This window comes from Pelecanus crispus, chromosome 10, assembly GCF_030463565.1.
Source record: "Pelecanus crispus isolate bPelCri1 chromosome 10, bPelCri1.pri, whole genome shotgun sequence".
NCBI classification, from domain to species: Eukaryota; Metazoa; Chordata; class Aves; order Pelecaniformes; family Pelecanidae; genus Pelecanus; species Pelecanus crispus.
In genome coordinates this window covers 42,247,635-42,523,306 of record NC_134652.1, presented here as the reverse complement: position 1 = coordinate 42,523,306, position 275,672 = coordinate 42,247,635, and the positions used below count along the sequence as shown (strand labels likewise).

General features: G+C 45.3%; 11 protein-coding genes across 17 annotated transcripts; 5 read left to right on the top strand and 6 right to left on the bottom strand.

The window, feature by feature from the left end:
• The first annotated feature begins 2,272 nt into the window (after positions 1 to 2,272).
• On the top strand, positions 2,273 to 27,895 carry OIT3 (oncoprotein induced transcript 3). Its single transcript, XM_075717784.1, has 9 exons — positions 2,273 to 2,336; positions 6,065 to 6,439; positions 7,228 to 7,338; positions 11,238 to 11,360; positions 15,415 to 15,537; positions 20,484 to 20,644; positions 21,299 to 21,714; positions 26,132 to 26,231; positions 27,716 to 27,895. Exons 1-9 carry the CDS (start codon positions 2,273 to 2,275, stop codon positions 27,893 to 27,895), a joined length of 1,653 nt encoding a protein of 550 aa, XP_075573899.1.
• A 5,229-nt stretch (positions 27,896 to 33,124) lies between these two features.
• PLA2G12B (phospholipase A2 group XIIB) lies at positions 33,125 to 44,458 on the bottom strand. The gene is made up of 4 exons (XM_075717845.1): positions 44,224 to 44,458; positions 38,063 to 38,151; positions 35,846 to 36,011; positions 33,125 to 33,243 (listed from the first exon to the last, which is right to left on the bottom strand). The coding sequence occupies exons 1-4, from the start codon at positions 44,456 to 44,458 to the stop codon at positions 33,125 to 33,127; spliced, it is 609 nt and encodes a 202-aa protein (XP_075573960.1).
• Positions 44,459 to 52,844: 8,386 nt separating this feature from the next.
• On the bottom strand, positions 52,845 to 88,443 carry P4HA1 (prolyl 4-hydroxylase subunit alpha 1). 2 transcript variants are annotated; one of them, XM_075717283.1, is made up of 15 exons: positions 88,390 to 88,443; positions 80,437 to 80,553; positions 79,422 to 79,518; positions 76,694 to 76,845; positions 74,136 to 74,273; positions 71,722 to 71,961; positions 70,326 to 70,516; positions 69,611 to 69,787; positions 65,613 to 65,683; positions 59,386 to 59,485; positions 57,883 to 57,936; positions 55,693 to 55,758; positions 55,113 to 55,181; positions 54,300 to 54,396; positions 52,845 to 53,855 (listed from the first exon to the last, which is right to left on the bottom strand). In XM_075717283.1, the coding sequence occupies exons 2-15, from the start codon at positions 80,522 to 80,524 to the stop codon at positions 53,785 to 53,787; spliced, it is 1,611 nt and encodes a 536-aa protein (XP_075573398.1). In that variant the 5' UTR covers positions 80,525 to 80,553; positions 88,390 to 88,443; the 3' UTR covers positions 52,845 to 53,784. The 2 variants fall into 2 exon arrangements, with proteins under 2 accessions (XP_075573398.1, XP_075573399.1); XM_075717284.1 differs by lacking the exon at positions 57,883 to 57,936 and adding an exon at positions 57,761 to 57,818 and having other exon boundaries at positions 55,693 to 55,754.
• An 8,780-nt stretch (positions 88,444 to 97,223) lies between these two features.
• Positions 97,224 to 103,169, top strand: NUDT13 (nudix hydrolase 13). The gene is given in 9 exon segments (XM_009485071.2): positions 97,224 to 97,236; positions 97,350 to 97,461; positions 98,811 to 98,950; positions 99,603 to 99,710; positions 100,091 to 100,197; positions 101,107 to 101,232; positions 101,466 to 101,577; positions 102,231 to 102,385; positions 102,975 to 103,169. Coding segments are annotated over 9 exon segments (1,068 nt in total).
• Positions 103,170 to 113,186: 10,017 nt separating this feature from the next.
• Positions 113,187 to 125,417, bottom strand: ECD (ecdysoneless cell cycle regulator). The gene is made up of 13 exons (XM_075717600.1): positions 125,225 to 125,417; positions 123,570 to 123,687; positions 123,278 to 123,365; positions 121,457 to 121,635; positions 120,508 to 120,700; positions 119,499 to 119,627; positions 118,867 to 118,992; positions 117,816 to 117,901; positions 116,919 to 117,025; positions 116,377 to 116,554; positions 114,924 to 114,991; positions 114,575 to 114,795; positions 113,187 to 113,988 (listed from the first exon to the last, which is right to left on the bottom strand). The coding sequence occupies exons 1-13, from the start codon at positions 125,415 to 125,417 to the stop codon at positions 113,758 to 113,760; spliced, it is 1,917 nt and encodes a 638-aa protein (XP_075573715.1). The 3' UTR covers positions 113,187 to 113,757.
• Positions 125,418 to 125,516: 99 nt separating this feature from the next.
• Positions 125,517 to 140,536, top strand: FAM149B1 (family with sequence similarity 149 member B1). Its single transcript, XM_075717729.1, has 15 exons — positions 125,517 to 125,566; positions 126,494 to 126,598; positions 127,272 to 127,404; positions 128,438 to 128,580; positions 129,241 to 129,360; positions 129,970 to 130,140; positions 131,919 to 132,106; positions 132,378 to 132,508; positions 133,095 to 133,148; positions 133,618 to 133,730; positions 134,384 to 134,590; positions 136,982 to 137,108; positions 137,435 to 137,560; positions 138,542 to 138,623; positions 140,442 to 140,536. The coding sequence occupies exons 1-15, from the start codon at positions 125,517 to 125,519 to the stop codon at positions 140,513 to 140,515; spliced, it is 1,824 nt and encodes a 607-aa protein (XP_075573844.1). The 3' UTR covers positions 140,516 to 140,536.
• Positions 140,537 to 143,183: 2,647 nt separating this feature from the next.
• Positions 143,184 to 146,511, bottom strand: DNAJC9 (DnaJ heat shock protein family (Hsp40) member C9). The gene is made up of 5 exons (XM_075717753.1): positions 146,332 to 146,511; positions 145,989 to 146,129; positions 145,507 to 145,761; positions 144,637 to 144,720; positions 143,184 to 143,868 (listed from the first exon to the last, which is right to left on the bottom strand). Exons 1-5 carry the CDS (start codon positions 146,509 to 146,511, stop codon positions 143,749 to 143,751), a joined length of 780 nt encoding a protein of 259 aa, XP_075573868.1. The 3' UTR covers positions 143,184 to 143,748.
• A 910-nt stretch (positions 146,512 to 147,421) lies between these two features.
• TFAM (transcription factor A, mitochondrial) lies at positions 147,422 to 156,679 on the bottom strand. Its single transcript, XM_075717767.1, has 7 exons — positions 156,612 to 156,679; positions 156,279 to 156,415; positions 153,673 to 153,743; positions 151,898 to 152,047; positions 150,416 to 150,511; positions 149,316 to 149,372; positions 147,422 to 148,328 (listed from the first exon to the last, which is right to left on the bottom strand). The coding sequence occupies exons 1-7, from the start codon at positions 156,677 to 156,679 to the stop codon at positions 148,110 to 148,112; spliced, it is 798 nt and encodes a 265-aa protein (XP_075573882.1). The 3' UTR covers positions 147,422 to 148,109.
• A 1,955-nt stretch (positions 156,680 to 158,634) lies between these two features.
• On the bottom strand, positions 158,635 to 176,417 carry UBE2D1 (ubiquitin conjugating enzyme E2 D1). 6 transcript variants are annotated; one of them, XM_075717670.1, is made up of 7 exons: positions 176,384 to 176,417; positions 168,368 to 168,431; positions 168,241 to 168,272; positions 165,399 to 165,476; positions 165,026 to 165,131; positions 162,622 to 162,715; positions 158,635 to 159,515 (listed from the first exon to the last, which is right to left on the bottom strand). In XM_075717670.1, exons 1-7 carry the CDS (start codon positions 176,405 to 176,407, stop codon positions 159,470 to 159,472), a joined length of 444 nt encoding a protein of 147 aa, XP_075573785.1. In that variant the 5' UTR covers positions 176,408 to 176,417; the 3' UTR covers positions 158,635 to 159,469. The 6 variants fall into 6 exon arrangements, with proteins under 6 accessions (XP_075573785.1, XP_075573787.1, XP_009489529.1 ...); XM_075717672.1 differs by lacking the exon at positions 176,384 to 176,417 and adding an exon at positions 175,671 to 175,700; XM_075717674.1 differs by lacking the exon at positions 158,635 to 159,515 and adding an exon at positions 164,578 to 164,737 and having other exon boundaries at positions 162,686 to 162,715.
• Positions 176,418 to 178,738: 2,321 nt separating this feature from the next.
• CISD1 (CDGSH iron sulfur domain 1) lies at positions 178,739 to 193,228 on the top strand. The gene is made up of 3 exons (XM_075717602.1): positions 178,739 to 178,781; positions 184,823 to 185,028; positions 191,144 to 193,228. The coding sequence occupies exons 1-3, from the start codon at positions 178,751 to 178,753 to the stop codon at positions 191,231 to 191,233; spliced, it is 327 nt and encodes a 108-aa protein (XP_075573717.1). The 5' UTR covers positions 178,739 to 178,750; the 3' UTR covers positions 191,234 to 193,228.
• A 9,588-nt stretch (positions 193,229 to 202,816) lies between these two features.
• Positions 202,817 to 245,767, top strand: IPMK (inositol polyphosphate multikinase). The gene is given in 7 exon segments (XM_075717556.1): positions 202,817 to 202,978; positions 202,980 to 203,064; positions 208,405 to 208,490; positions 225,304 to 225,400; positions 232,253 to 232,425; positions 241,480 to 241,561; positions 242,564 to 245,767. Coding segments are annotated over 7 exon segments (1,320 nt in total). The 3' UTR covers positions 243,199 to 245,767.
• The last annotated feature ends 29,905 nt before the right edge of the window (positions 245,768 to 275,672 follow it).

Genomic DNA, 275,672 nt, shown 5'->3' with positions numbered 1-275,672 from the left:
TGCTGATAAGAGGAATTGCCTCTGCTGGTGTTTCTTCCAGAAGACTGAGATGGTCTTTGTCTTTCCTGTGGATTCCAAAAATGTTGAGAGGCAGCGCACTGAATCTTCTCCAGCTTTAGAGTGTTTCTTTGAACTAGATGCTATGGTGATTTGGGATAGTGTCATCTCTGGGAATGCTGGGGCATCTCCTGCTTTAATCCATTTTGGAGAACTTGATGGGGCCTGTTTGTGACACCTTTGAGGCTCAAAACTGCTATGATGCATTTAATTTCCTGATGTTAATTGTCAGTTACTTACATGTAACTGTCAAAACACTACTAGTGTCAGGCCTAATATACCACCTACAAAGATAAAAGCAGCTGGTAATGAAATGGTTCAGAAAAATACATGCACCTCTATCACAAATAGAAAATTCAATTCAAGCTTGTCAGTTTTATTTATCCAGGATCTTAAGTATGAATCAACCTCTCAATGAAAATGGCAAAATATAACGTCCTGTGGCTTGCTGTATTATTGTCCGTTCAATTTTAGTTTCTCTTCTGGGAATTCACATAATCACCTTTTAAGGGTTATCTACCCTGCTAGCTTTGCATAGTGAATTTGTTCTCCTTTCCTGTTGTTGAAAACACTTTTCTGGTACTGCACAGCTGTCAGCACAATATAGCCAGAAAGTTTTGGTGTGTTGTGGTTTTGGTTTTTTTTTTTTTTTTTTTTTTTTTTTACTTTGTGGTGGTGGGGGCAATGACAGTCATTTATAAGTCTTCTTTTGTTGTTCCCTAGAGTCATTCACTACTGAAAAAGACTCCTCTGCTGGGGTGGAGCAGAGTAGCATATTGCACTTCACTGTCAGGGGAATACCCAGACAGAGAGAGGCCATTGAGAACTTTCTACAATGTACAGTTTCTACAACATACAGTCCCTACAAAGTAGGCAAATACCTAATTCTTTGTCTCATGCATACTCAATGTGAAAATAACATAGCTAATTTTTCCCTACTGGGATTTGAAGCTAAGACATCAACCCTGGCATTATTCCTTACACCAGCCTGCTGCAGAAATGCAGGGTGCAAAGGAGGTGGGGAAATGCCTACGCTTGCTTGTTTGTGCGATTGTGTAGGCTTAGCTGTACTCTTTGCTGATGGAGAGCTTTCTGCCTGCAGCTGATTTCCTGGAGGAGAACTGTACAACCATAAGCAGGGAGGGACCTGTAGGTATGCGTATGTACGTTTATGTTAAAACCAGCATTTTAAGTCTGTTCTCTATAATAAGAGCTACAGCTAGCAGGATGAGAGGGAAGATCCCTTTCTGCTTATTCACGTTGTCCCTGGTATCTCTCACTGCCAGTCACGGTGCTTGGTTTGGTTTAATAGAGAACAGATTTCAGTGTGCTACATCTCATCTGTAGCTAGAGCACATGGTTATGACCTGCAACTCAACCTAGTTTGGTTTGAACTGGTAAGGCAGAGGTTCTTAATTTCACGGTTTTGCATGGAAGCTAATTCAGTACTGTTGGGTTTCTCGCTTGTTGGTTTGGTTTGGGTTTTTTTTTGTTTGTTTGTTAAAGGCATAAGACTATGGCAGAAAAATGTCTGTCTCATTTGATAATCTTGCTGCAATGGTCAGGTTATGTGACCAGGAGTGGGAAGGGTCTTTGTGTAGCATAGGAACGGCTTATTTTCCTGTGGGACAGCAGTCCTCCACTTTGACTGATGTTCCCATTGTAGCTCTGCTCCAAGCACTCATCTGCAATCTCTGCTCGGAAGGATCAGTTCTCCTCCTTTGGCTACTATTTCCTGCAGTTAAGGCTCTTTAGCTGGTGTTTTCTGCCTGTGGGGAGCCATGAAGTCGTATGACTTGTGGAAGGAGCAGAGATAACAACAAGCACCCGTCTGTTCTTCTTTTCCATCCCTTCGGGATGTCCGGGTGTCCCCTGGTTAGAATTCTTCTCCAGATAAGATAGCGGAGGTGTCACTGTGGGGCAATCAGGCCAGAAAACAATAGCGGGTCGAGTCCAAAAAACAAGATTGATCAGTAAGTACGTCCCTGTTGTCAATAAGGGGCAGAGCTGCTCTGCAGAGGTCAAGGCTGGAGCTGTACCCCACATCCCTTCAGCTTCTTCCTCTGATAAACCTCCAGGAGAGCTATCACACTTGCTCTTCAGAAAGCTTGGGGTCAGAAGCTCCACCGAGAAGACGGCTGCAAAGAGCCACAGTGTGTGCAAGGGCTTTCAGGCCTCTGTTACTTGGGTGGCAACTGTTCCTTAGCTGAGTGGGATGTTCCAGTACTTGTTTTTCTGTATCTACTTCATCATCCAGTTGCAGCCAGTGTCTTCGATGGGTGAGTAAAGAGGCAGTGCCTTCAAGCTTACTTCTGTTTTCTGTCTTTAAGGTTCGTGCTGAGCCTTGGTATTCTTAGGTGAAAGACTGGAAGACGTGAGAGAGATCCTTTTTCTCTGAAGGTGGTGTGAAATTCTTTCAAATTGGAAAGAGCTTTCTGTCACAGAGCGTGAAGGCTCCCATATTGGGGAGATCTCTACTGCCAAGACACCATGGGATTTTCCTCTCCCTTCGGAGGAGAGCCTCTATGAGTAGATATTACGCTGCTTTTTCACCTGCTGCTTTGACAAGTCTTAACTGAATTTAGTGTCATAATGCAGTGCTGCTCGTTTCATTGCTTAGTCGTGCCAGAGCAGGGACCTCCAGTTACACAGTACACACAGGATTAATCTCTCTGCAGAACGGTGGGCTTATGAATGCTTGCTAGAGCCTGATTTGTCATCCAATATATATGCTAGCATGTCAGCTAGAGAACTAATGATATCATCAAGATTACAAATTGAAAAGCTTTACTTTATAGTTAATGCTTGTCAGGCTGAATTGCTCAGGCCATGCAAGAAGCGTTGGGGAGGAAAAAAATTGAGCCAAGAAAAATGAAAAACAGAGGGAGTGGGAGACAGTTATAGGTCTTGTGCAAAACCCCCATGCTTTGGGTGTTTGGGGAGAAGAGATAAGAGGTTGATAGGTTGCTTCTGTATTTTTGTGGAGTTTTTAAGAAAAAACTCAAAATCCATTTTCAGTAAAGCTGCCAAAGACTGCTTGGTGTCCGCAGGGAGGTTGGCTTGGGGCAGCCCTGGCAGTCTGAGGGTGGAGTGGGGGTCTGCAGTGATCGAAAGAGCACCGTCTGCTTTTTCTGCTTGTCTGCCTCCCCTTCACTCCTGCCTGAAGCTCTCAGAGAAATGAAAGATGGGCGTGCTACCCCATTCCTGTGAAGTGCTGTCTTCCAGCTCCCTCTGAGCAGCTGCATGTTCATCTCAGTAAATTTTGTCTTTAAATTATCTCCTGTCTGCTTGGGAGACAATGTGATCTGCCTGGATGAATGTTTTCAGAGTCAGTCTACAAAGGATATTTCATAAAGTTCATTAGCTTTCATATGGCATAATTAAAGCATGTGTATTTTTGGCACTGTCCAGCTGGGAAGCTGACGGGGCATTCCTCGCTTCGCCTCATTTGGCTTTTAACAACACAAAAACCTTTTAATCTTAGTCAGTGACTCACCCTAAGGCCACACCAAATCATCTTGTGGAAGCCGAGTGACTTATACTGAGGGAAGCCCAGGGAAAGCTCTCTTCAGCTGTGTGCAAAGGCAGGACCCCGTGTTTTCGTGTTGCAAGAAGTCAAGCGAGCTTTTGGAGGATGGGATTTAACAGTGCTGCTGCTGCCTGTGGGTAAGGGGGAGGCAAGGAGAGGCAGGTGAAATGGAGAGCTCACGAGGGATTGCCCGGTGAGTCTCATCAGAGATGCCTGCTGTGTTTTCTCCTCTGCTGCTCAGAGCTAGGGGCTGCTTGTGGTGGGAGTGAATCTGCTCCTCTGTGCACCTCACGAATTACAGCACTAGAGGTTCCCTTTGTAACCCAGACTCGCAGTCCCTGTGCCAGCTTGCAGCTCTGCAGCACTCTCGTGACTACGGCAGCTGCTCCTGCCTTTTTTGCTGGATGTGAGGCCAAACAAGACGTGGCTGTGGCTGAGGATGGTGTCAGGATGTTTGTCAAGAGAGATGTTACATTTGTGAGAAGGTACAAGACAGCATGTAGGTGAGACGGATATTTACAGAGGATGCAGCTAAATAAGGGTGACTTGAAGTCCGTTCTCCGAAGCACTTGTAGTTCCCACTTTAAAGTCAGTGAAGCAAATCAAAATAATGAACGAAGGAGGTTTGTCTGTGTCCAGAGCATTCTAATGAAAACAATATGCCTTCCCCCCTCAACTGCATCACTCTATTGTTTAAACAAAACAGAGCGAGCAATTTTAGAACTTAAAAGGAAATGTGGTGTGGAAAGTGGAGGGTATTCCAGTCTGAGATGCATTTAATCAGGATGATTGGTTTTATTAGCCTAATTCTAGCAAATGGTCATCAATTTTCCTTACTCGAGACAGTATTAGCATTCATTTCGCTTAATAGGGAATAGCGAGTCACGAGTGAGTGGTGCTTAATCAGGTATTAAATGTAAGTGAAAATGAAACCTCTGGACTTTTAGCGAGGAAGCTGCCAAATCAGGGTTAATTAGGACAAGGCTGAAAATGTAATGAACACTTCAATTCTTCGATTTCCCCCCCCCCCCCCCCATGCTATTCTTGCATTTTAATTGTTTGTAGAAGGTTCAGAAAGGCCTCTGAAAAGGGGTGTGTTCCTTGAGTGCTGCATGAACAGACATACCCTTACCAGGAGGTCCACGTGTTTCTATCTTGCCCTCACAAACGCTCCCTTCATTCACAAACATATGATCTGTGGAGATCAGGAGGGTTTGTGGGCTTGCAAGGAACAGGACTGTGTCAAGAGTTGAACATTTTGCTCCCCAGAAGGTCCTCATTCAGACTTTCATGCTCTCTAGATTTTAAGATAATAAATAAAAAGATTTGGGGAAGCTGTTTCAGATGCAGGGAGGTGGCAACATCTCACAAGATCTCAATAGATACTGTGAATTGTAAGGTGGTTAGCACTTGGCAGAGAGGGAAGTGCGGGACAGAGTCTCTGAAGGAGACCAGGGCACATCTAAGCGGATCTTTAAATACAGGGGGCTGCCACCTCTCTCTTTTGCCCCGCTGCAGAATTTTACAGAGTGCACAGGTTTGAGTTACAGCTCTTTCAGCTCACCTTGGGACAAACGTACTATAGGAGAGAGAGTGGAGAATAAAACCCCAGGTAAATGGAACAGAGTCTCTTTCTCCCGCCTCACCTCTAAGCATGCACTCCTGGTTAGAGACAGCCTGCTGCGCTATAGCTCAACTTCATTGTGACCTGGGATAGCAGACCTTATATTTAGCTGTTTAAAATTGTACCCTGAAATGAGTAGGAGCTGATAAATTATGCTTAGGGGTCACTTACAGTTCTATAGGGGTCTAATAACTGAAATAGAATATTTTCTTTCTGTACACCTTAAATGTAGAATTCCTGTTGCGTATCTTGCAAGTCACATTTTAACTGATGCTTTGCAAGGTGATCTCTGGCTTGTGGTTATGGCAACTCAACGGTGAGGGCTGACGTGGGCTGTGGATGGATTTTTAGAGAGGCTGCGTAACCTGTTTGAAGTCTGGTCCTCTTCTCCGAGGCACGTGGGAGAGTTACCAGTGACTTCAGGAGGGGCTTGCAGGCGCTCAGTTAGCGCTTGACCAAACGGTGGATGTCCTAGGCTTGATCCAGTGCTCCCAGGACATATTTCCTATGGCAAAATCACTCCCTGGACCTCAGGTTTTTGTTTGTTTTTTTTTTTTTTTTCCCCATCGTACTCTACAGCAGCTAAACAGCAAGTCAGACCGTTGCATAATGTTGTAAGAGCTCTGTTAATTTATTTTTCCTTCCAAGACGTTTAAGCTGAGCTGTCAGAATTTTCCATAAGGCAATTAGTTAGCTGGTATTGCTGTTTCTCCCCGGGGATCTCTATCTATCACAATGATTCTGTTAAGTCAAGAATAGAAAAAGAAATTATTTTGCGTTCCTTGCAGTTATCAGTCAACAACTTGATTGATATCTACCGGATGTTCTCTCTTGTCTCTTGCCGCATGTCTCAGCTCTGGACCCCTGCTCTGCCTACATCAGCCTGAACGAGCCCTGGAGGAACACGGATCACCAGATAAATGGTTCCCACGGCCAGCCGACATGCGACAGTCAAATCGACGGGGAGTGGTATCGCTTCACTGGCATGGCTGGCGATGCTATGCCTACCTTCTGCATCCCGGAGAACCACTGCGGCACCCATGCTCCCATTTGGCTGAATGGCAGCCACCCGCGAGAGTCGGATGGCATCGTCCCACGCCAAGCCTGTGCCAGCTTCAATGGGAACTGCTGCCTTTGGAATACCACGATTGACGTCAAGGCGTGTCCGGGCGGGTACTACGTGTATCACTTAACCAAACCCAGCGTTTGTTTCCATGCGTACTGTGGGCGTAAGTAACTGCTGAGATCGTTTTTCTGAAACCCCTTCATCCCCGTGGTGCAGGAGAGGTAGTGAACACCCAGAGAGGTGGGGGAGTCGCCATCCCTGGAGGGGTTCAAAAAACGGGCAGAGGTGGCACTTTGGGACATGGTTTAGTGGGCATGGGGGTGTTGAGTTGACGGTTGGACTGATGGTCTTAGACGTCCTTTCCCACCTTAATGATTCTATTCTAATTTTACTTTTATTAAAAAATAGTCCAGCCACCAAGCCACGAAACATGAAATTAATTACTACTCTCCCCTTAACTGGTTTAGTGGTGGACTTGGCAGTGTTAGGTTAATGGTTGGACTGGATGATCTGAAAGGTCTTTTCCAACCTAAACAATTCGATGATTCTATGATACTGAGAGAGGTGGTGACTGGTTTCTGGCTTTCTCACCCAGGAGCGTGTCAGGTGATGCAGCGCAGGTGGTGGCCTGCCTATAAGAGATCAATCAGACTGTTTCACCTCCGTGAATTCTAGCCTTTGTTCAGCTAGCGGAAATCTTCTGTACCTGACCTGGCCGCAGTGATTTAATGCTCTCTGTGGGCCCTGTGGTTTGTCTTGGCATGCTACCAAAGCCAAAATTTGCATCTCTGACTTGAAGTAATTAAACTAGATTCTCTCTCTCAGCTTTCCTGACATGGGCTAGGTCTGTAACCGATGGACTAGACACAGGGCGTGAAGCTGATGTACAACTACAGTATTTTCGCTGCATGCTTAGTGGTTTGTGCTAACGATATTCTTCTTGTGCCCTAGATTTCTATGACATCTGTGATGTGGTGGATTGCCAGGGCTCCTGCCTGGACACCAGCGACTGCACGTGTTCCCTGGGGACAACGCTAGGACCTGATGGACAGACATGTCTTGGTAAGGGTGGAAATAACTTGTGTCAGTTACTGATGCTTTCTTTCCCTTTTGTTTCATTGCTCGCATCTCAATCCGTTGTCTTACAAAGCAGTATAAAAAAGGAAAAGTATTCTGAGAGGAGTTTTTTCCCCCTTGCTGCCTAGAACAGGTCTCTGATTCTGTAAATGGTTCCAGATCTCTCCCTGCAGGGCGAGATACGACACCCCATGACTGAATACATTCCGGTGTCGCTGGAGCTATGCGTGTGCAGATGCTAGATTTGCTTTCTGCATGGTCCAGCTGCTGAAGGCAGCAGCTTCACTGTCAGTAGCAGAGTCACTTTGCAAGATCACGGTACAGCCTCATTGGTTTTCAGGAACAGCTGTGCAGTCTGTCAGTAAGAGATTTCTTCTCACCTGCTCTGAATGCCTCTTTCCTCCAAGAACAGTTTTGCTGTCTGATGTAGGGCTATGCACTAAGCTTCGCCATACTTACTGCCCTCGTGGGGTGTTGTCCAGGGCCTGGGGTCTGAGGAGAGCCAAAGGATTTCAGGTCAGAGCAAAGCTGCAATAGTTCTAGGCAGCATGACAAGGTGGTATTCAGGGGGCTGGCACTTGGTGACTGCACTGGCAGAGTCTAACATGACCAGGAGAGAGGTGAGGGCTGTAAGTGAGAGCAGAGTGGGTAACGTGGGCTCCAGGGATTTGTGGGGGAATCCCTGTGAACCCCTGAGGTGAGGATGGCTGTGGTTGTGTGTGGTGCTGGGAGGAGAGCACCTGGGCTGCGAGGTCTTAGGAAGAAGGTGGTCTGTGGGGTGATGTGAGGGGCTGGGAAGGGGTGGCTGTTGTGGAGCTGCAGAGCCACGCCAATGGCGGTGTGAAGGGAGGAAAGGGTGCTAGTGTTTGGAGGAAGTGAGATCTCATCTTTGTCGTTGAGGCTTGATTTCGTGGAGAAGTTGAGAGCAGAGCTGGTCCGGCAGGCTGCGTGGCAGAGGAGTTTCTTCTATGTGGACTATAGCTGACAAAGCAGGTGTGGGTGGTTTCTTTCTTCACACTCCTCATGTCTGTGGGCATCAGGGTAGGGGCCACAGTCCCTACAATCTGTGGAGAGAGCAGCCTGGCCCTGCTGCAGATTCACACTCACACCAATTCTACGGAACGGTTTTGCTAAAGCTCCTCCACATCTCTGCAGCTGAGCGGCTGACTTTGCTCTCTCAGCTAATTAAAAGCATCTATTGGCTGTTTCTCTGCGAGACTTCCAGGCATAGAAGTGCCCTTGACGAGCAGCAGCTCTCAATAAATGTGTGGCAGGCTCACAGGAAAGGATTTCCTGCGGCAGGGAGGCATGCAGGAGTCCCGAGCCTGTCTGCGTGTGCTGGAGCTGCCTTCATCCCCCCCATAGCCAGGCTGGGCAGGATTTGTGCACTGCTGCTTCTCTTCACGATAACCAGATGGCACACCACCTCAGCTGTAATAATCACACTGCTTTACCTACCTGCAGCCTCTCTTGTTGCACCGCTCGCTCATCTCTCTAATGACTTTCTGTTGTGCTGAGTAATTGCGCGATCATGTATCTGAGAGCAACCGTGCCGGCCTTCCAGAGAAACCAAGCAAACCTGTATTAGCCTTTCCTATACGGAGAACAGTCTTCCTTTCCCAGCTCACCCTAAGAGGGGGGCTGAAGATGCTGCAGTAATGCTAAGCAGCTCTGTCTGTGAACCTCCCTGTGCTAGGCTGACTTCAGAACATTCTATGCTTTGAATCCCAGAGTAGAACTGCTGATCCCAAGTTACATTTTCATTTGCAAACTTACTTCGGGGTTAGATTAGGTCTTTGACTTTCTGTCATGGATCCACCAACTCAGTGCATTGCCTTTGACCTCTTGAATACCTGGATCCATGTTGGACTAAGCCATGGTTAAAATTAGTTCAGCGCTCTCCCAACCCAGTCACAAGAAAACCAGCCTGTGTCCCAGAAGTGCAGGTTGTCGCTGGTGCAGCAGGGCAGGGACAGATCTGCTGTGTATTGTAGAACGTGGAGGACCGGCCAGGTGAATTGCTGGGTACAGCCCTTGACCGAGCCAAGCTCTAGAACCTTCTAACAGCACCTTTATGCCTTTGCCAGTGGCCCTTTCCCTCTTCACCCTCTGTTTTTAAGCAGCTTTAGTTTTCTTGTTAGAAGAGAACGTGTGGAGCCTGTCCCATGTGTGAAAAGGGAAGTGTCTGTGTGTGTCTCCTGGACATGCTTCCTGCTTCCCAAAGCAGGGTAGCAGCCATTTCTTTGGCTAAAAATATTCAATTCACGTCGCTTGTAGAAGGAGACACCACCACCAGCTGCAAGCTGCGAGTATAAGCTCACTTATACCTAAGAGAGCTTATCTCTGACCTGTCTCTTAAAATGGTATTTTTCTTTTTAATTGGTTTTAAGCTTCTGACATCTGGTAGATGGTAACTTCTAAGCTGTATTGATGAAACCCCATGTGAACCTTGATTGATAACCGTAGCATTCTGGCCTGCCTAAGAGAAATCGTTAGTTTTGTGACTCAGCAATAGCAATGATTGTCTCTTCCTCTCTATTTGATTCACGTTTTGCACACAGAGATTAAATCAGGTTGAAGAATGAGAATCTCAGGACAAAGTACCTTTAAAAAAAAAAAAAAAAAAAAAAGGCAGACAGGCATAGAGGAACTTTAGCCTTTAAAACAGAGAAAATTAGGAGGACTTTTCAGAGCTTTAGCAAGAGATTCAAAAGCATATGCTGTGCTTTTTCCTCAATAAAGATCCTCAGCACCCTGGAGGGTTCTAATCTGGAGCTGAACGTAGCCAGCGCAGAAACCTGACACAGGTACTATTCATGACTAAATTGCTTTAGGCTATAAAAACGCAGTCCAGGCCTATTACAAGGTTATTCTGCAACCTCTATCCAGAGTCTGTTCCAGAAAGTGTGGGATGCCAGCTCAGGCACTCCCCTTTCTTCTGAGCTGGAAAGGTAGGAGCCACGGCTCTGTGGAGGGCTGCAGAAGAGGAGAGCATGGAGGGCCATGGCAGGGCAGTGAGGAGCTGAGTCCTCAGAGGGAGTAGCTCAGAACTGAGCTCTTCATCTCCTCTTTGGTACCGAGTGCCTGAGCAGCTAATGGTTGTGGTGGCCTGTGTGGCACCAGTGCCCAGGTTAGGTCTCACCATGGTGAGCTGACGTTTCTGTTCTGCAAGAACACCTGAGCTTTCTGGGACAGGGAGCAGCCAGAGCTGGGGCAAGAAGCCAAAATGATGAAATTTCTCATGACGTGACTTGTCTTGGCGAAGCTTCATGGGCTTCCTTAAAATGTTTTGGTTTGATTTCAGCTTTGTTTATATGTTTACAGCTGGTTTTCATTCTTGTGTCTTTATTTTGAAATAAGGATTGAATAATTTAAAATTGCTGTAGGGTAGTTGGCCACGTGTAGCAGTAGCAGGTGTGATACAAAAATAGATAGGGTTTATTTTTGACTGATTCTGGTATTCACCTAGTTCTACTATGCAGTGAAGTCATGTTAACTTCATTTTAATGTCTTTGTGAGTGGGGCAAGGAATAGTTTAGGATGAGAAGATAAATGAAAACAAACTTCCTCAGCATGTGGAACCAGTTTGGAAGTTTCCCAGTGGGACTGTGTTCATCTTCACTCTGAGATGGCTGCTCTGTGCATGCTGTCTTTCCCCCCAGGTCTGTTTTGCTCCTGAGTTACACAGCGTGGCAAACCACTCTGCTACTGTCAGTAGACAGCGGTCTTCAGCATTTAGTGGGATTGCTCATTTCTGTTGCCCTGACCCAGATCTGGCCAGGAAAGCCAGTCCATGGCCCGACCAGCGCTCCCATGTAGCAGCCCCTTTTTGCCAGCCACGTGTTTATCAGGGGGCACATTCTGACAGTGTGGTTCTTTTGTAGATGAAAATGAATGTGAGCAGAACAACGGAGGCTGCAGTGAATTTTGTGTTAACCTCAAGAACTCCTACCGCTGTGAGTGCGGGATTGGGCGCACGCTGGGAAGTGACGGGAAAACCTGTGAAGGTGAGGTTTCAGCTAACACAGTCTGCTGGAAATGATACAAATCATTCCTTTTCCCTTGCAGCACTAGTCCTCTCTTGGCTTCTTGCAGCTGGGATTAAATGTCACTCATATCACTTCTGTGCTTGCCAATGGGTTTGTTACTGAAATACCCTTCTGATCAAGCAGAGAGGAATCTCCTTCTTGTTCTTCCTGCCTCGTTCGTTTCTGTAGGATTTGCTTGTATTTATCTCGGGGCAGGGAGAGGCAGCAGTGGATCTGGAAGATTGGTCGTCCAGACAGAACTAGTTATTGCTGGAGATGCTGGGATTTGGCTCTGGAGATTTGTATGATAGTTGTGCGGGGACAGATTTAACACTGCTTGTTTTTTTGACAGCTAGCATTAGAAATGGGGTAATGTCATGACGTTAGACTAGAGATGAGGATTGATTAGCCTCCCAGGATAGAGATTAAGGAGAGGGGGGTGCCCATCTGTAAACAGAAGCTAGCTTTGAGATTAGGGCTGCATTTTGTCTGTTTGCCTTTTGTAAGTAGTTGTGGGCTCTGCTGTGTGCAGCTGCTACAGTTATTTCCCAGTGGTGGCACAGCCAGGTTGAAAACCCTTGATGAGTTTACATTGGTAGCTTAGCAGGTGCTTAAAGACCAAATTGTAGGTTTGATCTGTTGTCACTGACAGTGTACAAACATCTCAGAGCAGAAATACGAAAACCCGGCAAAAATTGACTTGTGCCTGATGTTTTCTGTGGTCAGCTGTGAAGAGCACCGTGGCTCCTCATGGGCAAAGCTGCTGAGTTGTATGTTCGCAGATACTGTGGGGCCTCAGACAAGAATGATAGCTACAGATGTGCCTCACTTTTGAGCTACCGGATTGCCAGAACAGAATACAACTGCAGCATGCATGCAAGCTTACATTAGCTGCTGTGTGGTAGACATCTCTGGTGCATGGAGAGAGAGGGATTGCTATTTTATTTTTGGGCTGGACTCCACCTTTCTTTATGGTTCACTGCTAGATGGCTCCAAGCCAGTTTTTGCAGTTTTTGTCCCTGTTTCTCCCCGCCCCGCCCCATGATACCAAAGCATGTTTCATAATGTTTTAATATCTTTATCAACGATCTGGATGAGGGGATTGAGTGCACCCTCAGTAAGTTTGCAGATGACACCAAGCTGGGTGGGAGTGTCGATCTGCTGGAGGGCGGGATGGCCCTGCAGAGGGACCTGGACAGGCTGGACTGATGGGCCGAGGCCAACTGTGTGAGGTTTAACAAGGCCAAGTGCCGGGTCCTGCACTTGGGGCACAACAACCCCATGCAGCGCTGCAGGCTTGGGGAAGAGTGGCTGGGAAGCTGCCCGGCCGAAAAGGACCTGGGGGTGTTGGTCGACAGCCGGCTGAACATGAGCCAGCAGTGTGCCCAGGTGGCCAAGAAGGCCAACAGCATCCTGGCTTGTGTCAGGAATGGTGTGGCCAGCAGGAGCAGGGAGGTGATTGTGCCCCTGTACTCGGCGCTGGTGAGGCCGCACCTGGAATACTGTGTCCAGTTTTGGGCCCCTTGGTACAAGAAAGACATTGGGGTGCTGGAGCATGTCCAGAGAAGGGCAGCAGAGCTGGGGAAGGGTCTGGAGAACAAGTTGTATGAGGAGCGGCTGAGGGAGCTGGGGGTGTTCAGCCTGGAGAAGAGGAGGCTGAGGGGAGACCTCATCGCTCTCTGCAGCTCCTGACAGGAGGGGGCAGGGAGGGGGGTGTTGGGCTCTTCTCCCAAGTAGTTCGCGATAGGACGAGAGGAAATGGGCTCAAGCTGCGCCAGGGGAGGTTTAGATTGGATATTAGGAGAAATTTCTTTATGGAAAGGGTGGTCAAGCATTGGAACAGGCTGCCCAGAGAGGTGGGGGAGTCCCCATCCCTGGAAGTGTTCGAAAAACGGGCAGATGTGGCACTTGGGGACATGGTTTAGTGGGCATGGGGGTGTTGGGTTGATGGTTGGACTGATGATCTTAGAGGTCCTTTCCAACCTTAATGATTCCTAGTTTTTACTTTCATTAAAAAATAATCCAGCCACCAAGCCAGGAAACATGAAATTGCTACTCTCCCCTTAATTGGTTGAGTGGTGGACTTGGTAATGTTAGGTTAATGGTTGGACTGGATGATCTGAAAGGGCTTTTCCGACCTAAACGATTCTATGATTCATCTCACTTCTGTGAAAACCTCCTGTCTGAGCTCCGTTAATAAACCATCACTCATCCAGGCAATGGCACTTCCCTGGGGAAAGCTGCTGTGCGGAGTGCTCCTTAAGTACTTGTTAAGTTGTGCGGGGCCAGAAGTGATCTGTAGGCTTTGTCCCTTCCACATCCAGCACTGAGCTGGTGGGTTGTCACGTAAACCAGCTGGGCTGCAGGGCAGTTTTTATTCCTGAGCACTGCACTCTTCTGACAGGGCTGGAATAGTCTGTGCTTGGAAACGCATTTGTTTCTGCTGTTCCCAGAGTTGGATTTTAGGGCCTTTGATATATCAATTAATTTCCCCTTCTGTAAGAAGGATGGTGCTTTTTGTGAGTTTAACACTGTTGCTGGGGATTTTACAAGCTTGTTAGTAGGTTTTATTTCTGAAGATGTGCCCTCAGCTTTGTGAGCCATTAGAGTATGTGATTTACTTGTGAGCCACCTCACAGCTGTTGCTAAAAAGAACAAATGTGAGAGATTTAGCTTGATTACATGAGCTGGTGAGGCTGAGTAGGGTTAAGAGTATCTCAAAAATTCCCTTATAACGCTTTACCTGTTACTTTGACTCATGTGGAGTGTTCAGGCTGTTGTTTTGCATGCAACGTGTAGGGTTGAGTATGGGATTTCTGTTCTTTTCTTTACATTTCAGTGAAAAAGACACAGTCATTTCTGATGTCTGGGTTAGGGAGAAGTATTTGTATTTATGATTTGTTTATATTTTACGTACTATTGTTTTACTGAGACCACCTAGCAGTATTCATCCCAAAGGGTTGAAAAAATTAAGCAGTGAAGGGTTTTGTTTTGGGTTGTTTTCTTTTTTTTATTAAATCATGATACTCTTATTTTCTTTATAATAGAAAGCCAACAACAACTGGAAATGGCCTTACTTGCCTTAGGTTTTCAAATCTTCAGAATGTATTTGGGTGACCTTTGAGGCTATTTTCTGCAGTTGTAGTGCCTAGGAATATGTTTTACATAAAAACTCAGATCCTCAGAGAATTGCCTCACCTGAACAGAAAAGATGTAAGAAAAGACATGACAAATCCCTGAATTAGCTGTGCTGCCCTCTCTCCTCTGCACTTCAGAACGGGGGAAAATTAGGAGAGGAATTGACCTTACACTGTGAACTTGTGTCGTTCTGTGTCTGTGATAATGCATCTCAGGGTAGTCAACCTCCAAGCCTAGAACTCACAAACTAACAAAATTCTTGCTAAACAAACTCCTGCGAGCAGAGTCTCATCCTCAGCTTACAAAGGGGATGCAGGAATCCAGTACGCCCACCTCCACCACAGCTGGGAAAGCCACAGGCAAAGAGCGCATCATCTTCTCTCTGATGTTCCCTGATGGGAATAGGAGCTGGCTACCTGTGAGTCTGTCCTCCCCTGCAAATCTCAGGGCTTTAATTCTGGTGATGACTAAGGGAATGAGTATGGTTCCACATGGTAGAAGTTTCAAGAGGATTTTCCTTCCCCCTTTTTGAAGCAAGAAACAACATAAAAATTTAGTTGCAAGAGGATGTCTCAGAAGTTAGAAAGGGCCAAGCTGAAGACTGCCTATTGAGCCTTCTTATGTATGCCAGTTATAGCATGTGATTTAATTTGGTAAGCTTTTTCACAGAATTCCTTGTTAACTTCATGGTGAAATGACAAATACAGGAAATTGTACAATTAAAAATAGGTTTCCACTGCATTTTCTTGGAAGCAAGCTCTCGCTGTGAGGTTGCCTTCGAGCTCTGTGTTGGTCATGCTGTTTGTCGGTCTGCCAGGAGCATACGCTGGGGCCTGTGTAGCTGCTGTACAGCTGCCTGAGGAGCAGCGGGTGCTGATTTCCCTTTCCTTTGCAGAAATTGAAGGCTGTCACAATAACAACGGAGGCTGCAGCCACACCTGTATTGAAGTGGAAGACACATACCAATGTGAATGTCCGAGAGGACTTGTTCTGTCAGAAGACAACCACACTTGCCAAGGTATGTCAACAAAATCTCCCTGACAGCCTCTGTCCCCTGGAATTCAAAAGTATGTCTGAAGGGACTTTTCTTCTTGTTTTTTGTTGTGTTCCCTCAATCTGTCCTTTCCAGTTTGGTTAATGGAGCTTTGTCATTAGTGCGACATCATCCAAAACTGAGAGCCTGGAGACATTGCTCTTTTTTACCGGGCAGGAGAACAGAGACGCAGGACCCAGCTGGGTGCATCTTGCATCGCAGGCGGTTTTGGCAGTGTTCACTTACAATTAAGATTGCTTAACATCTCCCATTATATTGCTCTGCTTCAGCTGTGTATGCCTTTGACAAGTTTATGCTATTAGAACTGAAATTTTCCAGCTTCAAACTGGGCTTTTAAAATTCTGGCTAAAGTGGTTCAGTCCCTTCCAAGAATGGGGTTAAAAAGGCCTTTTTTTGCCTAAGTATCTTGGTAGCCATTCCAGTAAGCATTCCGATGTCTTGAAGCAGGGCGCTAGTTCTGATACTAGGTGTTTCTGCTGTCCTTTGGAACGGTGCCCAAGACAGCATCTGAAAATTGACTGTTGCTTCTGCTGCATAGAGGCAAGGGCAACGCCATCTGAACGTTACTCCATTCCTGTATGCGGGGAGTCCTTCTTGCTGACTCACTTGCGCCTAGAGCATGCACATGGAATAAACACGTTCCCTCCTTTGGGTTGCAAGAGCCGAGCGAGATTTCCTTTGCAAATACATCCGGGCTCCCTGGGGGTCCGTTTAGCTCTGTAGCAGTGAGCGCAGGGAGCGGTTCCTGAGGGCACTGAGAGTTAAGCAGAGGGTCTGTAGCTCCTCATGCAATGACTTCTTACAATCCAGGTCTTGCACCCAAGATTCTTCTGGGTCTTATAATCCCACAGCTAGCTGAGCCCCTGAGGTGCTGAAAGCAGCATGCAGCCTGTGTCTTACAGAGATGATGTCTACTACGGTCCGCTGCTGAAGGGACGTTCAGTCAGAACTGCATGTTGAGGAGAGCTGTGTAGGTATGTGAAAAGCAGAGGCGATGCTTTCTGGTGGGCCTCGTCTGACAGGCCTGGCCACTTCTCAGACCTGTCAGGCTCAGCACAAAGCTGGAGAAGGCATTGTACTGCCCTGGTAGAGACAGACCTCACGGCAATCTGCTTGTGTTCTGCCTTGGTGGGCCCACGAAGAACCTGCGTGGTTGCTTTCAGGCATTTCCGTGCTAATGGGCTAGACTTGGGCCATAGCCAGGGCAGTATCTAAAATGCAGTAAAAGGGAGTCTGTCATGGGCAAATTCACCTGGGCTTTAGATAATACCAATGAGCTGGTGTTACCTGGTGTGCTTAGACTCTCCTGTAGCCTGATGTGTTTCAAAGTGCCCAGATATCAGTTAGAGGAACAGATCCGGACTTCACCGTGGCCGACGGGGCAGATATGCCTCAGAGAGGAAGTTGGAATGGTTCTACTTGATGAAATTTCTGCTTTTTAAGCTTTTTAGAAATGCAGGGCACTGTTTTCAGGGGTGAGCACTGCACACTTGGGGTTCAGTAGTGCTTACTGCTCCAGCAGAGCCACGTGGGCAGGAGAAGATGGGGATTTCTGAGAGCTGTGATTATACTTACTGATTGAAGGTCTGATTGATGGATACAGGCCAGAAAAGAGCAATGTTCTTCAATCCTGGCTCCCTGAGGCAACCCCAGCAGGGTTAGAAGGCCGTGCATTTCCCAGCCAGTGTTTCTCCTTCTGCTGCTGCTAATGAGAGCAGCAGCACTGCCGGGTGCCAAGCTGGGGCTCGGGATACGGCATCTCATAAAGTGAGATTGCTTGTTCTTTTGCATTTCATGAATTTATGTCCCCACACGGTGGTCTGCAATTTTGAGCAAATATGACAGGATATATCTGGAACTGTACCACGCAATTTTTTTATGGCATCTAATCAGGTTTATAGTGGTACAATTAACAGTGCAGGGCAGGCACAGTTGCCTGAAGCAATTGGATCTGCAGCCTATCAGCCATCCCCTCCACTGTCTCTACCTTCAGAACAAACATTAATAATCTTCCACAGAAGACACAGCCTTGGCTACAATTTTCCCACAAAGATACCAGCCAGCGAAATGCTTGGAATTTTGCAGACCAAACGAGTACCCCACCTCTTTCTGAAGCGTGATGGCGAAATGCTTTTCTCCCCTCTCCCACGCTCAAGCCTTGTGTGCAGCTAAGCAGGGTGCAATGCTGTAGTTTTATTTGTGTTTGTAGCAGTGGTTCAGGGCTCCCCAGCACCAGAGAGCCTGTTCTGCTGAGCAGTCTGTGCAAAAAGATAACCCCTGCTCCAAGCTTTGAAAGGTCAGGGAAGGAGCCACAGGCTGGACGGGGAACGTGGTGCCAACAATAGCAGACAGCAAGATGAGCGTTGGACTTGGAATCACAGAATCGTTTAGGTTGGAAAAGACCTTTCAGGTCATCCAGTCCAACCATTAACCTAACACTACCAAGTCCACCACTAAACCAATTAAGGGGAGAGTAGCAATTTCATGTTTCGTGGCTTGGTGGCTGGATTATTTGCTTGCCAAATAATATATGATACATGACTATATATGATAACATATAATATATGACTTGCCACAGAAGCTTCCTACCAGGATCAGGGTACTTGCAGGCATTGGTGCAAAGTAGAGTTTAAAGTGGTAATGAGGAGGCTTTCCCAGTGCTTACAGGTGCTCTGTGGTGTACGAGGGTGAAGAACCGAAGTGTTTGACTGGCAAAGGCTGGGTGAGGCTCTCGGGAGCCTCGCAGGCTGGGGTGAGCCCAGGGCAGGGATGCAAGAGACGGATGCTGCCAGCAAGTCGGGAGAGTGCAGCTCTCTGAACGGAGGCAGGAAGTTGTGAATAAAAGAGGATTCCTTGGCACCCAGGATAACTCATTTCTGCTGGACATCTCAGTCCTGGCAGTCGGGACCTCATCACTTGCCCTGGAATAACACGTCTGCGTATCGTCACGGCTACCTTGCCAGGTCCTTTCCGGCTCCCCCGACAGTGCTGTTGCCGGCAGCCTGTCTTCGGGGAATCGGGCCTGCTCAGAGCTGAATCACGCTGATGCGTGCAGTCTCTCTGCTTGCAGCACCTCTGTTAAATTGGTAGAACCGAAACGCTGTTCTCAGTATTGATTACTCTTCTGTGTACCAATGTCTAAGGTGGGTTGAATTACGTTACCGGTTACTCTGGGATGGTTAGTATAAGGAGTTTCCCAGAGTGTTTTCCCAAATAGTGATGAGTTGGCTTGAATCAAAAGTGGATCTGCTCACAGGTTTCGTTCACTTGTTTCTGTGCCCGGGTGGTGGGGTGCACAGAGGCAACTCCTGCGATGCCAGCGCAGAGGTTAACTAGGTGCCTCCTCTTTCTTCCCCTTTGCACCAACCAAAGACATTTAGAAGCAGAGATAGCCTGAACCAAATTGGCCCTGAACTTTGGGGAATTGCAGTTGGGATCCAAACTCTCTTGCCCTGAATTACACCTTTATAAAAGCATTACATTTTCGTATTCATCAAGGAGTCACTAGAACAGTGAAGCTTTAAATCCAAATTGAGCCAATCCGTTCCCCAAAGGATATTCATCTCTGCATTGCGCTGTGTTCTCAAAGTCCCTTTGTCTCCTTGTGAGCTTTGCCATTTGACATGCTCGGTTATTCCCGCTTGCCTTCTACTGCGGATGGAGGAAAAGTTAAGGTAATTCTTAGTTCTTCAATTTTCTGTTCTAACCCAGCAATGTCATTATGAAGGCACATTGCTTTGGGCACGCTGCATACATTTTAGCATATCACCTTGGAAAGAAACTTTTAATAAAAAATACTGCCTGCAGGTACACAGTAGCTGTTACAAATACCTTAGCTGGGACATGAGAATTTTTTTAAGGGGAGTAAAAGACATATTTTAGCAGTGTGCCTTGTATCCAAGATCCAGAATCCTGGATTATATAATTAACTTGATCAAAACTGAGGGAAGGCAGATCATATGAACGTCGAGGATTGGGACTGTGTACTTAATTTTAGGAAAAAGCTTGGGGAACGAGTATATTTGCAAAAAGGTTGTCATGTGATTTTAAAATATGATAAATGGAAATTCTGGAGGGGGTTTGTTTTTCTGCTTGGGAAGAGACCAAAATACATGCACCAGTACACTTGGCCTGTATCTAACTGAATAGATATGTATACACCCAAGGAATATATATAGCAATTACTTTTTTTTATTAAAGATTATTCCCTCTTCTTTCCTTTTTCATTTTGTCTAATCTCTGGTTTCTCTGCTTATGTAATGGAATTTCAATTAAAAAAAGTTCACATGGAGATCTGTATTAAAATTCAAAGGTTGGAAGGAGGTAGAATGAGTGAGCTAATTGGGTTTGTTTGTTAGTGCTGGGTTTATTGCTTATAAAAATACTATTATGGCATTTTGAGGTGCTTCTGTTTTAGCTGGCCATCTATATGGAATTACTCTGCCTTGTTTTGACATGTTCTGAGTTTGATGTAAAACCCGATAAAGGGTCTTAAAAATGGCTTTGCCCGGGGTGTTGTGAATTTGATATCCATATCTGGGAAAGGCTCTTCCCGTGACATACCAGTGCAAGAGATATCTATCAAACTTGTGCTGAGTATTAAGTATAGCTGGAAATACTGCATAGCGAAGTTTCTGCCGAAAGTGTAGCAGTCATCTTCATCATCTTTTGTGGTGTCGCTGTGCCAGGACAATTTGGGGCAGCGATAGCTCAGGAGGTTTGTGTTGTGTAGATGGGAATGTAAGATAGGTGGTTAGATTACTATGGTTAGATAGTATCATAAAGGTAGCATATGATTGCCCTTTCTTTCCCCCAGTAGTAACTGGTAGAGCCATTCCTGACCTCCCTGATACTGATTCTCCCTGACAGTTTGGTAGGGCAGACTGTTATTCTGCGGATCTTTCTTGTAGTTCCAGTGCTGTGCAAGTCCAGCTCTATTGAGGTGAACATCCCAAAGGACCTGGTTGGAGGCCTGGACCTTTCCCTCATCAACACTTCCTGCAAAGGAGTATCCAACGGCACTCACGTCAACATCCATTTCTCCCTGAAGTCCTGCGGCACTGTGGTAGATGTACGTATACCCATTGCTGTCCCATCTCTTGGGGTCTCTCAGATTTGGGAACTTGGTTATGGCTTACTTGGGGAATAAAGTTGATTTAGCTGTACCATGAGAGCAGTTTCCTGTGTTGCCATGCAGCTGGCCTCAGGCTAGACCTGGGGTGGCATCCCAAAGTTAGGAGGGCTTGTTCCATCTCCTCTCCAGCGGTATGCGTCTGTCAGCATGCGTACTGCTTTCTGCTCACCCAGTGCTTCGCAGAGGCAGCTTTGCCATCATTCCAGTGCAGAAAGTGCCAAGTGGTGTCACTCTTCACCCTCCTGTCGAGACAGGATCTGGTCCCCCAATAATGTTTCAAAGGTTATACTGGCAACTGGTCAGGGACCAGAGAGCTCATCTTAGCAGATGGGTAGCAATTGAAAGCAAATTCCTCTGCTTCATGCAGGAATACAGTGCATCGAAGTTGACAGCAAACTGATAGAGGCCCTTAGGTCATAGGTAAGGATGAACATCATTCTGGTTGCAGCATATAAATTCACAAGCTGTACCTTCAGTGGCTAGTTTATGTCTGAGTTTCCTGAACAAGGTAAACTCAGCTGCGAGTCTGAACTCAAGAGAGGTCTTTCTCAATGATCTCCTCTTTCCCTTAAACTGCTTTCTTTGCTGCAGGTAATAAATGATAAAATCATTGCCACCAATTTGGTGACTGGCTTGCCAAAGCAGACTCCAGGAAGCAACGGGGACATCATTGTCCGCACCAGCAAGCTGCTGATCCCAGTGACCTGTGAGTTCCCGCGCCGGTACACCATCTCCGAAGGTTACGTGCCCAACCTCAAGAACTCACCCTTGGAAATCATGAGCCGCAACCAGGGCATCTTCCCCTTCACTCTTGAGATCTTCAAAGACAAAGACTTTGATGAACCCTACAGGGGTGCTCTTCCCACCCTCAAGCTTCGGGACTCTCTGTACTTTGGGATCGAACCCTTGGTACACGTCAGTGGACTAGAGACACTGGTAGAGAGCTGCTTTGCCACTCCCACCTCAAAAATTGATGAGATCCTGAAGTACTACCTGATTCAAGATGGGTGAGTTCAGTGTTCCTTCCGTTGCTGGCTATTAGATGGGAATTGGCGGTGAGGCTAAGTTGCATTGCCTGCGTGACGCAGGAAATACTATCACTTCTCCACAGCAGCCAATCTGCTGTGTTCCTAGCAATCAGCAGCAGCCAGGCCATCAAGCTGAAACCACATGTCCCATCAAAAGTGATTGGGAGGCAGTGAAAGAAGTTACTCCAAGCGCAGCCTTTACAGGACATATTTCCCTGTAACTAGCTTTGTGGATAATTGAGTTGGCTCCAGCAGAAAAGATATCCTTCCCGATACCCTCTCTCTGCCAGCCTGCGGAGTGCCAAACCAATCGGCACAACCCCCCGATGGCTGTGTGCCACTGCCATGCAGCCGCCACAGCAACTGGAGCAAGTTTCTGAATTTTCCCATAATGGCCTTATGTTATAGCGGGGCCCGAAGACTCCAGGGCTGGTCCGGGTTGGAGCTCCAGGAACTCCCCTTGCTTTGCTCTCTCTCTGATGCCTGTCCGTGCAGTAAGACTAGGGTCCCTGGGTTTGGCTGTAATTTTCTGAGGCGTTTGGGTTCAGTGCTCTTTCCAGGCTATGCTAGTAAAAAAAACTCAGGGTGGATCTGTGGGTTCACTGTGACAGGTTTTGTGTCAGAGGTTTGGGGCGCGTTGCTGTGGGCTCTGCTGTGGCTCCTAAGGTGACCCCTGTTTTCAGACGCTTGTTTGGGCGCTAACGGTGCAACGTTGCTGTGGGGTGTTTGCATCCAGCAGTGCCTGGCAGCTTAACCAGACAGCGGTGTGGAAATGTCACAGTTGGGAACCAGTCTGCTATCCTCTAGGGAGGAAAGTCCAGCCAAAGTAATATCTAAGACGTATCCAAGTGTCATAGCCTGACAGTCAAGGCACTGTGCTCATATAAGTCCTGTGTTCTGTCTGCCAAACCATCTAATGAGGACAACAATTATTTCCTCAGCTGCCAGGCTAAAGCATCCACCGTTACAGCTGGCGATGACAAGTCCTATGTGATTGTCTTGTAGCAAAAGGGTCCTGCAGAGTACAGTACACAAAAATACTGTTTTCATTTCCTTCTGACAAAGGTTTCAGCGTTAGCTTGCTCTCCCTCCATCCTAGGCTGCAGTTCTTCTGTGCCTGACATTTCTGGGGTTTATAAGCAGATTTGTAATGGAAGGATTGATTTATTGACTCCCTGGCTTGGCTGTTCCTGTGAACCCTTCACAGAGTCAAGGCTCCAAACGTTCATTCATTTCCCACCATGAGGGAAAGTGATGGGATTCAAAACAGTGGCCAAAACCTGAGCCAAATAGAGAAGGGAGAAGGCAGAAAACATCATCTCTTGAATTCACCACAGCACTAGTTGGAGGATTTACGGCACCAGCAGCCCCTTTGGTACTGTTATCCTGCAGAGGGCATTCAAACTTCACCGAAGGGAAAAGTGGGCTGGATCCGGCTGGCTGGAGCCTCATCCCACCTGCTCCGCTCTCCAGCTGTCACTGCAGGCCCCAGTGTCCCCAGACATGCCAGCCCTCCTGCGCTGCACTGTATTTAAATTGGACCGCTTGCTTAGACCGAAGGCTAATGATGTGCTGTTGAGCTAACTGGAGTTCTTTGTCTCTCTGTGTGCTCGTAGCAATTAAAAAGTAAAATTGGCTGAATACACTGCTGATTTGTCCCTGCTCCAAACAGTTCTGTAATAACCTAGTTTCCTTCCATCAACCCAGCCCTGAAAGCCCAAGACAATAAAGATGGGATTTTTAAATCAGTTTGATTATGTAGGATCAGACCTGCAGGAGTTAACTGCAGCTTCCAGAGGGAAATACTCTTTAAATTTGAGGGGATGTACCTTAGACTGAGGGATGGGAAAATTCCCTCTCCTGCTTTCTTTCCTGCTCATTCCCTGACATCTCCAGTTAGCAAGAGGTGGGAGCCTTCTTCTGTGGGACATCTCAACCCACTCCCTGTGCTGATGTGACCACGCTGGAAAGAAACCAGGATTTTTCCAGATCCCTCCCCGCAGTCTCGGTAATACCCTACTCTGCTGCTAGGCCAGCCAGTGAGCCCCAAAGCAGCTCTCCCACTCCTGATCTTGTTCTTCCTCTTTCTCAGAACAAAAATAAGTCAAAGGCATTGACCAATTGCGTGAGCGATAGACATTGCAGCTCTCTGGGTCATGTCACTGAGGGCAATCCGTTGTCATCTGATGCGGTCAGGAGCTGCCATTTATCCGAGCGTGACGTGGTTAAGGTAGTTCTGTTGCAAGGCTCATCTTGTTACTCCTCCGGCCGCCCCTCGTTTGTAGGCCGAGGTGGTTATTTTATTCTCCAAGCCCTCCTTTCTACCTTGCGACCCCCCGATAAGAGGGTCAGAGCGCAGCTCTCATGGCACATCTGCTCTCGTAACCTCAGCACATTATGCACAGGAAAGGGTTATTTTCCCCATATCCTGACCAGGGTCACTCATTTTCCTTCCATACCTGTGCTCCCTGCCCCTTCTCACCTCTCCAAGGTGGGAAGCGGGGTCTGGGGGTTTCCTAGGAGGGCGGGTGGGACAAGGTGTGGCCCCATGCACAATGTAAAAGGGCTTGACCCTGTGACTTGGGAGGTTTCTGAGCTCCTTTTTGTCATGCTGCGATGCATTTATTGCAACCCTCTGTAAGACATACTTAGGGGCCTGGTAGGGGCTCCGTGTATCCCTCTTGTTCTTCCTTTTTCCCTCTCCCTAGCCTCAAACCAGTAGGTTTCTTGCCACCAGTGTGGTGAACCTTTGGAGAACCTGAGACTTAGGAGTCGGTTTGAGCCAGTGCCCAAGAAGCATCACAATTTATATGCTAACAAATGAAGACATGCCTACGAGTTGACTTTATGGCCCCAAAGCTTGGCCAGTCACTTATGAAAAGTCTTTAACTGTCGTTCTTTACAATCAGATGCCTTCAGGAATGCTACTTTTAAAAGCATTTTTTTCCGAAACAACTTAGTAACATCTAGTGTTTGGCCTTGGGGGGAGGAATCTATGTCAATTTTTCTAGATGCACAGCGTTAATTTATTAGCTCCCTTTGGATGACTTTTTATCTTTGCCTCCCAGGCAAGTTGACTAGACAAGCGCTGCAGACAGGGATATCCCTTCAGACCGTGACCTCCACTGGCTGAGAAAAGCTACAGAAATACATGATGGGGAAAATAATGCTAGGATCAGACCAACGCTTAGTGCTCCCGTGAACATACACTGCTCTGCTGCACATAGCAGAAGGGCGATTCGGGGAGGGATTGCGGTAGGCTGCCGCCCACGGAGCCGAGTCAGCCGAACAGCGTAGAGGTTTCCAAATATGCGTTCTAGTGAAAGCAGAGCTAGGCATAGATGTGGGTTGTGCTGCTGTTTGATAATTGAACGTGTCAAACGTCAGCATTTCTGACAATGCTTTACATATTTCTGGTGTAAAGATGGAAGCTAAAGGTTGCTGCAAGAGTAGGACTCTCAGCTGTCACACCATTACCTCTTGTCTCTTCCACCACCTTTTTTTTTTTTTTTTTTTTTTTTTTAATATCTTGCAAAGTCTGCATTTCTGGAATTAACTTGCTAGAAAGGACAAGCTGCATTGCAATGCAATATAAAAGCAGCATCTGGGCTTCTCAAAATGCCTGAGGCTTTGCAATAGGCAGCAGTAAATATCAAGTCACCATAACTTTTTTTCTTGCAGTTTCTCTGTCAAACTCTAAACAGGCTGTAATAGTTTATAGGCTGCACCTGAAATGTAACTTTTGTACAAGTAGTTTATTTTCTTGCAGTTCTGTGACCTCTCGCATGACTGTATATAGTGCTAGTAATGGAAAAATTGAAATTACGAATTTTAGCTGTAGCGAATTTGAGCTGTCCAATCAAGTCCAGCAGGAAGAAAAATGTAAATGATATAAAGCAAAGTAGATCTTGATTTTTATTTTTTTTTTTTTTTTTAGAATATCATCTGTGATATTTTAGTAACATGGGTAACAGCTTATTCATTTTAAGTGTGATTTATGCGCATATATATGTGTATACAGAAAGTACATAATCCATTCTATACTGTATAACAGTTCAGTTGATCGCTGCAGACTGTTGCACAGGAAGGTGAAGCGAGGACAAACTTGCCTGCAGCTCTCTGGCAGTACCTCTGCCGATGGGACGGGACCACGTCCTGCCAGCGCTCTGCTGCTGGCTGTTCCTTGTCTGGAGATGCTATTATCACTGCTGGTGTTTTTCCCCATCATTCCCGAATTTCCTCCTGTGGCCAAAGAGGAAGTAACATGGACGATAGCTTAGCTTGAGACAGCCAAGCCCTCCTTTGCTTTCTCTGGTTAAATAGGCTGGGGTGTTTTTTCTCTTTCTTTTTCCATTTCTGGGAAACCCATTAAAGCCTATCCCTCTGCTTTCCTCAGCTGCCTTTCTGATGATTCGGTGAAACAGTACACGTCGAAGGACCATCTCGCCAAGCATTTCCAGGTTCCTGTGTTCAAGTTTGTGGGCAAAGACAACAAGGTAAGCTCAAAACCCACCTCTTGGATATTGCCTCAGCCCTGATCTGACTGAAGAGCCTCAGCACAGAGTTGGCTGTATTCACGGTGCGAAGGGGAGGAATGGCAGGCCCAAGGCAGATGCTGCTGTGCCTGTCCCAGCAGTTGTGTCTTTCAGGAGCCTGACACAGGTACTTTAGGGGAGGGAGCCATGAAAACAACTAAAATTAAATAAAATATGACGGACAGTTGTGGAACATCAATGCAGGTTAAAATCATTGTTGCTTCCAGGGTAGTGGACCCTTGTACGCTGGGCAAGAAAAGTGTTCCCAGTCACCAAACAGAAACCCAGGGAGTTAGGCGCGTTATGCAGTGTCCTATCTTTAAAGCAAGACAGTCTGTAGTTTTGAATCTCTTCAACCTTATGTCTTCTCTAGCTCTTGGCGGTACAGATACCAGTTTTCTAGATACAAGGCCACCATACTGTTTAATTCGATACGAAATCAGGCCGTCCAGGCTGGTGGCACTCTGGGCAGAAGCTTTGTAGTGGGAGGATGGCTGAACGGTAATGCCATTTTCCTAATGCAGATAGCTTTCCTTTTCTGTGCTAGGGGAAATCAGGTCTTTCGGTCACTGTTGTTATGCTCAGCCAATGCTGCTTGCTCCAAAAGGCGTAAAGCTGCCTCTCCAGCTCCTGGAGAGCCTCGGTAGCGTTAAAACGGATGAGATCTTCCAAAATTCAGAAATTTTGCTTGGCCGTTTGATTGCCACTGCTGCTTCCAACCTGCATCCTCCTAGCCTGTGCAATGGATTTTGCTTCAAACCTCACCGTCGACCAAACATTCACAAATATTTGCTTGCAGGGATCTTGCTTACCCTCCTTGTCATTTAGAGGGCAGGGAGCAGCAATCCTGTCACTGTCTGCCTTTACTGTGCAGAAAGAAAAGGCAGCTGTCTCCCTGCCCTTTGTGTTCTCCTTCTCCCCTCAACTACCAGTCTTAGCCGCTCATCAACCTGCGTTTTCCTCCTTTGCTCCTCAGTCTCCTGGCTTTATGCTTTCTCAGCTCATGTCAAATTCTCTTGCACGTTTCTATCAGTCCATCTCCTTGTGAGGCTTCATGGGTTCTTGGCCTGCTTCCTACCATGCAGCTCTGCCCAGTCCGTCCGAGCTCTGCCAAGCTTATTCCTGGCATTTCCTTCCCTTCCTCTGGAGGATCATTTCACGCCTTCATATTCCTTGTCTAGCCCTTGGCTAACAGACATGCCATGCTCCGAGATCTCAGCCGGGCACTCTGGAGAACGTGCCCTTTCCTGGGCACATAAGAAAACAGATGGAGCAGCCGATTTGGCTGTGGATGGCAATGGCGGGTCAGGACCTTGTTGATGCGGGGACAGAAATGGCTGTACTGTAGGAATCGTGTCGCTCGCGCTCACCGAGAGCTGGCAGCGCTGCCGGTCTGATTCCCAGAGGTGCGCACTGACTTGGCCTGCTGTCTCGCCACCCCCCAGGAGGTGTTCTTGCATTGCCGCATCCTCGTGTGCGGGGCGCTGGATGAGAGCTCTCGCTGCGCCCAGGGCTGCCGGAGACGGGTGCGCAGGTCGGCTGCGACGGAGGAGGAGGAGGAATCTGGTCACGTGGCAAACCGCATCCTGACAGGTGGCCCCATCAGAATCGACTTTGACGACTAACAGCCGCCCGCTGGAACAGCATCTCTGCCTGAGCCCGACCTTCCTTATCAATGCCTTCTTTCATGGTTGGTTGAGCAACAAGAGGTATTTGGTAAAGCCCCACTTGAACCTCAGGACTTGTTTCCCTCACTGCATGATGATTCTTTGTGAAGTACATTGGGCACACGTAGGCGGCCCTCTGAGCGCAACCGGGACTGCAGAACAGTTTGGTGTTCACCTGCGTTCCTTCCCAACAACCCTTCGGTTGAAGGGACCCTATTGCTTTGCAGGCCTGAAGCGTTACCCAACTCTGTCTTTCCCTACATCCACCTGCAGGCTCCGCAGGACTGTTCGTCCCAATTAAATAAATGTTATTCAAGCCCTTCTTTCATCAGACAATAGAAATAGTATCGTAGCTCAACGTGTTTGCTATGCAGTTCTGTGAATGATGCTGAAGCTTTCGGATGTGCTGAGATTTTGGATGACTGTTAATAAAAACATGTATAAAAATATATATCTCGTAATGTATAAGTTCCTTGGAGCTATAAAACGGTTGTCATTACAGGCAACTAAAGCTCAGATCTATCACAGGCACATTTAAATGTTACTTTTAAATAGTAAAAGGTATTTAATAAAACTTGATATTTTTTTAGTGTCTTTTGATAATTGCATGCAGTTCTACAGTGTTTCCTCTTGTATTTAGCGTATCATTTTTCTCCTTCTTCTCCCCCCACCGAAAACATGGTGCCTTTCGTAAGTGCTGTAGCACCTTGATTGTAAGAAAAAGACCATTAAACATCTATAAACACCCCCCACCAAGCGCTCCGCTGCCAAGTCTTTGTTTGAAAGCTGAAGTGCGTTACCCTGGTCTAGAGAGGCTGTGGCTCTGACAGAGGGATCAGAGGAACGCGCATTAAGTGTTTATAGCAATCATTGATAATGTGGGTAGCTGTCGGGACAGGAGACGTGGCGGCCCTGTTGGAGTGACTGTCTGCTGGCGGGGGAGAGCTGGCTGGGGATGCAATTAGTGGCGATGATGGTGGCATCCTGCTTGTCAGGAATCCCTTTGGGCTGTCAAACTCCTTCCAAAGAAAATGTAACGGATGATCAGCTCCAGTTCCTCTGGGCTTCATTCAGGAGCAGGAGCTGTGTGGTGAAGGATTAGAAATGCGGGGTGAAAGGAAGGAGGAGGAGTGAGCAGTGAAGGACAACGTAGGAGCGGCAGGGCTGAGGGTGAGAAAGGAAGGATCCGTCTCTACTGCTGGCCGTGGCACCGCAGCGTGTTCGTGAGGCTTTCTGCAGGAAGTTTCACAGTGTGCAGCTCTGTCCTGTGTGTTTGGAGGTGTGCTGGAAGCCCACCCCCCCCCCCGCCCCAGTCTGCATTACCCGTTTTCTACTTTGGTTGGAAGCAGCCAAATTGCTGCCAAGGCCAAAATTTGTTGCTGCTCTCACATGGATGGGGAGTCCGCTTGAAGGCGCCATTTAGAAGGGAGTCACAAATCACCTCAGCGATATTCCATTTCACAGATTTATTTCTTCTGGTGACTGAGATTCCAGTGAGGAACGGGCATTTGATGGGCTGGGAGTTTTGTGATTTTTCTAAATGCCTTCACGGCTGCTTCTCCAATTTGGGAATGTGTGTGCGCACACGTGTGTGTTGGAATAAATGAAAATGTTTCTATGATGATAAGTAGGTATAAGTGGAGAGACACTTTTTATGTCTTACCTAACCATATGTGAAAGAAAAAGAAATTAAAAAGCCTCCTCCTTTCATTGCCGTGCGTCTCCTGCTTCTGCTGATTCACGTCTGCATTAGGACCGCACGGGCAATTTCCCTGCTGTCACTCCTTTGTTCAGGCAGCCCTGGCTAAATATACTTGTTTTGATAAAACAAGAGCTGGGAAATGAAATTAATTAGCTGGTGCCTTCTGGAGAGGCAACTGGTGGTTTTTGTTCGTGTGAAAGGGACGTGGGGGAGTGGTTGGGGGAGAGGTTCATTTCCTGGCTTGTTTCAGTTATTGTGCACATCATTTGGTTCCTCCTGACAAATTCACACGAAGCAGCCTTTCCGCTCTGAAGCTTTTTAGTTAAACAATCTGTAAGGGTAATGAGGAGGAAACGCTGGTGCGCGTGGCCGTGTGAATGGAGCAGTCTGGGAAGGTGTTTAGTTTGCTCTGCAAGCAGGATAGCAGGTCTGCTATCTGCCAGTGCCCTGTGGCCATTCCTCCTCTGATGTGGAGGGCGTGCCTCCTAGGCACACACAAACCCATTTTTCAAAGTCTTTTAGCTCTCCCCACTTTACCTCTTGCTTCCATCTGTCGTCTTTGTCAGCATCACAGCCTGGATATGAAATCAAAGGCCAAACTCATCTCAGAGCCAAGGGATTTGTTTGTCTGTTTAATTTAATCTGCCACGCCACAGAGCGGGAGCGATACACACTGCGCAAGCAGGCGGCGCGTGTGCAAGAAGGCACCGTGACCCCCGGTGCTCCCGAGGGTCCGACCAGGGCTGCCAGCCGTAGTTCGGAGCCTGAGCTGCATCTGTGCTGCCCAGCGCGTGCGGTTGGTGTTCTGGCTGGTGCCACCTCATTCTCTCGTAGGATGTGAAGTGAAAAGTCTGAATATTGGATGTCCAGGAGTAAACACCTATTACCTGCTGTGCTAGTCCCTGCTTTTATGTTCCCGGCGGAAAAGCAGAGATTGCTGTGTGAGGAACCATTACTAGGAGAGGGCATGCTGGCCGAGTGGGTTGAACATCGGGAAGAATTGCAAATAATCCTGCCAATACACAAAGTCAACAGGAAGCCATCGGGCAAGCACAGTGTCATCTTCCTCATCGGAGCAGGGTGGAGATGAAGACGGCCCAGGGTTTGTGCGTTGACCTGGAGAGTTGGTGATCAGCTGCTTCAGTGGCTGTACACCACTGAGTAGCAGGAGCGGCGCGGAGGGGAAGAGATTTTTAGTTTGGCTGTAGAAGTTCTATTGTAGTTCACGCGCTGGTTTTCTCTTACGCAGGATTATCTGGTGGTTTTTTTGAGTTATTGCCACCGCTTGAAGGTTCAAAAGTTTCCTTGTAGAGCTGCTTGTGGGGTTTTTCAGATTACCAAAGCTGAACTTTGTAGTGAAAAATGCACTTAGTCAGTAGCTGCCCTGCGTGCAGCTGTCTGTAGCATTTTGGGATGAATGGTGGTCTGAAAGCATGAAGAAATTATGAGTTATATTAGTGGTGTCTCCAAAGCATCAGTGTGTGGATACAGAGATTTCGTTCAAAACCCTTCAATTTCTCCAGTGTATATCATTATCTGTCATCAGTTACTTGGCCTGGCTTTAATCTGATATCACTTGACCTATAAAATGCTTTAAGATATTTGCCAGCCAGTCGGCTAGCGAGCATAGACAAGATAGACTTCTTTTTTTTTTTTTTTTTTTTTTTTTTTTTTTTTAAATTGTCTCATTTAATCATAACAGTGTGCTCACGTTTAAAATTGGCAACAGGCACCATTTCCCCAACCAAATACAAAGTTTGGGAAGTGTCTGGAATGAGGAATGTTTCCTTCCCATGTGTTTCTTCGACAGATAATCGACGATTGTCTGTCCAGCCTCATGCTCTGATAGACACAGACTGCAATAAACCTTGGCAGTGCGGTATTCATTCTCCAGAGGCACTAGCTCAGCTAGGGAAGGATGTCATTGCATCTGATCAGCGTAAATTAAGGTCCTCCTTAAAGGAAAGCATCCCGATATCCCTCGTGGTCACTTCTGTTTTCCCGGTCTTAATGCCGGTGGGCTCTTGTTGTTTCAGTCTGTCTGGGGCCGGATGAATGTCTCATTGCTGTTCGCTGCAAAGCAAAGATGACTGGCAAGAACTGGAATACGGGGCTTAAATAATTGATAGCTCCATACACGCATTTAAGCACAAACTAGAAGAAAAGTAACTAAGACATGTTCTTTCCATTCTTGTTAAATCACCCTTCTGTAGCCTTAACTTTTCTGTGGCAGATGGAGGAACATAACCATAAATATGTTTGCAGAAGACGCTGAAGTATTTATGTGGCATCGCACGCGCACCCAGTAGCAACTTCCTTTCAACAAGAAACAGAGATGAAAGCTGTCTGCAAATGTTATATGTAGATGAAATTCCACATACCACTTTAAATTCTAATTTTGCATGCAATAAAAGCTCCCGATAGCGGATGGAAGTATTAACCACGGCAAGAATGCTGTCTGAGGCTGCTGATCGCTCCTCAGCTGGCAGTGTCTCTGTCCCACAGAGGTAGCATGGAAGCCCTGCCGCCTAGCAGATAAGCCTCCAGGATTTTTGAGTATCTCATCCAAGGCAACGGTGAGCCTCCCGTTTCCCTCGTGCGAAAGATGGAGGTGGATACCCAGCCATTTTGTGTAAAAAGGGATCCTAAGGGAAAAGCTTTGTTAAATGACACAGGAGGTAAAGAATTAAATACATCTGGACAATACTGCAAAAGAAAAGCAGCTTCCTCTCCTGAGACTGGGGGAGAGTGCTGTGATTTCACATCTCGGACACGATGGGCTTTGGTCCCCTTCTGCCCAAATATGAATTGTGCCTGCATCGCAAACGCTTAAAGTCCTTCTCATGCTTACCAAATCCCCAGATGTTTTAAATTGGTTTAGGATCCACCAAGTATTTAAATAAGCAGGGTTGTCAGGGTGTGTAATGATAGGATGGAAAATGTCAGGCATGGGTGTGAGCAACATATTGAAAGCAAATTACCTCTCCTCTTCAGTCTGTCAGCAGTGGTGGAAAAATGTAAATAGGGTGTCCATGGACTGGGATTTTCAGGGGCTGCAGAAAGCTAATGCCTTGCGCTGCAAATTAGAGAGTTAAGGGGCGGGGGGAGCTAATATATATGTGTCTAAGGCAAACAAGCAAGTAAAGCCTCTTGTTTATAACCAGCGCTGTATCCTGCTGGCCTCTCCTGATCAGTCTGTAGAGAAAATGGGCATCGGATCATTCAGGCTGATGGACTTGGAAAGGGGTAGGGCTGTTGAACTGCATCGGTGGTGGACAGCAGCCATTACTGCCCTATATCCATCCACGGGCTGTCTCCCCTTTCTCTGCCCTCTGCCCAAAAGCTGTAGTTGATGAGTGTTGCTTGGCCAGGTCCCCCCATCCCATGCTAGACCAGAGGGCCGGTAGAAATCGCTGCGCTGAAGTGCTGTGTCGGAGAGGGGACGTTCGGCAGCAGGCTCGCGGAGGCCGGGCATCTGCTCTTCCTCACAATTCATCTCGTTCTTCCTCGTTGCAAATGCAGGCGCTCCTTTGGCTGTTCATGAAGGGCCGGCAGCCCAGGGTCCAGACGGCATTGAACACTGCATCTGCGACGGATTCGCAAGCTGCGGAGGGAGGAGGAGTTGATCAGGCAGGTAAGTAACAAGTGGAGGTATCCTGGCCTGAGCCCTGCACTGAGTTGTGTGGTATTTGCAGTTGGAAGCACGGGCTGTCTTTTTCTCTCTGGGTATTGCGTTTTTTATAAATCCGGAGGTTCCTTGCTGCTGAAATGGGGGCTCTTTTCTCCCTAGGGTGGCACCAATCTGGCACTAACTTCTCTACCCCCTAATTCCCCTCCTTACTTGCCTCTCTCAGGCTTTTCTGGCTGATGGATCATTTGGGGCGCTGCAAATAGCTCTGTTTACTGAGCAGATTTCCCAGAAGGTCTCTACAGCACTGTCTTTCCCGGCTCCCTCTCCCCACAGTTGCCTATAGCCACTACTAACCAACCTTTTCTGCTTTTTGGGAGCTACAATGCCAGCTGCCAGCCAGTATGAAAAATCCTGCTGTGGCTGCAGCAGTGGAGCTGTTGATACGGTCTGTTTGACTCCTAGCCCTTCCTCTTCCCAAAACCCAAGCGTGAAACTGCTTGTCAGTAAATAAATGGGTTAATATCACGTCTTTCAGGGTTTACTTACTGGTACTAACATTGATTGCTTGCATGCGTAATAGAATTGGGGAGGCCCTGCCTTTGGGACTGTCTCCTCCCGTCTCAGTCTCTCCGACCACCTCGTTCTGCTCCTGCTGCTTTAGGGGTTTGCTCGGCTGGCGGGCGTTGGAGAGGCTGTAGCGAGCCGGTGGGAGAATTGAGGCTCCGGTTAACTGGCCCTGCTGCAGCTGGGATGCTTGTGCCCACCTGAGGGGAGTGCAGCTGCTCTGCCCCTGCCTGCTTTCTCTGAACTCCTGGTGACTTAGCGGAAAGGATCCCAGATAAGAGCTGGGATGGCGGTGGAGGAGGAGGACTCTGTGACAGCAGCCGCTCAGAGCAGCCCTGATGACGGGGAGCGGCAGGTATAGAGCACAAGGCAAGGGGAGGAGAGGATGGCTCAGAGGGTCGTTAATGCTAGCAACACTTGTGCCTCCTGCGGCAACCCAGTCGGAGATGCTGAGGAGTCTAGCCCTGCTCGACTGTAGGCAGCGGCGGTTTGGCTCAACCAAGGAGCGTGGGCTCTGCTCCACCTTAACTCCCTGGGATCTGTCTGTTGGCTTCACTGCTGCAAGCAGAAAGGGGAGGGATCTGAAAAATTGGCAGGGGAAAATCTGAAGAGATAGGAAGAGGTTGGCTGTATGAGGACCTGTAGATAAAGGTGACCATGAAAGATGGACTGTACTTGGCCTGTAGTACTTATATCTCAGTCCGCATCTTTGTTTTCTATTGCCGGCCTGGACGCTCTTTCCAAAGATTTATCTGTGACAAGATAGAAAGCCATCTGCGCTAGGACCAGTGTCATGTAGACTTGCCCGTGTGTCCTAATCAGGCTGCACCTTTGGAAAACAAATGCATATTTAATCGTGCCTTACAACAGGCCAGCGGCAGCGGGGATGAACCCAGAGGGACTGGCTGTATTCAGCTAGGAGAAACTTGGCAGCACCACTGGAGTTTTATTTGGCTTTGGGAATGGGCTGTTCTCAAGGGCTCTGCCAGGTTTTCAGACCAGATCTCCTGTAAATATCTTTAACTGTTTCAGCATTACCTGCCATTGGCAGGTCCTGTCGCTGCGTGTCCTGCATTACTGCCACACAGCCGCTCTGCAAGAGGCGGATACCTGCCTTACGGAGGATGAGGATGCTCTGAAATGGCCTCGGGAGGAGCAGCCTGGGGGAGGCTTTCCTTGCCATGGCTGACCTCTGGTGTGGTGGGGTAGATGTTTCCCCCTCCTCGCACAGTGCAGAGGCGCTCGATGTTGGCCCAGAGGATCAAGAGGCAGGCTTGGGCTATCACATGCGTAACCTTCACAGAGGTTACCGACCGCAGCCTTTACCAAAAAGCTCTTCTCAAACTTGCAAACTGAGGCTTTTAAAATTGGGCAAAACCAGGGTGGCTCTTGAGCTGCTGACATGTCCCTAGAGCTTTGTTAGCACGAGGGCTTTTGAGCAATCAAGATCTTCCCTGCAACGGCTGAGCCACCACCCACGCTGTGGCGTGTCCCTGGCGCCATCGTCATCTCTTATCTGTAAACCAGATCCCAGAGGGCCTCTGTCCTTGGCTCTCCCAGTTTGTTGGCCCTTGGCCACGTACAGGTTTCAGTGTGTGGCTTACTGGCTCTGGAAGGCTTTTTGATCTCCCATGAAGGTGTTTGAACTCTCAGGGAGGGCATCCAAGGGTTGAAGGAATTGCTTCTAGGGGGTTTTTGTTGGGTGGTTTGTTTTTGGTTTTTTTTTTTTTTTTTTCTTCTTTCCTACTTTCCACATGTGTTTTGTAATGTTTTCCAAATGTAAATAATTTTAGGTGTTCAGTCTTGGGACAGAAGAGTGTGTGTGTGTGCAGATCCCAGAACCATGTGTTCTCACTTAGCTCTGACCCATCTGTGGCAAGCACAGGACAGATGTGCTGCTCCCTACTGCAGATTTTTGTTTCTCTTGGCAAGGAAAGAGCTCCCTGCCCACACTCTTCCCTCCCTGCCATCGCTTGTTCCCTCCGCAGAGGATGCGAGCCGGGAAGCCTACCTTCCACCTTGGAGACGAATCCGAGGCTGCGCTTGAGGTCGGAGCAGATGGAGTGGAGGCACCAGCGGAACTTGGCATCACAGCGGTATTTGTTGGCTCCACAGGTGTCGTAACAAATGTCCAGCTGATTACAGCATTTGGTCATGGCAGGGATGCCCAAATCTAGCTGGGGAAAGAGAAAAGAAGTGTCCCTTGGCTGCCTCCTGGCTTCAGACTCAGACAGCTGCAACTGGGGGAGGTTTTGCAGAGCCCAACTGGCTGCTTTTCCAGAAGCTACCTCTGATAGCTGGGGCAGCAGCTGGGAAAACATGCTTCTCCCTCACTATGTAAAGAAAGTGGTTAGAGTAATGCAGATCCAATGCAGGATAGACCACATTCCCCTCTCTCCTGTCCATCATGGGGGATTAATTTCTGGTAGAGAGGCGGGGAACAGCCCCTCCATGACCATTTGCTAGTTTCTCTTTCCTCATTTTGCCACAACCCAACAATTCCTGCTTCTTGGCCTAATAAATCTGCTATAAGTGTTATTAATGTCTTATTTCTCACAGATGCGCTTGCAAGGTGAAGGACAAATACAGCTTGGTCAGGGCCTTCTGCTCGCTTGGAGGTAAACGGCAAGCTTAGCCAGTAACCATGGGGGTGATGGAGCAGAAGGCCTGTCTCCTGGAGAGACGGGACCCAGTAGCTTGTTATAAATTCTTCCTCTTTTTGGCCTTTCTCATGTAAATATTTAGGAGATGAGTTTTTTCTTCATTGCGCTCAGTGCTCATGACTGCCTGCATGAGGAGGAGGTTCCGCAGAAATGCCTATGAGGTTTGCAATGAAATGTAGTTTAAGGAACCCCACCTGCAGCCCTGCGTCCAGCTCGGGGCCCTCAGCACAAGAGGGACAAGGAGCTGTTGGAGGGGGTCCAGGGGAGGCCACAGAAATGCCCCGAGGGCCGGAGCCCCTCTGCTGCGGGGCCAGGCTGGGGGAGCTGGGGGTGCTCAGCCTGGAGAGGAGGGGGCTGCGGGGAGGCCTTGGTGCAGCCTTGCAGCGCTGAAAGGGGGCTTATGAGAAAGGGGACAAACTTTTTAGCAGGGCCTGTTGCAGTAGGACAAGGGGTAATGGTTTTAAACTAAAAGAGGGGAGACTTAGACTAGATACAAGGAAGAAATTTGTTACACTGGGGGTGGTGAGGCACTGGCACAGGTTGCCCAGCGAGGCGGTGGAGGCCCCATCCCTGGGAACATCCCAGGCCAGGTTGGACGGGGCTGTGCGCACCCTGGGCTGGTTAAAGCTGTCCCTGCCACTGCAGGGGTTGGGCTGGGGGAGCTCTAAAGGTCCCTTCCCACCCAAAGCATTCCATGAGCTAATCTAACATGAAAAATGGGCCGTAAAGGGAGGGGTTTTCAGAGCAGGAATCTGCCTAATTGCTGCAGACTTCACCGGCAGCAGTAATGCGTGAGCTAAATAGTAATTCCTGCTCTCAGAGCATCCTGGGAGTGCTTTTCCTGGTGATTCCAATATGATTTTATTAATTGCCTTTAAAATAACAAGTGGGTGCAATATTAAAGCCCACAGGTTTATTTTAGTGCTTGGCAGAGGCAAAAAGCATGGGAGGGGACGAAGGGTCGGGTGTGGAGAATGCATTCAAGTATTGCTGTTTGCACATTTTGCAATGTTACTGAGCTGCCCAGCATTGAACATCTTCCCTGTCCTATCGCAGGGGCATGGGATTGATCAGGGCCTTGATAAAAATAAGTTTCTCCATGCTGGTGCTCTGCTTGGTCAGGTAACACCTTTTCTTCTTCTAGTGCTAACCTGCTCAGGGAACTTTCTCTTTTGGTACCTACCGAGACAAACAGAGCAGCAGGCCAGCCCTTCGTAAATGTGACTCCTGTCTGCGTGATTCCTGTTTCGCTGCCACCAGCAGTTGAGATCCGAATGCCTCCCTGACTGACAGTAAGTTAAGCAGCGCTCAGACTGACATGTTCGCCTTGCCGTTGACAGGCAGCCCTGTCTTTTGGCAGTCCCAGGTAGGTAGCTTGTCACCTCCTAACATCACATAAGTGATATTTCCTCCCTTTTCCAGAGCTCTGGCTTCAGCTGCGAAGAGAAGCCGTCACACAGGCAGTGCATAGCACAGCTAAGCCTTTTCCCTCCCCAATATTATTAGCTGGTTACCGTGATTAGAGAATTGCATCATTTGGGAATGGTGGGTGCGGCAGTACATACACTTTCGGGTACCTTGAGCCCCAGAAAATAGGAGCTACAGCCGTTGGGTTCTTGGGGTTTGTAGTGAGGTCGCGGCATTGGAGCCTTCCCTGAGAAAGAAAGGAAAAATGTTAGGAAAGGCGATCTTCCCAAGAGTAGCACCAAAAAGCAAGGAGTGTCAGGCAGCTCCCCTTTGGTCTGCATCCCCAAACACTTCATTCTCCTCCAGGAGATGCGGGGAGTGATGGATAGGTACTAGAGCTGGCTGAGACACTGGCCCTGCTCTCAGGTCAGTTCTGTCGAGGCTCTAGAGCCTGACTTAACTCGTCCCTCCTCTGGCATGGCCACGGGAGCACTGTGTTGTGTGTGAACTAGGTCCCCAGCGCTTCTCAAATGTTTAAACTGGTCTGAGTCCAGTCCCTAGGTCTGGGACTCTCCCCAGCTCTTACAAATGGGCAAGTCCCTCTTTGCAGAGTGGGGTTTTGCAGTTGAGCAGCCCTCCGTGCTAGAGCTAGTGCCTCAGACCTCCCAAATCTCTTAGGAGCTTTTTCACGTGCTTCTTGAGAGCTCTGCACAGCTGGGATCACCCAGATGTGCTTTTAACTCCTCCAAGAAACTACTAGCTAAACTACTAGCTTAGAAGGGGATTTCTTTCCATCCTCAGTTTGCTCGCAGAGTGTCAGTGAGCTGTGGATCTCTGCAAAATTGTGCTAGACCTTGCATGTCTGATCTTGCTCCGAGTAGGAGGTTGTCTTGGTCCGTTTTCTGCATGTGGTGATGCACTGCCGTGTTTTACAAATAGTTGCTATCCCTTTATTTCTGCCTTCCCTTAGTATGCTTCTTAATATGCATAGAGGAGCAAGAATTTCCTCTGTGAATAGTTATTTACCCAATGTAGAAAGAGTCCAGCAGACAGGCAGCTAACAGAAGCTTCAGCGGCAATTTAATCTGGTTTACTTTGCTTTGAAGGTGTGCAAGCCCTCCTGTCTGCCTGCCTGCCAGCCCATCCTGGGGCCTTGTGCATGGCTGACAAAGTGCTCTGGGTGTGAGGGGTGGAAATTGTCCACGTGGAAAGGAGATCTGTCTATTCCCTGCCCTGTCTCATCCTCTTTCTCTCGTCCCTACCTCAACACCCATCTCCATCTAACCTAACACCTCCTTTTTGGGGAGGACGAGACACCAGGCTGCTTCTGTGCCTTGACCCCTCTGTGCAAGGAGCTCATTTAAAGGTGGGAGAGGATTCTCCGCTGGAGAAGTCGTGGAGACCACCCCTCATGGAGCTGGGTTTCTCTGTGTTGTCCCTTGATCTGTGTTCAGTGCTTGTTCCGTTTCTGTCCCAGCTGGGTTTATAACAGGGAGTTCTCAAATGCAGAGTGAGGTGTTAAAACAAGACATCTGAACCCTGCTCTGGGAAAACTTTGCAAGCTGTGTGAATGCTCCGGAAAAAACACGTGTGAGTTGAGCCTTCTGTAAGTCCGTCACCTCTAGGGTTAAGTTTCTGCTTCCCTGAGCACCACTAGAGAATTTATATAGACATAAAATAGATGTAATTTGCCCCTTCAGGCAGGGTTGGGTTCTTTTAAACTCGATTTCCACTGTTTTCTTCTTGTCAGCACTGATAATCATTTAAGAAGTTTTTCCCCTTTTTTCTGTCAAGGTACCTCAAGTACCAGTGGTTAATATAGCCAGAGATCTACTGTGTTCTTGAGAAGACCTCACAGCCAAATGTCTCAAAAGGTCTTACATAGGAAATTTGAAATTAAAAATTGCCGGTTTTGTTTAAACAACAGATTTGCAACAAATAAACAACAAACTCAAATCCTGTCCAGCCGTGAGACGCCAATAGCCAATTTTCTCCGAGCCTACAGAAATACAGTGTGCATCAAGGATTTAGCTGTCTGCAAGCCAAGATAAAGCTCTCCGGCTGACATTACCACCGGGTGATGGTGTTTGTGTGGGAAGGTAATTCTCAGTACAGCAGTTACTACTGTGTTTCTACCTTTTGGGTCTCTTTTGAATAGGTCAGATCTGCTTCATGCTCCAGATGTAATTTTCTAGTGCAGAAAGCATTGTTATTTTGAGCAGGTAGGGCTGAGTTAACGGGAGACAAAGAGCACAAATCAGTTGGTTGCAGCACACCATCATTATAGGATTATCTTCGCACCAAAACATAACTTAAGTCCGTTGAGGTATGCTGATGCAAGGTAATTTCTGAGTTCATGACACGTTGCACTATTTTGGTGGCTATGCTATAGAGAGACGGAATTATGTCTGTATATATTTATGGCTGAATCTATAACTCAAGGCTCCCAAGCAGTATAATGAGAGGAGGGCTGCACCCAGGTCTCGGTGCAATTTGCAGCCTAGTTGCTCTTTTGGAAGGGGGTGAGAATTGGGACTCAGAATTCAAATGTTCCTGAACTGAGGTAGGAGGCAGAGGAACGTTCAAAATCCAAGGTGGATTTTGCAGGATGGGGTCAAATTTTAATGACTTGCTTGTAATACGGACGATAAGTTATGTTCCTGCAGCACATTGGCAATTAACGGGATAAGGTGGCAAGTCAGAGTAGGATTGAGACTGTCTGGGGATATGGAGATAACTGAGTTTCCAGAGAAAACCTTCCATTAAGCTGCAGTTACAGCTTTATAATGTCTTAGAAAGTTGTCTGAGGGGGTGGGGGTGGGGGGGAAATCTCACATGAGAACTGTGGTGATCAACAAAACATTTGAACTGCCTTCAAGATACACCCTTGTAGGAAACCTGCCCACCTCCTCCCTGTAAAACAAAGTTTAATCATCTGTAAAGTGCACCTTTGTGAACTCTTTCTTGGCTAGACAAAGTCCCAGACACCACAGTTAACCTCTCTCCCACATCTTGTTTTCTAGCTACCAGGAAAACAAAAGCAAAGCAGAAATAATAAGCGTTCCTGACTCTACATGAGCATCGACTCGCTGCTCTTGTTATCATTTATTGCTCGCCCGTCCTTGTAGGCACGTCTGCGATGGGGAAGGGACTTGGTGGGTCACGCCGGCTGTTTTGCTAGCTGCGTTTCACCAGGGGCCTGTTGTGGCCTGTCTGCTTGCTGCAGGGCATCACTGGGGGAGAGATACCAGCAGGCAGCTGCGAGCACAGCGGGACCTGCCCAGCAGCACGCTGAAGAGCGACGCTGACGTGTGGAAGCACAGCATTGCTGAGGAAGCCTGTTCTTTGGAAGAAGATATACTTCAGGGCGCTGCCTTGTTGGCACGGCCTTAGAGGAGAAGCTGAAGTTGAGTTTGCAATGGGAAGCGAGTTTCCCTGATGCATTTTAATACCTCCAGGCTGTTGTAGCTGTGCCAAGAGACTGGAAAACAGCCAACTGGCTAGAGCGGCTGCTGGCGATGCAGGAGGGCTCAGACACTGCAGTGCTGGTACACTGGCAGGGGAAAGTGAATGTTTTTCTGGGTGAATAGGTGGTCTCGGGGCTCCTCGCTGTATCGAGCATTGTTATTTCTCTGCCCTAGGCAAGCGGGCGTTGGGCAGACGTTGCCCATGCTTACCACAGCCTTTTTGCGCTGTGTTGGAGAGCCTGACTTTGAAGGCTCTATTCCCACAGCCTGGATGTGTGCCTCTTCATCTTAAGCCCCTGAGGACCAAATGCTGGGCAAAACATTGAAGTGCTGCCTGGCCAGACAGCTGAAGGAGGCTGTCAGAGGATTTACTCCCAGTTCAGGCTGTTTCCCCCCATGAGATGTCCAGAGAGATTTTGTAAGGAGGCGGAGATATTTGCCAGCAAATGCTGGTGTAACCTGAATGTCCTGATTTAAGGGAGGAATCCATCAAGTTGTGTGTTTTCAGACCTCGCTAGCTGCTGAAAAATCAGGAGAGTCTTACAGCCAGAACAGCTAAGCGCTTCGTGCTCAGCTGAAGATGGATGTGGCAATCACAGGTGAGTCCTGACCTTTATCGTGGCAAAATAAGCTATTAGCAGCGTCTCTTGGCTGAAATGAAAGTAGAAGGCGTAACTTTTGCTTCGTGCCTGGGGAAAAAAGCAATCGGGCTCTGATTCAGCAGCAAGATGGTGAAGATGGTTTGTGTTCATTCTTCTGGGCACAGACACCTGGTCTCACTGGTTGAGGATGGTCCCTGCATCCCCTCCACTTGGGATTTGCAATGTCTGCGCTAGAGACCAGCACGGACAAATGGTCCTGGAAGGGCCCAGCAAGAAGACCCTTGGAGGCGCGTGGGCAGCGTTTCAATAGTTTCCTCCTTCAGCCGGTGATTAATGAGTTGTTCAGCAGAGGACGAGAACAGGGCTAACGATGCGCTTGTTTGTTTCCCTTCGTAGGTAAAGCATTTCTCCAATAAGACACAGGATGCTCTCAGGGAGGAGGCAGGCATTTGCGCTGCTCTGTGGAGATGCTCTTCCCCCTGCCCAGAGTGCAGGGCCAGGGAGAGCCCCAGCCTCGGGATGTGCCCAAGAGCCACGATTTCTCCGGGACTTGGTGAGTCCTGAGACCCCCTGAAACGAGCTCTGAATATCAGCCTTCCCACACCTTGCCTCAGGCACGCTGCAGTACCGGCCATGTTATGCCCACTACCAGGGTTTTCAGTCCCTACGTTAAGAAGGGCAAGTCCCTTTCCACTCCGAATTTGGAGCACGGTGTGGACCTAAAGGGAGGTCGTCGCGCACGGCGTGGGGCTGCCACGGCGCGGGCCTGGGGACAGGCTGCCTGATGGGCAGATGGCCTCGTCCTGTGCGCTGGGGCGATGCCGTGGTGTGCGTGGGGGTCTCCTCCTCCATGACACTGCACCCTGGGGCCGGTGGAGCCCACAGAGCCGCCGCGGCCCTCCCGAGCTGCTGCAGAGAGGCAGCCCCAGCCGGCGAGTGCCGTGGGGCCCCGGGCTGTTAAGGCTGGTTTTAAACTCTCCATGTGGCCCTGCTTTGGCTAAGGGTGGCCCATCGGCCCCCTCGCCCTGACAGGCAGCTCGGGGCCCAGCCCTGCAGCATCTGCGTCTCCCGGCAGCCTCGCTGCAGGCCTGGGAGGGACAGGAGGTGCTTCCCTCCGGCCACCTCTGCCCAGCAGCATTACAGACAGCCCCGCGCAGGCTGGAGAGGCGCAGTGTGCAGCCCGCGTTCTGGAAGAAATGGGATGCGTACGGACTGAAACTGAGGCGGTGGGATCTCTCCAAAGCATGGAGTCTGTGTCTGTGAAAAGCCGACGCTCAGGGAAGGAGAGGGGTTGAAATGGCCTCTGTGCTCACAAGCATCTTGCCCGGGCGGTCGCTGGGGACGTGGGATGAAGCTGGGGGCCAGAGGGCTGATGGGCAGTTGTGGACGGGCAGGCTGAGGTGACGGGGGACAGCTGTTGCTGTGGGGACGGTTGTAGGAGGCTGGGGAGAGGACACAGTCTGTAGGAAACCCCCTTGCTGTTCCCAAACAGGTCGTTTCGGCAGGTGCCCTGCTGATGGCCGGTGCTGCCTGTGCATCCGCCTGCCCCGCTCTCCCTGAGATGTCACCCCCTTCGTCCTGCCCCCAGGACAAAGCAAACTCTTCCTTTTTGGAGAATCACTCTAAAGTCCAAGGCAAGCAGCAGCTGCCTCGTTCCGCCTCGAGTACTAAAGGTTCCTCCGTGGTGGCAGCAGGTCTCGTTTACTTTCCTGTTATCTCCCCTCCTCCAGCCCACGTTATTAGCCAACTCGCAAGGGCTGAAGAACGACGCTCCGAAGGTTGCTGAGATTAGGGCCGCTGGCAATACTAACTTCTGAGTCAGGTCTGCACGGGCTGCTCGTCCTCCCCTCCGGAGCCTCGCTGCCCACCCTGGTGCTTCTCTCCAGGGGTCCGGGCAGCTGGGCACTCTGGTTAACTACATATATATATATATATATATATATATGTGCCCTTCCTGTAAAACTCTGTGTCCTCTCCTCTCGTCCCCTTGCGCACAGCACAGTGGCTTCGAGATCAGGCTGTTCTTGGTGAGAGGGCAAGATGAGGGGTTCGGTGTCCCTGTGCTGGCACTAGCAGAGAAGTTGTGACTCTCTGCAGCGACTGTTCTGTGCCGAGCATAGCAGGGGCCAGGGCACGCATAGGAGCTGGCTGTGGTCTCGGGGAAGGGGGAGCGCTGCGCGTTTCCGCACGAGAGGGAAAGAGGGGAAAGGGGCAAGGAGAGAGGAGCCAGCAGGAGTGAGGTTCACTTACCGTATCGACATCTGTACTGACAAACGCCGTTTTTTCCCCCAAGCAGTTCCAAGAAGGAGTCGAAGTAGCTGTTAACCGTTTCGAAGCTGTCCCGGATGGCCCCAATGCCCCAGTCTGTATAGGATGACTCTGCCTGGGGAGCTTGGTGGACCGTGTTCTGCTGCGTTGTTTCCTCGCTGCATTGTCCTAAGCCCAGGGTCAGGCACAGAACCGCTGCCTCGAAAAGCAGCCGCATGCTGCAGTCCAGATCCAGGCCCCGGAGCCCTCGTCCAGGCAGATGTGCAGGCAGGGAGGAGTGGGAGCGAGCGGTTGTGCGGAGGAGGCAGGTAAGCACCCCTCTCCCCTGGACTTTAAACGCTGCCAAGGGAGCCGGCATGAGGTCACCACAGTCAGAGTGCAAAGTGCACTGTGGAGATTTGGACCAAGTTCGTCTCGCGGAGAAACACCGGGGTTTGAGTTTGCCCAATCCCGCTGGAACAGGCTCAGCCCCTGTGGCGCCAGGGCTTCGGTTTCCCCAAAAGGGGCCGCTCCCCGGGGTGCTGAGCGGGGTCTGTCTGCCCGGGTTGCGTGGCACAAGGGAGACGCTCTGCCTGCCCCACCGAGACCCTGCACGGGCTGCCCCACTCCCTCCCCAGCCTGTTGGGAGATGAAGAGTATCTCTTTGTCCAAAATTTCTGCTGCTCAGGCAAGGGGAGTAATAGATCAGCAGCAGACTGAGGAGCACCTCTCGCCTTTTTCCTAGGCTTCCTGGGCACATAATAGGGTGGGACGAGACATCCACCCCATGCTGTGGGGGATTGCTCCTAGCAAAGCCTGTGGGACCGCGGGGCTGACACGCTTGTCGTGTGAAGGGGCTTTCCACGCCCGCACGCCCAGGGCAGAAAGGGTGGCAGGGCGCGCCGTGCCCCGCTCCGCTATGGGTAGAGGGTGCTGTTGGGCCTCGTCAGGGTTGATCCAGCAGCTAGGAGTAGTTTGGATTTAGAAACAACTGCATTCAGGGCAATCCCTTGGCACCTCCCCTCTGGATCGATGCCGTAGATGAGTATTTGCCTTTGATGGGACTCCTGAAGGCTGATGCCAGATGGATGATTGTTGCAGCTTTTGCGGAATGCCAGCGTTGCTGAATTCAACGTGTAGCATAGGTGGCCCAGAGCGAGGAAGGGCTGGCACCGAAACCCAAGTCAGGTAACGGGCTTGTGGGGGAGCTGCAGGTCCCAGCTCTGGGCTGGCACTGGCCTGCCAGGACCCGCGGGCTGCAGAGCTGGCGGAGGGTTCAGAGAAGTTACTCATTAAAAGAAAACAACCAAATGAACACCCACAGCGAAAGACAACGTGAACCGCTGATAAAGAATAGGGAAGGGAAATGGCATGGGAAGGCTCTGGCTGCTCTCGGAAAGCTTTTCGGATGTGTCTCAGCACAGCACTGCCTCTCAGAAACAGCCGCTCCGCAGCTGATGGGCAGGTCGGCTGATCTCTGGGAACTCCAGCGGCCAGCTCCAGCAGTCGTTTCTGTTTGAGCAGCCACGCTGTCGAGTAGAGACTCTCCAGAGGGCAAGGGGGAGCTAAGCAGCGGGTCTTTCAAATATATGGCAAACATAAGTGCAGATTCTGACACTTTATTGTTTTGCAGGAGACTCGGCCCCGCTGCATTGTTACTTCTGAAGCGCCAGAGCCCTGCGGCACCCGCCTGCCTGCGTCTCTCTGCGTACGGCCGTGTGTTATGTGCTCCAGATGTGGGATGAGGAGGAGGGACCACAGCCAAGTCTTGGGTTTCTCAGGTAAGCCAGAGAAGGAGTGGGGAAGAGGAGCAGACAAGCTGGTCAGTCCCTTTCCTGTGAAATGGTGTGGAGCCGGAGCCAGCTGCTGCCTTCTTTGTTGCCTCTGTCCTGGTGCCCACCGCTGACTGCGCTCGGTGCCCCTCAGAAAGGGGGTGTGAGGGTTCCTCAGGTCAGCGGCCGGAGGCGATTCGGTTGTACTGATACCCGCGTGGTGCCTCCCTGGACGCTGTTACGCAGCCGGAGCTGCGCATCGCTGTCCCGGCCCGTGGGAGGAAGCTTGGCTGAGTAACTGGATGAGGGGACCTGTAAGGTGTGCAGGAGGTCCCAAGGGAACCTCAAACCGCCTTTGCCTTTTGGGGAGCTGAACCCAAGGAGAGAGGCAGGGAGCATCGGGAAGGGAGGTTGGCAGTGTCCAAGCTGCAGGCAAGGAGGGCGAGCACTGTAATGCCTGGTGAGAAATTCGGGTGATGTTTTGGGTTGAGCTCGAGGTTGCTACTAGATGGTCCGTTCCCCCGCGCGTGGGAACAAGCAAGTCCCTGCCTCTCACGAGCCTTTCTCCAACAGGGTGTCACCGCTGGCACAAAGCCGTGGGGACGCTCGGGCAGCGAGGACTCCCCTGCGGGAGCACCTGGCAGGGCAGGATGGGAGAGCTGGGGCCTGTCCCGCTGTTCAGACCGCGCTGGGGACTGGTCTGTCAGTCACGGGTGGGAACGGGCTGCTGTCCCTGGAATTTGTTGTTAAGGAGCCCCAGTGAAGGGAAAACAAGGTTCAAGAGTCCCACGCTGTGCCTTGCGCTGAGGGGAGCCGTGCGCGTCGCTGTTGGCTGAATCGCCGCCCTGCGTGACGCGCCGGTTTGCAGCCCTACTGCTCCCCGCCCTTAGAAACAGCCTGGCAGAAGTTAATGTGAAAAAGAGCAAAACAGCTTTTCAGAAATAGCTTGGGAACGTTGTGTAGAGCCCCTGGGTGGCTGTGCTCGGTGCCGTGCTTTTATGCAGAGCCTTTGAGGGGTGCTCTGGAGGCGATTCCAGAAGACGGCTTTCTTTTGTCATCCCTTAGTCCCCGGCGGCTGATCCATGCGCCGCTGAGTGCCAAGAGAGAGAGGAAAAAAAAACGCCGGCAGGACTGCAGAGGATGCAAAAGGCAGTGACTGTTGCATGAGCTGTCCGTGCCGCGCCACGCAGGACACGCAGCCTGGAGCGGGGTGGCTCTGCCCAGAGCGTGGATTTTGCAATCGATCGGAATTAGTTAGGAAAGCTGAACAGGGCGGGGGGGGAGCAGCTGGCAAAGTGCAGGGCCTGGGAAAAGAGGAGTCGGAAACTTTCCCCGCTAGTTCGTTGCTTGTTGTCCCGGAGCAGAAGTTTGTGAATAAAAAAGCAGTCTAACTGCTTTCCCCGAACGTGGCAGCCCCTTTCCCCTGCCCCAGGGGTGAGCCACTCTCCTTCCTTCCACCCCAGTCTCCCGAGACGTTTTCAGGCCAGCTGCAAATAACTTGGTTGCACTCAGACTTCAAGATCTGAAGACCAGGAAGAACGTAGGACCAAGTAAAACTAACAAACGCTGCCCAAGGCCTCCCCCCCACACCGAGTTATCTCGGGGAGTTGCTGCTCAGGCTCAACAGCTGCAGAAGCGAGGCATTCCTGAAGTGGACGTGCACAGCAGGTACCTGCGGGTTGTCGGACCTTGCTTTGTGGTTGCAAATCCCCCCTCCCCACACCAATTTTTCTCTCTCTAAAGATTTGAGAGATACAGATGTTGTTTGCCACGACGGTGAACTCGGACAACTGGTTTCTGAACCTTGTCTTGACCTCGGGATAAGCAGCTCCTGACTCCGTGCATTCATTTCTGACTCTGTAATGCTTAAATATAGAGCAGCCCTGGGGCCGGGCTGAGTCACTCGCTCCTAACGAGACCGTCAGCCGGTTGGCAGCCTGCTCCTGCCGAACAACGGGAGGTAGAGCTGACCGGCTACGCGGGGCAGGCGCCCGTCCCGCGGCAGCGCAGCCGGACACGTGCGCCTGCGTCCCCCCGTGCCCGTGGTAGCGAACCCCGTCCCGGATGGAGCCGGAAACCCTCTTGGCTTCACGTTATCAGCCGCGCCGAAGCAAATGCTGACCCTTGCGGCCGGGGCTCGGCTCCTGGGAGGGAAGCACAGGGGCTGGTCCGGCTCCTTTTGCGTGTTTCTTTTTCGGAGCACGCTGTCCCAGGCAGAGAGGTCATGCGCGTTGCCGGGATCCTTCCCTTTGCGTTCTGCTGGGGACGTGGGGAGGACAGAGGATTGAGGGAGTGAGCTCTTCCTCTCTCGCTTTTGGCCGGCTCAGTGAGTTTCTGGTCAATGTTTAAGCACAGCCGAAGCGGGGGGAACAGGCAGCTTGCGGTTAAGGTGAGCGGGTGATCTGTGGTTGGTTCAAAGCCCGCTTTGGGAGCCCGGTGAGTCACTGATTATCAGAACGAGCAATGCAGCTCGATGATGGAATGCCGGAGTCCCTCACAGGGTCAGGGCAGAGTCCGGCAGCCAGAGAGGAGGGGTGGGTGGCTGAAGACCCACTCCCTCGCGGGGTCTGCGCTCAAGTTCCTGGTCCGGCCCCGTCTCTCCGAGAGTCCCTGGACAGATCCCTTCAGCCTGGTGCTGCCTTCCCCTAGCCGTGGGTGCCGATACAGTCGGACCCTTTCCTTTCTCTTCGTCTCGTCCCACCCTGTGGCGAGTCGCGGGCCTGCTCCCCTATCCCTGACCCTACCCCGCCTTGTTTAGCTGCAGCTGCTGCAGTTCTTACCCCGGCGGGGGCTTCCTCCCGTGGTCTGGATCCCCCGTGGTCGTGCTCAAGGTGTAGCTGTGCTGGAAGAGCCCCGGATCCCCAGGTAGGGTGGTGGGAAGCCGCAGTGCATGAGCACTGCTTGGGGGGTAGCGCAGGGCTGAGCCACAACCCTTCCCTTCCTCCATGGGAGGGGGCAAAGAGGCCACCCGGGCCCCCCCAAAGCCCGGGCAGGTGCCTCGGGCTGCACGCAGAAGGCAGGGCAGCCCCTCTCTTGCCTCGGAGGGGAGGCTGTGCGCTGCACCGAGGCCCTGTTACTGGCCCAGGGCAAGGAAGCGGTGTCCCCGGGCCGAGTGGCTGGAAGGCAGCCTGCAAACACCCCAAAAAAGCTCGGCGGGTTGCAGTAGGCCCCGTCCTCCGAAAGGACAGAGCCGTCCGGCGGCTCACGCTCTCCTGGCGTTGGCCCGCCTTGCTGACAGGGGCACGGCAGCAGTTTAGCAGCACGCACGGAGTAGCTGGGGATGGAATCAATTCACGTTTCCAAAGTGAAAAAAAAAAAACCAAAAAACCTTGCTGGTATGCTTTAGACTTATTTCCTATCCCCTGGCTGCCAAATCTGTGAGCGCAGCAGCTGTGTCTGTGGGCTGCGTGGGGAAGGGCGGGCAGTTCCCGAACTGCAAGCCGAGTGCTCCATCAGCAGGGCAAGGCTCCGTTCCACAGGCAGAAGGCTCCCGGCTCCTGACCAGCCCTCGCTCTGCTTTTTTGCAGGTTCCAGAGGACCGCAAATTGAGCACGAGCTCCACCGTTTTGCAGGAGCGAAGCACGGGGACAGCTGCAGCGTATCAACTGCGAAGTCCTGATTACGAAGACATGGGCCTGACCTTCCTGCGTGTAAGCGTTCCGTCCCCCTTTCCTGTCGGTGTCCCTGCTGCAGGATAGCCTGCCCCTTCCTCCCCTCCCTAGGACTACTCAGAATTAACCGGTTGTGTGACCTCTTGGCTTCAGGAAAGGGAAGTATTTGTCATCCCTGGAAAAGGGGCTCCTAGCAGCTGACCCTTTGCCGTGCCTGTTTGGAGTTTCAAGCCAGGAGCTCGTGCGGTTCCGTCACTGTTGGATCCCGCACCGGCGACTGCCGTAAATCAGCGCCTCATGGAGGCGAAGGGGCTGAGCCACGCTCCTCCCCAAGAGCAGGTCGGCTCCTTTCCGTAAATTGCTGCGCACAAGGCGCTTTCAGCCCAGCGTTGTCTGCCCTCCCCTTTCGCGGTCCGTTAGCGCTCTGTTTACCAACCGCGACGCAAAGGTTGGGTCTGAGAACGTGTTTAACGGGAGTTGGTGGTAGGAGCATCTTCTGCACCTGCCCGCCTGGATTAGCAAGTGAACCCAGTGAGCTCAGGTTCCAGGGAAGATGGATAGTGATTAAAAAAGGAAAAAAAAAAAAACCAACAAAACTCTGTGATCAGATTTATAACAGCCATATACGAGGAGAGTGTGATGTAGAGGATTTTTTCACTGCTAATGGCAGTGGCTTTTATTTTAAGCCTTTTTTTTTTTTTTTTACATTAAAAATTTTATTACAAAAAATTTAACAGCAAGGCAGTTTCTCAGTTGTCAGTCACCGTGAGCCAAACAGTTTTGCATCAGCTTTAATACAGAGCTAGATTCACACAGCAGCCACGCTCGTGATCCAGAAGCCCTTTGAGAAATGAAGGGGCAAGGCAGAAAGCAGCAGCAGCACCCCTGCAATCCCTTACACGCTCGGTGTGCGAACGCCGCTGCCGTGGAGAACGAGGAGATAGGGGTTGTCTGCAGCTTAAAAAAATAAGCTTACCCTTTCTCTTCTGATAATCTGGAACGTTTTGGTCTGATGTGCCTTGGCAGACATGAGTTTGTGTTTTGAGGGATTCCCCCCCCCCCTTTTTTTTAAAAAAAAAAGGAAAATTTTCCACTGTCAAAAGACAAACTCTTTTTCTTCCCCAAAGAATGGCAAGTCACCGTTCACTGCTTTAAAAAGCCATGCACTAAAACATTTTTACTCCCCAAGCAATGCCTCTTAGAGACTGTTCTTAAAATGCTGGTTAGTACGGGCTGGCAGGTGAGGTGAGGGCGGTTCAGCAAACTGCCCCGGACGTTCCACGGCTGCTCTCAAGTTTGTCATTCGTCTGTTGGTGTTGGTTGAACAGAGCTTGGGGAAGAGGAAAAAAAAAAAAGAACCAAACCAAAACCCACATTGCTTAAGGTAACAAAACTGTGATTTCTCATTGCTTCAAGCCTTCCTTTCGTCATTCAACATGGAAGAGACCGTAGTCTTTTCTTCCACTAGGGCAGTACCTAAAGCGGTCACCAACACTTTTTTTTTTAATTCGGTTGTTCTCTCTTACCTTACGTAAATTCTACAATTTTTAGCTTTTAATTATTTTCATGCGTCAAGTAACTCCTCTGCTCACTTTAGGAAAAAAAACCCACAGTGTTTCTATAATAGCAAACCCAGATGCTGTTTATTCTAAACGCGTTCATGGGGGCAATAGGGGGATTTCTTTTTGTGCTTGTTAACTACGCAGGATTGGCTTTTCTAAAAGCATTTATCGATGCCTCGGAGCAACCGAGAGAAAAAGCAGCGCCCCAAAGTACGACTCCTAACAGCACGCTGTTGGTTGTATTCTTTTACTTGCAGGAAAGCGGCGGGACTCGCCTGCAGCCACGGTTACCTTTTTTGGGGGCTTACAAAACCGTGCATAGGAATGGAGATGAACGTCTGACATTGTGTAAAAGGGAGAAAACTCAGGTGAGTAGAGATGTTACAGGGTGGGTTTTTTTTATTTTTAATGATTACAGCTTAGTGATCAAAAAATATGCTCTGCTACCCCCTTTCTTTGATGAATCGGTTTTTATCAGATACTGCTCTAGCGTACCAGCTACTTTGAATAAATGAGCAGTACAGACATGAGGCGGAACTATTTCCCATTTTTCTTTTTATTTGTTTTCTTAAGTACTGGCTGGACTTTGTTTCACATCTGCCAAAAGCACAGGCAAAATGCAGGAAGGTGCAGGGCTAAGGATAAACAGTTACGTAGGTCCCGCTGCTAACAGGCTCAGCAGAAATTTAACAACGCATTTTCCAGCAAAGATTTTGAAGTGTCTTCTGAAAGTATGCAGTTTCTCAAACTATTGTACCTTAAACTGCATTCTCAGCATGCCAGAGGTATTTCTAACATGTTAACAGTTGGTTTCATCTACGTTTTGGCTCAATTTTCAAGATTTTATTGAGGCAGAAAATCCAATTAACTAAAATTGGAATTTTTTTTCCTTGGTAAAAGACTTCAGGCTTGACCCCTAAATCAGTAAAAGCATCATCATTCAGAAAATGTTTAGGTAGAGTCTGGCGCGGCTCCCTTTGATTCTTGTCCTCGTGCTAGCGGAACATTTAGACCTTTTACTAACGGTCCTGCTGTTGAAGAGAAAGGGCTTAGGCAAGCGCACCCCCCGCAGCCTCTCCCCGCCCTGCTCCGCTCTTCCTGTGCCGGCGGGCCGCGGGGACGGCAGTTATTGCTCCCGCAGGAATCCGACGAGCAGAATTCAAGTTCTACAGCGGCCGCAGTCTCATCTCCCTCGGAGGTTTCAACTCTGTCTCCATGTAAGGACGACGCGGCACAAACTAAGGTCCCTGAAAGTCACTGAGTTTGTTCTTCCAGCGCGGGCACCGCTGACTTTGAGGACGCTTTTCCTGTGCGGGTGGCATCAATCAGAACTGCTCCGGCCCTGGCTCCGTGGGAAGCGCAGCGCTGGAGCGAGCAGCACCGGAGCCTTCCCAGCGCTTCCTCGCTCACGAGTGCCAGCGACCGCCGTGGCCGGCGGCAGCCTCCGCAAGGTGAGCGACACCGAACCATCCCGAGCGGGCGCCGGCTCCGGCACCGTGTGCCCACGGTCGCCCTGTGACTAACGGCGTGTCACTGCTGCGGCCTGCATTCGGCGTCCGCAGCGGAAAAAAACACTCGCCAAAGGAAAAGCATCTAAAAGAGATTTAGGGTTATAAATAGGCCATCTGTTTCCTCACAAAACCTTGAGGACGAGGGGGGAGAGCATTCTGTGAGGACTGTGTGTTACCTTATCACCTGAAGTCTCATAACCAATTTGAAATTCCAGTGTCCTAAGGCACAATTACTTTGATTAATGAAGATGGTAACATTCCCATCCCCACTGCCCCAGGAACAGATGTAAGAGTTGACTACCAAGACGGAATAAAAGCAGCATCTGTTTATGTGGACAAATGTTAAAGGAAAAAAAAAAAAAATGGAGGGAAGAGGGGCTGTTGTCATTGTCAGGCTGCTCTGATGCAGGCACGTGTTTGACACAACGCTGCTGAAGCATCTCATCTACGCGTATGCGACTGCACGCTCACATTTTCAAGGTTAAGAGCCAAATCCCCCCCAGAGGCTGAGAAGGAAGACAGTTTAAAAATTGGGGCTTTCGTAGAAGTGGAAAACCAGGCTAAAACGTGATCGTAACCTGTTCCCCAGGGAAACACAAACCACGCCCGCACTTCTCGAGAGTAGTGGTCAGGCACTCTAGGAAAGCAAGGAGTCGAATGTCTGGAAATTGGGGAATACGCACTGGTTTAATTCGGCCTTCCTCAGAAGGGAGCCCTCCAGGACATCACCCCGCCCTTAGCAGACGGGCGGTTGCGAGGAGGACTCAGCGAACAATCACTGGCTTGCCAGGCCGGTCAGCGGGGCGATGGTGAAGGGAACACCACACACAACACCACTGTTCGTTGTGGCCCTCATCTGTATTTTGTCCTTTTTTTTTTTTTTTTTGGGGGGGGGGGGGGGTAACACTCATAGACCTAATATATTCTGTTCATAAAACCTTAAGGGGATATTTTAAGGGAACTAAAAGCATGTTTGTTTTGTCCACAGATGAAACACCGGTGTAGCTGAAGACTGAACCTGTAGTGGAGTGTTAGTCAACTGTAAACTGTAGGAGACGTGTGCATTTTACACAGACTGAATACAGAGGAGACAAAGGACGAGTCTGCATCATTCCAACTCTGATAAAGTGCACGGCCTTCGGAATTCCTGTCCCCGCTCGTGGAGCCATTTATTGGATACTGCAAAGACATAAAGGTATTTGATCACTGCACCTGGTTAGCTCCTGCTTCCATTTAAGCTCAAGATATGCTATCGGCCAGCTTTCAGTTAAGCGCAGGATTATCTTCATTTCCTAAAGTAGTTTAATACACACACACACGTGAAGTTGGTCTAATAAATCCAAGAGGGAAGAAACCTTCCCGGTAGCTATGAAACTACAAAGGAGCTATATAGTATTACAAGCATTTTATGTATATATAATAAAATGTGCCACTCTCTATATATAACATAATATATATGTAGAGAGAGAGAAGAGATGAAGTAGATACAGCTCTAAAGTAGATTTCTGACCCAATTTCTGGCTGCTTTTTATTCCACTGGAGGGAAAAGACAACCACGACAACCCACCACCAAAGCCCCAGAACTCCAGGCAGCGAGAATCAACGCGAGGGGTACGTACTTACCCCATTTGTTTCCAACTAGTACTGGGCAGGCTGCATGCCGCGTGCTGTAATCGCCTTCTCCGCTCGGGAAGAGATTGTACCAGAATACAGCTGTTCCCTGGAAATCGCAGTGGAAACCCTCAGCGTTTTGCTCTGCGCGACACGCGCTTTCACACCAGCTTACTTAAAGGTAAGGCAAAGGTACCTGTGTTTGTGTTTCGGACGTTCCTTTTAAACTGACGGCTCTTTTCCGTATTCTAACATTTGCTTTCCTGAGGAATGAGTCTCCCTGGACTCATTCTGTGTCTATATATACTTGAATGTTAATTTTTTTTTTTTAAACCCAAAGCCAGTTTCATTCAACTCCTCTGACCAGTTTTAGAAAACAAGATAATTTACTCAAAATGAGCAGCAGGCCAGCAAAGGAGGGACCTTTATTTGTGACCCTTCTGAGGGAAAAAAATGTAACAGGAACACACAATTTCAGGGAGAATTCCCTACAGATGCCTCAAGACTAAACCTACTTACAGATTTGAGTATTTTCAAAATGTTTTTTGAAATATTGGCATGTTTTGCAAAGTCTATGCATCGGAAGCAGTGAAGTCCAAGAGGTAACTATGCCTTAAGACGCAGAACATCGGGGGCCCTTGGAATCAGCAGTACTCCTCCGGTCGCTTATTTAATGGGAAGCACCTCTGCGCTCCCATGAACAGCGCTCTACTCTTCTTTTATATAAACTCATTTTAAAGCTGCTTTTTAAACGTTTCTACATGTGTTGTATTTTTGAGTGGGTGGAGAGAGGAGTGGTTGCACTGGATAAAAAACCCTGCTTACCTTTTTAGGCCAAACGCTGGCTCCTACTTCAGGAAAGACGGTAGCTCCCCCTGCTGACACGTCGCTCATCTGAAAAGGTGGGGAAAGGCCCAGGTAAGTTGCAAGCCGATACGTTCCCAAGCGTCACGTTTTAGTAAAACAGAATTAGGTTACCGAACAACTTAATTTCCGCCTGCCAATTAGTGAGCAAAGGCTGCGTGATTAACAGCCTTAAAAAAAAAGGCTGAAACCCACCCACTTTGTTCAAAGCGCAACAGGCCAGCCTGGCACTGAGTGGTACACGCGCAAACGTTTTGGCAATTGGCAAATAGCGACGCAGACACAAAAACGAATAGGCGGTCAAATAATTTAAGCTGATGCTCAGCTTTGGGTGGGGACCTCCTTAAGAACACACGGAAGGACCATTACTTATGGGTAAGAAGATACCCCGTATGTATTACCTACCGCTAAGTTAGTGGCTGCCTTCATTTGCAAGTCACTTCAGTAAAAAAAAAAACCCAAAATGAAATCATTCAACGGTACAGAATATGCAGTGATAGCTATTTTTGGCACTAGCGCATGGCAGAAATATATCACTTACATAAAACAACCACGTAGCAATTCTGTTGCCTGTTCCCAATTCCTTAAAAGCATCTGGCTCATCTTTCTGTGAATAAAAGCAAGCAGATTTAATAAGCATTTCATTTTGATTATTGAGGAGCCAATGACATACAGCTGCGGAGGCAGCGGCAGACAAACTCATGCAGAAAAATTAGTTCAACCCCTCTATTTGGAAGGAGGGGAGAGTGCAGTATGAGTGTATCTATTAATTTAAATAAACCAGGCATTTTGAAATTCTGGAGGACACAGAAGGCATAAGCCCAAATTGCTGGTGGGGAGGAACAGCTGTACTGTCTGAAAATGAGTACATCAGTCCTCGTCAGAGCCACAAACTTCATTGGTTAATTACATGAACTTATCCCCTCTTGTCCTTGGCCAAGATGAGCAACGGCGAGGGCAGCTCTTCAGCGCCAGGCTCCCCGAGCGTCGCGCTACAGCGGAGCTCTGCCGCAGGGGTGGCTCCGAGCGTGCCCCGAGGGCGGCTGCCGGCCCCGCTCCCTTGGGGGTGGTTCTGCCTTTGCGGCCCTCGCCCCGGAGCCACGGCTGCCGCGCTGGGCAGGCTGCTGCTCGAGCTAGCTGGCCTTCCGCGTTCTGCGCTCCTCCCTGGCACACAGGCGTTTTTAGAGCGCCATTAAAAAAATCCAACGAGTGCTCCATCCGGCAGCACGCGATCCCAGCCGCGAGGCAGCTGCGGCAGCCGTAAGGCGCGTCGCTGCCTGAATGCATGGGAACGCGCGTGGCATGGCTGCGACGCTGCCAGCCCAGTGCTCTCTTCAAAGGGGAGGCTCCTCCCTGCTGTGCTCCAGCACCTCTGCACCTGACATCGCTCCTCCGTCACAGCTGGGAAGGAGGGAGGAAGCGGAGCATGGGAGCTTGTAACAGGCTAACAACCTAGCCCAGAGCCCCATCTGGGCAACTACAGGCATTTTATCACTTGACTTGAAAAAAAGAAAAAAACACATTTTGATGGGTTATGAGACTTTGGTCACACCTCACAGCCCAGCCCCTGTAAACTGCTACCTGTGTGTGCTATAATTTCAGTAATCATTACTCCAGAAATTAACCCATGCATTTCCTAACAAAAACCATTAATCATTTGCAATGCTTTTTTTTTTGAGCACATGTGCTTGCAGAGCAGAGATTCTGATTAATAGTCGGTGGCTTGGATTCACAGCATAAGGTTAATCTGAAGGTGTTAAATCACACATAAGTATGCCCAATAAATAACCAACTGAATTCAGTGGCATTATTTCCAGCAGTCTGCAATTTAAGCTGCAATAGAAATAGGTTGGGAATTTAAATCAAATAAGAAAAATAAGGGTGGTGAGATGAGAAGACCTCAGTAGGCTTTTTCCAGTTTCAGGACTGCACTCGCAATCAGCACGTAAAACTACAGTAACAGAGCACTTATATTTTCAAAATTTCTTCAACAGTATGCAAGACACCTGCGCCTCAGCTCTGGGGAAAGAAGTTCTCCCTCCGCATCACAAACCTACACGGTAAGCTGCAATGCGAGTTTTCCTACGCTGCCCACGAAGCCTTTCTCGTGGAGAGGGCAGTAAGCTCTCACCCACGCACCGCAGACACAGCTACGGTAGCTTCAGTGCCTGGATGCACGTTAGCCGATGCCACCATCATCTGCTGCACGTGTCAGAGCACAGGATAGACACCGCGTTTTTAGACACTTTAGCTGTAAAACCTTCAGCGATTTTTAAACAAAATGGCTTTCCGTGGCCAGTTACCCCAGCCAGCTAGAATATCTGTAAACATTTCTTCAGCTTTAGAATAAAGCTAATGGCCTTTGCTCTGTTAAGAGCTATCAGTCATCTCCTTAGAATAATTCTTTTTTAATTACAATTTTTGAATGTTGCTCTGTAATGCCTAAAACGTTTGTCGGTTCAGCTGGTGGTTTAGAGGGCTTTCTCCACTAACATGGATTAGAAAAGTTCAAGAGCTACAAAATTTAATACACATTGAAGAATACAAATTGTGCCACAGCCAAGAGGCCCAGGCTTCACCAGGTGACTATCTCTCCTCCATCTCTTTACTTGCCCGTGCAAAGTCAAAGTGGGGTTCATACTGTCCTCCCACTCCATAATTTGCCACCTGAAAAAGAGAAACACAGTGCCTTGTGAAGAAGAAAGAGGTGGAGACAGAAAACAGGACTTACCCTTCCAAAATCAAAATGAGGCTCATACTGGCCTCCTACTCCGTAGTTGGCTACCTACAGTGAAAGGAGAAGCACAAAATCTAGTAAAGCAGTATTTTATCCAGGCAAGATACTGTCATCTACAGCCTTTCAATAGCTGAAGTTTAAAAATCAAGCCATAGGAAATGGGAGGTGTCTGCCAGCTGAGCCACACCGTATGCAGCAGAGTCCTGCTGGGTTTATGCACAGATAGCTCTGGCTGTGCCCAGACTCCGCCTCAGCGCAGACCCCGACTCTGAGCGTTAGGGTCTCAGCCCCCCCGTTAGGGTCTCAGCCCCCCGGTCTGTCTTTGCAGTCCTCGCCTGGACACCAGCTCCCGGCAAAGTCGCAGCTGAACCTTCCCTGCCCCAGGGTCGGCTTTCCTTGAAAGCTCTTCTGTCCGTCCCCAGCCCAGCGGTAAAGACACTGTCCTGTTTCTGAGTGCCTGCCACTCTCTGCTCTAATGACTCTCAGGTCACAGAACCTGCCCATGAAACTTCTGAAACTCCTGAAGACCTGGACCCAGCCCCATGCTCCAAGGAGCCCCAAGATGTTCAGCTACGAGAGCACCAGCACATCCAAGACTGGCACCGCAAGATGCAGTGTACTCTGGGTCAGGACTCTGGTACTTCCCAGCATAGAAAAGTATTTTTCCTCTACAGAAACTTTACAGGCTATATTCTCTTCAAAATAGGTCGTGGCACTTTTACATCATTCAAGTTTAAATCGCTTTTTGATCTCTATGTCAATAAAGAGGATCCACTCTCCTTTTTGCTGACTGGATTCCCCCCCCCCCCCCCCCCTTGTATGTGTTCATAACCTCAATTTTCAACCATGTGCTTGGGCATTTTATCATCACAAGTCTTGCTGGAGTGGCACAACAGCTTTCAGGAACCACCTTCTAGGTGTCCTGCTTTCTAGGTATTACCACTTGCTCAGAGTTGGGTGGAGTCAAGCAAATGAATATAGTAAGTACTTCTAAAATAAAATTTACTCAAGTTACATGTACAGTCAGTCCTTCCCATGTTACAGAGGCACCAGACACACTGCTGGCCGCCTAGGACCAAGGACAGGATGGCAAAGCTAAAGACCGAGTCTCTCCCCCTTCCTTAAGTATCAGTCAAGCTAAAGTTTCACTGTTGCCACAGCAGTTTGACCCTGTAGCAATGAAACTCAGTTCTTTTAGTATAAATAAAAAGGAATTACATGTCCACTTCAACAACCGTCAGGAGTTTCAGTTATTACTGTTTCCCTCCAGCAACAGAAAGCCATTTCACACTAAAGCAAGTGCTGCTCTGCAAAGCCAACTTTTGTTTCCTTCTTCCCTGTAAAAAGCCCACTCATTCTTCCCACAGCCCCCAAATTAGCTGCCCCTGGGCTGAATGGGCTTTTGTGGCCACCCGAGCGAGCACGGCGCTGCACACAAAGCCATCCCAAGGGGGGTGCCCGTTGACGTTCACCATCCTACATGTCCTAACAGTTTACCTGTAGTTCCTCTGCTGTGGAGACATCAAGTCCTGTTAGGTCCTGTATCCTTGTGTTAATGCGAGATACCACAGGGCTTTCGTATCCAGACAACCACGCACTAAGTGGGGGGAAATAAAAAATTAAAATTAATAAAACAGGGTAGTAATAGGCAGCAAGCTAGCAGTACAAAGCAACATTTGGAATGCCTTCCAATTTGAGATTTTTTTTTTTTTTTTTCTCATCATACTTCTCAAGACTTTGGTAGGATGATCAGAAGTAGTTCCAGGGCATTATGAAGGCTTGCATTTAATAACCATGGTTTCTAGAAAGAACACAACAGTGGTTTAAGGAAGCTCTAAAAGCTACAGGCCTTAATTTCCATACTGGACTACCAAATGACCAAAGAATATGGTCCACACAGTGAAATCTGCGTCAAGCTGTTTTCCAAAACGGGCACAGACCGCTTTTGCTCTTACCCATTCCAAACAGCTAATTTAACCCCCCACACACACATTTGATGTCTTTTGAAGCCACACCTGGGAAAGGACCAGGCAAGTTACTTCCTTTAGCGTACGCAGAGTCTATGCGATTAATTCAGCTCTTCCACGTCACACATGCTGTGAGCTGTCCTTTCACATTACTCACCTGTGCAATGGAACTAAAAAGCATTAGGAAAACAAATAATGCGTAAAACTATGCATGACCATTTTCCCTGTTCAACAATTTCTACCAAAACAGCCTATTACAAAGTTGGTATTTAACATGTGTTTCAGGCACACAGTAATTTTTTTAAGAGCGGGAGAACCAACCCAATTTTTTTTTTTTTTTTTTTTTTTAATGTAAGTGTGAAAGGTCAGCCTCACATCAAAAAGGTATCTTCAAAATGCTTCCTAGTGTAAATTAGACCTGTTCAGCTAGAAGTACTGCATTTAAAGTAACTGGCAAACTAGTCAGCAGAGAAAGGTACGAACAGGTAGAGAAGCAGTTCTGCACGAGAATCGCTGCCTTCGCCCAGTGTCGCGTTTTCTACTCTAACTGGTTGCTCGTTCTTGCAAACTGCGTGACCGGGAGGCAGCCAGGTCACCCCAAAGCAGCCCCATCCCCGGAACAGCGGTGGCTGGCAGAACCGGGCACAGGCTTAGTACAGCTGCAGCTCTGCGCATCCCTGCTGGACCCTCGCCAGCCGGGAACACAGCCGGATGCTTACATGGAAACAAACACACACACATTTTTCATCTCTTTACAAGATAAAGATTTTGGAAAAAAAAAAAAAAAACAACCAATTTCATCTAACCCCTGTCTCTTTTTTTTTTTTTTTTTTAAAAAAACCCCACACATCTGCTCACATGCTGCTTGTTTTTCTTGCTGCTTTACTGCTCCCATTCTAGCCCCTGGTCCTCTTCGCTCCTTACCTTGGCAGCCCCCTGCTAGTCACTGATAATACTGATGATTTGGGCCGCGTGTTTTCCCCCTTCTGCAGGACACTGGAGACAGCTCTTCCTACCTTCCTTCTAGCACCTGACTCCGCCTTTTGGGCTCACCAGCTGTTCCTGCTGCTTTTACAGGACTCTTGGACAGAAATACCTAGGCCCAGAGCCTAGCTGGCGGGTGCAGCATCGTATTTCTATGCAAATGAACTTGCACATCTATACTAAATTAAAGAAAATTACCTTAATAAAAAAAAATTGTATTTATAAAAAAAAAAACAAAACAGAAAAAAAACACACAAACCAACACCAAAACACTTTGCATGGGAGGAACAGTAGCATGACACGTGACACAAGGCACTGACACAGGTTACAGAATCTCTACGAGCATTTTCTTTTTTTTTGAACTGACAAATGAACTATACAGATAAAAGAAATAAATAAGGTTTTTCAAGACAGACTTGCACAAACACATACCAAGAGTCATCCACTTCTGAACAATGTTAGTAGAAGGAAGTGTTACAATGCAACCTTCTTTAAGGTGGTAGGAGAACACAAAGGCTACTTATATGAAGCATTCCCCCAACCCCCCCCCCAAAAAAAAAGAAAGAAAGAAAACAAAAAAAGCAGCTATGCAGCCACATGCTACGCAGCCATGTCGAACAGGTAACACGCGCAAGCAATCCTAACCTCATGCTTGAAACACAAGAAAAGCCCCAACACAGCCATCACCCTCAGTGTAGGCTTTAGCTACCTCTGTCCAGTCTACACATAAAGGCTTTAAGGGGAAAAAAAAAAAAACCAAAAAAAACCCCCCAAACCAACCCAAAGACAGAAAAAAAGCAAGCATTCTCACTATATTGGTTATTTAGAATTGCAACGAATGCTTTCAACAGGGAGAAATGCTACATCCTTTCATGAAGGGAGAGACTATATGTATTTCAGAAAGAAAATTAATTGCCCAAGGATACAAAGAAAGTCTATGGAAGGTGGAGGAAATGGGGAACTAAAACCGTATTTCAAGTGCCAGCCCATCTGCTGGTTGCTGAGCAAAACTTAGGGGGAGGCATGCAGTGCCGAATAGCTTCATGTGAAGAGTCACAGCGCGATTTAACCCTGTAAGCATCATGAAATCTGCTTCTGTGAGGGCAGAGCGCTCCAGAGGGCCTGCAGAACCCTCACCGACCGGCCAGCGTCAGGAGGTCGCCCTGCCTGCTGCGTTCAGGCTGCGCAGCAAGGGCCTTCTGTCACCGCAGGCTTTGCCTAGCAGCCTTCACAGAACCTGACGCTCGGTCCTGCGCTGTCCTCTTGGCGCTAGTCTCAGCCTGGGTCCTTTGCTGCCATCAAAGTAAGTGTGGGCCTACTTCAAGACCGCTTATAGCAGGGATTCCTTCATACAAAGGAATCTTTTCTTCCCCTGCTCTTGTCTAGACAGAAAAAAAAAAAAAAAAGACTCCCTTCACCTATGTGATGCGGAATTAAGAGCCTTAAATCATGCTCAGCACAGTCCAAGGTTCAGCATGATTCAGTAAATGCACACAGCTCTATTCTTCAATGTACGTTCGTTAATTTAAGTTGCTCATCCTACAAGTTAACTCGCCCAAACAGCATTCTGTCATACTTTTGACCAGCTGACGCCTCTGAGGCCACTATGGGCAGAAAACATCGGTAACAAAAAAAGGGACGAGCTTCCTTTGGAAGTCCTAAGCATGGCAGTTTAATACGTGGGTGACTTGACTTACACAGGAGGATTTGGTATTTCCTTGATAACTACCACACCAAACCCCCAAATTCCCTGACTACAAAGGCATAGTATTTCGGTGTGCCGCTTGGCTTTGTAAAAAGACACCCACAAACTAAGCTAATGCATTACAGAAATTGAAAGAATTTCATTAGCATGCTGAATTCATGCTGGGGGATCGCTTTTCTTTTTCCTCACCCCAAGATCTGGCTTTTAACAACTTGTACAGTCATTACAAACAGCTAGCAGTAATTACATTTACTCCTCCTCCTGATAATTCTGTAACAGGAATCTTATTAGAGATTTTTGAATAGCACAATACTGATACGTAGAAATCATTTTAGACTAAGCAGTATATATATTAGGGAAAAAAACCCAGACAACTGTCCAGAGCTCCGTGACGTACAAGGGCTTAGACGCCCAAAAGCTCCTCTCCTCCAACTGCACCAGACATTACAACGGCTATGGCCTTAGTCTCAGCTACACCAGCGCTGCCCCAGAGCACCTACACACTGCTTTTCTAACAGTCATCGGTCACATGGAATACTGGCATTGACATTTAAAAACTTTCTAAAATGTACTTAGTGTGTAAAAAGTACTAGTAGAGATGCAACAGGGAGCGAATAAAAGCACAGACTGGTATTTCTGAAGTGGAAACTTTACCATCATATGCTACAACCTCTGACTGGCTGCTGGGAGGAGAAAAGAAAAAAAAAAAGGCAGCTTCTTTAAAAGCGTGAGAGTGGCCGAGTTTATTCCGGTACTGCACACGGCACGGCTTGATGGTGCTGCTCGTACTGCTGGCAAGGTGCCTCCTTTTATACAGCCTGCCACGTACCGCACAGCGAACAGTAGTCCTCTCAAAGAGAGGAATGCTGTAATTTAGAAGTGCATTTGCTAGGAAAGAATGTTTGAAGGGGGAAAGCAGTCATCTATTAAAAAAATAAAGCAAGCATTTTTTTGGTTTGCAGGAGCAATGATTCATCTGGAGTCTGGAATCCAAACCAGCTCAAACAGCTCTAACAGAAAGATATTTCTACCAGTGGTTCTGCAAAAGAAGTTCAGTGATCCAGCGTTAATAACATGATCCTTCTCTAAAGCAGTCTGGCTCGGGCTTTGGGGGTGGCTTTTACCTCCTACTACAGATTTAGGTGTCAAGTTCTCTTTTATAGTATATACACCCTAACCAATCTGCCCACGGAGGAATGCAAAGGCAAGGGGAAGCATGAGAAGGGAAGTCCCCCTCCACCCTCAAGTCCGTTCCAACCCTCAAAAAATTGTCTTCGCTACCTTCACAATGTGCTGTGCCCCATTTACTTGTACGTTTCTTTGCAATTCTAATTCCAGTTTCCAGCAAGATACGGAATTAAAACGCTTAGCTCAGCAAAATCTGATTTAATTCTGCGAGTTCCTCGGGTACGTCGGAAGGAAGCCCCCAAGTGCCGCCTTTTTGAGCGCCAGACCTTGACTGTTTAAGGGTCTCATTGCCAGGTACTAGACAGGAGGCTCTATTCCGGGCTTGCAGCACACCACGACACGGAGGCAGCGGCACTTCCCAGACAACGGCTGCCCTGAGACTTTGTGATAGAGTCCCTAGGCAAGGTACAGCACGCGGTTACTTCCCGGTTAAAGCCCTAGGAGAAACAGTTGTTTTGTCATGTCACAAAGCCAGTAACAAGGCGATGGCAAACGGGATCTGGCTGCGCCATCAGCTGCATACATTCGTGAGGGAATCGGCTTTAATGATGGGTGTTGTCTAGCGCTATTGTTTGACTGCGGCATCTGCAAGTCTCGAGGCATAACACTTCCCACTAATGAAAAAAATCAAAACTCTAAACAAAAAGTTCTTTTACTAAGGACCATCTGTTTATATAGGGGCCAGTTATGCATCTCAATTTCAATTCGTGATCTGGTCACCTTCCCCAATTCCTATTAGTAGCCCATCAAGTTTGATGGAAACCGTGAAGGCACCTTCAAATGGATTAGCAAGTTTCTTCAGTAAATGCCCCAGAGCGGTCTGTGTCACAGAGGACAAACCCCGAGACTGAATAAATGCTTTCTTTAAAATACACAGTCACAGATGACCGAGACAGGACATGGACAGACTTCAAAATTAAAAACAAAAAATAAAACCTAAATGCAACACATGTCAAACAGGAAGACCTATGTTCCTAACGTCATTCTGGAGGGGGCCTGCGGAGGTTGTTTTAAGGAGCAAACGCCTAAGAGCTCACCAGACAATTTCCACAGGACTCCTGCTACCTGCATGCGTGCCGATGAGTGAGTAGACCCGCATGCTGCCGAAGGTGCAAGGCAGTTTTCAACGTATAAAAAGCTTTCACCTTGCCTCTGCTTGTAATAAGCGTGGCTTTAAGGACCAGACTTCAGCTACAATGGTTTTCTAGCTTCCATGAGAGTTATAGTCATAGCCGAATCAATGGGACTTCTTGTGATCCAGTATTTTGAAGCACTTTTATCTTTTTAAAGAAGTTCATAGCTAAATAAAACCCCTTAAGCTACTAGCCATTCTAATTTCAGTTTTTTTGTTCAAAGAAGCCAAAGGAGCACTGGTTTTCTATTAAAGCAGCAACTACTTTCAATTGTTTAAACAAGGAAATGTGTTAAAATTATCAACCAGCTTTAATTTGCGCTATTCCCATGAATTACAGCAGCTCCTCAGTGCCTCGTTGGCAGCAGCAGGTATCCATACCGAAGTTGAGCGGCAGAGGTGAGCTACACAGGCAGCCTTTCCCTGACGTTTGTTAGCGTAAGCGGCACCCCGCGCGGTGCTGACTTTTTAGTACGTTAGTTGCGCTAGACAAGCCGTGCGAAGCAAAAGAGGGAGCTTCCATCTTGGCTACCGCTAACACAGAGAACTATTTTCTATTTCAGCAGACCGCTTGCTTGCTTATGTGACAGCTCAGTTTGCTTTAGGCCATTCTCTTTCTCCTAAAGAGAAACTAAGAATATCAAAATTATGCAAAATCCTTATTTGCCCCACGTTCAGAGATGAAGCAGTCCGGTCCCGGAAGAGACTTCCTCAGACTGGGTATACCTTTGGAAGACGTCCCCCTTACCTCTTAGAGACTCTGTAATGTGCTGTGGTCAGTTTCCCAGTCTCAGGGTCATGAACAGTAGCACGGCTCAGCTACAAAAAGAGAAAGGACAAGGGCTTACCCACCTAGTAGGCTGCTTTTTTGCCAAGCCACAGGTGTTTGAAAGGGTTCCGATTGGTCTGGATGGTATGCAATGCTCTTAAATTAGCAATATTAGAAGGGCAACAGAAGCTGTAGCTGCCATGTCCAAATCCAAACAAATTGGTTGGAAAAATTTGGTTAGATTGTCCTTTCACTTTTTTCCTCCTTGTTTTTTTTCTTTTTTCCTTTTTTTTTTTGTTTTGTTTTAAAACTAGAGACTTTCTGCAAATAATTTATGATGCTGAGTTTCACAGACAATTCCTCTTCACCCAGAAGTTTAACTCCTGTCAGAATTTTGGCTTAACGCTGATGGAATGCGCGGCCAGCCTTTAATCGCCGCTACTAAAACCAGGGCCGGGGCAGGCAGGGGGCAGGTGGTTTCTTTTAGAGACAGCCAATTTTGCAAAACATTGGCTAAATTCAAGACTTACAGTACTTAACAGACAAGCTGGAAGGGACCGGGAGCCCAGTGAAAACAAGCTCACATCCCGCCAGATTTGTGGCAGAAGGAGGTAAGAGAGTCCAGACAAGAGTATGGGATTACCTCGGACAATGAAATGCTGTGGCACTAACGAACGCCTGCTCTGCAGGCCACTCCAGCTGCCACGCACGGTAAGGACTTGAAACATCTCTTACACATGTAAAGGCACTTCAAGTGGTCTGCTAGATTTCACAAGGAAAGGGAGGACAACTCTTGGTTGGTGAGAAGAGCAAGGGGAAGGGAATATTAAAAAAAAAGAAAAAAAATCTAGATTCTACTGAAGGTTTTGTAGCATCATGTATTTTTTTACACCGATTGTAGAGACCTGCTTCTTGTACACATCATCATTTGAGAACACACACTGAGAAGGTGACCAAAAAAAGAAAAAGAAGGAATCAAAATACACCCCCACAACTTCTAGCTGAAGGAAAAGACTGAGAAACTCAGCAGTAACAGCCTGTTACAGATCTGCACGTAATAAAGCGGTGGACTACAAAGCCAAAGTTGCCTTTTTAGACCACCTCTTTTTTCCCCATAATGAGCAGAATCTACACACTCATTACAGGCCCAAAACATCTGGCATAGAGCTCTCTTACCTTTTGCTAATTCTGTAATGTGCCGTCTCCAAGGCTCCTGTTATGGGGTTTGAAATGGTGGCTCGCCTCAGCTGTGAAGCGAACCATCAGAATAGTTGCATTACAAAGCACATACTGCATCACAGCAATCCGACCATTCAGAAGCCTAAGGGGAAATGTCACGCAAGCCGCCACGCAAGCCACCCGGCCACCTTTTGCGGTGGTTTTTCTTCTATGGAGGGGGTGGAGACTCATGAAGCAGCGATGGGGAAGAAGGGGGAGTCTCCAATTTTACTAGAAGAGAGGTTTTTAGGGGTTTTTGGTTTGTTTTTTTAGAAGAGAGCATTAGAGAAGATCAAGTTTTCCAGGAAGCAATGTTTCCATTTCTGTAGCAAGAACAGTCGTCTGAATAAAGTAAACTAGAAGCTTTCATTTCCTTCATATTGCAACAACTGCTGGAAGCGGTACAATATTAAGGCATGTGTACAATTGGTCCTTTGTTAGCACTCTGTCCTGCACATGTAAGATGAGTTTTACGGTTAAATTGAATCCAGGCAACACTGTGATCTTGTATAAACGAAAGATGAATTAAACCCTGCCCTTTTGATTCCTTCTGTACCAAAAGCAGCACTGAAGTGAACTCCTGTCACACTGACTGCTAACACAAACTAATCGCTCAGTGCACGGACACGTTTACATTGTATTCCTAGATTACACAGAGCAAGAACTCTTGGTTCAAGGCCTTCCTTTCCCTCTACGGCGCTCCATTTACTTGATGCCATCCCGTCTACATTAATGCTCCGATTCAGCACCTTATGTGTGCCCTTTAACTTTGCTCATGTACTATCGGATGCTCTCCATCACTCAGAACCAGAAAGGTTGAGTTGCAAAGCCCAAATTTTGCAAGAGATAGAAAATGGCATACCAAGTCCCAAACAATCAGAAGCAGTATTTTTCTGTTGTCAAAATAAACTAAGTAAATCAAGGCCTCTCTCCGTGCCTACTAACAAGAAAAAGGTACTGGGAACTCTTAATAGGCTGTCTCTCCTCTCATCCCACGCAGACGTATGTAAGAATCAAGGCACAAACTACGACTCCAACGAGACTCCCATAGCTGAAGAATAAGGCTTCATCCCACCGGCTTGTGCCACCAGAGCAGCAGAGGGCCGGGCACAGATCAGACGGTGCCGTCTTCCGAGAGGCGGCGATGGTAACGGCCCGAGCATCGGGAAGGAGCTCACCTTTCAGTCTCAAAAAACGCAATCCGCTCGCTACGCTCGTCACTGAGCCCTGCAAGGCCCTGGCCGTAGGAAATACGGGGCACGCTAACAGCATACAGGTGCTCCTGCATTAATGAACTATACGAATCTGCAGGTCTTTACCACAAGCCAAAGATTTGATAGGAAAACAATTATCTTGGCAAGTTTACAAGTTAAAATAGCCACGTTTCAGAGATCCATACAGGTTTTTATTTTCAGCGCTAAGACTTACTTCTACTCCATAAAGAAGTGATTCAGTGACATTCCACAGACATAATGCCAGAGCTTTTGCAGCAGCAAGGGGGCTTAATCATCAACAGACAAACAACCAGGGCTCTGATTTTCAGACCTACAGCAAGGCTGCCTGACAGGGGAGCAGGAAGAGACAGTTTTACAGATAAGTGAAGAGAATTGCTTGTACTTCTTGCTTACAGTTCAGAGCGTTACCTCAGAAATACCACGCATCAGCCTTTAGGAAGCTTTAAAATAGCCTTCAGGCTACCTAGTACTCGGCGCGGGGCCCAAGGACAGCCTCATCCTCGATGCGCCCATGTATAACCCACAGCTGGCTCACTTTGCAGCAGACCAAGCTAACCATCTGTCCTATACTTAATGCATTTATCCCCCTAATCTCCATTTGCTCGTCTCCCTCTGGACAAAAAGCCACTTAAGCTAAAAACAAAGGAAAAAAAAGCAGGAAAATTGTTTTAAAAAAACCTTATTTTAGAAGTAACTGGTAACTGATGGAAAAGTAAATCAATTTCATTAACTGCGTCTTCAACGCACATCTTGGGATGCAGGGTCGCACCAAGTGGATACAGAAGGCAACTCCACAGGCTGCCATTTATCTCGGGTGCTCCCATTTACTCTGGCAGCTGAGCTGCCCTGGATTGTTCTGCATTCAGAAACAAGAACCTCAGGATCCAGTTTCTGAAATAGGACTTGAGCTGGCATCGCGAATAAGAAGCTGAGTGCCACCAATGAAGTACTGCCCTCTTAAAGCTCTTTCATCTACAAGCAATTTCAAAGCCTGGGAGACAGAAGTCAGTTTTATACTGAACAGAAATGACAACCATTCATTTTTGTCTACGTGATAACATGGCATTCCAGGACCAGCGGAACGGCTGCCTTTCCCTAGACAGCACTCTCCTCCGTGTCACAACTTTGGCAAAAACAGACTTAAAAAAATCCCGAAACCAGGAAACCGAACAAAAAACGGATGACAGGTATACTTCAAGGCAACCTAGCTGCAGTACATTTGTTTTCTGTGGTAGAACATTCTCCTCCTTATCTGAAACAGTGCACACTGAAATTGTGTCTGCTGGAAGAGTCTGACGATCCTGCGCTGCTGTTACCTGGCTCTCTTAATTACACAGAATTTCCAGCTTCCCCACTGTCTCCTTCAAAGAGTGCACCACCAAGAGCTACAAGGTGAGAAAAGCAACGTGTGAGCACACCGCACACACATCAGCATTCAAGAGGAGACAGAATCACACACACTCCCACAGAAAACCACACGTGAAATTTAAAATTCCAAAAGGCAAAGAAACATAAGGCATTTACCCTCGGCTTTGCTAGCTCTTTCACGGTTTCGATCTCTTCGTCAGAGATGATGTCAAGGAAGCGAACAATTCGAGGTTTGTCCCACTCATCTTCCTGTTTGACAGGGCCCAGAATGTATCTAGGATTCCTGTTTCCATCGTAGTAGCGGCAGAAGAGTCTTTTTTGTCTCCGAGGGGTCTGAAAGCAAGGTGGAGCAAGAGATGATCAGAGAACTTCCATATGACATTAATATCTCTAAGAAACAGAAGGCGTCCCGAGAACAAGAGACAGGAACACTTCACTTTCCCTACCTTAACGTGACATTACAAGTTAAAGAGACGCTTAAAGTTTGTGAAATTAGCATTTTCAGCACATTAATGTTACTCCGTAATACTGCAACAAGCAGTACTTTACACAGTCCTATTAAAAATAATTTTATCACTAAACAAACAGCCTCATTCAATTCTGTATGCAAATCTAGACTTGCAGCATCCTTATTCAATTAATTACAATTATGTAACGCATCCAAGTTAGTCAGCAGTGCCTGTGGCAGCATTACTTTTTGTCTACCGGACAGAATGAAACAGGGAAGAAATCCAACACACACTAATCCTCAGTTCTATGCACTCAGCCAACTGCTGTAACAACTTCCTCGCTTCCACGCCACATAAAAATTCCTGACATTGTTTTGTTACAGTTGGTTTCATACATTTGAAAACAGTCTACTCCACTTTACCATTTTGAGACCCTCCCCACGGCACAGCATTTCGTACTTCCTTCTCTCGGGCAGGTAATCCTTTTTCTTAACCTCAGTTTCCTTCTCCACCTGGTCTTCTGAATCTGTACTAGACTTATTTGCTTCTTTTTCTTTAGCCATGATATACTCAAAATATTTCATGTTCCCATTTGCTCTTTGATGTTCAGGATCTACGGACAAAGAAGCAGACAAGTATCACTGGCAAGTTTCCAACTCGTGAAGAAGTATCCAGAAGAGGCTATTTACAAAAAGAAAAAGAAAACAGATGCACACTACTGCTTCTCAAATAGAAATTAGAAACGCCTACTCCGGTTTGAGAGCATTCACAGGATAGCTAGAACTCTGAGCTAAGCTGGAAGCAATGCTAGCCTACAGCACACACACATATCCTTAGTCATCTGCAGGAAAACACACAACGAGCTTTCAGAGCTAAGCTCAACTCACTCACCATGAAGAAACTGCTCACTCTGAGGCCAGGATCCTCAGTAGGCACAGGGGTCCAAGCACAAAGAAAAAGGGTTTGGCCATTGCAGCCAATCTCACCAGTGAAGGAGAGACAAGGGAACGGGACAGGGAGAGAGCTGGGAGAGCACAACTGGCTTTAAACCTAAAAACTTCCCCGATGGGAATTAGGATTTCTGGTGACAAAGCTTTTAACAATCACTAAACTTACAGGATTTGCTTCAGTTCATTAATAAATGGTTCTCACTAGCCTTTGCTATATTAGGTTTAGTTCTGAACTTCCCACAGCATCCTTTACGCAGTCAATCGGTGGAATATTTACAGAAGCATAAATATTTTTCATATTTCATAAAATGGACAGAATCTTAGCTCGCTGTATCACATTCTATATTTCTTATTTTTCCAAGCTTTCCATCTCAAGTATGCTTAATTCGCCTTTAAATAATCTGCAGATATTTTGGTATCACCAATTTAGTTTCAACTTCATTCATTTTGTTCTTGCCTGTACCTAAGGGGAAGTAATCTCAACTCCAGAAAGCAAAATATAGTAAGAGAACCAGCAGTAGTGACTAAGACAGGTACCTGGTTAGAAGCCAACAGTGACAGGAGGCAGAAAATACTTCAATAGAAAAGAGCGATCCTTAACCATGACACTTTCTGACATAGTAGTTGAGACTGTAATTGTCCATCTAAAAACATGGCAGCAAAATATGATTTATGGTAATACAAGTCTGATTTTACTGAAAACTACCCATCAAGGTGTGAATGGTAGTATCCATAGTAACACATTTAAAAAACCCATCTACAAGTTGGAATACAGGCAAGATTGGCACTCCTTGGTACAAATCCATAGCTAGTGCCTGCTCCAACACAGAGCTAGACCGTGGTGAGCTGCGGATCTCTCTTCACATACCCAGTTCCAGAAGACGTTTGGTGAGCATCATGGCTTTGCCCAGATCCCCCTGCTGATACACAGCATAACTCAGGTAGTCCAGAATGTAGACTTTATCTGCAGAAGACGCTTCTCCCTCATCCAACTGTTTCAGAGCTTGTTCCATCCAGAGCTCGGTGTGGTAGTAGTCAGCTTCAGTGTAGGCAATCTTTCCCAGCTCAAAGCAATCTTCAGCTGTTAAAAAGGATTTGTGCTTCACACCTGTATTTGAAACAAACCAAACCAACCAGAATTTACACAGAATTCCAGACCGGTCTTCAGGGTAACATTCAGTTATTTCTTATTCTTCACAGCAGTTTATTTCTGTTCTTGACCATCTCCCTTCTGTGGTGGCTATTTGTTGAAGACTCAGTTTAAGTATCTAAAGCCTATAAATCCTTGGCAGAACGCGTAAGCAGTTAGATGCCGTTTTCCATTGCCAGAATACCAGCAACTAGCTAAATGTCTTTACCATTAGTGGAAAATAAAATAAAATAAAATAAACCTTCCTTCTGCAAACCCCCAAACGCTTCAAGCAAGAGCAATTAGTAAGCCAAATACAAAGTTTCAGAAATCTGTTTCCAAAGACATTGCATTATCACTTTCAAAACGTTACTGAAGCACATCTTGTTAGCGACAACTTAGTGGGGGAGCTAAAAGAAAACATCAGTCAGTAAATTCCCAGCTGCTCAAGATTTTTTGAAGTCAGTCATTTTTAGAAACATCTGAAGAGACCTCTGAAAGATTAAAGCACTAGTAAGCAAATTACAGATTCCTATTTTTGCCACTGTAAATTAAGGCCCAATGAAAAACCAAATTTACTCTTGTAAAAAGGAAACAGGACCTGCCAGTTTTACAGCTAAAATTACATTCCTGATTCCATCTTAACGCATCCTGAATTTCTAACAGCAGCTCCCGCAGCTGCGTTCAAACAGGGGAATTCTTCTGTTGAAGACATGCCTTTAAGAGATTAAATAGCTGAAGAGATGGCCCATGAAATGCGGTATCCCACAGAACAACTTTGTTTCCGCTCGCTAATTAAACACCTTGTGGTCCATCCTGTGATGGCCAGTGATTTCAATTTTCTGAGCCTGAAGCTGCAAACTCTAGAATAACACAGATTAGGGAATTGGGTGCAGTGGTGGTGGAGCACTCTCAGACAGAGAGATCCTCTGGAATGGACAACAGGTTGCAGGGCCATAGCCTGGTATATTTAGAAGCAATATAACATCCACACGTGACAAGGCAACTCTTGAAAGGGTGCTTAAGACAGCAATCATCAAACGGGGTTGACAGAAAGTTAATATACAGTTAAGATAAAGAAACAGCACAGCCTATAATGCAGGAAAGAGAATTAATAAGCAATAGGAAAGTAGTTAAGGCTCTGATCAAAACTCAGCGACCTGGCCAAACAGACATTCCCTGGGAAGGAAGACAAGGAGCACAAACCAGTGACTACATGGGATGTTCCTCTCTGGAGCTCTGAAGAGACCAATCTATTCCTTCTTATACTCTAGCACTTTCAGGTTCTGCAGTTACACTTTATTACAGCCAGTCTGGACAGTCCACCCGAAGCACTTTGTCTTGTGTTTTTGTGCTGTTTTAAGAAAACGATAAGGAACTGCTTATTGTATGAGAATGAATCTGTAGGTCTTTAAGACAGTCTTGAACTAAACCCAACAGCAAGGTTATACATCATAACATATAAAGCCAATTACCCCTAATTTTATTAGGCATCTGACCACAGTGAGTGCTTGCAAAAACACAGATGGATTGTACAGAGTTGATTTTTTGCCAGTTGGCACAGTACTATTTTCAAACAGAGGAAACAAGAAAAACTCCGCAGAGAAGGAGTCTTCTAACAAGAAAGAAGTGTGTCCTCTCCTGCAGATAAACCTATTAAAGATTACCTCAGGTAATGCCACATAAGCTCAAGTCTGTGTATGCGCTCTGTCTTTTGTTTTTCAGTTTTCATGCTCCATGAAGTTTAAGCTCAAAGAAACTTCAGCCACTCCCAATCTGAGAGGTCCATCTTACCCGTGAGGGAAAGGGATAATAAAATGATAGAACTGTTTTGTTAAAATCCATCACATTGTGCAATAAAACTACGTATCTCCCAGTGCACAACTACTTCAACGCAAGGAAAATCCTCACCCAGGCAAGATTCTGTTGCTATTGCTTTTTTATTAAAACCTATTGACACTAAATTATCTTACCATAACTAGAAGAAGCAGACTTCAACTGAAAAGAAATTTTCAAGTTCTGGCACAAGCATAAAATGAGCATGCGAGTGAGTGGGGAGAATGGCAGGAGAAAGGAGAGTCTCAATTCAGAAAGAAAGAGAAAGAAAGAAAAAGTTCACAGTGTCTTCTGAAAATAACATCAATGACTCTTACCTGGAAGATTCCCTCTTGAGAGGGTGTCCGTATCCAAGTTATACGTGTCTTGAAGCCGCAAGAGGGCTTTTGCTGCACCAGTCTGATCTTCATCATTTGGGAAAAATTGCCGCTGGATAGTCATGTTGGAGATAAAGCCTGGGAAGACAGGGAAACACCTGACCTCCTTTGTCCCAGGAATTCTACAAACGCTATGCATGAAATGACTCCCTACTCCGGTGAAAGCTAGCATTTCAGGAAAGGCCACTAATAAGTCAGGAAGAGCTATTAGCCCTGCAGAACACCAACAAATGCCATTAAGTTTGTTTCTAAAGGACAGGAGTATCCCTTTGCTTTCACACAGGAACTATTGTTGTCTTAACAGGGTAAAAAAAAAAAAAAAAAAGTTACCTAGAACAAAAGGACCACCCCACATAGAGAACATTACAGATAATGTATTGGTAGTTTTTGCAACCACTCCACTTAATCCACCTTCCAAAAGGCTTTTCATTTAGTAACATGGGACTTACAAATAATTTAGAAAGGAAAAAAAATACATGGTGCTAAGAATAGCAGTGTAAAGATTAAGGCTGGTCCATAAAAAGATGAAAACCAGAAATGCTGATGTCTACCTGCGAACAGCTTTTGACAAGACTTAGGCAACTACGTGGCCACTGTGAACCTCACTGCTTTCTGTGGACGTGGGCATTAACATATTTACATAGAAACTTGAGAAACACACAAAGTTAAAAGGGTTTCTCAAGATCCACCTTCACACACTCTGAATGGAATTCAAGGTGCATGCCGAGAAGTCGGCATTTCAAATTTTTTTTTTTTTTTTTTGGTGAAAAGAAAGCAAAGGAACAATCAAAAAGAAAAACTTGGGGGCTTTTTAAAGAAGCCCCAGGGTGATGTTTACGGAACAGCAGGTTCTATAATGTAAAAAGAATATTCTCACAGGAACTGCTCCCCAGTCATTTGAGTCACATGTAATCATCTCCCCGGTTACGACAGGTTCCTGCTCCCCTCTGGCGAACGCACACCCCCCCGCTGCTATTGCTGACACTTGAAGGGCCCTCCTGTAGAGCTAGCGCATTATCCTCTCTTCAGTGGGAGACCTGACGCTATTTTTCCCCTTCTGCTCCTGCACAGAGGCTGGCGGGCTGTTTGCACTGATGAGGGAAACGGAGCTCCAGAGAGCCAGGACGGCGGAACCAGCATCCTGGTACATGCAGCCACCAAAAGGAACAGCATCAAACTCTGCCATGAGGACCGCAGTTTGAACAAACTGACAGCCACTCTGGCATTTTCAAAAAAGTAACTTTTCTACTCAACAAACTCTTTTGTCCCAAGATCCAGAAGCACAACAAGCTTTACAGCGTTAACTAAGGACAGTGCCAATACGATGTTTGTTCAGTTCATCTAATATCCACCAGTAGAAAACTAAGCAGCATGACCAAAACCAGACAAAGCATAGCAGGCAACACTCAGCTGCAAAACTGTCCCAAAAATAATGAACTGGCCAAATTTGTAATTTTTGCCACACTCTAGTAGTCCTTTTTAACTATTCAGACCTGGTAACACTCATTAGTTTATGGAAAGGTGTTCCTGCTTTAAAAAATACCATATCCTTTCACTCGTGTGCATCCTTTCTTGTACTGCACTATGCTTCCCCCAGTATTTCCCTTTTTCCTGACAGTTTTCTTAAAATAAAACTGTCCACTTCCTCCCCCCAACCCTTCTCATTCAGAAGAAGGATTTAAGATGCCCTGGTCCAGATTTCTGGCTGGCAGGTGCAGAGCTTTTTCAGTTGGCATATTCAGTCCCTCACAGCAGCAACAGGGAAGCTGAATGTCGAATCCTTATCGGAGACTAACCCTGGGTCTTTTTTGAAAACTCCACTTTTTTATCATTCCTTAGTACAAACCTACACCTGGTATTAGTTACTTGTTGAGACAGATTCTCACAGGTCAAATATAATCATCCCAACCTCCTTGCTGCTAAGTGTCTTTCAGACTCAACTATTTTATGTCCTGTTCCCTACTGAAGAGCTTCCACTCTTGCTGAAGAGGCAGCAAAGCGTTTCCTACGCTAGTTCAGATCAGTTCCACGAACGCTCAGTCTCTGCCAACATTGTTTCGAACCATCATCCCTTAACAACTCTGCGCATATCAGTAGCAACAGCACTTGACCATATTCAAGACAGCCTCACGTGTCTTGCACTCAGAAGAGTTTCGTTCCCTTTTTTCTGTTCAATGGAGTAATCGCCCTTAGAGATGAAATTTCCTAAGACACTAGGTCGCAAGAAGTGGGAGAGTAGATGAAGCAAGCCCTGATCCCTTCCAAATTTAAAGCATCCAAGGAGATTATTCAGTTTAAACATTGCAGTTTTCCTAAATTTTTGAAAGCTCAAGTTATAGCACACTGACAGCAAAATGGCAGGTGGTCTTGGATTATTTCTTTATGAAGGCAGCTCAAAAGCAGACTTACAGATCTCATTCAAACAAGGACATGTGAAAGACATAGCCAAGTAAATACAATTATAACGTGATCCTTGTTCTTACTACAGGCACACTTACCATCCGACATGTCCTTCAGGACCAGGCTCTCCAGCTCACCCCACTCTGTGTTAAGCCGTTTCATCAATTTAAATGCATTAACAGGATGTCCCAAAAACCCCTCTGGGTCTTTTGTAGCTGTATCTGTCAGCTGATCCAATTTCTCTGCCCATCTACAGTGAAAATATACATTCATTAAAGTCTCCTGTAAAAGTCTGCCAATGCACTATAAAACTGATTTCAAGCTACTCAACAGTCTTTGCTGCTAAAAAAACCAAACTGCAAGCTTTTACATTATCTCTACACAAAGCTCTCCTAGAAGGAACAAAAGGGGATTTTTTTTCTTTTCTTTTTTTTTTTTTTTTAAAAATCTTCTTCCTCAGCTGCAGCCTAAATCTTGTGTTGCTCCTGTGGTCTTTGTTGGAATGCTGCTGAACGAACTCCTTCCTGCAAATACCAAATGCAGTATGCCAGCAGTTCTATTAGGAGTTTTCATGCAGGACTAATCAAAAACAAAAGCTTTACCCACATTTTTGATCTTTTATTTTTAAATGCTCTTTTCTCTAAAGTTTACAATAAGGTAGTTCAAATACAGAACACTCGTCTCAAATTTTTTTTACGTTTAGACACACGCTCTTAAATCTACGACAAGCCCCTTGCCTGCCACCACAAAACTGCCTTCTGTACTGTAAGCTTGTATTAAGAAACATGTACTTCTCACGCTCCCAAATGAGAAGCCCGGATCAACGTTCTGGTGCTACAGTTCTGACTCCACAAACCTCTCTAACACCGTCAGTGACGTAAGCCATTCACAACTCCAACGCGCTCTGAAACAAGTACACATTTCAGCAACTACTGTTGTTCATCTATCGTTTTAATGGAAACAATCCAGGGAGTCTGCTCCAGTCTCAAGTCAGCAAGTACATCAGTCACGCTGTAAGCACCAGCGCTGCGCTACTCCACGTCTGCACGTCAACCAAACTTCCCCTCTCTATCCAAAAGAATGCAGGTCTAGAACATGAAGACATGCAACAACGCCCTGAAAACAGGATAAATTAACGCTTAAAAAGCCACACCTCACAGAGAACACCAAACATCAACACCAACATAAAGCAAATACAAAATCTGTAGCCTGGAGGGAACTCTGTACACGAGCCAGCATTCACCTTGTTCCAGAATTTGGTATGCCTGAATGCAGTTTGCCAGCTTTACCCGAGACAGGTACACGTGGACAACTGCTAAAGGTGCCACTGTTTGCATTCACTCTTCCCACACTGTCTTTAGGTGTTTTCCTACGCTCTGACAGCCCCTGTCCAGGTTCTTGCCAGCAGCAACGCGAGTAAAGGGGCTCTCTCCAAAACGGAGCGCTCAAAGTGCTCCTGTGGACCGACCCCAGCTTCTTGCAAGCCAAAGGCTGAACAAACGGATTTCAACAAATTGCGCGTTCACATTGCACACGGTCAAATCCATCGTACATTTCCCGCTGCATGACTATTAAACCTAATGAGTAGCTGAAAGTCACTGCAACTGTGAACCACAACCACAAGGCCAGGATTTCTTTCAAGTAGCTTCTTTCATAAAAACCTCCACCACAAGCCACCCACAAGGTGTGAGCCATCCTCCACATTTCAGTGAATTACCAACTTTCACTGAGGTTGAGTCAATGCAAGCTACCAATACCCTTCAGCCAAAGTACAGAGCCCAACAAACTCAAACGATACTGTAATTTTTTCCAGGTTCTTCTATCTGTCCGTGACAGTTATTTTAACTTTTCTGACCCGACAGCCAGCACCTCGAATATAATGAAAACAGAGCTGCAATGCTTATGTGATAAGCTGTCTTTTACACACTTTTGGATGTCCAATCGGCATGCTTCCATCTTAATTTGTAGCTGTAAAGAATATACTTGTAACATTCCAAACTTGTGAGCAATTCCAACTCTGTATTTTAAGCGATAAAAACAAATACAGTCTGACAGAAGTATCTTTCTTCCTGGATGGCAGAATATAATACACAAAGGTTAAAATAAAATTCATGCATCTATCTACAACTGTTTAAACATCCTCATGACAGATTTATACACATTTTTGAAAGCCAGGAAACCACCCTTTTCAGTGATACAAAATTTTTATTTCTAGCTGTGATAAAATCTGACATATTGGGCTCTGGTCCTCTCACCTATAGAGCCGAGTAACATAGTAATGGCAATGGTCAGGAGGCCTCTTGTTACTTTTAAAAGCAGTAAAGAAGTTTTATTTTGCTGTATTTTACTTTTAAATCTAAATATAGCACGTAGAAAGAGACTCTGTTCTTGTAGTGGGTTATTACTGTTCATTGGTTAGCCACTCACGAGCGATATGGCCACATCAACACTTTTAGTGCTTTTGCATCTAGTGTATCATTGCAGTCCTTGTAACACTCATTTGGAGACTTCTTGGGTTTTAGTTTCCACTAAGCAGATTGTCATTCAAAGAACTACATCCCCTTGGGAATTATGTGGAAGCGGGAGTCCTAAAATGAAGGTATCCTACAGAAAGCGAGTTCATTAGATTTCATCATTAGAAAGCTGCATAAAGCAAACCAATGTCTCGGACATAATAACTTAGGACGAAAACCTGGCGAAAACTGCTAGTTTTAAGCTTTGCCTCAGAGGAAAAATTCCACAAATTTAATCAGCCTTAGGAAGCACTTTTTACGTAAGGGTGGACTCAAATTATTAACTATTAGCATTATGAAACAAGCTGCTTACTTTTTGATCTGTTCCAGCTTGCTTTCCTCTGCCTTGATGTAGTCTTTCAGTGACACCACCAGATCTTTTTCTGTATTAATTAAGTCTGTCATATGACCTAGAAAATAAATGAGCTTCGTTAGACAACAAGAAAAAAAACCAAAAACTGAGAACTGAAAATTAGAGGCGTTCTTCCTCTCTTCTAATTTCTTCCCCTCTTCAACTCCTTCTTCCCCAAAGTCCTTCTGCATTTGCTTAAATAACCCTGAAGGAGCATTTGAGTAAGGCTTCTTCCCCCCCGCCTTTTTTTTTTTTTTTTTTTTTAGAAAATCTCATGTTGCCATGGAAGTTAATATAATATCACATATTTATTATTAGAACTAATTTAGGATTCATTTGGAAAAGGAAGTAGGTTGCAACAGAGTAATCTTTCATCCAAGCATATATAATGTAGAGCAAATAAAGACAAAGCTACAGAAATACACAAAGACTTCATGTTTGATACACAATACTAATCCAATGTTTTATTTTTAAGATTATTTGCATGACTTCAATAGGTCTCCTAACAGACCCTGTTATTAATTAATAATTGCTTCATTTCCTGCAAGGAGGCAGCTGAACTGGTTCATCATGAAGTGATACAGACCACATCTTCAGCTGCATCACAAGCCATCAGAATTCAAGAGAGAGTACACTGACATACTGGTATCATTACGTACCCTCAACAGCCAATTCACTTGCTTCTACATATGTGCAACTGTCCACACCAAAATTTTGTTTAAAATCCAATACCTGTAAGAATACATAATGAATACAAAGCCTAGCCTGGGTCATTAGACTAACTGGACTGACTTAACTCAAAGCACATTTCTCCCAAAAGGCAAAAGTCAATAAAGTAGTTATGAACTAGTAAGTGGATTTAGTTCTGTACCAATTAAAGCCTTGCATGCCATTAACAAATCATTGCGGAATCAGTTTTGAGAGCCGTCAAGAAATTCTTTGGGCTATGCAGCATATACACCAAAGAGTGTCTCACCAATGGAAGTGAAGAAGTCCGTATGGGCGTAAGAAAAAGGCAGCAGAAGTCCAAGGGCTACGGTATACCAAATCTTGTTGAATGCCATAGTTCAATAGCTGTCACCTCACCACGTACCTACAAAAGAAATATAAAGTAGGTAAAACACCCCTATTCACCAGAGAATTGAATCTACCTTCAAAAGAGACAGCTTATTCTCTTGGGACTGCCGCTAGTTCTTGAGGTAGCAGAATCTTTATAAGCTTGAGCAGCTCTCACATAGGACTGATGCCCCGCTGCAGACTTTCTTATACTTTTTGTCTTGTGTGGTATTAGAAGAATAGCTTGGAGACAGGGTCTTCACAAGCACTCTTCATCTTTTTGACATCTAAGACACACTGCAGATAGAGCTGCTTCAAAAAAAATCACAAAAAAACCCAAGACCAAACACTGACAAAAACCCGTAATACCAAGTTCATACTTAATACTACGTTCATCCACCCAGTGAAAAAAATTACTCCTTTGATCAGTCAAAAAGATGCCAGTGGAACAGGTCTAAATGCAAACCCTATACCAGCAGCCCACAGAGTAAGTTACTTGCATGCTGCTGCTCTTCAGCTGCCACCACCATGAAGCCAGCCTCCATACCCGATACAAAAGGTTTCTCTGTCGGCTGGTTCATAATTAGTGCCTGGATAAGTCCGTAGCAGGGTTACAGGCAGCGCTTTCTCCCACAAACAGCTGCCAAGCTCTCAGCCTTTCACGATCCTGAACCCTTTCAACAGGCTAGAGTTTCCTCACTACTGTGTACTTTAAAAGTAATTATGCTGTCTTGGAATCCACAAGATTTACTTTTTTCCAAACACAAAAGCTTAAACTCATGTATTGTACCTGCTCAGAAAAATTAAAACAACCGCATGTACTAGCAGAAACTGTTTTACAACTCTTCCAACGGCAAGAAAACTAATGAAGAGGAAAAAAAAAAAAAGGAAAAGAAGAAAACAAGAAACATCATAAAGCAAGTCCAGCTACAAAGTGCCTCAGCCTATTTAGGGAAGAAAGCAATATGCTTTTGATCGAGGTGGCAGTACAGGTAGTGAACAACATGAAACCGGGTGTGCCATTCACACAAGGTGCAGACAAAAATCAGGAAAGTGCAAAAGTCACACCCAAAGAAAAATCCCCCCACCCGGAAGTGGAGGTATTAACAGGAAACATTCCCTTGATGCCGGAGTGCAGGATTTCTTCTCATATTGCACCTGAAGGGTCAGGAAGCAGTTCCTTCCTTTCCACCTCTAGCACTACAGAAAGAGCAGCACTCGGGTTTAGATTTACTGGCTCTGTGCACTGCTTCTTGGACAGGGCAAGAAGTTTCACTGGCACCAACAGGAGGAACAACAGGAAATTCATACAAGCCTAGAAAAGCAGCACAGTCTCCAACTATTGTAAATCATCCGAAATCTGCATGACCAAAATTGAAGGGCTGAAGCATTCTGACACATTCACCGGCAGAAAGTAAGTTGTAAAGTAAAAACCTGGAGGGAAGCCTGGACTGCTGCTTTTTCCCCAGTTGAGTCAGGCGCCTCAGTCTCACCAATGCTCCAGAGCAGCCCTGCTGTCCACAGCAGAATTCCTCACCCTCCTCCTCGCTTGCTCATCCCCTCCACAAGCAGCCAGGCAACCAGCTAAATCAGACTATTTCAAACATAACTAATAAAAAAAATCCACCACCACCACCCCTCCTCATCACCCCAGTTCAGTTCTGACACAGTTCACTATATAGCCATGTAACATCCATGCCAGTACAAGGGGGAAATTTGGAGGCAGGAACTGGCAGCCAAAGACAGCAAAGGAAGGCAAAATTGTTGTTTCTGGTAGCAGCACAGGTTTAATCCATTTGCGAAACTCCAGCCCTGAACACAAGGAACAAGTATACAACCCTCCAGCCAGCCTGTAACGCTCACCTAGTTTTCAGCATAAACCAGGGATCATGGCAACATTTATACAACTGTACCTCCCTGTTCTCTGACCAATGTCAGTCCCATTAAACAAGAGCTCCAGTTGAGTAATTGCTGTAAATTAATGGGTCATACCTGGAAAGAAGTTTTCTTCCTGGCAAATTTCACTCTTTATTTAAAAGAAGCTGTATCCACACGCTCAAGGACACTGACGCGTACCTGCGCTTCTATTAAAACCACTGCTCAATTCATATTTTGCTCTGCAGAAAGCCAACTGGCTCCCGCTCATTCAGCACTCAAGCTAGTACATCTGTGAATCAATTACAAAGCACAAACAGTTCTATTACACAATAAATATTTGCTAACGTTATCAACACTCGGAACTCATTGAGCTATTTGTTTACTGCACTCGGTGAAACACAAGGAAGGCTTCAGAAAGTTTACTTTTTACTATTAATCAATATGAAACTTTTCTAAAACACAAACAAAACAAAAAGAACACCAAAAAGGTGATGAAAACGATGTCTCCTCTCCATCTACAGCTCTTGGCGATGGTCTTCCATCTTGCACGATAGTACGATGCCTTAAAGCCTGCTTGAGTAGCGTGCGCTGGAAACAGTTTTTCCCCTTCTCTACCGGCCTTTGCAGCCCGCTCCAATACTGAGCTGACCCCCAACGCAGTTGCAAGCCTATTCCCTCCTCGTACCTTCACAGGCATACAGCAGAATGAGCGAGTGGCAACGGTCACAAATTGCAACAAGGGAAAACCTAAGTAAGTACAAAGAAAAAGTTTCTCACGGTGACAGCAGTTGGGCACTAGAAGAGGTTGCCCAGGGAAACTGGATTTCCCATTCTTGGAAGAATTTCAAAACTAAACGGGACAAGCCCATGTCCAGCCTAACCTAACCTCCAAGCTCACCCAGCTTCAAACAGGAGGTTAGGCTAGATGACATCCAGGTCACTTCCAACTTCCTTTCTCCTTCCTTTCGCAGTCTCCAGATTTTCTGTCATTTGCAAGGACTCAGGCTCCCATAATAGCTTTCAGCCACCCAAGATTACTTCCTTCCCAGACAGAATTCAGAGAGTTGGAAACAGAGCCCAAGGCATCGGCCAGCCAAGCGTTCACTGCCCCAACAGCAGTTGCTAAGTAGCATGGCTTTCAAAACTACTGCAGAAGGATCAGCTACAGGTTCCCAAATCAAAGAAAATAAGGCTCAGCTAAGATAGACGCTGGAAATCTCTTAGACACACAAGCTGCCAAATAAGTGGGCTTAATTTCTTCCTGTCAGTGACATGAAGTAAAACAAGATGAATATCCTCTCTACGTTATTCCTGTCAGTCTGACTCTCCTCCTCAGCCGTGTCCCTCAAGCAAACACAAAGATGGCAGCTGAGCATCTCGGAGAGGAGGGAATCCACTACCCACATACAGAAGTGGGAGTCCAGCTGACAGCTTTAACACAGGAGCTTTCCGACTTTCCATAAGAAGTACATTTGCCAAGCTTTGAAACAGTAAAATATGACAGAGCAGGAAAAAAAAAACCACACACAAATGGGAAAAATAGCAAAGAACAAACATACATGAAGGTACAAGTAAAACAAAGCAGCAATTAGACAAATGATACAGCCAAGCGCAGCACAGGATTCCCCAAACAGTAGGCATACAGAACAAATGCCATTTCAAATGATGAAAGTTAGAGGCGCATTTTGGAGGACTTTTTTTAAGAGTTCAGCTCTGCCCTACAAGTAGAAACAACCTGCAAGAGTCATAGGAGAGTGGATGTGCATATGTAGCATCCATGCCTGCAGAAGGAAAAATGAAGTTAAGACAAACTACAGAGAGTGATATAACTTCACAACAATCAAGGTCACACTCATGGGCGACTGAAGACTGAAGCATTCAGCTGAAGATGCTTATTATACAAGTCTCCTCACTGCCAATCCCAAGCTCCCAGGTGCTTACCAGGATCCAGAAAACAAGATAGAAAATGGCAACTGAGAGTATACTTCAACATGGAATTATTCTGGAATAGTTCTAACTTAATTCCAAAACAGCTTCTTTATTTAGTCTGCTGCAAGGCCAGGAGTCAAAACTGTATCACCAAGATCCTCAACTTTTGATTCAAATACTGGCCCACTCTCAGAAGCCTTACTGTATCCCACTGTAAGTAAGAAAAAAAAAAACAAACCCCAAAAAATCAGTTAAACTGAGCTGAGTTGGGGGCAGAGGAAGAGGACAGCACCAGAAGCAATAGCTGCTCACTGCACTAAACCGCTCCTGTCTCAAGAACAACTCAAGTTATAGTCCCATGACACGATGTGACTACAAATACTACTCAAGACGGAAGAACTTTCCCAGAGTAAGTACTAAGTACCAAGAACATTTAGCTGTCATCACTGCTTAACAGTCTCACAGGACAGAAACATTAGGATCCAGTTCCCTAAGTTCCCTAGCACATTATATTTAAAGGCTGTTTTAAAATTAAGATCCAAGCAGGGAGAGAAGAAAGATTTTCTGGAATTGCTGCTAACAAAAGAACGTGGCACATTTTAGGCTTCTTTTTAATGACAAGTTGTAATATAAGTAATCTTTTATATATATATATGAAAAATAATCTAGTAAGAGATGAGAACCAATTTAATCAATTTTAGAGCCAAGTAGGTGACATGTTTTAAGTATCATTTATTGCCAACTCAAAGACAACATTTGTGAGTCTGACTATAGAACAGGAGTGTTCATACACAGATTTGTACCCAAGGAACCGAAGCAAGTTTTAGCTTGTTTTTTTCCAGACTAAGACTGAATGGACACAGCCCTCTCAGAGCCCACTTGTTTTAACTTTCTAAGCCAAGACAAAGAACACCAGCGATGGAGCGGAGCATTTATTAGACACAACAAGCAGGAGGCTATCCTTCTATTTATCCTTCTGCTCAAGGATTAGCAGAATATCTACAGAGATATACAGAATGCTTTCAGATATTAAGAGTGATTATAAAGCAAGCAGGACAATCCCAACGAGCAACAGCTGAAAAATAGTAACAGATAAGAGCTCTTTTATGCTGCAGCTGCAGCCCCGCAGGTGGTTCTGCAGTAGCAGAAAGCTTGCTTCTCTCACGGGGAACAGCAAGTCATCCTGAAGTTAATGCAAGAACCCTGTCTAGAAACACACAGCCCGAACGACAGCAAAGGTGCTGTTTCAGCACAGACTTTATTTACTGTGTCTCCTCAGTGAAACAGACACAATTTATCAAGTAAGGTTTTTTCCAACAAGGATATTCTTTTGGACCGCTTTCTTTTAAAAAAAGTTTCCTTATCTGTATCAACCTCAACACAGAGGCAGAGTTTTCCTCCCATAAATTTCTATTTATCCTCACTCCTTCCACAGTGTTAGATGTTATCCATCCTTCACGTTTTTCCCTCTGCACTAGCTATTTTCTTATCTACACACGCGCCTCAAAAGCATAGCTTTAAGTGCTAGATTTTAAAACCATTCATTATGCAACAATGTTTAAATCTCTCCAGCTCAGAGTGCTGCTCTCTCTTCCAGCTCGAGGCATAGCTCCTAATGCATACATTAACCCTGTCCTTCAACCAAAGTTTCTGCAGCAGCTCCTGTCTCCACACTACCTCCTCAGCTGTGCCAGTAGATGTGTAGTGCTGCACAGTGAGTTAGCAAAGGGAACTCATAATACCTATCAGCTATTTTCTGCTCGGAGGTGGGGCAGTGATTTCCCCTCCACACGCTCATTTCCGACTTGGTTTATCGGATGTAGCAACCCGCGTGAAGAGCGGAGATCAGGAACTGCTTAGGACAGCACTGCCACTGGACAGCAGTTCACAAAATGGTGCTGCTTCTTCAGCTCCTAAATTAACAAACAGCTAGAAGAGATGTGCCTACCTATGGCACAACCACTGCTTAAATGGCAGAATTAACACTCTCAGCATGGCACGATTTCGACATATTCCTGTTACTTTGAGTCCCAGGGGCGGGGGGGGGAATCAGTACTGGTTCTGCTTCTGTCAGCACATAATTAAGAAGCGGTGCAAAGTACTCTAGGTCAAAATAAATGCTTTGTAGTACAGTTCAAGACACTCAAATGTATCCAGCAATGATCCACAAGTAGCAATGCACCCACTGCAGAAGAGTAAGACAGAGAACATCTACCCCAAAAGCAGGCCTCCACTTCCCAACAAACTGGGAAGTCGTTACCTTTACTTTCCACCCCTGCCAGAGTACTGCTTGCATGCTTAGCTGAATAGTCTTTGACATCGTAAGAAGCTGCATTCAACATTTATCTACTTGTTGTAACCGACAGCTTCTTTCATTTACTAAAACCTCGAGCACTTGAATCTTTATGTATCCAAAGTAGGAGAACATGTAAGCGCTCAAGCACCTCTGCAGCTCCTCTTACTGAATTCAGCAGAAAAAAAAATGAGTGAAACTGAACGCTGGGCAATCCTTTTGATACCTTCTCTCTCTAACCCTGAAGTATCCTGCCTCTAAGAACATGCCGCTTCTCGAACGAGAAGATGTACTCTAAGCACATCTGACATTTTTATTTTCTCTTCATTCAACAGCATCCTCAAGACTCTTATGTTGGAGTTTTTCCCTTCTAGTCAGGTTAGGTCCTATCAAGATACCTGCTCAAAGGTATAGCTTACCGCAAAGGTAGATGCAAGAGAGGTTTTACGTAACGCAAGTGGCTGAATCCAACCCAAGGTAGTAGGAGGAGAGGGAAATCAAGATAAGCCTTATTCCTCGCAATGTAATCGCTACACGCAGCGCCCGCGGTTACAAACACAGCGTGCGACAACCGGCGCAGCCCCTTAGCTTATCCTAAGTAACCTCCTGTCGTGGTTTAGCCCCAGCCCCAGCTCAGCACCACGCAGCCGCTTGCTCACTGCCCCTGCCCTGATGGGATGGGGGAGAGAATCGGAGGAGTGAGAGTGAGAAACACTCCTGGGGTGAGAGAAGAACAGTTTAATAATTGAAATAAAGTAAAAGAGTAATGCTAACAGTAACAGTATAATAATGATGATAATAATAATAATGATATACGAAGCAAGTGATGCCCAATGCAATTGCTCACCACCCGCCGACCGATGCCCAGCCAGTTCCCGAGCAGCGATCGCTGCTCCCCGGCCAACCCCCCCAGTTTCCATACTGCCCGTGACGCTGTATGGTATGGAATGGCCCTTGGGGCAGTTGGGATCAACTCTTCCGGCTGTGCCCCCTCCCAGCTTCTTGTGCCCCTGGCAAAGCATGGGAAGCTGAAAAGTCCTTGCCTGGCATAAGCAGCGCTGAGCAACAACTAAACCATCAGCGTGTTATCAGCATTCTTCTCCTACTAAATCCAAACCACAGCACTGTGCCTGCTACTAGGAAGAAAATTAACTCTGTCCCAGCCGAAACCAGGACACCTCCCATCCATCCAAGCACGAAATCGCTTCAGCGCCCGAGCGCTCTTCCAGAGGCAGCTGCCTCAAACCCGCCGGCCAGCAGCTGCAGGCAGCTCCCTTTTTATCCAGCCCCCCGGCTGGAGGGCCGCCGAGCAGCAGCCCGGGGGGTGCCACGAAGCTGGGGCGGGACCGGCGGGCGGGAGCCCACCTGCGCCGCGCAGCCCCGGGGCCGGGAGGGCGCCGAGGTGTAGCGCGGGGGGGGGGGGGCTCCGAGCTGCTCGCCGCCACGTTTAAACGCCGGGCGCAGCGAACGGGCCGCGCGGCGGCGGCACCCTTGAGTCCAGCAGCCCGGGGAAGCCGGGCGGGCCGCCGCGGCCCTGCCCTCCCGCCCCCCTCCGGAGGCTGCCGCTTCCCCTTACGCAACGGCCGGGGCACCGGCGCCTGGCCGGCGGCGGAGCGCTGCCACGTATCGCCCTCCCCACACGCAACCCCCGCGGCGGCGGCCGCATCCCGACGCTCAGCCCCCGGCGCTCCCCTCGGAGCACAGCCCCGTCCCCGCGACCGGCCGCCGTCAAGGGTGAGAAGCGGGGAAAGGGGGGGGGCGGCCGGGCCTCACCTGAGGGAAGGGGGCGGCGGTTGGCGGGAAGGGCGGCGACCGGTAACGGGCAGCCGCGAGCCGCCCCGTGGCGTAACCGAGGGCGCGCGGCCGGCCGCGCGGAGGTGTTTATAGGCGCCCAGGCCACGCCCACCGCCGTCCCCGTCCCGTCCCCGCGCGAGGCGGGCGCCTACGTGAGCTCGGTCACAGCGGCGCCCGCCCCACCGCGCATGCGCCGCCCCCGCCGCTGCTCCTCCACGTGGGCGCCGCGGGCTTCGGGCTGTGTCGTGTGTCCCCCCCCCCCCCCGGGGAGCGCAATGGCGGCAAGGACAGACACCCCCCCCCCCCCCCCCCAAACGCGTGGGGTTTTCCCGTTTTAATCACAGTAGGGGGAAGGAAATTAGGGGAGAAGGGGAACCGCCCCCAGGACAATAAAAACTGGCAAGTACTGAGCCAAATATTCATAGAATCACAGAAACGTTTAGGTTGGAAAAGCCCTTTAAGATCATCCAGTCCAACCATTAACCTACACCACCAAGCCCACACTAAACCAGTTAAGGGTAGACCAGACTGAACCATGTCCCCAAGTGCCACCTCTGCCCGTTTTTTTGAACGCTTCCAGGGATGGGGACTCCACCACCTCTCTGGGCAGCCTGTTCCAATGCTTGACCACCCTTTCCGTGAAGAAATTTTTCCTAATTTCCAACCTAAACCTCCCCCGACGCAGCTTGAGCCCATTTCCTCTCGTCCCACTTGAGCCCAAAGTGGCATTTCTGGAGTCAAAAGTTCCCAGCAAAGGGCCTAAAATGCCAGCAGCCGCGGGGGTCGCTGCCTGCGGCCCTGCCCGGCCCCTCTGCCAGGGTAGCTGAGCCCTGCGGGACCGTGCCCAGGTGCTCGCCGCTCCGGCGGCGTCCCTCTGCTCCCCTGAGAGGGCAGGTTTGGCTTGGAGGGCAGGGCCACGCGCCCCCGTCGCCACCTCGCCCCCGTCGCCACCCCCAGGCAGGAGGGGATGGCTGCCACAGCTCCCGGCTGATGCTTGCGAATAGACATTCCGCTCGGAATCTGCTTTTTGACCACAACGGCGTGTGGTGGGTGATTCAAGCTGGATGCACAATTTGGTATCATCTGCCCGGACTCTGGTTTCTGGAGCGGCGGGCTAGCCAGCTCTCCTCTACTCGCACAGCTGACACTCATGCTGAGTCCCAACTCATTTATCTCCAACTGGTGCTCTAATTTCTATCGACACTTTTGATTCTAAAGCAGCCTTCCACCTCCCGCTCCGCAGCTGGTGTCATCCGCCAAATTTCACCGCAGACTTTCTGTTCCATCATCCAAGTCCTCGCTGGTAGCCAATACTTTTCGCTAGTCTCCTGCAAAGCCCAGGTGAAGATATTTCCAAATTGACGGTACCTTCATCAAGTGCCCTTTCTGAAGCAGCCTCCCCTCCCTCCAGGGCTTTCATTTGGAACTTTGCTGATCACAAAGGCACCTTGCGGGGCAGCATCAAAAGCTGTATCACAAAGCACATCACCCCTTACCCCTCTCTGGCACGCGAGAGCTCTCGGCTATCACAGAAAGACATTAAGCTGCTTGGACGTGCCTTGCCACGACAGATCTATGCTGACTGTTCTTGGTTTTCTCGGAGTTCATAAATAAACTCATTACTTGTTCGTTGTAGTTCCAGCAATTAAGTTAGAATCAGGGACATTCATAAGCAATTTTTCCTTCCTTTTTAGATGTGGGCTTCAAATAAAGAATCGTCCCCTTACTAGCCTAGCCAGCCTGGGATCTTCCTACTTCTAAGATAGATGTTTTTGGCTGCCCGTAGCTGGAAAGCTTTCACAACAACAATTACAGAGTGCTGGCAAAGACACAAGAGGGGTCAAAATCCCCTTCTAACACACATTCTTTAGCGGGGTTGCTTTCAACTGGCTTAACACCACCTCATTCATAAGAGGTAACTGGAGGCTGCAGCATGATCCGTAGGATTCTTCCCTAAACTGTTACCCCAGCTTCAACTCCCTCAGCAATAACTTTTGAGGACCAAATGTCACAACAGCGGGTGTTATGCCCCGTTTTGGGGAAGACTGTGAGATATCCCGCATCTCATACGAGAAACAAACAACAACATTAAGTGAATTTAGTCATCTGTGTCCACATCTGGACAAGAAATGTGTCCACACGGCCAACTACATCGCCAGTACTGCGAGTGCTGCTGCGCCAGAGCAGGAAGACAGCCAGTGTTTAGTGAAACTATCCATCAAAAAATAAGCCTTCCTCTCCTTTCATTTTGGTCATCTTCCAACAGAAATACAACTCCTACAACTAGCAGGAAACACTGGAATGATATCCAAGCTTCTAGCTGAGGCATCTAGTTAAAGCCCTATTATCCAAAGAGTCCATAATATCTAGCCGGAGATTTAACAGCAGCTTCTAGAGATTTGGCAAAACCTCACACACCGTAGAGGCATTCACTTTCTTTCTAGTGAGATTCACTGCTTTCTCATCATCTTTTGCGCTATTCAGATATTTTTAGAAAGCAAAGCAGACGGTGGAGAACGACAACAAGAAGTTTATTAGCATATTTAGTAGGGGCTCGCTTGTATTGGTCAGCATGGGGCCGAAGGCAAAGAAATTTCTGCTAAAAGGAGCCCAGGATTTTGGCATCTACAAGCAGTCAAATCAAGAGCTGTTTTCAATAGTCATGGCATCATCTTGCTGCATGAATCTGTTTCTGCCCGTTAGGTAGAGAGTACTTACTCATTTTCTCCTGCCTTCCTCACCTCCGGCATAGTCACGGACATTCCAGTTGCATTAAAAATTGTTTGTAGATTGCTCTTTGCTGGACTTGTGCATTATCACCTGCTGTCAGATGCTGATGGGGTTGGGCAGCTTCAAGCAGGCCTTAGCAGAGCAATTTGTGAAGTCGCCACCTTGTTAAGAAGCACCTACTACCTCTAACAACAAGTGCAACAGGAACACTTCTCGAGAGAGAACTGCAGCACAACAAATTTCAGATTTTCTTTAGGATTTGGAGAGCCTTCTGTGTTTTCTAGCAGAAACACTGACTCCTTTGTAGCAAGCACAAGCCTAACAACATGCTTCCTCTTCTGAGCAATCCTGTAGAAGCACTCCCTAGGCCCTACGCTGAAGGATACTAAAAGAAAGGTCCATCTAAAACAAGAATGAAGCACAAGAGGCCTCGTAAGAACGCAACTGTAGTGGCTCACACCAAAGCCTTCTTTTAGCCCATGCCGCCTAGAACACTGTCATAGCCTCCAAACACTTTTAGCTTAGGCATGTTCTCAGCCTGATGTGGTCCATCTATTTGGACAAGCTGGGGAGGTGGGCCCATGTGGATCTCATGAGGTCCAACAAGGCCAAGGGCAGGGTCCTGCACCTGGGACAGGGCAACCCCCGCTATCAGCACAGGCTGGGGGACGAAGGGATGGAGAGCAGCCCTGCGGAGAAGGGCTTGGGGGTGCTGGGGGATGAAAAGCTGGACACGAGCCGGCAATGTGCGCTGGCAGCCCAGAAAGCCAACCCCACCCTGGGCTGCATCCCCAGCAGCGTGGGCAGCGGGGCGAGGGAGGGGATTCTGCCCCTCTGCCCCGCTCTGGGCAGACCCCCCCTGCAGCCCTGCGCCCAGCTCTGGGCCCTCAGCACAAGGACACGGAGCTGCTGGAGCGGGGCCAGGGGAGGCCACAGAAATGCCCCGAGGGCTGGAGCACCTCTGCTGCGGGGCCAGGCTGAGAGAGTTGGGGTTGTTCAGCCCAGAGAAAAGAAGGCTGCGGGGAGACCTTATTGTAGCCTCTCAGTACTTAAAGGGGGCCTGTAGGAAGGATGGGAGCAATCTTTTTAGCAAGGCCTGTTGTGACAGGACAAGGAGTAATGGATTTAAACTAAAGAAGAATAGATTTAGACTGGACATAAGAAAGAAATTTTTCCAGGTCATTCCAGGCCAGGTTGGACGGGGCTCTGAGCACCCTGCTCTGGTTAAAGCTGTCCCTGTCACTGCAGGGGGTTGGGCTGGATGGGCTTTAAAGGTCCCTTCCAACCCAAAGCATTCTGTGATTCTATGATCTATTTAGTAACCCTCAACAGGGTTCTCTGTTAAGTATTTCTCCTCTCTTGAGCTAGAACTGTTTTTCATCCACTTCATCCTTTACCTAGCAGTTGCGCCATCCCTTAGCCAGGGCATGCAAAACCACCTCTGTTTGTTCACTGGGAACGTGGCTCCAGCTAGTTAGATTTGATTAACCAGGTCCCTGCATGGGAAGAGGCACAAAACAGTTGGTACCTACCCCTTACGCAGGCTGAAGTATCAGAGCCTAGCTAGTTCCTTGCAGCAGCCGTATTCCAAGTCTTTGATCATGGTTGTTATCCTCTTTGAACCTTTTCCAGTTCTTCAGTATCCTTTTAGAGAGAACGGGCTGTAACCTGCATGTGGTGTTTAAGACAGAAGTGAGTCATCTTTATATCATACTGGGCTAGCTCACAGTACTGCTTAGCTTTTTAAAGTGTATTAACAGCTTAGGTTTACCCTCTGTAAAGAGATGAAGCCTCAACTAGTTTCACACATGTTCATCAAATGGTGCTTGTGTGCCAAGGCTAGTCTGCTCCCAAAATAAAGTGATTACCTGCAGTCAAGAAGCTGGACCCTGCATCATCAGTTATTTTGTGCAGCGCAGCAAATCAGTGCCAGAGTTTGAGGATCTTCCCTAGCCAACAGCAGCAGGGAGGGGAAGGGCCAAAACACACACATGCTACCCCAGTAAGCTGAAATGAGCAAATCCTACTAAAACGTTATTCAGATGTTAACATCCTCTGCACCTGTGCAAGTGTTAGGAGCACAGGATGTAATCAGCAGTATCAAATTAAACAGTTTCTGTCTTTCAAGGTCCCCACCCCGAGTATCAGAAACTGTAGGAGTCCCTCATATACATAATATACACTACAAGTCTAACTTTAGAGCAAGGCCAGATTTGGTTAGTTTGCATCTAAAATTTAATGATAGAGGGAAAGACTACTCATTAACTTTCTGTTTAAAGAAGCGGTTTGTCTTTCCTTGGTCTCTTCCTAAAACAGATTTTTTTTTTTTTTTACCAAGAGGTTTCTTGTGGCTTGACCATAAGTTTTCAATGCGAGTTTGCTAGTTTTATGTATTTAAAGCAATTAGCAGTTGTTTTGCAAGGGCCAGCTGTTAGCAATTCTAACACTTGTTTCTGCTTCTTGGGGGCAGCTGGAAAGACACAAAACAGAACAGCAAGAAAAAGCAAGATTACTAGTATAACCATCATTAGCCTAGAATTACATTTTCCAGCCACTCCTTTGGCTTGAAAAATCTTTTACCAACTGCTAATACCATTATGAATATTTTACAAACCCAGATTTTAAAAAAAGAAAAAATCTTAGCAACACAGGACCAAAGGTTTGCTTATTTTGCAGTCTTGTCCATGTAAGACATCACAAGTATTTGTTCTCACTGCTTGTGTCCTCCCTGCTGGCTCCTTTTGCTCTTCTTGCATCAGGAGAGTCTCAGGGATTCACTTCCTCTGGTGGCCTGCCAAAGCTCAAATTAGTATGCTACAGGAAGCTGTCAGAGATGCATTTGTATCGCCAGGCCTTCGCTTCACTCACAGGATTGCGTCTCGCATGGAGTACGGCGTCTGCAGGGGACAAGTAACAGTTTATAGATACAATTCCCACAACTCAGAGCCCAGCTCAAAAATCCTTACAAAGAAGCAACTCAGTGCTGAAGTGACAACTGATATTTGTGCTCCTTAAATTAAATAATTACATGAATAAATGACAAGAAGGCCTCTGTTATTTTCAAAATCATCTCCCCCACTTATGTGCTGCAGAAATATTGAACTGGGCAACATGCAATCACAAGCAGGTGCGTGGACCCTTGGAGAAGGCACAAGCAGTCTCTCATGGACTGCACGGCTTCCCACCGATCAGATCAGTCGCAGAAGTGACTCTAATCTTATTTTCTCTGCATATCTTTGCACAGCAGAGAGGCCAGGTATACATGAGTGAGCTAATCTGTGATTTTTTCAGCTGTGTACAGCAACCAGAGGCTACAGCACTGCACTGCCTTCAAAGGAGTCTTTACGCTGCAGCACAGTGCTCTGGCTTTTAGTCCTTCACGTAGATGGGGGTTGCACCTAACCAAACGACCTATTGCTTTGGGCTGAAGAAGGTTGAGAGGCTGGCTGTCCCAAGATTTGAGGTCCAAAGTATCTCCCCCAATGGCTTCCCTCCCCCAGCTCTTCTTGCAAGATCCATTTCTGGGGGCAGTTAGGGTCAATAAATCTGTTAGTTTGTTTTAACAGCAGGGTGGATACTTCCCTTAGAGATTATATTTCAATCCTTTATCTTATTAAGGGAAGATGTGTTTTGTCCATTAATCCAATTAGCCTGGTGGATTAATAAGATTGGGCTTGCTCTGTTTTAGGAAGCGCACAAATAGCAGTCAAGCATAACTGAACCTAAATTTGTAAGTAACGCTGGTAACAAGAGTGCTATTTCCTTGCATACTCTATTTATTATTTTTACAAGCTACGCTCTCAAATTACGTGATGTGAATTCTCGATTAGACTGTCTCAATTCATGACCAAAAAGCAAAAGCCTGCCCTGAAAATATTTACTTTCATATGTTTATAAAATTCTCTTTGTGCTAAGTATAGGCAGGTAGGTTCCAGCCCAGAATAATGTTTTCAGTACTTGGGAGGAATCTGTTTGTTCAGTTATAAAGGCATGAAAAATATTTGTCGTTATTCTGACATCTGTCTTGGCAAAGCGCGCTTTCTAATCAGAGCTATTCATTTGCAAATTCAGCTGCGGGTTTGGGTGCTTGAACGCCAAACAGCTCCGTCCTTTAGATATATACAGCTCTTGGCATATTTTCCTGCTTGAGGACATACAGTCCTTAACTGTAAACAACGCTCTTATGTTACTGATACAAAAAACAGAGAAGCTTGGGGGGGTCGGGGGGAAGAAAAAAAGAAAAAAAGAGAAAGAAACTAACAGGAACAAACTCCTCTGCTAAGAACAGCTCAAATTACTGCAGTAGCATTGTTCTCATAATAACTTCTGCTTGGCAAAATACAGCATGCGGATTGCTGGTAGAATGAAGCAGGTGTTGGGGGGGGGGGGGGGGGGGGGAATAAAAAGAGTTTACTCTCAGGCTTCAGGCAGCCTCACTAACTCCAGGAGTTAAACAAAATCCGGAGCAGACAGTCAGCCATCTAGCTTTGCTAAGGGCTTGCGAGCAGCCAGTGCAGAACTACATTTCCCAGCGCTCCCAGTGGGGCAAGAGCGACTCAGACCCAGTAAGACAGCTGCTCCGCTCTTTGCTTCTGGGGTCAACGTGGGACTCTGGTAGCTGATCCCCGCTGCTGGAGACAGCACTCCTTCCGCACAGAGCACAGTAAGTGGGGGAAAATGTGTGGGGAGTGCAGGCCAAGATCCACCTCCTGCCAGCTGTACGGCGTAGGTGAGATTTACAGGCAAGACAGGGCAGTTTGGGCTGGCCTCTCCCGAGATCAAGTTTTCACTGCCTCTGAGTTTTCAGCGATCCTAACCAAAATCTGGCATTGTGGTTCCTAGGAAGGAAGGGGTTAACGCCTGCATACACTGCATTTCATCGTTCCAGGTACAAACTATTCCTCTTGTCCTCAGCCGGTCACATCCCGGTGCTCATTCCAGAGCAAAGTGCAGAGCTGTTTGTTAAACTCCTCCTCGATTCGGTGCTGGCTGCTGCGCTGGAGATTTTCACACACCGGGCTATACGAGACGTGGAGGCGGAGAAGTGACGGGCACGTAATCGTCGCACCACAAAATTGTTTCAGACACGGTCTCTGCGGCAGTCGCCATCCTCGCATGTGTCCGCCCGAGCCTGTTGGCAGCGCGCCGAGTTCCCACTGCTGCGGCTGAAGCGCCGAGCAGGGACGCCGATGCTCTCCCCAGCGGCTTCCGCAGCAGGCTTGGCTCCCTCGTCTCCCCAGGGATCATCCCGGTGAAGACCACCCTCAGCTGAGACAGTGGGAAAGAGGGATCCGGGGCAGAGATGTCAGAAGGCGCAAGGCAAAGCCTCCACGCACGGATAGGAGCCTCTGCTCAGGCACCACGCGGGCTTGGGAGCCGTCGCTGACCTTTACCGAAAGGAAGGACTCACAGGCTCTTCTTTGGCACTGCCTACGTGTCTGTAAATTGAAGCAAACATAACCTCCTCCTTAAAGGGCTTCGAGTTCCATGGTCGAAAAGTGAAATATTCAAAATAATCGTTAAAGATTATGAATCATACTTCATTTTTGTTTGAGATGAATGCTAGAGATGGTAGCGTTTCTGGCTCTTTTCTGACATCCCGAAGCTGAGTTCAAACTGCAGTCTGCGACTGCCTGAGCTGAAAATGTGGCAGGATCCTTTGGCACAGAAAAACATTCGTAGCTGGAGATGATCCGATTCAGCTGCAACTGCTGTCTCTCATCTAACTCGGGGAATTCTCTTCCGCAGCTGATATTTTGTCTTTTTCATTCTCCTCTGGCATCAGTGCCTTTCCCACAGATCTGCTGTGTGCTGCAATAGGATGTTCAGCTGGATCGAGGCCATCACAACCGTGTAGGCAACAAAAAAGAGAGCAGCCACCTTCACTGCTCTCTTCCCCAGGGATACAGGGGTTTAGGACAGGAACATTGAGCCTAGTCCTAGAGCAATTTCTGTAAGACCTTCTGTGCACGCTCACAGATGGAAACAAACTGAGGTATCTTTAAATAGCCTTAAAAATTGCCCGAAACTGGGTTTGCTGTGTGACTAGAGAAAAAGACCAAAGCGATAATTTTAGAAAGCAGATGCCAGCATTCTGCAGACTCTGCGAGAGGGAGATTTCTGGTAGCAGTGGGTTATTGCACCTTTTAAATCAAATCAAACTTAACTTTGTAGGGCCGCTGCATGATATTCTATGCTTCTCTTTTTAGGCAGAGACAGCTACCTGTAGGCGTTGGTTATGGCTGTGATTTATCAAGCAGTGTATAGAAGAGCTTCCTCTCTCTTCTGCAGGTTACACTCTACCTATGTTAGAAAAATGAGGTAAGTTCTCGTCTGATTCTTGTGTACAGTGAGACAACCAGAGTTTGGCGCTCATGTCCACTGTCACAAGCAGCCCTACCTAAATCTAACCCAGGGGTTAATCTTTTAACAGTTCAGCAATAGTATAGTAATGCTGTGTGAGCTCTGTAAATGATAACAGTCAAAATCTCTCCACTCCCCACTGATAAGAACTGGTTCTCTCAGGCTGAAGCTCTGTTAATGAATGCCTATGCTTGCCATCCTAGCTAAAGATCTCTTAAAATACAAGGCAGACTTGAAGTGACGCTGCTCACCTCGTTTTAAATACTACTTCAAACAGTCTGAAAGCAGCACATCAGAGAATCACAGGATCATAGAATCGTTTAGGTTGGAAAAGACCTTTCAGATCATCCAGTCCAACCATTAACCTAACACTACCAAGTCCACCACTAAACCAATTAAGGGGAGAGTAATAATTTCATGTTTCCTGGCTTGGTGGCTGGATTATTTATAATGAAAGTAAAAACTAGGAATCATTAAGGTTGGAAAGGACCTCTAAGATCATCATTCCAACCATCAACCTAAAACCCCCATGCCCACTAAACCATGTCCCAAAGTGCCACATCTGCCCGTTTTTTGAACACTTCCAGGGATGGGGACTCCACCACCTCTCTGGGCAGCCTGTTCCAATGCTTGACCACCCTTTCCGTGAAGAAATTTTTTCCTAATATCCAATCTAAGCCTCCCCTGGCGCAGCTTGAGCCCACTTCCTCTCGTCCTATCACTAACTACTTGGGAGAAGAGCATCCTGACACCCTTTTTCCAATGACTGCTTTCCCTAACTCAAGCCCCGGCCAGCTGGGCCCTAAGACTTCAGCTTGGTCTTTGCCCCTCATGTCAGCGTGACAGGTAGAACGTACCCTGCAGTGATGCACGTAGCCTGATGGGAAGTGTATTCAACATCTGAAGTGCTCAGTAGCCTTGCCAAACAGGACCTGGAGCCATCCAGATTCAGGGGATAAAAGGGAAGGTCAAGGTTTCCTGCACATAAGTGATCATGTCTATAAAGCGGACCCCTTGCATTAAGAGAATGGGTTTACTGATCTTCTCGGATGTCCAAGACTTGAGGCTACTTGTGTAGTAGTAAGAACTGCAGTATTTTCTGCCACATGGCAGGTTCGCTAGAGGCTACAGCCCACCAAAGAGTAGACTCATCTGTCAAAAACTCCAGAAGCATGTGGAACACATAAAATCTGTACTGTCTGTTCAGCCCCCCTGCTCTGTGCAAAAGAAATGCATCCAAATAAGCTAACAACAAGTTACCTCAACATGGTCTTGAATTCATCTTCCCAATTCTTTTCTCACTGCAGATACTTAAATGAGCTAAAGGAAGATGACAGCCTTTGTAGACAAGCACAGACCTCAGGAACCTTCTACCTCTTTCACAACCTCTCCCCCTTCCTGCAGGAAGTTGGGAAGAAATATTTGGTACCACAGCTCAGTGCAGCAGGTAAGCAGGTATCTGGAAAGAAATGCCTCCTAGATCATGCAGCTGAAGTGATACAGAGTCGTTTGTAATAAGCAACCCCTTAGATGGGGGTTGAAAACCTATCAAGCTGTGCAGAAACATCCCGCTATCTGCAGCATGCTATTTGTTAACAACCAAAGACTATTTAGAGTTAAAACCCTGGCATGCAGACACAAGCTCATGCTCTTCACGTGCACGCAGTATCAGCATATAGCTGATCTGTTCCGAGATGATCAGTTTTAAACATTTGGGACCATGCCTTTTGAAGAGAAAGGGTTGGCAGGAAAACAAGCAAGGTCTAACTGACAAAGGTTATTTGGCATGAACGCAGGAGAAGTCTTCTTTGAGAGAAAGGTATTGGCTGGTGTAGGACAGAAACAGAACGGACAGCTGCTCCCCCAGCGTTACAACATTTACATCTTTAGCTTGACGTGGTCAAAACTTCCAACAGCTAGAAGGAAAGCCAGACTTTTGGTCTCCATCTGGGTGGGACCAGTTGTCTGGTCCCCTCTCTCACATGAGCACCCTGCCTTGAGCCAAGATTGCGTGTGCCTTGAAGATCCAGAGAGCGCACCACAGTTGTATGAATTTGCTTTCATCACAGCTTTTTCTTCCTCTTTCCCCTGCTGTTTAGAGATGAAAAGGATCCTGGAGAAATTCAAAGAGACTGAACAGTGGATAGAGAAGTCGGTGCTGATCGGTTGTTCAGACGAGCACGTACCACAGTTTGCCCTGGATTTAGGTTGGGATGAACTCCTCTTCGGTCTGTGTTAGCATCGCGTTTCATGCACTGAGATGAAGACGCTGCCGAGGCAGCATCCCTAGTCCTTGCTGGGTGAACATTTACCGCCAAAGAGGACTCGGTTGAGTCTCTATAGGAGCTGTTGTCAGCATGGTGGGTCAGAGCCACCAAACTGCACCTCTGTTCCTGTGCACGTGTCAGTAAAGGTGGGCTGTTGGCAGGTCCCTTAACATTTGGGAATATTACACCACTGACATGATGTCACTTCCACGGGAACTTCCAGAAATTGTATACCGGAACAATGAAGGGCGTAAGGTTGGGATAGTAGCTGCAATTTATGAGATCAACAATTTTTTGTTGTTGTTGTTTTTTTTAAACAGGAGCCTTGGAGAAATCAGTCATTGAGTCTGAACTCAAGGGATCGTTTACTGACTTACGAAAGGCTCTCTTTGTAGTGGATGGGAAAGATTCTCCTTTTCTGGCTTCGGTATTGTACAGGAATTTTTACTTTAAGAAGTTGCGATTTCTAACATCTACCCTTCTCCTTGTCTCCCATATCGTATGATTTAATACGTATTGTGGAAGTCCCTACTGTACACTTTCAGTGATCTAGGTACAAACACACTACACATTACAGCAGTTTTCCCAAATTTGCGATCCCAAAAGCAAGCTGCAATGGAAAGAGAAACAGACAAGTGGCTTAAAAATGACCACAGTAATTAGCCATTTAGCATCAACCTGCTGTATGTTCCAGTGTGAAACATACTGATCTCAGCAGCAGTCACAGCAATCCCTGTTTGTCCTCAGCTTAACAACTATCAGGCACTAGTCTTCTGTCATCTTCCAGGCAAACTGAATTTCATGAACGAACTTACAGACCTTCTCTCAGAGCTGCTCCTTTAAAACTACTCACTTATAAGCTGTTACTCTGCAGATGCCGTATGTTCGGAAGTCCTAAGAAAAGACCCGTGTGTGCAAATCAGCTGTCCTGACCCATAAGTAGAAAAAGCTCATGTTTCTTTTCCTGCTCTAGAATGTTTGTGGTGCTTGGGCTATTTTTCAAGAAGGTATTCAGGGCTGGAGACTCCTTAGAATAGTTCATTTCCCATTACTACTCCCATTATATCCCAATAAAGAACAACTCTTCCCCATCTCCCCTGAACACACTCTAATTTGGATGCTAAAGCAAGGAGTACAAAACATCGATTGCAAAATCTGCCATTTTTCAAAGCAGTGCCCGTACTTAATTTACCTTTCTGAGACTTCCAAACATAATCAGAGTTTATCCACATGACTGCACGCTGGGGAGAAGACAGCAAACTATCGGAGACTGCTCTGAATCATCTCTTTGCCCCAGGTATAAATACGATTTGCGTTTCTCTCTTGGTGTTTGCAGGCCCAGTCCCTTCTCCGGTGGCACGATTCCCACCAGTACTGTAGCAAAACAGGGCAGCCCACTCAGAAAAATGTAGCTGGCAGCAAGCGTGTCTGCCATGCCAGCGGCATAACTTACTATCCACAGGTGAGCACCTGAACAGCAAAGGTAAGCAACACAGAGTCTCTGCGGCGACAAGCCAATGCTGCTGGGGCGCATGGAGGGGAACCTGTGAAAGGCAGCAGGAGTGCTTTGCGTGTCACTGGCTGCTTTTGCTTTAGTGTCCATCCAGTGACCGCCCAAACAGCTAAGAAAAGCAACAATTTGCACTTACTTGTTTGGTCTGAACTCCTTGCTTTGCTTTTTGATCCATTTGCTAGATGTCTCCAGTGGTCATCACCCTGGTGTCTGATGGGAGCCGGTGCCTCCTCGCACGACAGCCCTCATATCCCCGGGGGATGTACACCGCTCTGTCAGGCTTCTGTGACGTCGGTAAGGCGGTCTCTGATCCAGCGTGGTGGCCTCGGACATGCAGGGCGTGGGGGCAGAGCGATGGGACATCAAGCAAACGCACGCCTGTTTGCAGAGGAGGATGGAAACATAGGTGATATCAGGGAAAACCATACTGGATCTGAATAGATCGGTGTTGCCGTTCAGACAGAATTCACAATAGCTGTATGTATCTGAAAAGAATGGGAATTATGGGCATATATCAGTTGCTCTAGTCCCTGATGGTAAATACAAGAGTAAGACTCCCCAGGTTAGAACCCCGGATACTTTTTTAGTCCATTTTGTGTCTAGTGCAGCCTGGCTCAGAAGAAAAACTACAGACCTCTTGTTACAGGAGGGAAAATGGCTTAAAAAGGGAAACAATGAAGAGAGGCAGCATTGTTCTGTCCACCAGCTGTATAGAGACAAAGCCAAAAATGTCTCTGATGCCTCTGTTTAAGGGAGGTAAGCATTGTTGATGAATTTAACTGAGCGTCCTGCTGACAAGCGTTGCCAGGTCAGCACAGTCGGCGCTCCTGTGTGTGCGTGAGCGGTCAGGGCTAGAACACCTCAGAAATGAGCCTGCCTACATTTTCTTTGCCACGGTTTGCTGCCCTGAGGCCAGGCTGTCCTCACTTAACTTTGGTTGCTTCTAGGTGAAAACGTGGAGGAGACAGTCCGGCGAGAGGTGGCAGAAGAGGTGGGCCTGGAGGTGGAGTCACTCTGGTACTCAGCTTCTCAGCACTGGCCCTTTCCCAGCAGCTGCTTAATGATAGCTTGTCACGCGTTGGTGAGGGCGCAGCAGGCTGAGGTGAGCGGATGCAGGTTCCCCAAGGCATTTGCCTGCCCCCCTTACATAGCAAAATCTCTTTCAGTCCACAGACTTTTGTTTGGAGAGCATCAGATCCTCTCTAAATGCAGTTTCCCATCATCTTTCTCTACAAGCGAGGAACAAACTTCAAGATAATCATATCTTCCATTGCAACGTGCCAGATTTTGCACAGGTCACTGTATATATAACAAGCCCAGAGCCCAACACCCCAATATTTTCTCCTCTGAACTTTGCAGAGGAGGTGCTCTCTAGTATTACTATCTATTTGCCATAGAACATGCAGATTCTGCCATGTTAATTACTGTGCTCAGCCACTGGTACTTTGCGGGCCAGTGCCATCATGGAATAGGGCTACCTGATTTGTGGCTTCCCTGAGGAAACCAAGACAACAAAGCACTGGTGGACAGTAAGGTCCTTCCCCGTACTGGCATCAGCACTTTACTCGGGCATGGATGAAGCACTCTGGGCCTTCTAGCGTGGGATCTCTGTGGGTGCAAGAACAAGCCAGGTACCGCTGCCTACATTTAAATCCAATTTAAGGAACTGGTACTCTCTCAATTATTTCCAGATCAGTATGAACAGCCTGGAACTAGAGGAAGCCCACTGGTTTGGCCTGGAGGAAATCATGGAGGGTCTCAAGAGAGAGCCCAGATCTTCAAAGCAAGACGATGGTAGTTTTCTACCCTGGTTCCCTCCCAAACAGGCCATCGCTCACCAGCTGATCTGTGAGTGGGTTAAGCAGCAAACTTCCCAGCTGGCTTAGGCATGACTTCATCAAGTCTGCAATTCTACCAGAACTACGAAGGCTTGATACAAAAGCTTCCAACGTTACTGAAGGCAAAATCTGTGTTACAGCAAGGAGAGCACCAGACCGATGGCAGTCTTACACTCAGATGCACAGACCTACAAAGCCGTTTCTAAACGGATCATCCTCCGACAATTCCATGTACAGTGGATCACCTTTGAGATCCCATGACTTGCAGTGCTGTACAATAAAATTCTCAGTTCCAAAGCATCAAACTTACTGTGACCAGCTGCTGCTGTTGCCCAGCAAGCAACAGAACAGTGAGCCCCTGGCACCTATGTCCCATTTTCCTCCATTTTATCCATCTTGGATGGATAGAAAATGTACAATTTTTCCAGAAAACAATAAAGCGACAGTGGCACCTTTCAGCGTTCACTTATATGGAACTGGAAGAGCTATCAAAAAAACAGGAAAAAAAGCCACCGCCTGTATGCTTTCCCCTTCTGTTTCCCTTCCCATTCAATCTTCCAGTTTCATATAAAACATCCTATTTTTTTTGCAAATGTTAAGCGGGCTCCTACTTTGTTAAGATATCTGAGCAACGAAAAATATCTCTAGAGGCACCATTTTCCCACCAGTAAGACAGTGTTACTTCCATTGCAAGGAAGAGAGAACAGAGCTATCTGGTGGTAGAGAGTGGAAGAGCAAAACCTACATATAAACATGGTAGAACCCAGATAATACAAAGGTGAGAGGAACTGCTGCAAGAAAGGACTGCACTTCTGACAGAGAAAAATCCTGAAAGGCACAATGCCTCTTACCCTGTGCCAAAAGTCTGTGGCTTGCCTGGAGAGCTGGTCTCATTTTACTGATGAAATGGTATCACTTCTCTGGAGGGAGAGCGACAAAGAGATAGTCTGGGCAAGGAAAGCTTAGTAAAGGAGAGAGGTGGAAGGATGTTTGATCTGCTGCTGATTCAGGCTGGCTGTCCTTTCTGCCTACTTGGTCAAAGTTCAAATGCCAAGATAGCAAAGCCATCAGTATCACAGAATCATGGAATCGTTGAGGTTGGAAAAGGCCTTTCAGATCATCCAGTCCAACCATTAACCTAACATTACCAAGTCCACCACTAAACCAGTTAAGGGGAGAGTAGCAACCCCATGCCTCCTGGCTTGGTAACTGGATCATTTATAATGAAAGTGAAAACTAGGAATCATTAAGGTTGGAAAGGATCTCTAAGATCATCAGTCTAACCATCAACCCAACACCCCCATGCCCACTAAACCATGTCCCCAAGTGCCACCTCTGCCTGTTTTTTGAACCCCTCCAGGGATGGGGACTCCCCCACCTCTCTGGGCAGCCTGTTCCAATGCTTGACTACCCTTTCCGTGAAGAAATTTTTCCTAATATCCAATCTAAAGCTCCCCTGGTGCAGCTTGAGCCCACTTCCTCTTGTCCTAAATAGTACAGATACTTGAAGGGGGAACAGGAATGTATCACTGACTGCCACCATTACGATTCATTGCAGCTGAAAGACCTTTTGAGCAATGGTAAAAATCTGGAGTCATGACACCTGAGCAAAAAGTAAAAAAGGCAGCTTTCTCACACTGTTGAGACATGCTTTGTTTCCTCAGGTTAATTTTACTTTAGGAGGTTGGGAGGGGATTCTTTCAGGCCATGGTGGCATGTGCAAACACCTTTCCCACCCTTACTAACTCTCAGGCAATAAAACCCACGCGTCAAAGCACGTCTTTCGTGTTTGTGCACTCAATCTGTCAGTCATCCTGCTAAGAATGTACTCTGGTAGAGCCAAGGGCATTGCTTCCTTCCCTCCAGCCCAGCCAGACATACCACAGGAGCCCACGCACCACTGAACTTAACTGCAACACTCCTGCGTCCAGTGGCCTTTGAAACATGTCTCGCTGCCTCTCTTCATTGTAGTTCCTCCTGTTTTCTCTCCCATCACACCATTTTAATTCCCCAGCATTTCTCTCTTCCTCTCTCATTCCTGGAATCTGCCATTTTCATTTTCAGCCTCACTCCTTTCTTCCCCTTCTCTGCGGTAGAAGATATTGAACAGTTAGATACCCGCCAGCAAGATATTCCCACTTCTCATCCTCCGTCCTACTTCTCCTTAATGCCTTCCCAGCTCATCCTTATGTAGTCCATTCATGTGCCCCAAGCTTGCTTCCAGTGTACAACATCCAGCTCGACGTACTTTGTAGCTTTTAATATCCACACATGATCTGTTCTCCCAGTGGCAGAAAAAGGACAAAAGAAGTAAAAGCAGCGAAAAGTAGTATGTATGAGTGAAAGGATGAACGGCTGTGTGACTACTGCAGTAATCTGAGCTGTGTGTGGTTTGGTTTTGTACTTTTACAGTACATATTTGCAGCGTCTGCCTTTGTCAAACCAGCTACAGTGTGATCAGATTCAACATCAGGGAAAATTCACCTGTGTTTGGGAAACATTGGGTTACTCTGCTTATTAAATGATGGTTTTTAACATCAACATGCAGGCTATCAGTGAGCTCTAACTGAAAGAGAGCAAGTACTGACTGACACCAGCTCCTTCAGAACTGTCCCTTCTACCTTGCTGACACAGACCCGTCCTGGTAGGGTGTCCCTTTGGGGTGGCGTGGGCACCACCAAGATTTTGAGACACAGCAGAAGACAGGCTGGTCACAGGAGATGTGATCAGTACTGCAGCCCCCTTGCTCCATGCCGGTGGGCCAGACACTGCCCAGCCTGAGGGTGCTAGATATCCACAAACTTCAGGACAACACTAAGAGTTGCGTTCCATCCCATGCTCTGACTATACCAGGCTTTTTCGGATTTCATCAGTTACCGCCCGTTTTCTATAAGACGAAATTTAAGAGGAAAAGCAAAGCTATTTTCTCATTTGTTTGCTTCTGTGACTTACCTTTTAAAACACAGTTTTAAATGTCTGCATGTTCCTTTTAATTATCAATTAGAAAAAAAGTCTTTTCAATCTAGTCAAACACTTTTTTTTTTTTTTGTAGAGCCAGAGCAACTCCAAAGCAGTATTCCCATCACATCTTTTAAAGGTCCTCAAATTTTAAACAGTTTTAAAAAAATCCTTAATCCATACCCTTTTGGCTTAGGTATGAAGCCATAATGGCGGCCTCTATTCCTGATGTTAAAAAAGCAGGAATGATTATAGGCAATACACAGCCATGAACAGGACAGAAAAACAAGATGAGAGAGACATTGTTCTCACTTGCATTTGCCTCAGAAATCTGGCTGAAGCCTGAGTAACACTCACGGCAGTCAAGATAGAACAAGCTCCCTAAAGGCAAGTGACCTGGAAAAACAAATGGGCAAATCCTGACAGATGCTTCTTCAACAAAACACAGCAGGGCTTTTCCACGTAAAAGATATCAAGCAGGCAAAAGGGACGTAGCAACATATTTCTCTCAAAAACGCATCCGTCAAGTGAATCCTCTTTGGGGACACTTGGCTTGTGTAAATCACTGAGACTCCACTGCTTCCAGAGACTGCAAGGGCTTGGGACTTAGAGCAAGACCTACCACTGAAAAGCAGTCAGCCTGCGGCGTTACAACCCAGTTAGCGTTTACAAGCATTACCAGTCAGCAGGATACATAGGCAGCTATAAAATAATAACATTCATCTGATTAATTTGAAATAGCTTTTCAGAGAGCAACACAGGCAGGTTCAGAGCAGCATTCCACCTACCCACCAAAAGCAGCAGGGCACAAAAGTTATGTTTATCTCCACCTCCAGGTGCCAGCAGAGGATTAAAAGTAACTAAACCACATGACACAACTTGTCTATCTCTGACTGAGGGAGCTTAGAAAAAATCTTACCTGGAAATGGTGCAGACTGAGAATATTTGTTTCACTTACCACATGCTCTCCCATCACCTTGGGCTGCTCTGCTGCTGCACAGAAAGGTCACATTTTCCTACCCAGAGGGGTACTTGTTCATTTTGAATGGCAGAAACTCTCACTTCAGCATTACAGGTCAAGGAGAAAGCTCTTGCATCAAGAGATTACTTCACCTTAAAACATGCTCTGAGACACAGCAGACACATACTCAATCTGATGTTTAGCCTGAGAGGACGTGAGCGCTTAATGGAACACCCTGACAACATGACCATGCTAAAGTCATTTTTCAGGTAATCATTTTTCAAGTAACCGTGAGCAGTTCAACTCTGGCAGCTGCAAGGGACAGGTTATCAGAAAAGCTTGTAATTACACAAACACAATTCGCAGTGCTTCAGACAGAAGCACTGCCGAAATGAACTCAGCAGCCCCAGCCTTCAGCTCCCATTTAAAACTTGTTCACTTTTCAACTTCACAACAGATGGCAAGCAGCTGTGTAAGGGAAAAAAAATTGTGAGATGTCATTCATGCAACAATGCGTACACCTGGGAACAACTGAGCACCACCAAACCTACTTCTGGTTAAAAAAAAAAAAAAAAAAAAGGCCAAGTTGCCAATCTGGAAATGGTGTGACTTGCATTTTCTTTAAGAGCCATCAGTGGGATTTTGTAGACAATCAGGTGCACTCACTCAGTGATATCCAGAATCATCATTACATGGAGAAACTGAAGTTGGCATCAGCTGTCACAAACATGAGAAAGATCAGAAGGCAGAAACACAAAGTCTCCCCAGCTCCCTCACAGGGAGAGCAGTATGGGCACAGGAACAGAAAACGCTGGTACAATGTCCTTCTCCACTGGTCCTTGTGCTCAACTGTACGTAGCATCTTTTTATACAGTATTCTCCACAAAACTTCACATCTAAACAAAATATAGCTACAGAGAGAAATAGCAGAAGTTAGGAGACAAGGCAAGGAAGAGATTTTTCAGGAACATTTGAAGTGATTGGGGAAGAAGAAGGATACACAGTAAGGTCGTTCTAATGGCAGGAAGTGCAAAGGTGGCTCTATTTCTACGAGTGAAAATATTGCAAAGGGACCCAGAAGGTTTACTAGCGTATTAATAGAAGGAGAAAAAGAAGAAAGAGGTTTGGGAAAGAAGATGAGGTTTGGGATAGGGACAGGAGCAAATTCACACATCACTTTTATTAATAAAAGTCTAAGAATCGCAACAAGATCTTTTAAGGAATGGGAAGTTGAAAATTCATAAACGCTAAGGTGGACACTACAGTCAGGGTGCTAAATAAATGTGTGTTGGACTAGGACAAGAGCAGCTACACAGCTTTACCTATGAAACATTGTTGACTGATTTGTGTAACAGGAACACAGAAAAAGCAAACAGATACTGCACAAAATTCAGTTACTGTGATCTGTCTGAACAACAAAAACCTGGAAAGATTTTCTTAGTAAAGAAAATATGTCTACGGACACAAGGGGTACACAGTAATGATCTGAGGAAATATGATCGTTAACTATGGCTGCTGTCAGTATCCAGCATGGAGAATGCCTAGATTAAACCAGATTATGGAATCATAGAATCATTTAGGTTGGAAAAGACCTTTAAGATCATCCAGTCCAGTGATCTTATTATATTCCAACACTATAATTGTATGGCCTTATAACTGCAGGTAAGGTTAATAACCCTCACCAATTAAAAAAAAAAAAAAAAAAAAAAAAAGTCCAGTCTGAACTAATTTAGATTAACATCACTGCAGTCACTGGATATAATTACTCCTTTTTCCCTGTCAAATTATGAAGTCTTTACTGGAAATATCTCATTTTCTGCCTCCTACCTGCAACAGTGGTCAAGTCACCTACATATTTTTTTCTGAATAAACTGAGCTTTACCTTCACATCAGCTTTGCTCTTCACTTCCCAGCCTTGTATGCTTGCAAAATTGTGAATATCCATCTGGGAGAGCTGACCCACTTAAGTACAGGCTCTGTTCCAAATGGCAATCCACATTTTACACAGGAGTGACACACAACGTGATATTCTTCTGCCTCCGTTAATTATTTTGCTTCTTAGCTACAGTTTCACACCAGAAACCTGCAAGTTGTTCATGACACCCTTTTCCATGACACTGCGCTCCACAAAACAGTTTCGTAGCCTGGAGCACAGCCAGCACATATTCCTACATCTGCCTGTTGTTTCTATCCTATTTCAACAGGACAAGTTGTTACTGTATGTTACTGTAAGAATTCAAACACAAGATAAAACGAATCATGCCCACAACAGCAATCTCGGTTATTTGCCCTGAAAGCAGGGTTTTGCTCTTGAACTAATTATCCACTCTTGGCACCTGGAATCTGTACTAGGAGAGCTTCTCCATCCTCAAAGGGTGGTAATCGGGTTCCTCAGCTGGTGGCTGAGGAACACACTTGATGCACATCAACTACAGTGATGTGTTAGGCCTCACACCCCTGACTTCTCATATTCTTGAGCAATCCACTTTTTTCCAATAGCTCTGCATTCTGCTGTTTAAGCTGAGAACCCCATCTGCCCTCCATGGTGATATGTTCTTAGGGGAATAAACACAGTTGGAAAAAGAAAGAAATTTCCATTGCCGACCTGCCAGAACAGATGCTCTTGTGTTCCATTCCAAAGATGTAAATGGCAAGAGGGAGGGCAGCTGCTGCTGCAGCTTTTGCAGCATCCCAAGGGATCCTGAGGTGGTACAAGGGGCCTGCCCTGACTTCCGCTGCTATTAAAACCAAAATCCAGCTTCTCATATGAGTTAGATAAGTAGTTACAGCAGGAGCTGCGCAAACATTCATAAAAAAATGCTTTTCCACCACTGCAGCTAACACATGCCATGGAGATAACTGTTACTCTTACACTGCAGCGTTAGAAAGGAAAGGCAGGAGGCAAGTGCCCTGCAGGGAGGTGATCTTTCATGGCAACAGAGGAGGCTGACGTCCACTTCCAAGAATGCTGAAAACAGTTTATTTGCAGGAGATCGATGTAAGCACAGGGACTGCAAATAGCAGGTCGTATCACTGACACCAAACTGCACTTGAACACAGCTAGCTGGAGTTAAATACCATTCCTCCTGCGCCATACCTCCTCCCCACTGACCAGGCGGGAGTTCGACTCCTGCTGAAAACATTGCCAGCCTGTGGGCTGCTGACTTCTGAGATGAACTGCACACCCTCCATTAACACAGAGAAAATAAAGACCCTCTTTCGTAGGCTCCTCGCTATTCCATAAAGCTGGTCGGCAGAAAGAGTGGCAACAGCCGATCTGCCCAGGTGTTTAGAAGAGTTTTAACAAGTTAAAGGTCTTGCCGTCCCCTGGGATTAGCTTCCATCTCATATCTGGAAAATGAAAGATCCATTATTTGTTTTCTTGCTTGAAACACAGCAGTCAACAACTGCGCCATTCAGAACTGGGGCTACAGGGGTCAAGCCACAAACAAAAAAAACTACATTTCTGGGAAGGGTCAGAAGTTCTAGGATGAACATGGCTGTACGAAAGGCAGAAGCTCAAGTGAGCAAAGTAAATAAATTGTGTTGGAATACAGTTCTAGTCAAACTAATTTAGAATATAATGGAAACTTTGATAGCAATCTGTTGAAAGGGAACCACACTGCACTTGTCTTCCCTAATTAATTCCAGCAGGCTTCCTTCACTAAAAATACTCTCCTTCAAAATTAAAAGCAGAAACACCTCATAGGTTACTTCAAAGCAGTGGAGGGGGCAGCATGGAAATGCTTATTCTTCAATGGCAAATTCTCTTGTGAGCAATTCCAGAGTCTTGAAGGTCTCCACCGTGAAGCCACTAAACAAATGTAAATAGTTGGAAAAAGTACAGCCCCGGAGAAATAACGGTCCAACTGATGGAAAAGTTGGACTTTTCCAAGAATTTGGATTATCCAAGAAGCAAGATCAGCTGAAGTGCTTCCAAAGGAGCAGCTTTGTTCTGAACATTAGTTTTCTTCACATACTACAGTAGAAGAGTCCTTTCATCTGTTTTGACCTTTTGTATATAGTACAGGCCACAAGAGAGTTTAAACGTGATCATGTTCTTGAAACTGAATTATTTTTTAAAGTATCTAAACCTGATCTAACTACTCATCAGTGGAGAATTTGATCTAGCTTCAGCGTTAATTACCTTCCCTGTTAAAACATAAACCCTATTTAAGGTTCAAGTACATCTGTTCTCCACCACTAACTGCTGCTTATCCTCATCTGCTAGATTCAAGAACTCCTGTTACCCCATCTTCTCCAGTGTAGATTTGTCTAACTTGATCCCATTCCACCTCACCTCTCTGCAATCCAAACTCCTTGAACTTTAGTGGCATCTTTATACTTCCTAATTGTTGTTGTCCATCTCTAATCCCTGTCCAACTTGCCGGTACTCTCCTTAAACTGTTGACAAAGTAACTTACACAACATCGATGGAGGACAAATGTGGAGGTAGCATAGCCATCATACCCTTCATCCACATTCATTCATGCATTCATGTACAGAATCTCCAATGTTTATGATATTGTACTGGAGCATTTTACAAGATATTTGTCATTTGCAAAAACAAACAAAAATTTTTTTGGGAAAAAAATACACCAAAACATGAGCATAGATCAGTAGGGAAGTCAGCAAGCAAGCATTCGTTGTACATTGTCAAGCTCTCATGATTTTCAATGAAATTACGCCAATGTGTGACTTTCAAAGAACTTTCTGTGCATTGGTCGCTCAGTTGGCATGGCAGTCAGATACTGAAACTCATCATCCAACAAGTGTCCAAGTCCTACATGGAAACAACTTTTGCTACATTCTGCTTTGTCAGTTAAAATAATGCCAACGCTTAACACGCAAAAAAATTAAAACAACAGACTGCATCTGAATGGACTCCAAACCTTCAGACTAATAATAATAATAATAATAATAATAATAATAATAATAATAATAATAATTCAGCCCCTTAAAAGCAATTAGGTATGCCTTCAGGATCAATGAGGCTTTTGTATCATTGAATCCTATTTTTCTGAATATGCTTAAAAAAACCCCACCAAACAAAAACCAGAAACTCAACCAATGAGCTTCTCTTCTACCAGTTAAGACACTTGATTAATTGTTGTGTGGAAGAGAAAAAGAAAGACAAGACTCGTAGAAACCAATTCAAATCTGGCAGGACTGCATTCTTGCTGTCTGTATATCAAGAATTTCTACATATTTTATTTCAAATTTCTCTTGTTAAAACTAAGTCTTCATATCTAGAATAGAATTTTCATTCCACAGTGTCGTGGTTTAGCCCCAGCCAGCAGCTCAGCACCACGCAGCTGTCGCTCACTGCCCCTGCCCTGATGGGATGGGGGAGAGAATTGGAGGAGTAAGAGTGAGAAACACTCCTGGGGTGAGAGAAGAACAGGTTAATAATTGAAATAAAGTAAAATAGTAATGATAATAGTAACAATATAATAATAATAGGAATAATATACAAAGCAAGTGATGCCCAATGCAATTGCTCACCACCCGCCGACCGATGCCCAGCCAGTTCCCGAGCAGCGATCGCTGCTCCCCGGCCAACCCCCCCAGTTTCTATACTGCCCATGACGCCGTATGGTATGGAATGGCCCTTGGGGCAGTTGGGATCAACTCTTCTGGCTGTGCCCCCTCCCAGCTTCTTGTGCCCCTGGCAGAGCAGGGGAAGCTGAAAAGTCCTTGCCTGGCATAAGCAGCGCTGAGCAACAACTAAACCATCAGCGTGTTATCAGCATTCTTCTCCTACTAAATCCAAACCACAGCACTGTGCCTGCTACTGGGAAGAAAATTAACTCTATCCCAGCCGAAACCAGGACACACATGAAAGCAACGTGCTGAACGCCTTCTAGCTACATTTTCACTGAAAACCAAAACTAAATGGTTCAGACTGGGCTCCTATACAGCTACTGCTGGCACGATACCAACATTCAGCAATAACGGAATTCAAAAAATGCCCGATTATGAAAATGCTTTAACTCCAAGAACTTCTGATACTGCACTGAGGAAGTTATGCATACCTTCAAAGAGAAAAAAACCCAAACCCAAAACACCTCCAGTAATCAAGCTGTATTTCTGGTTTTATTTAAATAAATTCAGAAAATACTTATAGCCAATATTTACATATTCAATTATTCTTCAAATCCTCCCGGTTAATAAAGAACAGATTCTTACAGTAATTATCAGAAGTTCTTACAATGAAGCACTGTACTTTTGGAAAAGCGATTAAGTGTCTGCTGAACATTTAACCAGCATTCCCAAATCCACAAGAGAACACTGTTCCTATAATATGGTATTCCTCCACCTCCCCCTGAAGGCAGGAGCATTTTCAGAACGTGAACTGCTTTCCAGCTATTGAAACCACCTAGTAATGGGTAAAAGGACATTTTAGAAATACGGCAAATTGGATCGTTGATTTGAAAAATTGGAAGACAGGTTTTATAATAGAAGTTTCATTCAAGTCACGACATCACTTTTCAGTTTTCTGAAAACACGTTAGCACTGGAAAAATCCAATTTCTATCCAAGATAGTATCCAAACAGAGGGCTCTTGCAGGTAAATTCACTTTGCATCTTTAAAGTCACACGTAACTAATGCATAAAATGCTTTAAATTCAAACCTTTTGTCTCTTCTTCCAAATACTGCTAGTCTTTCTCTGCTTCATTTCTCAGTCAGCCATGTCTTCTGAATTAAGACAGTCTTTTATTCTGTTGCTCCCTTATTAGAGCCAATACGATCTGCATTTTCAGGTAAATACACGCCCATGCTCTGTAAAATGTTAGAGGTGGGTCCTGCCAGTCCGGACTGAGCACTGTAGGATTCAAGCAGGTTAGCTACTAGGTTCATATCCACATCAACTGGTGTCAACTCGGGATCTTCAGCTCCAGAATCAGGGCCAGCATTTTGAGACGTAGTTGCATCAACAGAACTTGCCTATAGTAAGTATAAAGAGAAAGTTTTACCAAATTGTATAAATGGGTCTAAAAAAAGAGACAAACCACAAGAGAAACAAAGGAAACAGTTCTGCAGCCAAAGTTCAGTACGTTCCACACTGTCTTGACAGACAGGAATTTAGTCACCAAACGCTCATGCCAGTTAAAAATCATCACTTTCCATTACACCGATTAAGTTCCAAGAGAAGGACAGAGAGGGTTACCGAGTCCTGGCTCAGCTTCCTATGGGAGTAATCTACTACAGGAACTCAAGAAGTCGAGCTGCGGCTGCTTGCCTTACTACTAGAACAGGGTAAGACAGGGAAAGGAACCTAAGTCTTGGAAACGATGTGCAAGTTAAAGCTTAGCTTCCCCCCCCCCCCCCCCCCCCAAATATACCGTGGTGCAACTGCAGCATATTTTGCTTGCACATGGGCTTTTTTTTTTTAATAATTAGTTAGCACATGATCAGAAAACAGACGTGTTTGATCATGTTACTCAGACTGACCAATTTTAGCATATTTCCTCTTTCCTACTAAAGCTCTCAAAACTATTATGCTACAAACTAGAACTCAAGGCATACTTACCCCTTTCTTTTGGGTGGTGAAATTTTTACCAACGTTGGTGTGTGCCAGTTCACGGTCCATCTCATTCATATATGACTTGAGACTGCCTATAAGTTCATTAGGTGATAGCTTCTCGTCTCGCCTTTGATTTTCAGCATCTAAGTCTTCATCATCCTCATCTGAGAAGTCAAACTCCTCTTCTTCATCCAGATCATCAGAATCCAGCTCTTCCGAGTCTGCCCCTATGTATTATTTTGTGTCAGTACTGATAGCAAACAAATCAGTGCAGTGTCCATGGGTGATCAGAAAACCCAGGGAAGCCAAATAACCATGAGATATTCTGACAAAAGAAACAAAGAAGCAATCTTACCTAAAATTCTGTCTAACGCTTTTGTAAAAGAATCCACGTCAAAGGTAACATGGGATTCATCTGATGACCTGAAACACAAAAATATTTTTAAATAAATAAAGCTGTTACACTTGCAGAAGCCTGACACAGGCATAAACCAGATGGCATACTGATTTCTCTCAAGCCTAGTTTAAAGTTGGGACATTTGAACTGATGATGGTCTTGGAAGTGCTTACAAGTCTGAGGCCTGTATGAATTAGAAATGAAACAGCAGTGGAAGAATTCCTGGCATGAAAGAGAAAATAAAACCAACAACTTTAATTGTTTGTCGTGGTCAAACAAAAATTGCACTGAAGACAACCAAAATAAGCATGCCTGAATCCTTCTGGAACAAAGTGGTGGTGTTATACCTTAGACAACGATTTAAGAAGCTGAGAATCTCTGAGGTCTCCTGCCTAGAAAGAACACTAAAGGCTTCATTCTGGTCTTTCTTAAGGCTCAGTGGTTTGCCTTTTGTTGTTGTTGTGATTTTTTTGTTTTTTAAATAACTGAAAAAACCTACATTGTAACTCAGACATTGACCCCAACACTCATTTAAAAGGATCAACAGTTCAGAGCATAAATTGATTAGACCCTTATACACTTGATACAGCTTACAGAGCATTATTCTCTCAATATTAAAGCTCTTAAAAAGAACCTGGACAATATGCTACTACCTAACTCTTTGGTTTTTAAAATCAAAGGCCTGTCCACGCAACATTCACACACACTTTCCTAACTCCAACAATTTAGCAGCATTCTGCTGTTGTCTAAATAGTTAAGTATCTTCAGTTAGCACTTTTCTTCCACTGTTGGGAACAATGAGAGGGATCCACAGTGATTCTTTCCTCCCGCTTCAAGGTGTACAGTATGTGCTTCAGTAGTGCAAAAACAGGCCCAGTGTATTCAAAACACTAATCCACAGGAAATCTAAATACAGCTGTACCACAAAAATCAACAGTCTTAATTCACAGATTCCCTCAACTTAAGTTTCATTTTTATTTCTGCACATCCTCATCAGAAGAATCTTAGCAGTCTGAATAGTTAGTCCTTCCTGGCGGTAAGACTTCAGCGCAAATGAACTTGAGATGTACATTTTAATAACAGCGCTAAGAACTAAGATAATGAAAACCAGTAAGCCTTCAACTTAAAAGGACTGAAAAAAATTTTACGAACCAAACTAAGTAAGAGTGCTGGAAAATAGCACAACTTCCAGCACTGTTACCTGCGCCAGTGTCAGAGCAGTCACCAAGCTGGTTTAAAAGCAACTAATTATTAAATGTTAAGTATTCATTACCAACATGGGTTTGTTTCAGGCCTCTGCTAAGTAGAACACTTTCAAACTTGGACTCACTGCATTACAGAATCAAGCAAAGGGCTGCAGCAGAATGAAAACACATTCCACACCAGACACCAAACTTAAAAACACTACTACCATGGCATTTCTGCTCCTTCATGCGTTGAGACTTTGGATACAAAAGCCTTCATACTTTCAGCGACTGTTTCCAAGTCATATTCCTGCTCGTCCTCATTTGAGGAAGGAAGGGACTCATTTCTTGCCTCCTTCAGCATCTGATCTAGATCATCTGGTGTAATCTCCAGCCAACTGTCATCTGAAAGAATATAGGTCATATTTGTTATTCTGCACAAGTCTGTTAGCCCACAAACTGTCTGGTAGACAGTTGAGATGAAGTACTAGATCTGGTGTAAGCATGCATGGTGTTACTGATCTAGTGGTATCAAACCGGAAACTGGATCGCAAATCCTACCAATTCACAGGCCCAAGCTTTGCAGCTTACACAAATGAACTGGATGCCTCAATCTTAAATGACAGCCCAATAACAGCTCTAGCAGTCACAGGACAGGAGACAAACTAAGCAGAAATACAGAGACTGGTACAGTGCTGTGAACATTCACCCTCTCCCCCCACAAATAATCATTTGTGATAGGTATAGTCCACCCCCCGATCCTGCTCACCATCCTCTGGAGGAAGACAAGCTGCTTCTCTCTCCAGTTCCTTCATATCAATGGTTGTTGTCTGTAGCAATGTCAAGATTTCATCACCTGGGTTTATTTCAACAGAGCTAGAAGAAAAAAATTCAATTCACTGAAACGGATTTTTACTAGCATTACAATGCCAATGGCATCACACACTCTACATGCAAGTTTTCACTCAAATTCCGCACTATTCCTTCTGTGCAAATACGTCAAAAAGATAAGTGAATTTGGGGGAAGTAGCAGAATACTACACAGATAGTATTAACACCAAAACAAGGCACAGTCAATCGCTGTAATTTCTTGTTGGTGGCTCCAAAGCCAACTTCTCATGTTTCCTTTGTTCTTTATACTTATTTTATCTTGGTAAACATTAGGATTGCCAGATCCCAAACAGTACAGACTGGAAATTCGAGCAACTAACAGACGAGATATTATGAGCTGGCAAACCCTCAGATATTTTCGTAATGATTTATTTTTTGGATGTGATCTTTTGGAGAAATCTACAGCCAGCTGCCTGTCTTGAGTAAAGGAGGCAGATTACTCCGTATTTACTATTCACTGGGATTGCTTTTCAGTGAAACTTTTAAACGCCTTCTATAGCCAGCCAACCAAATGATGCTTCTCAGTCCCCTCTTAACCCACTTGGAATAGCTGAGCATTTTACAAAACCAAGATAAATAGTTACTCAGGCAAGAACTTCTACTAGTAGACAGTATTCTAGAGGAATAATACCCACATGTTCTAGCCACAGCACCTATGTTAAGTGTACAATGGAGAAAAGGGTTCAGGTTTTTTGTTAACAAGTATTAAAAAAGCTAAGTTAAAGTACTTGTAGGTACTGTGTATGATTACTCATGAATTTCAAGTAGCTCTTACCTTTCTGGCTTGGTAACAGATTGCTGGAAGTAATCTTCTGCCATATGCAACAGTTCCAAGTACTTAGCAGATCCTTCCATTTCTCCCTATTTAATGCAAGTCACAAGTATGCATCTGAACAATTCTCCCTCCTTTTCCTTTTCACAGTCAGGCTTCATAACGATGACTATTTGTCACACAGAAATTTAGTGCTGAGAAAATCAAAACAAGTAATACTGCTTTGCCATCTATACTTGGAACAGAATATAGGAAATGGGCATAAGGTGTTTTCACAGTCAAATACAAACTGAAGTCTCATGCTGCAGTATCATATGGTGTACACTAAAAACAATCAAAGACAATACCGTGATTCCCACCACAGGGTGGACGTACCACGCCCAGGTTACAATTGTACAGGAATTGTGAATGAATCTCCTGGCGTTTGGGAATTATCCACAGAAGTGGCACTGCAGTACTGTAATAATATTCCCCTTTTCCTCTATTTAAAAGATATTAACCTAAGCATTCTGATAGAGTTGTCCAATTTTATAACCTTCAAATAAATAACCGATTTATGTCCCATTTATGAACTTCAAATAAGTAGTCAAAGGCATCTTTAAAAAAAAAACCAAGAAAAAAACCAAAAAACAAACCCCACAAAACCCACATAAACAAAAAATACACTTACATGGGCCCAAATGGGTCCATGGGTGTTAGGTATAGATCTTTAAGAATATTTAATTCTAGAGGCATGCAAATGAAATGTAAAACAGTGAAAAAAGCTATACTGACACACAACCATACTGTGATTTCCTTTATTCAAGTGTATTTCTCCTTTCTTCAGATGAATGAATCCATCCCCAAATCCTGCTTTTTCCTTTTTAATTTCCAAAAGAAATCAATTAATTTCAAAGGGGAACAAACTCCACATATCTCCTTTATAGACATTAATTCATTTTCCACAGACAGAAGCATTACATTTCTTGCCCTGCTGTAACAATTTACATAAGTTTGAGAGCCAAAACGTGTTTTTCCAGGAATGTTTAAAAGACACACACACACACAACTTCACCTTGAAGTAGTTTTTTTCCTTCAGGCTGCTGAGGAATCGCTCCCACAGGGGACCGCTTAACACATTTTTCTTGGAATCAGGAGATACTTTACTGCACTTGGAGCACAAAATTTCAAAGCCATGAGCCTGTATAAGGGATGCAACAACAAGAGGCTCTCAAGATGTGACAAATTTAAGTGCACCTTTAAATGACTGCATAAAGAACTGACTGTCATCGAGCTCCTGATGAGATACCATTTGAGAAGTAGGTGCCAAACCAAATTCTACGTCAGGCAGCAGTATCTTGCCTTGGAAGTTGGAATCTGCCTTTCTGCAGCAATAATGGATCACTTTGACTCTGCAAAGTTTCTCTACATGGGCAAAGCAACCTACAAGACAGATCTATAGCGCACAAGCTACTCCTCACATAAGCATGAAGACTTTACCTGTATTTGTGACCTATGGAAGTACAAGAGTGCTCTATTCTCTAAAAGAAAACTCCCGTGATACCGTACTTCCAGAAAAATGGTAACTGCAAACTTGCTCGCATTTTTTCTGCACAAGCAGGCAACTTAGAAGCAAAGAGTCATTCCTCAGATGTACATAAACAAGCAAGCTGAAGACTAAGTAGAAAACTTATAAAAAATAATTACCAGTTTCATGCCCAGTTCATAGGCTTTGTATTGAGGTTGAGATGGGAGGGGCAGTGTGTATCCACTGCGTCTATCCGGAACAAATTTCTGCTGCACCAGTTGTGCATATAAACACTTTGTGAAAGTAACCTGAAAAAGCCAGAGCAAAAGAAAAACACTGACTGCAGCATGACTGTGTTGTGTGCAGGCATCAACTTCCCACCAGCCTCATCTAAATTTCGTTTTAAAGCCCCAATATCACAGACAATACCTGAGATTGTATTCAAAATACAACTTAGAAATGTTTCCCTAAGATAGGTTGCTTTTCAGATCTTACAAAGTATATTCCAAGTTGACATCTCTAAATAAATGTGAACTTCATGCAGCCTAAATATGTTAAAAAAATCCTCAGTATTGATGCCAACAAGGTGTATTTTTGAAAAATGTAAGGACTCTCTTCAATTAACGAAAGCTGAGATTTCAAAAACAGTCTAGAAGTCTAAAATGACTCCGAAACTTATTTTCAGGAGTCTAGGGGTATAACTGTGCAATGCAAACATACCAGATACAACACTGCTCGGACAATGCTTATAAAACACTTCATAAAATAGCTTTCACAGAGCTGCGTAAGCACAGCTGAGAAGGTGAAAAGCCTTGGAATGAACACCTAGGGGTAGTTAGGTGCAACTCCTTATGTTGGCTGGCAGTGCTGTCAAACTGCTCTGACCACAGAAACAGACCAATTTACATAGCAAGCATTTCAGCAGAGGAACTATGAGCAGTAACCGCTGATTTCAGAAACACTTCTCTCATGATTAGCCATTTGAAAGTCTAGCCATGTCAATATGAAGGCAGAAATGCTATTAAAGTAATGAACTGGAAATTCATGTCTAGCATCAAAAGAAAAAAAATAATCAGAAAACACGCTATTTTAAAAATTAAATTCACATATTTATACCACTTGACCACAGAACCTCCGTCAGTTACAGAACCCAATTAAGAGACAAGCTGCATTAGAAGGATCACTTACTACAGTCATCACACGCCTGTCTGGAGGAAAAGTTTGAAAAGAGCGACATGCTCGTAGATCTACAGGATCTCGCAGGTAAAAGGCCTGGACTGCTGCAGCCACCAGCGAAGGGCGCTGCCTCAGCACCGCCGCAATGCCTGCCGGAATGTAGCAGTGGGCTCGGTGAAACGAGGCCTGAATTTTCTCAGGATACCTGTATCGTACAATAGCAACGTAGCGTATTAAGTGTATTGCAAGCCCAAATCACTCCTTTTTAATTATTACTCCTATTTTCACTTCAATATTAATCTATATTATGGGCCAAGTGCCAGAAGATTATTCTAAACCAAAGTTAAAACTCAGCTAATCTAACACCTGGGATGTCTGTTTATATATATACACATATATAAATACACACGGCTAATAAAAATTTAATCCCCACATTGGTAAGATGAATCGCTGTGAACCTGACTAACATGTCCAGCTAAACAGTATACTTCATCACACCTGAGTTGCAGAAGTCATCTGGCTCGCGCTGTCAAATCCTTGCAAAAAAATGACGTACAGTGCTGAACACACCTGTGACAAGCTGACGCTCTGAAAAGCGTGCTGGTTCTACATTTTAGTTCGTGATCCTCTTTCTCCCCCTGCAAAGGGCTCCTAAAGGCTCACAGAACTTTCAGATCTTTCAGTACAAGAAGGATGCGAAGGAAGAATAAACTCTTGTTGTCAGGTGTGGCATCATAGCAGTGAACCACTTTTGGAGCCCCCAGATCACAGTACAGCCTACAGGACATTGGTCCCCCTTTTTAGAAGAATGCCACAGAAAAACTTCTAGCTGGTGGTTTCTGAAAAGGAAGCAACTATATCACATCTAACAGGAAAACGACTGACTGCAAGGAAGTACCCCAGACAGCCCAGAATCAAAGCTTACTATTGCAGAAGACCAAAATAAAAAACACCCACGTACCCACTGATGCGTTTATACACTGCTGTTCTGATGGGTTCTGCGGCCAGGAACTCCTCCGAACGGCTGGATAACAGCGTTAACGCCTGTGAGATTGTTGGACTGGCAGCAGATAGGTCGCATTCCTCCTCGTGAGTCTCTGACAGCGGAATGATGTGCAGTTCTCCTTTGTAGAAGAACACCTGGCAGACAGGAACATTCTCATCAGACGGGATAAGAACGGTCACACACTAAACGATGCAAAACTTCATTTCATATATGGATGTATTTGTTTAAACACAGAAGATACTGAAGTACAAATAGAAAAATACAGGAAACAGCTGGGGGGGTTTCTGTTGGTTTTTTTTTTTTTTTTTAAAATGAGAGATAAGGTAAATACAGATGCCAGAGATCATGATCCAACCAGTAAATAAAACCCCCTATTTTAACTGCAACAAGTTTGGTCAAATATATCTTGTTTCCTTAATTATAGTAATACCAAAAGTTTCTCTTCAACTAGAGATTTGCTTCAAGAGAAACAAACAGCATAACCTAACTGCTGAAGAATAGGACCAGGACTAAAAAGCATTATTTCAGGGGCTACACATGATTTCTGTTGGTTCCTGATCCTAACAAAAGAACTGACTGTAACATTATCAACTCTCTCACTCCCTCTGTTCCTTCAAACGGAAGGAAAATATAGTGCTGATAGTCCAGATACAGGTTTGCAATTAATTTTTGCGTTGTTTTCCGCCCCTTTTCTTTTTAAGAGTCTTGTGGGAGGAAAAAAACAATTAAACAGATCTTTGCTAATGAAAAAATAAATTATTTCCATTTACATCCACTGCCAAGAAACTCAGTGACGGCAAGGCGATCTGGCTGCAGGCTCCAGGTGAAGGAGTCCGCTCATTAATTCACCTGTGCCAGACCCAGGCTGTCTCCTTGTAGAGTCAACAGCACTCCAGTCCTGAGCAGCAAACCCTCACGCCTGAGCACTCGAGAATATGATAAAAAAAAAAATCCAAGTGGCTATAGCACGGCTAGAAAGCTCAGGTGGATCCAAGAGTGCTCCCAAGGCGAACAATATGGTATGTTTGTATTACACTGCCAAATATATTCCATAGTTCCCATGTTATCCAAGCTTTCCCCGCACTCCAGTAACCTAGAAAAGGGAAAGCTGGCCAGACCTACTGATCTTACAAATCAGTCAACAGCACGACAGCTTCACTGCCTTCATATCTGCCACCGTGAGTAGCAAGTTTTAAAAAGTTCAGGCAGCTCTGCATTATGGAACGACTCTTAAAGAATGATTTCTGTGCAAGAGTCAGATCTAGCTGAACATCACAGACTCACAGCCTAGCAGGCAGGTCTGTAGTCTCCCTATTTTTGTCTCCACAGTTTTGCCATTAGTATAAGAACGTTCTCTTTCTTCCTTCCATCAACAAACCAATTCTAGAAAAACCACTTGACATCTGTAACAATTTTCAGATATCCCTACAGAAGTTTCTCAGGACACACTCCAGCATTCTGCAAGAGCACGCAGAGCAGAATCGAGTACCTAAGGTTTCCAGTGGTTAAGTCTCTCATTCAACATCCACAGCAAGCATAACGCAGCTCATTAAAACCAGAATGAAAACAAGACTGTGCTGAAAAACCCATGCTGTTAATTAAAACAAGCCTTGAGCCCTGACCAGAAGTTTCTTCCCTGGTAAGGGATAAATAGCACTCTGGATTTTCAGTGGCAGGCAGATCACTTGGCTAGGTGGAGGTGCAAGAGAAAACTCCAACTGGTAAGTAAAAGGCCATTGTGACCAACCTGCCAATTGGTACAGAAGTTTTACTCACCCTGTTGTCACTATTCTCAGGATTCAGCCACTTTGGGAGAAAATCAGCTGCTTCTATCAGGAGAAACTCCCCATCGTTGTCATCGATCCTGGCCAGGGAAAAATAATTTTCTTACTAAGGAAAGCCTCGCACGGCACTGTAACGCACGCTTTTAAATGCATGCCTGCTTTTTCCCTAACATTAAGGCACGACTTTCCCTCAGCCCCTGTCAGGAAAGGCGCTGCCCCCCAGCACCCCTGCCCCAGCCGCCGGGCACCTCAGCGGGACCCACGGCCTTGGCGCAGGCCCTCACCTGGCCGCCAGCCCCGGGAACTCCCTGGTGATCTCCCGGACCAGGTAGACGATGAACCACTCATCTTCCACGTTATCCCCGAAGAGCGTGGTGCCGCCGATGTGCGCCGGGGTCTCGCCTGGCCGGGGGCAGAGAGAGAAGAGGCGCCTCAGAGCCTCCTCAGGCACCCCCGCTTCCCACTGGGCTCCCCTCAGGCACCCCCGGGCTCCCCTCAGACACCCCCGCTTCCCACTGGGCTCCCCTCAGGCACCCCCAGGCTCCCCTCAGGCACCCCTGCTCCCCATCGGGCTCCCCTCAGGCACCCCCGGGCTCCCCTCAGGCACCCTGGCTTCCCATCGGGCTCCCCTCAGGCACCCCCAGGCTCCCCTCAGGCACCCCGGCTTCCCATCGGGCTCCCCTCAGGCACCCCCAGGCTCCCCTCAGGCACCCTCGCTTCCCATCGGGCTCCCCTCAGGCACCCCCGCTTCCCACTGGGCTCCCCTCAGGCACCCCCAGGCTCCCCTCAGGCACCCTCGCTTCCCGCCGGGCTCCCCTCAGGCACCCCCGGGCTCCCCTCAGGCACCCCCGCTTCCCATCGGGCTCCCTTCAGACACCCCCGGGCTCTCCTCAGACACCCCCGCTTCCCACTGGGCTCCCCTCAGGCACCCCCAGGCTCCCCTCAGGCACCCCCGCTTCCCGCCGGGCTCCCCTCAGGCACCCCCGGGCTCCCCTCAGGCACCCCCGCTTCCCACTGGGCTCCCCTCAGGCACCCCCAGGCTCCCTTCAGGCACCCCTGCTTCCCATCGGGCTCCCCTCAGGCACCCCAGGCTCCCCTCAGGCACCCCGGCTTCCCATCGGGCTCCCCTCAGGCACCCCAGGCTCCCATCGGGCTCCCCTCAGGCACCCCCGGGCTCCCCTCAGGCACCCCCGGGCTCCCTTCAGACACCCCCGGGCTCTCCTCAGACACCCCCGCTTCCCGCCGGGCTCCCCTCAGGCACCCCCGCTTCCCGCCAGGCTCCCCTCAGATGCCCCCGGGCTCCGCTCAGGCACCCCGGCTTCCCACCCCACCGGGCTCCCCTCAGACACCCCCGCTTCCCTCCGAGCTCCCCTCCGACGCCCCCGGCCCCCCTCAGACGCCCCCGCTTCCCACCGGGCTCCCCTCAGGCACCCCCGCTTCCCTCCGAGCTCCCCTCCCACGCCCCCGGCCCCCCTCAGACGCCCCCGCTTCCCACCGGGCTCCCCTCAGGCACCCCCGGGCTCCCCTCAGACGCCCCCGCTTCCCGCCCACCGGGCTCCCCTCAGGCACCCCCGGGCTCCCTTCAGACACCCCCGGGCTCCCCTCAGGCACCCCCGCTTCCCACCGGGCTCCCCTCAGGCACCCCCGGGCTCCCCTCAGACGCCCCCGCTTCCCACCGGGCTCCCCTCAGGCACCCCCGCTTCCCGCCCACCGGGCTCCCCTCAGGCACCCCCGGGCTCCCCTCAGACGCCCCCGCTTCCCGCCCACCGGGCTCCCCTCAGGCACCCCCGGGCTCCCTTCAGACACCCCCGGGCTCCCCTCAGGCACCCCCGCTTCCCGCCAGGCTCCCCTCAGGCACCCCCGGGCTCCCCTCAGACACCCCCGCTTCCCTCCCGCCGGCCCCCGAGGCTCAGACCCGCGGCCCCCGAGGCTCACTCACCCCGCGGCGGCACGTAGCGCAGGCGGAAGGGCTGCCAGTGCCAGATGTAGGCGGCCAGCAGCGGCGCGAAGCGCACCGCGATGCCCTCGGCGCAGCGGCGCAGCAACGCCTCGCCGCCCCCCGCCGCCGCCGCCGCGAAGAGGCGGTAGCGCACGGCGTCCTCCGGCAGCGCGGCCCGCCCGATCCCCTGCATGGCGGCGGGCCGGGCCGAGCCGTGCCGGGCCGTGCCGGGCGGTAACGCTCCGCCTCCGCGGAGGTGGGGCGGTGCAATGGCGGCGCGGCGGAGCTGAGGATGATCTCGCGATACGCGCGGAAGCCGGTCCCCGCCGGCGCTCTGGAGATGTGAGTGGCGGCCGCCGCCGCTTCCCCCCCTTCCCCGGGCCCCGCTGCCGCCTGCTCCCGGCGCTCGGGCCTGCTCGGCCGCCTTCCCCCGCCGCCTGAACGGGCCGGGGCCGGGGCCGGGCGGGCGGGCGCAGCTCGCCGGCTGGGTGGGCCGGCTTGGAGCGGCGGCGGGGCCGCCTAAGGCGGCCGGCAGCCTGAGGGCAGGCGCGGTAAACAGCCATGGTGGCTGCTCGTCGCTTGAAAAACAGAGGTGTGAGAGAGCGTGGTTAAACCCCTCTTCTCGCCTGTGTTTTGACCCAAGAGCTCCCTGAGGCGCGGGCGCTTTTTCGGGAGAGGTTTAAACAAACGCATAGGTTTTGGTAGGTAGCTGCTTTTTGCTCCCGCTTTGACACGTCTGTCTCCAGCTGCTGTGACTTGTCCCTCTTTCCTAGAGGCAGAGTCATTTAGGTTGGAAAAGACCTTTAAGATGAAGTCCAGCCGTCAACCGAACGCTACCAAGCCCACCACTAAACCAATTAAGGGCATCTAAACTTTGACAAAACAAAAAAAACCCGAGCAAATACTGTTTCTCCTAACTTGCCTGCGCACAGTTCGGTGGCTACTCTTGTTCTATTCGATTACCAGTCTCCTACAGCGGTAATGGCATTCTGTCTGCTTTTAGAGAGCAGATTCACAACAACGTTTTGACTTTCTGATTTCTAAGCAAAGACCTTTAACTCCATGTTTAGCCTAGAGTTAGTTTTGATGCCTTAATTCTAAAGCTTTGGTAACAAGAATTAGCCCTTTAATAGTAATAAATCAGCTCTGGTATGCAAATTAGTGCATTCCTTGAAAAGCAGAAAAAAACAAAAAAACCCTCTATAAAGCTTAGGAGCTCTGTAGATATTTATTCTTTTAAGTAATGTCAAGTTCCGCTTCTTGTTTTAGACAAGGACTTCCAAAACATGCCTTGCGGCATCATCCACTGCCAGAACCGCGAGCTGAGGTGCGCCCAGCCACACCCACGGCTGAAAACTACGGCCAGGTCTCAAGGTACTTGTCATAACATAAAATGAATCTTTGTCTGGAGACAATGGCAAATCCAGGCACCTTTGTGTCGAGTTACCTTCACAGAAGTAATACAGTTGGTAGGCTTAGGCTTTGCCTCAGATCTGTAACATTTCAGAACATGTCCTATCGATTTTGGAAATAAGAAAAAGTGTGTAGCTATGTTCTGTTCCCAGCTCGCAAATAGCCCGGGTCAATCTAATTTTATGGCAGAAACAAGAGGAGAAAAAAAAAAAAAATTCCTGAGCGGTGTAGAACCTAGAAATAGTCTGTAGCTTAACTGAGATAATTTTTGCAAAATCTATGTTTTGCTTGACCTCTAGACTTCCTATGTCATTGAGATTATTAGGACTTACAGTTGTTATAATTACTTGTGTACTAATTTTTGCAAAATCTATGTTTTGCTTGACCTCTAGACTTCCTATGTCATTGAGATTATTAGGACTTACAGTTGTTATAATTACTTGTGTACTATGGATGCTGCTTAAATGCCGCTGAAGTAAATATTTGCCCTGTGAAAACTATCATTGCTAAGACCTCTTCTGATATATCTATGCTTTTTTGTACAGAAAGAAATGTTTACTTACCCACTTTATCTGTCATTGTATATTTTGGGGTTTTTTTCCCATCCTTTTTTTCCTCAACATGTGCATTTCAGGGAGTCTGAAATCTGGAAGGAATCAGATTACCCGTCTGTTACTCCAGCTGATCGTGAGAATTCATGGTCTGCTCCTCAGAGTTACGCCGACACCTCCACCGAAGACAGCTCAGTCTTCTCTTGGGGCTATGACGTGAGTAGAACGTAATCATCCAAACCAAATGTAGCGCAGTGAGTAGAAAGACATTTGACATACCATTGCAAACAGATTTCAGGATAAAAATGAGGATTGGATCTGTTAATAAATCATGATAGTGGTTATAGAAAGAACATCTTTTTTATCTCTTCCCCATCTTTCCTTTCTGTCAGATCAAAACATACTAGGCTCATAGTATTCAGTTAATCTTCTGCATTTCCATCTAAAACTTTGGAAATGCAAATCCTATAATGCATAAATGTATCTGTACAACATAATAAATGCTGTTACTGTGGAATCCCAAACGTGGGTGGATGACTTTCAGACGCTTGGTGTGAGTTTGTCAAACTTCTGCATACTTGTATGTTTCTTAAAATATAGTAAGCTCCTAAAACATTATTTTAATTTAGAAATGCTTGGTTTATTCCCTCTCTACCAGAACAAAGTGTGCTGTTGCTTTCTGTGAGGTGAGATGGAACTGTTTAGGTTTAAATTACCCAAGAACCGACCCCATTTTCTAGCTACATGAGAACATGTAACAAAGGTCCTGAACATCCTTCACTTTCACAGTATTTCACACCAGTCTGCATTGCTTTTTGTTTTGCTGCTGCCTATGGACATTGCAAGCAACAAATTTTCCATTCCATTAAAATGTCACCGAATTTTATCCTTCCTGTTCTGGTTTCTTTTATGTCAATTGCTATATCTTTAACTTAGTATCATAACACAGGTATTTCAAAATGTATTAATAGCTTTTCTGTTGTGTCAATGTAAGCTACCATCAGTAGCTATGTTGGTACGCTACCAACGTAGCTACCATCAGTCCTAACATAAGTCTGCATCATCTCCGGGGGGGAATTATTTAAAGTTAATGTCTTTCTATGCAAAAGAAATAGAACTGTTTAAATCAGTCCCACTAAGCTTTAAAGAATGAGTTGTCTTTTTCAATTACTAAAAAAAAAAAATCAATTTAAAAAAACACCTCCGAATGCTATTCACTTGGTACTTATTGGATAACTTTCCTTTCTAGGAATTTGATAAAGCTGCCACACAACAAGTTCAGCAGATGTTCAGGCAAATTGATGAGCTTCTCTATGAGCAGAAAGAACATGTGCATGTTGAGGGTCTGCGGGAAGAATGCCACCAGTGGGCATCCAACTTTCCTCATCTCAGGTATTTTATTAAGAGACTAATGCTAGTACCATCACAGAGTTATAAAAGGGTAGGGATGAAAACAGTTGCTTTTAAAACAACATTAGTAGCAGGGTGGTTTTATGCAATTGTATAGTAGAGGGAAAAAGATCACTCTGGTAGTCTGCCTGCCACTGTCATTAATTCTGCTATCTCACATTTGGTTCCTTGTCAGAGGGTTAGTGCTCTTTGCAACTGACTTGGCTTTAACGTAGCAAAATTCTCCTAGAAGAGATGTATGGTACAGCTGAAAGCCAGGTGCTTAGAAGAATTAAAAAATCCTCCTACCCTAGTTCAGCAGTCCTTATGGCTATCTGGAAACTTAAATTTTAAATTTTCATTACATGTACTTGAACAGTTTTGTCCATATTCAAAAGTCTTACAATTAGCAGAGCATAAAAAAAAAAAAAAGCAACATTTTCTTGATTTCTTTACCTGACTCAAAGCAATCTGTACTAGGGAAAAGAATTGATACCACCAAGAAAACTGCATAGCTTCCCTACAGAATTTTTAGGATTTGCTGCTGTGTGTTCTTATACACTTCACTGTCTTACACTATCTTACCGTCTTAACACTTATACACTGTACTATCTTACTTTCAACATTTTCTGATTCATTTGTCCTTTGCTTTTGCCATGGCAGGGTTGTGGGGAAGCAGATAGTGATCCCCACCGATGAAGGGTATGGATGGTATTTGAGTTCACCTTCTGGCACTTTAGGTTCCTCAGACGTAAGTTCACCACGAGAAACAGATTCTAAGGAGTAAGTACCAGCGGTTAATCCAGACTGTACTGAGGCAGGAAGGTAATTTTATTTTCAGCGGACTGCAGTGATAGGCTGCTTAAAATCTGAAGCCTAAGTCCTTTCTGTTAGGCTGAGTTTTGAACACAGCACACTCTCTGTTTTTTTCTTTTTTAACTAAAAGTAGTACATTCAGAATAGCGAGACCATGTAGCTCTGCTTGTTGCTAACTACAGTAAACTGGTCAGTAAATAGAAATACCTTTGCTGCTGCTGACTTCTTAAGAATATGTATGTAGTGTAGCTCGCCATATTGTTAATCATCTATTAAATTTGTATAGAACTTCAAAAATACAAAGCACTACATTAGTACTACTTTTATTATATATATATAAAATATTATTATAATGTTTTTTAAGTTGCTTTGCATTTTTTCTGAAGTTTCAAGTTCCTTAGCAAGAATTAAAAATAACCAAACCAAAAGAGTGTTTACTGTAATGCATAATTTGTTGGCCTCCCTACTGCTTGGCCTTAACCACCGTGTTGTCTCTCAGCTCACCAAATGCTGCTATTTGAAGTGGAATAACAACTTATTTTCATTTCTGTTTTCTGAAAACTGTCACCCGTTCAGATTTAGTGTTTTTGGCAAGAAGGTACCGCTTTCTGTTACTCCTGTTCACAAAAAGGCTGACCGTTCCAAGTCTCCGGCCTTGTGTTCTCCAGAGAGCGAAGAAGGTGAAGATGGAGTAATTGTCTCTGAAGGAATAATGGAGGAATATTTAGCATTTGACCGCAGAGATGTGTAGGTATTGAATATTAAGACAGCAACTAGCACCAGTATCCTGGAATTCCTGCTGTTACGAGATATACATATATTTGGGTTTGATGTTAGTTGATAGAGTATTTGATGAATTTTTTTTTTTTTTTTTTACATCTTTCCTCTAGAGAACTTTCAAAAGCCTGAGGTTGCTAGGGCACCGGGAATTCTCCCAATCCGTTTCCTAGAACAGTTTATTTTGCTAAATTATTTTTCTGAATTTTTTGTAATTTTTCATACTAGCCATTTTTAGAATCATAGAATTACAGAATTGTTTAGGTTGGAAAAGACCTTAAGATCATCAAGTCCAACCGCTAACCATTTTTGTGCCTGGTTTAAACAGTTCATTCCATCATAACTAAGAGCCTGCTATGTATTAATATTTAATAAAACTTGTTTAAATGCCATTTATTTTTATACTAAGTCAAATTCATTGTTGTTTGTTATGCACTAGCAGTGCGCTGCTTTGGTTTTGTACTAGCATTTTGGGTGGAATTGTACCTTTCCAGATTATCAGTGGTAATTTAAGAATTAGAGCGCATTTGGTGCTTGCTAAGAAATAATTACCACTATTTTTATCTTACAAAGAAATGATGGATTCTTTTTGCCCCTTTACTTTATTCAACCCAATAATAGGAACATATGGCCTGGGTGAGGACTCTGGATGGCACTGTCAGTTGCTAACTACTTAATTGGTTTTAATAAATAAAGCCACTTAGCTGTGTGGACTGTGAGAGTCAAATGGGTAGGTGGCTCGCTTTGCCAGGCCAGAGAGACATTGCTGCACCAAACAACATCGCTGTCTCTGTAAAATAATGGTAGAAGTATTACAGATTTTTCTAGTGAGATCTCCTTTTTTTTCCGCCCCCCCCCCCCCCCCCCCCCCAGGTTTGTAGCTTTTTGATGTTAAGTACTATTTCAGGGAGCAGATACGAAAGCCGTAATAAATGCGTTTGCATCAGTATTATTTTCTCCCTCCTCTGAAGTTTCTTTTGGCAGATGAACATAAACATTTTTGAGCAGTTGTCTTCCAGGTTTCACACTTCAGCATACCTCTTGTGTTGTGGAAGTCTGCAGCAAAGGCCCCTCGCTGCTGTGAATTACGGTTTTTCTCCCCTCTCATTGATTACATCTAATTGTCTAAAACTGAATTAAGCCTGTGCCCTGAACACGTCCTGGCTGTTCGAGCAGCGGGCTGAGAGTGGCATTAAACAGTCACAAGCAGTAACATTCCCTCTTTCTCATCTTCAGAATTCTGTAGTGACATTAGATATGGAGCCTAACAATGTTAGGAACAAATATCGCTGTAACTATTAATGTTTATTTTTAAATGGAACTTTGATCTCCTTGGTAAATTATTTTTTATTCATGAAGCATCATTTATAGTCATTCTGTACAGGGAAACCGAGGTGTGCAGTAATAAGGTTGATTGTGTCGGTCATTTCTCATTTAGGTCAGTGGTAGATTCTGGAAGAAATAAAAGTTCAAGTGTCCAGCTTGCTTCTTTCAGTATGAGACTGTTATTTGATATTGCTGTTTATTAAAGTGTCGGCTCTCAGAAAATAATATTGCACGATAAATACAAAACTTCTCCTGAAGTCTTCAAACTATTCAGCCAGCTACCTTGACCTATTTCAGTTTAAGAGAAAATAGAACAGAAATGCAGCCTTAGCTGTTGTTTTAATCCTATTAAATAAATGCAACAAAATATAGGAGACAAAGAAGATGTGCTTATGGTACAGGTAATGCTTACATTTTTACAGGGAGGAGGAGTTGCATGAGAGGAAGATGGGTCTGTCCTCCGGTAGACGGAAATTGGGGTTTCCTCCAATCTCTCCGTATTCCTGCATGAAGGATTCTGTGCTCACATTTGTGTTTGATGATGTGTGGAGTGAAGTCCTTGGCTGCATGGAAGAATTAATCTGCAGACACTGGGAAGGGTCAGCCTCTGGTAAGGATCACCATTAAACTGAAGATTCAAAAGGGGATTTCAGTTACTTAATTTTGCAAGGATGCAATGAGAAGGAGATGTATTTGGGAATAATCTCTTCGCGGGGGGGCGGGAGGTTATTTTCCTAACAGTGTGAGACATGCCTTCGAAAGATTTAATAGAGCTTACCATCTAAGAGGACTCTCTTTAAAAAATTTGGATTCATAGCACTGTCCACAACTAGCAATGCCAGCAGTCTGTATTTACAGGAATTCTCTGTTGCTTTGCATAGATGATGAGAAAAATATCATAACAGTAGAAACAATCAGAGCAGATGCTGGAAGCCCTTTGCAGTTTGATCCTCTGCCAGCGTTGTTACCTCGTGTGCCACAAACTAAAACGCCCTCAGTGACATCAAATGTGGTAAGTATTTTTAGCCCGCTGGTTTGTGTAGGGACAAGTCAATACAGCGCTACCTAAGCAAACAGATTCGAGTACGTCAGGGGACTGTTCAGATACATAACTAGTTTGGATTTTGTATGAATGCTGACTGTCCTTTCTACCACTTACGTTCTGTTATTCCTCAGTTGCAAGTTTTAATTCCTATTTTACTCTTTAAAACTTAATATTTTATATATGTATTGGACAACCATGTGGTGACTGTTCATTAATGGCATAGTTCTTTCTACATTTCAATACTGTTTGAGCTAAATTGTGAGATTGAGGATTGGGTGTGTGAGATCCTGTTCTCACTAGCTTATCTATAGCTAACCCATCAGGCAATAGAGGACAAACCTCAGTGCAGTTGTAAAACAGTATTTTTTTTTCTCAGACACTGAATTTGACTGTATAATCTGCTTTAGATGATCTGCTCCTAGAGTGGTGAGCACCAAAGTGTTATCTGTTTATTCCATTTTAATTCAACTCTTTCCTTCTTATTTCTTTTTATTTCCTTCTCCTTTACTTCTACCCCTGCCTCTTCCTCGTGTTCCTCTTACTGTGTGTGTAGTGCCCAAAAACCAGATGTGGCCGCAAAAGCAAAAAGAGGAGAAAACCACCTCAAGTATGTATGTTGGAGAGATTAAAGCTCTGGTATTCTCTATTTGCTGTTGTTACGGTGGGTGGAATTGGATGTTTTTCCCAATTAATTAGTCTGTATTCCACAAAAGGAGTTTGTAGTTCTGTTCTTGACGTAAAATGTCAACGTACACTGAAAATTAGTTTCGTAAAGCTTCTGATTATAGCCATTGTTGGAAGATCCTGTCATGCAAATGAGAAGCTCAGTTGGAAAATATTAAGTATGACATAGCATGGTAGGATACATTTTCTAATCACTACCATTAGCAAGAAAAATGGAATGCTAAGATGCCTGTCTTAGATGGGGAAGTAACATAACTGATATAAAAATGACGGGGTGTCATGGAAGAAATTAATTTCTTCCCTCCAAATTAATTTACGAGGACAAAATCTGTAAATATGTGTGTATATCTCTGCCAAACAGTAATTTACTTACTTATTTTTTAACCTTTCAGGTAAATCTCTCTCAAGGGTCAAGTAGTGGCTCTCAGCGTAATCTGAATGGCTTGATGGTGATACATGGGATCCAGTTACAGCAAAGGAATCTGCCTGTAATAGAGAAAACACCGTAAGAACTATAGGTGATCTGTTGTAAAGTAGAGCACTCTCACGGTGAGAGGAATTCAACCCAAAACATTGTGAGATAACTTCCTACACTGGAGAAAGCAATTCTCAATTATATTCCTGCTTGTTTGTTTATTTGTCCTCTATGAAACATATACTTCTAGCACAGGTTTTCTATTTGATTGCTGCTGGTTTACCACTTAGTGAACAGCCGTGGCATTACTGTTGGCACTAACTGACACCCTGAAAAGAGACAAAGCTCAGAATGGGGTAGAGAAACTGATTTGCTCAGTTCCTAGAAGTGGACTTGCGTTAGATCTAGGCTATGGGTGTGAAAACTGATGTTTACCCTATGGGGTTTGGTTTTTTTTTTCCATCTGTTCTGTGATTAATTTTTACTTTTATACTGGAATCTTGAATCAGAAAGTTCATAGTTCAGTAAAAAAATAAAGGTAGGCTTCTTTTTTCTTTTCCATCCCCTATTCTTTTCTAATTTGGCTGTAAATTACTTTATACAGTTACGTAAAAATATGAAAACACATCATCCCTATCCACACATAATACTATTAATGCCGCATGTAGATGAGTACTTTGGTAATGGGGTAGTTATCAGTCATGTTGACCATATCTTTCTTGGTTTTATAATTCTTTTGTTAGGGACCTGGATGACAAACAGCCAGGCTCCAGTTCCATTGTCTCTACTAGAGTGTGGCCAAATCGTCCTCTAGAGCTCAGCACATCATCCCTGTCACGTTCCACGAGAAAGCGAAACCCACCACCACGTACCCTGCATCCCATCAACACAAGCCACTCTCGTACCGGGACCCCAGGGTCTGTGGACAGTGTCTTCAGGGGAACTCGACTGTACGTTTCAAAACCAGTTTCTCACAGCAAGTTACCGTATTTAGAGAACCCAGCTTATACAAAAAGCATACAGTTGAATAGCAAGAACATGAATTACTTGATAAGCACAGGTCTTATGAGGAGCGGCTGAGGGAGCTGGGGGTGTTCAGCCTGGAGAAGAGGGGGCTGAGGGGAGACCTCATCGCTCTCTGCAGCTGCCTGACAGGAGGGGGCAAGGAGGGGGGTGTTGGTCTCTTCTCCCAAGTAGTTAGTGATAGGACAAGAGGAAATGGGCTCAAGCTGCATCAGGGGAGGTTTAGATTGGCTATTAGGAAAAATTTCTTCAACAAAAGAGTGGTCAAGCATTGGAACAGGCTGCCCAGAGAGGTGGGGGAGTCCCCATCCCTGGAAGTGTTCAAAAAACGGGTAGATGTGGCACTTTGGGACATGGTTTAGCGGGCATGGGGGTGTTGGGTTGATGTTGGACTGGTGATCCTAGAGATCCTTTCCAACCTTAATGATTCCTAGTTTTCACTTTCATTATAAATGATCCAGTTACCAAGCCAGGAAACATGAAATTGCTACTCTCCCCTTAATTGGTTTAGTGGTGGACTTGGCAGTGTTAGGTTAATGGTTGGACTGGGTGATCTGAAAGGTCTTTTCCAACCTAAATGATTCTCTGATTAAAGAAATTAACTGCCTGTTAAAGCACAATCGCCCCTGAGAAAGCCAAGTTGCTAAAGTTGACATTTACTTTGCTACAAGCTGCGATTCAATGAATTGCAAACATATTTAGGTAGTTTTGCACACAAACTCTAGACCCCGGTCTGTCCGGTACAAGCAAAGCAAATACCACCATCTCTTTCTTGTCACCGGCTTTGTTTTTCTGTAGCCTATTTTCAAGATGAACTTAAAAGCCTGGTTTTTGGAGGGCAAACTGCCTGTTGCTGTCCTAGCCCAGACTGGGCTATAAAGAAGATGGTCAGCTCAGATAGGCTATCCGGCTGACCAAAGGACTCCTGAGGTACTCAGTGAACCCTCGGTCACATCCAGAATAATTTCCTTTTGTTTGGCGTAATGATCTGACCGAATGTATTCATTTACAGGGACCACAGGGTCTTGGGAAACAATGCAGGGTTTAATATACTTCTGTATTCCACGTGTGTTGTGAATTGATGTAATTTCCTTTTAGTTTTGCAGTTTACCGATAAACTCATCCAGCCTGTTATTTTTTGTCATGTACTGTTTAAAGACTTGTTCCATGTCCCTTCCAGTATTTTATATTTCTGTTCCCTCAGGCTTCGATCACTCTAACAATTGTTAACATTTCCCCTTTATTACCATATATTTTTAAATGTATGTAGAGAGCACTAGGAAAGTCTTTTTTAAAATGCTGATTATAGTTTGAAGCTTTTCTAATGTATTCTTACAGAACACCCTTCCTTCTGCCAGCTCCACAATGCGTATAGAGCTAAGGCCTCGATCATTTCTGGCAGTTCTCAAACATACAATAATATGGAGACACCTTTCATATGAAAAGGCTGTATCTAGAAAATAGAATACTTACTTTTTTAAATGCCTCCTGTGACTAAAGCTTAATTAATTTTGTATTTTGTGCAATTAGATTGGTTTAGCTCCCTTTAGAAGGCTTCTAAAAGCCGCTTGCACCTGTACCTTCAAATACTCAAAATACGGAGAAGGCAGAAGCCTTGTTTTACCCCCAGATGTTTTATTTGACGCTTGTAATAAGTGAAAGAGCTACAATATGCATTTGCACTATGTAGCTTATTTACTTGCTCTGCTTAAAATACGGGCCGCTGCTGTTTTCTAGGCTCATTGTTTAATTGCTAGGCTGAAGTTAGCAGTAAGCTGTGCTTCATCCTCAAGGGTATGAACAAAGAGCAGAAAATAATGCTGTGTCTGGGAACGGGCAGGCAAGATTCTACCGTTGTATGGTAACTGCCCATGAAGGCACCTCAACACATACACACCTTTATTCTGCAGTATCCTGCACAGCACACTCCTTCAAAATGCACGGCATGAGCTGCATTTGAACCACCAGCTAGCTTTTATATACACCCGTTACCAGGATTTCTGCTGGGGTACTGGTTCTCAGACTCACTCTGCCTATATGCTTAATATTAAACATTCTGCAAACTGGAAGTTCTTGTTAATAGATGAAAAGACTTCTGCCAAACTTTACCCGCTGCAGAACTCCTTTCAAATACAGTCTCCAATAGTCAGCCCTAACACCAGCATCTTGTAGCAAAATTCTGCAGCCTTAGCCAAATTCTATCGCTCTTAGTTTCAAGTGTGTCTACATAATGCCAAACAAACTGACAATAGTGTACGTTTACACATTGCCAAACATATAAACTGTAGGTTTTTTCTGTTCTTATTGGTGCATTTCAGTCTGACGGCACATGAGCAGCTGACCTCACCCTCCCCACTGCCGCTAAGCCGAAATAATCTCCTACCACCTATTACTACCACCAGTGTGGCAGAGCACGCGAGCACTGCAGGAGCCCAGAGGCAAACGGTAATAGGCACAACAATTCTATTACTGGATAGTCTAAAATCGTAAGCGCTGCTGATCAAAGTACCTAACCCAAGAGTTCTCATTGGTTTGTTATCTTGTAAGTGACAGCAACTGAAATAGGTGCACAAAAAAATGCTGTGTTGATTTTGACTGCCAACATCACCCATAGTTGAATGCTTTGATTCCAATTAATGCCAGAATTTTTTTCCTCCCCGTAACGGGGTGTAGAATGATTGACTTGGAAAATTAGCTTTAATTCCTAGGCTAATTATTTTAAACGTACTGCTGCAGTAAGAAGTAGCCATAACTGTTATTCTTCAATGCAGAAATCTCGGGGGAAGTCAAGTCGAGCTCACAGTGTAACAACACACGAAGATACCCACCAGCAGCCACAGGAGCGGCTTTTCTTGCCCGATCATTTCTCCAGGCCTAACACAACCAACGCATTCTCGGTAAAGCATGGCAACTTACACCAGATCATCCTTAGTTACTCAGTAGGGTGCTTTGACAATTAACACAGGTAAACATTACCCGAGAACCAAATGTCATAGGCAGTCAGTGCCAGGGAGTTGATCAGGTTCGCAACTTGATTAGATACTCACAGGTTCACAGAAGCATCGTTGCTTGGCACTTCCGAAACAAACAGGGCAAGTCACTTGTTCACGGACAAGGATCTCGCTATAGTCCCCGCAGCCAGCTCCTAACTACACCTATAAGCAGCTGCTGGTACTACACTTTTCTTGAAGAATCCAAGTTTGAGATGCTTGTGGAGAAAGCTAAGTGTTACTTGAGGCGTAACGTTCAATCTAGCGTCTTCTGTGAAGGCTTAAGAAGAACTGTGGGGTAGGAGAGGATGCTTTAAAATTTTGCATAGACATTGGGAAGTCATTCCTACAGCCGTATTCAGAAACGCGAGGGTAGGGTAGTCTTCACTGCTTTCTTGCACCAGTTTGCTGTACTGTTAACGTCCAGTCTGTTTCAGTATCAAATGCTCTTGGTTTAATTTATTGAAACACCTACTCTGCAGCTATCTTGGCCTATCTAGCCAAGTATTTTTTATCTAAGCTTTAAAAGCTGTAATTTTCACAATAGCTTTTAAATAGCAGCTGGTTTGGTTTCTGTGTATAATTTCAACATCCTTGACTTAGCAGTTGAGTGTACAAACTTTTTAAAATCTGTTTTGAAACAGAACAATTTCCAGATGCGGTGAGAATGCCTTTAACTGGCCCAGTGATCTTTCTAAGCAAGAGTGTTATAAAAGTGTATTTTCTACTCTGTAGGAGTTGAACTTAACCCTCCTTAAACGTGTAAAAGCTCTACTTAAACCTTTACAACATCTTACAAATTAGGAAATACACATTTAAGTAGTCTGTATTATAATCTTGACGGTTAGAATTTTTCATGCAAAGAAGTAACTTGAACTGTCTTTTCAGCCAGATCCACAGCACCGCCGTTCTTGCACTGTTACTGATTACAGTAATCGAACTTGGACAAGCAGAGGATCACCGGGTTCAGGTATGCTCATCGGCCATAGAATTTACAGAGATGAAGCAAGAGGTAGGCTTTTGGGACAAGGATGCGTTTCCTACATAGGTGATTACATTGAGGAGGTTTTTTAAAGTTCTATGTCATGTTTTAAGTTTTCCATTATACAAGTTTTATATTTGTATATAGTGCATGTTTGGGTATGGTTGTGGTTGGTTTGGGATTTTATTACCACCTAGTATTTGAAATCATTCAAGGAAGCTTAATGCAATCAGGTCCAACACCTTTCCTGTCAAAGTTAAGAGCAGGAGTTGCCAATTTAAACAGGAACTAGCAACAACTACTTTCTGTCCAAGGGTTTTTCTTCTGCTCGACCATACAACTGAAAGAAATTGCATTATGTCCAGAAGAAACTTATTTGCACTGCATCTGACACAGACTGTACTAGAATTGCACTAGATCAACTCCAAGTATATTTTAAAGCCAGTAACCATACCGGTACAATTCACGTGCATACTCTGTAATCAGAGCATGCTTGTACTGTGTAACAATTGGATTAACTTTATGGAGGTAAGTGGCATAACCTAAAATGAATCTCATCTAAAATTACTTATTTTTAATTAGTCAAAGTATCAAGGCAGCAGGAAGGCATTTTTGTTGTGAATGTAATGCATACTCTTCCCTCCAGTTTCCCTTCCTTCACTGCAAAGTCATCTCCTTAAACTGTTTGTGGTTAATTCACTTTGAAAATAGTCTTCATATATGTTTCAGAATAGCTACACAGTCACAACCAGGCTTGTGGTTCTTTTTTAATAGTAGGAAGCTACAAGACTAAGTTGCACGTGTGTACACAAGTGTTACCGTAGACCAATGAACCTTCCTTATTTCATCTATACGTTCGGATATTTAGGTTTTTCACCTCTTGGCACACGCAGGGTCTAGTCTAGTCAGTTGAAAGGGGTTTTGTTCAGAGATTATGGTAGAGCAGAAGTTAACTTTTGTGCCCTGGAACAGCTTTTCTGAATGCTGTCTTTGTAACTCTCACCTGAACTTACCTTGAGCACTGGCTGTGAACTTTGTATTGATGCTAAGTATCACCTCCACCTGGAAGGGGTGGCAGAGAGCAGGGGATTAGATGCACCTTCTGAAAACTAGGTCTGTCAAGTTACACTGGATTCCTTTTGTCATTCCTTCCTTACGGAGTTGTCAGAATTTCCCACATAAAAATATCCTAATGAGATAGAATTGAAGCTGCAAAAGTTAATGGAAGCTGCAGAGGTTAAGGTAGCAAGTACATGGGTGATCATTAGAGGACAGGAGGGGTCTTTTAGCTGGTCTAACGGCTGAATGGCCTACTACCACTAATATAAGTGGTACAAGAGGCAACTTGAGTTGAACAAAGGCACTAAACTGAAGTAACTCGTTTTTAAACAAGAAAGGAGTGTTTCCTACTGAAATTAAAATAAATATCTGCTCCCCCCCCCCCCCAAAAAAAAAACCAGTATCTTTAAATGCAAGATGAGTTTTATGACTGCTGTATTACAAAAAAAAAAAAGGGGAAATCAGCAGAACTTTGTAGACTTGAATACTTCATGAAGTATCAAGGAATACAGTAGTTCCCTGCAATGCAGCAACTACGAAAGCACACACTTTGCCCCTTTTGGAAGACCACTCACTTGTCTCAAAATTGCATAAGTTATACATAATGCCACGTACTAGAATAAAAAGCCAAAAAAAAAAAAAAAAAAAAGAAAAAAGCATTCCAGTTTTAAGCTAAAGAAGATGTATTTGGTACTTTGTTTTAATACCTTCCAGAAGTCTTAAAGTTGTACGTGATCTATTTATTAGGTCTTCGGCTGCACGGTTCTGTGAAAGCCCACAGTCAAAGTGGATCAGTGACAAAAAGCAAACAGGGGTTCTAACGTGCCATGAAGAAGTATCCATCCGCCTCCAGGGTCATGAACCACCTCTCATTCTCAGCAATGTCAACATTGTTTACAGAGAATTTTCAAAAACCCTTCCTTATGAATAATTATTTTTATACAAATCCAAGAAGCAGCTGCCAAAGATTAGAAGGAGTATACTTAAACATTCCGTTTTCTACCAGTAGAAAGTTATACTCCAGTGGAAGGGTGAATATACTCCAGTGGGCAGTAAAGCCTAACTCCTAGAAAATCTAGCAAATGCTCTCAGTCGTTGCTGTTTTCCCATTACTGGCTTGTTACTGGTTCATGTTGTTACAGGCAGGTACTGCAGAACCTGCTGATTTTTCTGTTAGCCCTACAGAAGATTAATCAGGTTTTCCATAGCAGTAGTAATTTAAATTTTTAAAGCTATATTTCTATGTTTAAAGCAATATTGTACTATCAAAAGCAAGCACGGCACGATACTGCTTCTACAACTCAACTTAGACAAAGTTATGAACCCTGTAGTAATTGCAGCAGGTATTAAACACAGTTGTGTAAAACGAAGGTGGCAAACCAGATGAACAGAACTGACAGCTTCAAGGGTAGTACACCCCGACTCTTCCTGTGTTATACAGTTATACCTCCCTCCTCGGTGGCCGAAGAAGGTTTAAGAGGCAAAAAGGAGTCTCTTACTGCAAGTAGTTCCAGACAGTATTCGAAGAAAGTACACTGTCTTCCTGGTGAGATATTTTATGGTCATTTCACGGAATAGGTCAGTCTCCCTTTCTAAAAATGCCTGCCATTACACAAGATTTCTGCACTCTGCCATGAAGTTCCACAACGCAGCTTTCAGTAGATGTGTCCTGCACTGTGTGACAGACGTACCGGAGGTAGCAGCTGTGGTTGCCCTTGTGGCTCCAGATAAGACAAAAACACGAAATACAGGCTTCTCAAAATAAGTGATTAGTTGAAGGTCTTACTCCCAAAGCAGTAAGCGCCAGGCTACAAGGAAGTGTAAATACAAGGTGAGGATAACCACTTACTGTATTTTAACAAAGTTAGGACACTGCACAAAAACCAGTTGTTCCTTTATAATCCAATTAAAGAGCACTTTTTTCTAAATTTCCTTATTAATATTTTTCAAATTACAATTCATATTGGAAAAAAACTTGTCAGTATTCTTTATAAAGTGGCTCCTACTTCCCCACTCGTAAGTTACGCAATCTGTCAAATGTTAGTGGTACCTACAGAACAGCTAATAATTTTTAATCAGTGCTGAAGTTCTTGAGTCCAGTTGATAGAAGCATGCTCTAATCAAAAAGGAGGGAAAAGAAAGCAAAGCAGGACTGCAAATGTAACTGCATTTGCATTTCCTTTCCTTTGCATTTCTAGAAGGGAAAAAAAGGTCTCTCTAGTCTCAATCGAAATCTCTTAAGTTTGCACAGAAATAAATTTTGATGCTAAAGAGAGGCCTCTATTCACTAAACCCTTTCAAAATACAATTTCTCTCAACAGCTAAGACTACTGGAACATTGTACAGCGTGTCATTTAGATATCTCAAGCTAAGTGGAGATAAGCATCCCGGTTATATTGGTGCCATTCCTCAGGGACCAAGTTCGTGCTCTGTAGCCCTAGTGCATAAGAGTTACAAAAACATACAAATAACCTTGAATAGACTTCTAGTAACGCAACGTAGTATTTTGTAGCCTAGAGGAGTCAATGTGTTAAAGTGCAAGCAGTCTCATCATGGGGTAATTTTTAGTTTCTGTACAAATGGTTGACACCAGAAACTTCTCCTGGGCTGTTAGATAGCTATTTTGTATAGTAAAAGTCACGTGTTGTGCAACGTAATAATATGCTGTACTCTCTCAGAATCAGGATAATTTTTGAAAGCAGCCAAGTAAAAGGGAACAGAGTTGCCATTCTACCTCTAGCTTTCCCCCCCGGGAAGCTCTATTAATAAATAGTCAGTTCCCTGAATGCTATCACCAAAGCCATGAGGACCTTCAACTCAAAAGTAAGCGGTCACCTTGTGGCTCATAAGCCTTTGAAAAAATGATCCACAAAATAAAGCCAGCCTCATTCCCTTGAGCTATAGTAAGTTGAAAACTGGTTACCCTTCAAGTTCACAGCCCTGCACACCATGTCAAGGGGTTTAAAAACAGCTGAAGCAAAACCCTTCAAAGTATTTGCACATCTTGCAGAAGTAATTCACTTCTGAAATAACAGAAGCGTTGACAAATACAATGAAGTAGCTAATCACCACCATCCTACAGCAGACGTGACTGTGATGCTATTGAAATAACCTGCAATACATTTCTAACGCCTTGTCACGGGACATCAGGAACCCTAGAAGTACGCAGAACCAGCTCTGTTCTGTGGATTTTTAAGTTTATTACCTCACCTCAGCGTGTTAGAGAATTTCTGCACAGTCACATACGTGCTGCAGCCTCATGTTCTTCCTAAGGCATCTGCCACAGGCAATCCTCAAAGACCCAGCACTAGGTGGCCCTTTCATCTAATGTAGCAGCGCCAGCACTGACGCCAGAGTTAACCATACAGCTGTATTGTTGAGTGTTTACTTGACTTAAAGCAGTCGGAAGAGTCATTGCTGTCGGTGCGTTTTGAACAGCTACTTCGAAAATGTAAAGAGGGCTGGGGAAGCAACATACCACAGGATTCTGCAAAAATCTTCTCATTTATTAAGTCTGCAATTTTTCAAGGTATCTTGATAAAACCAATGGAGTATGTGAAAAACACCTGTTGAGCTGAAGTGCAAAGACCTTTAAAAACAGCAGAAGGTTTGTTACAAAAGAAACCCTTAAATAACAAAAAAGATAAGGTTTCTCGCTCAGAAGCCACAGGAACCAGCACTGAAGACTCCCCAAGGTGTGGGATTACGTTTTCTTTCACCACCAGCTGTACTGATACCCATTAGGTGTTTGGAAGGAATGTGCTTCAGCACGTGTGCAGTAAACACCCAGGCATCCCAAACATCGCACCGCTTCCTTACTGTAACAAAACTTTTAGTCAAGAATCTGTCTGAGCGTAACTGAAGAGCACCCAAAGTAGCACCAGGATGTTTTGTCTGTCTCGTTCGCGGTGCGTGTTCTGTGTCATACCTCCCAGTCACAGCAAGCTGATGCACACACACTCTGAAACAATAGTCCAGAAAAACTCTGAACTTCTCCCAAATCCACATGTTCCCATACAAAATTATACCCGATTATTTCAGCCTACACAGTTCTTTATTTCTTTCCTTTCTTGGCTGCAGTCTTCTTGCCTCCTTTTTTAGCATTATTCCCATATTTTGCTTCCAGTTGGGCCAAAAAGTCATCCATTTCCCTTTTTCGATCTTTATTTCTGCTCTGGGGGAGGGGAAAAAAAACCAAAATCAAAACCAAACTTTTACTACTTCCCAATACAGATTACTCTATTGAAGTTAGACAGCTACATAAAATCTCAGAATAGATTAAACGGGGAATACAAGCTACAGGAGGTATAGTACTGCCAAGCAAAAGCCTACTTGTATACTCTAGGCTCTATACCGAACTTCCACAAGTACCAAGACAGAGGTGAAGAGTGGCTATAAAAAAATCGCGACATAAGGCTAGGAAAAGCAAAGCAATTTCTAGTTTAGACCTAAAACTCTGTTACAATTTGAGGAATGATTAAGCATGAACGTTCTAGGAAGCCCACTGGATGATAAGAAAGAAAAAACAGAAAACATTCCAAAAAACAGAACATAAACAGTACGTTTCTTTCCTTGATCCCCAAGATAAAAAAACCAAAATAGTAAGACCTAGCAACCTCTACATCCTTGTGGAATCCCTCTGAAAGAAAGCATCGTTAACAATCCCCGTCTAACTGCCTAAAACTAGAAGTTAAATATTTTGATTGTGTGTGCAGTAAGGATAAGCATATTAGAATAACTTTGTTAATTTCCAAAAAGACACAGGTAATAAAATCCATAACACACTCTGACTATTAAAGTACATACATATAACATTTTAAGGTCAGACTGTAACCTCAGGAACTCAGAATTGTTGCAAGGATCCAAAATACAAAGATGCTCAGGGAAAACACAATTATAAGCCAGTAACATAATTATCTTTAACAGATACAAAAAGCCTTACTTGAATCAGTGCTTTCAAGTCATCTTCTCCACCAAGGCCCAGTTCGTCTTTTGTCTTTTCTGCCTCTCTGGCTTCTTTCTCTGCCTAAAATAGCAAACTAGGTCTTTAAAAAGTATTTTGCACGTTATTTGACAAAGTCTTATAGTTGTTACCAAACGCTTTATTTTGCATCCGTAAATAAATAGCTGCAAGGAACCACAAACGGTTTCCAAGTTTGGCCACAGATGAGAGGTCAGTCAAAGAGAAAGCCCATTCTGGTTCTGCAGTTCAGTAGAGCGGGACAGTTTTTTGCTGTTTCACAACGCTGACCATGATGAGATGTCTATCCCCATCCCTCTTCCCCACACCCACGCTTTTTTTGTCTTAGCAGCTATTACAATTTCTTACATTGGAGAAAGGTTACTGGGATGTGCACATAACGTATGCTACGTGTCCAAAAAAAAAGAAAGAAAAAACCCAGGCTGGAGAAGAGGTCCATTTAATCCAGAATGTTATTTCACACTTGCCACAAGGCGAGCATAATATATTTCCACCCCACGTACGCTTCCTAACTCCAGCAGCTCATGGCTTTGTAAATAAACGCAGGGATGTGCTACACTGTAATAAGCCGCTGTGTGTAATAACAACATAAAAAACCAGAAGTAATAGGCAACAGCCTCTTAAAACTCAAAAGCCTTTCACAACATTTTGGGGGGGGTGGAGAACACAGGTGACTGAATGTGAAAGTCAAAGATACTGAGCAAGATCTGTAACCCAGCAATCCTGTGGCAAACGTTTGTCTTAAGAACAGTTTTGTTTATTTCTACCAAGGGAGATTAAAAGCTTATAATAAATAATATTCCCCTTTGGTCCCTGATTGATATAACCTACCCGCCTTTTTCTTGCGAGCATTTTCTGCTTAGACTCTTTCACGAAACCTTTGTAGGACGGGACTTCTCCAGAGTCAATGGCTTGTTCTATGATTTTCCGTATTCTTGGTTCATCTGTATAGTCCACACACAACACCGACTCCATTATTCTGTCCATGTCACCCTCAAAATCCATGTACGCCGCTTTAATATCAGCCAGCTCTTCTTCTGAATCTTTATAGCTCTTTTCGAAGTCTTCAATGTCTTTTACCGTGATCTGAAGCGAAGAGGTGACGCTTCTTGAGTTACAGGATTCATTCACCGTAAGGATTTAAGAGACACCATAAAAAAAACCCCCACAGCCCAGTATTTTACACAGAGCTCGTAAGGGAGCTACGTGGCTACAACTCCAGAGCAGCAGGCTTCCCCTTCCCGGAGGGTTTGCCGTCCTGCTGCGGGGAGCCCTGCGGGAGCCCCGACACCGCTTCCCGGCCCGGTTCTCACCTTTTTGAAGAGCAGCCGCCAGTACTCCTGCCAGTCCCGCTCGCCCCTCAGCGCCTCGCCCTCCTCGTCCACCGTGCCCTGCTCATCGTACACGGCCCGCTGCTCCGCGTCGCTCAGGACGGCGTACGCCTTGCCCAGGATCTGTCAGGGAACGGGCGGTCAGCCGGGGAGCCGGGCCCTCGGGGAGCCGGGCCCTCGGTCAGTCAGTCAGGGAACCGGGCCCTCGCTCCGCCGGGCCCTCGGTCGGTCGGGGAATCGGGCCCCTCGGTCCGTCAGGGAGCCGGGCCCCTCGCTCCGCCGGGGAGCCGGGCACTCAGGGGCCGCCACCGCCGCCTTCCCTCACCTGGAACCGCCGCGTCGCCTCCTCCTTAGCGCCGGGCTCGGCGCGGTCAGGGTGTACGCGGAGCGAGGCGCGGTGGTAGGCGCGGCGGATCTCCTCGGGGGAGGCCTGCCGGCGGACGCCCAGGACGCCGTAGAGGTCCGGGGAGCCGAAGGCGGCCTCGCACTGCTCCAGCAGCCCCATCCCGCCGGCCCCGCCGCGCCAACCGCCGCCGCCGCTCTCGCGAGAGCGGCGGCGGCGGTTGGCGCGGCGGGGCCGCGCATGCGCAGGGCGGGTGGGCGGGAAGGCGGCCGCCGCCCCTCAGGGGAGGCCCGAGCGGGGTTGGGGTAGGAGCTGTCGTACCCAGGGAAAGGGGAACAAGGCAGGGGCCCGTGCCCGGCCTGTTCTCCCCCCTGCCGCCCGCAGGCCTGGGCGAGGAGGCTGCGCGGTTTGGGTTCAGGCCGCGCTCTCAGGGATGCTCTGGGAACCTCTGGGGCAGTTCCTCTGGGGAAGTAAGTTCCTCTGGGGCAGTTCCTCTGGGGAAGTAAGTTCCTCTGGGGCAGTTCCTCTGGGGCAGTAAGATCCTCTGGGGCAGTTCCTCTGGGGCAGTAAGATCCTCTGGGGCAGTAAGATCCTCTGGGGCAGTAAGATCCTCTGGGGAAGCAAGTTCCTCTGGGGAAGCAAGATCCTCTGGGGAAGCAAGATCCTCTGGGGAAGCAAGATCCTCTGGGGAAGAGCCTCCCCTCCCGCCTGCAAACTGTGTTCTGCAAAGGAAAGCCAGCAGCCCTCAGCTACAGTTGCCATCGGTAAATTTAAAAAAAAAAAAAAACAAAAAAACCCAAAAAACCAAAAAACTAAACTAAAAAAAGGCAAGGGACTCCTCCTTCAGCTTTCCATTTCCCCCTGGGTAAAGAATAAGCTTTGTGGATCACGCAGTTCTTGCAGGCTGGCTAAAATCCACCGCCTGCTGAAAAAACTTGCCTTCCTCCTAAAAACGCAGATGCTCCGAAACACCTATGAGACTTTCATGAAGACACACGTACCCCAGGGGAAAAAAAAAAAAAAAACAAAACAAACAAGCAAGCAGATCTTCAAAATACCAACATTTATTACATCGAAACCCAAAGTTCTAACAGTTCACGCATCCTCTTTTCCTTCCAGGCTGTCCCAAGTGTGACAACGGGAACGCAAAAGTGTCTGCTTGTATCCAAACAAAACCATGTAATGAAAGTCTAAAAAAAAAAAAGGTACGTTTATACAAAACTCGTATGGTCTTTAATTAACGCAACGTAAGTGGTATACACAGATCGATACGTACAAAAAGACAGATGCATAAAATAAAAGTTAGTATTTTACATTTCTTGTGCCTTTTGCTGAAATGTAGAACGTTTCTCTTCACTACCGATATGGAGGGAATAAAACACAGCAGCATTAACTCAGATTTCAGCTCTTATTTACAGAATTTAGATGGTAACATCGTAGAATATTCTTGCTTTCATAAAAAAATATAAAAGCTAGCTGTTATCTACCGTTATTGGAGAGCTCTGCTGCTGTCAGCGAGTATCACTATTCACAGCTTGATTAACCGGTTACTGGTGTACAGTTCAGGCTACACCTACAATGATTATTTCAGTCAGTTCCGAGAGACACTGGATCCTCCCTTACCCCATCACCTTCTCTACTGCTTCAATGGGCCCTTTACGCGTTTTCCAAAATTCAGTGCTAATGCCGACTGCAGCATTAACAGAGCAGGATAAAGACATGACAACCAAATGGCATTAAATATAAAATACTTAATCATTTTATTCTTCTGATTTTTTCAACTTTAATTTTGCCTTGTTTTCATGTGAGGAAGCTTTGGCTGCTTCAGCTTTGTCTGCAGTTTCAGCAGTTTTCTTTTTTGGCCTTTGCCTTCTGGAACGTATCAGGTCTTCACGTCCGAGTTCAACCATTTTTGCTTCCCACGACTTCATTTCATTCTCATACCGAACCTTATCATCTTCAGCAAGCTGCAGGTATGGCTGGAAGAAAATTAGGGATCAACAGTTACGGAAGGGCCTTTGTCAGGATAACCGCCACGTCACGTCCTCCCCTTCGACACAAACGTGACTTACTGTGCAGCGCACATCCCAGGCGTTCGCTTTCGCCTCCAGAAAATTCAAGACACATCAAACTTGCACAAAAATACAAAACCTTAGCATTGAATCATGGTTATGTCAACAGATGGCTGTTCCCGAAGAGGAAGTTTATTCAGCATTACTACTAACAGCTAAGGCTTTTTATTTGAGCACTAGTTTGAGAGAGCTGGCTTATGCAAGGAACAGGAATAGGTATTTCTGCACAACTATTTCCAATGCTTTTTCTACAGAAAAAACGCGAACCTAGCGCGCGTTCTAAGTACACAGTCAAAACAACCTGGAAGAAGGGCATTCAGGAGGAAGGAGAGTAAGGCGCAGAATAGCTGAAAATCTGGAGGTTTAGATGAGGTTTCAGTATAGCACCACTCTGATTTTCACACACCCATCTGCAGGTTCGTATTTCGGTACACTGAGAAAGCTGGCAGAAAACTATCCCCAAGACAACCGCAGTTAATAAATTACTGTGGGCACATCACTTGTAGATTTCTGTTGCTTCTACCTGTCAAAAGTCTTTCCACGAGCAGCAAATTATTATGCTGGCATTTAAAAATATTATTGGAAAAAAAAATCAAATCATTGCAAATTATTCTGCTTTCCTCCCTAGATGCCACTCCACATCCATTTCCAGGCATACAGAACTTCCATCCTATCCTGCGCACTCATTTCATCAACACCATAAAAGAGATGGTCACTACTGGAATAAAAGTAATGACAATCTTTTTCAAGACGCATAAATACGGTCTCAGAGTATTTTCCTCAGTATTGTATTTTGAACAACCGAGTTCAAGATTTTGTACGAGTTTCTTAATTTTGACTCAAGTTTGTCATTTTCCGAGTAGATCAGAGCCTCATCAAAATCCACAGACGTACCTGCTTTTGAGAACTGGACAATTTTCGCCAGGCATCAAATAATTGCTTCAGCTTTGCCTACAGGATATAGAATACGCAATACATTAGGATTATTTTAACAGTAGACTGACCCCAGGGAGTTACAGGTGAATGCCACTAGTGAAAGCCGAGTATAAACCAATGTCAAAAAGCACAAAGTCACACAGGCTTAACACCCCACCCTCTTAACGTAGGTCAATAATAAACGATACGGTTCAACAAGTTGCTGGACATCATCCGAGCCACGTTTACAGACAACGTAAGGACGAAGCAGTTTAAATTACTCAGCCTGCCGCCAAAGCAGGCGGACAGAACAGCTGAGCTGATTTACAGCAACGTGACTACGCCTCACCCCGCACACTGGTTTCATTTAAACCAAGCCCTAACTTAAGCCAAGCCCGCACAAGCATTAACCACGTTCGCAGGAAACTTTGTACCGCTTCAGCAGTATTTTGCCGTGTGAGTGTGTGTGTCAAACCAGGGCTCAGCTGACTGGAGATGCCTGCCCCGTACACAGAAAACCGAGGAACAAACTATTTCCACCACCCTGATTTCCTGACTAAATGCGTAGGGTAAGGAACGTATGAGGCATACAGGGGAGGTCTCCAGCGCTGTAACCCACCAGCGTAACTTCAATCACCCCAAAGCGCAGTTTGGTGCGGAACTCGTGACTTTGCTGAGGAACTCCTGCATGTTCCGTAACATCAGCCGTGCTACAGGAGGTACAATAAGCACTACTACAAAAATGGTAGCAGAGTACCACAACCATTTGAAAAAACAACGTACTTCTACACCAAAATAAAGTAGAATTCTCTCCTTACAGAAGGAACAGATGAAGTCTGTAACACTGAGGTGCAAAAAGTAGTGCAAATATTTGAAGTCTGTATACCCAACACAACAGTTTATATAAGACATGCCACTGGCAGCATAGCCGGATCACCGCAGCCTAAAAAATAAATGAGCTAAGCAAAGCAAAATCCAAATACTGAAGTACCGAAGAGTTTTTTTGAAAATGGCAGAATCTAAAACAGGTTTTCTGAATGCAACAGATCTATTTTAAAGAACAATCTTTCCTGGCTTACCACAGGTGAAATTCCCTCACTTTCTTGAAAGTGTTCTGACACAAAAATGTTAAAGCCGCTACGAGGTCTTTTAGGTTTTCCAAGCACAGTCAATTCCTTTAAAAACAACAAGAAAAGTTATTCAATCTACCAAGCATGCGTTTTTCCAAAGCTAAACTTACCATTTATCTTTATATTTTATACAAAAATCAGACTCAAATTCATTTTTTCGTGTTTCATTCTGTAAACTGGACTGTATGTCAAGATGCTCCCACCACTTGTCAAGACCAATGCTCAACCAAAGAACAGCTAACAACCTGAATTTTTGCAGACAGAAAAAAAGCAAAGTCTTCCAGAAACCAAAGACTGTTACTAAATTCCTCTCAGTAAGGAAGTCATGATGCCAGGTTTTCTATTATCTTCATAGTGCTTCGGTCTCTGGTGTGAAATACTGTGTGCTTGCAGAGAGGAGGGCAGACACCTAACTGTGGGAGGTGAGAAGGTGGAAGAGAACCAGATTTCCAGGGAAACAGAAGTAGGTTTCTGCTATCGCAACGCTTTGCCTACAGGGACGATGGTGAGAGAGGGAAAGCACAGCAAGTTAGGGATGCAATTACACTTGTTGTTTTCTCCAGCCCTAAGACATTCCCACTGCAGCCTGGGTGCTGCAGATTAACATCTGCTTAGGTATTAGGTACGCCAGCTAAATTCCTTGTGGTGCCTTACTCTCAAAAGGGATCAGCAGAATCATTTGGTTTAAAAACTTCCTCTAAGTAGGGGTCTTTCAAACCGAATTAATTACATTTTTGCCAATTAGGGCAACGTCACACCAGCGGTTTAATTCACAGAAACGAACGAGCAGTAAGTAAGCCCTTCAACTGATTTTGCCACTGGACAAACCATAATATTGTACCTTCACACATGGGTCTGTCTCTCGGGATTTATATATAAAGGGAATAGGGAAGATAACCTGCCTGAACAAGTCAATAAAGGACACAGATGCGCCTCTACGCAGCCCTAATTCAACACGTCAGCAGCTACTCAGATAGCAAAGCTGCAGAATCCAAAGGAAGGAAGGAAAAACGGCTGCTTCAAACAGCTACCACCTCGTAGGGGCCACTGCAGTAAGAGATGCAAGGCCTCCGTGAAAAGCGATTTCTGGATGTCTTCCCAACCAAAGAAAGGGCTGCTGGTTCAAATGTCTTTTATTTCTCAGGCAGCTTTAGGAATAGGGAGAAAAAAGCATAGAGAAGCTACCTCTAAGCACAAAGATATGTCTTCAAGCATAGGAAAGCCACTAAAATAACTGCTAACACCACCAGCAACTATCGTAGTCCATGGGGTTTTTTTGGGTTTTGTGTTTGTGGTGTGGTTTGTTTTTTTTTTTTAATCCCGAGAGCCGCTTTTGTATTTCTAAACATGCTTCAGCTCTGCCCTGTGTACTAGACAAATAGACTTCAGGTTCCGTGAGAGAAAAGAAACTTGGAACTTCAAAATACTTACTCTTTTTGCCCTGAACGTCCTTCTTTTTGCCAGTTTTTTTCTCCTTTCTTCTTTCAAAGCCGCAGCCTGGGCTGGAGTTAGCTGTGCTTTATACGTGGCCAACTGCTGTTCGTACCTTTGCCAGTCTGCCTTCCTAGCTTCCTCATAAACCTACAACGCAAACAATCACCAACCTTAAACAAATGCTTTCAGCGAGATAAGCGTGGTGCCTTTAAAATGACCGAAAAAGATAAACGGCCTTTTAACACACTAATTCTGACATGTTCCAATCTCCGTATCGCTGCCAACTTACCCAAAATAACCCCTAAAATCCCCAAAAAACACTCAAAACCCAAACCTACATTTAGGTAGGAAAGATACTTCTACAAAAACCTAAGCTATTGCTGAGAATTTCAGTAGTCTGCATTGTCTGGTACTCCTCTCGTTGAAGCAAGCCCCGTTAATCCCACCCTGCCACCTCCTCCCAGCTTTAGACAGCTGGGAGTTTTCTCAGCTCCATGCACTTGACCATTAAACAACCTAACTCTTCTAACCTACTAATTAAAAAAAAATTACAGGATACCCTGGAACGTAAGATTTTTAAAGTAAAGTAGCAATTTTGGGTGCGTTTGACTAGCGGAACGGATTCAGAAGAACTCAGATTCAAAACCTGGGCTCTTCCCATGAATTGTCTTAATCTGGTAACATCGGACGGATCTTCAGATGCAGCTCAAAGCACTACCAATCTTCCATACAAGAAGGAAAAGCTGAAGCCTGGTTGAAATGATTCAAGTGTGTGCACCCAGTGCAGCGCACAAGCGCTCCCGTCACCAAAGGCGTTCCTCCACCGGCCGACACCAGGTTAGAGAGGCATCACAAAATCACCGCCTTGGTACCAGGGCACTGAGAAGAGCTGAGCCAGGCTACCAAGCATCCAGGTAGACCTGAAAAATCACCACCCTGTCCTCCGTTTCGGACAGACAAATGAAAAGGCCTATTTTATACTAAGGCACGTGGAGCCAGAAATCCAGAAGGGCTGTAAGAGCATTTGAATGCTGTTGAACCAAGATGTTACTTTAGCTAGAAAGCTGCAATTAGTGCCTACCTGGATCTAATCGCTAACTGCAATCAAGGAAGCACAATCGTTACTTTGCTATAAATGGCACTTATATTCACAGCACTGATTAGCAATTCATAGCGCTGGTGTACATTATCCCTTGAAACTGCCACTCTTACAGAAACTTCACTACCTGTGACAAAAAGTTTATTAGACGAAACTTAAAGTCACCTGTAAATTAGGTCTCTGGTTACTATCGAATCTGTAGAAAAACTGAGGTCGGTCCTTTCACCAAAATAACTGAGGTCTCTCCTAGCTTATGCATATGAAAGCAGAACAACTTTACAATACTTACGTTATTATACATGTAATACACACATATAAAACTACCATAAAGAAATTAGATATATGTTCCCAGCCCTACAGCCACACAGAGCGAGATCTGTCTCATTTGTTTCTCGAGCAACAGATTAAAAATACTAAAAATAAGGTCACGCGTAGCAGTGTCAAAGTATCCTCCCCCGAGTACTTCAAAGCTCCCAGTTCTCTTCAGAATTGTTTTTATGTCTGAACCTTTGTACGCAAGTGCTTTTTTATTGTTGTTTAAAAAACCAAAACACCACCACCACCAAAACAAAAAAAACCCAACACAAAAAACCACAGCAGACCCCAAACCAAGTAAAACATCCACTAAGACTCGACAGAGTTCAAAGTACACAGGGCAAAGATACAAACTTACCTGCTTCTGTGATGCCGGTAACTCCTTCCAAGCCCCTGCTATTTTTCTAATCAGCTCTATGTTGCTCATTTCTGTACATTAAAATTAGAAAGCAAGAAAATAAAGATCAGGATTGTATCTTTAGTAAGCTGCTTCAATATTTCCCAAAGCAAGCTGTCTCTATATCTTTTTCCTGTAGAAATGTATCCTCCTCCTTTCATAAAACTACCTACTTGTGGCAGTTAAAGGGAGCTGTAATATCTGCAGGGGGAAGAGTCCCTGCTCTTGGTTCAAACTCAAATGAAACACGCAGTTACAAACTGAAGCACCATTTCAAGACAGACAGCTATTACCACTCCAGAACAGTTTAATTTTTTTTTTTTTTTGAGTTGGATCCTTTTCTATACAATGCAAGATGCTCTGAGGGGGGCCAGGGAAGAAACTGAGCGTAAAATTTCCAGTTTTTTGGCAAAAAGGGTCCGCTGGGTTCTTGAAAGCACGTATTGCGTGACCTTATCCACCTGATTTAGCACATATGCTTGATCTTTATTAAAATAAACTCCTTTATTTACAATATTGTTCAACAGAAGTAAGGTTAAAGTAATTTCCTTCTCCCACAAACAAAATTACAGTGACTTGAATCTGCTTTGGTTTTCAGCTGACTGGCTTTGACTCCAGCCCTTGCACTACGGTCATTTTGTGAAGTTTCCAGCCAGACCTGAATTTTTGAAGAGGGAAGAAAAAAACCCCAAAAAACCCCCCAAAAAACCCAAACACACCCTCCCCCCCCCTCCAAGGGTGGTAGAAAGAAGATACGAGCTTTTCTTGTTTTGAAAAATCCTTTACAGGCTTGCCCTCTGCTTCACACTAAAAGAAAAAAATAGATCTTCCTCTCTCCCACCTCAAATATAAAGTTCAGCCACCTCAACAGCGGAAAAGCAGAACTAAGCTCTTATCAGTAACCTGATTTCCAGAATTGTGGAAAACCAAGCCAGATGGGGAGTTCTTAGTCCAAGTATACCAATCTTAAAACCTTTGAAAAGACGATGCTTTGCCAATGATAAAACAAATTTTCAGGTTATTTTTGATCATTACTTCTATTGGAACGAGAAAGCCCCAAATTCTCAATTTGTGTATAAGATACATTACGTTTATTTGCAGGCTATTTGAATTTTGGAAACACGTGGAAAACACTGGGGTGGCATGTAACTACAATAAGCTCTGCAAGTTCAGTTCTCAACCTTTCCGACTGTTGAACTCTTGAACTTCCGAGCAAAACAGGGTATCAGACGGTTTCCCCTGCTTAAATGTACCTCACGGCTTGCCCAATACGACCACAGTTCTTTAAACATTTCACCATTCATTTCAGCAGTATTTTCAAAATCAGTGCAGCTTTCCATTTTGCTGCTCTCTGACAAGAGTGACTGCATTGCCTATAAATGAAGTTTTTGATGATAATTAAACACAGCCACAGAAAACCATTGTCCCCTAAATACATTTACTTTTTCTCCCGTATACATTGAGGCAATCCAGTACGTGTAGTTTTTAAATTACTGAGCAACAAAATAAAACCACATATAGCTCGTTGTATCAGCAATTATCGAATCATTGAGGTTGGAAAAGCCCTTTCAGATCATGCAGTCCAACCATTAACCCAACACTATCCACCACTAAACCAACTAAACCAACAGCGTACTTCAAATACGTACAGATTTCAAAGTAACCGGAAAACACAAATCGTTGTTAACTCGTCTTACCCAGGTGAGCTCTTTCTTCAAACGCTACTTTAGTTACACACTGATGTTCATTTTTTTGAGCTATTAAGGCTAGAAGACTAAGCGAATTCGTGTACAGGCAGTAAGCGCGGCAAGACTGGATTTAGTTGTGGTGCGCTACGGGGAAAAAAAGGTGGTTTTGGTCTCCTGAAATGAGGGTAATGTACTTTATCTACCTCGTGTACTTCAGTTACCTCAAGAGGGACATGGAGCTGTTGGAGGGGGGCCAGGGGAGGCCACAGAAATGCCCCGAGGGCCGGAGCCCCTCTGCTGCGGGGCCAGGCTGGGGGGGCTGGGGGTGCTCAGCCTGGAGAGGAGGGGGCTGCGGGGAGGCCTGAGTGCGGCCTGGCAGTGCTGAGAGGGGCTGCAGGAAGGGGGGGGGGCAAGCTTTAGCAAGGCCTGTTGTGACAGGACAAGGAGTAATGGATTTAAACTGAAGAAGAAGAGATTTAGACTGGATATAAGGAAGAAATGTTTTACAGTGAGGGCGGTGAGGCACTGGAAGGGGTTGCCCAGAGAGGTGGGAGATGCCCCATCCCTGGGAACATCCCAGGCCAGGTTGGACGGGGCTCTGAGCACCCTGGGCTGGGTAAAGCTGTCCCTGGCACTGCAGGGGCTGGGCTGGGTGATCCCTAAAAGTCCCTTCCAACCCAAACCGTTCCATGATTCCATGGTTCTATGACGTTCAGTCTTACGAAGCGACACTTTGCTCCAGTTTTCTTTTTAAATCCGGAGGGAATTTTGTCCCGGAGGGCAAAACGCGGCACGCCTCTCGGGTGCCGGCTGCTCCACCCGGGCCAAAAGCAAGCCCAGCGCGAGCGCCCTGGCACGCGGTCCCCTCCGGCCCCGTACCTGGGTTTTCCTGCCTGAAGGCAGAATGATGCTCTTTCAGGTAGCGGAAATAGGCCGTCAGAGGCCGCTTCGGGCGCTCGTCCGAGCTGATCCCCCGGGCCAGGCACTTCTCCGCCGAGCCGCCGCCGCCGCAGCCCCTGCGCACAAGGGCAGCGCCCGTCAGCGCCGCGCCGCAGCGCCCCACGGCAGGCCCAGGCCCCGGCGCGGGGGAGGCCCCGGCCCCGGCCCCGGCCCGCCGCGGAGGCGCACCCCCCGCCCGCCGCCGCCGCCGCCGCAGCAGCAGCAGCAGCAGCAGCAGCACCCCCCGGCCCCTCCCGCAGCCCCGTCCCGCACCGGAGGAGCCGCTGCGCGCCGGTGAGCAGGGCCGCGGCCCGGCCCCAGAGCGCCAGCGCCGCCGCCATGTCCGCCCCCGCCGCGCCTGCGCCGCACGGCACCCTGGGAAGCGAAGGGATTGGCTGCCGCGGCGGTGACGCGCTCGAGGGGCGGGGCCGGGGGGAGGCAGAGGCGCGGCGGCTGCGCCCGGCGGGAGCGCGGGGCCCGGTGCGGGGCCCGGGTGCGGGGACCGGGCAGCAGCCGGCGCAGGAACCGAGGAAAAGCCGCTGGGCTGACAGCGCAGGGCCGTCAAGAGCGAGCTGCAAGAGGCGTCCGTGTGCCTGCGGCGGGGCGGCGCCGAGCAGCGGCGGGGATGCGGATTCCCCCGTCACGGTGGAGTCACCCTTCAGCGACAATTTCCACCCCCCCATAAAGCAGCAGATGCTGTGAAAAGCATTAACAGAGGAACCCTGGCTGAGGAGGGCTGGAGATGTTTTACCTCCGTAGGTGAAATCCGGCCGACGCTTTAGGAGGGGGAAAAAAAAAAAAAAAATAAAATAAAGTAACGCGCTCACCTCCACTAGCATTTTAGGCTTTCTGCTTTTGAAATGCTAGAAGCGCAAGTCTCAACGACTTGACTTTCATGCCTGTAAAACAGCACGTTCGCAGGCCAGAGTCATTTTTTGAGTCTATAAATACAGCGTAGGCAGAACGCCTTACTCCTCTGCGTCAGTCTCTGGGTTTTTTGATCATCCTGCTGGCCTCGCTCTGCGATGGAAAATCGTTCTTGCACATATAGCACACGGCAGAAAAATTGCCGGCTGCAGTATGAAGTGTTTCCAAGCAATCCGCAATAAAAATCAGCTAAACCAAAAGGAAGCGAGTATTCCAAGGTGCAATTCATACTTTCATTTTCATACAGTTCAATACAGATATTGCAAACATTTAAGCAGCTTCTCGTACATATTGCTACTGATCTAGAGAAAATAAAAGCTCCGGGAGCGCATTCTGATGGCCAGCGTTCCCTACCGGCATTTTAGCAACACGTATGAACAGCGGCTGTGCCTTCCCCGCCCCACTGTCCCCGTTAAAGTATAATGAAGCACTCACTCTAATAACACGCCCCCCCCCCCCCCCCCATTTATTCAGCTTACAACCTGAAGCGAACACGGATATTTTCAGATCAAGAGAGCCACTCTCCATCAAGCTTTTGTTTCAAAAAGTCAGCATTACATCATAGATAAAACCGTAGCACAAAAGTGCCATTTTCCCCGTACGCAACCAGCTCGTGCCCTTTGGGCCAGTAAGTCAGCAAGCATGAAGATGATCGTATCCCACGGGGAGGAATAAAAGCTCCTACTGCGCACGCTTCCCGCCCACAACCCAAATTCCAGTTTGGCATTCATGACAGAAAAAAAGAAAAAATACCCCAAATATTTCTGTAGTCTTAAAAATGTATTTTACGACGACAAATTTCCCAATTGCAAGTCAGTTTACTTTCACGCGCAAGGTACAGAGAAAAAGTTTAGTCACGCATTTTTATTTTCAGATACCCAAGAAGAACGTACGGTAGGAAATCAAAATTCTTCTGCTTTTCATCTACTTCCTAAGAAGACTTTCCCTCTCCAGCACTGTCGGTTTTCCACGTGCACGGTCTGAAGCAACTGAAGTGCCAGTTAACGGAAAAGTTAGCTTCAAGTGCGCGAAGTTTCCTGTTAATGTTCTGATACTGCAAATACACCACCTTAACCGAAGCGTTTGATGTTCAAATACTCGCGGCTATTTCCTCCCTAAATGAACAGAGATGCAACGTGTCCTTAAACTAGCTGAAATCCTATGTAAAACAACGGGCATAGCACGCTCAATAAATTAGGCTAAAGCTAGGATAAAAATTAATTGCACCACAGCTCTACGTATGCATGGCTTGCTTCTCCCTTTTGTCTACAAGACACACGCACGCTTAGTATTTTGATTTCTAATGTTAGAACAAGCACTTTAAGGATAGGCATGGTTTTAAAAAAAGCCAAGACGAGTAGTAGAAAATGCATTTTATTTATATGGAAAAGGCTACATTTAGATTTGTAAAAGGTCTGTGATAGTGTTATGTTGCCCACATGTCAAAAATCATTCGTGAATAGCAACAAAACGGTTACACATCTTTCTACATAGCAGTGCAATTAGTTCACATTGCAATAAAATTAAGTCAAGTATGCAACAGAATCAAAACCAAGTGTTTCTCCATAATCAGCTTACAAAGAATTACAGTGCAAAGATCATTTCAGGTTTTAAGAAATCTGCAGTCAGTCTTTAGAATATCCTAAGCGGGTGGGATACTCCAATTATTTTCATTACTAGCAGTTGTATCTCGTCAATACTGTGCACAAGCAAGTCAGTCTAAAATGAAATGACTTACACGGTAAATAAAATATTTAGTCTATACAGTAAAAAAAATACAAATTATGTAAGTGAACTAACAAAATGAAATTTGAACACACTTATGAAACGGACAACATACTTTAAGGACACACATACGGTATTCATCACATACAACCAGCTACTTTTTCCAGCAAAAATAATTTGGTTGCTTTACAGCTGCATTATGGATCTCGTAGTCTGAAGATGCAGATGTCCAACCTTAAAAACTGTAATAAATGTCTTCTGCAAAGCATACAAAGAGGATAAATATTCTTATCGCAGTCATAAGGTTATTTTGGAAGTTTTGCTCTCCCTTGCTCCAGAAACACACTTTACACGGGTGAAAAAAATTCAAGGGGCATCATGAGACAGCGAAACAGTAAACTGTGCTCCGTTTCCGTCTAATTTTGAAAAAAGCCTAGAATTTACAGTACTCTGTGGTATATGAAAAAGTCTTCACAAGTTTACATTGCATATTTCTGAGTCCATTCTCTCGCGTGTCTGTTGTATCTGTACGTGCAGAAAGAAGGCATTACAGTGAAGAGCTGTTAGTGATACACTGACAAGAGCCACATATTTACTTAATACAGGTGTTACTGAGCTTTTCACCTCTTAGCGTTGATTCAAATAACGTTAAAATAGTCCAAAAGCTAAGAAGTAGATACCCACTGTACATTCCGTTCCTAAGGCTACCTACCAAAGCTATTTAGACTCAAAACCGGTCTTGCAGGTTTGTATTAAAATGCGTCATTGTGCACACTTAATTTGCATTTCACAACTGGCTCCCTTATTTGTACCTTCACAGGAACATGTTGTCAATTATTCCTAAATGCGTATGCTATTAACAGTCTGACAAAGTTCACACATTTTAGTTGCATAAAATTCAGTATAATTAACTGGTTTTGGAAAGGGTGGGGATAGAAGGCATGGTGATGATTTTTTTTTTTTTTTTTAATTCTCCATTCTGCATTTCAGAAGCTGAAAGGAAATTTTCCTGAACAGCGTTTTTGACTAGGTTTTAAGTCTTGGGTCTTTTCCTTCTGATACGAAGCTCACTAGCACTCACAAAGGTAAATGTCCTTAGAGAGTCCATAACTTCCCCTCTGGTCCTCACATTTGTTACATTCTCTTCAGACTAGATTCACTTTCTTCTGGGTCCTCCAGAGAAAACGGTGGCAGGTTTTTAAATCCATTTCTTAAGATCAGTATAGCAACTTACGTACTAACCGGTTTTGTTCTTAAGAATATGCTACCGTACAAGGCTTTGGATTCTTACTTATGGTAAAATACCCATAGATAAATGCTCAGGGGTAACCAGCCATTATCTTTCATTTCCTAGATTGAAGCTGAGATTAAAAAAGAAATTAACAGGTGATCAGCATAAGATAAAGCTATAGTCAAGACTACACGTTCTCTCACTTTCTCCAGCAATGATTAAGTTTCACCATTTTGGAGATAGAGAAGTATCCCTTGTCCGCTTCCTTCAAAAAGAGGAGGCACAGCTGCTGAGATGACTATTAAGTAGATGGATGGACAAAAGCTGAGGCACAAATGGGCAGACGCTGAGGCACAACGTCCTCAACTTGAATGCTACTGCTTTGCAGTACAAGCCACAGAGTTCAAGCACTTCAGAAGTGGCCTACGCGATTTGATTGCATCAGACATCAAACTGTCAGAAAAAGGCCATTTTAGTAATTCTTATTCTAGGGAGAACAATACTAGACCATAGGCTTCCATGTGACTTCTACATCACTCCTCCTCTATCCAGTCCTCAAGGGAAAAGCAAAACTCAAATCTTCATGGACCTGTGGTACGTGACGAACCGCAGGCCCCTAGCATGCACTGCAAGAAGTCTTCAGTGGCTCAGTACTAAAAAAATAGGTACCAAACAATTTCTCAGTCAGTTAACCGGAACTGACAGTTAGTCAGAAAGTCAAAAATTCTTCTGGGTATCACAAACATTCCACTGAATCTGACACAAAGAGTCTAACAATTAAAATAGTTAACGGCGAGGTTACCAAAAAGCAGCTTAAGTGCCAAGGACAAAAAGCCTGCCCCAAACTAAATCCATAATAACCTTTTCCACAGCTTGAAGAAGTAGCCAGATAACCAGTGGTGGTTAGGCTGTCGATCAATGTGCTGCATGGCTACAACTATTTAATTTAATAGGCCACCAGAAAATTTGTGACACATTCATTTTGGGAGAAGGTTATTCCATTCTGGGCAAATTAGGACTGGATGTATTTGGAAAACCTTAGGGACTCCTACTCGTTACTATCCTAAATTGATCTTGTGTTTCAGTCTTTCTTAATGCCACACACACCTAGAAAACCCACAGGTGCTAAAGCCCTGTTACAGAAGACGGCTCAGGCCACGCCGACAGACTGCAGACTACATGCTGGATCGCACTCAAAGCACCTACAGCAGCAGAGCTCAACAGCATCTCCCAGTGGTAAGCAAAGTATTTCCTTTCTGGATCACCCATTCTGTAACCTTTTCCATGCATAAAGTTTTTAAAGTTTGTAAGCCCAGGAGAAGCAGGTAGCTGATGTATCAGCAGAAAGCAGCAAAGGTGGAAAATCTCACACCGGTAGTTTTTCCTCCGTGGAACCCTTTGGAAATCATGCGGTTTTATCGGCAGAATAAAGGGCCTGAGCTTCCTGCCACCCACAACAAACTCTTAAGAACTCAACGCATCACTGCTTAGATACCCGTAAATTTCACTATTCAAAATTTGAGTGGCAAAAGGAGTCACTCTAGAGGGACACTGCTCTAGAAAAACTCTGCTATGCCAAGCACTGGGCTTGTTAGCAACACCTAAATCCTGTTATCTGGTGGTGTGAGGGTTCACCGTGTAGGTAGTTACAAGACAGTATTTCAAAACCCTCCTTAGGAGTGATGTCCAACAAGGAGTCAGCAGGCCTCAAAACTGAACTTTGGGAAATCCAGGTCGTTCCACACTATAAGTAAAAGACCCCAGCATAGATGTTTCAGGCAGTGTAGTACTTTTAGAGTTCAAACTCCTCAAATCAAAATCAGGTTTGGTCCAGAAGCACATAGTGCTTCAGTTATGCGCTGTCCACGTTACCTACCCAAAATCAGAAACTTCCTGCAAGTTCTACAGCTCTTCCAGAAAGTAAAGGAGGTTCTTTTTCTCTGTAAGATGCTGCAAATTGTAATAAATGTGACAATGGTTCTTAGCGCTAAACAGAGCTGAATATGAGTCTATCCTACATTTACAAAATTATGTACAAAGAACTCGCGCCTAACATCTTACTAAAGGCACAGGTTTTACAACCAGAGGATCACAGCAGCAACAAATAATTCGTATCCGGGAAATGATTTTTCATGCAACACAAAAGTGCAAAGGTTTTATGCAACAAAGTATAAAAAAATAGTAAGTATCCACCAGCTGTGTACGCCTACCAACGTTTTGTTACTATTACCAACTACGAGTTTCCTGCTTGCCATTCCACTGATCGATATTTTCAAGATTTGAACATCTAATCCTGTAGAAATCTAGGAAAAGAGTATCTTTACAAGTTAAGATAGAAGGTGCATAGCAGATAACCATCTGCAAGTACCACACACACAAATACGTATATGTTATACTCACTTTTCCTTGTCTGACTTGTAGATCTGTGCAATATCCGGTACTAAAGGATCATCTGGATTAGGATCACAAAGTAAGGAGCATATGGACAATAAAACTAAATAAAAGAGACACTAGATTAAACAAGTTAGTTTGCTTTGTATCTACAATCCTTTAATATATTCCAGTACACTGAAGGAGGGTGGTCAAAGGGAGATCGGAAAGAGAATGCATATTAGTATTAAGCTTTCACACAGAAGTTCTGCTCAAAAATGTTTACACAGCGTCATTTTTCTAGGTCCTATGTAAACAATGCCTGCTACTAGCCTAGAGAACTTGCAACCCATGGTCCTGCACCTTCTGTAATGATCTCTCTCCCATGTTTTAACCTATGAACATTAAACAAACTACAGACTACACAGTTGCCTATAAATATTTCAAACTAAGCTCTTCCATCTACAATTATTTCAGATAATTAATAATGTTAATATTACCCTGCCATGCAATGCTCTATTTGTGCATGTCCTTCTCCACCTCTGTGCTAACAGTTATTCTCTCTTTCATATGAATATTTCACTCCATTTGACAGAAGTGCAGCTTCCATTTTGGGAAAATACTTCATCAGTATTATATGCAGGTATTCATTTATAATTCCATATTCATTTCCTGGTATTGAACCAAGGATATTTGATTTTTCTAACATTTCCAGTCCATATGTTTCACGAAATTTCTATTTTTACACTCAAAACTAATATGAATATGAGAGTACAGAGTTAAACAATTCTAAACACGTCGTGAAAGGGAATTTGATGCTACAATGAGAATCTGCTGTAGAATATGATTTTTTTTCCCTTGCTTTATCTTGTCACAAAAGAGCCCGGACTAACACCTATTTTCAGCTGTAGCAAGTTCGACCACTTCATACCGACATACTTCATTTTATTAAGTGCCAAATACACCAGTCATATTAGGAGAATCAGGTTAGAATACTTGGTCACACCAATCAGAGGTACTATCAGTATGTTGCAATCCTTTCATTCAGGGAAACAAGAACTGTAAAGGAGAAAATTCCATGAGCCACTGAGCTAATTCCCAGTTTATGAAATACACAGTGTGCAAGCATGTTAAAAGCACGTCAAATCAGAACACGTTAAGACCAGCAGACTGCTCCTCTTTATAACTGAAGGAACGCTCAACAAGTAAAGACACAGAAAAGTGCTGAAGATCTGAAAACTTAAAGAGTTTTCAGTTGTAAATGCCAAGTGTTAAACATGATGTAAGTGCCAACTCTCATTTGCTAAATACCTTCTAAATAACTAGAAACAAGACACATTTTTCTCAGCGATAAAACAATCAACCAATTTCTGTGGAAAGTTACACACAATAGTAATTCATGTCTTCAGTGACTACATCAGGAAACAGTATGAAACTTAGATTTTATTTAGCTTGTGAGATTACTGCACAGGGTTGTTACGCATGAGCACAAGTTGCTTTTCCAAGGAGGCACTGCAATTGCACTTGCAGAGAGCAATTTCCATTGGACAAAGACTAACAACTTTCTCCTTGCTTGTACACCAAATGCAATGACGCCGTTCTAAAAAAAGACATACGGTTTAGAGAGCTCGCAAGATGTGACACTGTTTAACCTTTTGAGTCACATGAGAACTTTCTGTAATATGACTAAGAGCGTGCCTAAGCGTTTTGAAGATGGGTGAGAAAAAAATAACGATAGCACCCACATTTTAAGCAGCTTTTGAAGCGACACAAAATGCCTACAACAAAAGAACTGCTTAACTCTAACCTCAATGTTTCAAAAATCTACAGCGTTCAACTTGAGAAAGTTTAGCTACAGGACTAGAATATTTTAGCAAATCTCTTACTGATGACTTTTAAAGCAGTTACATTTTAAAATAGTCACCTTACAGAGGAATGCAAACCAGAACAATTGTATCTCATTTTAAAATAAAGTGTAATTAAGACCTTAGCCCACACAAGGACGTTCAGGCAACCCAAAGAGCCATCAATAATCAATCAGGTAAGCCCACACACGTCAGTATCAGGGTTTTCCATTTACATCCAAATTCATTTGATTCTGAAGCTCTCTTCACCAGTTTCTCCTCAGTTCTGCATGCACAGTCAGCTATAACACAGAAGTTGCATTTCAGGCTAATTGGACATTCATTAGCTTATTCAACTTGTTTTAGAACATTTCTTCACCATACACATCATATTTTATGTAATGGGACGCTCCAAATAAACTGTGCAAGTTCTTGGATCATAACAAGAATTCCAATGGAATTTGCCACTTCTGTAACACACAGGATAAATGAGTTCCCACTGCCACCCTTAGACAGTGCAGTAATACACAAAAAAGCACCATGGCAGTGTATGCAATTTCACAAATCCATTACCAAATCTGTGAGTTTACCTTTAGATACAGTCAGAGCTGGTGACCATTGCGATCTCAGGATATCAAGACAAATACTCCCATTACTGTTTATGTTTGGGTGGTATATTTTTGTTGTAAAAGCAATCTGGAATAAAAAAAGATAAATAAAACCCAGGTAAGATCGAATTCTGTTTATTACATTTGGAAACCTCAACATCGGTTCTTCAGTTCTAGTCATACCAGATCTGCCAACACAATCTATTGTACAGTCTTATCTGTTCATCCACTATGAACACGTAGCCTATTGCTGGCCTTCCTGGTTTTAACTCCAAAAATTAAGCCTCAAAGAACTAAGATGCAGAAACAAAGCTTCGACCAAAAAATTGCTTAAGTTTTGAGAGAAAAGACTTACCTTTGGTGGTTTGAAAGGATAGTCTGTTGGAAAGTGTACTGTGAGAAAAAATACTCCCCCTTGATATGCACTATCAGGCTGGGAAAAAAAAAAAAAACAAAACAAACAAAACACATTAAAATGTTTCAGTTATTTTGGAGCTTCCCTTCTGAACGCAGATAACCTCCCAAAGCTGCGAGTATCTTACAAGATCCATTTTTTCCCCAGTACACAGCGCATGCTATGGGCTGTGTAGGGGGAAAGGCAGAGGGAACTGAACCCTCCCACCGGCCTGCAGAGCTACAGCAGAGCCAACCATGGCTACTACTGCAAGTAGCGCAACGCGGCTGCTGAGCGCTGCCCTTCCTGGGGAGAGGGGGAGCAGCGTTTGACTGGCGGAGCTACAAAACCGCCGATCCGTCCGCTCCACCGCACCGAGGGAAATACAAAACCCAGAGCAGGTCTTCCAAATGCTGTCTCCGTGCAACACCACAGCTGCTCTGATCCTCCTCCATCCTTAAGCTATGAACATACTTACCTTAAGAAGTGGTTTCTCTTTGCAGCTGCAAAGAGTAGGATTTTCCAACATAATTCAGTTGATCATGATGACATCAGGGAGTTTTAAAACACACAACATCTTTGTGACCTGCACAAATCTGTGAACATGCATTTTGTTAGAGAACATGTGCACAGGTTTACGTCCAGGTTGCACACAGTTAATAGATAGGAATAACTTTGTTGCAGTCATCTGTTGAGGCAATCTTTCATTTTTATTAACTGGAAAAGTGAGGGGAAAAGTCTCAATGCTAAATGACAGAGACAAGTGCTGCCATTTCTGATTAAGGGAAGGAGAAGAAAACCTTTCTCATTACTTGGTAAGTTTAAAACAGCAACACAGGAACTCAATCTCCACAAAGCTGCAGAAGATCAAGTTTTTGGGTTTTCTTCTGGAAACAAAGGCAGACTTTTTCAAGTAAGATGTTTACCTTGGAAATGAGCAAAAATTACCATTTTAGAGATGAATCGAAGAGGTCAAGTCACAAATGGTCCACTAAGACATGTCGTCTTACAAATTCAAAATGCAGACAGTGTTGCAATGTAAGGCAGGTTATATAAAGTACTGCTAAGAAGTCAGCATTAGGTAACATCAGAAGAGATTGCCACTGTACTTCCACTTAGGTTTGAAAGGACTGCTCGCATGCATACTAAATGGATTTGTCAAAGTTAAAATAAGCTGAAGATAAGACAAGTTCAGTGTCAGACAGAAGGCAAAGCGAAGTCACGGCAGGTTTTGTGAGTAAGGTACGTAAAACAAATTGATGATGCCCATAGACAGGAGAAGAGGTTACCCTACTTCCACACATAGGAAGTGGATTCTGAAGGTAAGCTTTAGCCCTATACTGCCATCAGGATGTATGCAGGATGTGCATCCCTATTTCCTTATGTTATCAAGACAAAGGATTAACATGTGTTCTTTTGTTGTTGGCAGATATGGCTGAGAAAGGTTGGCAAGACATGCTGATTCTTATCTTTAGAGAAATCTGAGGAACCTGCAGCGAAGAAAAGAGTATCTGCCGCTACAGAATAAGGAAGGTGAATTGCAAGCTCAAAGAAAAAAAAAATGGAATTTAGGTTGGGATTTATGTGCTAGTATTTCCCTCACTCAGGTCATCAGTGTCATTCGGGACAGAGACATTATTGGTGCAATCAGCACATAACCTTTTGTTAACTCCTAAGTTCTTTGCTGTTTTGCCATGCACCTTTAAGCAGCACAGAGGGGCAAGGGTCGTAATGACTTTGTACGTGAAAGAACACAGTTGTTAAAGAAAAATGGCAAAAGCATTAGTATTCTACAGAAAAACTTGCCACGATCATTTCAGTTGCTGCCGGGCCATCGACAAGTCAGACAATGGACTCCAGCATACCACTGGCAAATTAGTAACTGATCTTTCACCATTTCAGAGCAGCTGTGCTGGAAATGCAGAAATAGCCTCAAAGCAGTCGCAATTCCAATTTTCTCCACCACGTGCTGCTGCATCTTAATGGACTAAGTATTGTCTCAAAATTTCAACTCACGCAGTGGTTCAGCTCATCATCTGTACCAGAAATTCTTCTTTCCAAATTAGTAAGTCCAAACCAAAACCACTAGGAATACAAACTCCTTACCACGGTATTAATAAAACACCCCTTCTCTCAGGTCATGTTGTTCTTTATCCTTTATGCGGAAACCCTTTCCAGTTTTCCTTTAAAACTTTCTGTTCCTAAGCTTTACTGTCCTTTCTATGTCATCTCCTTGACAAGAGTCCTAAATGGGGTCTTTAGAGATCTCCCTCAACCCAAGGAAAGCCGGCCTTTCTCTCACAGAAACCAAAAGTACCCACAATTGCCCATCTACAGTTTGCAAAGGCTATGTTTTCGCCAGAGCCACACAGCAGCCATCAAATAAGCTCTAAAAGCCCCCAAATCACCCTGTGCAACATCACTCTTGTTTACAGTTACCAACTTTAACACTGGATCACACCCACTCTTCCTCCTTTCAGATGGAGGAATCTTCCAGAATTGAAATTACCATCTTTGAAAAGCAAGCTTTTCACTTGGCAGCCCACATCGCCAATTCAAACGTTGCACCTAACTGATTAAGCACCCCTAACTCCATGAAGGGGACAGATTTTTGAACAGTTACAGAAAGAAACTAGTACCAGACTACTAAGAACACCACCACCACCCTGTACACAGTCTGTCTTTAACCTGTACACAGCACAGCCAAATTTGACCGCCATGTTTGCAGAAACCTAAATGAATCCTTCCGTAACAAAAAGGGAAACGAGGTCTACTTTCTAAGGAGCACAAATTATATACTTACAGGTCCCATAATTGTCGCTTGCCAGTGAAACACTGAAAGTCAAAAAGATACAACAATTAGAGATTTTCCAAGCTTTTTCTTACCCGAAAAAAGGTCAACTGTGACAATGTACTATGGAAGACCTTACAGTCATCTCCAACAGGTCCAGCAGAACAGTGGGCTGGTGGGTCTCGCTGCAGATCACTTAGTTCCTGTAAGAAACACACAAATATTTGAAAAACATCTACATGAAAATACACACCACTCAGCAGCATCACTTCAAAAGCCAGAACACATATTTTATTAAATAGACCTGTGGTATTTTTAAAGAAATCAACACTTAAAATGCCCACTCACATTGAAAGGGATTTTTGCCACATAGGTCTGCAGCTAAAGACAACACTGTGCTATAAATTAATATCTAAAAGTATTTAAGAGTTATAGCCAAGTTCATAAGCAGCTGGATAGAGACAGGAAAAAAATAATGAAGAAAATGAAGGGTTTCTTGATTTCTCTGTAAACTCACCGCTTAATTTAGAAACTGATGTGCTAATCCAACCATTCCTTTAGCTTTTGAATTTACAAAAGCTTCTTGTATTGGCATAATCTGTGTACACTAGCTGAGTTAAACTAGCTCATAAAATGCTTGCAGTCTGCCTAGAGGTGATATATAATAACATAAAGGTCCCTAAATAAACTAGAAAACAAAGGAAAAATATTAGCTCTGCACCTTATTTAACATACCTTGATTTAATTCCCTGCATGATTTTTTTTCATGACTACTAAAAAAAAACCCCAAGAAAGTTGAAATTTAAGAGGAGCATTCAGAGAAGCTTTTGCAGGTCAACGGATTTGTTTCCTTGACAGAAGTCCTCACAATCCCAAATAATTTAAAATGGTTATTTAGTTACACAAAATCAGCTCAGCTTTTCATCTGATTTATCATCACTATATCAAATGCACAACAAGCCAGGCATTAACGTTAGTTCCTTTTCCTTGTTTAATTTAACATACCACTTTTGATGTCTGGAGTTTTACTATACAACTTTTTCCAATTCTAAGCTGATAGGAACTGTGCTAAGTTTAACAATTATGTGTAAATACTACCACTGAAATGAGCCAAAAGATGTGTGCTAAGCTACTGTTCATCAGTCAACTAATTACTCAAAACATACACTTTTTAAGTCAACAATAGACACAAGCAGGTCTGCAAGTATCTCCTTGCTTTTAGCATAAGGAGTAACAGTGGAAACATTTCTACCCAAAAACCATTAGTCAAGACAACTACTTCCAAAATCAAGGCTTAAATTGGAACTAAGTTTAACTCAAGTATAGAATTTGTGGACGTAGCACCATCAGACCTTATGTACAATTTGAAAGGTTAAAACTCTGCACTTCTCAACTGCTGTGCTATATTTATCCATTTACGACATCCAGTAAACATTTCAACTCACAGTTCTCTCTTCGAGGGACCCAATTTACCATGGACATGGCACCTAAATTCAGGCACACTTCTTACAGGTCCGCTCTTGGCCCCGAATTCAAAGAAAGGCACCACAACAGATGTTCAGCCAGGTAATAGAGTAGTAATATTACTACTCGTTCTGAAGTCACTCCTCACGATCTTGGCGATTTAAAAGAAAAGAGACAGTTCTTTGATATGTACCGAAATATCTCAGGTTGCCAGCTAGTGTTACTTGTCAGCCCTCAATGTTATTCTGTCGGTGAAATTCTACGCTGGTCCAGAAACAACACTCCGGGGTAGGTTTTGACTAATAAAGGCAAGAGCAAAACCCTTTAAAAGTGCAGTTCCCTTTTTAATCGGAGGATTCAAATTTCACTAAGGGAGTGATACAGAGAACCAGTAATCTATGCAAAGCCAAGTCCTCGCCAGTACATGGAGTCAACAAGTCTCAAATTTCCAGGAGTCACGAGAGTTGTAACAAGCATTACCAGCAACAGAGCAGTTACAGCCACTGTCTACTCTAACTCGCAACTCAAGATCTAACCCAACAAGAGATTTAAGTCTTGTACACCCATAAAAAAGAGGCAGCTACATGAGACTGTTAGCCAAAACAGAGAACTCAAAGCCTAGAGTTTTATAGCAGTCATGGCTGACTAGTAAAATAAAGGCAATGACAGGAAAAATATGTAGCTTAACTCTGTTCAGAAAGTCTCTAAAATACACAAACATTCTTTTATGCATATGTGAACTGCTAGGCAAGCACTTAATTCTGGAGTCGCGAGTCTGTAACAGTACTCTCATTTGCTAGATGCTTTCCTCAAGATCTTTACATACCCCAAAACCACACAAATTGGTTTTCTTTCATATGCACGCACACACTTTAGAATTGGTAGAACTGGGGAAAGCTCCTCAGGTATACACTTCCAATTTGTTCAGGCTAAAGGCACTGAAATTTGTCCATGATAAAAAAAACCCCATGTTTTTAATCATACCTTGATGAGACCCAGAACTATCAACTTCTGTTATTAATATTTCCCTAACAACGACAAAAAAAAGGTTCTCTTCAACCAACTTCACTAAATGAAAGCAACATTCACAGATACATTCAGTGCGCTTCTACAGCTAGGAAACATAAAGCCAGACCAAACTTCAAAATCCTGATAGAGCAAATTCAAGCCATATTTTCCAATCGTAAGAAATAATGTAGTAAAGCTAATGTAGTTTAAAGATATAAATGGTAACATGATCAAACTTTGTAAACCAAGTTGGCCAGTGTTAACAGTTTGAGCTTTTACATACAGAAGCTCAGATCAAGCTGTGATAAAAACAAAGAACTATTCAGCTTTATACTGTTCACTGTGCTGTTTAAGCTTCATAGTCAAAGCAAAATTAGCTGGAAAGCTGTAAGATTTAGGTTTCAAGCTTTCCTACATCTTTTGAAACGGTGCAAGGAGATAGTCAGAATGTCCCCCATCAGCCAGACTGACTTGCCAGTGTCCAGAGCCAAACACTGCAGAACGGTTGTGATGATTCTCTAGAGAAAGTGTATTTAGAAAAACTGCTTCATGACTTCACATATTCACAAAAGAATGAAATGTTGAATTCAAGAATTCTCTATACAAAGCAGCAAAGATGCTCTTCACAAGAAGCCCAAAACCTTGCTGTGTCAAGAGACAAGGCTGAAGAGTTACAAAGCACCAGGCGCTGAAACCTCATGAAGAAATGTAAGAGAACTGCATGTAAGGCACTACACAGTCAACGCTAAAGACTTCCCTGTAATTTTAAATTAATTGATTCCAGCAGTTTTGTCCACGTTTTAGGGATTATCGCTACGTAGCTGCACGATGCAGGTCTGGTTACTTCTCAAGGCCTTGTCTACAGTGGTATTTTTAGTTACTGCTATAGAAAACGCTGGTGCAAAACTTTGACGTACACAGGCTAACAAACAGCGTCTGTAACTCAAAGCAGTGCAGATTCAGTTTCAAAAGAGAAAGTCAACACTGCAAATTACAGCGTACACCAGTGCAATGTCTTTTATGAGAATATACAAAACCAAAATTTTGTCTGGAAGAGATGCAAACAGAAGTATCAGTTATTTCAAACACTGGTGAATGCCACAGCATAAATCATCTATCAAGAGCTCCAGCACATGCCATGCTATCCCAATACAGCCAGGATAAACTTCTACAGAGAAAACAGCTAAGCTGAGGACAGTGGTAGGAATAAATCTTCTAATCCTCTCAAACATATGAAATATTACAGAGTAGAACAGAATACTGTTAATTCTATGCCTCTAACCGGTTGCAACAGTAAACTACTCCTATTTGCAACTACAGAACAGCAGCAGAGCACAAAAGTAAGCGGGATCCGTGACCAGGTGTGGCTAATAAAGGAATATTCACATAATGCTACAAATGCTAAACAAGAATTACTGGAGATGGACACAGCAAAGCCTCCAAATTATCACCTTTCATTGCACCACACGTACTGTAGAATAAATAGCTCTGTCGGCAGCACAAGACAAAAATGTTAAAATCAAGCGTAACAGATGTAAACCACACGCTATGGTAAGCTATAAATGTTGGAAATACTTCTGAATGTGCAGACTAGTGCTCTTTGTCAAAGTATAATACAGGACGTATTTCATAAAAGTATAAAGTTGGTGAAGACTGGAAGGCCAGTTTAACAGTTACATGCTTCATTAGCGTGTCAGGCTTCTCTCCTAAAAAGCTACTGGAACAAGATTGTAAAGGGTACTTTGATAACAAGGAGATAAGTATTCTCAGCATAGTACTCATGGACACTCAATGGCTATGAGCATGAGCAACAAAAAAAAGCAGCCCTAAAAATGTCTCCTTTTCTTCAGTTAAAAAAAAAAGTAGTCAGAAAAAAAGACTGCAGACTACCAGAAGACCAAAATAAACTGCAGGCAGCATCACTAAAAGCTATTTTAATTCTCCAAGCAACACAAAAGCACAACCAGAGCCTTTTTCCATGCCATTATTTAAAATATGGGGGTTTATATTTGCCAGCTACGTTCTTCATTTCTTGCACAAAATGCACTGTAGACCACAGACTCACTTCCTACCAACTCCATGCATACGCTGCTGCTATTATAGTAATGCTGTCTGGAACCATCCGTCCAAAAAAAAAAAAAAAACCAAACCAAACCAAAAAGCAGTCATCAGAGTAGTTAAGGAAGTCTCTGTTCTTCATAAATTTGATAAACGTAAAGCAAATATTTATCATAACATTTCCTAACATAAAGGTAAGTCTTAGTAATAAAGTATGTATTCTATTTTTAAACCTTGTTTTAATGCAAAAAAAACCATTGCTGTGATTTCACAGCTGATGCTTTGAAAGCTAGTTAAAACATTTTATGTTACATATGCAAAAAAAGTTTATTTCCTTATTGTGTTTATTACCATCCAAAGGAAGCTTGTGTCTCAACAGTTTAAGGTCAAAATCTAAACCACAAATATTGATAAAGTTTTATTTACTTGAGTCAATTTACAGTAACAAAAGTTATTTTCAACATAAATATTCAAGTCAGTATGTCCTGTTACTCTACGCATATACAAAACCCATACTGAAACTAACAGACATATAGTTGATTGACGTATCTAGATGTTTGAATGCTTCTATTCTTACTGAGTTGTGGGCGAAAAACAATCAAGCACTATGCACCAACAAGATAAAAAACACCAGCTATTTTTAAACCAGTCTTCAAATGTGTCATAAAAGAGTTTGTCACTGGTTTCAAAATCTCTTCTAAATCCATTTCTCGAAAGTAAACCAAAAGTATAACAAAAGTAAATACCAGTTTTGTACGTATTTCAAAATAGCCCGAGCCATTAACAAGCATAACATCAACCCCTCGTTAACACTAGAGGAGCACCCAGAAGTATAGGATTTAGGATGCAAACGATCTCCTCAACTGTAATACTGAACTGACAGGACAGCAAAGGACAGCAAACTCGCAGTTAGGTATGTGAACAAAGGATTCGGAATACAAATCTCAGAAAAATAGTTCTGCAGAGGGCAGATGGGCAGAACTGACCTACACGCTAACTTACATAACCCGTCAGCCTGAATTATTTTCTACCTCGCACAAATGCCAATTTCCAGAGGCGGTAACAATAAAGGCTTCTTTGCAGAATATCCCTCCCCAATTAAAACCTACACTATTTGTTTCGTTTTCGTGATTTGCAACATTTGGAATTTACAGTGCCCACAAAAACATGAGTTATTCTTTCATTGGTGTGTCACAGACTATAGAGAAGCAACTCTGGCCCCAAGGAATATTTATTCTACCTCACACACAGAGCGCAGTCTAAAGTTTTTGGCAGCGTAGAAGTATACTGCCTGTCTTTCATGCTACGGCAGGGTAAAGCACTGACAAGGTAAACTAATACAGGCTGCTCAGCTTAAGATGAGTAAGAATCCCCCGTCCTTCCAAGAACTCCGAGATGAATTTGTCGTGGAGGTGGCACTGACGGCTGTGCTTACAGCGCAGGGCTTCATGTCCTCACCGCTCCTCCACCCTCAGCACTACGTTGATACACTTTCACCTGCAACGATCACCTTATTTGTTCATTATTCAGTTGCTCGTATTTTAAGAAAGCTCCCAAGCACAATACATCTTTCCATTATTAGTGTAAAATCTCGAAGTCTGCAACCTGTCCTCCTTTCAGGAGTCCCTCAAGACAGATCCACGAAAGATGGGATGAAACTACGCAGATCACAATGGCAATACTATTTACAAATTGAAATCCCAACAGGTATGAGACAGAAAACGCTTACTAACATTTCTACATATCACAGCTTTGCTTCCTCTAGTAGGCATCCAGGATGACAGTAGGCACTATCACCCTGAATACACATACTATCAAAATCATTGTGAGCAAACGCTCAAGCTTGCCAGCAAAATCCCTCAATTGTGTTGAGGCACAATTCCGCACCACCCAAGCTTAACTTCAGACGATACGTCTGGTTCGTCAAGCTCCCAAGTAATACTGCCATGTTTTCTGACAGCGCTTTGTTCTCCAAAGAGTTCCTCTAGGCACTTGCTGAAACTATGAAGTCCTTACAGCATTTCCTCTACTCCAGATCTTATCCCTTCCTACCCCTGAGATACAAACAGCTATCAACCTTTACAGCCAGTCTGAAACATCAGGGAGTTCGATGGGATAAACACACGGTCATACCAAGTATTTACAAAGTAGTAAAAAAAGAAAGTTGTGGCTTTCCAATATCTATATGGAAGTCTCTAAAGCAGAAAGAAGCATTACGCAGGAAACGCGCCAAGAGAAAAATACGGAGAACAATCCTATTCTAGCAGGACCTCATTTGGAAGATCACAACTACCGCTCCATCTCAAAAATACCAGAAGACTACCGGACTTTCCACTTTCTCTCTGTCTGTTCAGGTTAGCAGAATAAAACTGAACAAGAAGAGGAAAGAGAAGGCATTCAGAACAATCCTTTTCTTATAGGCACGAGGGTAAGGAGATATTCAAGAAAAGGGGGGAAATTAAAATGCCAAGAAGAGGCAAAGCATTCCCATAATATGTAGAAGCACAACAGAGTTAGTTATTAATATTTTATATAAAGTTCAAATGCAACCTTCATAACAAATATGTGACATGAAGTAACAAAAATCTCCCCTAATTACCTGTAAAGGCATAACAGGATTTGTAGCATGAGACCTAACTAGCAACTTTTGGTAGAAATCCATCCAAACAAATTTGTATCTATTGTACGGTATCCCAAACCTGCTCACTGCAGGGTCAAGGGGTCATTATAGAATTCTATTTCTATAATACCAACGTTTTCCAAAAGCAAAGGGAATCCAGAACAAGAAATTACATCACGGTCACTAAACGAGGATAGCACGAACACCGACTAAACACGGTGTGTCGACGGCAACAAAATACCGCGTATTCTATAACACGGCCAATGTGCCAGCGCTTAACTTCTCTGCTTACCATCCATAATGCCTTTTTTTGTCTGTACTGTGCAATGTACTGTTCGGTCTTGCCAAGCGACGGGAATCTCGACGTTTACTCCACAATTACAGCCTGGCCACTTATAAACGTTATCCAAAAAACTCTAGGGCTGGGATACATTCAAAGGTCATCTCAAGTACTGGGCTGACAGCGCTTCCTAATGTGGAAAAAAAACTTAGCGCAGAGAGCTAACCAAGCTAGGCGCGACAGGAGCGCGGTATTTTGGCAACGGGGGTTTTACTCACACCTCTACCACAGGTAACCCCTTAACACAACGTCGCCTGTCACCCACTACTTCACCGCCACACGCACCCTCGGGAAACACCTCGGCGGGTTTCTTAAGGATAGTTTCAACGCTGACGCGGGGCGGAGGGGGTGCTTCGAGAGGGTGAAGAGCCCCGAAACCGCAAGGAGACCGGGCAGAGCCACCCCTCCGCCACCGAGCAGCCGCTCCCCGCACCGCGCCGGGCACCTCCGCCCCCTCAGGCGACGCCGCGGGGCCGGCTGCGGCGCGGCCGCCGGGGGAGGGCAGCGCGGGCACGACCCGAGCGACGGCGAGGGGAAGGACGGGCCCCAGGCGGGGAGGACGCGGGGGCAACGGCTTCCGCCGGCGCCTCCGGCCCGGCCCGCCGCCACCACCCCCCCTCCTCCCCGGGGGGGCAGAGCCCCTCCCGCCCCCCGGCCCCACTCACTTTCTGTATCCGCTTCAGCGCCATGGGAGCGCGGGGCGGGCGGCGGCTGCGGGGAGCGCGGCCGGGCGGGGGAGGGGGGGTGCGGGCGGGGGGGGGGGGGGCGGAGCGGGCGGGTAACGGCATCGGCGCGCGCCGCGGAAGGCGGGAAGGGGCGGGGGGGGGGGGGGGGGGGGGGGGGCGCGCTCGCCGCTCCCTTTCGCGTCCGCCTGCGCCTGCGCAGCCGCGGGGCGGGAAGCGCGGGCCGCGGGGAGAGCGGCGAGGACTGCTGCTGCCCCCTGGCGGCCGGCGGTGCGCAGCCCGCCCCAGGGCCGCGTCTGTGAATGCTGAAATTTAATTTTTTTTTCCCTGTTTTAGCGGCGCTTAAACGTTACGGCGTGTGGCGGGCGGGCTTGGTTCTGATCTCGTCCTCTCCCCCCGGGCGTTGTGCGTGTGACTGGGAAACTAAAGCACCGTTAGGGCGTTTGGGTTCGAAGAACAAAAGGTGCTTGAAGGTCACGTCCTTGGCGGGCACGCTGAGCCGCGAAGGAGAGGAAAGGAACCGTGCGGGGCCGCGGATCCACTGCGCCCGCGCATCGGTGGGAGCCAGGGCTCACATCCACGATGCTGTACAGAAGGAACAGGAGAGGTGGGCCCCAGACTGGCCAGTCCTTAATCACAGAATTGTTAAGGTTAGGAAAGACCTCTAAGATCATCGAGTCCAACCGCTAACCAAGCACTGCCAAGTCCACCACTAGGCCCTGTCTGTAAGCACCACATCTACACGTCTTTTAAATACCCCCAGGGATGGGGACTCCACCACCTCTCTGGGCAGCCTGTTCCAATGCTTGACCACCCTTTCCGTAAAGAAATTTTTCCTAATTTCCAACCTAAACCTCCCCTGGCGCAGCTTGAGCCCATTTCTTCTCGTCCTATCGCTAACTACTTGGGAGAAGAGCCCAACACCCCCCTCCCTGCCCCCTCCTGTCAGGAGCTGTAGAGAGCGATGAGGTCTCCCCTCAGCCTCCTCTTCTCCAGGCTGAACACCCCCAGCTCCCTCAGCCGCTCCCCACCAGCCCTGTGCTCCAGACCCTTCCCCAGCTCCGTTGCCCTTCTCTGGACACGCTCCAGCACCCCAATGTCCTTCTTGTGCTGAGGGGCCCAAAACTGGACACAGCATTCCAGGTGCGGCCTCACCAGCGCCGAGCACAGGGGCACAATCACCTCCCTGCTCCTGCTGGCCACACTATCCCTGACACAAGCCAGGATGCTGTTGGCCTTCTTGGCCACCTGGGCACACTGCTGGCTCATGTTCAGCCGCTGTCGACCAACACCCCCAGGTCCTTTTCGGCCGGGCAGCTTCCCAGCCACTCTTCCCCAAGCCTGTAGCGCTGCATGGGGTTGTTGTGCCCCAAGTGCAGGACCCGGCACTTGGCCTTGTTAAACCTCATACAGTTGGCCATGGCCCATGGGTCCAGCCTGGCCAGGTCCCTCTGCAGGGCCTTCTCGCCCTCAAGATCAATCAGGCATAGGACTCTGATCATAGAATCATAGAATCATAGAATCATAGAATTGTTTAGGTTGGAAAAGCCCTTTAAGATCATCCAGTCCAACCATTAACCTACACTACCAAGTCTACTCTAAGCCAATCAAAGGTAGACTAGACTGAACCATGTCCCCAAGTGCCACCTCTGCCCGTTTTTTGAACACTTCCAGGGATGGGGACTCCCCCACCTCTCTGGGCAGCCTGTTCCAATGCTTGACCACCCTTTCCGTAAAGAAATTTTTCCTAATTTCCAACCTAAACCTCCCCTGGCGCAGCTTGAGCCCATTTCCTCTCGTCCTATCGCTAACTACTTGGGAGAAGAGCCCAACAGCCCCCTCACTACACCCTCCTTTCAGGTAGTTGTAGAGAGCGATCAGGTCTCCCCTCAGCCTCCTCTTCTCCAGAATAAACAACCCCAATTGTGATAAACAACCCCAAAGTGTGATAACACTTTTTTTTTTTTCTTTTTTAAGTAAAGACTAGTAGTTCTCATGTCAGCACCCGAGTTTGTGAGGCTTCAGGCAGCTGTCGCCCACAGGGATCCCTCTCCAGCTCATCTCCCCGCAAGCTCAGGGCAGCGGGCTCACACGGCAGGACATTCCAAGCCGTTTGCCCGAGCCGCAGTAACTCAAGGCACTCGACAGCGCTGCCAGCAGAGGATAAGCGCCAGGCCACGCCAAGCCGGTGCCCCCTCAGACGCCCACCACCCGTTTTACGCTCACAGCGGCCTGGGGGCCTCCTTGGCCCTCAAGGGAGGGTGTCTTGGCCGGGAGCTCTTTAAGAGGCGGGCCCGGCCGCCATCTTGTGGGCGGCCTGCGGCGCGTGCCCTCAGCCGAGCGGGAGCCATGGGGCCGGGGCCGAACGCCGCCGTGCGGGGTAGGGGCGCGCGCGGCGGCGGCGGCGGCGGGAAGGGGGTGGCCGCGCGCAGCCGGTGGAGCGGGGCGGGCAGGTTGAGGCGCGGGGGGGGGCGCGCGCATCCCGGTTTTCGCGCCGCCCGCTCTTCGCGCCCCCCCCCCCCCCCCCCCCCCCCGCAGGACCCCCGGCGACAAAATGGCGGCGTGGCCGAAGGGGTGGGTGCGTACTTCCCCCCCCTCCGCGGGCTGTGAGGGCTCCCCCGGCCCCGGCCCGCCCCGGGAGCGTCGAGCTCCGCGCCAGGCCCTCACGTCCGCTTCGCCCCTCGGAGCCGGCTCCGGCTATTCGTGAGGGGGGGGGCAGCCCGTTTCAGGCACCCCCGTTTTATTTCTGCTTTTCCCCCTGTCGCTCCTCTGGCGGGCTTTGCCTTTATGCAGGCCCCGCGGTTTATGCGAAGCCAGCGGGTGTAGATTTCATGAAAAGCTGTAAATTTCTGGGGTTTTACCTTATTTTCCAAGCCCGGTGCTGTACAATAGGGATGGCAGTGATGCTTGGGCTGTGTAGTGATTGACCTAAGTCAGGCCTGAAGTAGCGTCGTGCGGTTTAAATGCTGTTGGGCAACCGGGCAGAATGCAGAAAGGGTTGGGATGGATGGAGGATAGCGTGGAGAGCTGAATTAATCAAGTTTCCTCTAAAAAACGAGCTTTATCTGCGTGGCTGTGGTTTCTGGTTGCAAAGCTGTTCATGGTTTTAAGTGTTCAAAAAACGGGTAGATGTGGCACTTGGGGACATGGTTTTAGTCTAGTCTACCCTTGATTGGTTTAGAGAGGACTTGGTAGTGTAGGTTAATGGTTGGACTGGGTGATCTTAAAGGTCTTTTCCAACCTAAACGATTCTGTGATTCTATGGTTTATGCCCTTAAGTCAGTAGGCTCCATCCACATGGATTTTTTTTTTTTTTTTTTTTTTGGGTATGCTGGTGGTACAGAGGATGTTGGCAAAGGCCTTGCTATAGTCTAAAATGGGCTATAGTGATGGAAGGCTGTGTTTATTAAAATAATCCAACCAAAGCCCTTGAGGATGGCTTGATAATAGCTTGCAGCCAAGTTGCATTCCCAGCAGCCGCTTACTGTCATTTATAAGCTTGCAAGAATTAGAATGGTTCCTATACGCTAGGAATTGAGAAGAAAATTTAAGTTTGTGGGGGAGGGAGAAGAACATGCTCCTAATCAAACTGAAAATATCCTCCTTATCCCAGGAAAGCAGTCAGAGCAGTCTGGGTGGTGCTTTGTGTAGGAGCTGGCGGCATATGGTTAATGTGATTTCTGTCAAGGTTAAACTTGATCGGCACCCGGCGACTGGCAGGTCACAGCTCTGTCTTTAGCTTGCCTGTGTCTCAAGCTGATGAATTTTGGAAATCACACTAATGCCTTATTCTCCACCGAAAACTAGCCACCTGAAACTTGCCATATTTTTGTGGGATTTAATTCCTGCTGGTAATTGGAGAGTTAATTGCTTCTGTGTGTATTGGTGCGCATACGTACGGAAAGGTTACCCTTTGGAAGGCAGTGAATAGCACAGCCCGTGCTTTTTGTGGTGAGTAACGTGATTGTTTGCAGATGTGACCCCACACTGGCCACAGATCTGATCACGGTGACTTGTCTTTTGCTGTTAATTGGCCGGATCCAACAATCTTTCTCCCTGAGGTGGCCTCTTTACCTTAAGGTTTCAGTTAAACGAAGCCTGTTGGTCATAATCCCATTTCTTTATGGATGTTGTGAAGTGACAGAAGTGGCTTTATCTGCTTGACTGGTTGGCTTTTACTACTAGGTTTTCTGTGCAGCCAGTTAACTCCTCAGTTGACTCCTCAGTAAGCAAGTGCCACGTCTTTCTCCGAGCATGATTTGCAGAAAGGTGGCCTTTTGTTGTGGGCAGTTAACTGGACTGTCATAAACAACTCTTGGACAGTAATAGCCTCTTCGTTGGCAGCAAAAGGAGAAGGACAGTGCTTGAAAGTTATAAGCACTTCTGAAGACAAAAAACACTGATTTTCCTCTGGAGTTACGACTCTGTAGCTGGCTTTCAAATAACGTGAACATTTTTTAAGCAGCAAAGGTACCCTGAAAATTGTCCCTTAGGACTGTCTTGGACTAACCTTGTAGGGGTGCGGCTATCCCCGCTGTTGTTGCCGGTTCCTGTAAAGTAAATCAATATGTGTTGTAACGAGGATCACGTACTCCCGGTGGAGCCAAGACCGTCTCGGTCTCTTCATGCGCTTGTCGGTGCAGATGGTAAATGCGTGTTCTTCCTGAAGATAAAATCTGTCTGAGCTCTCTGGTAGATCCTAAAAGTACCTCTGTAGCCTAGATCTAGAAATATCCAGAGCAATTTTCTAGCTGTTCAGGGAGAGAAGGGGAGAGAAACTTTGTGATCCAAATCTCTTGTTCATTAGGATATGTCCAAAGAATATGGAAGAAAATAAATTCCCACCATTGGCTTGTTGCTGTTTTCATCTTCTGATTTTTTTGTTTGTGTGTTTACTTCTGTGCTCTGCCTGTTCTCCTGGGGTTTCATTCTTTGGACTTCTGTTTCCTTCTTTCCATCTCTCTTTTTCCTTCCCTTCTCTCCTTTGTGTGTTAATTTTTCTGGCGTTTTAGCCAAACCTTTTCCATTGTTTAGTGCTTACAACATTGAAACAATTCTTTTGCTGCGTTTCAGGGGTCTGTAGTGTCTTGTCCTGTAGTGACTTGTAACATTATGTTTTGGTATTATACCAGAACTGGGATTTGTTTAATAATCATGCAAAAGTTGCTCTTAGTGTTTTTATTTTAAAAAGAAATAAAAAACCTTGGCATTCCATGTCAGCATCACTGTTTACAGATGCCTCTTCAAGTAATACGTGCATGACCTTAAGAGTTTGGCAGTGCACTGTTGAATTGGCACCAGAGGCCTCTTGAAACAGAGCTTAAAGTATTTAAAAACTTCGGAAAAGTGTTTTCCTTTCAGGTGCAGTTTTATGGTTAACTTAGTTTGAAAGATGAAATAGGCATTCCTGCTCTTCCAAATCTGTTTGTGAAACAAAACAACAGTTGACAACAAAACTTACTAGCTGAGAGAGTCTGCGTTTGTTTAAGATCAAATAGCTTTCATGAATTTACATGATGTTTATTAAGGCAGTGCTGAAATTTAAAGAATAGGATGCTTTAAATGTTTGGATTTCTTGCATTGCCGGTTGATACCATTGTCTACCCTGATACAGCTCCAGAAAAGTGATGGAAAAAACCTCATACAGTAAAAAAAGACACTATGATCTATTATAAGGGGAAAAAAAAAATATTAAGCCGTTTGTAGGTATACAATCTGCCTGCGTGTGTAATAGATGAATCTGGCCCTCGGGAGAAGGAGAGGGTCATTGAAATAGGAGATGACAATTACTTTAAATTAATGCTCTCTGCTGCTTGAGCTGGATGTGCTGTGCATGCTTATGTGGTAGGTGGCCCAAGGGATGGTCAGGGGGATCTGGGTTAGCTGCAGACATGCAGAACAGCTCTTCTGAGCATGCTGCAAGGCTGCTAAATTTTAGTACAGACTTCCCTGCTCATGCTGCGAGTTGTAGGAGTATTTTTATCGTCCGAATCTTTTCCTCTGCTGGTTTGTTAAGCTGACCTGGACTTTTGGATAGGTGCGACAGAAGATCAGCTTCCTTAAGGTGCAGCACCCTAAAGGGTGGTTCAGTTATAGGAATCGACCTTGGTCTTCATTAAAGTCACTCTTTCCCCTTCGTTTCCTTAATGGAATGGATACAGTTTATCACTGTCCCCTCATCAGTTATTTAAAAACATTAGTTAAGGTTTGCTCTGTTGGCAATGCATCAGCTAGCAGCTCGTGCAACCTTTGCAACTGCTGCTTTTCTGAAATCCCCAGTACGGGCACTCGCTCTGTTTTGCCTGGCGCTGTTGGCGGCTGCCAGGAATCGCTTTAAACTTGTCAGCCCCAGCTTGTCCCTGCGCTGGCTGGGTGCCTCTTCCCTTGCCACAGCCCCGCTCCTCGTGGGAAAACCTGCTCAGGCGAGAAGGAGAAAGGGTGCTGCAGACTCTGCGGTGGCTTTCCTTGGAAGAACCTGCTGCCTCTGATTTAAGCTGTGGCTGCTCTTCGGATTAGTTTGGGCTGTTTTGCGAAATTAAAGCAGATTTTTGTAGAATCCCTTCTTTAATTTCACCTCCTCACTTCTTTACCCTGTTAGAATTAATGTATTACTCTGGTTAGTTTGTAATGGGGAGATAAAGAGGTGAGAACTCACTGGATGGATAGAAAACACTGAATTTGCAATATGCTCTCTGGGGCTTTTATTGTTGTAGGGAGTTTGGGAGCAGGGAAACATGCCCTAAATTCTTTGATGTTAAAGGTGGTTTTCTGTATCTTAATATCACCCTGTTGTTACAGGGAGGGTTTGTCACGCATTTCCAGGGGAGGTCTCGGCGTACATTGGTCTCTTCTGCTTCATTTACTGAGAAAATGAACTCTGAAGGATTTTTGCATCTTTTATTCGTTTAGTAAGACTCTAAAGGAGTGCTTGCCTTCCCTGATCTTACAGGGCTGCAGACATTGTACAAATGTTTGCCTGATTCCACGTATCGCTACATCCAGATCCTTGTAGATCAGCATGGTGTATGTGAGCTTGCGCAATGTTTTAGCTGAGGAAAGGCCTCAAGGTATGGATTTTGGGAAAGGCCTCAAAGTATGGATTTTGGAAAAGGCTGTGAGGGCAGAAAGCCTTCGGGATGCTTTTAGCGCAAGCTCACAGTGGCAATACAGCAAGTCAGTTAGCTGTAGAAAGTAGCAAGAACTAACAAAGGCTTTTTGTTTCTTCTTATCCTTTGGAGTTAATGTAGTAAGGTCTCTTGCCCCAAAGATGCTATGTGGCTTGGCATCTTTCAAATCCAATGCAGACATTAAAGGGCAAGATAGAAATTCCCAGCTGGAGACTGTTTTAGTATTCTTAAGTTATATAAATGTGCTAAAACTTAAATTCCTGCTTGATTTACTTGTCTGTGGAGTCAGCCGAACTCTGTATGTACATGTTAGGAGTACATGTGTGAGTAGGAGTGGTGGATAAAAAAGCAAAAAAGGAGCAGCTGCCTGCGGCTCTGAGAGAAACGGACGGGGCTGTTGGCCACAACCAGAACCTTAGGGCCAAAGTCCAGCATATTTTCATGAGGCAGAGAGGAAATAATAGAGGCACAAAAAAGTAGGAAAGCTCCTTGCAGAAAAGGAAATTGTACAAAGTGAGCAAGACTGCAAAGATTTTAGAGATATTGGGGGGGGGGGGAGGGTGGGGAGCGGTGAGGATGGGAGGTGGTAGAAAGAGGATTTTTTTAATGGAAGTTGTCTTTCACAGAGTCAGGACCTAATCCAGTTAAAATAAACTCGTGCTATTATTCTTAAATATAATCTTTTTGGATCCATATTCTTTCCTGTACAGCACAGTAGGGATTTAATCTAAGCTGGCTTTTGTTACTCTTCTGAAGTGGTAGTATATTAAATAATTTCCCCATTGCAACATTTTTAGTTGCAAGATGATATTAAAAGCTACTCAGTACCCATACCACGGGGGGATCCTGCTAGGGTTGTTGATGCTGAGTAATCTTCTTTAGTGACTTTCCTGCAACTGAAACAAAACCCAGGTTTTTTTGCTGCTATAGGGTGTACTTATAGCTGGTTTAGTATGCTAAACTTGGAAACACTATACTACTGATGTTGGTATCACAGGTTCCCAAATCAAAGGTTAAAAAAACCGCACCCAAACCCTGCCAGGTTAATCCTTGCCCTTGTGTAGAAGGGATTGGGGTGAAGGAGAACTCTGACTAGGAGAAAGTAGATTAACTAGGTGAATGTCAAAAGAATATATTCTTCTAAAGTGCTGTGTTACCACTACAGAACAAAAAGGTCTGTTGGAAAGCGGAGGTGTTGCCACAAGCATGAAGACATTTACTACTGAGTACTTTTAATGGAATGTTGTGGTCAAAAAGTGAGAGTCTTTTTTTTTTTCCTTCTCTTTTATTCTAGTTGAATGGATTGCTGCAGTCTCCTTAGCTGCTGGAGCAGCTGCTGTTGGGTATCTAGCTTACAAAAAATTTCTCTGTAAAGACAAATGCTGCAAAGCAATGGTGAATCCCCATATCCAGAAGGATAACCCCAAGGTAGTCCATGCATTTGATATGGAAGATCTGGGAGACAAGGCTGTGTACTGTCGTTGCTGGAGATCTAAGAAGGTAAGAGAAGAATAAATGGTCCCATTTCCTTCGTGTGCATGCATCTTTCAACAAAACTATTTTCAAACTGCTTTATTTAGAGGAAACTAACTTCACCTAAACTATCCTGCAGTGAGATGTAGGAGTATTTTAATCCATAAAACTATGTAGATTTGTGCTGTCACTCAGAGTGAAGCCTGCAGATCAGTGCTAATAGTGGACAAAATGTTTCTGTAGCTCTGAAGAAGCAGATCCTGAAAGGAGAGCCGCTGTATGGAGCAGTCACAGTCATGAACAACAGATGCCATTTTGTGCGCTGCCTTTGGTAATACGGAGGTCTACACAAAACTACTGGCCTGTTGGCAGCAGGAGCTCAGGAACCACAGTCTGAGAGGACCTTAAAACACCTTTTACTGAAGGAAGTTGGAAGCCTACTCAGTCAGAAAGTACCTTGCTACTACTTCATGGTGTTAATAACACATATCCATTAAGAAGTCTCTTGGTATACTAGAGCTGGTGTCAAATTGTCGCTTGCAATGTCTGAGCCCATCGTTAAATCTTGTAGACAGTGTGAGTGCAGAATGCTTTTTGGAAGAGCGTGTCTCGTGCAGATGGTGATACGGTGATACTGCTGTTCTATCCTGAATTTATTGTTGTAGTACCACTGCGTACTGTAGATAACTACCCTTTGCCATGTCAATGAGTACAGCGGTGAATTGTTTCCAGTGGCGATGGAGGTAATCTAAAAAGAAGTAATTGTGGTTAAAAGCTTTTGAAGAATCTAGACAGATGGACTTAATGCATTTGTTCCTCAGCAACTCAAAACAGTTATACGGGTAATCCTGCAGTAAAGCCAGTGAAATCACGGTGGCATACTTTAAGCCTCTGTTTCTGAGCAATTAAGAGTCTGACCGAGGCACTGGTCCAACTTACTTCCATATGAAGTTGGTTTGTCTCAATTGCCTAAAATTAGTGGTACCTGCATGATACCTAGCCTTTCAAAAACACTAAGATCAGATTTAAATCTGAGGTAGAGATGTGTGACATTTGATGTAGCTGAGATCCGTATAATTTATCTGTAGTGGTAGTTCTGGGATCTGTAATGAGGGAAAGCAGATTGCATGAGCAGTCCTTTCCATTTACCACTGGCACACTTTTAAAAGCTTTTTTAGAAGTCAAGGTGCTAATGTGTGGAGACTGAAATATAATACAGACTTTCAAAGCGAGATATCTGAGGCCAACAGCCTTGAAACCTAGCTATCTCTCCACCAGTGAACTGAATACTAGACTTCTCAAGCCTTAGACACAGGTCTGATCAGGCCACACTCTGCCATTTTCCAGGTACTCTTCACTTCCCATTCTTGCTGTTGTCGAATCTGACTTCATTACCTTGCAGGTGAAAATAACTCGGGAAGTTACACGTTTGTAGCTGTATTTGGTTTAACACTAAAACGCTACTGAGGATTAAACAGCATCATCACTTGATTTTGAAATAGTCCTGTGGAGACGGGCTTGTCATCTTTGCTCCGTCCGGAGTCTGAACTGAAAAACAAAATTCCTCGCCCCCGCCATTGCCACAGTGTGCTCCGTGGACTAAGTTACAGAGCATATGATTATACAATAGGGAAGTGTGTACATTTACATGCAGTGATGATGGCTGTACAACATGCAGGTATCATGCATGTGTATAGCAGCATTGCCGCTAAATGTTTGTGGTAAGTCTCAACTGACAGCCAGAGTCCAGCGTTGGAAGCTGCTGCAAGGGCTACAGCTTCAGAAAAGAAGAAGGGGGAGGAGAAAGGCTGCTCTAAGTATCTGCACTTCATTTTAATATTTAAATTTGGATTTACCTCTGGTTGCAGTAGTGCAATAGGCACCTCCTTCAGTGCTTCTGGGGGAAAAAAAAAAATCCTAACTTGAACCTTGGTATTTGTACTTTCTGCTTCCTACTCTGTTTTCTAAACAGAAATGGAAGATAGTGTCTGGTTTTAGTGGTTGTGCTGCAGCTCCTGCCAATATTCTAGCTATTGTTTGACACTACCTTTTTTGTGTGTGCCGTGGTTTACCCCAGCTGGCAACTGAGCCCCACACAGCCGCTTGCTCACTCCGGTGGGATGAGGGAAGAGAATCAGAAGAGTAAAAGTGAGAAAACTCATGGGTTGAGGTAAAGACAGTTTAATAGGTAAAGCAAAAGCTGTGCCCGCAGGCAAAGCAAAACAAGGGATTCATTCCCTACTTCCCATGGGCAGACGGGTGTTCAGCCATCCCCAGGAAAGCAGGGTCCATCACGCGTAACGGTGACTTGGCAAGACAAAATGCCATCACTCCGAACGTCCCCCCCTTCCTCCTCCTTCCCCCAGCTCTACATGTCGAGCCTGGCGCCATACGGTGTGGGATGTCCCTTGGGTCAGTTGGGGTTGGCCGTGTCCCCTCCCAGCTCCTGGTGCCCCCCAGCCTGCTCACTGCTGGGTGGGTGAGGAGCAGGAAAGGCCTTGACCCTGTGTCAGCACTGCTCAGCAGTGACCAAAACATCCCTGCGTTATCAAGGCTGTTGTCAGCACAAATCTAAAATGCAGCCCCGTGCTAGCTACCGTGAAGAAAATTAACTCTATCCCAGCCAAAACCAGCACAGTGTGAAATAAAAATCTTTAGTACATTTTGGCATATATTGAAGGGCTGTTGTCAGTTTAGGAATGTACTGTCCTACTGAGTTAGGGCTCTGTAATCACACACTAAAAGGAAGCAGATGGGACTACCTTATAATGAGTCCGTTATTAGAACTCTGACCTGAAATGTCCTGTAAAGGCGTTAACAAGGTCAGTGGAAAATTTTGAAGACATTTGTGGGGTTGGTTTTTTTTCTTTTTTTTTTTTTACTGATGCTTAATGAGTATTTTAACCACCATGTTGTGCTTCAAAGACTGCAGTTTCCAGTTTTGCTGCCTTCGTCTTGCCCTGATCAGTTGACCTTGCATGGTGGGTAGCATGATCTTTAAGATGGTGTGTGTGCCTCTTATGTTCAGTTATTGCCAAGCAGTAATAAAATACAGAGACATTCTTCATCATTCTCACATGCTTGTCATCTTTTTGGAAGTAGTTAGCTAGCATTACCTGTTTCTTACAGTTCTCAAACGAAGATCCTGTTAAAATTTGTAAGATAAATGTTTATATGATGGGAAAATGGTAGAATGCGTGTGCTTCCAATGCAGGAAATTACAATTACTTCAAAAGCAATAAGTACCCACTGTGGTTTTGTTAAATAAGTGGCGTATGGGGATCTCTATTCCATTACAGGTTAGAAGAAATGTCCTTTTGTATGATTATGTGAGCACTTCTTATGAGATTTAGCCTCATCCGAGGCATCAGGCTGTTAATAGAACCATAGGATATTTCTGTGTGTACTGATGATGCACATGCACTACAGCTGGCTTTGCATGGTGTCCCTCCTGTGCGGGGAATAACAGAACAGCTGGACTACACCTGGGTGTTTTGGAGTATCTCTTAAAAAAGGAGCAAGATTATTTTCAGTTGGGTTTTTTTTGTTTTGTTTTTTTTTTTTCTGAAATAGTATACTTCAAAGGCTTTTTTTGGTTGTTTGTGCTGGCCAAAGTCTTCATGGAGTGCATGTGTTTAAAAAAACCACGAGGTATCTTCAAATGTCTGTCTTTGGATGTAATTATCTGTTAAAGCAGGTGGTAGGTAGTTCTTTACATGGCCCTTTCCTATTCAGTGTTGTGCTCTGCAGGCACTTCATAGCACTGCTTGTCCAGTTTTGTGGAAAAGAAAACAAGTGTTCAAATTTACCAGTGTAGAGGCAAGAGTTTTGTCTTAAAACCAACCTGTAATTAGTCTAAAGTTAGAACACTGGTTTTCTTACCCTTCTGCATTTTTAAGTATGTGAGCTGGGAGGAAAAAGATTAATTCACTTTCTTTTGCAATGACCTGCCACCTCTGTGTCTTTCAGAGAAGTATTAGTCCCCCAGGCTGTGGGTCAAGGAATACTGCTGCAGAACATGGGAAGAAATAGCAGTAGAGAATCTAAACCTGTTCATTGTCAAGGGAGATATGCTGAGCTGTCCAGATCGCTGCACAATTCCCTCAGGGTTTGAGGTTTGGCCGCTATTGCTAGCCTGCTGTGTCTGAACATGTATGTTCAGATGCATGAACATGTTGTGTCAGGCCCAGGATCCATCTACTTAGTATCTGGCCTTCAAGGTGACCAAGTAGGTGCTTTGGAAAAGTGGTGGTGGGGTTTTTTTTTTCCTCCTGAGAAGTTCAAGTCTGGTGTCCCAGCCTCTGGGAGCCAGTGGTTCTGAGACCAGCTGACGCAGAGGATGAATTCAGAGCAGTCAGAATTGGTAGCTGTTAAAGATGTCTCGATGCTATCTGGAGAGCTATGAATCCCACCATCTTTGTGATGATGTGGCCATAGCTGGACCTTGGGATTGCTTCCTTGGGGCATGCGAGATGTTGATGACTGATGGGAGCTGGGTCGACACTTCTGTGAAGACCAGTGGACGGGGGTGTTGCAGGGAAAAACAGCTGCCCCAGGAACATCTGGGTTGGAAGCTGGTCAGTGTCCCATGAACATACGTTCTTGTTTCCTCACATTTTTCCCAAGTATCTGTCAGTACCTACTCATTGAGTCACAAATGTCTGATGTGATGATGAAGTTCCTGCATGAATCAGCTTACGTGAGTATTCTCTGAATTCAGGGTTTCTTTATTTGGAAATGTCACTTGCCATTTATAGTGTGGGTTTTGACATTTTGTAACTGTGGAAAACAAAAAAATCCCCACCTCACCTCTCTTCCCCCCGCCCCAACATGCTACCCTGCAGGACATGTGGGTTTAATTTTAGACCTCTGGGAATTTTTTGTTTTTGCAAGTATATGGTCTTCATTATATTGTTTTTGTGCACTACTTTGAAATCTTTTATTCTAACTAAGCATGGGTGATAGGGTGTTAATTTTTTTCAAGGCCTGTGACTGAGGCATGAACATCAGGCTCAGTCGAGTGTCGAAGACTCTTTGATTGGGACTGTACTGCGAGGGAATATTGCTGTTGCAGAGGCAACAGCTCAGTAATGCCCAACTTTGATTGGCGTTGCTTCTAAGCAAACAAAATAGTAACTGGATGCAAAATACCGGTGGGTGATGTCTGCGATCATTTCCAGAGTTTCCTCTGGAGGAGGCATAGCCCTGAAAACACATCCTTGAGGAGCGATGGGATCTAACCTCACTCTTGTTCCTTCACAGAATGTCTTTTGGCTCTTGCACGTGACAAGAGCTGCCCAGGAGCAGCGTGGTTGTGACCGGTCTGGGACCTGGGCAGTTACAGCTGGCTGAAGGAGGCCCCGTGGGTCTTGCTCTGACCAGGCTGTTCTAGCAGGTTTTTTTTTTTTTATGGAACAAACATTTCTTCAAATGACTTCCTCAGTGCTACCCTTAAAACCTCCTGGTGGATAGCCATGTCAGTTGGAAGTGCAGTTTATTTCCATTAACAGGTCCAAATCCTAATGTTGAAGCCAGCTTGCGCAAAGGGACCTTTGTGTCGATGAGATAAGCTAGCTGTGTCGGGACGAAGCAAAGGCAGCTTGCCACTCTAGCTGTCTGGAGGCAGGACTGACATGCAGGTGTCTCTCTTAAATAAGAAATGAGCTAGGGAAACTGTCCTTTTTCTCATCACATGCTACAGAAAACGAGGAAAAAAAAGTCAGCAAAGGATCTCCTCCTGTTTCTCTTCCTCACCCCACTTACTTTCTGTAACTGCACTCAACTCTGGCTGTTGCCTGGGAAAACAGAGCGTGGGGCAAGGTTGAGAGCAAGATACTCCAGGTGGGTTAGTACTCAAGGTCAGCACGGGCTGCATTTTCCTCATGCTGGCCTGTGGCAGGAACATCAAATAGAGTGGAGCCGAGTTGCTGCTTTTTCTTAACAAGCCTCTTGTCCATTCTGCGCTCGCATGGACAAAACCAGTGTTCGGCCAAAATTCAGGGAGAGCTGAGGTGCCAGCACGAAAGTTATGTTCTGCGGTCACGGTGGGTTTAATGAGAAGACGTTCTAATGAACTTTCAACCTAGGTTCTTAATTCTGACTCTGGATGTACTTTAGATGTGTTTATTCTTTCTCTTTTCAGTTCCCGCTGTGTGATGGCTCTCACACTAAGCACAACGAGGAAACTGGGGACAACGTTGGGCCTCTGATCATCAAGAGGAAGGAGGCATAGAGTGGACAGTAGAAGCTACAAAATGAATGTCTGACAAATCCTCTGCTCAGTTGTAATTGGGGGAAAAACCACAAATTCTTTGTCATGTCACTGAAGACTTCCCAGTGTAGTAGATACATCAGGCTTCAGCATGTGTATTTTCTCTGGTGCTTGTCTTGTTTTAATCACTACAATGCATAATTTACTAAATAGTCATGGTTTAAATTTTTTGTCCTGTAAAGTGTGTGTACCTTCTCATTGAGTATGAAACGAAAATGACGCACAGAATGTACTTCATCAGAAAATAGGTATTAAATTATTTTCAAATACATGTGTACTAGTCTGAGGCTATTCAGTAGAAAGTGTGTTCAAAATGTAGATCTTAAAATTCTGGAGAGGTTCTAAAGTCACAGGTCTGGATAGATTTCTGTGTAAAAGGCAGCGTCAGGAAAGAAATAGTGCCAAACTGCGGCTTAACCTCTGATTATGCTGCATTTTCTGCAGGTGTCACGTTTGGCCCTTTTCACTACTGTTCTGTGTGGCTTCTGTTAAAAACCCCAAATTTAAAACAGCAAACTATGAACAGACAAAAGATGGGGCTAAAGGGCAACTTTACCTTTGATTTCACAGCTGTGTTGAAACTTGACCCTACTGCCATATGGTATCACGAACATACTGCCGGAACTGCAGACCTGTATTTAGAGTAGGATTAGGAAGATGGTCTCTGTGAGAGCTTTCTTAATCGACAAGCGGAACGATACGAAGTGCTGGGAGTGACGGGCAGAGGGTGGCAGGGTTGTCTTTGCTGCTAGAAAGCCTTAGTTTCACTTGCCATCTCGAGCGGTGAAGCTAACTTCCCCAGACCACAGGACACTTCGGTGGGGGAGGCTGTGCTGATTTATTGCAGAAGCTAAAATAAAAACGAAAACCCCACCCATCATTACTGCCTGCTTCATCATTGCTCTGGCTGGTTCCGGAGGACTCTTCCCGCTGCGGAGGGAGGAGGCACACCTTTCTTACTAAGTGGCCTTAGGCTCTATGTGTCTTAAATTAACTCCTGCCTCCCTGGGCTAACTTAATGTGGTTCAGCTAATTTTACCAAAAGAACTGACATGGACAAGGAAAGGCTTGGGTGAGAGCTAGAAGCAAGGGGGAAAGGAAGGATGAGACAAGGAGAGTTCTTATCCTCCTTTTGTATGGCACTTGTCTGCCTCGCCTGACACGGTTGCATTAACAGCTATCGTGTCAGTTTCCGTAAATTAAATAGCTTTCATTTATTAACATGCAAATGACTACAAAGCAAAACCCAAAGAGTGGGGTGGTGGAGGGCAGTTTTGTATTAAACCTGGTCCGTTACTCTGATTGCAGCCTGCGTAAGATTGAGCTCTCGATGTCCTGGGACAGAGAGACTACCTCAGGGCTAGAGGAAAGGCCTTTTTGAGATGCTGACATTTTAACCTGGACCCTTAAGGATTCTTCCGGATGATTGGGGCAGTAGAGGTTTTATTTAATTTTTTTTTTTTTTTTTTTAAGGGTGTGGTAGGTATGAGCGGTTAAGATGGAAGAAAACGTTTGGCGTATCCTCTGCATGAGACTTTCAGAGGCTGAGGTCTTAGCTGACGGGTCTGAACTTCGGCAGAAGGCACCAAAAGTAGAGAAGGTGGCACAGAGGTAGAGAAAGAGGGGTTGCAGGTGGGGTGCTGTGGTGGGGGCAACTGCAGTCTGAGGGAGACCTCTGCTTGTAAGAAGTTGCAGTCAAATACACTTAGCTTCTATTGTTTCTTCCTGTCTTGACTGTAAAGGTACTTGATATTTTTTACTTGGCCGAGTACTGATGCATATGGAAAGTTGTTTTAAACCTTAAATTATCAAATACATGGCTTTTATCCAAAACAAAGTTATTTCTGTATTACTAGAACATGACACTGGGTATTTCTGTATTTTTTTTGTCAAATACACATTTGAGCTCATCTTAATCTCGAGGTTGTAATGTTTGTGTTATCTCACAGGTGTGCTTTTTCTTTCAAGGGAGAGTTACACTGTGAGTAGCGCTGTATGCCGATGCTGCTGTGTTAAACCTGTGTTTGGGTTGGGTTTTCCTTCTGAGACTTCTTTTCCTGTTAGCAGCAAAGCCTGGCTGCTCTTGACGGAATAAAAGTTCACTGAAAACCACATTAATGTTCTGAGAGATGAAGTCCTGAAGTTTCAGATGAGTCTGCTGAGTCATAAAACTATTTCCTGGAGTTTGCCAATATAAAACATTTCCTGGGGTTTGGGTGTCAGGGAAGTGGGCTCCGTGAGAAGTTTTTGTTCCTGGGAAGCAAAGATGCAGGAGCTGAGTCTTTGCTGATGTACATCCTGGTCAGTTTGTTTTGGAGAAGTGTCACATTTATGAATGTTGACACGAAGTGGTTAAATTTTATCTTGATGCACATACAATTTTCTGTGCTGTACCTAAAAGTTCCTGTTACTCATGTATGTGAGCTGTTTGAATGCGATAATGAAGAGAGACTTGAATTTGAGTAAACAAACTTGCCAGCAGTCTTGATGAGCATCACAGAGAACACTTCATTTTATTTTTTTCCTTAGTGCCATAATAGGTTATCAGGTTCTGATAGTCCGAGTGCTTGCCTGCTCCGGTGTTTTCCGAAATCTCTGTTCTTTAGTGCTTTCCTCAAATAATCTCTAGAATATGAAGTGGTTAGATCTTTGCCAAGTTTTCAACCATAAATTCTTCTGCAAATGTGCAATTTTCATATCGCATTGAAACTCCTACATGAAAATGTGGTACAAATCCTTCCTATTAAAGCAGTGAAGGATTCCTGTCCCAGCGTGAACCCGTATCCTGTTCTACATTGTTATTTTTCAACGTGGAAGTGTTTGGAAGGTGAACAAATAAAAGTACTGACTCTGCAGTAATTCGAGTGTGACTCATCAAACTAGTCCGAATGTCAGATGTTCAAGTGCTTCTAGAATCGGTGTTCTCGAAGAGGAGGTGGCTGTAAGTTACAGGTGATTCCTGCACGTTTGATCCGAGCGCTGCTGATGTAACGGGTGATGTCAAATGGTGGAGGCCAGCGTTGCAATCGCACGCTGGGCCACCAGGAGGAAACAAACGCTGTGCAACCGATGCTCCTTGATCATAGAACCATAGAATCATCGAATCGTTTAGGTTGGAAAAGACCTTTAAGATCACCCAGTCCAACCATTAACCTACACTGCCAAGTCCACTCTAAACCAGTCAAGGGTAGACAAGTCTAAACCATGTCCCCAAGTGCCACATCTGCCCGTTTTTTGATGCGGGCAATGCTGTTCTTGCGGGGGTTTTATGCATGAGTGTATTTACATGGGTTTTTTTATTTCTTTTTCCAGCAGCATTGCTGGCTGGCTGAGCCCAGGCATCTAGAAGTGCTGCGTAAACATGTCTGGGACTAAGCAGCTTTTCGTGCGCTTTGAATCTAGGAGTTGTATCGCCAGTTCCCCGAGAGCCAGCTGCAGAGCTGACCACAGGCCTTACTAAAATTTTCACCACGTTGTTGTAGTTTGGATGTTTTTCTGGCGCCGTTGGGGTCTGTAAAACTTATTTTGCGCGGTTGCGCAGCAGTTGGAGCGGGATTTTTCTTTAAGTGTAATACAGCTAGATAAAGACATGGAAACGTGAGTCACTGCGGCATCACAGTCGCTCACTCCAATAACGGAAGAACATTTTATAACAGCAGGAAGGATAAGAACGTGGGCGTGAAATTAAACATTGGTATTGCAAAGAAGCCGCCTTGTCAGCTGGCTTCTCTTTAGCCATCCTGAGCATGGAAGCCTCTTGCTAAATTTGGCTTTTGGTTCAACTCCTGAAGCTTCAAGGCTGACAAAACCCACCCCGAGCCCTGGCCGGCTTAGGTGGAAGAGTACGACATCCCCATAGCCCATGGGCAGAGTGGGGATGCCCCGCCACGGCTGCTGGCAGACTGAGTTTATCTCAGTGCTCGGCATCTCTATTTCAGCCCGGTCAGAACGTTCCACGTGGACCTGCTGAGAAGACCAAACGCTTTTTGCATTGTCAGTGGTGCACATTAAGCCCGGCAGTGTCTGATACCCGTTTCCCCAATGGCTTTGTGTACCCAGGCTTGTTCTGCCCGGGTTTTCCTGCATCAATGCGTGGCTTCTCTGCACTGGCAGAACGATCGTCTTCCTAGAGCCGTCGTTAATTTAGGATGGGTACTGGGGGCTGCTGCTTGAAGTTCTCTGCTGCTCGTTTTCTGCAGCAGTGCTGTAGCTGCGGTGCGTAGTGAGAAGATTTAACGCTGTGTAACATTGCTAGGTGGTAGCAGGAGGGATAAATCCAAATACAGAAAATGACGTGTTGCATTTCATTATACCTCTTAATAGAGCGAAGCAGAAGATGTACAAAGTGGCCGTTCATGAGCTGCTGGGACTACGTGGTTCTATTAGCCAAAAATGTACCCCTTGGAGCTGAAGGGGTTATGTGCCTGGAGCAGACATCTGTTACTGTGGTTTTTCTTCCCAAACTGTTTGTGCAATCCCACAGTACTTACTGGACAGAAAGCAACGTACACTCATGCTGTGGGTCCCCTGTTAGCAGTCTAATGTTCCTCCACGCCCACCTCTGTAAACTGTTTAATTAGGTGTGCAGTTGTAATGAATAGGAGTGTTTACCAGTACATTCTCTAAAGTCGGTAAAATCACAGTAGGTTTACGTGATTGTAGCAAAGCAGAATTCAGTCCACCTTTCTCATGTGCAGTTTGGACTGCTAGAAAAGGATTTATCGGGGTTCTCAAGCAACTTCTGTTTTCTTCAGTACCTCGAAGTTGCATACGTTTCACGTAAGCACAGGGAGATCATTTCTCTTGTTGTTTTTTTCCTAGCTGAAGATTGAACCATCCCTCCTCTCTGATTTGACATTGCACTGCCCTTAATCCTCTCTGCTCTGCATCTTTTTTGTCATGCAGACTGCAGTTTTCTTTTGGTGTTTTTGAATGCATTGTACATTCATACAAAAAAAGCGCCTTCTGCTCTCTGAGGGAAGCCTGTGCAAGAAAAGAGGAGCTTCCTGAGTGTGCCAGAAATCATAGCTTTAATGTGTGAAGCATTCAAAATTCAGCACGCTGCAAGGATCTGCTCAGTAGCCGGAATGTTTGTGCCGTTCAGTCAAGTCAGCTGGCAACAGAAACGCAGCAAAATGAATGATAAGGTCACTGACTGCGTAACTTTTCTCAAATACTTTTCCGCAGCTGGCAAATATAACCATACATGGATAAGACACGATCAAGATGCGCTGTCTGTTCACCGCTGGGACTCTTGCTCGAGACGCGGGTACCAAAACAACAGCCAGAACAGGCTTTCACTTCAGTAATTATTAAATCTGTTGCTCTTTTCAAACAGTGGGATCTTGGCTCCAACATCTGCACGGGTTAAATGACTTTTTAAGGGTTGAAATTCTGTTGCTTTGCAGACAAAGTCCGGGACTAGAATACTGTTTAATAGAAGAGACTTTTCTTAATGCCAGTTGGCAGTGGGTTTAGTCAGTAAATAGGTGTTTGATTCCACTGCAGGTGGAGGCAATGTAAACAGCCTCTAGGGAAAGACAAAGAGGCATTTTAAATAAACCTCTTGGCATGTTGATCATCTTAAATCAAGTACTGGGGTTATCCTAAAGCGTTAGGATGTGACTGGTGAAATGCCATCGTGCATTTGTAAACCCTGAGCAACCCCCTGATAGAGGTACAACACCGTACTTGAGAAATCTTTGTCTAGAAGGACAAAGGGAGTAATCTTTATCTACCTCTAAGCCGTGAGATCAGGAGATGTACTAAAGACTTCGCTCTGATGCTTCTGTTTCAGAAAGAAGCGCAACTTGTTGCCCAAGGATGTCAAAGCATACACATCTCCCCACTGCCATTTTCTAGGGCTGGAAGCAGCTAAAATACGTTTCATCTAATCAGACTCTCCACAAAGTCATGGTTTAATTCCATCTTCTGCACTGATTAATTAATGGTATGCGCCTGTTCTCCGTGAGACACCGGGCGTGGAAGCCAGACTCAGTACGTGGCATGCTGCGGCTACACGTAGCAGCAAAATGATGCCTTTTGTCGTCTTCTCAATGCTCTTCCTGATGTTGCCCAACATGTTGTTGGCTCATTTTGGCTGCAGACGCACGCTTGGGCTGATGATCTCAGACAACTGTCAACAGTGACTTCAGGATCTCTTTCCTGGGCCGTGACAGCCAGTTCCAGGATCAGCACTGAGGACCTTTGGTCTGGGTTATTTTCCTCTACGTGCATGAGCTTACGTTTATCCACGCTGAAGCTCCTATGCCAACGTTGTGCCTTTCATTCAGTTTTGTGAGATTCTGCGGGACTTCTTTGCCATCGGCGTGGCATTTTACTGCCCTAAGGAGGTCATGAGCACCTGCAGACCTGGAGACTTTGTCCACACTCCCTCGTGCTGGTCGTGAATTAAGGTGTTGAATAAAACCAGTCTCAGCACCCACCCACTGCTGCCTCCTCGCCGCCCTAAGAGCCCTTCCATTTGCTTCCCACCCCTTAACCTCCTCCCAGTCCAAAAATGAACCTTTCCTCCATATCTCTGCTTAGTTTCTTTAGTGATTAAAAAAAAAGTCCAAGGACCGTGAGGAAGAAACTACTGAAATACGCTTCTCACCTTTATAGTCCTCGTAGCTTTCTAATACAAAAGACTTCCCAACATTTACAGCTGTGGTTCTGTTTGTCGAAAAGGTGATCCAGAAAATACACAACTGCCGTGAATTAACCTCACAGTCATTTTTGAAACCTACTGTATTATCTCTGGAGAGTGTAGGTTGGCTTTTGACACTGTCCCTTTGTTTTCACCCTGGAAAACCCCAGATGTACCTGGTTGCCAGGGAGGAGAGTAGTGTCAAAGAGTTTGCATCAGTCAGAGCCAAGTAAAATATTAATCGTTGTGGGACCTGATGCCTAAGTGACAAGGCAGTAGCTAGGAAAGAAAGCGGGATAGCAGCGCCGTTGAGTTTTGCAGCTACAACAGACAAAGGGTAGTTTAGATTTTCCTTTACTTAACGACAGCACAGAACAACTGTGAATGTATCGAAGGATTAAAAGCCCTGAGCTATTTTAAGAGGGCGCGATACAGCAACCCTTCTGCTGTGAAACGGCGAGAAGAAAAGAACTGCAACACGGCTACAACTTCCATGCTGCTGTGACAACATTTGCCGTACACCGAATGAGCAGGACAGGCCCTCCTGGCCACAGCAGCACAGCGGCAGATGCTCTCACCCGTCCAGCAAATTATCAAAACCAATCGCCGTCCCTCAGCAGGACCACACGTACGGTCCAGGTCAGCTCTGTTGCAATCTCTTCGTCCGGCAGAAGCTGCAGCAAGCGCGGCCGCCTGCTGCAGGAAGTGGCTCTGCGGGCAGCAGGATCCACGTCTCGCGCACAGCCCTCGTGCAGAAGACACGGCTCGGGCAGAGCAGCGGTATTTTTGGCGAGACGGGGAAGAAGTGGCTGTGGACCATCCGAAGGGACAGCCAAAACTCCAGCGGTGCTTCTTGTCAGCATACCTCCAAAGTACCAATATTGTGGCCAAGTCCCAGCCCCACTAATCTGTTTACCTAATGTCCCCCTCCACTTCCACTGAAGTATGAGCTTATTTCCTGTACTAAACTACCGTGCGTCTTGCGGTTAGTTATTAACTAGCTGTTGTTTTTGAAAAAGGGCTTTATTTCAGCAGACAGCGATTCTTTTGTAATCCTCGCTCAGTTCGGGGGAACTTTGCAATCTGCCAGTGAGACACCCTCTTGCAGCGCAGAGCAGTTTGTGCAAAATAAATGTGTGATATTTATTATTATTATGGCACTGTTAGCGTTTACATTTTCATCAGACCGAGTGATTGTTTTCCAGCAACAAAGAGTAACCCCGAATTAAGCATAATTTTGCCAAATGTATTTTGTTGGGGGGGGGGGGAGATTCCCACCCACTCACCCCTTCTTTAGGAGCTGTTTGCAACCCCTTTCACTTTCTCTTCGAGTGCAATTGCACAGCGTGGAGATGAGAAGTTTCCTTGGAAATCTTGCTGGTAGGTTCAGCTTTCAGTGCAAACTCTTACAGTATCACACTCTGTGGAGAAATTATTTCTCATTTCTGGTATTCTCTCGGTTTTGCTTGTTTTACTTGAGGAGAAGTTGCCAGATAAGATCAGTGAACTTCGTGTGCTGAAGTGTGAGGGTGGAATGACTGAGCAGAAGATAGAGTCTCGCGTCACTTGATTTCTATATGCATAAATCTGACCAAAGCAAGTATCGGGGAAAAGGAAATAGTCGGTGTTTACTTATTCCAATTATTCATGCTTTCCTATTTCTTTTAATCCCCTCCAGTCCCACTTCTGCAGCTCTAAGGATATCTAGAAACCATTTGTTCAGGACTAGCTACTTGAATAGCCTTTAAATTCCAATTTTTTGCCTTTTAATTCCGTTTTGTTTTCCATTAAGATTTCGAGCTCAGGTAGATCGCATTGTTAAATGGGCGCTCATGCAAGTCTGAAATGCCATCTATGTTTTTCCCTTGGCGTTTAGACCCAGATCAGCCAAAGTGTCTCACATCTCCGCCGGGCGAAATATCTTTCCGCAAGGCTCAGGTTGGCATCCGAACCTTGCAGCAGCTGCTGCTGCCGAGACCGGGAGCCTTCTCTCTGCCAGACACGTACCACTTGTGCTTTTTTTTCACTGTACTCCTCGGTAATTTTTTTTTTTGTGCAAGGGTTGACCAATCTGTGGTATTTCTCTCCTGCGTCAGCACCCCCCTAGGAAAATTCAGCGTTGGGGAACAGAAGATAGCAGTTTACACTTGCAACCATCTGACGCCTAATCTTTAGGGTGGGACAGTAGCGACTGATGAGAAGGGGACATTCGGGAGGGAGAAACGTAACTTTTCTGACCAGCCTTGTAACTTCAGAAAGGATCTTGCTGAGTTGTTATTACTCTCTTCCCCATCTTACCCAATTAAGAGAGTGAAACAAATTGTTCCATGAACAATGAATTAATGCAACTCGGTTTTGCTAGCTTTATATGCGGTGCTCCTTCCTCTCACTCTTCAAGACTCCAAGTTCCCCTGTGACCTTCCTGTTCCTTTGATACTTTAAATTTCCCCAGTAAATCCCCCAAATTGCCATCCAGTTCTCCCAACCACCTGCCAGCTATGGGAGGGGGAAGAGGGAGCATGAGCTCACCACATCGTCGTTCCTCTAACGTCAGCACTGATTCCTGATGGACATCAGCCCATTTTTATAAAACCTGGGGGAACATCATATATCTGCTAAAATTCATTTTCCTATCTGCGGCCTTGTTTTCCTGTTCCTGCGTCCTGCTAATGCTAAACATGACTCGATACTAGGGGATGCCGTGGCAAAAGTGCAGATCTAATATTCACAGAGTTCAGGTAATTCTATAAAGGAAAGAAACAGTGACAAGAAAAGGCACTAATTGCAGGCTGACAAATAGAGCTGATAACGCGCCCTAGTGAAAAGAAAGGTTAATAAAGCCTCCTAGCCAGGCTTTGGGGTCCTGTGGGTGAATGCTGGCCTTGTGCGTACCTTCCTCTACCCACGGGGAGATAAAATTCAGCTTAGAGATTAATCCCTCGTCCAATTTTGATCTGGCGTCAGGCCAGGTGCGCCCACCTCAAACGCAGGACGGGCACCTACAGAGCTCGGTAAGGCTGTGTTTCAGCCCGCTTTAATGGTCCTTACCTGCTTTAAGGGTCTGATGCTATTTACGTGCTTCGGTTTGCTCTCACTTGTAGTCACAGAATCGTCGAATCGTTGAGGTTGGAAAAGACCTTTCAGGTCATCCAGTCCAACCATTAACCTAACACTGCCAAGTCCACCACTAAACCAGTTAAGGGGAGAGTAGCAATTTCATGGGGATTGAGTGCACCCTCGGTGGGAGTGTCGATCTGCTGGAGGGCGGGATGGCCCTGCAGAGGGACCTGGCCAGGCTGGACCCATGGGCCATGGCCAACTGTATGAGGTTCAACAAGGCCAAGTGCCGGGTCCTGCACTTGGGGCACAACAACCCCATGCAGCGCTACAGGCTTGGGGAACAGTGGCTGGAAGCTGCCTGGCCGAAAAGGACCTGGGGGTGTTGGTCGACAGCGGCTGAACGTAAGCCAGCAGTGTGCCCAGGTGGCCAAGAAGGCCAACAGCATCCTGGCTTGTGTCAGGGATAGTGTGGCCAGCAGGAGCAGGGAGGTGATTGTGCCCCTGTGCTCGGCGCTGGGGAGGCTGCACCTGGAATGCTGTGTCCAGTGTTGGGCCCCTCGATACAAGAGGGACATTGGGGTGCTGGAGCGTGTCCAGAGAAGGGCAGCGGAGCTGGGGAAGGGTCTGGAGCACAGGGCTGGTGGGGAGCGGCTGAGGGAGCTGGGGGTGTTCAGCCTGGAGAAGAGGAGGCTGAGGGGAGACCTCATCGCTCTCTACAGCTGCCTGAAAGCAGGGTGTAGTGAGGTGGGTGTTGGTCTCTTCTCCCATGGAGTTAGCGATAGGACGAGAGGAAATGGGCTCAAGCTGCGCCAGGGGAGGTTTAGGTTGGAAATTAGGAAAAATTTCTTTACGGAAAGGGTGGTCAAGCATTGGAACAGGCTGCCCAGAGAGGTGGTGGAGTCCCCATCCCTGGAAGCGTTCAAAAAACGGGCAGAGGTGGCACCTGGGGACATGGTTCAGTCTGGTCTACCCTTGATTGGTTTAGTGTGGGCTTGGTAGTGTAGGTTAATGGTTGGACTGGATGATCTTAAGGGTCTTTTCCAACCTAAACGATTCGATGATTCTGTGATTCTATGTTTTCTGGCTTGGTGGCTGGATTATTTTTTAATGAAAGTAAAAACTAGGAATCACTAAGGTTGGGAAGGAGCTCTAAGATCATCAGTCCAACCATCAACCCAACACCCCCGTGGCCACTAAACCATGTCCCCAAGTGCCACCTCTGCCCGTTTTTGAGCCCCTCCAGGGATGGGGACTCCACCACTTCTGTGGGCAGCCTGTTCCAGTGCTTGACCACTCTTTTGGTGAGGAAATTTTTCCTAATACCCAACCTAAAGCTCCGCTGGCGCAGCTTGAGCCCGTTTCCTCTCGTCCCTCTGGTCTTGGAGAGAAAGCAACCAAACCTCGGGATGACAGGGGATTGTTAGAAAACTGAAGAGGATTTGGGGCGTATTTCTGGCTGCGGGGGGGCTGCCGGCGGCCGGTGCCCACGGGGGTGCCTGTGGCTCCGCTCAGCCCCGGCGCTGCCCGCCGCGGCCTCACCGGGGCACCGGGGCCCGGGCGCGGCCTCCCCCGGCGCCGCGCCTCCCTCAGCGGCGGCGGCGACCCCCGCCCCTCGGCGGGCCGGGGCGGAGCCGCCCTGAGGCCGGGGCGGGGCGGCGCGGCGGGCAGTCGCCGCCTCAGCGGCGGGGTGGGCGGCGCGGCGCGGTGCGGAGCGGCGCGGCGCGATGGAGCCGCGGGCCCTCGCCGCCCGCGCCCCGGTACGCAGCGCCCGCTGAGGCCCGCCCGCCGCCGCAGCAGCGCGGCCGCCCCTCGCCTCCCGCCGCCAGCGCCGGGAAATGGCCACCGAGCCCCCGCGGCCGGCGCCGCCCGCCGCAGGGCGCCCTGAGGGCGGGCGCGGGCGCTGCGCGGGCGGCGGGCGCGGCGAGGCGGAGGAGGCCGCGGCCCAGCCGGCGCTCGGCGCTTCCCCGGGCCCCGCGGCGGCGGCGGCGGCGGCGGCGGGGGGGGGGCCGGCGGCGGGGGCTGAACGGCTGCGTGCCGCTGTCGCACCAGGTGGCCGGGCACATGTACGGCAAGGATAAAGGCGGTGAGCGGCGGCGGGGCGCGGCGGGGCGCGGGGGGAGCGGGCCGCCCTCAGGGGGTTCCCCCGCGGGCCCGCCCTCCCGTTTACCTTCATCCTCCCGGCCCTGGCCGTGGCGGGGCGGCTCTCGCTTCAATTCTCCTCACGTCCCGCCGGCCGGGAGGGGGGGGAGGCGTGAGGGGCACACCCGCGGGGCCGCCCCCGGACGGCACCTGAGGGGCGGCGGGCGGGCATGGCCGCCCCGGGGGCCCAGCTCCCGCCGCCTCCGGGCCCTGCCCGCGCCGCTTCGCCACCGGCTGCCGGCGGGGCCCGGGCGCTGAGGGGCCGGCGGTCGGGGCCAGTGGTCGGGGCCGGTGGTCGCCCGGGCGCTGAGGGGCCGGTGGTCAGGGCCAGTGGTCGCCCGGGCGCTGAGGGGCCGGCAGTCGGGGCCAGTGGTCGCCCAGGTGCTGGGGGGCCGGTGGTCGGGGCCGGTGGTCGCCCAGGTGCTGGGGGGCCGGGGGTCAGGGCCGGTGGTCGCCCAGGCGCTGAGGGGCCGATGGTCGCCCAGGTGCTGGGGGGCCGGGGGTCAGGGCCGGTGGTCGCCCAGGTGCTGAGGGGCCGGTGGTCGGGGCCAGTGGTCGCCCAGGTGCCGGGGGGCCGGGGGTCAGGGCCGGTGGTCGGGGCCAGTGGTCGCCCAGGCGCTGAGGGGCCAGCAGTCGGGGCCGGTGGTCGCCCAGGTGCTGGGGGGCCAGGGGTCAGGGCCGGTGGTCGCCCAGGTGCTGAGGGGCCGGTGGTCGGGGCCGGTGGTCGCCCGGGCGCTGAGGGGCCGGTGGTCGGTGCCTCCCTGGGCCGGGCCGGTGGAGCCCCGCCGTGCACACAGGCTGCGGGCCGAGCGGTCTCGCCGCCACCAGCACCTTTCTCCCGGTGGTTTTTCCTAAATGCTGACGGCCCGTCAGGATGCGATAGGTACCGGGCGCCTTTAAGCCAAAGGGTCGCTGCAGTTCAGCTTCTTTTTACCAGGCACATCTTAAAAAAGTGGCAATTTAGGTAATGGTTCTGTGTTAGGTAATGGCGCTGGTACCCTCAGGAGGTGTGCTGAAACGATGCCTTATCCAAAGGGGTCCCCCAAAACTATGGCCACCAGGAACTTCGGCAAAATATTAGTAAGCGTTTTACCAGCCTGGGCTAACTTCTTAGCTGCTTCTTTATTTGGTGGTAAGAGTACGTCCAAACCGACAGCTGTTAAGCGGTCTACTAATACAAATATGATGAGGACGTAGCATTTCTGAAGCGTGCCTCCGCTAGCTTTAAATTTCTGTTTTAATTCCAGGTTGAGGAGTGAGGTGTTGGCCCTTCTGATGAAGGTGCCTTTTAATGTAGGCAGTGGTCGGTGCCGGAGCAAGCAGCCGAGTTAACGTTGCCAAATGGCATTTCTCACCCTTCCAGGACATCACGTTTGGTGTAACGCCTGCCTCCCGGCCAGATGTAAGGTATACATCCGTTCGACTCTCAGGGTGCCCTTTGAGAGTAGCTATAACGAGTACCTGCTGTCGTATTGCCTTTGCACCCTGTCAGTAGCAGCTGCCTCGGCCGAACAGGTTAAGGGCTGAACTTCAGAAAGCCTGCAGCTGTCAGGGAGTGGAATTGCAGCACTAATGGCACCGTGAGTTTCTCTTATCTGCAGCCTGTGTCCGTGGCATGTCTCACTGCTGATAATCCCCACAGCAGTGTAATTCTTGTCCCTTGCCCCTCCTGCGACGGGTGCAATAAAATGTCGAGGGAGGCTTGTTGGATCCTTGGAGCTGTACGTCTTCCTCCTTGGTCATATATCGTAACGTGGGATCAGGCAAAAAAGGCTCACTTCAGGGAGAGCCTCACCTTTGGCACATCAATTTTATCGTAGTTGGATCACAATAACATGGGTGATACACCATCTGTATTATGGGTGCAGCTCAAATGGATTAGATAAAGCAAGCTCCACTACCTCTAGTGAGCAAGACCAAGATTTTCCTGCAGAGGTACCACCACGGTTGATGATCTCATCTTAGAAACTGAGTTTTATGTTTGAAGACCAAAGCTGCTGTGGCACTCACAGTGCTCTCGTTTTTGTAACTGAATCCTCTCCTTTTATTTCTTTGCAGATGATGTATGTAGGAGTGCAGGCAGTCGAGATGCTAAAGATACAGGGTCATGTATAATTCTGCAGTGCTGCTCCCCGCGGTGTCTTTGTTGTGAAGCTAGTGGCCCGATGTTTGGATATATGTAGTTGCTAATAGCACTGGTAAGGAATATCACAGACAATCTGTATGCCAGAATCTGTGAGAACTTGAAGCATGTGTGAGGAGACCAGTGTGTCTTCTAACTTCTCTGTTGCCTTTTCCGCCTTTTCTTACAGTAGTCGCCCTTCCTGCTATTTTCTGTTCTGCCCTTTTCTACCCCATTGAACCTTCAGCATTTTAAAAGCCTAAAGCTCTAAAACCAGTATGCCTTTTCGTCGGGATACCTCTACTGCTATGCATACAACATGGCAAACCAACCTTCAAGGTAGTACCCGGCTGGTGTTAGTGTCTGGGCTGTTTACTGACTCAAGCTCAGAACCTTCCTTGTTCTGCCTAGCTTCCTCTTGCATGTCACTGCTGTCCGCTGCGCTCGACTTCCCTTCTTTCCCCACATACAAGCACACAGAGGACTTGAAGGTATCCAAAGTATTTTTTCAACTGTTTTATTTTTTTGGTTACAGCGTGCCTTAAAATTTCTTTGCCATAGCGTTCCCTCCCTCCTGAATAGCCTTTCCTTTGCTCCCCGTGACTGTTGCCGCTTTGCAAAGAAAGGGCTCTAGCAGTCTCCCTGTATGCACACAGACCCTCGGCTTCTGGGTGTTACGGTTGACCTTTTGTTGAACGCTGTGTTTGGTAGCTCTTCCCCTGGAACCGAGTAAATCATGTAGTAAGTAAGGTTGGTAACCTTGGGTTGTGGCTTAATTCCGTAGGCAGGTGGAGAGAGACAGGAGCTGATGGGATACAGCGCCTGATGGAGCCCCCTGCATCTGGCTGTGGTTTGGTGCAGGCACCCACAAAGCGCTGGAGGTCCCCAAGCCATTAGTGGGATTCTGTAGCTAAAGGAGCCTTTCGGTGTGACTTGCTCGGTCATGCAAATCACAAAACTTCTCGCTCTGGCCGCTGTTTTCCCGATGCAAAGGTTAGGGTGGCACCTACATACTGGTCAGTCCTTACTAGATAGCCACAGAGGACAGAGGATCTTTTCTAAAGTAAATGGCGTGTTTGTGCAGAACAGTTTTTGTCTGTAGTTTCAGTGAAGTACGTGGATTGGATGTGATTTATTTTCTTTCTTTGTTTAGAAGAGCGTGTACATCGGTATCGGTTATTTTTGCAGTAGATTTGCGTTTCAGAATGCTAGCGAGCTTTGCATGCAGAGCCATAGAGAAATGTTTGTCAGATATTTCAGAATTTTAATTTTGGTATAGTTCTGCTGCTTATGTTATGCTTATGTCTGAAATGTTAAACTGCTTATTCATATATTAAAACAATATTACTCCCTCTCTGTGCTGAAGAACCCCAGGAACGCTAGAACAAACCCATGACCAACGCCCATATGTTAGTATGATCTGCAGGTGATGGTATCTCTGGTTGTTGTTGTGGATCAGGGGGAAGGTTATGGAGTTTTCACCTTCGTGGTGAACGTTGAACCATGAGTCTTTGGTTTCCAGGCCTGCCTCAGTCACAGAGTAGGTGCTCTAGTCGGTCGATAAATTCAGAGGATGAGGGAACTTTAGGCAATGTCAGGTTATTTTAAACTCTTCAAGTAATATGTATCAATCTGATAGTGTACAGGTTCTACTTCCAGGAATATTTGCCTGGTTTTTCTACCTTGCAGATTGCCTGCTTGTCTTATCATCAAAGCCAACATGCAGATTTTGAGGAGTATGTGTTACAAAACCTTTTTTAATGTTTGATTGTTAGCAATTCACGTTCAAAGCATGTGCCGTGCACTTTTCTAAGTGGCTTCCAGCACATGTAAAAGGGTCCGGGGGGGGGGGGGGGGGGGCCTGGGAAGAAGCTATTGTGTCTTGAAGATGCTGTGGTAGTCAGTGCATTGTTGTGTGGCAATATTTTTCTAGTTCTGGAAAGTATACAAAATCCAATTTTCAGCAAGCAACGTGACTTGAGAGCTGCTTTACGCAAATTTTTAAACCCGCTCTTTGTTCATCGGCACAGCCAGCTAACGAAACAACTTTTCTAAGTCTGGTGGTTGTTTGAAAGTAAATATCTTAGGCTCTTAAGATTTTGTTTAGTTTCCAAGACTGCACAACGGAGTCCATTGAGAGATAATGCTTTCTAAAAGGTGAAAACACAATTGCTGTTACAGCTGCAAACTCTTTTTGGGACACAAAGCTCCTGGCTTGTTTTATGGTGTTTCCTCAAGCGGTAAGCTGAAGATGGAGCCTATTTTGGATACAGTTGACATTTTTCCTTCCCTTCTAAACAAAATAAATTACTACCTGAAAAGCTATGAATAAATCCTAGGAGAAAATTTCTTTTCCCGAAGTGGGTTTTTCTTTTTCCCTTGCAACTGATGATCTTGAAATTTGGAGTGCATTTCACAGGGATGCAGTTACTTTTCTCCATTCCTGCCCATATCCATCTCTTGAGCGCTCTCAGATACTCAGTTGCATTTCTTACACAGCTACTCAGCAATATTGCTGGCTGGAGAGTCATTAGGGCTCTTTCAGGAGGATGTTTTGGGGTTTTTTGGTGCAGGCATGGTGAAGGTGGCTGCCTGGCTGAGGTGACATTCTGTGTTGTAATTACGGGTGATACAAATAGCGCCTGATTAGCATGGAGTGCTACAGGGGTGCTACTTCTAGTAATACAGAAATGCTCTTTCTATGCCACTAGTATAGAATACATTCACAGGACATTCATTTCTATTTTAGCTAGTGAGAAATGCATTAAACTTGGTACTAACTCCTTCAACTTCGTGGCATTGTTGGAAAAGCAACTTACAGTTATTTAAGAAGGGAGTGTCTATGTAGTCTTCCATAGTTGAATGAATGTTTTTTTTGGGTGGAACTTTTAATGTCAAATCCCAGTACTGTGTTGGCCTTGAGCGCTATTAGACCCAGGAAATCATCTGATGGCTAGAAAAAGAGGAATGCAAGCAAACCTCTGCTGAGTGTTTTGTGCAGGAGCTGACAATTTCAACTCTACTGTGCACGTACTGAAAGCAGTACAAGTTTGTAAATAGGCCGTCCCTGATGGTATATTTGCTATTTCTGGAAGAGAAAAGAAAGAGAAAAAAAGCTGTATCTCTTAAAACTAAGCCCTGAAGGAAATGCTTCTCTTCTAGGTATACTGCAGCATCCAGACGGGACCGTCCTTAAGCAGTTGCAGCCACCACCTCGCGGTCCCAGGGAGCTGGAGTTCTACAACAAGGTGAGGGTCCTGCAGCGTGGAGGGAGCTGGCTCGCTGCGGCTGAAATGGTGGGTGTGCTTCCTGTAGAAGCACGTCCTTATTGTTGCTGTTGGGAAAGCACAACCTAAATATCTGAACGGTAGGTCACCGACAGCCCTGTCATGGTGTCTGTGTGCTGTCTAGAACTTTCTCCTCTTTGAATGTCTGTCCCCATGCCAGACCTACTTCACTCACGGGATTTAAGCTTGCTTGTTTGCTCATGGGACAGCGGGGTTTTCACAGCATCTAAGAGTTTATTGAAAAGCCTTGTATTCTCTCCACCTATGATTAAAGGGTGGTGTGTTTGATCCCATCTTTCTCATGTTGCTAAGTGTCTCAGAATTGGTTGCATCTAAATTTAGGATGTCTTACACTTCGGTCTAGCCTGATTTATTGCTAGAAGTATTGCTCTGTTCACTGTATTAAAACTGTTCACTGTATTAAAACTCAGCTCCTTTAAAAAGTCAGTAAAAAGTGAAACGCTCCAGTTGTTTTAACTTTAGTTTGTTGTATTTTTCCTATTGCTCATCTTCAGTTTGCTTTATCAGTAACTTTAATAACACAAACCAGGAAAGCTGTCGCTTGTTGTCTTACGAGGGTAAACTGTTTTTAGAGCCTCTTTCCCTTACCAACCTACCTGCCTGTGATAGTGCATCACGTGTTTTTTCTGTATCAGCTTGATATGTCATCCCTTCTGTGGCTTATTAGGTACGAAGAACTGTAGAAATCTTCACGCAGGATGAGAGGGGAGTCTGGAGACCCTCCTTTTGTTGTGTTGTTTGGTTTGGTTTTCTCCCCCCCTGCCCCAGGGTATTAATTTAGGTTACCAAAAGACCTTAGGTATTTTGTGGAAATGTCTCACATTAAAACAGACTAAGCAACGTACTCTAAGCAAACAATGTGTTTGCATACTAGCGTTCCTCAATAATTCTCATGATGGGACTGTTAGACAAAATAGCAGCTCTTGAGTTAGTAGGAGCTCAGCAGGAGCCAGTTAAATGTAAATGTAAATATTTTTCTGAGGTTTCTCAGTGACTGTCATTTAGATGAGGTTAAGAAAGATGCAGTCCAGCCTGAGTGGTAATTCTTCAGTAGAAGGGGAAAGCTTGAGCAGACTCCTTTCAGTGCCAGGCTACTCTTCTGTGAAATCCTGAGGTATGGACAGTAATGTGCTATCGTTGTCTGAAGTCGGCAGGTGCGAGGGGTAAGCTTGAGCATTGCTTAGATGTTAAATGTTCACAGCACAGTGCTTATCATTCTGCCCGTTGCTTAGACTCATGTGACAAGCAGTGAGCAAGACCCTGGGCAAAATCTTTGAGAAAGAGGTCTGTATTAGTGCCCTTGTTACTACGCCATTTCATAGTGGAAGAAGTCAGGTCTCAATGCTAGTAACGTGCAAAGTTACCTTCAATTATGTCTTCCAGGGCCTTGCTGGGTCACTTCCAACACTGAATTTTTTTGGTTATAAGCTATTTGGGAAAGGGGTTAGGCAGTTCTTGAAAAATAATGGAGAAAGGGAGAGGTGTATAGACAATTAGTTGTGCGTGGACTAGAATGCCTTTTTGTGGGAGAAGGGAAGGAGAGCAAATGCACGCAGGTGAAAGTACAGGAGAGAGGTCTTGGGGATTTGTCGCTTCTCAATGATTAACTGCTATCATGTTTGCTCTCGGGCAAGGACCACGTGATGCGGGATATAGACACCTAAGCACTACATATGGTTGTTAAAAGATGAGGATTACTGCGGATTGTGAGGTTCAGTGTAAGGTACAGTTTCACATCCAGCTTGAGCTGATACAATGGCTCGTTGCTGCCAAGAGGGAAAGGCCTTTCTTCCCATTCTTGCCATTTACCTTGTGCCACGCTGGTGCTTTTTGGACATCAATGAACTGATTTGACTTATTTAAAAGGTGGCAAAACTTCCTTGTGTTGGTAGCCTTCTGTCAGTTTTAGTGATTAAACTGATAAGCAGTGGGAACAACAGCAAGACTGCCCTGTTTTGGTGACCCCGCTCAACGCATCTTGTGGTCTGTAATCAAAGAGACATTATCACCTTGGAGTAGGCTAATGAGCCTCCCGAGAAAGGAGGAAGGAGAATTTTACCACTCCTTGAGACAAGGGGTTGTTTAACAAGGCGGTCAGGTACAGGAGGTGGTGAGAAACAGCGCAGAAACAAAACAAGCGAAACAAGACCGATGAATCCCAGGCTGTCACTTTGTCAGGACTAGGCAGGAAGTCTGTTGATAAGATCAAACCAGAAGGTTACTGATTAGTATATGTGGATTAATCATAACTTTTTTTCATTTCTGCACCTATTTTTTCACATGTGCTTGTAACTGTTTTGTCTGTAGTGATAGATCAGTTACTGCTTCCCTTTGCATGCTACATTACCCTAGCCTGGATTAAGATTAGTACCCCAGTACCTGGGCCAGAAACAAGTGGGGTTTTTTACTTATGGGTAAAGCAAACTCCCTTGGCTGAAGTAATCGAGAACCTCTGTAGTTTGTGGTAGCAAGAAGATGAGCATGTCTCAGTTTCAGCTGCACAAGTCAGCTGGAGAGCAGCTGTCGCAGATCTGAGGCAGAAGTGTCTTCCAGTAACCAGCAGTGATGAGGCAGCGGTGTTTCAGCATGCAGTCTGAGCGCTCGTGAGCTGAAGGTGGCAGGGAATGTGTCATGATAGAAGATAATGAGGCATTAAGAGACAAGTTTGACTATAGCTCTGATATATTTAACCTGATACCATGTAGATGTTATTTTCTATCTGGACAAGACAGTCTTCTGAAACTGCTGGATTTGCCTTCAGCTGGATGTGTGAACATGACAGAAGGCCGTAGTCTGCGTCAGTGAATCGCTAGAAATTCTTTTTCCCTGGTTAGTGATGGGTTATTTTCTACTGAGCATGAAGCTGAGTGCTGACTGGTAGAGCCCAAACAAAATGGGCATTCCATTTTGGAATGGAAACTTGAGCAAGACACCGTAGTGCAAAATGCTAATAGTGATCTGAAACCTGCTCGGAAGTGAGTGGCAACTGGAACTTTGGAAGAATTTCACAGGTCTCTGTCAAAGTGGGAAACTGGAAAAATCTCTCAAGTAATTCCTATTTGGACTGCCCATTAGGTTACCTTTCTGTTTTCCTGATAGTATATTTTCAGTTTAGCAGTTTAAAAAAAAAAACAAAAAAACCAACAGAAACTAAGCCACCCTCTAAACACAGCTCTCCTTTCTTAAGAGATTATTTCACCAAGTGAACCAAACTTTTATCTCTATTACAGCAATATGTGTCATTCTGTACTGATGGGGAAACGGCTTGCCATGATTCTGTGTTATGAGGGAGGGGGAAAATGAGTATGAGAGTATGACGAGATTATGGTGAATACCTTCTACAATAAAATGTAGTAGAACAATGAGCTGTTTGTAGTCATTGTTAATCGCTTACTATGTATTGCTTAACTTATCATTGGAGTGTGACTTCCCAGTGGTAATGTCCCCTTTCTATTGAGTTCTGTAAATATGAGTAATTATCAAATCAAAATAATATTTTAATTTTGTTCCTGCGAACTCCCTTCCTGTACCTGAGGGCATGAGTTTCTTACAGACATAGGCTGTGTAACCATGGAGTGTTTTGAGGTCTTCTGATACCCTTATCTGGGTAAAAAATTTGCAGTTTTTTAACCTTGAATAGCTACAAAATATTTTGTTTTTAATAGGTATGAGCAGCAAGAGAATGAAAAGAATTGAAGTAGAAGGGTTGTGTGTTTTTTAAGGACTATCTACACTGGTGATCAGTTGTTTCCATCTAATGGAAATACTCAGTGAGAACGTGTGGGCGGAGGCACTCTAAAGGACTGCTTTTAAAGGAGTTTCGGGAGGGAACAGTACACAGAGATATGGAAACAGGAAAGTAGTGTTGTTTGAAAATGCAGTGTAATATATTATGCAGTAGTGACCCATTTCCATTAAAGAAAATAAATTGGTAAAAGGCAGTACGTGTTTATGGTAGGCTGCCTACACATGCATGCGAAGAAATCCACAAAAGCGGGCTACTGCTTAGTGTGTTTTAGTATTTGGCTTCAGCCTGCTTTATGCCAGGCCGCATTTATAGATACTGAAACAGTCTGATTTAGTTCAGCTGTGTTGGGAGAGGGAAGGGGAGAAGCCTATCAGCCCTCCTACGGTGATCTCTTCTGGCAGATGAGTTGGGAACACTGAGAAAAGCATCCTTTGAAAAGGTTAGTGCAGTCACTGCATGAGGTAAAACCTCCCTGCCTAGCTGGCTGCAGAGCTCTGGTCTCAAACACGCCGGGCTCTACCCCGGAGCGCTGCGTGCTGGCGTAACTCTCTCTTCCGACTTAAAAGCTATCCTCTGCAGCACAGCGTTTTCCTTAATTTGTCCTGTCAAGAATGTGGAATTGCAGAAACTACTGTCCTGTTGGTGCCCCGAAGAGGGGGAGGGAGCTGTAATGCCAGGCTTCGGGTAGCTGGGTAGCTGCTTTTGCAGGCACAAAAGGATAGAGCTTGGGCTGCAAGTATTTCAAACTGAGGAAGAGAGAATTTACAGTTGTTGAGGTTACCTTCGTGACTACAGTTTCCTACAAGCTGTGTGTTTAGCGCTAAGAGATATGGAGTGTCTCTTAATGTTCAAGAGAACAAGAGAAGGTCGCTGAACTGTTTTGAAATGGCAGCTCTTTCACTTCTGATTTCTGGCATTGGCTTGGTGCGGCTGTAAACCTCTGTTACTGTGTGTACCTGTTCTGGGCATGGCATATTGAAGTTTTAAAGGTTGCTAATGCAGTAGGTAATAAACTGGGATTTTATGCTTAACAGATCAATAAATGTTCCTGTAAACTTTTATTTGAATTGCCCTTCTGCTCTCTTATGGTGACTGGGTGATGCTTGGGATGGGAGTAGCTCACCTTTCCCCCTCACCCTGCCTGCCAAAAACTGTCCTGAGAAAGCTCTTGCAGCATGGATGACTTCCAGCACTTACCCTTTTTTTTTTTTTTTTCTTGTTTGCTAGCGGCTGCGTGTCAGCATTGTCATAGCTGGTTCTCGTGATGTTGCCAAGTGCTCCAAATAACATACCTGCAATACTACAAGATTTCCAAGGCTGTTGTAACACAAGTCGCACCCGAATTTTCGGATACCATTGTCCTAGAGTGCAAGGGTAATTTTGTGGGGTTGGAATGAAAAGATGGACGGGGTTCTCCCTGTTCCAGCTCAGCTCTGGCAACCTTCTACCTCTATCCCAGTGCTTGGGAACCAAGGGAGCTGATTCACCCCACGTAGCGTTGGGAAAAGATAATCGAGCTAGTCATCTGGTCCTTCTGGATAACAGATCTTCCACCCATTGCCAATTAATGATGGCTTTGTTAACTGCTGTAGCAGTAGTCTGAAAGTTCAGGGTTCAAGCCCTGCTGACATATAATATGAATGCAAGGAAGCTGTTACCACTGTAGATAATAGGAATTGTTTTTCACTCTTGTTACGTGTCCTGAAAACAAAGCCAGGATGTAAGGGACACAAATAGCTCCAGCGTGTAAAAGAGATTTGCATTAGTTAGGTGAGAGTCAGGCACTTGAAAGCTAGGAAGTAATGGTTTCGTAGTTGCCCGCACAATTGTTGTTCTGAACTTTTGTTGGATGCATTATAAAGCAGCTTTCAATAGGGCAGTGACCTGGCTCTCCGTTTTGTTTCCCCTAAAGAACTTACTAACTCATTTTACAGTCTGACATAAGCAGAATTAATATCGTTTGTGCAACTTTTGCTTCTCTCTTGTAACAGCCGTTCAGTTTGACCAGAGGATAACGTGTTAGTGAAGACCCAATGACGTTAATATTCCTGAAGCCGTAGGTCCTTGTGCTTCTGGGGTTACAGAGAAGAAACGTGCAGGGAGTATGCCCATCTGGACCATTACCAATAATCCTCTCTTTACTGTTTTATTTATTTCATTCTCAGTAACCTGCCACTACTCCTATGCCGTGGCTTTTCATTACTGCTTGATGATTTCTTCGTTTTTGCATTGTCTAATTTCAGTTAGTATTCATGCAGCTTCAGGCACTGCAGAAGACTTCTGGTGACTTCCCTCCCCCTCCATGGCATAAAATCAAGCCAGCAGCCTGAAAGATGTGTTTTGGCCTGGAAGCTTTTGCATAGAGTTGCAAGAACTGACTCATACGGCTCAGCCCCCTTTCAGCCTATATAGCACAAATCATGATAAGGCAGCCTGTGTTCTGTAAACTGTTCTCTGCTAGTGACGGAAAAGGAAGGAGATCGGGGAGGCAAAGCATGTCTTGCTTCAGGATGAATTGCCCTCTTTTGTAAACTCAGTTAACTGGTTTTATAGTCTTGATTTAGATGATTATCCTTGACTGAAAAAGGAGTGGATGATGACCATCATGCTGCTATTGTGTACTAAAATATCCTTATCCCGTGATCAAGTCTCCAGCTAAGATTCTGATTTTCAGTCTTGTATGGACAAAGCTTAGAGAAATAGGATGCACAGTTCTCTTAACATCTTATTTTGGGGATGCAGTGCCTTGCCCAGACCTTTCATTACTACCGCATTCAGAGCTGTAGCGCAATATCCTGAAAGGTTATCTTTGGCCATGTCTCATTCTGGTACATTCAGATCTGTTGCATCTCCAGAAGAGGTAGCAGTGCTGAAGTATACAAATTACCTGTTTGCAAACATAGCGAGCACGTTCTGGTACAGTCCATTTCTGCCCTTGGCATCGTTCCTCCTGCGGAGAAGCTCTGTGGGAGGCATTCTGTTTTGCTGGGGAAATAAGAAAATTTAAGTTCCCAAACCAGTGTGTGAAATTGCCTCACACTCTATACTTTAAGCCATGAGCCTGGACAGAAGTATTGTAATAAAAGGAAGGACACACAGTACTCCTCAGCTAACGAGAAGAAAATGGGGTTTTGACCAAAATGTGAAATACTGGCAGCTTGTATTCAGATCTTTTTCACGTTAGGAGTTGTTTGAGAGAGATGAAGGATGAAGTGTAGGTCTAAGATCTGCTGAGTTCCTACTACTGTCCTATAAAGACTCACATTTTTTGTACTTCGCATCACTGTTAAATGCCTGAAAGCCTACTGTACCAGGACAGTAAGACTTAAAGCATGGCAGATTTTTGTGATTCTTGCACACTCTAGCAAAACCAAGTTCGGAAGGGACATACCGCGCAGTAGAAGCTTAACCTAGAAGGGTTTATTGACCATCTGTTCCCTGTGCTCCTTGTGTATTGCGTGCTACAGAATAAACTACAACCTGCTTTAATAAATCTAAGAAAACCTCATAAAAGGAGACAGTAAAAGGCCATTATTGCAATTTGATGTTATCGGGGAAATACTGGGTGGAGTTGGTAACAATCTGAACAGTCTACAGTCCGCGCTACGTAAGTAAGCAGGAGAAAAAAATCCAGTTCTCTTACCATCCTGATTTTGAGGAAGATTCCTTCCCGAGAGTAGATCTGGCTGAAAGTAAAGGAAAAACGCGTGGTTTTAATGTGCATATCCACAGTATGTTAAATTGGATTAAGTTACAGTACAGTGCTCCTGCCCTGCTAGAGGGTCATGCGAATGCTAATTTTTTCAGACTGGATCAAATATTGTTTAAACATCAATTCAATTATGAATGTTTCAGAATATGGATAAACTTACCAAAGGTGTGTTGGTGTTATACAGAAAATACAGTACTTTGTGCACTGTAAGTTTATTTAAGAGTAAGATATGGTTGGTGGGCTGCCAGTATGGGATTGAGGAAAGTGTAGGTTGCCTCCTTGAAAGAAAAGGAAAATAAATTCAGTCTCTGAAAACAAGAATTCCAGTTACCAGGTTTAAAAAAAAAAAAAAAAAAAAGAAAAAAAAAGGTTTGTAATATGAGAATATTGCATAAAGCCAGGACTGCATATGTATGGAAAGAGATGTAAATCACCAGTGCATATAGTGGAAAAGAATGCTATGTTTTGGTGTGTTCTTGGTCATCTAGGTACCAGATTAACCATAAGTAAATTCAAAACTCCATTAAATATGTTGAATGTCCCACTGTGTATAGAACATGCTTGTTAAAGTTCCAGTAATATCCAATACTTAGGGAGCAATTTGGTAGCAATTAGTTTTCAGTCTTTGAGTATTTTTCTGAGTGTGTGTGTTACATAAATATATATGTGTGTGTATATACAAGTATGTGTGTGTATATACAAACACACACACACATACACATATATATATATTAAAAATCTTCTTGACAAAGCAAAACAAATTACTTGGCTCACTGTGCCTGAGTGTAAGAGACTCCACTTACCCAGATTTTTTTTCTCTGCCTTGCTGGAGCAAACTCTGATCAAAGGCTTCCTAAGGTTTCTTAGTGGCGTTATTACTGTTCTTCCAAGAAAACCAAGAAGGTTTCTCCCCCCTTCCCACCGTGTTCTAGCGCAAGTTAGCACTGCTTCTTTCCTTTCTTGCTAATGGTGAGCAAGGAGGTGGTTTGCAGGTTTGGGAAGCGACAGCCAACGTGCTTGTCCAGCAGACTGGTGAGTGAAAGGAAGATGCAGGCTCTTCGCCGATGCTGTAACTTCCAGTTTTGCATGGGCAAACATGTAGGTGGGACTCCAAAGATTTAATTATTCAGAGCAAACCCAAAAATACCTCTAGTTATTACAAACAGGCTATTTTGATGTAAGTGTATCTTCTCTAACAACTGAAAACCCCTCTACGTGGGTAGAAAACATCAGAATAGCTTTTGGGCTGTTATTTTCAGTCCTTGGGGAAGGAGCTGTTGCATACTTCCCCAGAATCATAAGCCATCAACTAAAATTCCTGTTAGGAGGTGCCATTCCTCTCTGTCCATTTAAAAAAAATATTAAAAATAATAAAATAAAAAGGTTATTACTAGCTGGCTCTGTCTTGGCAAGTGTTCTCATCACAAAGTAGAGCCTGTTGCTGGCAGAGGAGCTTTTGATGTAGAAACTGAGATTATAAATATGACATAACATTTGCAGGGTAGCCCTTGAAATGATCATTTTGGACACCTGGCTGCAGGTGGGAGTTGAGTATTCTGGAATAAGGGGTAGGGTATACTAGGAGGTGGTAAAATACATAGTTGCTGGTAAAAGGCATATAATTTAGATGAATAAAATCATAGAATCATAGAATCGTCTAGGTTGGAAAAGACCTTTAAGATCATAAGGGGCGTGCAAACAGGTGGCTTTTAAAGGAAGGTAGAGACGCAGGTTTTTTTCCGCGGTATTGATAGTAGATGCACTTAAATGGAGTTTAAACAGGGTGCCTTGGCCTGGCACTTAGGCAGGGAGCCAACTCAAGGTGCTCAGCAGGCCGTGGGACCGGCTGGATGCTGACGTTGCTGCAGGGATGAGGATGAAAATGTGCGTGGGACTGTGGTAGCCCTGGCTCAGATCGACTTAAACTAGCATGAAACTGCACCTTTAGGGTAATGCTGCAGTAAATTCTTTGTGAGGGCTGCCTCTTGCAGTATTAGGGAGAAAAACAACCCACCATATGTCTGTCAGGACTTGGTTCCCCTTTCTGTCTCTTTGAAATGTAAAATTAAATTTTGCCTGTTTAAATATAACTGCTTCAGGGTTCCTCCCGCCCCTTGTTCCCTCTCACTCCCTAGTTTGAATGTTCAGCTATGATCAGATAGCTTTCCAGAAACAAAGGGGAATGCTTATTAATGTTCTCAAAAAGTGGGACAGCCATGCTGGCTTATTTTCCCTTTTGTCCTATTGTTCTACCATTTCACTTTTCTTTCAGTAATTTCAATGATAATTTAAGCTTGAATTCTCGAGTGGTTGGAGTTGCTTTAAAAAAAAAAAAAAATCTTCTTGGAGCAGAAAGTTTGTATGAAAACACTCTGGCTGCTGTCTGTGTTCAGCTTTTCCATCTGTGAGGATTTGGATGTGTCAAGGTGGTGTTTCTGACCAGGTCTGTGTCTTAAAATGCTAAGCGGTATTCACGCTGCGCCAGCTCCTGCATTGCAATAACAGAGCCGTCTTTTGGCACAACAGTTGTAAAGACAGTTGAGAAAACTGTTTGTACCATACTTCTTCAAGGGAGGTATGAATTGGCAAAATGACTTGACTTTTTGCCTTGAAATTTGCTGGAGCGCTCTGGCTGCTGGTTGCTTGAGTTTTTGCGGTGCGTAACTTCAGGGCAGCGTCACTAAGCTCTATTGGGTGAGTGGTGTCAAACTAAGCAGGAAGAGTAAGAGTAAGTGAGAATGGGAGAAGAAGTATTTAGTGTACTGAAACTGAAGCTTCCTTATCAGATGACCACCGGTAGTATGACTTAACCATTTTTTTAGGCTATGTTCTCTTTTATTTTGGCCTCTAGTGGAGAGTACCTAATGTGAACTCTGCTCCAGTGTGTTGTACGTGCACGTTGACATAACTGAACCAAAGCAAGGTAGATTCTGGAGTGGAGACCTTGATGTGCAATTTGCCGTGTACTTTTGGACTGTATTATCCAGCCACCAAGCCAGGAAACATGAAATTATTACTCTCCCCTTAATTGGTTTAGTGGTGGACTTGGTAGTGTTGGGTTAATGGTTGGACTGGGTGATCTGAAAAGTCTTTTCCAACCTAAATGATTCTGTGATTCTATATTCACCTAAGAGTTTCGTAACCTACTTAGGAGGCTGCTTAACAGGTGTTTGTGCTGTTAATGAAAATACAACCTGGGTATCTTTGCTTATTTTTTTTAAGAAAAAGATGAATTGGATTGTGGTGCCTGAGGGATCAGGCTTTGTTGCACATCCTGAAAGAAGAATTATCTTTGACTTCAGAGAGCTCTCAAGTTCATGGAAGACTCCAGCTCCTATGCAGTTGAAGCTGAACATAATTAACATCTGATTGCGCTAGTGAGTTGTGAACCTAGGAGAGACTGAAGGGCAAGAGGAAGCTTAGTTCTGTAGCAAGAAATTTGTGATGAAACATGATCTATAATTTTGCCATTTTGACCAAGAGCCCTGATGCCCACTAGCCTGCTCCATACTCAGCTGGGTGGCTCACAGCAATTGCAGGGGTGTGGGGGTAAAGTAACTAATTTAAGCGCGCCTTGTCGTTAATCTTTAGCTGCCCGGGAATCTTGTGGGATGAAAGATGAGATGCGAGTTTGCTGTCTTTTGAAGAGGGAAACAACGCTTTCCTGCTTGTGATGGGGTAGGGTCGGGTGCACGCTTATGTCTTTCGAAAGACTTTACTGCCTTGCCTCTGCAGTAAGTGGCTGTTGGAAAGAATGAGAAACTGGATGATCTGTCTCTACCCAGCCGAGCTCTGACCGTTGCAGAGCGACTTGCCGCGTATGGCGTCTGCGGCGTGGCTCCACCGTGGTATTTGTTCAGCATTGCTGCTGGTGGCTGTGCCTGACTGCTGCCTTTTGTTTTCTTTTTCTGCCTGCTGCTGAAGTTTTGAAGCTCTGCCACATCCTCAGAAATGGGTCAGGGTTTGCTTTGCCTCTTGTAAAGATGATTCCATACCTGGGGCTGCATATCTTGCTAGGGTCAGCCTAAATTTGGCTATATAAAACATGTGGAAGTGGAGAAAATAAGCCCTACTGGTTTTTTGGCATAGTTAGAGAATGACTGGTTGATAAACATGACCAAATAAGTATCTCTCTGGGAGATTTTTTGAAGCTTATTTTCGCAGCCTTCGTTTTTTGCAAGGTAAGATGGCAAACTCCTTTCTATAATTTTATTTTTTTCCCCCTGACTCCTGGAAAAAGGATGATTGTCACAAGTATGCACCATTGCTGTTTGAAAATCCATTTATGTGATCAGATTGTGGGAATAATCCTGATTTAAGCTTTTTTTTTTGTCTTTCTGTGGGTATCTTCAGTGAGAATGATTACAATCTCATGTCTAGTACGGCTATATATTAGATAGTGAAATAAGCAATTTGGTGTAATAGCATTTAGTACAACAGCATTTGCAAACATGTAACTTTTGAAATTACTCTGGCATCAGATATTTTGAATTAAGCAGAACTGGCTCAGTTCCAGTCATTTTTGTGGAAACAAATACTGTGGGTGCTCGCAAGTCAAAACATGATGGTACTACTTTGAAAAAGAAGCAAGGTCTATCTGAGTTGTAAAGCCAAGCAGTTATGAATTGCTAAAATCACAACTGCTGTTTCAACCTCAGTTTTTTTGGCCCTTGTACTTGCCTGGTGTAACTGGGTGATGTAGGGGCCCGGAGGGAAACGCAGTGTGCGCCCAGGTAATTAAAGTCTGTAATATAATGCGTACACATTGGGAGACAGAATTAAGATTGCACTATCATCTGTAAATCTTGCATTTGCTAATTTGAGCGCATGACTTAAACTGCTCCCCACTCCTCAAGAACCCCCCAAAAAACGCATTGGAAACTGAAATTTCTGCCTGATGTTGGCAGCTGGTTGTGTATCCGGAGTCTCTGCAAGCTCTAGTGCTACCGCCTTTAGGGACCGTTTATGATAGCCGGCAACAAGAAAAGGTGATGCTTCAGACTGACATGCCTACTCTGGCGTTTAAAGTTGCCTACTCAAATAGCTTTAAAATAAATGCAAAGTTTAAAATAGATTCTTTTAATTCAACTCTTTTATGTACTTTAGAAGATTCTCTTCAGACTACGTTTCTGTCAAAGTGGTATTCATCAGGACAATCGAAGACAGGTCTGTACTGCCAGAACTAGTTTCCTGTTGAAATTTAAACATGTGGTCTACCCTCCCTCTGTCATTTATGTGATTAGCTAGTCTTTAGAAAACAAAAAAACCCAAATGTCATGCTGCTTTAAATAAGGAAAAGAACATTCCCATTCTCCCAAGCAGCCCCTGTTTGCATTAAAAACCAGATGAATCTGTTTGAATCGGACTTAGCAAAACAAACAGAGTGTACTTTGGATTAAAAACTAAGGGATGGTAAGTTTGCCTCGGAATTAAAAAGTCCCGAGTAACTGGAAATTATGACTTCACGGTGTCTATAGACTCTCTGAGCTGCCACAGGGCATATCTGGGGCATATTCTTCCTATGAGTTAGTTGCTGTAATTTGTAATGGTCCTGTTGTGAGCCCTCCAAACGTCAGCATCCTGTTTACTTGCTTTTAAGCCCAACAGTTATTACATTTTCTGTCTCCAGTTTGTGCTATTGGAAGAATGTAGCCTGTGATATGTAGAACGGATACCTCCCCTGGCTGAGCTGACACTGAATTGTTTTGCAGTTCTTGATTTGTTGGATGAAGACTTTACGTACAGTTACCAGTAAAGCAGAAATAACTTGTATTTGTCAGTGTATGCTGGAGAAATGGACCCGTTACTTTTTTTTTTTTTTTAAAAAAAAAAAACGCTGCTGCTTGAAATGAAATTGGAATATTGCTGGTATAAGTAAAAACACAATGGTTTATTTCTAAAGGTTGTTCTGGGGTAGATGATAACCTGCCCCTCCATGAGTTTGCCAGCAGTATCGGTAGCGATACCTTTTGGGGCATGAGGTGCACGGCTTATTTCCTGTGTAATTTCAGGGCTGGTTTTGTCCTGTATACGTTTATATTTGGCATTCTGAGTGACATCTAAATGTGTAGCTTGCTGCCCCGTTGTGTAAAATGAGAAGAAATGCCCATGGCATGGGTGCTGTTGACGAGGCCCCTCTCTAATGAGCAGAAGTGTTTCTCTCCTGCATAAGAATAAGCATAATTCCCGAAATGTCTGGTTTTATTGCTTTGCCCACACCAAATGACTTCCTCGGATCTTTATTAACTGAGTGCCTGTTCTTGTTTGACATGCAAATACTTTACAGGCTGAGATTGAGGGCTATATTAAGGTCAAATAAGTGCTTTGTGTATGTTACGTCAAACTTATGGGGGGAGTTTATTACTGTTGGGAGCAAGATAACTTCTTGAGAGACAGGAATAATGCACTTAGTTCTGTTATGCTGACGTAACGATACTGAACAATGCATTACTGTGAGATTTGTCTCCATTTAAAATGTATTATATCAGTGTATTAAAGGATAGACTACTTGGAAGATAGCGCTCCTGGAGCTCTTTTCCCCGTTTGGCCTTGACTTTGGGATATTACACCCCATTATAAGTTGTCTGAATATCTTTATTGTATCCTACTATTTGAAATATGCAGGAGCATACTTATAGTTACTTGCTAAGTTTAATCAGCTGACATTGGTGATTAAAAAGTAAGTCAAAGCAAGAGTACTGTCTCTCTCTAAAAAATGGAAGTGGTCTCCTGACATGCCGCTTTCTCAGAATCTTTGTGCCAATAAATTAAAAGCAAATGAGTTCTTATTATGTTGGCTTGTTTTTTCAGTTCCGTTCAGTGTTTCTCCTCCTTGTCTGCTGCACTTTTTGTTTCCACCTCTCTCCTCTTTGTCCCGTCCTAAATATATATACTTGCTCCCATGTGAAGGCTGTGATAGTGCATGATGGTCGCTGCCTCTCAGATCTGCCTCAGTTCACCTGGGAAAAGAGGATTTGTGCTGGGTGCAGTGCAATTCCCTGTCTTGGCTATGAAGTGCTATAATCATAAACTACCACAGTAAACAAAAGTTGGGTTTGTATTACTTGTCTGAAAATACCCATGGCATGAAGTAATTCCACCAGTCAGGGCTTGGAGTCCTGGCCCAGAAGCAGCTGTTGGTATGGTTGGGAACAGCGAACTCTCTTACAAAAGATAGCGGTGGATGGGTCTGTGCCTCGGCATCTGCGTGGTGCTAATCCTTCTCTCCCTCTTTTCTCCCACCCTTAATTTTCTTTTTCTTCCTGAAGCTAGTAAGATCAATCTACATTGCAGTCTTCTGGCAACATCTGAGGCTCAGCGAAGAAATGTTGCGTGAATAAAAATAAACAGCAGCCACTGATCCCAGGGACAAGCAATGTTTTTTTGCCTTAGAGCACAAGAATATCAGCATACCAGCTTGTGTTAACATGGAGGAAAAATAGGCCTAGACATACAATTACCTGTAGTCCTCAGAGGCCATGGCAGCTTGTCAAAACCAGGATGTGTGGAAAGAGATCAGTGGCTGTAAGATACACACCCAGCAACTTTTGTATGCTTAAGATAGCAACAGTAGCGGTAGAGGGTGCGGCGGTAGGCGTACGTCTGTGTTTTGCATCACGCTGTGCGCGTATTTGTGGGGTTTGAGCTTTGAGGATTCAGCCCCCTCCTTAAGATCTTCAAAATGGGGCTTATACCATGAGCTGGTTAAAGGCATGGGTCACATTAAATGCTCTAGTGTAATGTTGGTGTGGATTCGGTTTTATCACCTTCTCGGTCACTGCCCAGTAACGGTGCTGGCATAAAGGTGTCAGAATTGCGGCTGGCACAAGCCCAGGAGAGCCCCGTGTTAGATGTGGCTGAAGGGCTGCGGAGCCGCGCCGTGCGTTTGAAGCGCGCTGGTGATCTGAGTTTGCCCAGTTTGAGGTTTCTGCGATGAAACCTAAACTTCGCACAAACCCGCGCTGACTAATTTTAACGTTCCGCTGCTGCGTGAGGCTCTGTCTAGAGTGACACAGCATCGGTGATCATAGCCGAGGCTTGCCTTGATGCGCTAAAATAGTAGCTGGACTTTGGGTCTAGGGTTTTTTTCCTCCCTAGTCGTATTAATATTACAACGCTAAAGGCACGTATGTTGCGATACCTGCGCTTAGTAGTTTCCATCGCAAAGTATTCTCCCACTGTGGTTAAATGTGGGTCTCGAAGCACGTGAGCTGAGCCAACTCTGCAGCGCTCTGCTAACATCTTAAATAATCTTTTGCATTGCTTCCGACTTTGCAGCGGGCTCTGACTGCGCTCCTGTGCATCGAGTATTGAAGTGAAAGCAGAATTGTTAGCTTGCCCTGGTCACTCGCGTGCAGCATCTGTGGGTATTGCTGCGCAGCCGCTGCAGGGTTGAGGGGCAGGGCACGAGCCTGATAGCGTCAGAACTGGGATAGCTGCAAGGGGGTTAGGAGGAGATGGTTCCGAAATGGAATAATCATCCTTGTAACCTGTACTTGTGTGGATATCGATCTTGTAGTCTGCAAAGCATGTTGAACCATCCTGGAGGCTACCCCCTCTGTCTCTAACTAGATTTTTGAGCAGGGTGGGGGGGAATCTGGTCAAGGAAATGGTTTTGAAAGCCTCCTAACACCACCGCTGCCAACTGGTGACAGTCACGCAGTTCCGTAGCAGATAGTATCCAAGGCCCCCTTTTAACTCTGCGAAGAATTACTCCTTCGGGAGTGTAAGCCAGCTGCTGTTCCCAAACTGTTCTTGTTTTTCTTACAGAAGTTGAAAAAAATGTTGAAAGCGTTAAAGCAAATGAAAAGAAATATATTTGAGTTGTGCATTGTCCGTGTGATGTAGTTACAGGATGAGTTGTTGTGGAGGAAATGGGGAAATACTATCCTGTCTGAGCTTGTACAGTTTGCCTGATACAACTTAAGCTGTGGCTATACAATACGATGTAGTAATCCTATACTGTCGTGGATCCAGGATGGGAGAACACCCTTTTCGCTAAATAGGCTTTGATGCTAACAATTACAGGTTAGATTTTTACTCGAGCTAAGCCGTAAATTATTCTTCGAGTTGGTGCATCTTTTCCACTTTAAAATTTGAAAGAAAGGATACTATTCGTTTATGTTGGACTGTGGTAATTATCATCTTCCTCTTGTATGTTTTTTAAATGTAAAGTAGAAATCTCAAACGCATGAAAACAAAGACGGTAAGAAATTATAATTATGGGACAATTGGAAGTATAAAATGAATGTTTTAATCTGATGATCTCTCCACCCCTCCCTAATTTATTTCAGGTTTATGACTCCGAGTGTTGCGACAGCATTCTTCTGGAGCTGCGGGAATATCTGCCAAAATACTTCGGTGTCTGGTCACCACCTACTGCACCAAATGGTACTGTTCTAATTTTATCTGTTAATCCAAACCTCCTGGAAAAAATCTTCTGGAGACTGATTTTTGGCAGTTGTGAGCTCCGTAGGGGTTTTGTTTTTTTTTTGTTTTGTTTTGTTTTGTTTTGTAACCCACTAATGCTCCCTCTAACAACTGGTTCCAGTTTGCAGTCCTCTGGCTGGATTAGGTCTTTGGGGTCTTCCTCCCAGGGCAGATGGGGCATGGCCGTTTGTACGGCAGACGTTTCCCCGAGGAGCTGGACCTGATGCATATTGCCCCGGAGCTGCTGCTCTGGTCTGGGTCGTGTCGGCCTGGTTGCATGTTTATGTCTGGTCAGGCCATCGGAGCAAGAGACGGGCGCCGTGTGGGTGCGTAAGGAAGAAGAAATGGATAGGGTGGGGCCTATGGAGGCGTTCAAACTGGAATCTGCTGCTGGATCTCCAGAGGCTGGATCCCATCGCCACAGCGTGCCATACAAAGCAGTTACGTCGGCAGGTACCTTGCTGGCGAGCTCTGCTTGTCATCCTGTGTTACTGGTTTGAACGGAACAAAGCTCCGGTATCTTAGCTTTGCATTTGTAAAACATGTTAGGAGTCAGGAAGAAAAAGGTATTTTGGGAGGATGATTGGAAGATTGTCTCTTCAAGAGAAAATGGCTATTACTGATGTATTTAAAACAGGAACTAGTTTTTCTTCTGGGGACTTTTCTTATTCACACTGGGGAGATGAAGCTTCTGGAACGTACAGAAAGAAGAGGATGCCAACGAGTCTGTTTAAATACATGGGCACCAGAACTAGATGCTCTGCTCCTTTAATATAACTCTGTCTTTTTTTGCTTATGCTGTCACTTGATAGACTTGTTTTCCAAAGAGAGTAGTAAGATAGTGTCCAAAGACACTGTCTGAACTCTGGAAAAAGAAATGCAAGGAGGGTTGTGGTAGTACCCAGCGCTTTCTTGGCTCGGAGTTGCCTTCACACTTTCGTATTTGGCACTAACTCAAATAACTCTCCCGGAGCTATCTTTTCCCTTCCCTCATAATTTTATGTGTGTCATGGAGCTCACTTAATGTCCCCTCCAAATTGCAAATCGATTTTTTTCTAGTCACAGTAGGATCTTAACATGTAAAAATACGTGGTCTAGCCAAAATACAGTAATTCAACACATCCCTCGTTTACGCTGGGAATTCATTAGCACTGCGTGCCACGGGGCTGAATTTTGGCAGGTCTCCACCAGTAGTCCAGACGTAGCCAGTAGGAATAACCGTTTAAAGGAAGAGTAACTTTTGATCTTGTTTGCTTTGCTTCTTGAAAAGACCGTGCACTGTCAGGAGGCCTCTTCGCAGAAAACTGTGGCGGGGCTTCAAACAAAACACTCCATTGCCAACTCTGTTATCTGCGGTATTAATGAGTTTTGGGTAGTCTTGATAGAAATCAAATACATCAGAGATGATGGAGCTTAACAGAACGCATGCGTGCTGGGTACATCCGCAGCTAAGGAGGTAGCCATTCACGGTGGAAGTCATCTGTTGTTTAGCAGGTATTTGCAAATGCAGTTTTTGCTAACACCAGATGTGAAGGAAAACCTCTGTGATGCGCTTGCGTGTGCGCATCAGTGCTTGGCACCAGAGGCGAAAAGAGTCGGCGGTGCTGCGTTTAGACTGCGCAAAAAGTAGGAAAACAAGTTTAGAAAAAATAGGAAAAGGGGAAGTGACCACACAGAGGAGGGGCGCGGAGAGGCTATTTTGGGGAAATCAGGGATGGGCTTGTTACCTGTCCCCCCAAATGAGCTGTGGATTAAGCTCTGGTTCAAAAGATTGAACAATGTGCTTAGCTGCTGTGGTGCATCCCAGTGACATGAAGGAATCTAGCTGCTAGAAAGGTATCTAATTCTTAAATGTAGATCGAGGATGTCTTTGTAGGTTTTTGCAGTCTTGACGTTGGAAGCCTGACCTTTCCTTTGGCGCTCTACAGACTCTGGGGACGCAGCTCCATACAACCTCTTGAGTAGTGAACCCAATCGTTCCTTATTGTTGCTAAATCGGGCATAGGTGACTTCTAAAAAACCAAAAATTAAATTAAACAATCTATCAGTTACCACACTCTGCTTGCTGCATGTTCTGAACTGTATGTATTTTTTTGTAAGAGTGGTTGTGTGGAGGAACGCGGCTTGCCTGGTTTGCCAGGGCAGAGAGAGGATGGCCATTGGTGTCCTTGTTTCATATAAAGTTCTTTTATTCATAAGCGAAGGAAGAAGGAGGGCTCTCTGGTGAATGCTGTCTTATGTGTGTAGCATCGCAGTTGTTATCCTGGGTAGAGGGTTCAGAGTTTGAGTAGGTTCATACAGACATGAAGAGAATCGTAGGCTTGTGGTAGGAAAAAAACAGAGTAACTTAATTTAGGACCACTCTGAAACTTGATCTGTGACTGTCTCTGAGTTTTCATGTGACAGGGTAGCAGGAATTGCGGTGGGTAAGGTGGAGAACACAGGGAATTTATTTTCTTAGAGAAATATTTAGGGAGAAGCGTCCGTCTTCTATGCTGAAAATGTAAATGGGTGGATGAAATTGCTAGCTGAAAGGGGTGAAATGTATTAACTGTAAATGAGAATATAGGGAGTGTGACAGAAAAGATGGACCGATATCCACAGTATCAATAAAATCTGTAAAATAAGTGTCCTCTTACGCTGAAATCGCACACCTGGTACTACTGCACAGGAGATGGAGTTAGAGGTGGGTGACACTCCATCTCCCTAAGCTAATCTAAAATTGGAGGGAGACAATTTGATTTGAACTTTGGGTTCCCTGGCATTGTGGGCATTTGGAGTTTATTAATAAAGAAGTGGAAAAGTTGTTACAAAGATGTAGGAGCCACGTTAAGCTTTTTATATCTCCTGCTGAGAGTTCTGGGTTTTGCTGCCTACTTGTTGCCCCTGCATTTTTTTTTTTAAGTACCTTTACTGCTACTCATTTCATACTGTGCTCTAATTTTTGTTGCCTAAGCTGGGAACAGGGTAGATAAATATAAGCCAGCTTCAAACCTTTCTTTTTTTTCCCTTGTTACTGAGAGCAACTGAAGCTTTTCCCTGCTTATTCATACGTTTTTGAGAGAGGTCTTGTAAGTTATGAGAGGTAGTCAGATGTTGACAAGATGCTAACTCTGGCAGGTTATTTTGTCACTTCAGATTCCAATGAGGACTGAATGCATCAGCGTGTACGTGCTGAAGTCTGCAGTGGTTCGTGCCATGCATGCTTGCTGAATTTTGGTGGTCTTTCGGTTTGTCTCCTTTGGGACTGTAATAAAATATGTAAATAATATGTCAAGCCACGTCTTCCTGCCTCCTTCCCTGCCACTGAAAAATAGAAAGGGGGAAGGCAAGCCTCTGAGGAATGATTTGTTTTAATCCTTGAAATATATAGTCAGGATTATCTACCAAAGCTAAGATACAAAAATCCTTATGAATGCTTTTCTCCGTAGGGGATTTTAATTTAACCTGGTTTTAGATGGCAAATGCATGATTTTCAGAAGCATGTTGGGTTAGCAGTGTATTACGGACTAATTTGGAAAATCTGAACTGCTTGGAAAATCTGCAATTTTTTGCTTAACAAAACAAGGAGAGTGCTCTCGTTATCTAGGCTCAGCTGCAGACTTGTTGATGACCTTGAGAAGGATGCTTGGGGTCAGCTCCTCCAAGACTACGAGAGCACCTGACTTGAACAGGTAGAGCAGCGATACCTGCCGAGGTCTGAATCTGAAGCTTACTTCGTTTGCCTTCGTCTTAACGCTTCGAGATGTAGTCAGGGTAACTGTTGAAAGTTGTGGTATATTCCGACACCGTGCTCTTGGCATCTGTTTCAGCAGACCATAGATCTTGAACACAATGCAAATAAGAACCAAACAGTGCCAGGAAAAACAAAGCGTAAATACTTGATGCACTTTTCTGAAGCTGTAATGAAGAAAAAAAATAACTTGGTATAATGCTTTGTCTGCGGTGGTATTGATCTCCCCGCAAGGACGAAAAGCTTTTTGAGAGTGGGGGTGTGCATTGAACAGATGTAACATAGCCTTAATTTTGAGCTAGCAGTTAGCTAACGATGAAGACCTAAATCATAATTCCGAAAAGTGTGAGAGAGATATGAGTCATTTCTGGATAATTCATAGGCTTTGCCAAGTAATTAGTATTTCCCAGGGCTAGTGTTAGCTCCAAAGTTATTTTAATGCTTAATTTTTTTTAAAATAGTAATTGTGACATTTTTAGGAGGTCAGTTAGGGAAATAGTCTAGCTTACAGATCTGAAATGGCTGGGGAACTAAAAAGTGCCAGATATTTACAACTTTTAAATATTTTGGAGGTGCTGAATGTTGGTGCTGTGTGTTTATAAAGAGGGATTTGGACCAGTGCAGTAGAGGACAGCGGATGACCATGGGTGCTCTACAGATGCCTTTGATGGAAAGAGCACGACTCTTGCCTGCGTGTTGTCTGAAGGGAAGTATGCTAGGCTTTGGGAGACTTAAGTTCTGCTTTTTAAACTAGTTATTTTCATGGGTTCACTTCTTGTTGCACTATGGAAACAGATGTTTTACACTACTTTACCTGCAGCTACATTTTAGGGTTGATAAAAACATTGCATCTAAACAGTTTGTATAGTTTGTGGCAACTTGCAATTTGTATAATTTTGTATTTGTAACAGTTTGAGTCCAGAGGTGCTCACAACATAACCCAACGCATTTTAGAGTTGGCGGTGAAGGACTGCAGCCAGTTTCTGAGCTGTTCCTGTATTTATTGTCTTTCCCCACCTCCCATCGTGTACCTCTGGCTCAGTGCTTCTGAGAACAAAGTGCTGAAAAACTTGAATTTCATTTAGTTGTTGGTTTCTGGATTGGTTTAGAGTGATGACACAAATCTGTTGATTGCAGTGATTTCCATAATACGCAAAAAGGATGGGCATGAAGGACGATGCTTAGGTTTTTACAATTTTTGTTTTAATAACAGAGAGCTAACAGGTTATATTGACTCCCCTGGATTCAGTAGTGGTTCCCCAAAGCCCTGCAAAAGCTGTGCTAATATCTGACTGAATCAGACCTGTGTATAAAAGCTTTGGATAGAAGGAGTGGCATCTCTTTCTGCCATTCAGGTGATGCAGAATACCCTTCCTGGTAGGGAGAATATTTGCCCCCCTTGTCCTTAGGAGATATCTAGTGAGCAAATACCAAGTATGTTTGCTGCCCGTGGCTTCTCACAGTTACGTATGAGTTATTTTAGCTTGGCTATCCCTGCAGTTGTAGTTAACAAACCTGGTTTATGGGTGAGCTAGTCCATAATGAAACTCTTTGCTGTAGCTCGATTGATTCTGTAGGCCTAAGGACATTGGAAAGCGCTGTAAGCTGATACAGTGAGTTAGTAGAAGACTGGATTTTTTTTTTTTTAAGAGTGTATTGGTTTGACATGCTTTCCTGAGGATGACTTCACATTAACAATACGCTTAGTCCCATTTATACATAAAGCAGGCGTCTAAGGATTAAATCAAACGTATTGATAAATACGTACTGTGGGGAATTGGGACATTCGATCGTGATGGTGTAAAAATTGAAGCTCCAAGTAGGACTTGTTAAAGTAATAAAAGTCCCTTTCATTTCTTATCCTTAAGAAAGTGTTTCCACTTACTAAGTGGAAGTGGGACGTTGCTTGTTCCCTTTATCTTGATTCTAACTGGGTTTGTTACCTGTCTGGACAGCTATCAAAACAAGGCACGTTGTCGTCCCTCTTCTCTCTTCAAACTTGAACTGGTTTTGCTTTCCTTGGCAGTCCCATTTTAGGTTATGCTGCAGGGGTGGGGGAATAGTACAATGGTTTTGTGTATTCAGGTTGCATTAAAGCTCATGGAATAGGCTGTACTGGAAAGAAAAACAAACTAACATGAGGCTTGTGACTGCTAACAGGTGGATTTGCAGAAGCCGACGTGAAGAATGAGCCACGTGTTAATGCTGGGTGTTGTCTTGGTGCGTATTGTGCCCTGGCCAGGGCTGGAGATCTGTGCAAGCTTCCTCCGAGCAGAGCTGTCTGCGACTTGAGCAGTTAATCGAGTTTATTTTCTTGTTGTGTTCTGACAATCGGTGCTGTAGATCATGTTGGTAATAGCCTCTTACCTGCACTGGAGAAAAGCGTAAACCAGTTTGACCAGGTTTTAGATACTCCTTTAAATCTTCAGGTGCTCCAAGGGCTTGGGGTTTTTTGGTCCGCCCAACCTCCCAAAGGGACTTTTGGAAATGGATGAAAGGCAGCCTGGGATTTGAGGAGTGTTTTTTACCCAAAGGTGTGCCATGAGAAATGAGTACAGATGGGAGTGGGATAAAAAGAAGAAAAACGAGATGCATTTCGGCCCCTGTAGGGTAGGACTCTGAAATGTTAATTTCGTTTTTAAAATGACGCAAAGAAAATTTGCCAGTTTAATTCTAGCCTTTTCACCCAGAGAAAGAAAACACCATCTCTGTTGCAAAACCAGCCATGTAGTAACCTGCATTTGTATGTGCTTATTAATGCTATTTGAAGTATGTTAATGGCTTAATAAAAGCTACTCATGAATTTCATCTGGGCAATAATTTGAATTTGAGTGTTAGGTTAGCACACTTTAATTGTATACAATTTTCTAAACAATAAGGCATTTAGAATGTAATGCCAACAGAATTTGTGGGTGTCGATGACCATGATTTAGTCTGTGTTCAGAGACAAACTGGCTCTTAAAAGAACTCGCCTGATGTTAAGCCTTAAACTATTCTCCTTCCTCCACAGCAGCTCAGCAGAAACTATGTAATTATTTTGCTTTGACCCACTGTTTATTAAAGTTTTTTCTTTTTGACAGATACGTATCTAAAACTGGAAGATGTGACCTGTAAGTTTAATAAGCCTTGCATAATGGACGTAAAAATAGGTCAGAAAAGTTACGATCCGTATGCTTCAGCTGAGAAGATACAGCAGCAGGTCAGCAAGTACCCGCTGATGGAGGAGATTGGCTTTTTGGTACTTGGCATGAGGGTAAGAACTCGGTTTGTTTTCAAATTCCACTTCACGCTCTGGCCTGTTGTCCCACACCAGATACGGTTCTTCTGGCAAATGACAATCCACTTGAGTTTTACGTAAATAAAGCATTATCTGAATATGTTGGTAGTACTGGTATCAACTGTTGTGTGAAATCTGTTCCAAGACACCGCTCTTGTTCACAAGTGTTTAACTTGGCCGTGTCCCTTCTGGGAATCTGTTTGCAACCTGGGTTCTGTGTATGTGTATGAGAGAGGGGTTGGGACAGACCATAGTTACTTAAAACTGAATGTAGTTGCAATTAATTCTTCTCACAGAGCAGATATTTCAAATTATCAAAGTATTTTTTTGACTTTTAGGCTTATATCAGAGTGAACATAGTGAACCAGTCTTTGTAATAATTTAATAATGAGCTGCATCCTCTCAAAATTTTTAATCTGTTTGTTTTTTTGTTTTTTTTTTAAATAATTTTAATGTAATTTTTCTATTTAGGGAAGAGTAAGTTAGCTCTCAGAGGTGATGCACGTAGGTATAAATAGCTGCTTACGTTCTGCATTTAAAAAAAGCTTTCAACCAGAAGAAGACGTCTTTGACGCTTAACGCACTCGAGGAACAACTGTCAGCTGAAGGTTAGCTTGAGGCGGATAAGGCCCTGCAGATGTCCGTACTAACGCTATTACTTTTCCTTATCTTAGGTGAGGAGAAAGATGAAGATTCAATATTTGTGTATCGGCTACTTTAAAACTTCAGCGTAGAGAAACGCTGTACAGAACATTTATGGATCAGTAACATAAATGTGTTGATGTGTCAGTAATGAATCCCTGATGCAATGCATTTAAAGTACTTTTTTTTTTTTTTTTCTGCTATGATTGGCGCAGGAATGGTCTTTTTGATGTGGGATTTCTGTTTTCCTTCTCACATACACAAAGCCAGGGCTTTCAAGCTCTGCATCAAGCGTAAAGGGCTGAAGACTTTGAGCTTCCCCTTTTGCTGTTAGATAGCAACAGCATGCAGACTGCACCATTGTTTGAAATAATTCTAATATCTCTGTAATGTTTTGCACTTAATTGCCTAGGCTCTCAGCCTTAACTCTGTCTTGAGATAAGCTTTTGCAGCTATAAATTATAGTGGTCAGGAGTAGTAATTATGTAAGCCTATGAGAGAGAATGTGGGAGTTGAGTCAAAAAACCAGTCAAACAGTTTAGATCGAGAAGGAAGGCTGGAGATTATAGGTTTGCATTTGGCTTATGTCATTACACAAGCTTTCTTATCTCATGTGTAAAACATTGTACTTCACGTCCTTTGTTTCATGACAGCGCAAAAGGAACGAACCCTTGCTTCCACGGTGTTTTTGCTTGTGACGATTGTTTCTAACATTGTCATTTATTGGTACCTTTATCCTGTTGCAGAAATTCTTGCGATTCCCTAGTTCAAACTGTACGTATAATGATGGTTCCCCCAAGCATTGCAGTTTCCCATCCGGTGTTTAACTAGCTGAGATTTGTTTTGTGCCTTTGGTACCAAATTGTGTGTTGGAAGTTATTTTCCAAGAAGAACTCAAAAGGTTCCGCCTCCCCTCACGCAACACTTGGGAAAGTCTAAATTCACAAGGCATTTTCTCTGCTCAGCTTGCCGCCTCTTGATTATGGGGTGCTCTCTGCCTGCCTGCTTGCTTATTTTTGCAAGATTCTGGCCCTAATGTAAAACACTCTCCTGTACAGGCATTTATTGCCTGTAACTGCTAGTGTGCCGGATGAAGGTTGCTAGTGTTTGCTGGACAACACATGGTATAACGCGATTCAGAAAGAGCGGTTTGTTTTTAATTTCCCCGCTCAATGTTATTTTTAACATGGAGGTGGGCTTGCTTGTTAAGTTTCTATTTTAAAAGAGCAAGAAAGAGAGGGCCAGGAAAAATAGAAAATGTCGTTGTCTATGTTTTTCGTAAAGCACACATCATAGAAGCTGTCGTGAAGAGTTACAGGTGGGGTCTTTTACCCCAGAATTTATTTATAGTGGGTTTTTACCCCAAAAGCCATTGACAGGGCTTTTTTATGCACTGGTAACATCTGTTTATATATAAAATATGTATTGTTTGTCCTTAAAAGAAGCGAGTCTCCTATCTGGCAGAGCTTTGATTTATGTACACGGTTCTGGCATGTGGCGTGTGCTAAAGTATATTCATCCTAATGCACCGAATAGACAGAATAAATGCATGGAAATGCATTTAGAAAATGCAGCCATTTCAATAACATTGCTTGAAAACCCAATTTCATACTTAAGCGGAGAGGTTCCTTTCTTTAACAGATGAGAACAGAGATTTGTTATGAAAGTAGTGAGAGTTTAAATATAAGTTGGAAAACTTAAGGTACAGTTCCAATAGCAAAGATACAAATTGCAATATGGTTTCAGTAGTAGGCATAAATATATAAGAAATATCTTCGCAGCACGTGCAGTGTTAAAAATAAGAGTATTTTGTATGCTGTTGAATACAGGCAGAATGCGTGGGTTGTGATCTCGTTTTGGACCCACAGTCCATTCAGAATCCGCAATTCCCGACTTCTGCAGGTTTTCTTTTTCTTCCAGAACATCTTGATTGCGGTATCACGTAGTCCGTAATATTTCTGAAACGTGTTTTTAAAGCACAAAGTGGTGATTACATAACTTCCCCAGTATAATCCATCATTTACTTTTATTGTTTGTGCCTACGAACAACATTACTGCATGCAGTAATGCAGATACCTCATCAAAGCTGTTTTTACAAGTGACTTTCCTAATCTACAGCACATGTTCCTGAAAGGCATTTTAAAACTGACTGTAGCTGAGTCCGTTTTATGAGTTCTTTATGAACCTTTTCTAGTATCGTTAGTAATTTTCATAAGCTCTGATGTGTTAATAACAAGATTTAGGAAAGGAGGAATAAGAAAGCTATTAAATCCTGCATCTAATGTTTATAGTCTTCCACAGGAAAAAAAAAAAAAAAAAAAAAAAGACCAGAACTGGGTTTTTTACATTTATAAGTCTTAATTCAAGTCTTGATGTTTAAGAAAACAGGAAGACAAAACAAAACAAAAACTAACACCCCCCCCCAAACTAAAAAAAAAAAACAACCAAAACAAAAAAACCCCAAACCACAGCAAACCAAAGAAACCGACCAAAAGCCCTGAAAAAACCCCTCCGAACAAGCAAGCCCCCCCCAAAGTCTGGAAATAGCTGTCTGCAGCGGTGGAAACGAGCAGCAAACCAAGGCTGGGGCTGGTTGCTCTGCGCTGGCTTTGTTGGCGCCGCGCACCGCCGCCGCCCCCGCTCTTCCTCTCTTTTCCACTTTCAACTCCCCGGCCGAGTCCGGCTCATCTGTTTCTCGGTCTGACGGTGCCAAATCCATGCAGCAATTCCTCCGAGGCCGGTAGCTGCCAGTGGATTGAAGGGTACCTTTCAGAAGTACTTCATTTGTAGAGTTCAGGAGATTGACCTGTCATCCCCTTGGGCGAGTTCTAGCAGATGGGTTCCCTGGCATCTTTTTTCCAGCAGTTTTTCCTTACGCGGAAGATTTGTCACGTATATGACAGCTGGTTCGCTTGTGTCCTTACGGCTGATAAGATTACCGGTATGTTAGGAAAAAAGCTGATGATGGGTGAGATGAGAATGGCCTTTCTCCCCCCCGCCCCCCCAATTATATAAAAAGGAGGCATAAAAGAAATTTATTCTAATGAGGTGCTCCATGGAAGTTCTGGGAGTCCAAAATTATGCATTAAGCTATCCTTAAAATGGGTCACAATTTAACCGCAGCACCCTTGTTTCTTTTATTTAGGAGATTATTAGTCTGCTTTTTCACTGACTTAGCTTCAACCTAATTTCATTCTACAACTTCTTTATGTAGGGACCTTACTAAAACTTTATATTGATTGTCAGAGCATTTGGTGGTGTCCTTAATCATAGAAAGCACTCTGTCAAATACCAGAAGAACAAAGAAGCAAACCAGGTAGAATAATACGTAAGTATAGTCTTAGAAACGGGGAAGCAGGGTTGCATCCTTCCCGTGCTGAATTTTCAAGCCAGCAGCAAGCAGGGATGTATGTGCTTTCATCACTTGTGGTCTAGCAACAATGTGAGTTGTTATTAAAAAAAAAAAAAAAGGGGGGGGGTGTGGGGGTGTTAGATAAGTGGATTTCAATAAATGGGCATGCTCTCAGCAGCAGTAATAGTGGTGTAGCGTTATTATAAAGCAGTATAATCAACTAAGATAATGTATTTTTAAAAATTCCTCCCTTTGTGTGTGGTTTGTTTTTTTTTTTTTTCAAATCCTCGTTTTACTTCCTTTTGGAAAAAGAAAAAATAAGGCTTCTTCAAACTCAGCGTTTAAGTCTTCCCCTGCGGCAGGCTCAGTCCCCAAGAGATCCCAGGACCTGCAGAGCGCCCTGGGTTCTGCAGGTGTGAAGGAAACTCGTGTCTTTAGACCGGGATGCTCGTGAGGTCCAGGCAGAAGGTAGAGAGTTGTGGGTGCGGGTCTTGGCCTGGCGAAGGCGGTGGAGGGGTGCTGAGGTGGGATGTCCTCGAGTTAGCGGGGGTGCTGCCTGCTTCTGCCCCGCTTTCCGCCTCCCTCCGGTTTTGCAGCAGGCTGGGTACTGACCTTCGGGTGCCAGTTAGGAGCACAGAGGTGCCTTGCTGTAAATAGAAAATGCTGTGTAATACTTAAACGCTCGCTCTTACCTGTACGAGCATACTCGTACAGGTAGTAGTAGTACTACTACTAGTACAGTAGTACTACTACTAATAATAATTAAAAAACTGAACCTGTTAGCGTGCTGGATTCCAGTTCTGTTTATGCAGAAACCTCACCGAATGGGAGCTGCTTGCAGGCACAAGGAGGAGCCTCCACACTGTCAGCCACAACAGCGCTGATCTTGTGTAGTAAGAATTTTGTTTCTTTGCCTTTTTCTTTGTCTTGCACTACACAGCAGAACTCCCCGTGAAGACAGAGCAAACACATTAACGAGCTGCGGCAGGTGGACAAGAAATGAGATTTTTCTGTCTAATAATTTCTTGGCTGTTAATACAGGGGTGACTTAAGTATATTTACGGAAAAAACACGAGGGGTGGACAGCTTGGCCCTTCGCCCTTTGAGGTTCGGCTGTCTCGGCATCAGAGCGTGTATCTCTCAGCCCCGTGTCCTTGCGTAGAAGAGCAGGTCCCAGGCTGCCCGAGCAGGGCCGGGCACCAGGAGCTCTGTGGGAAAGTGCTTCCCAGGCACCGGCTAGCGCGTGGGAATGCCGCGCGAGTCCGTATCACGCGTGCCATCGAGTTAGCCTTCGCTCTGCAGTACTATTGCAGAGTACTGGGCAAGCCTGCTCAAAATTCCCCCCCCCCCCCCAGTTTCAGTGATGTGGATTAGTTAATATTCTTTGCAGATGTGGAGGAGCTCTGCAAGTTATTTAATAGAGATTTTTATTTGTGCTAGCAGTATCTACACCAAACAGGCTACTCTTAATATGTATTTAAATTACGCTTTCTGGAAGTTAGGGAGTTGCCGCAGATAAGTATTTGAAGGGTGCATGTATTTTTGTGCCTCGCCATGGAAGTCGGTGCTGAATTACCGTAAATAACATCGCATAGCGTTTGTTTTCCTCAAGCCAGTCTTCAGCTTAATGTCCTAAAGCTGCAGGTGCGAGGTTTCCAAACTGCGTGTTTCACTGTTGAGATCTTGCAAGGGTTGTGCTTTTTTAAAGACCACATTGGACCAACTTTTTATTTTAGCTCAAGGTTTCCCTCGATTCAAGAACGTCAGATGAACTAACCGTAACTGAAAAAAGGGCACAAAAATATGTGTGCGTACGCACGCAGCAAGAACTTCACACCGCGTGGGAAACAAAAGCCAAATGCAGGTTGAGAAATTCCAAAAATAATGTCCCTGGACAGTTAATCATCTGGATGTTTTGACGTGCTGTCCGTACAGAGTCCCTACTACTACTAATTAAAAAACTGAACCTGTTAGCGTGCTGGATTCCAGTTCTGTTTATGCAGAAACCTCACCAAATGGGAGCTGCTTGTAGGCACAAGGAGGAGCCTCCACACTGTCAGCCAAAACAGCGCTGATCTTGTGTAGTAAGAATTTTGTTTCTTTGCCTTTTTCTTTGTCTTGCGCTATACAGCGGAACTCCCCGTGAAGACAGAGCAAACACGTTAACGAGCTGCGGCAGGTGGACAAGAAATGAGATTTTCCTGTCTAATAGTTTCTTGGCCGTTGTTAAGGTTACAGATTTGACTTATTTGACTTACTGTTTTGACGGAAACAGGCTAGTACACACAGCTGCAGCAACAGGGATACAGAAACAGGTTGGTTCAAAGGCAAATATCCTTTTGGGAAGGGTGAGTAGTAGGTTAGTAGCGGTGACAGCGTGAACAAAAGCATGGTGAAGCAAGAGGGGCGTAGACTAGGAAGTTGATTTTAGTCTAATGCTACTTCAGCACAGCCATCCCTGTGTTTTTGGGGGGGTAGGTGAGGGTGAAGCAAGAACTGGTGAAAGATTATTTCTTTTTGAACTTGGTTTTCTGTTCCTCTGCTTTCAGCATGGGGCTTAACGTGTTTGGAGTTGGTTGAACTTTTCCAGGAATGTTTCAAACAGTCACTTCCTTGCAGTTGAGAAAAGGCTGGAAGCAGCGTTAAGAGGCAGCTCTTTGGCTAACATGGCGAATACTTCCATGATTACCTCTCTATGTTGCCCTTTAATGCTGTTGTCTGCAGCCAAGCCCGTTGGTAACCAAGGGTGTTCGGAGCCTTCGCTTGCTCACCAAGTAGTTAAATACGTACATTACGCTCTCGGTACGCGTGGGGGACTCGGTCGTTTGTCATCGACCGTTTTGTGTAGTTAAAAACGCACCATTAATGCAAAACATGCACATGTGCCTGGGTGTTTTTAAATGACATAGAAAGCCATTTGCGGGGGGGGTTGGTTTTGTGCACATTATGAGAAGAGGTAGGGTGGCTTCACGGGAAACCCGGCTCAGCAACACAGGGGGCTTATGTGCTGCTCCAGCGTTTCTTTGGAAAACAAAATGAGCTTGCAGATCTTAATCAGCATTTTTGAGCAAGTGCCCATGTCACAAAAACTGTTAGCTCCTACGGGGGAGGAGATGAGGTTCTGGTAAACAAGATTATTCCTTCCGAAGTCTGCTGCAGTGCTGGCGTATGGAGGAAGCTGCCCCTAGACCGACTAAACGAGAACGTTTAATGTTATTAAAATGAGGACGCAGCTAGTGAAAACTTCAGTGTAGTCGCCAGACTTTTGATCCTCTTCCTAAGCAATATATTTCTTTTCTTTTATTCTTGCTTTATTTAATTACCTTTGGCTTGTGGCTCTTCAAATTTAAAAAGTTTTTGAAACTTTTTGTACGTTTTTGAAAGTAACTTTGGCACCTGAAGTATTTACAGAAGTAATCTTTGGGTTCATAGGTTGTATGCTGTAGCTCTTTTATGTGCTTTGGGAATAAAAAAAAGTGGTGAAAAACTATTTTTTTCATGAAACCAAAATCACACTTGTCGGATGCTGTTTTAGAACAACTTGCCTCTGCTATGCTCTCCTGCAATTTGTAGCTATCAGGGCCTCAGTTTCTATAACATAACAGTGGAAATAGGAATTGTAACAGTGGGAAGCGTCTCTGCTACCAAGTGAGCTTAAATATTCAGGCTTACAACTGTTATTTCTTTAGTATAACCAGAATTATTTACGGCCTCTTCAGTTCACGGTTGATGACTTAAATCAGTTTCCACACTCCATGATTTAAGTTCCTTGGGGACCCTGAGTTTAATTACTTCTATCTTTTTTTGTCAAAGAGAGAGCTATTTTGAGACTCTTCTTCCCAGCTGCTTTGCGAAGCAGGAGTTACGGACCTGTGTTTCATGCTGTGCTCGTCATGGTTTGGATGGGGGAGAGAGGTTTTGGGGGGGGGGGGGGGCTGCTGCTTTATTTTTCCAATTCTTGCTCAGGCACCGCTCCTTTTTATGTGCTGCTGTTTCACCGTCATGGACTTTCTCTGTGGGCTACAGCGAGAAAAAGACCTCACAGGAGGGATCGGCGCCTCACTGGTGCGCCCCAAATTGCTTCCCGTGGGATCCTCTCCCTTCCCGGCGGGTAAAGGGAGGGCAGAGCGCTGCAGCCAGGATGGGTGCCGCAGGGTTGGGTGGTCTGAACGAGTGCCAAGCGCAAAGTTCCTGCCAGGGACAACTGCCTGCTTGGTAACACCATTAGTTCTGCAAATAAGAATTGTCTACAGTCTCATAAACAAATTATACTTGGGCCTGGCTGGCTGGCACATTTCTACTATGGAAATTATTTTGGTTAGAGAGAAAATGTGTCTCTATGTAAAACATTTTTGACTTAATTAAGTTGTTAAGCTTGTACAATTCCTGATATGGCCAAAACTGTACCCGTACGAGTCGCCTCCCTTTCGGGCGAGAGCTGACGTACTGCTATCAGTGCTGGAACCGAGCTTTCGCTCGACTGCTGTCATTTATTTAGTATATCCTCATCTGTGCCAACAATTACAGTTCCAGATGGGTCTCGTGGAGCTGGGCCTTCCTGGTCGCATCGTAGTATTTCTTACTGTTTTGCTGCTGTGATTACTATTTTTACCATTTTAAGAACTGCAAAGTAATTGCGTTGAGTTTTTGAGCTTGTTGCATCTTGCTGATCTAATATTCCAAGTAACATGGGTAGGAGTATGATGGTTTCAGGTCTTAGCGTTGATTTGCAAGGCAGGTGCCCTATAAAATGTTTTCCCGTAAGGGATATGTTGCTTTCTGCCAACAGAATGAGGTCTTTCAGATGCGGGGAAGCTGTAGCTCAGACCCCAGGATGTGGAGGGGAGGATTTTGCAGATCAGAGCACTAGAGGGCAGTCCTGACCGCTGCAATGCTAAAAAAGCATTTTTTTTAAAGCTGTGCGAGGGCTAAACGGTACCAAAGGTTTTGTAGCCTGTCTGTAAGGCGTCACATAGCTCTGCAGAAATATTGGTTGTTGGAAATAAGTACAGAGTGACCTCCTTGTTTTCTTGCAGGTCTACCATGTCTCTTCTGACAGCTACGAGACGCAAAACCAGCACTATGGAAGGAGCTTGACAAAGGAGACAGTAAAGGATGGTAAGGGAATTTGTATGTCGGAATCTGGTGCTCTTAGGATATTTTTCATTTATTTACTTATTTCGAGAACTGTATGGAAACAGTAGTCAGTGTGTTCCCATTTTCAAAGTGCCTTTTTCGCCTCTTGCCAGATGGGTCTTTAGCAGTTTCCTGTATCATTTGAACTACCTCTCGATCCTAAATTAAGTTTGCAGTTGGCTTGAGCAGCGGTCTAGTCTACAGGAATTTCCTCATCACGTGTCTTTCGCTACTAATAAGGGGGTGATAGTGGTAGAATTCAATTTCTTTGCAGCTTTGAGACTGTAATGAAATAGAACACTTCCCAAAAGTATTAAATGTTTTTGTAATAGATACATGTTTATCCCTAGTTGTCTTCTGTATTAGAAAGCTACTGTCAGTGCATCTTCCAGTTAAAGTGACCTCAGTTGAAGTTAATCCATGTGTTGCTCTACATAAACAAGGAATAAAAATGCTACCATCGTACGCCTGTTTGGCGATAACTATTTCAAACGAGTTATTAACTGATGTCTGTTCGTCTGTCCCCCACCGAGAGACGGAAGGACACATGCACAAACACACCCTTCTCCAGAGCTGGCGCTAACTTGTCAGCTGTCACTCGTGATAAAGAGCTGCTTGAGCTTCTTTATCCCTGGAGAATTTAATGGGTCCCTGCCCGGAACTGTCCAGACGCTTGCTAAAATGACATGGGGAGCAGGAACCGTGTTCGTCTACTGTTTGATTGCTGTGTTGATTAGTTCATTTTCTTCACAATCTGAGCCCAGTCTGTGGTGTTACACAGCCGGCCTTATACAGGTGTGGTGACTGAAGGTATCAGAGTTCCTCGGTTCACTTCTGATTTAGTTAAGAATTGCCTGAAAGGAGCCTATGTGAGTGCTGTCTGTTTCTTCAAATCAAGAACTATTCGCATCCTGAAAAAAATGAAAAATGTTTGATTTCTTTTCAGAGGTGAAAATAATCCCCAAATGTGTCTATTTCTTGCAGGCATCTCCAAGTTTTTCCACAATGGGTACTGCTTGAGAAAAGATGCAATAGCTGCCAGCATTCAGAAGATTGAAAAAATTTTGGAGTGGTTTGAGGGCCAGAAGCAACTCAACTTTTATGCAAGCTCGTTGCTGTTTGTTTACGAAGGTTCGTGTCAGGCAACAACCGTGCGGTTGAGCGATGTCACCTTGGCAGAGAAGAGAGGAATGCCCAAAGGACTGTTATCAGGTGGAGACATACTGGAGTATAATAATAATATTCATGTCATAAATTCTACAGAGAACGGAAAAATTGAGGCCTCTGTAAGTAAAGGCTTGTCCAAATTTTATGCACTTCACAAAAAGGCATACTCCAAGAGGCACCACAGTCAACTCTCACTAAAAGTTGAAAACTTGGAGCAAGACAACGTGTGGAAAAGCAGCACGTGCATTACACAGGAGCACCTGAACGGAAACGTTATACCCCAACTGGAAAAAGTTTTCTGTCACATGCCAGCAGAGATCAAGGAAAGCGCAAACGTAGAAGTCCGCATGATAGATTTTGCTCATGTGTTTCCTAGCAACACAAAGGATGAGGGCTACATTTATGGTCTGAAGAATTTAATCACAGTACTTCAAAATATTTTGGATAACTAAATTCTTTGCTATGGTTTTTACTGGGGGCCAATGATAAAGAAGAGCAACAACATGAAGAATTTCTGCACTTGTAATGCTGTATAACTGGGTTTGTATTGTTCTATATTTTATTTGTCTTTGTACTTTTGGTAGAAGGGTTTAACTTTTTATAATCTCACTCAGGAAAATAATTGATAGCTAATTAGGGAGTGTGAAAGGATGAAGATACTTGAGACTAAGCAGGATAGGTAAATTAGTAGGATGAAACGTGTATGGTTGGCTTAAATCCAAGGAGTACCGTTTGTACGATAAGCAAGGGTTACGTTAGTTCCCATAACGACTTTAACGTAGACAACATTTGCCCACTTAGCCTTGCCGCTGAGCCGTATCGTATCTCCATTAACAGGTTTTTAGGAAATGGACTGAAAGTTATGAAGTGCAGGATTGATGTCCTCAGCACTGCCCTCTTGTGTTTACTGTATTGAAATAACTGGAGTTAACCCTACTTGGAGAGAAATCCTGGTTGGAGTCAGTAGTCTAACCTGGAAGCCAGTGTATCAAAAAGTGCTTTTCGATGTCTCGGGGCGATATTGCTGTTATTTCAACACTGGTGTGGGCGCTTCCCCTCTTGGTGGTTGTCCGTGGCCGCCGTCCACCACAGACAAGCTACGACATAATTTGTGTTGAGGTGCTAAGAAAATGCTGGAGTAAAATGCCGTAACAGGCTTAAACTGCACAACTGTTAGAGAAACTGTTTGTTCCTAAGGAAGAGTAAAGGAATGCAAACGCAAGATGGTCCAGGAACTAATTTGGTTTAGGAGATTAAGTCAATCTGTTAATGAAGTGTCTGATGTTGTGACTAAGGGAAATGCCTCGCTCCTTTGTTCCGATGGCCCTTCTCCAAAAACATTGCTTTTAAAAGCAAACTAATTGAATGGGGAAACAAAGCATTTTGAGTAAGCATACAGAGATTTCCTCTAGCCGTTTGCCGCTTGTATTTTTGCAACAAGCGTTGCACATTTCCACGGCTGGGGAGCACCAACTGGAAACGACGAGCAATACAGGGGAAGGACCCTTTCCTGTGAAGATCCAGCTCGGTCCTGGAGCAACCAGACCAGACGTACCTCCAGTTGTCGCAGTGGAGTTGTGGCTCTCTTACCCTGGGCTAACGCCGCCTCTTGTTTGGGTTTTGGTTTGGTTTTTTTTTTTTTTTTTTTCTTTTTAATGACACACAGGCAAGCTGTGTAATTCGAAAGTTGTCCCGCTTCCTTCTTTTTCACAGGAAAAATTAAAGCCTTCATATGGCATATCTGAGATCAGGATGATGTGTCCAAGGCGTTTTTGGTGTGTCGCTCCTGTACGCGGTGTCTGTGGCTCTCCTACCATGCATGTATAGTCAGCTATACAAAAAGTCGGGACGGGTGAGTCTCGCCATCCGTAGAGCAAGGTTTTAATGCTTTAAGCAAGCCCCAGAAGTGAAACTTCCTAGAACGGATTTGGTCATTGGGAACGTACATCTTTTACACGTGGACTTAATGTGACACCGTGGCCTTGCTGCTCTCTGTATGATGTTCTGCACTATGCACTCATTTGTGTACGCGTCTTTGCAAGTTCTCGATTTGCCATGTGTTTTCTATATCAGAAAGAGATAAATACTTTTTCAAGCAAATACGCTGTTTTAAATAAAGTTGAAATTTTAGCTCTTTGAGAACCTGGGTTAATTGGAAGAAACAGGGTATTATGTGTAGGACTGCTTCAACTTTAGAGCTAATATTGGCCAATACATTCAAGAATGAAACCAATCTGTTAGTAACATAATGTTTTTGAAGCATGGGAAAAGACGCTTGCAGGAGGGGCAGTATCATTTTGCTGAAAATTTTATGCAAATTATGGTAAAGGCTGAGGGGAAAATATCAGGAAGAGAAAGTTTGGTTTTTTTTTTTCTACCTGGTATTTCCACTGCATCATGTAGTTAATATATTCCCAACTCTCTGTGAACTAATTTAAGCCATATTCTAGCAAGAGTTTGTGGTTTTGTTAGCCGTGACGCTGGTTTCTCTGTTACGATTTTGTTGTTCTACCCCGTAAATAGGCAACACTAGGGTAGTCTAGGCTGGTAGGGGCCTTGTATGATAAACTCACAATGTTTTATAGAAAATACCATGGGGGGGGAACATTTATACATCTGAATTTTTGTCCTCTGTAATTCATCTCTTCTGGATTTTAATCCATTTTGTGTCGGAGAAATCAGACATCTGCCTCAAGTTAGTTATTGGAAAACGATCTGTATGCTCTTAGTATAAGCGCATTCTCCTGTCTCTGCTTTAAGATATACGTCTTCAGTGTGTGAATGCTCTTTAAGTATTGATTGTTGTGTTGACTATGGCAGTGTTTGTAATGCACCTGGAATATTGTTAAACTGTCAGAATATTTTGAATAAAAAAAAAATAAAATAATTTTATCATGGTTTTTTACCGGTAGTTATTATGGATGTATTTCTGTTAATTTAAAATGTAGCTTGAGAGGTAACAGTATTTTTAATTGGAAGTTGTGTAAAGCAAGCTTGCTGTAGAGGTGTTTTGGCATAGTACCAGCTGGGAATTTAAGCCTGCAAAGGCGTTACCTTCACGTTGTCCTTGGACACTTTAGATTTGGCGTTCGTAGCATCTTGTGTCTGATCAGATTGTTTTCAGTTATAGTTGGAGACGTGATGACGGAAATCACTGAACAGACGACAGAACTAATTAGAAAATGAGGAGGGAGACAGCGGTCACTAACGCGGGCGTTGCCATCCATCTCCCTCCCTCCCAGCGATGCCTCTCCTGTTCTCTGTACGAAGCGTACAGGACGGGTGACAGTGACGTGGAAATCTTTACGGAAACGGTAACAAGGCTCCTAGGTATTTCTGTCCCGTAAAACTGACAGCAGGTCCCTTCCCCGGACTGGTGTGGTAGATCTGAGGGCTGTTGTCGTTGGGGAAACCCGTCGGGTTTGATTCTGAGCAATAAGAGTTTGATTTAGCGGAATCGATTGCCAAAAGGGAGGATTCGTGGAAGCATTGTCGTTCATGTACCCTCTGAGAATATACTTTTCTGAAGACTTTCTACCTAGGGGATTGTGAGAATTGCGTATAGCCTTACCTAATGAGAGCTTGAATTGTATAAAGTTTTATAAAAAAGCATTTACATATATGGTATTTTTGGATATGGGTGGAATTTGTTGCATAAATTACATTGGAAATTATTATACCGTTATGAGATGTCTAAAGTATTTTAATCAAATCATTTTATGAACTAAACCAGAGACTTTACGTACAGTTGCGATTCACATGAAACTTGTACCGTTTTCCATTTTTTTTTTTCTGTAGTAATGCATAGTCAAGACCATTCTTGTCCATAACCCTACAGTTTCATGGAGAACTTTTAAAGTACTCAGTAGATTAGGAAATCACTAATTCCCTTTAGTTTGATTAACAGAGCACATACATTCTTAAAATACTTCAGCGCCCATGATATTTTAAGTAACGTTAGTGTATTATACATCTGGAGCCCCAGTAAAACTTCCTCACCTGCAGAGAGCTCCTGCTGATCTGAGTCTGGATTACGCAGCTTTTAAAACGGGCATTTTTGCGAAGGGGAGGCATCGCCTGTGCTGGCCCTGGCAGGGCGGGGGTGTTTACAGCCTGAACTTAAAATCATTTATTTTCTCACTTCATGCTGTGAAGTACCATCAAGTTATAGGAAGACAGTGGAAGGATAGAGACTCACATCCATATCTGCTGTTTAAAGTTATGATTAGTTGTTCATCCTCCCTCCTAATTATTTTTTTTCCCCCTCCAAGTAAGATTTCCTCCTGAGTGCCTTCAGCCCTTGCCACTGGTAACCTTCTGCAGCATCACTGTGGAATGCTTTAAAATGAAATTTTTATTTGCTAAAAAACTTAACGCCCCGTAACTGCTCTTAAAGTGCAGGTATTGAAAAACACCATCAAAATGCCTCAAATACTGTGGGAAATCCTATTTCCTTTTTGCACTCTTCTCCCTGCAAGAGTAGGAGTGGAACGTTAGCGGAGAGCATGCTTCGGTGGGAGACCGGATTGTAGGTTTTACGAAACATCTTTATCTGTGTTTTGAAGAGGACGTTTGGGGGGCAAGGTGAGTGACAGCCGAGCTGCCTGAAGTTTTCTTACTGCAGTTAGTATTGAGGTTTGGGTTTAAGAAGGTAGCATAGCGGGAAGCGGTGGAAGTTCATCAGGAGCCCCGAGCAGGACGTCTGGTCAGTTCTGCAGTGCCGGTGATGGATAGAGAGGATACCTATGGCTACAGGTAAGACCCAAAGACTGCAAGTCATCGGGTGTCTTGCAGGGAGAACACGCCACGCGTATTCGAGTTCCAGCAGACCATTGTAGGAAGTTCCCTGTGAAGCACGTTCCTCTCCATAGCCACGGGCCGAACGCTGCCCATTTTCCACGTTCACGGCGCTCTGTAAATGAAAGCTGCAGAGCAGGCTGTCATCCAAGGGACAAACGTAACTGTTAGAGCTGCGTTTGAAAGGGGAAATATGGGAAAAGCTAAGGATTCTACAGCAGAAACCACACTTCAAGAAGTTACTTTTACTGTCGTCTTGTTTAGGGGAGATGGGCCCCGTGTATTTGGAGTTTAATTTGTTACATGATACTCAACAGCAAATAGCCAGAACAAAGGTGCTTTACAACCACCTTAGTCTGAATCGTGTGCATTGGTTCAAAGAGGTTTTTTTTTCAAAATAAGTGACCTATGAAGTAACTTCCAAATATGATGTGTGTTGCACCTGACTATAAATGAAACCAGAGTGCACAAAGGCACTTTAATACTCTGGGAACTGTACTGGAAGATAATTGAAAGCATGTGAAATTGCACCTGATGTTGTGTGTTGTTAATTGTTTTGAAAATCTTAAAAGATCTACATTAATTATGCTTGGTGGATGAATGTATCTAGTCTAGTCTGGTCTCAGTTTCTTCAAGTGTCTAAAGCCGTCGCTCAATCTCTTTTAATTTGTATGTGTTTGTAATTTCATTTGCTATTTTTTTGCCATTATTGGACTGTAGGGGGTATTGTTAATATTACATGTGTTTATTTTATAGAACATTGTACTATGCTATCTACCAACTTTTGTAACTTAATTATAAGTGATATTTAGGGTAATTCTAATAGCTGTATATTTGGCAAATTATTAAAATTTTCTGCAAGTGACTTGCAAGTATAATTGGTTTCTTTTTAAAACAGGGAGATTGTTGAGAAAAAGTTTTCTTGACTGTACCTGCACTGATTAATCCCTCTTTCTTTCTCCTCTTTCCTGTGCGCTCTATAATGGGCGTTTACCTTGGATTTACCAGTTTTGCTTTACCACCATATTTTTGTCATGGCATCCATTGCTATTGTTTGTTGGGAATACCTGCCTCAGTATGCAAGAGTCACCTCCACAAAAATGGGGAAAAAAAAAAAAAAAAAAAATCCAAATCCACACACACAAAAAAAAACCCAAAAGAGATCCTGTTTTTTGAACAGAAGTCCATGCTTTGCTGTGTTGTATGTGAATTGTTGGTCAGCGCTGTATTCCTTTTCCATAGCAGTCCACCAGTCTTTTTCCTAAAACCTTCTTCCCTGCTAGGAAGCGCTTCTCTGAATGGAAAGAGGATTGGAAAAGACAAAGCCATCCCCCTAATTGAGACACAGGGAAAAAAAAAAAAAAAAAAAAAAAGGCGGGGGGGTGTCATAAATTTGGGACAGTTCAGGCCTTGATGAGCAACTGGGAGACAGCTATTTTACTCCAGAAGAATCAAACCTCAAGGTTACCTTTAATGTTTGATTGAAAGCTGTGAAAATCACAGCTTAAGGGTGTTAAAGCTGACCTGATTTTTCTCCTTGTCCTTTCAGAAGAGGGTGAGTGGTTAAGCAGTAAAAGGAAGGCAGAGATGAAAATGTGGAAAAGCTACACTTTTCCTCTGTGCCTGTGGGTTGTAAAGCAGGATCCTGTGAGCTGTCCTCAAAGAGCTGCGGATGAAAGGATTGATTGCCTACGTTGAGGTAGGCAACAGAGTTACTGCTTTGCAGATGCGAAAACGAAATTAAATGAATCAACTGATGGGCATCATGGTTGTAATTATATTGGAACAGTTGGTGCCAATTAATAGCAGTTTCCAGCTAAGGGATACTTGTGGACAATGCCTGCAGTTATTTTGCAATACAGAGCGTAGCAGTCTTATTTTACACCATACCTTCGCGTAAATGAATTAAGCTGTTTATGCGGGACGTCTGTATCTAAACTTTCCATAATCCTTTAAACTCATCCCGGAAAACACTTACCAGGTCCACGAGAGGCTGCGTATGTTGTTGGTTACGAGTCCTTTTGCATCTACGATCGGGCCCCTCATTCTGAAAGCCTGCAGGAACAGCCTTCCAGTTTCACTCTAAATCTGTTTTGGTGTTTGGGGGTTTTTTATTTGCTTGGGTTTTTTTTTTAAATGTGTTGTCTCGCTTGTATACCAAAAGCTTTCTAAATGTGTTCAGTAGTCCTAGCGTTGTCCTGTGGGTCCGCGCAGCCTTCCTTCCCGTGCTCCAGAACTGAAGAAATTATTAAAAACGGGGTGAGGCTACAGCTGTGGCAAGAAGCTTAGTTTTGTTGAGGATCTTGTTTTTATTGGGTTTTAAATTTTAAAAATCCGAATGGTGGCTATGCATTGAAGAATCCTCTAAAGAAAACCCTATTTCCTTGTTGTTTTTGAGTGAAGGAGGAACCGCGCTCCTCCGTTGCCTGCTCAAATCACTTGGCAGTGGGGTATCGCCCAGTTGGGGGTCACCCCCTGTCTCTGCTGTCTCCTTCCTTGTGCCCACGTGAGGGTTTGAACGGCTGCACAGTGAAATGTGTCGGGGAGCTGACGGGGCTGAAAACCGACTCGGACAAAGAAAATTGCATGTGGGGAGGTGCGGAAGGGAGCTGGGGAACTGTACAGAGCCCCCCCGCACGGACATCGCATCCAGGACGGATGTGGAGTTCAGGCTGTTTGGATACAGCCCTGGGTGAGGACGGAACCTACTGCTCTTGTGTCATAAAGACCTGCTCGCCAGTCTTTGCTAGCACAGCTATCGTGTTTATTTTCCCCTGCTGCTCTGTTGCACAAAGCGCGACTAACAGCTGATGGATGCTGAACGTTCCGGTCCCGCTCTCGCCTTGCCCTGGGCGAGCTGTTCCTGCGCCCTCTCCAGCTCAGCCGAGGCTTTCTGCAGCGAGTGGGTTTCACCGGAAACCCATCGGACACATAAATTACTAATTTTCTGCTGTCCTGACTTCCTCGATTTGGCTCGTCTGGGGGGAGACAAGTGCCTCTTCTGGGCGCAGTGGAAGCAGTGAAAGATCGTGGCTGCGGAAGGGGAATGGGATTGCTAGAGAGCCGTTAAGACTTGCCTTTGATATCAGCCATTTCTCTTCATCTCCTGTTGCCACTCTGCTATCTTTGCGTGTACTTTCTGTGCTTCTTGCCATCCCCAAATGCAGACTTCCACTAAATGTAGCTTATTTTAGTTTGTGGATTAGGTCATCACAAGATTTGATGATAAATGTAATCTAGAATAGAAACTGTAAAATGCCTGCAGTCAGTACATGTTTTCCTCTGGTCATCTCTACATTTACTTTGACCCTTAGCAAAGCAAATAAACCTACCTATGTATTATGCAGCGCATCCGTAGGGCAACCTGCAGCTTGCTGCGCTGTACGTCCCCACCGCTGACGGTACAGAATCGGCGTCAGCACACGCTTTGGTTGATGAAGCGTAAGGAGAAATTGAGTGCAGCCCCTTTTCCCACAGCTATATAAGCTTTGCAATGTGGCTAGCAATAAAAACTTGATTTTGTTAGCAAATTCAGTGGATATAAATTGGGCAAGCAGATGGGAAGCTATCAAATAGATACTGTGCCAAAGTACCAATTTTGCAAAATTACTTTTTAAAAGAAAAGCCAGAAACAAACCAGGAAGGAAGAAAATGACGAAGAAAATACAGACTTCTCAGACTTTGGTCAACACAAACCACTTGTTCTCAAATACTGTGGGTCTGCAAGTGGAGTAGCATCTCCTCTAGGATGTATCGGCATCCTTTTCGCACACAAAAAGCCATCCCTATGGCCTCGGGCTTCTCCAATACCTGTTCGTGTAAGCTTGTGGATAGGAGAGGTAATTCTGGAAAAACATCCTGTTCGGTGGCAATCAAAAACCATTGGGAATTTGTATTGGATCTCTATTCGATCCAAGCAGAAAACAGTGCTATGCTACTATGTAAGTCCACCAAAGCCATGGTCCTCCGATAGCTTGAATATTCTGTGTGGTTTTCAAAATACTGATGGTAAGCGGAGCTGGATGGACCCTCATGCAGAATCACACGGCCTTTTGTTAGGTCCCACCCTGTTTTAAAGTCGCTGTGGTCTCCCATAGCGAGGGGCGATGCCTCTCTCGGGACCCGGCTCAGGTCACCCAGGGCATGTGTCCTCTCCAGCTCCGGTGGTCAGAGCATCTTCCTCCTTTCTCCTCTGCCTATGCCAGGAGACACCGAGCTCAGGGACTACCCTATCCTCTTTCCAGGTTTTATTCCAAGTTCTTTACTGGGTTTTTTTTTTTTTTCTGCTAAAATTTATCTGGGGAAAAATTAAAAAGCAGTATTTGTAACCTGCAAAGTGCCATGTGATGCTCTGGACTGCAGGCAGCTGGGTTGGTTATCAAAGCCCTCTTCCAGCAGTACGCTGCTCTCCTTGGCACGTAGCAAAAGTCCAGAATAACCCATTAAACTACAGTTGTTGCCACAGGCTTAAGTAATCATTATCAATACTCTGTTGCGCAACCTTCTTCGTAAAGAAAAATAATGTTCTTCTGAATAGACAGCGTGGCCTCAGCCTGCTTGCTTTCTTCTCTCTTAAATCTGATTTTTACTAAACTTGAGTATTAAACCCATAGTTTTAAAATCAACTGAGACGTATCATAATTGCTTTTATCAGTTTTTGTGGTCTGTATGAGGAAAAATGGAAGCAATAAAATGGAAAAAAAGCAATCCAGGCATCAAAGCAACAGTTACCATCTGTCTGGGTCAACAGATGTATTTTTATGCGGTTGTAATTATCATTGCAAATTAGAAAAATGTACTGCATTACAAAGTGACTCGAGAGCTGGGCAGGTTGCACAAGCGCTTCTCTTTGCTTTGTGTTGTTAAACAAATTAAACCAAAATCATGAGCCACACGCGTTCTTTTTGTTAAATGACGGTTATCTTTAAAGCTAATCAAAATGCATGTAACTGGATTTTTCGGTCTAATTAAAGCCCAGCAGCTCACACAGGTTTGTGGGAGGTGCTTCTGAAACTACCTGAAGGTTTTCAGCAGCCTGGATTGAGCTCTCTGAAATCTTGGGCCCGACATAAGTAATTTTAGTACTAATGGCAGTTCCCCAAGTTTGACCCACGTTTAGCGTTTGCTTACTCACCGCTGAGAGTAATATAACTGCGAAGCCTTTTTTTGTGTTAGACCTTTGTGCAGCTACTGAAGGAGGGGTATCCTTGGGGAACGTAAGACATGCTCCTTTCTAGGGCTGGCAACTTTTTGTTCAGTTGCCTTTTTCAAATTGATTGTACAGAGGGGAAGACGATTGCGAGAAAGGGAGAGAGTGGAAGAAGACAGCAAAGTCTCCAGTGCTACGCTTCCCCTGCATCCCTCCTGTAGTCGGGGCTTTTACAGCCTTCAGCCCACTGACTGTAACCACACGTTGGCGTTTAATCAGCTTGAATTGATTTCTTCCCCTGCCTGGCAGTTTTTGGGTCCGTTTCCAATACTGGTACCCCAATATCTGGAGCAAGGAGGCTCCAGGTCTCTCTGCTGCCACAGTGGTGCCTCGGAGGGGCTGACAACCAGCCAGGCTCTGTCACGGCTCACCTCTGACATCTGCTTGCGGCAGGGCTGCAAGCAGTAGTATTTTAACAATATTAAAACTCCGTCCAGAGAAGCAAAACGATGAATCACTTAGATCTGTAAAAGCCGGTGTGCCTCTAGGAAAATAGCGAAGACGCAGAAGTCCTGAGTACGCCCTTGATTTACGCTTCTTTATTGACCCTTTTTCATTTTCAAAGCTTCCATCTCAGCTGGTGCTTGCCAATAAGAGAGTAACTGCACTGTGGGTCGGAGCAGTCAGCAGGGCAGCCGGTGTGGGAAGTCTAAGAAGTGAATCAGGAGGTCTTTATAATGCAAAACTTCTTTTGTCAGCAGGAAAGGAAGGTGCCACTTTTAGTCCTCAATTATGTTAGCTTTGTCTAAATGAAAGTAGCTCCCAGGGTACAGAAATCAAGACAGAATGGACAATCAATTAAAGAAGAACGGGGTGGGGAGAACCAAGCAGAAGAGGAGGAGCACATTTGCAGAGAACTGGGAGTTTTCCCTTAAAGAAAAGTGCATTGAAATAAAATGAGTTTAACAAAAATAAGGGTTTGCTGCTTGTGAAGCATACCAGCGTAATGGGCTAGCAATAGAAATAATTGATTTAGTCACACTAAAACAGAGCCTGGGAATTGCAGAAGGGCTCCCTTAACCTCGTCTATGTTACCCTTAAATCCCAGTGACGGCTCTCCCCACGGGGGCCGCTGTGCATATGCCACGTGACTTTTGGTAAAGTGGAAAACTGAGTTCAGTTTTTGCCTTTTAAGTGGCTCTATGATTTGGTACAGAAAACTCGAGCTGTTGCATTTCGGTTGGTGTTACTGCACGAAGAATGTTTGGGTCTGCTTTTCTCAGGGATGCCAGCAGGAGCTTTCCTCTTGGGGTATGTTTGGAAAAGACCCTTTTGCTCCTCTGATCGAATTCAGTGCCATTTCCAGTTGCACGCTGCACCCAACTACAGAGTACTGCCAAGTATCCTGAGAGTTTGGAGGCTGATACAGTCGTCTGCAGCATCCTCCGAAACCAGCTGCTGCTCCGGGGGATGCTCGGTGCTGATTTGGGATGTGCCCCTTGTACCCAGCAGGGACGGTGGCATTTGGCATTAGGCCACACTTCTGATTTATTCTCTGTCTGCCTCCTTCCTCCCATTAGGACTTTTCAGGGGGAAGATCGGGGGAAATGAGCCTTTGGGTTTCCCCCGTGGGGACCCTGGGGCTCGTGTGACCAGGGTGGGGGCGAACAGGGGAGGCCAGTTCATGGGACTGCTGCGCTCTGTGCTGGCAGCCCGGCGCGGGTCCCCATCGCTGGTTTTGGTGGTACCTGCACCAGTGTCTCTGTCTGTGGCCCGCAGCTCGGCTGCGCATGCACTTTTCTGGTTTCTCAGAGCTGAAGTCTTTTTAGTTACGTTTCTTCAGTGCCTCAAGATGAGTATCCTGTTTGTTTGTGGAAAGAGTCCTGAGCTCTGGTCCAATTTCGGCACCATGCCCCTCAACTCGTCTGGTTCCAGAGTTTCTAGTGACCCTCCTGAGACGCTTTCATTGCTTCAGGTTTTTTTTTTTCTCTTTCCCTGCCTTTCGTTTAAGCAGGAGATAAACCCACCACCGACAGACAGTGTTTAATTCCACCATTGGCACATTTTTTTCCAAAACACGTAACGGTAATTCTGGCATGTATCCATGATCCAGAAACCACTCTACACATTAATGGGATTATTTCGCAAGACGCAGAGAAGTAACAGAGCTCTAATATCAGTGGAGTTGTGGTAAATAGAATCATAGAATCATAGAATCATAGAATCATTTAGTCTTAGGACTAATTATTAATTACTGATAATAAGCAGGAACACTTTCCCAAGGGAAGCCATGGCACATGCACCACCATCTATATTAAACATAACAAATATCCCATGCAGCTTTCTTACACATGGAGAATGCTTGGGGTTTTTTGGCAGATAGCATCTTTTGCATTTTCCCTGGCTGCAGATCTCTCTCACAGTGGGGAGGCCCTGGAGCCTCCCAGGTCCCCTTGCACTTCCTGGCACTGCTGCGGCTCTGCTCCTACTGAGGATGCGAATATCTCACCAGCACAGGAAGATAAACCCTGGGATGGTTCTGGATGAATACCTGCAAAACTCACGGCAGAGATGGCTGCTCCCCATGGGGCTTTTAGCTTTTGACCTGCAATTCTTTCAATTAAAAATAATTTTAAGGCATTTTTTTCATCATCAAAGGCTGATCAGATTTGATTTTTGTTCCACACCAGGATCATGTATTGGTGATGATTGCTTTTTGTTATTTTTTTTTTTTTACTCAGATGCAGACAGCATGAGCTGCACTCTGCATACTTCAGGAGCCTTTGGAAAATGCTGTGTATTTGTGTTGCAGCTGTGTGATGTCTTTAGCTGCCAAGTGAGACATCCCAAAATCAGTGTTCCGGTTACCTGGGAAGGGAGAGACAACACCTTGCGACAACTGGGTTAAAGTGGAGATGTAGCTAAATAAGGATAAAATTTTGGACTGTCAATTGTGAGAGTATTTTGTGGAGGCGCAGAGCTCCTGTGTTGCTGGACATGCTCTGTGTCTTGCGCCAGAGGCAGGTCAGGATGAGGGCGGGATGTGGGGGAGCTGTTGAAAACATCCCTGAATTTCTCTCCCCTCCTTGGAGATCTACAACTATTTTCTTTCGTGGTAGCAGCTGAGATACTGCCGACAGTAAAGAGAGCTGCTCTGCCCCAATAAAATGCTAGAGACAGTGCATTAAACCCGACCAAGACAGGTTTACTACTGTGTATCTCTTGGCTTTATAAATGAGTATTAGAGAAACCATTCTACACATTAATGGGATTATTTCACAAGATGCAGAGAGGTAATAGAGCTCTTATATCAGTGGAGTTGTGGTAAATAGTCTTAGGCCTAATTATTAATTACTGATAATAAGCAGGAGCACTTTCCCAAGGGAAGCTGTTGCATATGCTTAGTGCCATGTGTTACTGACAAATATTGATGCGTTTTCTTAAAAAATATGGGGTTTAAGGACATCAGTCTATGATTCCCTCAGCTGCGTGGTTGTAATAGATACGTATTGTAAAATGAAAATCTGCGTGGGTTATGCTACCTTGCAAAATAACGTAAGTAACATAACTATAAAAGAGACCCTCTGGATGATAAAGGTGTGTATATGGGAAATACCACTTCCTCCAGGAGGAAAGGCTGCCAGCTTTGAATGAGAAATGGATGGGCATTGAATCCCAAACTCCTCCGTGCAGCCTCATGAGGTGTCAGGCAATGAGGGGACAACGGCGAGGGAGGGGGACACGGTTGGCAGCTGGGATATGTGAGAGATCCCAGTTTTTGCCTCTGGTTGAGCCTTTGTCCTCTCACCCCTTCGGTTAAAGCTCCTTAATCACAGTTTCCTCAACAAAATGGCCCTCGAAAGTAGGTTAGAGATGAGCTTATAACCAGCAGCCCTGCCAGGGTCAAGAGAGAGCGGGTGTTGAGCAAGAGGGCACCAGCTGCTCCCTGCGATGGTTGCTATTGCCCCGAGGACAGCGGCAATGAGCTTTGCCAGCAGCAGGCACGGCAGCCCAGCCATGCAGAGCGACTTCAACCAGAAACCTCGCTGGAGGGCCTGAGAACATCATGTTAACCTGCTGACTTATGGAAAAAAAGAAGGAAAATACTTTTTTGTTTTCCAAAATCCCTCTACTTATTTAGTAGTGTAAAAGTCAGTGGAAGTCGAAATAACAGGAGTGATTATTTTCTTTCTTGACAGAAGCCTGGGCTGGGTTACAGCCGCTTTTGGAAGCAGCTTTGGAATAATTTTCCTTCTTGTTCTAGGACAGCTCATTTATGGAGTCGCTCTGGGTTTTACCCTCTGGCAGATGGTTTGCATTCAGTGTTAGGAACAGCGTATCTCACAAAATAATTGCTTTTGTAGCTCTTTGCATGTTCTCAGTTGAAGACGCTGCCCTAAAGCACTTCTGTAGAGCAGCATGGATGTTAGGGGCTCCGGCATGCAGCTCTTGCCCGGCCATCTTGTATGGGGGATTGCACCACCAAGGCTGCAAGAGAGCTCCTAAGAAAGGATGGAGATTGGAAAGACAGAGTGAGGTTTGGGGGGGGGGCTTTCTGCCTTTTTCCCCTTTACCAGAGACCCCGTCTCCATCACCCTCAATGGATGGGCTTGCAGGGAGCTTCCCACCCCTACCACCACTTGGAGAGAAGGCATTTTCCACCCCAAGGTACCTACAAGTGATTAATCACGGCAACAAGGTGCTGTACAGGCAGAGGTAAGGTGGCCAGAGGAGCCCATCCTCATCGCCTCTGGGCTGGGCAGAGTCTGAGCTTTGAGCCAGTTCACCTGCAGGTACATGGAGCTTAAAATGAAGCAGGTCAAGTTTTTTTAATCTCTTCAGATGAATCCTGACTCTGGATACACCACTTCCCGCTCCCACCACTAAGCAGGTGCCTGGAAGGTTTCCGTGGCTGGTCATCCCTAGCTCGTGTCTGCTCACGCGGGCACAAGGCTGCCGAAACACCTGATGGTGGAAGGAAAGCGGCTTGTATTTTAAAGAAAACCAAAAGGTTGTAAAAGGAAGAAAAATAGTAATGCAATTGCAGGCCTTCTGGCTGTTTCACAGTACTTAAGATCACTAAGAAAGGTGCAAAAGAAAACAACTATTTGTGGAAAAAATGAGACTGTTGAAAGTCATTCTGATGTTCTTTCCTTCTCTGATCCTCTCTCATTTTCCCTCCCACCACTCCTTCCTGGTTGCTCTCGAAATAGCCACAGCACCTATTTTTTATTAAATAGAGGAGAGGCAAAGACTCTCCAGAGCACTTTTCTGCGTCAGTGCCAGGACACATACAGCTCCCGATGACAGGAGAGCCTGCTCCCACTCTGTGTGCACAGATGCACCGATGTCGGGAATTATTCTGGAAGCAGCTGAATAACCTGTTAGGCAATAACAGGTTCATTGAGCATGCAGTGCCGGCTGCTCTCCCAGCTAGGATGGGGAGGCAGCTCCTTTTGGGTCGAGTGAATTGTGTTAGGGTGATTCAGTTGATTTTGGCAGAAATATTTGGCTGCAGCTGCTTCAGGCCCAGCTGCAAATGGCTCATCCAGCAAGCAGCAGCAACCCCCCCCCCTCCTTTAAAAGCCCCAGAGCCCTCAACCAGGCAGGTGTTGCAGTTTGGCTCCTTAGTGTTTATTTGTCTATTGGGAAGAGGTTGCTGGAAGCCTGTGGAAAATACAAAGTTTGCTCCTCTCTTTGCTTTGGTCCTGTACACTGGTTTACAGGGGGGCTGAGCATGCCCTGCGGCTGCTCAGTCATCCGCTCTGACCAAGCCCTACGTAGGGGACGTGTCGCAGTGGAGTGTCCAGGTTTATTGGGAAAGCAGCTCCTGATGCACAAAATGCGATGCTGAAAGAAGAAAAGTGCCCTGGTACGAATGTGCGCTGTCTGGCAGAAGCGAGATCTTCCCACAGCCTGCCCGTCTCTCCTTCACGCTCCAGCTGCCGCATCAAAATCTCCCTTGTTTTTGCTGGGAAACAGCAAAACACAAAAGAAAAGCTCTAAAGCAAAATATTTCCTTTTCCATTTCACGTTATTTATTTTTTGTCTTGTGACAAATTTTCTGTTGGCTTTCCTGATGGAGTTGGAACCATCAGGGTGATTAATGCTCACAAGGTGTTTTTTATTTTATTTAAGCATTTAGCGTGGGGATTTCTCTTTAAAACCCACCCAGAGGAAGTCTGGGGGGATTGGGTAGTGCACAGGTGAAAAGCTGATGGGGGTCTTCCCTCGCAAAATGTATCTCCTTGCTTCTTGTAGGAGGGAGTTTGAAGGAGCCAGTGTTGGCATTGAGGATTGAATACATGAATAAAGTGAGTAAGGGATTAGTAAAGCTGGGAAAAACTTCTGCTTCCTGGTGAAAAGTTGAGGGAGCTATTTACAGCTCTGCTGGTGCTTGCAGCAGGGTTTCCAAGCTGGCTCCAGCAACAGAAACTCTGGAGGGAGCTGTAAGCACAGTGTTTCAGCACAGCTTTGGGTTGTTTTTTTTTTTTTTTTTCCCCTCCTCCTTGCCAAAACTGAGCTTTAAAGAGGTGGTGCGTTGGGCATTTGAAAGTGGATATATTTTTGAGTGATACGACAAGGAATCAGTTTACTTACCCCTGGTTCTATAAGCTGCAAATGTAGTTGCTGAAGTCTTTGCAAGCAATATTCACCTGTGCCTTTGGTCAAATTTAAGTGGCTTTCCTCAGTGTGCGAGGCTAGCTCTGCTTTCTGTGCTGGATATCAACTTTCTCTGGAATAGAGAAACAAAAGGGTAGATAAAACAAAATATAGACGGCAGGTGTGGATTTTTTTTTTTTTTTTTTTTTTTTGTAAAGGATTTTCATGGCTACTACTGTTTCTGCGATGGTGATTACAGAAGGGGAGGAGTAAACTTAAGACACAAAACCCTGAGAGGCATGTGTGTTTAAGAACAAAACTGGGAAAGGCAGCACTTAGCTGTGCCATGTTTATAAACTACCGGGAGGACTTTGGTGGTCGTTGTTATTGGCAGATGACTGCTGAGAAGCTATACAACCTCAAAAATGTGGGGTGAGAAACATTAAAAGAAGCCTTGTCAGAGGCTGACCTGGAGTTTGTGTGGTGTTTCTCTCCTGTGGAAGTTGTCCCCGGCCCTGCCGTCTCGTCCTGCTCTCTGCTGCTACTTCAGGTACGGTGTGAGGGGAGCCTGACCGGCAGCTCCTAATTTGGGTTATTTTGGGGACGGCTGTTTCTTCCAAGGTAGCCTGCCCGCTCAGGAAGACTCTTCTTTCCTCATGATCGAGGGAATAATTCAGGCTGTTGGTCACGCTTGAGCCTGTGTGAGGAGCTGGACTGGGGAGCCCCGATTCAGACCAGAAACGCCTCACGGCGTGAAGGCGTTTCTGTGAAGAAATGCGCTATGTTTTCTGGTGAAGTAGTGCTCGTTTTCACCATAGACCTCTCAGTAAAAACTGTGAGCGTTTTCTTTGAAGGAAAACAGGCGTTTGAGGAAGGTTTTTGCAGCGGGAGAACCGGCCAAGCCCAGGGCCCCTCCCGCCCCGGCTGAACCACCTGCTTGCGGCTCTTTAGTGCTGTATTTACCACTAAAACAAATGCAGATTTGGGTTTTGGGGGGTTTTGTTTGGTGTTTGTTGGGTTTGTGTTTTTTTTTTTTTTTTTTTAAACCACGGCCCAGCGGTCGGGCCCTCGGTCCCGCCGTGAGATGGCGGCCTCCCGCCGTGAGATGGCGGCCTCCCGCCGTGAGATGGCGGCCTCCCGCCGTGAGATGGCGGCCTCCCGCCCCATCCTCACAGAGCAGCCCGGCGCCCCGGGCTGGGGCTGACGGTGAGCGGGCCCTGCCTGCAAGGTCCGGCCCTGAGGGGCTTCCCGCTTGAGAAGGGAGCCGGGTGCTCGGCGGCCATGCGGCATTCCCGGTCGGTGTGGGCAAAGCTCACGCTGCTGGTAAGCCATACTGTAGTATTTTAAAACCACTTGCCGCCTGTGAGGTGTGTGTGTGTGTGAGGATAATGACCTGGGAGGACACAGTGGTGGTGCCTGAGGTACACCTGAGCCGAGCGGCAGCGCGGGTGGTGAGGCTTTCCTCAGGGCGCTTCTCCATGGGCGCTGAGGTAAATTTGATGCTCGCCAGCGCTCGGGCCCATGTCTTCACTGCAGCCTTCGAGGCCGGCGCAGGGGGAGTTCATTTTCCCCCGGGCTGAGGGGAGCTGTGGCCTGAGCTGGAGGATGACAGGGAATGGCTGGCTGCAGTCAGCAGGGTGACACATGCAGGGGTTTCGGGGGCAAACCACCCTCTGGATCTGGAGGGATTACACTCAGGAGCAGCAGCAGGGGTAATTTGCTGTATTAAATAGTATATTGCATGCTGCGTGCACAGGTCGATTTGGCCTATGTGGCAGAAAACTGGTCCTCAATTGGAAATGGAGGGGAGGGGAACATGCACCGTTAAATATGTAACCTTTGGGATATCTGATGCCCTTAGGTTTGCAAAAGCTGAGGATGTCCCTGGTCGTCCTGGAACCCCCACACAAGAAATTATCCTGAGGCCTGCATGTCAGGTGAGCACCGGCTGCTGCTGGAAGGTGGCTTTGGCTCTGCTGTAATTTGGGCGGTGAGCTGTTGTGTACCTGCGCTCCTGATGCCGCCTCCTGCTTCCCCTGTGGGTCCTCAGCACAGGCTCCCTTTGAGAAGAAGCCGCCTCTCCCCATGTTTTCAGTCAGATCGAGTCGAGCCAATGCTATTTGGCACATGTCCAGCGGTGGCATGTGCCACACAATTTAAAAAAAAAAAAAAAGAAAAAAAGGTCCTAGGCAGCAGTCTGCTCTACATCTATGATGTGTAGTAATGTAAAAGCTATAGGAGGAGTAATGAGGTCTCCTGTGAGTCTCTGTGGACCAAGCGATACACATGCTCAGAGAAAAAAAACTTAAAAAAAACCCAACCAACCCCTTGTCCAAAAATTTGATGGAACAGGACTTGTTGGGGTGTGGGGGAACCAAGTCTGACCCACCTTCATTCCAAAGCAAAGAGGTTTTCAAGGCTTTACCCAGTTGCTTTGGGGGATGGCACACTTGATGGCGGGAGCAAGACAGCTCTAGTTTGGTGTTTGTAAGTTACTCATCGTTGCCCCACTGGAGAGCAAGCAGGAGCAGGGTAACAGCAAGGCTAGTGAGGATGCTGGTGAATGAATGCCACTCTGCAAAAATAAACTTTGTGTCAGGATGTAAATTTTTTTTTTACATGCAAGAGTTGCTTTTTTGTGTGTGTGGGAGGGGGTGTTGCTTTGTTTGCTGTTATGAAAGTTATGAAGCAATGTCAGGTGAGGCAATGTCTTGCAGAAGATTTCCAAATATTAGGGGGTACTGCAACTCCTTTGTAGTGCATGACTATGAAATGATTTTTCAGGTACAGACCAAGATGGGAAAAGAAAAGCCGTGATCCCGTGTTCTTAAAAATCTTAAGTCCTAAAATTTTATTTTAGGGTTGTCTCAGATCTAGTTTTGAGCTCTCTGGATTAGAAAGAAATAGGTGCTTCTGCAGTGTATCAGTTGAATGGTAACAAACAGTGGTGTAGCACTAGATGTCAGTAGTGCTTCACCAGTCTGTGTGTCAGACCTTACAGGCTTTATTTGCTGCTAGCTTTTGGCACATGGATGCCCTCTCCTTACTCTGTATTTTCCAGAATAAACACATACAAATATGCTGTCCTTCAAAAATACATTTTCTCTTACTTTGCTGTCCTTGGTGAATAACCGTCTTAGGTCACCAACTTCTGAAAATGATGTGTTTCCTGACATTTCAGTAGATCATGCATAGGCTTTTTTTGTTCTTAGTGGTCAATCTATAAAAGTTGCATCTGGCTTGTAACTTGGCAAATACCACTCTTGTTGCGGTTGCTCATTAAAATTTGGGTGTGAAAGTTTCAAAAGCGGTTCAAACACTACCGAAGAACTTTTTTTTTGTAAAAAGATACCCTAGATCTAAAAGCTCTGGTTTAGCTGTGTGCCTTTAGTAAACTTCAACTAGACCGCTATTGGCCAGATGCTTTAATGAAGTGTTCTTTATCACACTTCAGGAAAGCAGATGTAGAAAGGAGGTAGTGTAATTGGCTGAAGGGCTTGGATTTCTCTTCTTAAAATGCTATAAAGCAGAAGACACATTTTCATGGTGATCCTGTGCTGCTTCCTGGTTTGTAATACTTAATTAAAAAAATACTACAGCTAGTGTTGTGACAGAAGCCAGACAGTACAGCCACTTCTTACTTCTCCTTCCTAAGAAACATTTAATATGTTAACAGAAATTTGGTTTCAGAGATTTTATGTTATTGGAAGAGTTTCTGGAGATAGTGGTTATTTCTCAAGGGTACGCTGTTGTAAAAATTCAAATAGTTACGCTGTTTGGCTTCAGGATGCATTAAAAATGTATGTCTGTCTTACATTTACTCTTGTTTTCTTCCTTTGAAGTCACTGTAGCCTCTTAGGGCAGGTGCTGTCCTTGTGTGGTTAGATGCTGGGCAATGTATGGAGTTCAGATCTCAGCGGTGCCTCTTGGATGCAGCACTTCCACAGTCTGGGGAGAAGAGGTGTAAGCTTAGGGAATAAGGAAGCTGTGTATAGAGGGATTTTGCTAAGCTCATCAAGTATGCCAGAGGAATCTCAATCACAGAATGAAACTTTGAAAACTGCTAATTTTCCCAAGATGCCAAGAGCAGCGATCTTTCCGATAATCTCTGCTCCTCATGCATGCGTTGGATCTCATGAGATGGAAGGACGTTCCTCATTTCTCCTAATACAAGAGCTGGGAATGTAACATGAAATAGTGAGCTGGTAGGTTCAGGGCAAACAAAGTATGTCTTTCACACAAAGTTTGGTGAAATTGGAGAATATATTCCTACAGGGGATTGCAAACAGCAAAAGTTCAAGTGTGCTGAAAAGGGGAATAAAAATGGATGGCAACTCAGCTGAGAGCTGTTAATTAGAGCCAGACCAGGGACAAGGACTCCAGGTATTGCTGATCCATGGAATGGGGGACAGTGTGCGAAGGCCTTGGCACAGACTGTGTACGTGGATAACCAGGTGTATGGCTGATACGTGCGGGGGTGTCAAGCCTGGGAGGTCAGGCAGCAGGTCCCTCTGTCCCTACCGCTTGTCCTGCTTGCTTTGTGTAATGTAAAAATAGGAATTTGTGAGGATAAGCGTTTGGGGACAGACTTCTGCTGTGAAAAACAAGCCATCCCCATCCTTGGAGACTGGAAAACTGGCAGCCCTGGATACAACTCCAGGAGAAGCAGTCCTGCATGAGGAACTTCTTTATTTTTAATAGCATTAGTAAATCCTTGATGCTAAAACAAACCAAGAAGAAAATAAAGGTTCTGTGTAAGGGAATGCTGCATTTTAAAGAAGCGTTATCATCATATATTCCTTACCTGTGCAGGTATGTGCATCTTATCTATGCTCCGTATGCTCTCAGTTTTAAGATTGAAGAATCCACTGGAGACAAGAGCTGTAATATTTGTGTTATATCTAGATATATAATAATATATATATATATAAAAAAGCATCTCTTTGCCATCCCTTTGGGAGCTATGTTACCGTGGTCAGCTATAGCTGTCACTCCAGGTCAGCTAGCCTGGAGAGTAGGTTTCCTTCTGCTGGAATGTGTGATGACAATATGACCTTTTAATCCATTTATCTCTGTTTCTGAGATTTTTTTATTTTAATGGTGTTTCTGCGTACCAGGCTTGCTTTTGTTTTCCAACTGTGTAGGGTAATTTCTTTGCGTTTATTCTGGGTTGGCATCTGTTGTGGCCCGTACAGAGTAAGAGTTGTGGAAAACCACTAGGATATTTGTGGCATTGTGGGACAGCATAGTGTTCTCCCCTGCAGCCTCAGGTTAAAGAGTAATTAATCCAGGGATGGGTGTTTCTCCTTCACCAGGCAGCTTAAGGCATCCTCGGGAAATAGTTTAAGGACAGAAATAATTCATGTGAATTTGATGCAAAATGTCTGCAGAAGCCCCTTAACAACAGATTAACTTACTCTTTTAGCAACTTTAGTGCATAAAATGTTTTTTCAGTGCTTGATCACTAGGATATGAGACAGTTTCTGGGGGCAAAATTCAGCTCTTCCAGCTGCTCCAAGTCAAATTAAGTAAAACCTAACAGAAGTGACTTTTAATTTTTTTATTTACTTTTAGACTACTCTATTGGTTCATGAGTGTAGCTATATCAAGTAATACAAAAATGTGCTCAGCTGGTATTGTTTTGCAGGAGATGGTGTCACATTGAATTTTGCAAGCATGGGGCTTCTCTCTGCTTAGCAGGCTACTCCGAGAAGTAAAGCAAGGATTAAGAATGCAGATGAGTGTTTAGAAAATAAAGGTGACAGGCACAGGAATTAAAAGAAAGCTTCTTTCCTCAGGAATTCCTGAGCAGGCTAGAGAAGCATGGCAAAGGCTGTGTTGTATGGTAGGAAGAATCCAAAGGAAGACAGCAGGGAAGAGAAAAGGCTTTTTAAAATATCCCTGCCCTCTCTATTCAGCAGAGGAGTGGAAGACTGTGCTGTGTGTGTGCTTGGGGGTATACTGTCATCCTCCTCTTTGGCTGGGATCCCTGAGGGTGGGATGGTGGCTGGTGGCTCCCCAGACTGTCCCCATGTGTGCCTACCAGGTGGGTGAGCAATTTGGGAGCTGTAACTTTTCTTTTTTTTCCCTTCCTTTTCCTTTTTTTCCTCTCCTCTCTCCCCAAAGGGGTCATGGGTGTGGTATGGGGGCTCAAATCTGCAGATTTCCATCAGAGCTATGTCACTCTTGGGGGACTTACAAGGACTTACACAAAACTATGTTTTAAAACTTCAAAATCTTGCTGCTGCCTGCTTGCACTGCAGTTGTACAGCACCTCTGCTGGGCTTTACACCAGCCAGTAACAAAAGAGTGACTCTCTGACTGCCCAGTCTAAATTGTGGGCCAAGGTTTGTATCTCTTGGCAAAGACAACCGAGTCAGCTGTTTGTAGCTGCTGTTGCTTTTAAGGCCAACAGACTCTGTGGTCTAGAAGAGAAGCTTTTAGTGTCATTCTCTGTGCTGAACCGCAGTACAAAGTCAGTTTGTCTCCTGGGGGGCAGACAAGGCAACTTGTGATGTTGCTGGGTGGAATTCTTATGAAGCTGGATGCTTGTGTTTATAGGAGTCTATAGATATACTGATCATGCAGACAATACGAGAAGTATTTTTTTGTAGTGGAGAAAAACTAAGAAACAAACTACTAAGTAGAAAGTACAAATTGTGTAAGGTAGCTGGAATAAACTAGTCATTTTATGACCTTAAATGAAATACGAGGTCTGTTGTCCATTACAGACAGGTGTATATGACACAGATGCATGTGACGTACAGAATGCATATGTATATTACTATATGTTGTATGCACAATCTATTGCAGTTCAAACAGGAGTGTGTAGGAGAGGCAGCTGTTACCCAGAGTCACTGTCCTGTCCCGATCTGAGAAGAACTGTGACCATCAGTCTGCGAAAGGTTCAGGTTCACACCGGTGGAGCAATAGCTGGAGGGATGTACTCTGTTATTCCCAGCAGCAAAGGTGGGTACTCCTCGCTGCGTGAGGAGATATGTGTTATCACTTTGAAAGACAGCTGTGTTTGGTTGATGGGAACACTTGTACAATCTTACTGTCCGCCTGGCAATGAACATTGCTGTCCAGGCCCTGCGAACTACTGTCAAAGACTAACCAAAACTAAAGAAAAAGAGTAGAAAAGCTGTCCAATTCTGAATCTCTGCAAGGGAGTGTCCGCTTTAGGATCGTGCTGTTTTTAATATAATCTGGTGTTGCTCTGTTGAAGGTGCTCTCATGAAAACCTGAGTGTGTTCTGTGGCTCTGCTTGGTGGCATCAGTTGAACTGAGTTTTGCAGCTAAAGGGCAGGAAAGTAATTTTTTAAAAACTCTGTAGGTACTCTGTGTACACAGACTTTCTCTAAAACAAGTACAATTTGCTCTTCCTGTGTGCTTATTTCCAGTACTGGGAATTAGGTCAGGTGTTACTGTTAAGCTAAGGCTTCCCAGCTTTGCTTTCCTTCTAAGGAAATGAAGACAGATAAAGGGGACTAGCTCTATCCTCCCAAAAAATAAATAGTATCATTTCTAGTTAATAACAGTAGAAAGCGTTGTGAAATGATAATGTGGATGATGTTAGTGTTAAAAGCTTATGAAGACAGATGAGCATTGCAGATATGAAGGAGATATTATATACTTGAATTAATCTGTACAAACAGCTTTGTAATAGAGTTGTGCAAAATTCTGTTTTACAATAAGATACTGTTAGCTGTATGGGTTGCTGGCATGAGTATCAGCTTGCTTGATGCTAACAAAGTAGATTCTATAAATGTAGCTATGTAAGTAAGGATTTAATGTACTTGAAAGTGATTTCAGTGAAATTCTTCCCTTATTCTTCTGACTTTTTTTTCCTCAATGTCTCTCCATATATTAAACAGCAAACCTGAGTTGAAGCAGCCAGACACCTGAATTTTTAAAACAGGAAATTAAGGTAGAGATCCTGTACAATTTCTTAAATTGTTCCCTGAGAGCTGAGCTTCATCCTGTCCTCCAAACTAGGATTATGAATCTTAAAGGATTAAATTCAGTTCAAATCTCTTAATGAATTGTGATTAGTTCTAGTTTATTTTTTTATCAGCTTCTGTTTTTTCAGAAAAATAAATGAGGTAAGGTAAGAACCTTTTCAGATCTGTGGTGGTAAAACTTAACCCTGTGACGGGCAGGTCTGGCCACTGTAGACCCATCATGGTCTAGGCAGGTGCAGTAAGCACCACTGAGGTCTCCCTGATGTTGGCATGCCTTTGAGATCCCATCTCGCCTGTTGCTGTGGTAGATCACTTACCACTGCTAATTGGTGCTTTTTTTTTTTTCCATATTGGGGAAATGAGACGCGTTGTGGTTGTGAATGGTGGTCAAGAATGAAACGGGAGAAAGCTTTTTGAGCTGCAGGCAGTGATTTCCAAGGTCATTCCTAGGGCCCCCTGGCATTTCTGGGCACGGCTCCCTTGTCTGTACACCATTCCTCCTGCTTTGTTATACATCAGCATGTCTTCTTGTAGAGTTTCTGGCTGGTGGGCTTTCCCATAGCCGCACCAGAAGTAAGAGAAGGTCCTCAAGTAATAGGACCTTTCCCTAGCTCTGCTTGGGGCTATTCTTAAGAAGGGCTGCAAAAAAAGCTCCATCATCACTTCTGCTTGCACAAGGGGTGGCAGGATCTCCATTCCTGGAGGAGTGAGTCTTTCACCACGGGTGGTGAATTTGTGACCTCCTGTGTGTAGTTTCAGAGATGAGAGTTTCCAGTGGTGTCCCAGAAATAATCTGTTAGCATGCACAGCCTGCCCCAAAAGGCTCTACTGTACCCCAAGAGGCAGGGGGTAGGTTCACACCAAGCAGGAAATTGTTGTCTGGTCGAACTTAATGCTGATGAAAGATTAAGCATGGTGTCAACACATGCCATGGCATGCTCTTTCTCAAACCTGGAGGAGTTTTGTTGGTAAGGGACTGAGAGTTTCAGGGACCTTCTCCTGTGGCTGATCTCAGGTGGGACTGTTTGCAAATGCTGGTTCTCAAAGATGTAGAAATTCATTAGGTATCTGAAACCTTCCCTTAGCCTTCAAATAGTATTTACAAATTTTATTGTGAATATTCATTTTATTAACTCCTGTCAAAGTATTCCAATATTTGATATGGAAATAAATAAACTGCAATGTTAAAGTAAAATTGCTGGAATAGAAACAAAATAGATGTGAATACCCCTGAAGGAGGGTAATCTAGCAATAGTGACAGAGACAAGAGGTCACTGTCCTCATCCGAAGAAATTGTGTGGGTGAGGGAGGAGGAGATTTCTGTACCATGAGAATTGTGCTTGTTTGAAGTGAAGGGTAGGAAGAGGTTAGTGATACACAAATTGTGGCAGAATGAAGTATAGAAACAAGTAAGTAAATTCCTTGAGTAGGACATGTGCAGTCCAGAGAGGCCTTTGATTCACAAGGCAAAGGAGTGCTATGCTGATAAGGGCACTTGTGTGTGACTCGGGAGAGATGGCTTTGTCCCTGATTTTGCTGTTGACCTCACACCTCTGTGTTTCTTTTTCCTTTCGTCCTCTGCCTTGTGTATTTAGACTGTGTTTCTTTGTATTGGGGCCAGCCTGCTGGAGAGTGTGCGTTCATTCAAGACCTTGGCCGAGGACTGCAGACACAGAAATAAATAATCTTTGAAATGCACGGGGGAGCTGTAGTGGATAAGATGGAGGTGACTATCTTTGGTGCTATTTTTGATAAGCTGGCAACAGCATTCTGCATATAAAAAATTATTTTTTGAAAAGCAGCCTGCTGTGCAGCAGGGGAATCAAGGGCAGCGGCAGCAGAGATTTGGAAGAGGCTTGGTGGTGTAGTGTCTAGCAAAAGAGCATTTGTGAATGAGCCTGAGTGTTCCAGCAGCCAGGACTAACCAGGTGTTAGCAGGAGAGCTATGGGGCTGTGCTAACAGAGAAATGTAAGAGTTGTTAAACTCAGCTGTGCTGCAGCATTCTGCGGATGAATGCAGGTGTGGAAAGGCTCACTCACAAAAGATGCTGTTTTTAACAGTTTTAGATCTGCTAATTGTTAGATATGAGTGAGGAAGATGGGAGTCTTTGTTAGATTCAAGCTTACCTCTCTGTAGTCATATACTGACATAACTAAACCTGGAGACTTTTGTGTTATAGACAAAAGTAGCTCCTCATCAGAAGTAGTTTTTGAAAAGACGAGTTTTAAAAACTGGCTTGTAACTTAAAAAGCAGAAAACACCTGCGGGTAAGGAACCAAGCAAGCTTATGTGCTGCTGCAAAAAGAAAATTGCAATCTGAGTTCCTTGAAGTGGAGACTTTTGACTTGGGGGGGGGGGGGCGGGAAAACCCTTTATTTGGAACAGGACGGGGAGAACGCGACCAGCACGGTGTTGGCATCTCTTGCAGGCAGACATTCATGTGAGGTGGGCCAGATGGAGCTTCCTTACCAGCACATGCAGAGGTTGTGGTTTTGTCAGTGGCTGTGTGACTTGGGCATGCCAGTGATTTCCCCAGCCCCTGAAATTCATATTATACCAAGATGTAAGTGGAATTGTCTTGCCTCCAGGTTGGAGGAGAGAAAATGGTCCCAGAAAAAGTAATGCAACTTCTTGTACTAAGACAAAGATGCTCACCCAGCAGCTAGCTGTCATCTGCTGTTTGTTACCAGCCTGTTCCTGCTGTGGGAGCCTGAGATTTAAAGGCCATTTTACTGCTGGTGCCTTTCTGTACAGCAGAACAGGCTCTCCATAAAGCACAGCGCAGCCTTTCTGACAGCTACTGTAGGAAATATCAGTAGGAAATGTAGCCTGAGGGTCTGAGTACTCTGGGAGGTTTTTGTAACTGTTTATTTCCAGAATAAAGCTACTAATTTTGGCTCTTGACTCTGCTCATGTTCATTAGGCAGATTTTGTGCCTTGAAGTGTGTGCTATTGAATAAGAGAAGGGTAAGAAAGGTCAGTGGGGAAAACCTGAGAAGGCTGGGGGGAAAAAAAAGTAAAACTGGTAAAACAGAGAGGAGGAGTGGTGAGGTGGTGGAGCTGCCTGCTGTTTTCAAGCTGAGGTGGTCAGGCTGGGAAGTGAGGAACAGCTGAGAAACAAGCATCAGCAGTGAAGCTGCTGAGGATGGTGGTAAGGAAATCCCACTGTGAAGTCCCTGATGAAGGATGTGTAGGGAGTGTCAGTGGGTGGAAGTGTAGCCCTGCCTGGGAGGAAGGAAAAAAAGGCACTTGGAGCTCTGTGAGCAGGAGAGAAGACCAGCTTTTTTTTTTTTTTTTCCCCGCTACAACTTTTACAATTGTTGCTTGTGCAAATTTTTTCATTTCCAACTTCCCACGAGTGGCCTGATGGATGTGAAAGGACTGTGCTGGAGCTGTCAGGGCACCTGGGGCTGATTAGTAGAAAAGTGCAGCTTTGCATCTGCCCTTGTGGGCTTCACCTACTGATTTTGAGTCAGTCTGTGTGGCAGTGTGTTAGGGAAAGGCCATGTGCAGTGTCCTTTTGTGGGCTTGCTTTTTTTCCTGTTGTCTTTTTGCTTTTTTAATCCACATGGACATGTGGGCAGCAATCTGTAAGAAAACCATAACCCGAAGCAATGAAACTATTTTAAGACTTGTTTGTGGCTTGAACTTCTCAGCAAGGTTACATCTTCACTGCCTGAATCAAGCTGGTTTTCATTTTAGTGTGGGCACTTGGCTTTTAAGCCATCAGTGCAAGTATGGAAGTCACTGGTATTGTTCTACAGACCCGTGGAGAATTGTAGAAAGTCCTCTGAATGGGTACTTTACAAACATCAAGCCACAAACACCACTGAATGTGTGTGATGTGTTAATTATTTCTAAAGGATGTGCATGTTGTTGACTTAAATACACCACGATCTTAACACAAAATAGATTTTTAGTGAGAGTCCCTTTTAGAGAGGAGTGAATGTATAGGGTTTAACAACAGCAGTCGCTTCTGTCCTTGGAGTTGGGTTCAAAACCAAGTTGTTGGCCCTGCAGCCTGCTACAATGTGTGCTGGGCCATTGGACGCTGCTTTTCGCTCACCGTATTCCTATGCGCCTCTGCAGCTCCTGCTGCAGTTTGCTGTTGAGGTGGTGGGTGAGCCATTGCCATCTTCTGATGCAGTGAAACTGTTTTGCAGCAGCAAGAGGATGGGAGAGGCACTTTCCTTTACTTGCTGTAAAAATGCTGCTCTTGAGCCTATTCTGATGGTCCTCTGGGTCCCTCTCTGGAGGAAGAAGTGTTTGGGATGAGCTGGACTATGTTTTTTTTGTTTGTTTTTTTTGAGTGCAGGCCATTTTCATACGTACCTGCTCTTAAGCAGAGGTGGTCACTGAGAGCCTGTGCAAGGTTAAGGAGCTGCAGCCAAAGCCAAGTGTCCCTGAAGATGTTTCTAGCTGGCACAGGGGACTGTGGCCTTGCACTGTCCACTATAGCTCTACCCCGTATCCATTTATTGCAACACTGCTAACAGGAAATAATATTTTTCATCATTCTATTGATAATAAGTAAGCATTCAGTTTGGGGGGGGGGGGGGGAATCTCTAAGTCTTGAAGGACTCCTTAGAAGATTTTTGGTCCAAAGAATAAGAAATCCTAAACTGGCACATGTTGGATACAGGATGTTGTGAAAGGGTAATGAGATTTCAGTGGTACAACTTGGGATCGCTCCATTGCTCGTGAATAGTGACCTCAAGGGATATTTACACCAAGCATTCACCATGTAGCTTCACAGAGTTATCTAGTTAAGTACAAATTGAAGAGTGTTAATGAGACTGTGACAGTCTAGAACATGTTTATCAGAAGCTTCTGCTTTATTTCAGTAAAGATTTTTCCTACCTGTCATACTGGTAGACTAGATATCTATTTCCCTTGCTTAACAAAACCAGTTAAATTGGTATTCCAACTCTGAGTGAGCCTTTATACATATTCACTGTTGCTCTTGGTAGTAATGTGGGATCCTGTTTGCGCATAAAGTGCAGAGAGATGATTCACTCCAAAATTATGGAGTGGCCCTTTAGAGAGAAGCAAAATTGGTGTTCCCTGTAACCAGTGTTCATTATAAATCTGAGTCTCTCAACAGCAGTTGCAAAGTACTGAAAGCGCTTCCTGAACAGCATTGTGTTAGCTGTATGTCTTGATGGAAGATGTTATATCACATCTGAGTCCCAACACTCGGGGTAGTTATTCAGTTTGTGTGATTGCCTGAATGAATCTCTGTCTGCTTCCGAAACTACAAGCACAATAGAGTCTTCCCTTTGACACAAGTCTGTGCTCACTAGTGGAGACGATGGCTGTAAGTCAGAGGGTTTTTTTTGTGGTGAGTTAAAGTTTGTCAAATGTGTAAATGTATCTCACTGAGACTGTTTCCTATAAAGATGCGTGTTTACTTCAGATGCTTTTGTGTTTCACCAAGATTTGTATTGCCCTAGGAGCTGTTCAGGTACTGAAAATCCCTAAACCCCACAGGTAAATCCTAGTGATTTTCAGTGTTGCAGCTGATGGATAGATAAACTTTCAGAGTATCTGTTCCACAAACTGCCCCAGCAAAAGTCATGGTGAAAAACACTGTTGGAATGAAATAGGGATGGTGAATATGCGTTTCAGAGGAATAGCATCTCAGGGCTGCATCAGCTGCTGCCCTTACTGGGTAAAAAGGATGACTGGGTGATGGATGCAGCCCTTGCGTGTAAAGGGAGGATGTTATAGAGCAAGGTTTTCCTTCTCTGATACCGCAGGCCAGATGAATTTCGTCTCAGCCACCTTTGTACTATGCATGAGCATACCCAGGAATCGTGCTACTTTTGGGGGCATTGGACAACTCAGGTGCTTGAGTCCCCTGAGCTACATGTGATCCTGTGAATAACAACTCCAGGTTTCCCCTTATGCTGAGGAAAAAGCGGTGTCTGCAACCTGGTGTGCCTGCCTCTGGGGACCCGTTGTGTTTGAAGGTTTAGTATCCTGGGAATGTTGCAGTGTGGGTCTTGTCTTTGGTGTCATTTGGTTCTTAAGGCAGGCAGTAATGGATGTGAAGTGGCTGCTGTGGCTTTAGGTGTTTAAAGGAAAATTGCTTGTTGGGAGAAAAATAATTACAAGTCAGTACCTTGCAGACCATCTTCTACTGTTCCTTAAAACTTGGATACATATTATAGCTGCTTCTGTACTGTATTTCTTCTGGGTATGTGTGCTACTGCTGTCTGTATCATGGTGCATCTTGTGTTAGCTAATGGAAAGAATGAGAATTTGTTGTTGTGTTTGTTCTCACAGAACTTTTTGCTTAAAGAATAACAACTATAATGAAGTATTTAATGAAGTATTTAACGGTAGGAATCAGTCCAATATTTGGATAGATACAAGAAGCTAGGTAACTTTGTAAGGAAAAATGCTGCTGTAATATTGAATAATCTTGAGTACAGCTCCTCTAACAACTTGGTAGGGAGTTGAAAGAAAGTACTAAAAGTAAAAAAGACTCTGAGAACAACAATGGAATAGGAATAACATTGTTCTGAAAGTTCAGCTTTTGATAAATGCAGCTCTGTAAGCAACATGTCTGTCTCCTCTTATCCTGAGTTTGAGTGGGTTTTATTCCCCGTACCATAGCTATATCTCAGTGCCGTTCTTTGCATTAGTGTTTCTTTCTTTACACATGTCCTAAAGACTCATTGAGTTTGGGTGGATGTTGGGGAGTTTCCCTCCAATGTGCTGAGGCTGGGAATAGGTGAAGAAACTATCACTGTGTGCAGCAGGGGGATATACTTTGTACCAGAAAGCATAATTTTTATACTAATAGAAAGATTTGTGGTTCTGTGTAGATGTAGGCAAACTTAGAATAACTTGTGTCAGCAGAATCTGGCTTGAATTGTTCTTTGCCTCACAAAGAACCACCAAAAAAATCAAGATGCCTAAAAAACTGTTGAAGACCTTTTCTGGTATGAGTATTTTAAGTCATTTTGTTGCTAGGAAGCTCAGCTATAGCGGGGTAGTGCAGTGCTTGAAGTGCCCTACTGTAAATGGCTATCCCTCCAGACTGACCACTGAGACTCTTACTTTTTTTTAGAAATCAATTAAATGTTGATGGTAGGACTTTGCAGACAAAACAATGTGTTTATTTCCCTTTTTTCTCCCCTGCCCTGTAATAATAAGCAGGCATTGATTGTCCTGCTATAAAGATGAAGTGGAGAGAGCATTTTATGCTTTACCTTCTATGATGGTAAAGCAAAAAAAGGTGTGAGTCCAGGTGAGTTACTTGGAGATGCTGGTATTCATGCTGATATCACTTCAAGAGATGTCTGTCTTAATTGCTCATCTGTCAACTAAGCTTTTCCTCTGTGTGGAAATCCCAAGGGAAATGAAATGATCCTCAGTAACCTCTACTTGGACCATGCCATAGCGCGGTACAGACTCGTAAGAGCCATGTGCCAGCTCTGTGTTTTTTCAGCTGAGGACTAAGGCTGACTGAGTCAGTAGCCAGCATGCTCCTGCCACATCACCACCTCCTGGGAGCTGGCTTTCATCTCTCCAAAAGGGAGCTAGAGCAGCCTCCCCACAAAGGGGAGGCTTGTGCTCACAGCTGTGCTTTGCAGCTGGGCAAGCCACTGCAGTGGCACTGAAGGAGCAGCTTAGAGCCTGAAGTTGGCGAGGGTCTTATGTCAGGCATCTGCCTATGGAAGAGACCTCAAAGAAAACACTTTTCACATCATGTTTCAGGAAAGATCTCTTATCTCTGAGCCAGGAATGACAGAAAAGTACTTCCTAGCGGGTGGCTTAGTATTACTGTTCCTCAAATAACCTCAATTCTGGGGTGTCCTCATGCATGTTGCTGTGTCACTTTGCTTGCTCTTTGCTTCCACATACTTTCAGGATAGGGCATCGGTTATATTTGCTTTGATATGTGCCTACCCTTGAAAAATCGAAGGAAATTCTCGAATTCAAGTGCGGCGTATTGTCACAGTGTAACAATTGTGATGATAAAGCATGTTTTAAAGCAGTTAGTGTCAATTGCCTGTTAACATTGCAAGGGGGACCCAATATGAACCTTGATCAGAAGTCTAAACACCTATTTTTGGCACAATCATGTTTTCAGATATTCTAGTTGGATTGTGGCTGGCACTTGGTGTTTGTGCCAGGCTAAATTTTAAAAGACCGTTGTCCTGAAATGCAAGATTTTACCCTCTTATCATTGTGCTGGTGGACTATATCAGATGTACTGCTATGCTCAAGTACTATATTTTAATATGTGGAGCACTGATCTCCTCACGTTAAGTGGAAAACTGATATCGGGTAGCTTCTGTGCATGCATTAGAAACTTTACAACGTTGTTACAGGTAAAGTTGTTACAGGCACTTTGTCTGGGGGCCAGAATTTCCTTGTTATATTACAATTGTACTAATG

Excerpts from the sequence above, each read along its gene's own strand:
- OIT3 (XM_075717784.1), top strand. The coding sequence starts at position 2,273 with ATGTTCCAGTACTTGTTTTTCTGTATCTACTTCATCATCCAGTTGCAG. Across the intron at positions 2,337-6,064 it reads GCAGCCAGTGTCTTCGATGG|CTCTGGACCCCTGCTCTGCC; the intron begins GTGAGTAAAGAG and ends CGCATGTCTCAG. Across the intron at positions 11,361-15,414 it reads TGACGGGAAAACCTGTGAAG|AAATTGAAGGCTGTCACAAT; the intron begins GTGAGGTTTCAG and ends TTTCCTTTGCAG.
- PLA2G12B (XM_075717845.1), bottom strand. The coding sequence starts at position 44,458 with ATGCGGCTGCTTTTCGAGGCAGCGGTTCTGTGCCTGACCCTGGGCTTA. Across the intron at positions 36,012-38,062 it reads GGCTCAAGGTACCCGAAAGT|CTAGATTTGGGCATCCCTGC; the intron begins GTATGTACTGCC and ends CTCTTTCCCCAG. Across the intron at positions 33,244-35,845 it reads ATTCGTCTCCAAGGTGGAAG|CTTGCGAATCCGTCGCAGAT; the intron begins GTAGGCTTCCCG and ends CTCCCTCCGCAG.
- P4HA1 (XM_075717283.1), bottom strand. The coding sequence starts at position 80,524 with ATGGCATTCAACAAGATTTGGTATACCGTAGCCCTTGGACTTCTGCTG. Across the intron at positions 79,519-80,436 it reads GGACTTCTTCACTTCCATTG|GTCATATGACAGACTTAATT; the intron begins GTGAGACACTCT and ends TTTATTTTCTAG. Across the intron at positions 74,274-76,693 it reads CCTGAAGGACATGTCGGATG|GCTTTATCTCCAACATGACT; the intron begins GTAAGTGTGCCT and ends CTGTCTTCCCAG.
- ECD (XM_075717600.1), bottom strand. The coding sequence starts at position 125,417 with ATGCAGGGGATCGGGCGGGCCGCGCTGCCGGAGGACGCCGTGCGCTAC. Across the intron at positions 117,026-117,815 it reads TCTGTTACCAAGCCAGAAAG|CTCTGTTGAAATAAACCCAG; the intron begins GTAAGAGCTACT and ends TTTTTCTTCTAG. Across the intron at positions 114,796-114,923 it reads AGCGTTAGACAGAATTTTAG|GGGCAGACTCGGAAGAGCTG; the intron begins GTAAGATTGCTT and ends AATAATACATAG.
- FAM149B1 (XM_075717729.1), top strand. The coding sequence starts at position 125,517 with ATGATCTCGCGATACGCGCGGAAGCCGGTCCCCGCCGGCGCTCTGGAG. Across the intron at positions 128,581-129,240 it reads TCCAACTTTCCTCATCTCAG|GGTTGTGGGGAAGCAGATAG; the intron begins GTATTTTATTAA and ends TTGCCATGGCAG. Across the intron at positions 138,624-140,441 it reads CAGAGGATCACCGGGTTCAG|GTCTTCGGCTGCACGGTTCT; the intron begins GTATGCTCATCG and ends TCTATTTATTAG.
- DNAJC9 (XM_075717753.1), bottom strand. The coding sequence starts at position 146,511 with ATGGGGCTGCTGGAGCAGTGCGAGGCCGCCTTCGGCTCCCCGGACCTC. Across the intron at positions 146,130-146,331 it reads AGGCGACGCGGCGGTTCCAG|ATCCTGGGCAAGGCGTACGC; the intron begins GTGAGGGAAGGC and ends GTTCCCTGACAG. Across the intron at positions 144,721-145,506 it reads TGCTCGCAAGAAAAAGGCGG|GCAGAGAAAGAAGCCAGAGA; the intron begins GTAGGTTATATC and ends TTGCTATTTTAG.
- TFAM (XM_075717767.1), bottom strand. The coding sequence starts at position 156,679 with ATGGCGGCGGCGCTGGCGCTCTGGGGCCGGGCCGCGGCCCTGCTCACC. Across the intron at positions 156,416-156,611 it reads GGCGCGCAGCGGCTCCTCCG|GGGCTGCGGCGGCGGCGGCT; the intron begins GTGCGGGACGGG and ends CCTTGTGCGCAG. Across the intron at positions 149,373-150,415 it reads GTGAGGGAATTTCACCTGTG|GCAAAGCTGAAGCAATTATT; the intron begins GTAAGCCAGGAA and ends TATATCCTGTAG.
- UBE2D1 (XM_075717670.1), bottom strand. The coding sequence starts at position 176,407 with ATGGCGCTGAAGCGGATACAGAAA. Across the intron at positions 168,273-168,367 it reads TGGACCTGTTGGAGATGACT|TGTTTCACTGGCAAGCGACA; the intron begins GTAAGGTCTTCC and ends TTTGACTTTCAG. Across the intron at positions 165,477-168,240 it reads AAGCGACAATTATGGGACCT|CCTGATAGTGCATATCAAGG; the intron begins GTAAGTATATAA and ends TTTTTTTCCCAG.
- CISD1 (XM_075717602.1), top strand. The coding sequence starts at position 178,751 with ATGGGGCCGGGGCCGAACGCCGCCGTGCGGG. Across the intron at positions 178,782-184,822 it reads GCCGAACGCCGCCGTGCGGG|TTGAATGGATTGCTGCAGTC; the intron begins GTAGGGGCGCGC and ends CTTTTATTCTAG. Across the intron at positions 185,029-191,143 it reads GTTGCTGGAGATCTAAGAAG|TTCCCGCTGTGTGATGGCTC; the intron begins GTAAGAGAAGAA and ends TTCTCTTTTCAG.